General features: G+C 36.4%; 7 protein-coding genes and 1 long non-coding RNA gene across 10 annotated transcripts; 3 read left to right on the top strand and 5 right to left on the bottom strand.

Moving 5' to 3' along the window:
* Positions 1–15,955: 15,955 nt before the first annotated feature.
* On the top strand, positions 15,956–26,824 carry LOC125776584 (uncharacterized). Its single transcript, XM_049449616.1, has 3 exons — positions 15,956–17,105; positions 20,761–20,907; positions 26,798–26,824. Exons 1-3 carry the CDS (start codon positions 16,689–16,691, stop codon positions 26,822–26,824), a joined length of 591 nt encoding a protein of 196 aa, XP_049305573.1. The 5' UTR covers positions 15,956–16,688.
* Positions 26,825–60,630: 33,806 nt separating this feature from the next.
* LOC125776583 (piggyBac transposable element-derived protein 3-like) lies at positions 60,631–61,935 on the bottom strand. The gene is made up of 2 exons (XM_049449615.1): positions 61,095–61,935; positions 60,631–61,031 (listed from the first exon to the last, which is right to left on the bottom strand). The coding sequence occupies exons 1-2, from the start codon at positions 61,735–61,737 to the stop codon at positions 60,631–60,633; spliced, it is 1,044 nt and encodes a 347-aa protein (XP_049305572.1). The 5' UTR covers positions 61,738–61,935.
* Positions 61,936–147,664: 85,729 nt separating this feature from the next.
* LOC105233937 (tubulin beta chain) lies at positions 147,665–261,855 on the top strand. 2 transcript variants are annotated; one of them, XM_049450498.1, is made up of 7 exons: positions 147,665–148,140; positions 219,231–219,465; positions 219,579–219,808; positions 248,380–248,547; positions 251,036–251,300; positions 260,835–261,157; positions 261,551–261,855. In XM_049450498.1, the coding sequence occupies exons 1-7, from the start codon at positions 148,084–148,086 to the stop codon at positions 261,641–261,643; spliced, it is 1,371 nt and encodes a 456-aa protein (XP_049306455.1). In that variant the 5' UTR covers positions 147,665–148,083; the 3' UTR covers positions 261,644–261,855. The 2 variants fall into 2 exon arrangements, with proteins under 2 accessions (XP_049306455.1, XP_049306454.1); XM_049450497.1 differs by lacking the exon at positions 248,380–248,547 and adding an exon at positions 247,765–247,932 and having other exon boundaries at positions 147,667–148,140.
* On the top strand, positions 148,248–185,761 carry LOC125776857 (uncharacterized). The gene is made up of 2 exons (XR_007422030.1): positions 148,248–148,538; positions 185,673–185,761. It is a non-coding gene; the product is annotated as an uncharacterized LOC125776857 (long non-coding RNA).
* Positions 261,683–266,758, bottom strand: LOC105233935 (116 kDa U5 small nuclear ribonucleoprotein component). 2 transcript variants are annotated; one of them, XM_011216112.4, is made up of 7 exons: positions 266,618–266,758; positions 266,326–266,481; positions 265,603–266,271; positions 265,451–265,542; positions 265,203–265,394; positions 263,632–265,134; positions 261,683–263,570 (listed from the first exon to the last, which is right to left on the bottom strand). In XM_011216112.4, the coding sequence occupies exons 2-7, from the start codon at positions 266,437–266,439 to the stop codon at positions 263,213–263,215; spliced, it is 2,928 nt and encodes a 975-aa protein (XP_011214414.1). In that variant the 5' UTR covers positions 266,440–266,481; positions 266,618–266,758; the 3' UTR covers positions 261,683–263,212. The 2 variants fall into 2 exon arrangements, with proteins under 2 accessions (XP_011214414.1, XP_011214413.1); XM_011216111.4 differs by having other exon boundaries at positions 266,326–266,712.
* An 848-nt stretch (positions 266,759–267,606) lies between these two features.
* On the bottom strand, positions 267,607–268,415 carry LOC105233934 (mitochondrial transcription rescue factor 1). Its single transcript, XM_011216110.4, has 3 exons — positions 268,064–268,415; positions 267,935–268,007; positions 267,607–267,873 (listed from the first exon to the last, which is right to left on the bottom strand). Exons 1-3 carry the CDS (start codon positions 268,396–268,398, stop codon positions 267,670–267,672), a joined length of 612 nt encoding a protein of 203 aa, XP_011214412.2. The 5' UTR covers positions 268,399–268,415; the 3' UTR covers positions 267,607–267,669.
* Positions 268,416–268,459: 44 nt separating this feature from the next.
* LOC105233933 (uncharacterized) lies at positions 268,460–269,663 on the bottom strand. Its single transcript, XM_011216109.4, has 2 exons — positions 269,457–269,663; positions 268,460–269,395 (listed from the first exon to the last, which is right to left on the bottom strand). Exons 1-2 carry the CDS (start codon positions 269,543–269,545, stop codon positions 268,549–268,551), a joined length of 936 nt encoding a protein of 311 aa, XP_011214411.2. The 5' UTR covers positions 269,546–269,663; the 3' UTR covers positions 268,460–268,548.
* An 8,158-nt stretch (positions 269,664–277,821) lies between these two features.
* LOC125776855 (membrane metallo-endopeptidase-like 1) lies at positions 277,822–282,059 on the bottom strand. The gene is made up of 3 exons (XM_049450482.1): positions 280,629–282,059; positions 278,328–278,945; positions 277,822–278,240 (listed from the first exon to the last, which is right to left on the bottom strand). Exons 1-3 carry the CDS (start codon positions 281,865–281,867, stop codon positions 277,872–277,874), a joined length of 2,226 nt encoding a protein of 741 aa, XP_049306439.1. The 5' UTR covers positions 281,868–282,059; the 3' UTR covers positions 277,822–277,871.
* Positions 282,060–288,358: the final 6,299 nt, after the last annotated feature.

Here is a 288,358-nt window from a genome sequence, read left to right as displayed (position 1 = left end):
AACAGCGGCTACGCTGGCTAGGTCATGTCGTCCGAATGGACGAAAACACTCCAGCTCTGAAAGTATTCGACGCAATACCCGTCGGGGGAAGCAGAAGAAGACTTCCACTCCGTTGGAAAGACCAGGTGGAGAAAAATCCAATTGGCGCCAAAGTGCGAAAAAAAAATTGCGATGTTGTTAACTCGGCTGTAATCGCGTTAGCGGTGTCGGCCAGTCCAGTAAAAAAGAAGAAGTTCATACGATTAATAAGTAATCTGTAATCTAGTTGTTACCAGAACTAATTTTAATTTAGCTTTGAAAGAGAATTTTGCATTATGTGTCTTTCATCATCTGAAAAATTACTTTGGACCTTGTAAACTCTCATTTCCACTCAACCAAGCAATAAATGACTCAAAATCTATGATGAAAAACACCACAAACTACATCAACACCACACAGCTAATAAATTAACTGCAGCTTTTCGGGAATACCTGAAAAAATGCGCAATAATTGAGTTCCTTTATTTTCGACTACGACCGCGTTGACCCAAAAAGCCACAGGATGCATGATGTTGCATGCCGCAAATTGAATAGAAAGCAACAGAGACACACAGAAAACAAAAACAACATAAAAACGGCAATACCGCAATGTCAATTTTTGCTGATGCCACATAAACTGCAGTAACAATAAAAACACTAATAACAAAAGAAAAAAAATAGCAACAACAAATGACGCTTTTATTACAACAAACGAAGTAGCAATAATTCACTGCAGTTGCTGTAAATTTACAAGTTAGTTGTTTGTCGGTCGGTCGGTCGGTTGTGAGCTCACTAGTTGCCACCAATAATTTTTTCAGGTTGTATAATTTTTACAACAACCACAACATGGAGTGTTGATGGCTTCACTGCGGTATTTAACAGAAATTAATTGCTCAAGCAAGCCGAGCTGCCGAACAAAAACAACAACAAAGCGGTAACTAATAATTGTGTCAAAAAAAGTGAAGGCGCGCTTATGGTCTGCTGTGGTAGTGGGGGGAGGGTGGACACGCCAGAACGCTGCAACAAGGACGCGGCAACAAAAAATTAAATTACGTTCTACAACAACAATTAAAAATAGCATTACGAGTTTTTCGCACGCTGGCGAGTTTTTATGAAGATGTGTGTGTGTGAGAGTGAGAGAGTGTGCGTTTGCGGCTTGTACGTGTATGTTCCGTAGAATGCAGTTTGTTGTTTTGTTGAACGCAATTAATTAACTTTAAGGTTGCACCAATTGCAATTAAAACAACAACAACAAAATTTTACTAATAAACTACAAAACAAGGGCACTGCAAGTAAAGTAAAAAGTTCAACAAATGCGATAAAAGCATAAAAATAACATTGAACTCAGAGTTTGCTGGAAAAAGTTGTTTGCACAGCAACAACAAACCATTAATAAAACCAAAACAAGATAATATCGCTTTACGCACGGCAAATCGCTGAAAAATTAGTAGCAAAACAAACTGACACCACGGGAAATCAACGTTGCCACAAACGCACAAACAACGGATGCAGCAGCAGCCCACACTCTTCACACACCCTTACCATGGTCCCACATGCGGCATTGTTGCCACTTCTGTTGTCGCTGCGGTTATTGCTGTCATTGCATTTTTGGTTTCGTTGACGCAGGCGCCCGAACCACGAGGCGTTCGAGCCAACTGCAAGAGAATCGGACAAAAATATAAAAAGGAAAAACAAAAACGAAAATACAAAAAAATGTAAATCGTATGAAAAAGCGATCATTGAAATGGAGCTAGAAACCAAAATGTCATTTGCTGCTGTACGATGCGCAGATAAAGCGAATTGTGGTGGTCAGCGTGACCGAGGCAGCAACGAACGGCGGCAATAGAAAAATGGTTACTGCCATAAAACGTATTGCTGCTTGTTATGGTGCTATGTGTTGCGGCCCGAAGTGTTGGTCAAGTTAAAAATTATTGCTTACACGTCCTAATTGCTCTATTTGTTGTGGGGATTTTCACGCTGGTCCCCTTTCTACCGCTCTTTTGTAGCTTCCACCGCTGGCAAGTACTGCTATGATTTGTCGTTTTTGCTGAAGGGGTCAATCCCTTGGCTAACTGCAGCTTTGCTCGCATGCTCTTCCTCTATATTTCATATATTCATGTGTATGTGTATGTATATGTATATGTGTCTATATATTTTAATTGCGAAAAAATACAGTTCTGCTGCAATCGTGTTTCGGTGTTTGAAATTAAAAGTTTTGATTGGATTTGGGGTGTGCTCTTGCACATGTCTCTAAGCACTGTTATATGAATTACTATGCATTTACATACATAAATTATTTACTTTGTGATATAAAGTTAAAAGTTGAATTGGCAATCGCTTGTTGGTACTTGCGGTCTGGCGTTACCTAATTAACTTAAATTAAATAAATTAAAATTATTTAGATAATGTTTGTATTAAATAAGGATCTACTCCAAAATTGATTTTAATTCCCATGAAATCACAACCACGTACTCTTTGAAAATATTACAGAATTATTTTTGAGAGTCTACTCTTTAACAAACAGAGGGATTTCAGTAGTACCAAGCATTCAGTGAAGATCGTAAAGTGACCGCATACTTGTTTTACGCGAGTCATCCATCCACCTCTACTAACGACGATAAAATAGAAAATGTATTAGAAACTGTGCTTAAAAATCGCAGAGTTGGCAGCGTTGTGATATCAAAACATCTCAGCATCTGTTATGGATGGACTCAATACATTTTAGTTAACGCTAAAGCCTCACAATGTAGCTGAGAATCTTTCATTCCGCAAACTTATAATTAATGTTGGCGAGACGTGGGTTTATGGATGTGATTTTGAAACTATCGAACAATCAAAGAACCAGTGAAATTAAATACACAAATTTGTTAAGAACTACTCTTCCTCAAGAAACATGGAGAATTTTGCAATTAAATTCGCACCAGTATGTGTGAGACCCAGGAACTCATATCGGTAAACGCCCAAACATGTTTAGATTCATCATACGGATTTCTAGATGTTTTTGAAATTAATCTCTGCCTTGCTTCTCTGATGCAACTGAAAATTTTTGATGTCATACGTACATAGGTTATGAAACTTTCTTTCAGAAAGCGTCCAGTAATGGATCTATCGTCCTCTCTGCTAAGGTAAGGTTCGCAGTTTTTTGAAAAAAAAAGAAGTCTAAGCACTATGCTGCTGGTCTTCGCTAGTTGATATCGAAATGCTGATTTAGTTTTTCGTTTTCAAGCTGAGAGCATCATCTGTTCCTTAAGGGTCTTGGCAGTAAAAAATTAAATACAGGGTTTGCCTGAAAGGTAATAGGACTGATTTTCTTCCGCCGCGTCTGTACTTTGGAGCGTGCGCGCACCGATTGGATTCGGTAGAGGGCGTTCCTAGCTAACGAACATCGGCTGGTCAGTTGTCCCGAGCACCTGGAGAGTCAGGACAAACATTTTCACGCGACGTGCTTCTGTGAGTGGTGCAAGCTGAAAATGCTGCTTTCGTTATCGCAGAGGTACGCGATATTAAATTCTGTGTGAAACTCCGTAAATCTACTACAGAGACTTTTGATATGATCATTGTTGCTTTAAGCTCTGTCGAATAAAAAATTATTTTTTGACATCAAAGGCATCGTTTCCATGAATTTGTTCCTCCACGGCAAACTGCCAACGCCAAGTTTTACGTGGAAATCCTCAATAGACTCAAACAAAGGGTCAATCTTGTCGAACAAGGCATCGTAGCCGATTGGCCACGACAACATCCCGGCTCACACCGCCTTTCTTGTGAACAGCGGCCTACATCTTCTCCAGACTTTTTTGTTTCCTTGTCTGAAAAGACAAGGCAAGCATTTTGAGACGACATACGGAATTCAAGCAGCATGCACTTTGGCTCTCAAGACTATTCCGGAGAATGCCTTCCGTGACCCCTTCAATGAAGAATATTTTGAAAGTTTTTAAAGAATTATAACGATTGGTTCATCATTTCGTCATTCGGTACTCGAAAGTTTCTATTGTTGTAATATTGTTGAATGATTCATAAAGTCGCTGAAATTCATGGTTTCTGACGGGTCAAGCTTCCATGTTATTTTTGTTCAGTATTGTTTGGCATTTTATTATGGGAAAGACTTACACCTGCACACCATTTACAAATCGTTCAACTTTATTACGAAAATTCACGTTCCCTAAAGAATGTGTTTCGCGCTCTGCTCTAATCGACTTACTGAACATACTACCACTACCTACGACCAAATAGACCACGTTCAGCAAGCAGTGAAGAAAATATAACAGCCATAGCTGAGAGTGTACACGAAGACTGTGGGGAATCAATTCGACGCCGTTCGCAGCAACTCGGACTGACGTATGGAACGACTTTGAGCATTTTATGTCGAGATCTTAAATTGAAAGCATACAAAATAGAGCTTGTGTAAAAACCGAATCGACATCACTCTATGGGTTGCAAATTCCAAAGAACATCTCTGGCTCAATGGGTATGTAAACAAGCAAAATTGGCACATTTGAGACGAAAAGCAACCTGAGAGATTCAAGAGCTGCCATTTCATCCAGAAAAAAACAGCACTTCGGTGTGGTTTGTGAGCCGTTAGAATCTTAGGTCCAAATTTGTTCAAAAATGATGCGGGTGAATATGTCGTCCTCAATCGCGTCATGATACCTGAAAATTAAGGACATGATCTATGCGACACGGCGCCTCTTCCTACACATTATTGAGAGAACACTTCAGTGAACAGATAATTTCACGTTTTTGGTCGGTCGACCTAGATCGTATAATAGGCCTTTTTATGTGGGGATATGTAAAGTCTAAAGTCTATGCGACAATCCCGCTTCGGTTCAATCCTTGGTGCAAAACATGACGCATTCATTCATTCGCCAGTTACCAGTCGAAATGCTCGAACGAAAATATAAATGTCAAAGAATTTTCTTTTGAATGATACTAAATACTCTCCATTAAATTTGATGTTTCTGTGTGTTTTCTTTAAAGAAGAAGGGAGCCTGGAAACTGATCACCCTTAATATCTTACAAACTTCCAAAATTTAATCAACTGAAGCTGCTCTAAACAATTCCTTTTAACTCTTCTTCGTACAGTGCGAAACCGCATGATAACCATGTCCATCTCCATATAACGGCTATATTGAAAGCTTTCTGACATAAATAGGTCAGAAATATTTCACTGCCAAAATGATTCGGAAGAGCTTTATGGTAATCGTTGTCAAAATTATATTGTACCGCCCACTTTTAGGTAAAATTAGAAAATTAAAACTATTCGAAGAATTTCAACTAAATTTAATGTAGTTATAAGTATATATTTGTATTATTCACAGTGCGAAATTGGAAGAATTCTAAAATTTCGGAAATATTTTTAAGCACCCAGAAACCAGCCCTCAGTGTGTCCACTGACTTTTTACGGAAAATATCGTTCAATCTGTGAGATACGGGTATATTATTGAAGTTTTTAGTTAAGATTTTCCATATGTCAATCTGACCTTGTGTCGAAAATGCTTCAACACAGGCCAATACTTCCCTTAACCCTAATCTACCCGATAAAAAGCTGGAAGTTGATAGTTTCAAATAACGAGAGTAAAAAATGTTCGGCAACTCAGCGCCAGCTGTTGCCATTCGCTAAGATAGTTGGGAGAGAATAGAAGTATAGAACAAATAAGACATTAGCACCTCACTTACATTATTTAATTTTCCGTCCTTGAATACATAAGCCCTCTTCATGGGAACGCTAAAAGTATAAAAATTATATATTTACCCCGAAACTAACTTCCATTACGATTTTTAACAAAATTTTCAAATTAACCAAGCATATATGCGCAGTTTGATTAGAAAGCAGCGCCTGCAGTGACCATAACTCAACACTTGCCCACACACACACATGAGTATGGACCGCAAATTCGGTTGCCCCAGTGCCGGGGCCAGCAAGTGGCGACCAACTAGCCGACCGCTAACCACCCATTGGCATTCAACAGAACAAATTTAATTTTTTCAAACTTGTCATATTTACCGCAGCAACAACCAATAAAAAGCAGCAAACAAGTTCACAACAGCAATAACATCCACAATAACAGCTACAGCGAAATCAACAACAGCAACAAGAACATAATAACAAACACATTTATACTGTTGACCGGGCAGCAGCAGAAAAATGAAAGAAAAACGCAAAAAAACGAAGCAATTTATCGTTTGTTTTCATAATTTCACACAAAATGACCAAAAGATGATGTTGGCAGAGGCGAGCAGCGAGCAGCGCAGCGCCGACTCCAGAAGGGCAGCGCAGTGTGGCGCTTAGTACGTAGTTGATGGCGGCGACAGCAGTTGTGGCGTTGGCGGTTGCCCTGCGGCTGCCGGCCACTGCATATTGCACTCAGCATGCAACACAGATATGTGCACGCCCACACACACACACATGCATAGTGCGTATGTGTGTGTTTGGTAATTGTGTTTGTGTTTTGTGGCGTTAATTTTCGCAAAATATGCTTTAACCTGCAGCCAAAAGTTAATTAAAAACCAACAAAACTGCCGCACACCCACTCAATAACTCACACAAACACCAACACACACACATGCGCACGCATAACTGCAAACGAACGTGTGCTTTCCATGACGCATGGTTGCGTGTGTGTGTGTTTGTGTGCCAGCGCACTTGTACTTGTACGCATGCGTGCACACATTGCACGCTCGTTTGCAGTCAGTCAGTCGAAATTTTTGGACAACTCAAACATTGTATGCACTGCCGTAGATGTGTGTGTGTATGTATATAGTATGTGGGGCACTTGCATGTGCTTTTATATGTAACTGCGTGCCGCTGCGTGTGGGTGTGTTTGTTGACATTGCCGTTAGTGGTTATCAGCAGTAGTAGCAATGTCGTTTGTTGTTGTTGTTCTTGTTGGCATTGCTGCTATTGTTGGCGACGTCATCACCAATTGACCGCTGGCCATTGGTCAATGTTATTTCTTCCATGTTAGTGACACACACACACACGCACACAAATGCAGGTGTAACCATTTCATTTACACGCAGTCACACATACACATGCGTATTACATACATGATTGCATGCCTATTATACAGTGAGTGCGCTTTTTGTTTATATTGCTTCTAAAACAACAATAACAATTACCACTCGAATTTCAATTCTATGTTACTGCACTTTTTTAATTGCTCTGCTCACTTTTCTTCCGTTTTTTTTTATTTTTCTTCCTTTTCTGCTACCTCCTTAACTACATAGCTCAAAAATTGTTGGTTTACTTGGTGCTCTCGTTTGCTTTTCTCACAAAATTCTCATTTCTCTTATGTGGCACAAAATAAGTTGTTTTCGTCTTACTTATACAGAGATATTTCAGAATGCTAATAGTCCTAGTCATCATAGTCATCTATACTTTTAAGTTATAGCATTACTTTGGTAGGAAGAGTTTAGAGGTCCAAAAAAGCTTGTTGCCGACGAACACATCATTGAAGTCCACAAAATAATTTTAGATAATCGTAAGATAAATTTTTTCGAGATTGCAGATGTTTTAAAGATATCAACTGAACGTATGTATCGTATCATTCACAAGAATTTGGGTATGAAAAAGCTCTGTACAAAGTTGTTACGGCGCGAGCTCACTTTTAACGAAAAACAACGACGAGTTGATGATTCGGAACAGTGTTTGGAGATGTACAATTGTAATAAGCCCGAGTTTTTGCGACAATATGTGACAACGAATGAAAGAGCATTTCACTCCAAAGTCCAATCGACAGACATCCAAGTGGACTGAACTCGATAAATCCGCTCCAAAGCGTAGACCAACGCAACAATCAGCTGGCAAGGTCATGGTGTAAGTATTTTCTGGTACGCATAGAATAATTTTTTGAAACTTCTTTGAAAAGGGAAGTGTCTTACAGAACGATTATTACAATCGTATATGACTGTTTGAAGGACGAAATTGCTAAAACGGCCGCATTTGAAGTAAAAGAAGGAAGCTGTTTACCAAAACAATGTACCGTGCTACAAGTCACTGAAAACGATGACAAGAACCAAAGAATTGGGCTTTGAATTACTGCCACATTCACTGTATTCTCTAGATCTTGTTCTCAAGTCTCAAAAGAATGCTCGCTAGGAAGAAATGTTTAACGAGTGAAAAGGCGATCAGAGAAACTGAGGCTTATCTTGAAGTAATGGACAAATCGTGCTACAACGAGCGAAGAAGAGGTGAGTTCGGGTATAACCGAACATTTCACACTCTTGCAATTTGCAAGAATTATAGCCGGGGTAATACTTTAACGTACATAAGTCCTTTTAGTTATAGGGGCTCTAAGATGAGTTTTCATCCGATTTCATTCATTTTAATCACAAATCTGCATCGTTTTAAGAATTCTATTAAGATAACTCATATATTGGCCGATTTATATGGTATTAAGGAACCTGTAAGTTCAAAAATCTTTATATTACGTATAATGGAGCTCAGGGAAGTATAATTATAGTATATTGAATTTAAATAGTTCTCGCAGATAAGTCAACTAGAAACAGCCTGGCGTTCACTTTACTAAAAATATTGCCGTTCTACTCTACTATCCTCTGGGCAAGAGAGTTTCAGCTATTTTGCATTCATGCTGGTCACAGAAAGAGATTTCAATAACGTGGACATACTGTCATTGGACTCATCTGGCTCCTTTGTGGGCTGAAAACAGAATTATTATTATTAAAAAGTAATCGAATGTTTTCGTCAATCACAGTTACAAATGATAAGTAATCTTTTCACCAGAAATTCCTCAGAAAAAGACGTATTGCCTAATAAACAAGCAAGAAATCAATCCAAGTTTTTATGTGCGGATGAATAATTTGTGGCTAAATGAGCAACTGACCCCCCTCCTAATATAATACATCTACACGACACACATCATACACACCACCTCTTCATCCCACACTACATACATCATACTCAACACATTGGCATCATGCACATCGCATCAGCATATACACCATACTTTCCACACCACAAATGAGGACACCAAACACAACTAACAAAAGAGACTGACGGACGGCGCCCGTCCTCCTTTCTTCGCGATTCGTGCGCATACACGTTTAAACATCGCGATCGCCGATCAAACTTATATTTTTTCCAAACCCGTGCCGGTAGTTTTATAGATTTTATATAATTTCAAAATAATCTAGCATTATCCGCCACATATTCACGATATTCTTAGTTTAAGTGCAATGAATCTGTAGTGCTGTGGCAACGAAAGGTGCGCAATGGTAAATTATATTGTATTGTTGTGTATTTAAAGAGAAATCATTTTTTCAACGAAAAATATATAGATTCCGGAAGTATTTTTCTAGAAGTTGAAGTTAGCAGCTATTTTATCTATAACCTATTTTTATGATTGATAAATCTCTCGGCATAAGGAGAGCGAAGATTTTTTGAAATACAAATCCTTCGAGTTCTGTGCTGTGAATTGCTAAAGACTTGCGTAGAAATCTTCTTTTCAGCTTAAATGAAAGCTTTGAATAATATCCGTACTTTGGACATAGTAGGGATTCTGACACATAGTAATATTGACTTACGTTACAGACCATGAGACTGCAAGACATGAACCAACTGGTCCTAGTTGATCGTGATATTCCTTATTTTATCCTAAAATCGCAAACGACTTACAACTGTCAAACAGCTTCTGTAATTCATTAAAGTAACGACTTCAGACCCAGTTGCGACTAACCGAGTTCATAATTTTCGTATTCAATTACGTGGATACTTAATTTTCACTGTTGATTTTTTAGCTCATTAAGCTAACATTTAAAACTTTCTTCCACATACAAACATACGGCCAACACAAGTGCATAAACTTCGACGTTTCGAACGTGTTAACTAGTGAAAATCGGAAGGACACACGCCACGGCGTCTTTGTTTTGGTGCAAAGTATGTGGCGGGCACAAATTATTTACGTAGTCCATTGTGCGCATCCTGACGGACGGACGGACGTGTAGCGGAGCTGAGCTGGCGATGAGCGCCCGCAGCAGCCATTAACACGAAGTCATAAACTATAAATTTTTCTTTAATTTAGATCACGCAACATTCGAGTCATAAAAAACTCAACGTACGTGCAGTTGCATAAATAAGCCGAACCAATGACACAAGCAACACAAAGCCAAGGACTTGCCAACCACGCACACACACACACATATATACAGCCATAGTACAATGGTGCGTGGCGTGTGCGTGTAAGACGCGGCGCATGGATTGTGGCATTGTCAAGAATTGGTGGCAAGGCAGTCGAGCGTTCCGCTAGCTTCTTTAGAAGTTCGCGCTGCTTGTCTATGTGGAATTGCTTTTCACTGCTAACGGTTTCTGCGTCGTACGTCTTTCAACATTTAGTATGCTTGTTTGCATGTGTGCGTGTGTGAGTCTTTGGGATTCGTCGTCGTTTTGCCAAATGCTCGTTGCCCATAAAATAAAATAATGTCTGAAATGAATTTAAGCTTCAAAGTAAATCACGCGCTGCAAAGCGCGCCAAAGCTACTAGAAATGTAAATAAGTTGTGGAGTGCCAAGTTGCAGAGCGCAGCACGAGAGATGGACGGTGCTGGTCTGCGTCTAGGTTAGGGCAGGTGTCTCTGGCGGCGTTGCAAGTGTGTGGCATCAAAAGGACGAGCATAAAGTTTGGCTTTATTCCTGGGTTGTTTGCAAATAGTTGCACTTATACACTAATACATGCATATTATATGTTTATGAACTTTCTAAGTACATCAAATTGTGCTAATAATTCAAGTTTAATGTTGCAAGTGTCCTAATGAGTTAAACATACACTACTTGTCGGAAAGATTTGATATAATTATGCAAGTGCCCTTAGGGCGGACGAAATATAAAGACATCGTCATAAATGCATGTTTATGGTAGGTTGTTTCCACCTCATCTTCTTCTATACAGCAGGCTGCGTTCGGTAGGATTCCAAGCCTTACTGCCAATAGTGCACTAGCCCGTTAAAAGTCCCACTATTGAAGGCAACGAGATCACCTAATCTTTTGCCATCGATTTTGGGCCAAAAGGCTTTTGCGACAGCGCATATACCGATTGTGTCTCAGCGCTGACCAAACATCCGCGAGTAATCTACAAAAGGATAAGGAAGCACCGATTCTACCGATAACGGCTCTAGAGTGCCTTTCCTTGCTAGATTGCGAAATCCAACTCATCAATGAATTGAAGTCGAACGACCAACAAGCGCGTCACACATTCAGAGAAGATACCCAAACATGATGATGATTAAATAACAAAATGCTCGCATTTAGAGTGATGATAATCCACAAGCCATTGTTGAGGCGTCGTTACATGCTGAAAAGGTTTCTGCTTGGTGTGCTCTATTTCCAGAAGAAATCACTGGTCCATATTTCTTCAGAAATAAAAACGAACATAACGTTACATTCAATGAGAAATGCTTCGAAGCCATAATAAATTTTGATGAATTTTTTTATCTGAATCAGAGGATGAACCATGGGTACGAAAAGGCAGCGCTACATGTCATATAGTTTATCAAGCACTCAATTTTTAAAGAAAAATTTTAGTGTGGGTATTTTCTCACATCATGGTTTTGTGTGGTGGTCTCTAAGATCGTGCAATTTAACGCAGCTGAATTTTTTTTTCTGAATTTATACGAAGACGCATTGGAAGAGAATACTCGGCACGTTATTAGTGCCATACCATCCCAATTGCTGCAAAGGTGGATTATTAGATAATTCAAAGCAACTGCAGCCATCACTTAAATGAAGTTATGTTTACAATATAATAGCGAACCCTTGTCTTTATAATAAGGCAAATTTTTTGGTAAGTTCTGATTTACGTATCTGTATAGTAACTGTATCTTATTTGGAGATGGTATGATGGGGATATGGTTCGAGATGTGCAGCAACGTCGCATAATAATCTATGTCAGTGTTAGAGAACATGCCTTGTGAAACAAAGAAATTTTACATACAAGGACCTGATTATGATCATGTCAGTTTGTATGGCATTTATTTATTGGGGAGAAAATTGCGTGTACAAAGCTTTCGCAATTTTGTCTTTTGGCTACGCTACAGAGCTCGTATCTGGCCATACTATTTATCTTTGAAAGGTCTTGACATAACCTACAAAACGACGCTATGCATGATTAGTTTGGATATTGCGTTCAACAGTTATAGACGTGTAAACATGGAGTTCACTAACGCCGAAATTCGAGCTATTTTAAAGTTTTTCTTCGTTAAAGGCAAATCCGCTAGAGAAACGTTCCGTGAGATTAATGTTGTTTTGGGGGGGGGTGGTACTCTATCACATCGAACTGCCAACGAATGGTTTCGACGATTCAGAGCGGATGAAACCGACACCATGGATAAGCCATCCGGCGGAAGACCTGTGACGACGAATACCTATTACACTTCTATTAATTTCAGTTAAACAGCCTAATTTTTACAAACTCAATTCCATTTTCAACCGATGAAGTAGTCAGGATCGCTACCTGCCTTCCTAGGCTACTTTGCTTAATGTTTCTTATTGACAATTTTTGTTTTTAGTTTCAAAAGTACCCAAAGACCTTGCCCATCATCTATACATAACTCTTTCGATCTTGTATAAATACACCGCTGAAACGGAGGTACAGAATTATAAAAGAAATCGAGCTCCTTACGTCATACCGTTTACATAACAAGTAAACCTCAAGGTGCCCCACACAACACGTAACTCGACTACTCACGACTCAATATGCAACACGCTGCACGGAGCAGCGCAACCCCACAACAATTCTGTGCGCAACAAAAGAAGATTTCTGTTTGTTGTTATTGTTATTGCTGCTGCTTTATGCCTAGCGAAATTTTGGCCCAACAACAGCAAAACTTTAGTGATTATTACTGACGGAATTACGTGACTGTTTTAGAAACTGCCGAAAATGTGGCACGCACGCGAATTCCGCTAGATGCACATACACTGCAGACGGACGGAAGGACGGACGGACGGACGGAAAAGCACACAATAAGGAGGACAGCAGCAGTGAAGTGGAAAAAATCTTGTAAATCTGGAATGAGCGAGTATTGAATAATGTAAGAGCGTTTTGCGAGTTTGTGATTTTGTGGTTACTTCGTAAATAACTCGACTGTCATTATATTCTGGTTATTGTTGCGGTTTTTTTTTTTTGCTTGCTCCAGTACTTTATTTTTTTACACGTATTTCTTGTGAATCTCGGTGATTTCGCTGTTGACTATGTGTTGATTGCGTACTTGCCGTGGTTGAATGTGTGCAACTTGTGATTTTTGTTGTTTTGTATGTGTGTGTGTTTGGCTGTGAGCGTGCAAGATGCTATAAAGCTAATCCAGTGGTGTGCAATAATGTTATTAACTATTTATGTACTGCTGATTGGCTATGGCATGCAACAATAGATGAAATTAGCATAGTGAGTGATTGAGTGATGACTAGCGTTGCAATGAATTACGACACAGCCGATATCAAAAAAAACAACAACAAAAATTTTTTAGTTCGAGTTTAAGTCTTAGTTGGTCTTAGAGCAAAATTTGTTATTCGAAACCCTCAAAGCCTCATTCTCATTTGCCCCTCACTCTCTCTTTTTAACGCACAAAAACAAACATTTAAGCACACTTTTATCCTTTGATGATACTAAATCAACACACACCATCAGCATATCAGCCACTTTGCCTGCCATTGTCTGTTTATTCAACTTCGGTCTGTTTCGGATTAACCATATTTTTGGTTACGCGCTCCACATAAATGCACGCCAGGCACAAAGAGCTATAAAATAGATTTTTTCTACATTTTAATATTTTCCTTTTTATTTTTTTATTCATGTTCGTTTTGGATTCGCACATATTGGGCGGAAAGCTGTCATAAGCAGATAAGCGCAGACCGCAATAAGCCACAGACATAACGCCATCTAGAGACCAGGATCAAGTCGACGCTGATTTACGGGTTGCGGCCGATGAGTAAAAAACGCACAAATAGACTAGAAAGCAAAACTTGCATATGCAAAGCATGTAACTTTAATTCGCCCACATGGCTTTCGAATTTTAATAAGAAAAATAAATTTTAAAATAATTTTCGAATTCAAAATTTAAATAAGAAAAATAAATTTTAAAATAATTTTCGAATTCAACTTTGGAGCGGTCTTGGTGTATTTGCACCTATTTGAAATATTTAAGAGCATTTCGAAGAGCTCGAGAACTACATTACTAAGTGTATTTAAAAACAATAAAACCCTAATAGATAAAGAAAAAATCAAAAGTTATCAATCCTGGAATGAAAACGCGAATTATTGCAATACAAAAAAATATAACTTCAACCATTAGTCTGTGTCAGACATACCCGCAAATAAAAAAAAATTGTAAATGCAAATTTAGATTAAAACGAATAATAATTTAATAAAAAATGTTTTTTTATTCATATATTTATATTTGCAGATATTTGGCGCATACACAGTTCAGCAGGTAAAACTGCATTACTCATACGCACTGGTAGCCAGCTTAAAGTAATAACTAAGCGAAAACAAAATAGTAAACCCAAGTGCACTTACAACTAAAAAATGTCCTATTACTGCAACCCTAACTTTAGAAATGTTTATAATTTTTAAATTAATCACTAAATAATCCTTGCTATAATCACTACACAAAATACGAGGGCTGCTATATATATTTCTGGCCTAATAATGAAAATAGACATATTTATCAAAGAAAATGGTTTTTTTTCGTTGGCTTGTCTTGGAAGACCCACACGGTCGATTGCTGTTTTGTTTCGGGCTCATACGCATAGATCCATGATTCGTCACCTGTGACTATCTTACGTATATAAACGTCTGTTGAAGCACCGCGATCGTATTTTTTCAGCATTTCTTTACACCAATCTAGACAAGCCTTTTTTTGAGCGATTGTCAAATTGTGCGGGATCCAACGAGAACAAACCTATTTTACGGCCAGGTGTTCATGCAATATCGAATGTATGCTGGTGGGAGAAAATGCATAGGCATGCCTCCATCTGAAGATATGTTACATGACGGTCTTGCATTATCAGTTCACGTAGGGCATCGATGTTTTCTGGCACAACGGCTGTTTTTGGACAACCTTCACGGAATTCGTCTTTGAGCAAGCGTCGGCCACGATTGAATTCGTTGTACCAGTTTTTCACAGTGCTATCGGATGGTGCTTTATAGCCATACAAAAATTTTAGTTCATCGATGCACTCTTGTCGTGATAATCCACGTCGAAAGTTGTAAAAAATGAGCGCACGAAATTGTTCACGAGTGAATTCCATTTTTTGGCCGAGATGAATTTTTTATTTCCCTGTAAATAAAACAATTCACGATTAAATGACAAAACGTTCTGAGTGATGTTATGCTAAAAAATGTCAAACTTTCCAATGGAAATGTCAGATTGCACCTGGCAACACTTGATGTTGTCTAGTCCAGAAATATATATAGCAGCCTATGTACAAACTTTGGTAATGCGAACAACCTTTATTATGATATATAGAAAATAAAAAATGCGTAAACTGACGTTGGCCAATACCAAAAGCTCCTTCAGGATTTGGAAGGATATTTCCGAGCAGTTTGATACCAAATGAGATTTCAGACAAGGCGACTCCCTATCGTGCGACTTCTTCAGTAAACTGCTGGAGAACATTATGCGAGCTGCAGAACTAACTCTAGCAGTTACAATTTTCTATAAGAATATATGGCTGCTGGCGTACGCTGATGATAATCATATCTTTGCAGACTGGATATATAAGCGATGCAAATGAGTTTGGTAATGAATGAGGGCAAGACGAAGTATCTCCTGTCATCAATCAAACAGTCGTCGCACTCGCTACTGGCCTCCCACGGCACTGTTTACAATCATAACTTCGAAGACATAGATAATTTCGACAACAACGTCAGCCTCGAACCTGGCTGCATTTGGTATCTCGAATTAGCGCCGAATTGCCAAAAGGAGAAACGACTCGCGCGAGTTATGTGTACACTATCATCCCAACCAGACACCACACAACAAAATATTATAAATTGGACAAAATAAAAGATTAAAGAAAAACAAGTAAACATTACAAAAAATATAAGATAACAAGTAGAGATAAAGAACATAATGCAAATGTATACAAACATGTTTTGGTCCTTATGTTTGACTATAATGATAACCCAAACATTATCGGGTAAACCCCACAGTCATGTTTGTTTGCATTCAATAGAAAATAAGATTACATTTTACAAATATTGTATTTCATAAGAAAATAAACAAAACAAAGAAATAGATTAAGAAAATTGTAATCACTTTAGTAGTTATATAAGCAGAACATAACTTGAAACATCAGAGAATAAAATATAATGTCATAGAAATAACATCATTGGCATTTTTATTCCTCCGCTCGAACAAACCTAAAACTGGCGCAGTCGGTAAAAACAAACTGCAAAGTTGAGCGATACTAAAAACTGAAGTTTTTAAGTTTCGTAAGCTTTAGCAACGGGAAACAAATCTTAAGATTAGCTCCCATTTTAAAAAGATCTCTTATATATACAAATATATAAGTCGGTCGGCACAGATAGCCAAGTTTAAGAAATTTAAGTTTCTACACAAGTTATCTGGAACGTCGGAGAGCGACTCCGAGGACTACAATTTGTGAAGGCGAAGAATAGCTTCATTCCGCCCATCAACATTACCAGGAAGAGTGGGATTAAAGATTAATGCCCCACACACAGAAGACGCAGAAAGAGCGAAGTGCAACAACAACAAGTTCAGTTGTAATAAAAGAGGATACATCAGCAATGAATCCAGGCGAGCAGCAACCACTTCAGATGACAGGATCGCAAATTTTGAAGGAAGCTTCAAGAATCATGGACTTTGACGGCAGAGATTTATCATCATTCATCAGGGAAGTTGACATGATCCTTCCTTTATTCAACCCCAACCCATCAATGTTGGAATTTGTAACGCAGCGACACGTCAAAACAAAAATTAAAGGAGAAGCAGCAAGTGTCATCCGGCCTTTGGGACCTACACCAACATGGCAGCAAATGAGAGAAGAACTCATAAAGAATTTTGGAGTAAAGGAGTCGTACCACACCCTTTACAATCAGGCGATTGTACTACGAAACTATAACGTAAGTCAATATTTCCAAAATTTAAAAGATATTTTAGATAAACTAAATTTAAAACATGAATTCGATAGGATAAAGCCTATAGAATTTTCCCCAATTAACAACGAAAGTTTAATTCTAAAAACATTTTTAAATGGGATACACCCCAACTTAAGCAGTGTAGTGATTAGTAGAAATATAAGCACCATTAGAGAGGCTTTTAGCGTTCTTCAAGAGACAGGTTTGCTAATACAATTTGATAAAAGACAAAACAATTATAAAAGAAATAATTATAGAAATTTTTCAAATAGAAATTCTTTGTCTCACAATTTTGGCAATTTCAATAATAACCAGTATATGCAAAATTCCAATAATATTCAATTTGGACAAATCAGCCGAGAGAATTTCGTAACAATTCTAACCAAAATGACAATTATCAACAATTTAGCTTTGGACAAAGTAGGCAAAATAATTCACAACAATCTAGAAGATATAATTCATTCAAAAGGAGACAAAACCACCCAGATCCGTTTTAAATATATCACGTTCAAGAACAAGCAAATTTTCGGTTGCCAGCCCAAAACAATCGTTACCGATAATAGAAGTGACCATAAAAAATTCCAAAATTAAATGTCTTATTGACACAGGGTCTACAACATCATTATTGAAATATAATGTGTTAAAAGATTATGAATGCATTGAGCTTGATAAACCAATACACTTTAGCACCATTAAGGAAAATTTTTCCCTAAATAAAGAGTTAGTCACCCCAACCCCAAACGAATTCAATGAAAAAGTTATATACATTGGAAACTAACCAACATAAAAAATAAAAACTTTGATGCAATAATAGGACAAAATATTTTAAAACCTATTAAAGCAATAATTTACTTAGAAAAGGAGTATGTAGAAATAAACGGCAATAAAATTAAATTTATAAACTCATGCCCTTACAATTACGAAGATCTTAATATACTTACAGAATGTAAAGAGAATTTGCTAGATATTTTATCAAATAGTGACATGAATGAAGAAGAAAAGCAAAAATTAGAATACATTCTAAAAGCAAATAGCGATTTATTTTTCCAAGAAGGTAAAAACCTTTCTCATACTCATGAAATTCAGCATGAAATAGTTACAAAAACAAGTAGACCAACTTATAATAAAATTTATAGATATCCCCAAATTCATGAAGAAGAAATTATTAGACAGATGAACGAGATGTTGCGCCAAGGTATAATTAAAGAAAGTAATTCCCCGTACAACTCGCCTCTTTGGATTGTACCGAAAAAGCAAGACAATTCAATGAAGAAAAAATGGAGAATAGTTATTGACTACAGGAAGCTAAACGAAGTCACTATAGATGACAAATTTCCAATACCCCATATAGAAACAATACTCAGCAAACTTGGAAGAGCTCAGTATTTTACAACATTAGATCTTGCAAAAGGCTTTCATCAAGTATTAATAAAAGAAGAAGATAGACCAAAAACAGCTTTCTCTACACCCCAAGGACACTTTGAATTTATAAGAATGCCTTTCGGACTAAAGAATGCACCAGCAACTTTCCAACGTTTAATGAATTCAGTTCTTAGGGAATATATCAACAAGATATGTGTAGTTTATTTAGACGGCATCTTAATTTTTAGTTCAAGTATTGAAGAACATACCCAAAATATCACCAAAATATTTTCAGCATTAAGAAAACATAATTTAAAGATTCAGGTAGATAAATGCAAATTTTTCGCGAAAACAACTGAATTTCTAGGTCACACTTTAACAACAGAAGGGATACAACCAAATTTAAGCAAAATCGAAAACATACAAAAACTAAAGTTGCCTACTACATCAAAGCAAATTAAATCATTCCTAGGTATAACAGGTTATTATAGAAAATTTGTAAGAGATTACGCTAAAGTAGCACATGGTTTAACAAAATATTTAAAAAAGGATATTAAAATAAACACTCGCGATCCTCAGTACATATCATCCTTTGAAAAACTTAAAAATCTATTAGTAAGCCCACCAATATTGAAATATCCAGACTTTAACAAAAAATTTGGCATTTCAACTGATGCAAGTGACTTTGCAATTGGCGCAGTATTAACCCAGGACAGTCATCCTATAAGCTATGCTAGTCGAACACGTAACAAACACGAAAGAAGTTATTCCACTACAGAAAAAGAACTACTAGCTATTGTCTGGGCAGTGACATATTATAGACCATACATTTATGGCAGAGCATTCGATCTCTTAACCGATCACCAACCACTTAAGTGGCTCCAAATAAAAAACAAGGGAAAAGACATTAACCCAAGATTGCAAAGATGGTTAATTAAACTAGGTGAATACAATATTAATATAAATTACGTGAAAGGAAAGGAAAATAACGTAGCCGATTTTCTAAGTAGAATAGATAGTAACACAGGCGAGATTCATTCATTGGAAGAAGACAACATAAGCACAAATGCTACAATCCACTCTCAAGAGGAGGAACTAAATGATCATTTTCCAATTTTACACACTATTGTAAATCGCTTCAATACACAAATCATTTTAACAAACAAGAAAATTATGGAATCTGAAGAACTAGGCAACACGAAGAAAATTTTTATTAGCGCAGAAGATATAAAAAATAATAATTTCATAGATCTTTGTCGTAAGCACATAAATAGTGGAAAAGTAGGTATTTTTTCTTATTTAACCGATAATCAGTACAATATAGTTCAGCAAAAGCTTATTCAAATATTTAATAGACATGTAAAGTTTTTTAGATGTGAATTCCATGCTAAAGATATGAAAAATGAAGAACAAGTTTATAAACAAATTGCTCAATATCATAAAAATGAAACAGGCCATGCAGGTATTAACGAAAATTATGAAAAATTTAAAAAACTAATATACTGGAAAAATTTGAAAGTTTTGATTCAAAAATATATAAATAATTGCGACGTTTGCAATAGAGCAAAATATGATAGAAAACCTTTAAAACCAAAATTTCAATTAACGAAAACACCATCAGATATAAATGAAATAGTTCACGCGGATATATACATAAATAAAAAATGTTACTTCCTTACTTTTATAGACAAATTTGCGAAATTTGCTATGGCATTTCAGCTAGAAGATAGAAGCAGTACAACTATTATAGAAAAGCTTAGATTATTCTTTTCTATCAAAGGTAGACCCAGAATGTTAATATTAGATAATGAATTCAACTCAATTAACATAAAAGATTTTTTTAGGAAAGAAGAAATAGAAGTTCATTTTACAAAACCAAACAGTCATACTGGGAATTCAGATATCGAAAGATTTCATAATACTCTATCCGAAAGAATTAGAGTCCTAGAAATTGAAAAACCAAGCCTTTCGACAGCGGAAAAAGTATTTCAAAGCATAGAATGGTATAACAAATCTTATCATTCTACAATTAAAGCCACACCTCTTGAGGTTATAAATGGAAAAACTGATAAGAATTTGATTAAAGACACTATTCAGAAGACTAAAGAAAAATGCATAGGAAAACTAAATAGAAATAGAGAAGAGTCTAATAACACTCAAAAAGAAGGTTACGTAAAAAATTATAAAGCAGTTCGGCACAAATACGAACCAAGGTATAGAAAATTACCATTAGATAATATTCACCCGACAAATATTAAACGTCCAAACAAATTTTTAGGTCAAATACATCTTCAAAATAACATTGATGATAGCAATTGTAATAATTAGCAATGCAGCCAAACTGGAAGTACATGAAATACATACCGACAATGGATACGCAGAAATCATCACCAACACTAAACAGATTGTTACATCATCTGACCTCGTAATTCACATAATTGACCCTCGCGAAATTCTTTACATACTAAATAATATAACAAAAATCTCGCAAACATATTCACATTTACATTACTACACCCTATCTAATGAAATTGAAATCTTGAGAGGTAAAATCAAAACATTAATCCCAAGAAAAGAAGTTAGTAGAAAAAAGAGAGGGTTAATTAACGGTATAGGTTCTGTACATAAATTTCTATTTGGAACGATGGATGATGGAGATAGAATAGATATTGAAAATCACCTTAAGAAAGTAGATGAAAATTTACATAATTCAATTACAGCTCTCGACCACCAAATAAAAATTAATAATTTCTTTTCGAACACGTTTACAAAATTAAAACAAATTATTGAAGACGAAAGAAATAATTCTTTAGTGTATCAAGAGAGAACAGACAAAATATTGATTCTTCATGAACAAACAATAAAGATAAACATTCTCAAAGACGCAGTAAACCAGATTCAGGAAAACATTATTTCAGCAAAAAATGGTATTTTTCACCCAAGCATTTTAACAAATGAAGAAATTTATAATTACAACATAGACCTCAACAAACTTCAATATATAAAATTATGCGCCTTGGAATATAAAGAAAATTTGTTAATGTTCGTAGTCAAAATCCCAAAAGAATTTCAATCGGTACAATTAAAAACTATTATTCCTATACCAAACACAGCAGGTAAAGAAATAACAGCAGAAATCGAAAATGTTTTTGAATACAAAAATGTCACTTATAAATTCGAAGAAGCTAAAACACTCAATGAACTACAAATTTCTAAACATTGCATCTACTTATTAAATTGTGAACTTATCAAAAATAGCATTACAGAAATTTTACAAATTGATGAAGAAACTATTTAAAAAAAAAATGCAAATGGCATAGAACTAAACCAGAACTGCGACAACAGAAAAATTAAGTTGAAAAATACTACATTGATTCATTATAATAACTGCACTATTAAGACCCTATACCAAACATTCTCAAATACTAAAATTTCATACAATCAGAGATTCTATTATCCAAACTATGATACTCACAATTTCACTAACAAAATTAAAATTAAAGACCATGTATTTAAAAACGAAGAAAATTTAAAAGAAATTAATGAATTAAAATATCACAAAAATATCTCTCATATTGGAATATCAATTTTAAGTATTATTGTGATTATAATAATAATTTTAATATCTTGTAAAATTAAAAAAATGAAAAACAATACTATTCAAACTCAGGAGAGTTTTCCATTAAGGGAGGGAGGAGTTATGTGTACACTATCATCCCAACCAGACACCACACAACAAAATATTATAAATTGGACAAAATAAAAGATTAAAGAAAAACAAGTAAACATTACAAAAAATATAAGATAACAAGTAGAGATAAAGAACATAATGCAAATGTATACAAACATGTTTTGGTCCTTATGTTTGACTATAATGATAACCCAAACATTATCGGGTAAACCCCACAGTCATGTTTGTTTGCATTCAATAGAAAATAAGATTACATTTTACAAATATTGTATTTCATAAGAAAATAAACAAAACAAAGAAATAGATTAAGAAAATTGTAATCACTTTAGTAGTTATATAAGCAGAACATAACTTGAAACATCAGAGAATAAAATATAATGTCATAGAAATAACATCATTGGCATTTTTATTCCTCCGCTCGAACAAACCTAAAACTCGCGCTATTGTTAACTCGGCTATAACCGCATAAGCGGCGTCTACGCCCATAAAGAAGAATAATATGTAAGAAATTTAAACAGGTGGCAGCTCTTCTCACGTAAGTTTATTGACAATCTCAATTTCTCAATAAAACTGTAAGCTTTAAGTGGTCTCAAAGGAAAAGTGAACCGTCTTTAATATAACCCACAAATAGCACATATTGAGAGCGAAGAGTTTAAGCATTGCATACTAAATTTAGATTTTTTCTATTTCGATTTTTTAACATTTAAACTTTCTATAATATTGGTTTTCCATGTTGTCCAGCACCATTCTACAATTTTAAGGAAATTTTCGACTTGATTCCTTTTTTCCTTGGCAATCACATCGCCGCACTGTGCCGCAGCAATCCCAATAGATTTAATTTAATTTCGCCACATTTCGACTCATCAATTTGTGATACACTTGTTTTCATAATTATGCCTTATTATAATATTTTTTTAAGGAGCAAAAACACAGCGACCAAAAAATATATCTCACTGCGAGACAATGAATAATAAAGAGTCAGCAAGGCAGACAATGCCCGATAATGGTTGACCGAGCGAAATTATCATTTGCATTTACAAATCGAATTAATTGATTGCTGATTTCCGCTTTGACAATTTCCAACGACTGACTGGTTTGCAATAAAAAGCGCAAAAAATACCATAAAATAAAGTAATGAAATGAGTGCACAAAAAACTTGCAGTAGACTTGCCATGCCGACTTTTTTCTGCATTAGGGTGGTGCTTAAATAGTGAAAATTTTTTAATGACAGGTTTAATAACCCAAGCCGCTGGGCGATACAGTAGAGCGGAAAATGTCTTACACTAATTTAATGCCGATTTGTGATAATTTAGGCCTTGAACCAGTCTTACTTTATATTTAAAATTTGTACCTAAATACAATAGTACTTCTATCGGATTTCCTATTTTTCAGTCCGATATATCTATAATTTTCTTTTGTTAGAAGTTGAAAAAAAAAACATATAGTTTAGGGTAAGAATTCAGTTTAGTCAAAATTTTTTTAACAGCATCGAATTTTAAGCTCAAAATGTCTTTCTATATTAGTACCGATTTTAGGTATAATTTAAAGCCGTTATTGATTCTTGTTTTTGTTGTTTGAATTTTACATTAAGCTCTGAAAGTAGAAAAATTTATATTTTTACATGAAGTCGATATACATATATAGTTGTACCGGTTTTCGGTACAGCGTATAAAAAGTATATTTTTTCTTTGAATTAATTTACCTTCCATATAAAATTTCAACACTGTGCAACTGGAAAAAAATCTATATTTTATGCAACTATACCGTGTTTAGGTATTATTTAGGTACAATTTGAACAAAAAATTTTATATTTTATATGTTTTGAGTTTTAATATTATTTCTAGGCTTTCAACACTTTTACGGTAATAGTATCGTATTTAGATACAAACTGAAAAAATTGTATTTATTTATTAATTTAAAAATAATAGTACCGTATTTAGGTACAAATTGGAAAAGTAAATTATTTATTAGAACTCTTGATCTGATATAAATGTAAATTTCGAACACTTTGGAACATGCTATAAAAATCAAGCTTTATGTGCGATATCGTTTACTATTACTGTATTGGTTCTGTATGAAATGTGAAGAAATTTATTATTTATTTATTACTTTTTGCAAATCTTCAACAATATATGAAAAATGAAAATATCAGTATCTATTTGTGAAACATGCCACTAAAATAATACCGTTTTTCGGTAAAATGTGAATTATTTGTTTATTTTTTAGGGGATATTATCTCACTCATAGATTTTAACCCCTGAGCAACACGGTACATTAAAATATATATGTAAAATGCACAAAAAATTATAATATATGGGGTATATCGTTGACTGTACCGGTTTTAGGTACAAATTAAAATATTTTGTTCTGATTTTTCATTTTTAAATAATATTTCTCATATTTAAATATTCGTCAAAAATTGTATTGTTCACATATATGGAATCTGCGATTACAATAATATCGTTTTTAGGTATATTGTAGAATTTTTTTTAAGATTTTATTTCATTAAACAATATAATAATAAAATAATATTCACTGTGAAATATGCCATGGAAACTAATGTCTAAATTCTTTGACTGCGATAGTGACCGTTGGAACCGAGCGGCCGGTAGAAGACTCGCATCATATCTCTTAAGAACCACCCTAATATGCACCCATATATATTTTTTATGTCTTTTGTGCGCACGACAAACATTTATTTGGTCCAACAAAATGAGCAGACGCGAGTGAATGCATTCAAACAATTCAATCTTTGTTGAAGTAGTTGCGGTGGCAGTGGGTGCAGCAGGCTACAGCGGCGTGGAAGCGCTTTTTTCGAGTGCATAAATTTGCATTTTTATGCGTACCGAAAAAAGAAAAAAACGAAGAAAAAAGTGAAATTTAAAAAACAAGCGCCGGGTAGCGGCTACAGAAGGTAGGAAAAACAAGGCAAGCAGAGCGAGTGGCTGCATGAAAAGGCACGCGACTGTAGCGGACTGCTGTCTTTAGCCTTTTTATCCTTTATGGCATAGCGAGCAATCGGGCATTTCTGCGTTTATTTATATTCATTGGTAGCAGTTTTTTGGCCGGCCAACTTTTTTCGCTTATAATTTGTTTAATGTTTTCGGCATTTTTCCCCCTTTTTATTTTGACTCGCTTTTGGCCGAAAAAGCAAACGAAAAAAGCGTAAACGTATTGTCTTACTTGATGCTGTTTGCAATAAAGTTGATTATATGCGGCAAAGTACTTTTTCAATGCATAAATTTTTAGCAACTTAATGCAGAGCGGAGCGCCGTAATTTCGCCGGGTGAATACGTAAGCGCCACATGTGCGGCAAGATTCTTTATTTTTGGTTTTTTTATACCATATACTATATTAACACAGAGGGAAATGTTATATTGTATTTAAATAATCAGCATGACGAACTTGATCGATTGCCCATGTGTCTGTATATATGCCAACTAGTCCTTAAGTTTTTGAGATATCGAACTGAAACTTCTGAAATATCGTTTTCTTTCCAAGAAGCTACACATTTGTCAGTGCACTGATATTGGCTGACTATAGCATATAGCTGCCATACAAACTGATGGCTCAATATGAAGTTCTTGTATGGAAAACTTTTTTATCTGACGAAATATCTTCACCAAATTTGGTTCTAATTTTTTTTTAAGCACCAGTATGATTTCTGAAGAAATTGTGCGGATCACATTACTATAGCATATAGCTGCCATACAAACTGACCACTAAAAATCCAAATAAAGCGATTTTTATACTCCTTTATTTATAATAAATGCACCCATGAAGGGTATTATAGCGTTGGTGCCGCCGAAGTTCACGTTTTCTCTTTTTTTAATTTTTTTCTTCTTCGCACACTTGCCTTTCAATGGCGTGCAATCCAAAAATTTGCTACGCATTTCTATGCATTGAATTTTTTATGCGCTACCGCTGGGCTGCTTAGATTGCGCATTTTTGTTGCTGCTGCCGTTTCTTGCACAGCCAATACTTGCGTACTTCGTTGGCACGCTTTTCTTTCAATTTCGAGTTTTACGCAATTTAAATTATTTAGCATCTAATTAAAGTGGCAAGCAGACAATTTCATATCGGTTTTAATTTTTTCTGATTTAAAATTGTTTTTCTTTGTTGTTGCTGTTGTTTTGCCGCACATAATTCGAAAATGCACTTTTCTGCATTGCTGCCGGCAAATGTTAATTTGAAGCACAAGTGCATACTTTCGGGCGCCACAGACGGCATACAGCAGTGCGTTATATAATCATATGTGTGTGGGTTTATACTCGTGCATGTGTTTTTGTGTGTGTGCGTGCATTAGACATGCATACAAATTTAATTGAATTATTCGGTTTTATTATCATTTTGCGCCGGCATAGTGCTACATACGCATTATCTCACTACAACTACACACATACACTCACACAGCTATGCAGCTGTTGTTGTAGTGCATTCAAGCGCACACACTCCACGCGCTATTAAACTGCATTTGCAGTGGCAATGCATGTCAGCTGCGCCTTCTACTCCGGCACTTTGCAGCTTCTTAACCACTGCACCCCCTTGCGCAGCGCTGGCAAATATTTAGTGTGCATTTAGGCGCATTTGTAATTAATTTAAATTATTGGTTATGTTTTTGCAGCTGCATAAGAATGTGCAAAAGGCTTAAATTGCATTTTAATTACAAAACTAATTTCGGCATTTATAACGATTATATGTAAGTTTATTTATACTAGCGCACACACACCCACATTCACACAAACACGCAAATGAATACGCAGTAAGTACATGAAAAGTGCTTTAAATTAACTCAGTGGCATTTTCGTTGTATTTGCTTTAGTTATTACTTATTTAGCAAGTTAATTTCATTGTCTATATACATTTTGCTTATGTATAGGCTATAGCATATAATTGTTGTTGTGCGAATGGCAGTAATAAATTGCAATAAGTTTCATGCCTGATTTATTTTACTCACTTAAGTATAAATCAAAGAAGTGTACTTTAGTGCTTACTTAATGCATGCCATGCATTTTGGCATGCATCAATGCAGCAGACAGATTATTAACTAGCTTAAGTAGAACAAATATGCGCATGCAGGCAGAAATTTATATAAATAGGCATATAAAATAGCATTAATGCGGATATACAGGGTACGGACACTTTTGTGGCAGCAACTGAATAAGGCATACATTTTCGGAGTTAACTAGACAAATTTATAAAATATATTTTAGATGGATGGCGATGCTTACTTTAATGTTCTTAATAAAAATATAAATAAATATAAAAATATAAGCAGTATCTTGTTCCCAAATAAATTTGCAATAATAACAAGAAATACTTGAGAATTCAAAACAATCCAGAGAACATGTTTCCTAAAGTCAAGATGCCGCCTCCATCCAAAGAGCGAGCTACTCATAAATAAGAGAGTACTCAGACCGATCTGGTAGCATGGAGTTCTAAGGGAACTCAACTGACTTATTCAAGCTTTTTTGGAATAGAGTTCTTCGAATTCTTCTATAGTGGGTGCATTTTTTATAGCATTGCTATAAAGTAGAATAGTTTTATTCACGTAACTCACTGATCAGAATGACGAGACGAGTTGAAATCTGGGTGACTGTCTGTCTGCCTGTCTAAGCACTTTTAGGTGAAATCACATATCTCGAGACGAGCCCTATCGAATTCAACCAAATTTGATAGTAACAGTCCCAAAATCGGACTAGAAGTTTGGAAGCGTACAAAAATTCTAAAAAAAAAAACAATTTAATAATTCTCTTAAGAGAATATAACGAGTATTTTAGCTGTGTTTGTCTTCTGTCGCACATTTTATTTTTCTGGAAGAGAAATCGGGATAGACATCGCCGACACGTGTTCGAAATGTTTATAGTTGTGGTAGTATTGAAGAATCGGCTTATTTCAGTGAATTCGGAGTACATAGTGACGTAGCTTGGCAACTGTGAATCAGTGAGAAGTGAACAGTTGATGCGGAATGTCGTGTAAAGCAAGGAAAGTCGACTGCGTCGATGAGCATAGAGCGGTTTTGCGTTAGAATCGACCCTATTAGCTATTAATCGAACAATTTCGAACACTTTGTGGACTCAATCGAGCATTTATGAGAGATAATAATCGACAGTTCATAATGGAAGATCATCTATTATGTTATTAATTCAGAAGGTGAACATAATTTTGTCCAATAATATTTCAACTGTGACCGTACTTTTACTATCTTTCTTTGAGATCGTATTTATTAATTGCTAATTGAGACTGACTCGTTCTAAAAGGAAGGAATATCTGGATAATTTACTCGGAAAAGAAGATAAGAGCTCAGAATATGAAGATGATAGCGAAAATGAGGATTAGCTTCCACGCTCTGCCACAACGAACATTCCAGCAACATATGATGCAACTACAAGCGAGGACGTCCGAAAGAGGAATACGTTGCGAAAGGCAAAACTGTCTGGTGTAAGAAACCGCCTGAAATTCGATAAACTGCTTCTCATAATATTTTGCGACAGAAAAGTGGCCCTGCTATATCTATAGAAACATTGTACATAGGAGATACATTTAAGACTATAATCTCAGTTGAAATGGTTGATTTTATTGTTGCGAGTTACCTAATTTCAAACATATTTTTCAACTTCATAAACTTTTCATACTAGAAAGACACAGTCTCATTGCTAACCGGGAGTGTTTCGACACTATAGCCTGCTGAACTTAGAAAGCATTTTTATTCATTATACTACCACGTCGGTATTATTTTAAGAACAATTATGTAATGCATATAAAAACAAAAACTATAATTTTTTATTAAACACAGTTTGGTCTAACTCCTTAAAAAGCATAATTTCCACGCCTGGTGAACAAAAGGTAAGCCCACAAACAAAAACCACTACATGACCAAATGGAGAATACTTGAACCACCGTTTACGTCAAAACCTTAGTTCAGCGATAGTTTTCTTAACGAAATAGTCGATGGTTATCGATACCGATAGCGATACCGATACTTGTTTATTTTCGTCTTCTGCAAAAAAAAGTCTTTTTACTGCTTGGCAACTGCTTGAAATGTTAAAAGATCTGGATGGACTAAATTAAATTAGGTGTGTTTCATCATTAAAAATTCTAAATTGTGATATTCAGTTTCGGTAACAATAAATTTATCGATATTTTAACGCGTATTTGACGATCCTAAAATTGAATTTGTGGAGATATTTGAAAACCAAAATTTGGGTCATTATCGTGCAAAGAAGAAAGCAAATATTCGTTAAGAAATCAGGGCTATATCGTCAGAGGTAATATGACCACACGAAAGTTTTCACTTGAAAATTTTTATAAAAAAAAATCGAATAAAATTAGAAAGGGTTAAATTAAACTTCCCTAAGGTTAAAGTTCACTTCTTATCAATCAAAGAAATATCATAAGGGATAATCCACCCATTATATTTTACTATATATATGAACTAACTACATCACCACGCCACACACTCGCGCTTATTAAACTTCTTGAAATAAATCTCAGTTAATTTCCCATAACCTAATTTTACTTAACAAAGTTTAATTGTGTTTGCTTTTTAAGCAATAACTTGCTTACCCAACTGCATATTTATTATTTAAATTATAACAATTAAAATTATGCTCATTAAAATTGTTGTTTTATGTTAAAAATCCTTTTATTGCTGCATATCTTCCTGCTGCAAGCAGCTAACATACTACATATGCATACATACTGTATATACATGAAATAAATAACGGCTATCTTAACACATACACATACATATGCATAAAATATTGTGCTAAAAGCTTCACATAAAACTTAATGACCCATTTATTTTTTGTCTCAATTACTATTTTATTACCACACAAGTACCGTATTCACTCACACACACACACCCTCAAACATAATTATAAACATGCTTGTAGTAGTTCTTCTACGCGCTGGTGTGCTGTCGGTCATTAAGTGGACAATCTTAATTATTTTACAGCCACGCACTTAAAACTTTTTCTTCTGCAGACCCGAGCTCTCCACTTTTTAATGCGATTTTTTTTATTTGTGTGTGTGTGTGTGTGCAAATTTTCGTGCTTTATTCTATTTATTTATTTTTAACTACAGTGTTTACGCCTTTATCATATAGCTGTAAATTATTATGCGCACATTATGACTTCATTAATTTGCTCCGCTATCTAACAATAAAGCATAAGCGGAGGATGTGGTTTGTTGTTAGTGCATGACTATATAAACTAACTACTTTCTGAGAACGGTATGATAGGTGCCAAGTAAAAACATTTATAGTCTGATTATTATTTAATTCTTGCTCATCCGATTCTTACATTTTTGATGCTTAGTTGAAGTAACACTCCTTTTTCTAGTTCTTGATGTTAAGCCCTTTTCTACGTGATTCTTCCAAGAAACTGCAATCTGCTAACAAGCTGAATACTTCACAACTGGGATGTTACTATCTTCTAAGCTGAAGCCAGGATCTGCTTGTTAATTCTACAAATAATGAGCAGATTTCTCTCTTCAACTGCTTCTCCCAGTGGACAACGTGCTGCATAGTTTTAAAGCCAAAGATTCTGTCTGAAGACACAGCTCAGCTATAGTAGCCTTTTTTATCACCGAACAATCGTCGAAACGGTACATTTCACATGGTGAACATGCTGTACACAAGGTGAAGACTGTTCTTGTCCATAAACAACAAAATAAAGAATTACAAAAAACAATCTAAATATGAAAATGAATCCACTCACGGAATATCAGTCACTCAGTTCACATGTAATTTAAAAGTTCTTCGAGCAGACGATCTGCTGTACAAAAAAAATCATATAAATCTTACAATAAAGTTTCCGCACGAACACTCTTAATAAATATCTCTTTCAACTCAGCAACGTCTCTTTTAAAATAACCGTTCAGTAGCAGTACAATGGACTCCGAAAATTTTCAAAATAAAACAGAGCACTCCGCTTTTCAACTTTTGCCATTATTTATTGGCAGCAATTTTATGCTGAAATCAATTTACAACAGACAATAACTAAAGGCAACAATTACCAAGGAATACCAAAAGCAACCAAATTGCAGCAGTCAACTGGCAACAATCAAATTAACGCAAATTACGCGCTATGGTCCATACATATTCTGGTGTAGATAAAAGGTCTGGGAGGGACTGAGCGTCGAACGAGGAGACGGCAGGATGCGCATTGGCCCAAAGGTCATTCTGGATGGGCACTCAATTCAGTAAATGACCGCAAATCAACTTATCAACAATGCAAAAACAGTTTTCAATGAGCATAAAATTACAACAACAACAATAACAATAACAGTGGCTAACACGAAAATAAAGTACAATGAAATAAGGGTAAAAAATAAATGGCATGTAACGAATTGGCAAACAAATCGAATCGCATAATGATGAAGTTGAGTAAAAGGAAAATAAAATAAAATAAAATGATAAAAAAGATAAAGAGAAAATTGAGGAACAGTAAGAGAAATGACAATAAAAAGAAGAGCTCGAAGTGGGCCGATGAATGCAAAAATCTTACCAAACGGGCAGCAAGGTATAAAATTAAAAGGTTGTCCAATTTGGAGGAATAACATAAGAAATAATGGGAAAAGTAGGCAAAAGGCATTGCAATTTTAACTTACAACCTTCATTGTTTGCTCATTACACGACGGTATTCAGAGAGTATTAACTAGCCGACATAGACTTTGAAATCAAATGAAGGCAAGCTGCGCAGAAAGTAGACAAAGAGTAAACAGTACTATTTTATTGACTGCGCGTCACGAAGTAGGCTGGAGTTAAATAAACCGACCACTAGCTAGACAAACTGTAATGTTAAATTTGTTGGTAATATATGGCAAATAGATAAAGCAATCGTGATTTATACAATTAACTGTTTTCAAACCACTTTCTTCGTTTGCATAATCCACGCGAGTCAACTTCTGTGCTATATTCTGACCAAACTTCACTTACTTAGACCGCGATCCTTTTAGCACAATTTTGCGTATACAGTACAAAATTATGTTGATTCTTTGTGTCGAGTTCTCTATTAGGACGCTTAGACTTCTCTCTCTTCTAGTAAGTTGGCATCAATTCCAAGGCTCGAGTCAAAAAGAATCCTTAATCATTGACATTACGAATGAAATAAAGAGGGAGAAAACTACTATCATGAAACGCAGACAGCATTGTAGCTTCCGGGTCTTCAAAAGATCCCTCGACCAACCTGATTTCGTTGTTTTATGTTGGTCAAGGTAAGCCTCAAACAGCTGTTCATTTAGTGATTCGCAATAGTCACCGCCGTTTTCAGGATTAGATACATAGCTCTGCCCTCAAAAACTTTAGAAGACTAGGAACATCAACATAATCAGCCTTCTGAGAGTACTATTCGCAATACCCATCCTGAGACCTAGCATTAATTATTGAATAATATTCGACCGAAAAGACCACGTCCACCACGCGGTGCAGAAAATATAGCAGCCGTAGCTGAGAATGTACACGAAGATGGTAGATAGTCAGTTCGGCGCGGTTCGCAGCAACTCGGACTGACATACGGAAAAAGTACGAAATACAGCTTGTGTACAAACCGAAACCGTTGAACCTTCCCAAGTGACATCACTTCGCTCTATGGGCTCTTGAAAAGTTCAAAAAAGATCCGACGTTTTCCAGTCAAATTTTATTTAGCGATAAGGCCCATTTCTGGCTCAATGGGTATGTAAACAAATAAAAATACCACGTTTGGGACAAAGAGAGACAACCTCAAGTGATTCAAGAACTGCCATTTCATCCAAAAACAAAACTCCATTTCGGTGTGGTTCGTGACCCGATGGAACTATCGGTCCATATTTCGTCCAAAATTATGCGGGTGAGAATGTCATATGTTATCTTCAATGGCGCCATGATAGCTGAAATGAAGCTCGTTATCTCTGCGACACAGCTCCACTTTCTACACATCACATCAATCAATGGATTTATCGAGAGAACACTTCAGTGAGCAGATAATTTCACGTTTTCGGTCGGTCGGCTGTCCACAAGGATCATGTAATATCACATCCTTGTGCTTTTTTATGTGGAGATGTGTAAACTCTAAAGTCTTTGTCAACGATTCCGCTTCAATTCAGGGATTGGTGCAAAACATCACACATATCATTCGACAGTTACCAGTCGAAATGCTCCAACGAGTCATCGAAAATTGAAGTCAAGGGATGGACCATCTGAGACCTAGCCGCGGCCAACATTTGCAAGAGATAATCCTCAAAAAATAAATGATAAACAATGATCTTTCCAATTATAATAAACTTTCCCCAGTTTCTGTGCTATTTCTGTAAAAAAAAGTAGGGAACCTCGAAATTAATAATTTGTTAAGAGATGATCTGACCATTATGGGGAAACTATGAACATAGATGTTAAGCCAAGAGTGGAAGGAATCACGTGATGTGGAGACAGCTATTATTCAGCTTTTGAGAAGATAACACTTCTCAGCCTAAAGGAAGCTAACAAAAATTTGTTTAAAGAGAGATTAGATACATCACTAAATGCAATACGGGCCAGTTTTGAGAGATCTATCATTACTGAAAAACGGTTGCATTGGGTGCAAGAAAATATCAGTCGTTGGATTGGATTATTCAACCACTTGGAAGTAAAAAAGCTCTACTTTTTAAACTATGACTCGAGATTATAGAGGAGTTTGTTACTACATCAAATTCTGGTAGCCAAATGAACCACGCATGAACTATTTTTGGTCCTTTGCGATACTAGACTGAGTGCGGTTACTAGGTTCAAGAGGAGTAGTCATCCTTCAGGATGCCTGAATTAAGGACTTCCTCAGTCATATTCAGAATTAAAGCGTTTTCAAAAGAAATGACGACTTAAGGTGAATTTCCACTCAGCAAATGATATGCAAATCGCATACCATCTCACAAAATCTTAGAGTATGGAAAGACTTTCGCCAAAAAAAAATTTCAAGCTTTTAATTCGCATCTGATAGCTTAGATGTGTAGCATAAACGGGTACACATTTCCATAAACACAAATGTGACAATATTTGCCTGCAACCAAACGATTAAGGAGGCAATTAATTCCAGCTATTAATAGCGAACAATCTATTGGCGATTAAGGTAACAAAGAGCCGATATCACTATACAGCAATTCAAACACAAATATATTTAGGAACATTCTGGAACTGCGCTGAAAGGCGACCAAAAGCAATTCAATGGCAGAGACGGTGAAAAAGGTGCTGCAGCTAACGTCCTTGCGTAGCAACGCTGACCATAAGTGTTTGTCTCGCTGTATATGTATGTGTTTGCACTTTAATTTAGCCGAGGTGTAGAGCAATTTAGAGTGCCATATAGTGTCCAGCATTGCCAAAAGCGAAATAAGATTTTCCACTCTGCCGCTTAGCCCGCGCGTTGGTCCGCCTCCCCACATCAGCTACACAGTGCCGCCGCTGGCCAAACGAGCTTGACATGCACGAGTGCATCCGTTCGCGTTGCTTGTACACGAATTTGTTTTCCAGCATTTGTACGAACGCACACATGCACACATATGTGTTAGTGTAGCTTTAGTAGTAGTAGTGTTGCGCTTAACCTCTTTCTTTTGTGCGATGACTCGAGCCAAACTGGAACTTTTGGTGCCACTTCTCTGCCTATCAAAGACACCATCTCCAGACCGTGGCGTCCGTTGTTAGTCCGTCCGAAATTTCATAAACACAAAGGCTGTCTCTCTGTCGGCAAGCCATAACACAACAATAGCAACAAAAATGGCCGACAATTTCTTTTCACACACACGCACAAAAATGCGCGCATGTATGAGCATGTGTACACAAAAGGAACGAGTCTTCGCATTGAAAACAACTGTTTGCTCTGCCGTTGAATTAGTGCATGTGTGTGTGTGTGTGTGCGCACTTTTGTCGCTTGTGTCGGCCGCGCCGTGTACGGGCATGTCCTGCAGTCACAATTAAGCGCATTCACACACTAAAATACACACAATCGCACTGCCGAACAACTGCCTTCGTCACATGCACGTTCAATCAAACACTCACACACATACTCGCATGCATGCTTGCACTCACACTTCATCGCTCGGGCATATGTTCGGCGCTGTGCATTAGAATGATAGCCTCAGTTGCCTAGTTGATCGGTGGGGGGGTCACTTTGGCCGCTGCATTGCCGCACTGCAGCGTCACAAATGCGCTCGCAAGGACACCGGTGTTTTTAGGGGGGTAAAGGCGCTCACTCACTGCTCGCGTACAGTGCATGTGAAAAATAAAACGCTTGCAGCGCATCCAACTTTGTAGTCAAAGTGACACAAACTCTTTCATTTTCAAATTTTGCGTTTGTCCTTCGGTTATCATTGCTGTTGTTGGTCAGTTTTATTGTTTCTTCTTCTTTTTTTGTTATAATTTTCGTTTGTGTTGTGTGCTTGTTGAACCTCTCCATTGTTGCAGCATATGATAGCGACCAAATTCGGCTATATTCCGGTACAAACATTTTCAGGTTTCTCTTTTTTTTGAAATTTTATTCTTTTTTTTTTTGTTGAGAAAAATATTTTTTCCATTATATGTGTGTTGTTTTTTGCTGTCATCATTGCATTTCGCTTTGTTTTGCGCATATTTTGCAGGCCTGTCAGCGTGTCATTTCTAAGCAAATTCAACTGGCACAGCGACAAAGTCGTGCATGGCAATGGAAACGTTTTCTCTCTTTGATCGTTCTGTTTGTCAAAATATGCTTGCTACGCACAAACAAATAAAAAATTTAACGTTTCTGGCTTGCGGCGAAATTTAAGAAGATTTTTAGCAAATTATATAACCTTTTGGTTTCTTACAAATTAGCCATTTTATGCACACTTTATTTCAAAATTAATTGGGTTTCTTTTAGAACTGGTTTCTGTGTTAGAGAATATGTTGTAATTCTTAATTTATAATTTTTCTTTAAATTTTTTCAGAGCTATAGAAATTAGTGTGGAGAAAAATAAAATTATGTTATTAAAAACATTTAATAATTTGATGGACAACGTTCTAGGGCTCATATACTGACGGTTATGACGATATCGGCTAACCTAGTAATACGATACGACGCATTTGATACTTTTAACAAGGATATATTTACAAAATCTAGTCTTGATAACCTCCGAAGTTCAATGGCGTTAAGTTTAGAATTAAATGACATTTCAAATATCTGGAAGTAAATTTGGATATCAAACTGATGATGAAACTCAATGTGGAAAAGAGACTGCAAAAGATCACCTCCATGCATGTAAGAAGATGTTAGGGTCTACATCGGACCTATCACGTGGTCGCATGCATGCATGCCAGTCTCAAAATTTACGATGATTTGGTATGGTATGGTTAGCATAATCACTTAGAGAAAACCATTGAAGCAAATACAGCGGTTCGATATTCTCCACATAACGGAAGCGCTAAGAAGCACTCCAATGGTTGCACCAGGAAAAAATTAGTCAAACCTAAAGAAAATAAAGATAGTTAGGCGGCAATTAAGACAATGCTCTCTTATCGCATTACGCGAATATCAACAGAAGCAATGAGACATTCAATATAGTGACCGCTGGAAAACGGCTGCATATATAATGGGCTCCAATCTACAAAGAAATCCTAAAAACGAAATAGCTGAAGAGATTGATAAAAGCTCCATAGTTTAGCTACCAAATCAGTACTTGAAAAACTGGTCTAAATCACATCAACTGGTTGCATAAATCCCATAAACTTGTATAAATCGCATAAACTGGTATAAATAGTATAAACTGGCATTAGTAATGTCAACGGATATAAATCGAATAAACTGGTATGCATCGTAAAAACTGGTATAAATTGTATAAACTGGATTAAATCAACAACAACTGGTATAAATCTTACAAAAAAATCTAAATCCACTAGATACAGCATAAACTGTTATAAATAGTTGAACTGTTATGAATCGTATAAAGTGGTATAAATGGCATAAACTGGATTAAATCATGCCAACTGGTATAAATATTACAAAAAATCTAAATCAACTAGATACAGCATAAACTGGTATAAATAAACTGGTATAAATCGCATAAACTGGTATAAAGCATGACAACTGGTATAAATCTTACAAAAAAATTTGAAACCCCTAGATACAGTATAGGAAGCTATTATAAAATTTTGACGAATCGTCCACATTATCACTATTAAAATAATAAAGTGAGTAGAGCGAACAGGCGATATTTTTAAAAGCACAAAAAATCATAATTTTAAAAAATGTTTTTTTATGTACCATTCGTTCAGATGTATTCTAATAAATGATTATATTTTAAGACGATATCAAACTGACTCAAATTACGAAAAAATGGATCCAAAGGTTGGCCATTGCCTGGTGAGATAAAATGGCTATAAAATAAAGCAAAACACTGTTTCTACGACGATTACTTTTGAATTTTGACTGATCTGTTTATTAACCATTGACAAAGCAAGCTTTATTTATACTGTCTAACCCAATTGGCTACATTTTATAAATAAATCGGTGTTCAGTATTACTCTAAAGCCTAGTTTCCGCCTTGATTGTGTATAAAAATGATAAGTAACGAAAAGCTGATCAGACTGTCTAGAACAGAGAGGTACTCATATTAAAATATGTATTATTCATCGAGGTTTTTGGATCGATTTTTAAAAAAACAATTGACGCGTGGAAATAACACAGCCGTCTGAAGATAACTTTATTTGGTAAGAATGGCAAATTGGGTCCGGAACGTCTACTAAATACGGCTCAATATAAACTAAAACTTATAATCGCCATGCGTCAGATCTAATAAAATTTCTTCTTTAATTTTCCCTGTTTGCAGAGGACGTTTTTTTTTTTTATTTCCACGGAAAGACCTTCAAGAATTTCTAGGCTAGGCTGAACACATAGTGGAACAAAGCGAAGATCAACGATTTTCAAAAAAAGGATTATTAGAATGCAGCTGAGCCGACTGTATGCAATGTTTGCTTAGCTTTCATACCCACCACTACCACCTCATTGAGAATATGTTTTTTTATTCTCAATGAACAGTGAAAACTTGTTGCAAATTTAATAACGCCACATGTTTTCAACAATTCATTTCCAATCAACATTTTATGTGAAACTTTCAGTTTCTCACACACATACACACACGCACACATGCGCCAACTCGTGTATGCACTCAAAACAACTCAATCAAGTTAAGTCATTCAAGGTAACAAGTTCCGTATGCTCTTTTTGATAAATAATTCCTTAGGCCGGCCGCCAGTGGAGATGCAATATTTCGATATGCTCGCACTGTATAGTACGTGCCACATCAACAACAAAGAATGAGCAAATAGAGAAAACTAACAAATTGCTGGGACAACACAATCTAAGAGGACGCCTTAACTGCCAGAAAACAACGAGCGTTTCAAAGTTCCGACCAGTTGAAAGTGTTGTTAACTGAAATTGAAGCGTTGAGATGACCAAGTGACAGCCACAAAAGGACAACGGTAACGAGTAGCATGGAATAATATAATATAAGTGGACAGTTGTTGACAGCACAAGAAATTCGCTTTTTTATTGTTGTTGGTTGCAGCACCATTTTTCTCAAATTCTTATTTCATTTGCAATATCGTTGTTTTCTGCACGCTGCTGTGCTTTTTTCATTTATTTATTTTTTTGGTTTTCCAAGTGCATGTTGCAAGTGTGTTCTGTCGCTGCACTCCCTACTTTTTGTAGAGCACTTTCCAAGTTTTCCTCTGAATTGTTAGATTGTGGACAGGCGATGGCCACAACTTCATAGAAAATTCTATGATGAAAGTGTATTTCAAGTGTACGGCAACAGCTCTTAGCGGTTGTTATTTTAGCGAGTGAACAGCGAGCACCCAGCAGAAAAATTTTAGGTCCTGTTAGATTCGAACAATTTAGATTTCAAAGCACTGCAGTTTCGAACTTGGTCTAAAATTTGTATTAAATACATTTGGTTTGGCTGAAGCTAGTCCTGAAGAACGTATCTATAGTCAATACAAATATTTGCAACTGTATCATTTCTCATAGTTGAGCTGTCGTATCTAAGGATAAGGATAGCATACTTACTACAATATAAGATCGCTAACAGCTGTTCGGAGCTTGTTGTCGACTTCATGTACATAGTCTGAGCCGCCTTTTAAAGCATACTGATCATTTCTGTTTTGCGGTAAGGGCTATAGAGGTCCTGTCGTTGTTGTTGGGACGGCTATCCAGTTTACATTATGGTGGTAAGGTTCAGATAAGTTGTCATCGAGGTCATCCAACTTTAGGCCCAGGAAAGATACTGCTTCGACGGGGTCGCACCAAAGGGAGTAGGGTGTCAGAAGTGTGGGGTTTGCTGGGCATGAAAGAGGTGGTTAGAATCATGCGAGGACTCGTTGCAGGCTAAACATATCTCTATGAAAACACACCTTAGCAGAATCTGCGTGGAAGAGGAGTTCTCCTTAACTGGGAGAATACGGGCCTCACTGTGTAGTTGTTCGATCGGAGACATCAAAAGGCACCCCCTTATGGTCCGTTGTGCAGTATTCTGGCATTTATGATGCATCCAGCCGACCATATTGGTGCGGCGTAGTTAAGGACCGGCCGACCTTGTCTGTTGCAAAACAAAGTTTCTTTGTACTTTCCCCATGTGTTGTCGGCTAACGACTTGAGGATTTTGTTGTGGCTCTGTAGGTATAGAGGTCCTCATAGATTTTGGCCAAGAAGCTTGAAACTTTAAAAGATCTGAACATTAGTTCTAAAAAAGCTGATGACCTTGTAATAAAGGTTCTAATTTTATAGCAACAGACTCCGTTGGAATGAATCAGTTATATCCTTGGAGTTTAATTCGTGGGAGCGAATTCAAGCTTCTTCCGACTTAGAGTTGATCTCATTTATGTCTCAGCAACAATCGTCTTTCTATTAATCATTCATGAAGTGATGCCTAAAATCACACCGAATGTCAGTTTTAGTAGTTCTCTGAGAGATTACTAGGTAGAATTATTATGGCACGTCCAGAACGATCTAAGATCTTTAGTAAAATAGCAAACAGGTTTTAAATATTATATAAGCATTTTTTCCAAACAGGAGCCGTTATGGTATTTGTTTCAAACGCTGTTTTAAATGCCAGTGGTCCCGTGTGAAACACTATAGACTATTTTATTGTCACGTAATCATGGGTTAAAAAATTCTTGTTGGGTCCATTAGTGAATTAGTGTGCAATTGTGTGTTTTCATACGTTCTGGTGGCACTTAGTGTCCTGTAAACTTTTACAAAAGTGTCCTTCGGCACAGGTGCAAATAAATAGGTGACGTGTACTTAGAATTTCCTCGCCAAGATGAACTGCAGGGAGAGAAACTTGTTAATTTCTTGATGGCACGAATGCGCTTCATTGGAGTTTCCACAAACAAAAAATATCATATGCCACAGAAAACAAGTACCGTTACATAAAAATGAATTCTGTGATAATCTCTATGGAAAGTATGAGCTTTACTTTATCCGTTAATGTATTTCCTAGAATCGTCTGAGATCAAGTCAAGGTTGTCGTGCTTTTAATATCTCGAAATAATAGTTTGCTAATTATCACCCACTTATATACATACATGGCATGCATATGAACATAATTTGACTAATTAATTAAGAGAAAATAAAAATAAATTGCTAGCATTTCTGTCAATTACCGCATATGCCATTTATATACAGATGTGTGTATGCCTCGACATATTTGAGAAATTTCCCATTAAGTCAACGCTTGTCATAATTACGTGCACAAAACAACCGTTAATGGAAATTATAAAATTTCATTTTCGCGCACAAAATCTATGTGACATTTAATTAAAATAAACAGTCAATTAAAAGTCAATTAATTAGTGCCGAAATGACGGCTATTTCATCGGAATGCAAGAAATGCCATGAATTTAAATGCATGGACTGGGATCCATCAAAGTTAAGCTCTGTGGTCGCTGTCTAAATGTGATTTGAGCAAATTGTCTTAATTTTTTTTAAAGCATTTATCACGAAAATAGTAATTGATAACTTTTAAAACGGCACTTCAGGAAGCTTGAGCTTGGATTCTAGTGTAGTATACTCTATACCTCAAAGTGTAACATTTACTATTAAAGCATAGTGCTTGACGAAGAAGCCAAGAAAATAAGTACCAGAGAAGTTAGAACAAATTCCATTTAACCATTGTGGACTTTATGTAACATCTAAGCCTCGTTCACACATGAACTCTTCTATCACTCATTATCGGCAAATTCTTTTTTGGTGTCGATCATTGCGGAAAGATGTAAACCGAGGTTTTGACAAAACGTCGCGAAAACTCAATGCAATATGACGTGGTACACTAGCGCGATGAAAAAATAACGAGTTGCTCACCCATAATTCCGGTCATTTCAAATGAATAGCTTGACACAAATAAAGCATAATAATAGTTAACGTCTTAATAATATTATACTATAGTATATAGATTCATGTAGTATGCTGACAGTTAGGCCCGACGGAAGAAATTAATTGTGCACCACACGACACACATCACCACATCTAACTTTTTGGTGCTGTTGTTGTCCCTTAGTGAACTGTGAACTTATAAAATAAAGGCGGAATGTGGATACCTCTTTTTTTGATAATATATTTTCAGCCTGTGAAAGAAAAAGTAAACAACCACCACGGATCTGGCTGTCTCCGGATCGAAAAACCACCCATCAGATTGATAATGTTGTGATAGACGGAAGACACGTCTTCAGTGTTTTAGACGTGCGTACGCTGCGAAGTCCTAACATAGACTTGGACCATTATCTTGTTGCGACACGCACCCGCCACTGGGCAGAAAAAAATATTTTGAAGCACTCATACTTTAAACAACATCGCATCTACATATACATATATATACTATATATAGCTCCTTTTGCGTACAGAAATAATCCTGGATTATACAATAAACACATAAATAAATACATAAATACATAAATATTTACTTACATATGTATGTACATGTATAAGTCAGCAAGATGGAATAAGCAACCCAGTTCAACATAATTATTATTTAAATATTTACACTTATATGGTATGCCACAAAAGTTCTCAAAAATGTACAATTCCAACACTTGTAATCCCCAGTTCCTTTGTATAGTTCAGAAGGGCACTGACATCAGTTCATGCTAAAAATATTGAAAACGGGATTTAAATACATATTTATTTCGAACCAAGTAAAGGAAAAATTTTATTACATTTCGGATATGGCGACACTTCTATGCAAAGTTCATAATTTATTCATTATGTTCCTTTAATTAACATAAAGGGTGCATACATTAATTGGAACTAAACACCGAAGGTACGTTGTGAAGCATTTTTTTTTATCTAAAGAGATTATGAACAGAAAAGTTTTGAATTAGTTTCCATTGTACCTGAAACAAATAGGAATGGGTGAGGGCAGGGCCAATATTTTTTTTACTAATATTTGCATATTTGCTTACCATATCGAACTACAGCTAATGGTGAAAGTAAATACGTTTTTAACAGTAAATTTTAAATCAAATAACGTAATATGTTTTCTAACAGCCAAGTCACAGCGAAAACTGTCAACAGTGAAACATGAAAACTTTGCCCGCGCCTCTAAAGGAATCACTCATCACAATCACCAAAAAAACTAAGTGCTGTGAAGTCCTTTTCGACTTAAAAGTTAGTATAAAAAACTCAAAGATTGCTATTACCATATAGAACCCTGAATTATTAACAAGAACCTATCTATTTTAGATATTAACATAAGTACTCGTACGTATATATGCTAACAGGAAGTAATCTCAATCTGAAACATTATTTCCAAATTATGTCAGAAATGAAAGTACACTATCCACTGTACGAAAGTATAGCTTGAGTATACGATAGTGTAAAGTAACATAAATTCTCTTAGTTGGGAGGATCCCAGATTGTACTAGAACGCCGATTATGTGTTTTACCAAGTTTTAGAACAAATAAATAATGTGTACTTATAGGAATGATGAGATGAACATATAGTTTATAAATTATTAGAATCTGATCGAGTAAGACGCATTCTTTTCATAACATCATAACTAAATGAGCTTGATTTCATGACCACCCCTATCAACCCAGTCTACTTATCAATCGGTGCACAGCCGAGGATTATAAGAAAATCCTCTTTCATTCCTAATTTTCCGTATATTTACTACTCGTCCCTTCGGTTTGAATAGGTAGGTATTACAGCAAATTATTATTTATCCTGTATTTGAAGGATGTCTTCAACTCACCAAAGTGGAATAACAGCTTTGTTCACATATGCGATTCTAGATTTCTATCTATCTGAAGATTAGTGTGAGATATTTTGACACCAAAGTGGAGTACCGCAAGGAGACACTAACCAAAAGCAGTTAAATTAATTGAATATGCTGACGACTTTATTCTGGTAGAAGTGCCTAAACCCCTTGATGACATCCGGAGCAAATATAATGAGTACATAAACAGTCTGAGTCAATAGTTCTCCTCAATGTGTTTAGAACTGGCTGAGCAAAAGACAAAAGTTTTGCTCATAAGTACTAGAAAAGTGGAGGAGAGTAGCAGGGAATTTTTACACAGAAAGGTAATTATATTGGTTGTGTTGTATGTGACTCTAATATGGATCCAAGCGAAATACATTAAATCCTATGTCAAACAAATAAGCATAGAGCACGGGCTGCCGGCACTAAGATTTATCAGAGCTTTCCGAACAATATCATGGTTGAACACAAGCGGATATACAACTTATCAGAGCCGTCTATATTGGAGAAGAGAAAGTCAAAAGTTTAACAATATGGCAGCAGCGGTGGCCCTTTGAGTGCAGGACGTTGGACCCACAGACTGATACCGGGCATCCATCCGTAGATCGACAGATGACAAGGGGACCTGGATTTCCACCTAATCCAAATACTAAAAGGAAATGAGTGCTGTAGAAGCTACCTGTACAGATTTCAGCATGACATTAATCTGAATTGTCCGACAAAGGAAAAGCTTAAAACTACACTCGGTGGTAATTTTATGGTGGAAAATTTGACATGAGTACAGTGTTAGTTCACTGAAATTTGGAGAGCTATCAGCGAAACGAAAGCCTCAATCATGAAAAAACTGAGACAAAGCGTAGTTTAAGCGTGCGTCAGTCCATGCCATAGAGGAGACTTAAATGTCTTATCACTCCAACGATGTAATAGTTAATCAGGTGGTTTCGTGGGAGAGTCTGAAGTTGGGAGCAGGTTAGGTTTAACGGATTGAAGATTCGCACTCTGGCTTTAATGCTTCCCCGTACTTAGGAAAAAAATATTATTATTATTATTATTATTACTTTTTATTTGCCTCAGCAATATTTCATATCAAAGAAGCGGACTCTGGCAATGCGACTCTGTACTGACCGTTCGTCAGCACTTCTAAGTGTTGCAATTTGACAGAAGAAGTAATTTCTTCCATTAATTACTATTACTTTTCATTTGAAGTTGTCAATATTTGCAAGCCTTAGTTTATCAATTTTCTTTCTTCAACTCGAAAAAGCCGATTGCGAAATTTAGACTCACTCAGTATCTACCTAGTTTACCTAACCTAAACCTAAAACTATATCAAGAGAAAAATTATATGATATAAAACTTAGATTATCACGTAAAAAGTAAGATAATTTTAAACTGATGTAATATGTGTAGATGGACGAAACATAACCTTGGGGCGAATGCTTTCAGAATATCTCTTGACAACGAACTCAGTTAACCTCGAACAGGTTGTGAAGGAACATTTATATCGGATCACTAACCGCCTTTGGACAAGGGGGGTAAAAAATTCAATAAATAAAAATATATACAAATTTATTTCTTATACAAGGTCTGTCGCAAAAGAAACAGAACTGTTAAAAAAAAAACAACAAAAAATTAATATTTTCCAAAAGTTATCTATTTTTTATTCAAAATAGTTTCCTTGTGCTTCCATACAGCGTTTAGCCCGGTCAATTAGCATTTCAAATGAGTGTTTAAGGTCATCGAATGCTCTTGAGAATATCGGTCGTCGCCTTTTGGATAGCTGAAATGTCCTCAAACCAGCGTCCTTTCATGGGAAATGAAGTTTTCCAAATAGGTAAAAATCACAGGGTGCTAGATCAGGTGAGTAGGGTGAGTGGTTAATATGGAGTTTTGTGTCAAAAAATCAGTGACAAGCGTCGACCGATGACAGGGCGCATTATCGTGCACTAGGCGCCAGGACCCTGCCTCACGATATTGTGGTCGAGCACGACGAATGCGTGACAAAAGACGCTTCATAACACCAAGGTAAAAGACAGCATTAATCGTTTGGCCAGGTGGGACAAACTCTCGGTGTACAATACCCTCGGAATCGGAAAAAAACAAATCAGCATTGTCTTTATTTTTGATTTCTGAAGACAACTTTTTTTCGGTGACTTTTGATCGTCACAGAGGTCTTCATTCTTGGAATCGCTTAAACCGCTCATGCACATTACTACGGGATAGGCACTGATCACCATAAACTTTGTCATCATTTGAAATGTTTCAGTAAACGTTTTTCGAAGTTTAAAACAATTTACGACAGATTACCAAAATCTGCTGTCACTTTTGAATAGATAACATCGATTGTAGTTATCCAATTGTCTTAAAATTTTTAAGATATGTCAACAAGAGATCAAACTTTTTATTTTATACTCGTATACACACCAATAGGTGACGCCACCAGAAAACAGTTATATTTAAAAAGTTCTGTTTCTTTTGCGACAGACCTTGTATCTTTATAAATACAAAATATATCCAACAAAATCAAAAAATAATTCAATTGGGACTCCCTTACGAATGCCTGAGGCGGCAAAAACCATCAGCAATTGATAAATAGTATTGTGAAATATAAACAGCATAACGGCTGTCATTTTCATGCTTCAGCGTAAGCCCTGTGGCAGCCACATCGACATAATCCTAATGATGCCATTACAAAAAGTACAACAGATACAAAAATTAGCATCTAACACAATAATAAACAAAATATATGTATTCAATATAGGAAATCTTGCAGCTGGAACAATGGCAACAAACAATGCCTGCAACAAGCATAGCCAAAAGGATGTTCCAGAAAAATTGTTTACTATTGAACAATCGAACAATCGAACAATCGACAAATACACAGAATAAATTGTAACTACAGGCAATTAGAGTAGTGCACACTAAAAACACGAGCGCACCGATGCCGAGCAGGACTCACCCTCGTGCAAATGCTCACATACACAAACAGACTACAATTACACGAGCGAAATAAATTTTCAACATTTACCGTTATTCTATATTCATGTTTCATTTATATGTTCGTAGATATATACACATATATACACATGTATAATGGTAAAGCTTTGCCCAGCTGCCGTTGGTCAGAGATTTTCAATTTGTGCTAATCTCACATGGATGCGCGTGGCATAAACAAAGCCACAGGCCATGCAACGTGTAGCACCAAATGACATGGCACGAAACATGTGGCTGCAAATCGAACGAATATCTCGAATTGTTTCGTGATAAAGTTAACAATCACCAGCACAGGAGATAAAGGTGAGCGAAGAGGAAAGAGTGTGGTTCCGTGAAGAAAATGAGTGGTAAGTTTTAGAGAAATGAAAATATATTTATTACTTATCATGAGTCGCAACAATTTTGCAATGTTGCATGGAATTTTTTCTTGTTCTTGTTAAAATCAATATGGTATTTAATTAAAAGTTGAGCTTGTGAAAATATACGAACACTCACATGTCCTGAACTTTGATGTCGTGAACCATGTATACTATATGTAGATGTCTACCAGCTCAGATGTGAGGAAGGCAACCATTTCATTTTATTAGCGAATAATAACTTTTACAACTATTGAGAAACTATTTTCATGCCACGTTTTTCGCTGAAAAGTTGTGACATTCTTGTACTGAAGGCCAGCACATCAACGAGGTCAAACAAGCAATGCAATAATCTGTAATAAATTAAAAATTTATCATAACTTATTTATTTCTGTAAAGTTGATTCTGACAGCGTAATAATTCATACTATAACTGCTTAAAAGAATAAGTTAAGGAGTTATGTCTCTTTTCAGAGTAATTAGTTGCAAAATACAAGTAGAATTCATCGTAGTGTTGGTTGTTTGTGAAGAGGAGAGGAGAGCACAATAGACCTTAGGTCGCAATGCAAAGCCTCAATACATTTCAATTTATATTTCTACTCTCATCCAATTTACTGACCAATTTTATTAACATGTTGAATAGGTGTTTCTGTATATCAAAGTTTGATCAAATATCTCTAAAACTAAGGAATTAGATTGGGTTAAAAAAAGCTCATAAACAGAAAACCTGGTTGAGTTCAAATTAACTGACGTTCTCGCTTCTTTTGGTTAAACATTTGACGTAGTTACTCCCTCAATAGAACGCAGCTTCCGGTACCATTTTGTGAGATTAATGTGAGACAGTTGACTAAGTTTTCATATATGTGGTAATTACAAGTAGTACTAAAAAATTTAGCAATCGAAAGCAGTACAGATAGACTTGTTTTTTGATCAAAAAGAAATTTCATCCAGACCGTAACCTGCGACACTCCATCTAACTATCGAATAATTCACCACAGAAGAAGAGGGATGTTTACTAAAATCCCCAAAATAAACTCTTCATGAAAAAATCCTGAAATTTAACTTGTAATCAGGACGAGTAGCTTTGAGGGTCCATTTGTAAATAAGTTTTAACAAAGATATTAAGTTGGAAGCATGTAAAGGGATTAAGTTCTCAGAGCAAAAAGTTGTACGAAACGAAATTCACAGGAGGAGATTAAACTTGTGAACTGTGAACTGGATAAACCCATAAAAGGCTGTAATAGTAATTTAAAAAGCAAGACTGCAAGAATTCAGTTCTATACTACTCTTTATGGGGTACGACTTTCAGTTATTTATTTACCTGTTCATTTCTTAAGGGGGGAGCCTACTTTAGAAGCTTCAAAAATCTATATTTTCAAGGATTTTTTTGGAAATGAAAGAAATATCTGATTGAAATGAAACTTTTATGATTTATTTTTATATTTTTGAAGAGTCTTCTCAATTTGTTTTATTATTATACATTAGATACGTAGATTCTTCATCTTTGAGGAAATTTACGGAGGCGCCTGGAGTGTGCAATTTCTGTGTGGCGGGTCGCAATTTTTCATTTGAAACAAAAAAACAAAAGAAATTTTTAATTTTCAATAGCGTAATTCCTAGGTAACCTAGAAAATTCAACAATTTTTCGCAGATTAAAAAAAAAAATGCATTTAAAAAAATTTGCTCATATATCTGCTAGACGCCTTTGGTCACTATTCCCTTCTAGCTTCGAAAATATTTCGAATTTCCATCTAAAACTTTGGGGACATATTCTTTGATTATTTTTAAAGAGATTTAAAATAAAAAAAAATAATTGATTTTTTAAGATTCTAATAGGAAGAAAAGAAGAAACCTCGTACTAAATTTAGTGAAAATCGGCGGTCGGGTCCTGATATATTCATATGAAAAAGAGTGCCACGCCTATCATCTGATTATCACAGCGATTCCCATAACGCTCTCTTATACCATCTAGGGCATAAACTTGAATGTCTCTGGAGTATTTTAGTTATTGTTTATCGAGCTTTTAGTAGTTTTTAACAGTACCGCTATTTTTGAAGTGGACAGGGTTATCATTCGATTTCATCCATTAGCACAATGTCGGTAATAGTTATTATAAGAATTGTCCCAAGCGAATTTTGCCTTTTTAGCTTTTGGATCATCATCAAGAATTGGATTCATGGAAAGACCATCTGTGACGTAGTCGCGGTAATATTTGAAAGAAATCATGAAATTAATGACAAAGAATGTTCTTTTGAATAATAATAAACTTTCCGCATTAAATTTTAAGATACTGAGTTTTCTAAAAAAAAGTGAAATGGATCACCCTTTATAACCTTATATCTACAAGTATATCTCAATTTTAGGTGAAACACACAACCGTTAATTGAACAAAACTATTGTGAACCGAGCAGATACTCGTATAGTCAAAAACCAGCGTTTTACTGAATGACTTGATAACTCAAGATAATTGTGCTGTCAGCTATTTAGTTCTTGATTAGTTATGAAAAGTAGACGAAAGTTTGCTAGGCGATTAAAATATAAGCTAAGTAGATATAGACAATAATTACCAAATTAATTTGATTTTTCAAGATCTTAATTTCAGTGAGCATTGTTAGTTAAAATACAAAAGACTTTTATTAATTTTCTGGACAGAGCTACTAGTACACCAACAACAACAGGTAACTAATCACTGCAACCAAAAAGTCACAAAATAACACCGAAAAGCGAGTGAAAAACGATTTCTAGAAAAAACGGAAATTATTTCAATTCTAATAAACTCAGGTACTGGCAGAGGTCAGCACGCAGCGTAGCTGTACAAGCAGTTGGAAAAAGCAAAAACAAAACAGGAGCTAAGCTGTTGCTGAATTGCCAAAACAATGATTGCGATCGGAAAACAGCGGTCGTACGCTGTCGTGAAGCGCGGTTTATGTGTGCGTGCGTGTGTGTGTGTGTTGCTAGTAACGGAAACACACAATAAATTGCTTATTTATGGGCCAGCTATCCGCAATAAGCGTATTTTATTGTTTTTAATCAACTCGCTTGCAATCAATTTGCTAGATTTGCTACTTCTTCAGGGAATTCGAAGGTGGGGAATGACAAAAGCTAAATAATGACTATTTATAGCTGCGCATTCTTAGATCAACACATGTAAGTACAAAATATGTACGTATGTGTGTGTACATAAGAATAATCGTTTGATTGTTTTCGTGTGCGAGTTAATACCAGTATCAACGACATTTATACACAAGTATATGAGAAAACGCTGATAAAGCCAGCTCTGCCTAAACAAATAAACAAGAGTATCAAAACAAGACTTTGAACTCATATCTGAATACAAGACATGCATAGGCCACAAGATAAGCCGCATGATAAGCACTTGTTTATAATAAATAATAAGATTAGACTTTAGACCTAAGCCACAAAACATGGATATGTTATCAACTTAACGAATAGTATATAAGACATAGGATAATACAAAAACATGTTCACTTTAACTATGTAATTCAAAAGAATAAAGTTCATATTCAGCAAAAGAATATATAGTTTTTGAAACCATTCATAAGTATATGAATTAACTGGGGGCTCAACCGCTCTTTACTGGGAAGGAGGAGATCGCACAACAGGACATCGGCATCCTTAAGAATCTTCGAAGCGCATAAAGAAGGACATCTAAATCCTCAAGCTGAAATCTTTAGTAAAGAAAGCCAAAATCTTTAAATCTTCCTTAACGAAGACAGACACTCAAAAAATGAGTCAAGGAGCAAAACGGACAATGCCTAACGAGGACATAAATCCTTCAGCTACAGTCCCTACCACTCCTGAAAACTACATAATGTCCTACATTCAGAATCAGTTCTCGAAATTGGACGAAGAAAGGAGAAAGGACAAGGAGTTAATATTACGGATGTTCCAAACTACAAATCCTAATACTAGCGAAACTTCTACTCCAACAATATACCAAGAAGCCACGATGCAATACCAGAATGTAACAGATGTACAAATCGAAGTCATAAAGGAATTACCTATTTTCCAAGGAAACAAAGAAGAGTATACGATATGGAAGTCACATGTAATGAAAGTCATGGAACCACTCCAAGTATTCCAGAATACACCTCAATTCTACAATATCATTACAACCTTCAGAAGAAGAATCACGGGGCATGCAGATATGTTACTTGAATGCAACAACACACCTCTCAACTTCTACAGTATCATGGAAGCTTTGGACGCACTATATCACGACCCAAACGCACTGTATGAAATACAAGAACACATGAAGAACTTGGCACAACAACCAACAGAAGACTTGGACACTTATTTCCAATACACATTGACATTGCACAGGAAGCTGATTAAAAATACAGTGGACCTTCTAAAAACAGAAATAAATAACAAATATATTGAACAAGAATCTATAACACAATTTATTAAAGGATTAAAAAATAAAAATTTGGCAACAGCCTTAGCATCAAATCAATATCAAAGTTTAATGCAAACCTATACAAGTGCTAAACAAATCGAAATACGATTACAACAAACTAGTGAAAATAAAAATCTAAGACGACCTATCGAAATCCAAAAACAAAATTTAAATAACTTTTGGCAAAGACCAACTAATCAACATAGAATAATACCGGAAAAGACAAACCTTTTTAATTTTAATCCACCACAATGGCAAAATAATAATTTAAATCAATGGTCAAGAAACCAATATAATCAACCTAATCATAATAATCATAATAATAACAACTTCAGGCAAAATCAATTCCAACCAAGGCAACAAATGAGGAACAATTACAATTATACACAACCTCAAAGAGGATTTAATACATATCAACCACCACAAGAACGCATGGATGTTGACGAACCTCAAAGAAACAGTGGGTGCAAACGAAATCACTCTAACAGAAACATCATTCCGCAAAAGATACAAAGGATCAACACACAGCAACAACCTGAACCTCAGCCAGAACAAACCTTCAGACACATGGAAGAAGCTGACGATACATCGAGTACTTTTTTAGGCTAAAGAATGGACTGCCTTGCCTTACACTCAAGGATGGTCCGACACAACAAGAAGTGAATATCATGATCGACTCAGGCGCTACAAACAACTACATATCAAAAAAATGCAGAATAGGTAAGAGTATATCAATAGATCCTGTATGGACAAAATCAATGCATGGATATTCCATCATGACTAGTAAAAAAATAATACATCTGTTAAACCATGATTTACCATTTTTTGAACTAGAAGATATCAAAGATTTTGATATGATAATAGGATTTTGTGGATTAAAAAAATTAAACGCAGAAATAGATTTCACGTCACTACAATTAAAATATAAAAATAAAAACAAAAATCAAAAAATAAATTACACAAATGATAATAAAGATTATGAAGAGGAGATTAGAGAAATAATTAGGAGAAATAATAAAACAGAAAAGTTACCATTTACCACAGCGATAGAAGCAACCATTAGGACAGAAAATAATGAACCTGTTTGGACGAAACAATACCAATATCCGTACGCAGATAACGATTTTGTCAATTCAGAAATAAAAAAATTATTAAAGAATAATATAATACAACCTAGTAGAAGTCCTTATAACTCACCAGTTTGGACAGTACCAAAAAAGGGTATAGATGAAAATGGAAAACCCAAGAAAAGATTAGTGATAGATTTTCAAAAATTAAATTCAAAAACTATAACAGATAGATATCCTATTCCGGACATAAACATGACAATACAAGCGTTAGGTAAAGCCAAATATTTTTCTACGATAGATTTAGAAGCAGGATTTCACCAAATTATGATAAAAAAAGAAGATAGGGAAAAAACAGCATTTTCCATAAATGGAGCTAAATATGAATTCATACGAATGCCCTTCGGATTAAGAAATGCACCCTCAATATTTCAAAGATGTGTTGATGATATTCTACGAGAATATATAAATAAATTTGCGTTTGTATATATCGACGACGTGTTAATATATTCCTCGACACCTGAAGAACATATTAAACACATCCAAATAATAGTAAGCGCATTACATAAAGCAAATATGAAAATCTCCGATGAAAAATCACACTTCTTTAAAAATCAAGTCGAATATTTAGGACATATAATAACACAAAATAGGATAACGGTAGATCCTAAGAAAGTAGAAACATTAGACAAGTATCCGATACCTCAAACCCTGAAAGAATTAAGGTCATTTTTAGGTATGGCGGGATATTATAGGAAATTTATACAAGGATATAGCAAAATAACAAAACCACTAACCATACATCTACAAGGAGAAAATGGTATAACAAGTAAAAAAATGTCAGCTAAGAAAGAAATTAAATTAGATAAAGAAGCCATAAAAGCTATACAAATAATTAAAACAAAATTAAAAGAACAAGTTGAACTATTTCAACCAGATTTCTCAAAACCTTTTGATTTAACTACAGATGCGAGTAATTTTGCCATAGGAGGAGTCTTATCACAAGAAAAGAAACCTATATTTTTTATATCAAGAACATTAACAAAAACAGAAGAAAATTATTGTACAACGGAAAAAGAATTATTAGCAATAGTATGGGCTATTGGAAAACTTAGGAATTATATTTACGGTATAGCAGATTTAACTATACACACTGATCACCAGGCTTTGATATTTTCTATTTCGGACAAAAATCCAAATATAAAACTAAAAAGATGGAAACATTTTATACAAGAATCTGGAGCAAAAATAGTATACAAACCAGGAAATCAAAACGTAGTAGCAGATGCATTATCAAGACAAAAAATTAACACTTCAACAATAGAATCGATGCACTCGACACGTAGTTCACCAAACGAAAACTATACATACGCAAAACAAACGATAAATTCATTTAAGAACCAAATCATATTAAAGAAAACTGAACGAAATAAAAAAGAAACACAAACGACCTTTCCAAAGTATCACAGACACATTATTGAATACCAAAACACTGAATATCTAACAAAAACCTTAAAAGAAATTTTTACACCTAATTTCAATAACGCGATTAAAATCGATGAACAAGAACTATTCTCAATAAAATCACTACTAAGTAAACATTTTCTAAACTACAAGCTCTTTATAGCACAAAATCTAGTCGAAGACATAACAGACAAAAACAGGCAATTGGAAATTATAACAAATACACATAACCGAGCGCATAGAAATGAGAAAAATAACGCGATGGAAATTAGACAACAATATTTTTGGCCCGATATGGCGAAACAAATCAAAAACTTTGCACGAAACTGTTCAAATTGTTATGAACAAAAATACGAGCGTAGACCAACAAAACAACTGATAGGGAGAACACCAGCAACAAATCTACCAGGAGAATCTATAAGTATGGATATATTCCACATAGGAAATAGAACATATATAACTAGTATGTGTAGGTACTCAAAATATTTATTAATGAGAGAAATAGCAGATAAAGTCAACACCGTAGACAAACTAGAAGAAATTCTCACACTTACATACCCATATTGTAGAAACCTACAAACCGACAATGAGAGTATATTCACATCGATATCTTGTTTGTCACTATACCGACGACTTCATATAACACATAATCGTACGCCAACAGCTCATTCGACATCAAACGGTTCAGTTGAACGCTTGCATAGCACACTGATAGAAATCGCAGCAACATTAGCTAAACAAAATAACACCGATCCAGTTACGGAAATATTTAACGCAGCATACGAGTATAATAGGACAATACACTCGGTGACCAAACAAAAACCGGTAGAAGTATTTTTTAATAGGAAGAATTATCCAGAAATAAAACAATTGATTGAAAAAAACAAAGACAAAGTTTTAGAATATCATAATAAGAAAAGAACACAAAAAGTTTATGAACCAAAACAAATAATTTACGCACTATCAAAACGACGTACAAAAACTGAACAAAAATATCTAAAATACATAGTTATAGAAAACCGTGAGGACACAGTTTTAGTAGAGAGAGGAGGAAGACAACATGTCTTACATAAAGATAACATTCGTAATACTCCTATTGAATTTAATAATAAACATAAAAGCATACACAGTGAGCAATCTAAAAAATAAAAAATTTATATTCACCGAAACTGACGACGCATACCTATATGAAGATACCGAATTTTTATATCATTTATTTAATTTAACGACAATAATGGAAAGATACAAACAGATAGAATATAGATCAATTGGCAGGACACAACAGGATATTATAAACGAAAATAGAATCTCAAATTTAATTGAACAAACTATTTCACACTCAATACAAAAAAGATCAATAAACATTTTAGGGACTATAATAAAATTTATAACTGGGATTCCAGATCATGACGATCTTATTGAAATAAAAACACATTTAAATGAAATAATAGAAAATAATAATCAACAGAGAGTCATTAACTCACACTTTGAACGGTCAATCTCAAAGGTTGATCCTCAATCAATCTCAACAAGCCTGGTCATATCAGAAACTTTGAAGGAATTAGAAACCCTATTCGAAACTATAAATTCTGTAAAGACAGGAAATTACTTGTCTAAGTCTTTAAATTTAAATGATATAAAACAAATAATAAAAAACGAAAAGTTAGATATTCCAGTTTTAAATGTAATGGAATACTCTACAATAAATGTAATTAGAATTAAGGATACATATGTAATCATTTATAAATATCCTTTAATAACGCAAAAATGTAAATTATTTAAAATAACATCATTAAGCTATCTGCATGGCAAATATATATTAGACAAATATATAGCTCAATGTAATATAAATAATTATTCAAGAGTAAAAGAATGTAAACAATCACTAAATACTTTTATATGTAAAACCAACAAGGATAATGAATGTATTTCGAAATTAGTGCTAAAAGAAAAAGCAAATTGTAAAACTATTGAAGAAACAAATGCAAATATCACAATATTAGATTATGGTAATATAATATTAGATGGAAAATATGAAATTAATAACGAAACTATCTCAGGAGTAAACTTGATCCAGTTCAATGACACCATTAAAATAAATGGACGAAAGTACATAAACATACAGGATACAATAAAACAGATAATCCAACATGAAGGCACCATAACAATTGATGAAGTAATCAACTCCAATGAAGAAACTAAATTTACGAATATCCGGAAGTTACATAAACTACTCATTCCAATCGAAGATCACCCGATCCAAACTTTTTGCTACACAATTACAACATTTGGAATTATAATCCTGATAATTTGGACACTACTCAAATTAATCAAACTACGACAAGTTACTCAAGAAAGAAAGAAACTACACGAACTCCAAAAACTCACAGCCAACTTTACATTATAAAAATGAGGACATTTTGTTTTTTTTAAGAGGGAGGAGAGTTAATACCAGTATCAACGACATTTATACACAAGTATATGAGAAACGCTGATAAAGCCAGCTCTGCCTAAACAAATAAACAAGAGTATCAAAACAAGACTTTGAACTCATATCTGAATACAAGACATGCATAGGCCACAAGATAAGCCGCATGATAAGCACTTGTTTATAATAAATAATAAGATTAGACTTTAGACCTAAGCCACAAAACATGGATATGTTATCAACTTAACGAATAGTATATAAGACATAGGATAATACAAAAACATGTTCACTTTAACTATGTAATTCAAAAGAATAAAGTTCATATTCAGCAAAAGAATATATAGTTTTTGAAACCATTCATAAGTATATGAATTAACTCGCGCGTGTAAGTTACAAGTTTCCGGTTGCAGCGGAAATGAACAACTCTACGGATTTTGATTTATACAAAGGGATAGTGGAATTTATATAGCAGTTGCGGTAAGTTGGCATGCACTTATGTAGTTTTTGTGTGGTTGAGATGAGTGCTTGGTTTTGAGATTATAAGGAACTAAGTATTAACTCAGTATTTCTCGCGTTATAAAGTGAGGCAAAGACCAAGAGTTATGTTACAAAAAATTTTGACAAAATAAACTGCAGACCACGTCATTTTCACACACCTTGGAAAATCTTTCGTAAATTCAAAACTTTCTTCCATACCAAAGTCCTTGGCCCGGGAAAAGGGTTGATGAGATTTACTGAGGAAATAAAAACACTTGCGAAGTGGGTTGTTGAACTATTATCTTAAACTTATTTTAAACATTTTCATATTTAAGGCATATCTAGTTTGGAATCAGACATATAACCTAACATAATCAACTCTTGCGTGGATGCCCGGCCAAGTGGAATCGGTAGGAACTAAAAAGCCAATAAGCTGGCAACGGTAGGCTCTCTTTTCTCAATTTCATCCGATTAGAGTCGAGTCGGTTCATCAATGGCTGCTTACGTTCTGGCGTTAGACTATTGAACTTTCAGTGACCTCAGCAAGCGCTGGTCAACAACCAGAACTTGTGTGACTGCAAGATTCATTTGACCCGGAGTAAACTGTAAGAGACCATCCGAACTACTGGCTCTTAGCAAAGTCAACCTCGCATTGTTCGATTGGTTGCACGCTCTTTTGATTGGACGCTCTTTGCCAAAACTATATGACGGAAGATGAGGTGGAATCATCTCGTCACTTCCTCTCTCTACTAAACAACCTTTGCTAGATTGAGATTGAAATATCTTGATGGATACACCTTTGATAAACCCAAAAAATTTGCTGGAATTGATAATATATAAACACAAAACGATGCAACGATCGATGATCCATCTTTTAGGAGTTTTGGCAACACAAACAACGGAACATTAATCGACTCTGGATCAACCCCTTGGCCTAACCTAGGGTAATAAATGTTCTTATAAGCGAAATAGGTCAGAGGTGAAGTGAAGTGTTGTCTCAACGAACCAAAATAACTCTCAGGGTATTCAAGAGAACATTCCTCCTAAGATTTATTTCCCCATACTACTCCACAGTTTTAAAAAAATTCAACGCAAACATTGCTGAAAATGGTACTGGAGAATTTTTACTACAATTGTCGAAAATAAAAGTTCTTGCCATCTATTGTTATTTCGAATTCCGACGAGATAGAAAAAATGGCACGCCGCTATAAAACCGGTCCCTTTCTCATTTTATTAATTATATTATTTTTATTTATTTATATGCCTTAAAAACTTGGGAAAAATATAGACGACTTCAAACAAATTAATACAAAAATCCGAACTGTTTCAAATTAAATTCTTCAATTTCTCTCCAATTGAAACCCAGGGGGTGATAACATGTGACTACTGCAATAAATGCCACCATTTAATATATCACGTCACAGATACTTCCACCAAGTTGCACGTCTTACATGGCAGAAAACGAGTCACAAGTGCTTTTACATGTTAACGGAAAGACACGTTTTACGCATACAAACAAACATACATATTAGAGAATATGCTACGAATGTCTTCTGGACTGCAATTCTAATGACCAAAAATTCACGCATAAAACGAGTGAATGTGTGTATGTATGTTTCCATGTAAGATACTCCATTTGCTCGCTCACTGCCTTTAAGACGGTGTCTTTGACACTTTCCATTTCACCGCTGCCAATGCATAGATTTCAAATTCAATTTTCTTAAAAGTATTCCAATACCCCCATTGCGCTTGCCAGCTGGGTTGCTTGAGTGGCAGGCAACAGAGAACTTGCACCACTTGTTGTACCTGATACAGGCGAAATCCCTAGACTGCAATGTCGCAATCGTTCGCTAGAGCAATTGGGTTCAAACACACGCAGACACAAATATATGTAAATGCCTCTCCTTCTTTATATATTTTTTTTTTGGCTTTTTAGAGTCACCTTCTGCAATATTTCATGTGTTTTCCACTGAAAAGCGAAGCTTACATACACGCCTGCCTTTTTGTTTTCATTTTACCGTTGCCTTTTTTGTAATATTCTCCAGTGCGTTTCTTTTTTAAACACTGGTCTCCTGTTGCATATGTTGCAACAACACCTGATTTATTGTTACAGACACAAAATGTAATCGATGCTATTACACAAACACATACTTAGACACTTATGCATTTCAAAGGACTTAAGAAACTATATATTGTATATGTATTATACCCATATATAGAGTTAGGTAAGCAGGCCGACATTTACAGAAGCCAAGTGTCGTTGGCATATATCGCAGGTAATTGTAATTGACACCGGTTTCAGTTGCATCACCATCATACAGACATTTACTTAGAGGTCTCAATTGCCCCTTAATTCAGATGTCTTCCGAAATGACAAGAAAAAATGCTAGGTTAGTGACTTTGTTTTGTTTTTTTCTGCCAAAATGTAAAAACTTCATCGTTTCAGTTCAGTTGTTTATAAATACATTTATATTGATATACATTAAAAATTATTCAAATTTGATTCTCTGATTCTTTCTACCTACTATTTGTCAATAATACAAGTAATGTAAACCGGAAAAGAATTTTTATATCGAAATCTTTATATATAATTTTGCTTCATTGCGTTTCTAACTGTCTAAGCTACCACATGCTGGCATCGGGCAATTGCTTCTCAAAGGCAGAATATCAAATATTTCGTATCCAAAAATTTTTTGAATGATGTCTAGGTATCTAGCTATAAACCCTAAAAATTTCGCTTTAATCAATTATTTCTTTCTTTCCCAAAAAGATCCTCAAAAAAATCGATTATTTGAAGCCTCCAAAGCAGGCTCCCCTTAACCCGAATCACCCTACGTAAATTTTTTGTGGAATTTTGAAAAGATTTTTTTTTTGCGGTATCCTTTTGGGTAAACTAAGAAAACTGTAGCATTAGATTTTATGTCCTGGACCCAGGGTCCTTGAAATGTCCTGTTGCCATATGGCAACTCTAGGTAAGCTAGGCCACTGGTTTACATATATGTAGAAAATCATTCCGCAACCCCCAAAAATCAAACTTCAAAACAAAAATTTTCAATTCACTTTATTATATATCATTAAAAAATCAAAAATAATGAATTCATTTTATTAAATATCATTGAGATGATACAAAATTTTATTGAAAAATCCTGGTTTTTCACATTTTTGTATGATATGCTTCGAAGCAAGGCAAACAAAGTCCAACATCGCATTTTTTTGCAGGCTGTTCGCACGATGGACTTGCATACATCACCTGCACATCGCCTCTTATTTCCAATTGGAACCACAAGGTGATCAGTCCTGTCATAGCGCAGGACATTCGTTACGGATTCAATTCGTTTATTTGAGGTTTTTTGGAACTTTTTCAGTTCGACGCCGTAGTGCTTGCAATAGTAAATTGCTACTTCTCTCTTAAAATCTTTAAATGACTTATTTCATTAGCGGATTTATAAAGAAGCCAGCTGTTTTGCAAGCTTGCATCAATAAGCCAAGTAAAAATGGAATGCCACCATTTTTTTCCTCTAAAGGTTATTCGGTGGCCTGCAACATTTTGGTCAAATCGATCCACACCCGACATAAATTTGTTGTATTGAGTTACAACGCACGGACGTGGAACTGGTATTTTCCTACGCAATTCTCTACTGTAGCGAGATGCTGTGGATTTTGGTTCGCCACTAAAACATGTTGATGCAAGGCAGACTACCGAGTTATCTACCCATTTAGTCAGATAAATTGACTCTTCTTTGATTTCCACGCTTTCGTAATATCCTCTTTGCTGTTTACGCAAATCCTTCTTATGTGGAATAGGACAACTTTTTGGAATTCGGTTTTCTCGAATTGTACCGGTAGCCTGGAAACCTCTTTTTTTCAAATAAATCATCAATGGTATTCCAGTGAAAAGATTGTCAAAGTAAAAGGATAACGGAAGTCCTTGCACCTCTTCCGAAAATTCGTCAATCATACACAAGAGTGGAGCTGCGCAAGTGCCAAAGCGTTCTTCATATTTAGGATTCACCCTCGGATTCTTACCTTGGTATATTTCAAAATTGATCATATATCCTCTAGGAGTGCAAAGAGACCAAGCTTTGTATCCGAACGAATTGGCTTTCCTTTTATGAACTGTTTACATCCATGGCGACCGAAATATGCAATCATACTTTCGTCATATGAGAGATTTTGTTCTGGGTGAAAGTTTTCAGTCATTTTGGCCTTTATATGGTCAGTCAGTGGGCGTAGTTTCCAAAGAGTGTCAAACCTGTCAGAACTAGCAGACGGTTCGTGCAATGCGGACTCGAAGTGCAGCATATAGTTGATTTCCTCAAAGCGGTTCCTTCGCATAGCATTGAAGACCATAACGTTTTGAACGTCATCATCGCAGCTCCACATGTCTCGAAAGGCTCCTGTAGAAGTGTAGCCAGTTACTATCAAAATTGCGATGAACACACGTAACTCTGAAAAATTTAGTGTTAAATATGAATATCATAAAATCAAAATAGAGATTACATCGTCATTACCATCTATAGTAAGTTCTTCGTATCGTTTCTGATGATGCGTAGCGTACAAATTCGAACATTTGCATATATGTTCAAGCAAGTCATCGCTGAAAAATTTCTCAAAAAGTTGATGAGGTCTAAGATCCCGACAATCTTCGAAATTTGTTTCAGGGAATATGGGAAGGACTGGTAATGAATTAGCGGTTTGCCAAGTATATTTGCTGTCTTTGTTAGCTGGTGGAAGTGGTACTCCAGTATTTGATTGAATTGGGCGACAAATTTTCTTGGACGAGCTCGGCAAACAATCGTCTAAAGTATCGTCATAAGGTTCCTCGTCATCAACATCCTCTAGTCTACAATCGTTAGTTTTCATTCGCGTACTATTTTCAAATACAATTTCACATCCGGCTTTAAGTTGTGCTGGGCATACATTGTCCGGAACTCCACCTTCATCCTCGCCATCATCTTCCCCACTTACATCCCTATCCTGATAAGGTGGCTCGATGTAGAGTGCCTGGATATTAGTAGGAACATCGTTTTCATCATCAGAACACAATTCCTCTGAAAATTCCAAGGCTTCTTGCAACGTTAGATATTCCAGTGGCCTAACCTGCCTGGCGTTGCCATATGGACACATGCACAGAAAAATGCAAAAAAAACGCATTCAAATATATTTTTTTTAGAAAAAAATCATTGAGAGTTATTTTATATTCCAATCACTACACAAAAACACAACTATCATAGCTCGACCGCGCGAATCTTCGATATCTTAGATATACTTACTTTTTAATTTCACGTTTTTCCCCACTCCACATTTTGTATACACTTTGCAATGCACTCACGACCACGAACCAAATATAACTGACGAGCAAATGAGTGCTGCCGAAAGCGCGATCAATTACGCAACAGCCACGTGCTAACAGATAACGGTATCTGCATTCTTTGGAATTTTGTGGACATATTAAGCAAGGCTATTGCGCGTTGCCATATGGCAACCACAGGGTGATTTGGGTTAATCAGTAATTATTCAATCGAGACATCAAAATTATTCGTCGCAGTTCTAGCGAAACCCTTTGTACAAATATTTAATTGTTATAGGTGATCTACATTAATTATTACTTATAGACTAAGTCGGAATATCAGGGAAAATGGTATGTCTGTGCGTTGAAAGTAGGTTGAATCGAGTCAATACTTTCCTTACTCTGTGAGGTACCTTAATGAATTTTAGGGAGCGTTTTGATAGTATATACATAGCATGTTAATAGTAAGTAGTATTGGCAAATATAAAATAAAATCCCTATTTCCATATACTACGTTTTTTACATTTTTACATACTCGTAGTAGTTTTCGTTTTTCTTACAAACCTAATGTCGAATTTGACAGTCAGTCAGTCAGCGTATGAGTTAAAATTATTGATCCGTCGACGTTTCGCTCATTAAGGTATTTCTCTGGTTTTGATTATTGCAATTTACAAGAGTAAAAAATGTTCGTTCGCGACCAGCCCTTCCTTGCTTGTTTCTAAATCGTGCCTTTCAATCAGTCAAAGTTTTCGGATACGGATGGATCTAAATACCCTTTCCCTTTGGTGCAAGGTTAATCTACAAGCCAAAGTTGATTGTCCAAAGTTTCTTTCTTTTCAAAATAGCAGTAAAAAATTACTTATACGTCGACTCTGGACTAAAATTCAATTTCAATAGGGCTAATATGATTTCTAAGTGCCAAATCGTTCATTCATAACACACCGTGATCTGTAATTTTTCTACATTGTATTCAGTAATGTTTACAATATTATTTTATCGAAAAAAGATATACGCAAAAACAATGTTTACAAATTGCTAAATATTATTATCAAAATAATCGTTTTCCAATTGCAACTTCTAGTGCGCTTTCGCCATTTTGTGGTCGTAATACTAGTAATCGTCCACCTGTACTTGCTAATCGTCGAATTGTGAAAATTTCATGTGCCAATAAAACAAAGACCGCCCGAAGTAATATAAATATCGCTGCCGTTCAGGTGAATGTTGTCGTAATTTGTCGATTCTAAAAAATTCTCAAGAACTGGGATTGTCTCAAACCACAACATGGCGAATTTTGAGAAAATATTGGGGCTTCCATGCGTATAAAATTGTTCTCGCTCAAAAACTGAAGCCTTTGGACCAAAGTAAAGGTCGTGAATTTGCTGATTTTGACTTGGAACAACTGGAAAACGGTTTTTGTAAAAAAATTATCTTTTCCGCTGAGGCTATTTTTTATCGGCTTGGTGCGTGAAATAAACAAAGCGAAGAGAAATTATTCATGAACAACCACTACATTCACCAAAATTGACAGTTTGGTATGGTTTTTTGTTTGGTGGAAGGATCGGTCCGTACTTCTTTCGGAATGAAGCTGGGGAAACCGTTACTGTCAATGAAGAGCGGTATAGCTGATAACCAACTTTTTTGGACGCAATTGAAAGAAGTTGATCTTGACAACATCTGGTTCCAACAAAACGGGGCTATATGCCATACTGCACGTGAAACAACGAATTATTGCGAGAAAAGTTTGAAAGTTCGATTATTTCAAAAAATTGTCACATCGAATGGCCTCCAAGAAGTTTTGATTTAACACCATTCGACTACTTATTGTGGAGTTATTTGAAGTCATTTATCTTTGGCAATAAACCAGACTGTCGTCAAGTTTAAGAAGTCAATATTGAACGTGCTATTGGATATACGACGTCATTTAGTGGAAAATGTATCCGAAAATTGGGTTCATAGAATTCGTTCCTGCAAAAGAAGTCGTGGAGGCTATTTGAATAATGTTATATTTAAAATTTAATTGTATTGATTGTACATCACTATACATAGAAAAAATTTGAATTTCCTTAACAATTTGTGTGTCGTTTTTTGTTGTTGTTTTTTTTTTATTTTTTTTTTTGTTTAAGAAATCATATCACTTTTATTGGAAACCCTAGTAGTAACTTTGCGCAGAGCATTCAGCCACTCAAATATTAGAGTATGACATATAAAACATATTCTTTGATATCTGCCCCCAATATTTTAATCGACTTAAATTTTACGGTTACTCCAAATTATATTTTCGATTTTTTTATACTTCCCTCCGTTAGACCTATTGCAGATGTCCACTGCTTTAATCGTCTTCGGTGGCTGTATCACTCAAAATTATATACGAAATGGGTTCAAAAAATAACAGAAATTTTCATTAACAACAATATATAGTCATTTAAGATTCTCTTTATTTTTGGAAAAACGAAAAAGTCTCACGGAGCGGTGTTTGCCAAATATGGAGGCTAGACTATTGTTACAGAATTATATTTGGCCGATAATTCACGAATATATGCTCGACAATTGTCCGACAGTAGTGAAAAATGTACACGTTTTTTTTGAAGGTTGGAATTCAAACTTCTGATTTCAATTCTAGTGGCAATGACACAAACTTTTCAGAGATAATGCCACGAAGTCTTACACAAATGTGAGGTAGAAGAAGGGAAGTGGCCTACAAAAAAGATTTTTTGGTTTGGTGCAGCTCTGGCGGTATAGTAGTCGCTATAGTAGGTAGGATGAACCACATTCCCGCTACTAGATGTCAGCTGACAGCTCTAGTTTACCTACAATTTTTCGTATACTATGTTTGCAAGCACTTGCCAGCCACCGCATCGCGCATCACTCATACGCCCTGGCATACACTAAGTAATGGAAGCTTGTATGGTATTGTCCTGCATGAGGTCAGCCGTTTCAAATATTGGCTTCTGGCTATTTATGTGAATAAACCAATTACACTGGCCTACAAAAAAAATTTTTTGGTTTGGTGCAGCTCTGTGCGCTTCAGTAGTCGGTATAGTAGGTAGGATGAACCACATTCCCGCTACTAGAAGTTTTTTTCTTCTTTCTTATGGACAAGAGCTGATGTGGAAAATGTGACTTGTTATCTCGTATCAACTCACAAAATACATCCAAAATCAGGTATAAAATCTCACCAAAATGAATGTAGCCAGTGTTATGTTCTGTGTGAGCTAGTTTTTAGATATGAAATCTCTACAGATCTTTTCCTGGTTTTGACAACTGCCGGTCAAGTACGAGTAATTGTTTCTAACTTGTGTGAAAGATGAATTATATAACTTTTAATGTACAAAGACTACTAGCCAGTGGATTTAAAAGCCAGAGGCAAGCCATATAACGTATGTTAACTTCATTAATATTTCATGTAATTTATTTTCCACAAAAAAAAAATAACAATAAGTATATTTCGTTCACTTTATAAATCACTTTGCTGCCATAAATAAAACCTCAAAGGTCAATTAAGCTGATGTTTATGCAACTAAAATTCATTTTAAATCAAAATCTCCAGATCAGCCTGAGGCTATTACATGTTTTGCTACTGAAAACTGTTAAGAAACAAAGATAACAAACTCGGCCACACACACAAACACATTAAACCATATATGTATGTGTGTGGTAGATTGTTACATTTTGCTTTACACAATTATTAATTACAATGTTTTTATTACATTTTCAAACACACACACACATATGTACATAAATCTCAATGCAAATTGTGAATGTTGTCTTTACAAAAAAAGAGAATTATTAATATGATTTTCTGGCATTTCTGCAACAGACATTTTTCACAATTTGATTGCCATTTTGCGTATAACCTGCGGCCGAAATATTAAAATATACACACACACATACATACTAGTATAGAAATTTTCAACCACACCTAAGCCTCAGGTGTTTGGCTATTTAACTTGTTTACCAAAAAATTGAAATTTATGAAATAACAAGAGAATTGCAGCGCACGAGAGTCGAAACTGTGCTCAAAGTGCATTTCATTTAACGCTCGCATAAGCACGAAACAGCTGAAATAACAAGCACAAAAGCGCCAACAAAGAGATGAAAAAACCACAACAGCAATAAAAACAGCCAAAGCGGCAAGTGCAATTTAAAAGATTCTATACATTTATACAAAAGCTGGAAACTTCAAAAAAACCACAACAACAACAACAACAATAAGAGAAAAGTTCAGAAAGCGCCTAAAGCCAAGCAGAGCTAGAGCAGAGTACCAAGCTAATGCCGGACCAGCGCTCAGAAACAAAACAGCATACGGACGTAAAGGCAGCTCGCAATGTCAGTTCTTACGAATTAAAATCCATTCTAAATGCCACTTTATTAGCTCATCCGCATGCCAACTCAACTCGAGCGTTAACTCATGCACAATAAGCCGAAGTATATGAAGAACACGAAGAGCGCAATAAAAATATACACAAATACACTAATATTAGTGGAATTGCTTTGCTTATGCATTTAAAGTTTCATAATAAATACAAATAGCATTTGCTAATGTTCTATGCATTCACGGCGCGCTGGGCATGGCCGCGGGCACAGAGCCAAACGGGTAGGTGGTCAGGTGGCCTGGCGCTCCAGCAAGTTCGGTAATAAAGTATTTAAGAGTAAGAAGCTGCACGCGTAAGGTGCAGCAGCTGCTCGGTTGCACAATGTGTCCTTTGCATAATGTAGAAATATAATAAAGGATATGGGAGCAGAAGCATTTAAGGCCGCATGCAAGTGGAAGGGAAAAAACTTTCGCAATGAGCGCGTAACGAGACAACACACGAAGAGCGCACACATTCACGCTCGTATGTTGCGAAACGAATATATTTTCGGTAGCACAGATTTCTTGCGAGCAATGAGAGTGAGTCACTTCGCGCACAGTGTTTCGTAATTGAAGAGTGTGAGCACAAAACTAAAATCTAAGTAAGAAAAATAGTATTCAAATTTAAAAAGTTTCAATTTAAGAGATAGTAAAAGTTTTCTTGCAATAATTATATAATATATTACTAGAACTTTTTTAGACTAATGTAAGAAATATTCGGGTTTCCTCATGTATGTTTCATATTTATTGCAAATTTAATGAAAAATGCTCTAACTGGGAGATTATACAACATTTTGTTACCTTTGGATGAAACAAAATTTCTCTCTTTGACCAAAGCTCTGAGCGGTGATTTCTTCCAGACGATTCAAAACTAAACCAACTCCAATTGTTTTCCATTTCGCAATGTGGGATTCGAGAGACTGGTAAGTATTTGACTAGCACTTTAACTATTGTGAGTTCAAAAACTCTAGCGATTCAAAGACTAAAAATGTAAAATACCAAAGTAGTGTTAAGCTTAACTTCTGCTCACAATAACATATACAGTAATTATAATGGTTTTAGAAGAGTGGACCAACCAAAACGGCTTTTCTTTGCCAAATGTAAAATACTCTAATTGTAGGCAATATTTATATTTAAAGTAGACAAACTATCGCCAGTATAATTTTGAACACATATTAGAAGATATATATTATATGTACAATGAGTTCCATATACGAGTATATCCAATTCTAGGAATCATTGAAATCGTATGCAAAATACAGTCATGGCTTACAGTAAAATGAAGAGAATGTTATAGGTTTTGAGAATAAATATGTCAATAAAAATATAAAAAATATAAATCACTACTAAATTTGTAAATCTAACTATGTATCTTTTGTATTTGGATTCATAATTGTAAATGAAAATATTAAGTACCCTTAGAAAAAAACTTTAAATTATTGATAAAAAAAGTGTAGGTTTTAAATTCAGGAAGTCAGTAACTTCTCCTAGCAGATTAATATATGGCAGTGGACTATTTTAAAAAGGAATACAAAAAAAATATTTAATAAAAGGAGATCACATAAAACTAGGTTTATTCTACGTAAGTTTTACTTACAGTCATTATAAGCCACACATGCTGATGAAAATAACATTTTGAATTATTAATTTATCGAAAAATATAGATTATTTCATAAGTCTCTTAGCAAGATTATCTAGAAGGGTTTAGAAATAATTTCAGGGAAAAGTGTGTAGATTTCTCAGAAAACCTTATGAAAATAATTGAAATTGCTAACTTTTCGGTTTGAACAGAACTCTTATTATTAAGATCAAGTATTACGATACACATAACTGTCTTAGTTCTTTATGGTCTTTCAACAATTAATATCTACAATCGATAGGAAAGGTTAGATATTCTACAAGCGTTGTTTAAAAGGTAACTAACAGAGGGTAATTCTGGCGCTAAAACCACAACAAAAGGTAACTTCTAGACTCTGAAGTGTATTCTGACTAAAGAAATACGTCAAAATATCCGATAAATAATCCCTCCAAGGAAGCAGAAAATCTACCAAAAACTTCGTCCACATAATAATGATAATTTTGTAAATTCTAGACCGCCTTCATAGACAAGACAACACGTGTGAATGCGGTTTAAGGAGGTGAAACTTCTAGTATCTTGGTGATGAAGAAATTAAAAAAATGTTTAATAGGAAGTGCCTGTAACTTCTCTTCCACCCTTAAAGAGACGAGTCAATATTAATCGCAAAATATGTGCTGAGGAATAGAAATGTTACAAAAATGTAGGTCAAAGTAGTTTACACCTCAGTCCCTACCAACAATTTAAACTTAAATTCTTGAGGCGTGAAAGTGTTATTGATCTATTCCATTGGTTCTTCGAAAATACAATCTCTCGGTCTACAAACGAGGTTTCTCCTGCCTAGCAAAAAGCAATCTTCAGCATGGTTTTGTTCATTAAACTCGTTGCCATTCAAGTTTGAAGGCGATATCAGTGAAACTCTCGTAGCAGTTGGCAAAATCTGGGGCAATCCAGATTCAGTCAAGAAACCGAACTATAAGGTGGATTCATAGTAATCTCAAATCAAGCGCATTGAACTTTAAGCAATGACACATAATTTCTACCCTATTGGCCAAAAGCTCTGAGCAGTTGATTGCTTTTTACGATCTAATCGTTGACCGTACAGATTATAGATTGGCTGAAGGTGAGCAGTTCAAGAAAGGTATATTTCGCGCTGGCTCATAGTGACTCATCACGACCGTTGTCGCTTAAAGTTGTCATAAGGGCACACTTTTCATCACAAGTAACCATGGATAGAAATGGATCGATTTCACTGCCTTCAGCAGCGATTCGCATATGGATTCGTATGGCATCTACGTGTGTATACCGAATTTTTTTTGTATCTAGTGGGTTCCATAGAGTTTTTGTACAAACGAAAGAGTTCTTACATGACGATCAAACGGTATTAAGGGAACACCAATCAAATGGCATACAAGGTAAAACAAATGGAAAACACTGATTATTTTACCTTGACACAGCAACAACTTCCCACTGTTTTGCTCCATACTAAACGAAATCAAACAAAAACAAAACGAAAAAACAACAATGTCAGTTCATTTGTTTGACATTGCACTTCTTGTAGCAACATAAGCCAGTGCGCATTATGAGCTTTTGAGCCTTATGATTTCATACATTTGCAGTAAAACGCGAAGAACAAAATTAAAAAAAAACGAGAAAAATTGTAAAACAAAGGTAAGGCGAAAACAAAAATAACAACAGGCTTAAAAACTGTTTGACAATTTTCGTTCACTGGAGCAACTGAAACAGCTGCAAGATGCCATTAAAATCCAGCGCCATGGCGAAAGGACAAGGCAGCAACAAAAGAGGAAAAACTAAAAAGAAAAAAAAACTAAAAAAAGAAAAAAAAACAGAAACAACAAAAAAAGGCAACAAAACCGACAGCAACTAAGTGTGCCGCAGCATGTGGTAAGTTTACAATGCCATATGCATACACTTGTATGGGCGAGCAAGTATTTGTGTGTGTGTTTATGTGGTGCGCATTATGCGCGCTGACCGCTATGGGGAGCAGACTGTCCACTGCTTGGCTACTTTTTGCAGCAGCGCGCATCCGCAACGGTAAGCGGAAATGCCGCAGAACACTTCGAGCCCACATCCCGTGGCGCAAGTAATGAGTGTGCGCGTGTGTGCGTTGAGGGTTATTTTATAATATTGCGCTTGCTACTTTTTTATTTTATACATACACAGTAGATATATATTTGTGTGTGTTTCTATGTGTATGTTGGTGTGCGACCATGCGCGACTGTGACAACGGCGACACAGCAGGTAACCGCAGCAGCTGCGCGCGGCAGCATAATCATCATAACGGAAGTGCAACATTAAGGCAAAACAGATTTGCCAACAGCAACAACAACAACAAATGCGACAACAAGCAAAGTGCTATTTTAGCATGCAGAAAAAATGGCGTAATATAAAAAGTTGCGCCACTCATCCAACTTTGCACCAAGCAAAGCAATTTTAGCCGCGCGCTTGACAACACCAACAAACACACACCAGCGCGCTTACCTTTGAGCGCGCCGCATTCGGAATGTGTGAAAATGAAACGTATAAATATGCATTATTTCTAAATTAACAGCGGAAACGAAAACCCAAAACGAAAATGCGCAAAAGGATGAGTTTGAAAATTGCGAATGAGAATGCGCCAGCGTCTGCAATGAGAATGAAAATGAAAATTAAGAATTGTTTAACTGCAGCAACAGCAGCAGCAGCAGCAATGTTGTCTCACTATTTTCTCATTTCAGCGCAGCTCATCTCATCTCACACGCCAACAATTCGCTTTGTGTAATTTCAGTTAGATGGCAACAACAACAACAAAACGCACATTAACAACAAAGCACGGTGCAGAAGTAAAAAAATGTGCCACCTACAGCTGTCCATTGCTCGGCGTTGTTCATTTCGAGCGAAATTGTAATTTATTGTTAAAGATTCTCCAGTTCTGTCGCCGCGATGCCAAGCAATGATTGCGCCATGCAACAAAAGAAATTCCACTTTTTCTTGCTGGTTTTAATGAAATATAAATATGCAAAGATGAAATTCTTACTTTTCATTAAATGCATCACTCGACGTTGACAGTCAAGACGCTGGCGGTGCGCGGTAAGTTGTCTTCTGGCGGAGTGGCGCGGCAGTGCGCGCTTACAAGCGTCGTAACCAGCACAGCGCCTCCGCCCCCCGTGGCGACAACCGAGTTGCATATGAAAACAACGGCGCTTTGTAATTCTTGTGAAACATAATATTACATAAATAAATAAAATATGTACATGGCTTTAAGTAACAGTAAAAAATGAGTCAGTTAAATTTCGCTGCAAAATGATGGAAACTGATAGGGGGCAAATGAAATGGGAAATGGGAATTGAATTCATGGCTTTAAGCTTAAGCAGAATATATTCTAAATTGAGTTTAGCTTCCTCGTTTTCATTGCGATTTTCTGCTTTAGCTTGGATTTCATTGTCTGACCATCGATACTTATATGCTTTGACAGCTGTGTGATTGCTAAAATATCTACGAAATTCTTTCTATCTAAAATAGTTATGCGCCTATGGCGGTCTTAAAAGGAATATCCAGCGACTACCTAATGATGTAACTAATCCTTTCTTTTTCATATTATTCCCGCTTTCATAGAGACAACTCACCTATTGGCCAATATATACGGCACAAATTCACCCGGAAGTTCGATTATCTTTATATTAGATATATGGGGACTAAGTAACATATTGACCCGACTCAACCGATTTTTAATACACCAAGTTACATTTTACATTGACCGAACTCAAAAGTCAACTATAGACACTGCGGCGTGCACTTCCGGTACTTGAGAGCTTGAAAAGCTTCGGTTATAAGGTGGCATACTTGAAAGGAATTATTAGTCCAAAGTTTTATTTGGTTTATTTATATCTCGAATACCATCCCTATTGATTTATCGCACTTTTTGTAGTTTTAACTGTACCGTTATATGGGGGTGGATGGGGTTATTATCATTACCATTACAACTTTATTCTCGATAGAGGTGCTTGAGGGACTTATTCTGAGTGAGTCGCTTTTTCAGAATTCCCCACTACGACTCCTGTGCCTATTTAGAGTTATTTTTCTTAATTGTAAGAGTGTATGGTGATAGTGTAAGAGCGCCATCTAGTACTGTCGTGCCCAAGTGTTTCGATGGCACAAAGAGTTTAAGGAGGGGCGTGAAAGCGTGGAAGACGAGGCGCGGAGTGAGAGACCGGTCGAGGTGCGGACTGACGCGAATGCGCAGCGTGTTAGCGCATTAATCCGTGAATCAGTCTACAGTATTTGGCCTCTAAAGGGATCGCCGTGTTGCAACAGCCGCCTTATTCGCCCGACATGTCACCCTGTGACTTTTTTTGTTTCCTAAAACCAAGGAATCCATTTTGAGTCGATTAAGGACATTCAGGCGGCCGTGACAAGGGTACTCGCGGACATCCCAGTCGAAGCGTTCCAGAAATGTTAGGAAGCATGGAAAACGCACGGAAACTCGCTGTATAGCTGCCCAAGGGGACTACTTTGAATGGCAGAGTTGTAGAATAATTTTCAAGTAAACGGTTTTTATGGAATCAGTCTCATTACTTAATTGTCATACCTCGTATATTGCATATAACAAACATGTTGCAAAAGTATAAAAAGAGATTTTTTTCTTGGTACTAGCCTCCAAAATCGAACTGTCTTCGAAGTTCAACCGCCGAGGTCGAAGTCGCTACAGAAAACTCTCAGTGACCTTTTTCACGAATAGGTCAAAACTAGGCGAAAGATTGGAGTGGGAGTCTATCTCAATTTGACAAAGTTCTATGAAAGCAGTTGAGTTAGAAACATCCAGGCACTTTCTTATGTTGTCCAGCTCTTGAAGAACTGTCATTAGCCGCCACATAAAATTTGTCATCGACTCAAAGCGCTTCGTCGATTTGTGATGCTCTTTATGACAAATTTTGCCACAGCGGAAAGGCTATAAGGTGTGAAAGTATGCTCTTAGAAATCTCCTTTTTGTGGCCACTACTTGATGTTGCAGTATCCGCGGTAGTTTTTCCCCACAGAGTAAATTCTAGATTTTGAAAGAATACCACATTTTCCAATAGTTCTACACTGAATACCTAATACATCTGCTTGAAAAGTTGTGTCGAAGTTTTTAAATAGACTACTACTTGCTCAAAAGCCACATTTACACTATAAATTATTTTGAAACAAAAAACCTAAACAGAAGATAAAACATCTCTTCTTCTTCCTAATATAGAAGTATATGTATATGTATATATATTATTCAAGGTATGTATATCATTCAAGGATCATATGAGTACTAATTTGGTTAAGTATTTTTAGGAGCTCTCAGTGAAAGAAGGAAAGTTGACTTAACTTTTGTGATACTGATGATTAGGATCGTTTCAAATTGGTATTCAAATTAGTTGGCATCCAGTTTCCTTCATCTTCTGTTAAGTATAGACTTTATTTTTATACACACTTTATTCGAAGTTAAAATCTTGAAAATACTTTATTAAATATTTTAGTGAGAGATTTCTATTATTTGAACCGTTGACGTCTCCATTCTTACGGACTCCTTTTGAGTTATGCAAAATTGTCATTTGTCTCCGAGTAATCCCTCATATAAGTTGAAAATGGTAGTTTTAAGAAAAATTCTTTTAAAGAACACTAATTATAATGTTGATTTCTGAAAAGTGAATCACAAAAAGTGTTAAGTAAATTTTGCACTTCAACCGTTTTACTCACTCTGATTTAAGCTGCTTTTTATCTCAATGGTGAACCTCATTTAATATGCTGCAACCTCACACAAAGTTGCTATGTGAAAATTATAACAACAACATACAAAATTTTTGTTGTAAAAATAACAAAGATTGTTAAAAAGCAGTTCGCAGGCAACAAATGGAGTGTGTCGATGTCAACAAGACGCATTACAAGTAACCCCATTAAGGGCAACAAGGTAATATGCATGCAACATAACTGACATAAATGTACACACACACACATGTACGCCACTCATTTACCAAGTAACTGCACCGAGAAGGCAGAGGGAAATGAAAAAGGAAACAACAACAAATGTAATAGTGGCAGTAACAACATAAAACTTCATTAAAACCACATTGTCACATGTTTATTAGCAAAACAACGACAACAAGCGGCAGCCAGAAGCAGGTATGTTGGATGTTGCAAACGAAAGAAAAAAGCCGGAAAGCAAAAGGAGCGGAGAAAAAACAGTTGCGCTTAAGCTTCAACCAACAGCAGCAAAGGTCAGCTGAACACTCGGCCAGAGTTCCCCCACCAACAACAATGTGCAATATATTTGTCACACAACCGTTAGAGGGCAGAGAGTAGTAACTGCTTGCGTTGTGTTCCTGCTGGAAGTAGATGCTTAGCAGTAATAACAACAACAAGCCATTACACGTACTTATGTTAGCGACGCGCAAATGCCGAACGCAAGGAGCAATGGCTTTATTAAGTTCTTTGTGCGGGAGAAAAATCACAAAAATAGAAATAAATAGCAGATCAACAACAACAATGTCAACGAAATGTGCGATGTGGCAAAAAATGTGCCGAGCAAAAGAAATTGTCATCAATAAAATACACATGTTACCTTTGACAACGGCCAAGCAGAAGACTGCCGTAGACTAGACAACCTTTAGCTACAGCTAACGGCACTAAGCAGACGCAGCGACAAAAAGCACAGGCGGAGAAAAAGCGATAGGAATTTATTAAAACCGTTTTAGTGTCAAACCGCTGATTGTGCGAGGTCGCCACAACAATCGACACCAAAACGTTAGTGGTTGAATGGGATTTCCTATAAAGACATTGCCGTGACTACGCCTGGCCGTGTGTCGACGACGTTATGGTGGGCGACACAATGTGACGGCCGTGCAAAAACATGGCAGAAGTGAAATAAAAAGCGCTGGAGCTGTGGCAAAATACTTAGCCTTAAAACAAATGTCACTAATAGAGCGACAAATGTATTTTCTTTTGTGCTGTGCACGTTCTATTCTTGCACTTTACCATTCCCCTTAACTATGCTTTCTACGTACAGCTGCAGATTAAGTATTTTTCGGTGTCTTAATGGGCATGAAACAGCTGTGTGCAGTCATTTATAGTGGAACTCACTTGTGCGGCTGTTAGTGTGGGTCATAGTAGTCATTAAGCTCTTTATGCTGCACGCGTGGTTGTTGTTGTATGTGTCCATTAATGACTTACAAATTGAATCTTTAAGTTGTGTTTGGTCCATAACGCAGGCCGCTTGACTTTGATTACACTTGGCACATGCTTTAGTTTTCAATCAAGCGTAGGCGCAGTAGTCAAAACTTGGAGAAGACTCTTTCATATGCACTTAAAGGCGTGAAAACTTTGTTTGAAATGCTTTTAGATTATGGTTATAGTAATTACTCATAACTCTAATGGAGATTTGTAAACAAATATACGTTAATGTTTTCGAAGATTGTCACAAGAACTTGGTTGATTTACTTAATGACACGATAATGCTAATATTCGTTTAAGGAAAAGAGACAGGACCACAAAAGTGAGATATCGGAAAATTGCTAATAACTCGCAAAACTTTTACAAAAATTAGCAAAGTAAGACATCAGGTCACTTATGATAATTCGCAGAAATTATCTTATCCCACTGTTACAAACCATTCTAAGTACTAAGAATTTAGTAGGTGAATCAGCTTACCTCTACCTCAGAAAACAGTAATATCCTCGTTGTGAAGAAAGTCAAGACCATATGATCGATTTTAGATATTTTGCTATCACAATTCATGAAACTATCAATGATTTTGTAAACTTTTCTTTCATATATTTTAAAATTTTTTTCATTTTATATTACAAAAATCAGAAAATATGAAGAAAATAGCAGATGTATTGGTAATGTCAGTCTTGTTCTGATAATTAAGGATACATCAAACTAAGCAGAAAGAAAATGATCGAAATTATCGAATATTATACTTCAATAAAATTTCTTTTTTGAGCATTTATTTTACAATTTTCCAGTTAACAACGATGACATCAACTATGATACCTTTCTCCTACCACTTTTAGCTCCTGGTGGAACCATTTTTGCTTAGCTACAGAGTCAGAAAACAATTTAGAGTCAATTAATTTAGGAGATAGCAATAAAAGCCTGCAAATTTCATATTAGGTATGCGACCTCTATATATTATTATAGACTAAGCAGTGAATCAACCAATATTTTTGAGCTTCAACAAAAATTATTTGATATCTCACAAAGGCATGATGATATATACATACATATAAGGCATGTAATTTGAAAAAACTTTTGAAAAACGCCCAAAATCAAGACTATAATATGCTCTAGTATATAAAATCCTCGTATAAATAGTTGGCTGATATTAGAAGTCAACACATTTCTATTACAAAACGCGTATCCAATATGGTAAGCCATATACTGTGATCAAATTGAAAGGTGAATTTTGTTATATTTTTAAAATCTTTAAAATCCATTTCATCTTCTTCAAAGTAATCCCCTCCCGCTGCGATACACTTATGCCAACGAATTTTCCAGTCATCATAGCACTTGGAAAAATCCCCCTTTGTGATGGCCATTAGAGCCTTCTTCGATTCAGCTTTTATATCCTCAATTGAGTCAAGACAGTGTCCTCGGAGTGGTCATGTCAATTTGCTGAATAGTCGGAAGTTACACGAAGGTAAATCAGGCGAATGCGGTGTTTGTGGAGCGATATTTGTTGAAAATGTGGCGACATGATTACGAATAACCAATGCATTATAAGATAGTGAATTATCGTAGTGCAAAAACCAAGAGTTTTTGGCCCACAATTCTGGCCTCTTGAGGCGAATAGCTTCACTTAAACGGCGCATAACGCTCAAATAATATTCCTTGCTGACAGTTTGGCCCGGCGGAAGGAATTCATAATGCACCACACTACGTTAATCGAAGAAAACTGTCAACATGACCATGATTTTTGAGCACCTTTGGCGTAATTTTTTTGGTTTCGGTACGCCTTTTGCACGATATTCGCTCGATTGATCGGTTGTTTCGGGATCGTAAGCGTAGATCCAAGTTTCATCTCTAGTTATGATGCTTTTTATTACATTTTGATGGTCAGAAAGCATTATTTCACAGATGTTTAGACGACGGTCTTTTTTGAAAAAATTTACTGTTTTTGGAAGCAAGAAATTTAACTATTATCAAGCCCAATTCGTCTTCCAAAAAAATGATATGCCCAAACTATCAGCAATGACTCTAATAGTTGATAGACGATTTTCAAGCACCTTTGCACTGACTTGTTTGACGTGATCATCACTCCATGTTTTTGGCCGATTTACACAATATTTTTCTCAACACTTTTAGAAGACAGAGTTTGGTCCACAAAGGCTTTTTGCAACATCTTCAACATTTCTGCAGGCGAAATTTCATTCCACAAACAAAATTTAATTGCTCTTCTTTGTTCAATAAATTCAGTCATAGTAAAAATCGAAGAATTCACTCAGGGATGCGGTATACTTGGGGTTGAAAATGTATGGTCCGATTTTGAAATTTGTGGACATAAAATTAAGATAAAAACCTTAAGAACACTATTTGTGCAAGGCTTTCTCCAGATACATTATTCGGCTCTCGGTTTGTTACTGGCAAGTAAAAGAATTACGAGTAGATGGAATTTAAAAGTTTTATACGGGAAGTAGGCGTGTTTTATGTCTGATTTCACCCACTGTGGCACTGTAATATAGAAATGGCAGTATAATATTACTTATCGAATTTAGATAAAAGATAGAAGAATTAGATTAGGTTGAGTGAATCCGGAAATAGGTGACTTTACCTAAATGTGGACGTTCCAAACCGAATGTAACGGGTGATTTTTTTGAGGTTAGTTTTCATGCATTAGTTTGACAGATACGTGGATTTCAGACATGGTTTCAAAGAGAAAGATGCTCAGTATGCTTGACATTTCATCATGAATAGACTTACTAACGAGCAACGCTTGCAAATCATTGAATTTTATTACCAAAATCAGTGTTCGGTTCGAAATGTGTTTCGCGCTTTAATTTTGTTCAGCGATGAGGCTCATTTCTGGTTGAATGGCTACGTAAATAAGCAAAATTGCCGCATTTGGGGTGAAGAGCAACCAGAAGCCGTTCAAGAACTGCCCATGCATCCCGAAAAATGCACTGTTTGGTGTGGTTTGTACGCTGGTGGAATCATTGGACCGTATTTTTTCAAAGATGCTGTTGGACGCAACGTTACGGTGAATGGCGATCGCTATCGTTCGATGCTAGCAAACTTTTTGTTGCCAAAAATGGAAGAACTGAACTTGGTTGACATGTGGTTTCAACAAGATGGCGCTACATGCCACACAGCTCGCGATTCTATGGCCATTTTGAGGGAAAACTTCGGACAACAATTCATCTCAAGAAATGGACCCGTAAGTTGGCCACCAAGATCATGCGATTTAACGCCTTTAGACTATTTTTTGTGGGGCTACGTCAAGTCTAAAGTCTACAGAAATAAGCCAGCAACTATTCCAGCTTTGGAAGACAACATTTCCGAAGAAATTCGGGCTATTCCGGCCGAAATGCTCGAAAAAGTTGCCCAAAATTGGACTTTCCGAATGGACCACCTAAGACGCAGCCGCGGTCAACATTTAAATGAAATTATCTTCAAAAAGTAAATGTCATGAACCAATCTAACGTTTCAAATAAAGAACCGATGAGATTTTTCCAAATTTTATGCGTTTTTTTTTTAAAAAAAGTTATCAAGCTCTTAAAAAATCACCCTAGTTTATTGTAGTTTTAATGGTTTCGAACCACTTAAAGCTATGTCCTTCTTTTTATTACTGACAACATTTCAATAGACACAAAATAACATCCGAAATTATTTACCACCGGAAAAATTAAATAAATAATTCAGAAAAAGTTATCTCAACATCCCTCTACATAGTTTTGAAACCTTTTTGTAAGTATTATCAACAATCGACTGGATATTTCCGAACTCACAGATAATTCCTGCAACATGTCTATTAACCCTCATCAAAACACTGACAGACATTTCTCAAAATATTTATATGCAACATGACTTTAGCAACAACAGAAAGTTTTTACAGTTAAATGTTCATATCATTCACGGTCCCAAAGCACCTTGTACGGATGTCTATATTACATAAGTAAGTGAGAGTGTAATTTGCTATGCGGTCAAAGTGACAAACAACAGTTTACCTGTTGCGGTGAGAGAATAACACGAAAAAGTGAAAATAAAAAAATTACACAAAAATATTTATGTTCAATAGCATTTACTATGTAAGCATTAGTGTATATTAAATTGTAATGAAGAGGAAGGTTGTAATACATTTGGCAGTGACAGATTAATTTGAGGGGCAGCAGTTACTGTGTTTTGGAAGGTAGGTGTATGTGTGTCTGTTGTAATAATATTATGGAATTTTTCAATTAATTTTAAATTAATAAATTGAAATGGAAATCCTAGATGGGAGTATTGAGTAAGAGCTAATCTGTAGTGTTGAGAATACATGAAATGTGAAAGGCACAAAGTTTATTAAATGTCCTCAATTTAATCAGTCTCCAAAGTATTTGTACACTCAACGGACTATTAGGGATTGATTTATTTTTATAAAAATTAAAATGAATAATTGTTTTTAAAGTAGTTATCATGTCACTGCGTCAGAGGCTGCTTGCTTGGGAGCATAAATGTGGCAAAACCTTTAATGAAAATTGCTATATACTACTGTGCCAAAAAATAAGATGACATTTGCATTTAAACTGTGCGCGTCGAAGGATTTGGAGAATTATTTCTTTTTTAGGTTGGTAGTACTCTCAGTCACATTTATGTCAAATTTCATGTCAAATTAGTGTTTGAGATACGTGTCATTTTGTGAGCTGCTAAAAGTGAGTTTTTCGATTTTTACGATGTCGAAATTTGTTGAGCAAAGATTTGCATTCAATTTTGTTTACGGAATCAATTTTCTGCTGCGGATACATTGAGGGTGGTGCAGAAAGCCTTAGGTTATGAGTTTATGTCTAAAAAAAATGTAAGTGGTATAGTGAGTTCCAAGCCGGCCGTGAACGTGTCGAAGACGAAGAGCGTCCAGGGCAACCATCAACCTCAACCGACGAAGCTCACGTTCAAAAAATCAAAGATTTGGTGTTGAAACCCCGTTGATTAACAATTACAGACCTTGCTGATGAAGATGGCATATCGAAAGGCTCAGTCAATACCATTTTGAAGGATGTTTTGGGCCTCAAGCGCGTCAAATCTCGACTGATACCGAAAACATTGAATGTTTTGGAAAAAAGGCGTCGAGTTGAAGTGTGTGAAACGATGCTTTCCGGGGTGTCATGAAATGCATTATACTCGTAACTGGCGATGAGACTTGGATCTATGCTTACAACCTCAAAACAACCGATCAAACAGTCAACAAGGAATATTATTTGAACGTTGTGCGTCGTTTGCGTAACGCTATCCGCCTAAAAAGGCCGGAATTGTAAAAAGACAATTCTTGGTTTCTACACCACGGTAATGCACCATCCCATACTGCCCTCGTAATTCGTGATCATTTCGCCAAAAACTCAACCCATATCGTTCCGCAACCACCGTATTCACCTGATCTGGGGCTGTGTGACTTCTGGCTGTTCACCAAGCTCAAAAGACCGCTCCGGGGACACCGGTTTTATACGATAGAGGAGATTCAAGGCGCGGCGAAGACGGAACTGAAGGCCATCCCGGAAAGTGACTACAACCAGTGTTTTGAAGATTGGAAAATTGCATAAGTGCATTGCATCGGGAGAGGATTACTTTGAGGGGGATGAAATTGATTTGGAAGAATAAGTAAAGTTTTCAAAATAAATACAACCTTATTTTTTTGGGCACAGTAGTACATTAACAACGTCCAGAACTACATTGCCTCGATACACAATGCATGGGTTTTTAGTTAATTTTGTCAGCCGTTCCTGAAAAACCAATTACACTTAATTCCTTAAAAATAACACTGCGCGCGAAAATCGAATCGATATAAATTTTTTCCGCTACAGATTTTATTCCTATATTTGCATAACCTCTTCTTGTTTTCATGTGAATTTTGATATCAATTAGTTTGTGTCTGGCACATATGTGTAAGTTTACGCGGCTAGAAGTTTGTCTGGCGATTTTTACCATCGAAAAAAGAGCAATGACTTTGCTTGAAATTTTGTATTTCCAATGGAATGAAATGTTTTAATAATTCTTTGGAGAGTCTACTGTGTCACTAATACAAGAATTTTAGTGGCTCGAAGTATTCAGTGAAGGTCGTGAAATCATCGAAAACTTTCCTCATAAGAATCATTAAAACTCCTCTATTAATGATATCGAAAGAAATAAAGCAACAGTTCCTTAAATCAGAGACAAACAAAAAATACATGATACATAATACAAATTCTTAAATGCATCAATACTTGTGGCAAGAAATTGGGTTTGAAATATATCGCCAAGACTGTCGAACAATCTAAAATGCAGCCCAAAAACGCCGAAACCGGAGAAAAACTTGTTAAAGTAAGTGAAAATTAAAAGTGATGCTCTTAGTTTTGATTTTGATTATCGTGAACGGCCAATAAGGAATACTACTTGGCCATTTTGTGGCAGAGGTTTTTTGGTAGAGATTCATAGATTTTTCACCATGGTAATGCTATAAACGCGAGTCATCACTAAACCACTGAATTTGTCATATTTGGTTCACTGTGATTGTTTCTGCTTTCGAAACTGAAAAATTCAATCACAGACCCTATCTTTTATGACCGAAAAGCTCCAGCCTTAGAAATTTGGCCATTGTCAAATATGTTCGAAGATATAGATATAATATTGGTCTGGATTAAACACTATGCTATGGGGTCAAAATTTTATTCGAATCTAAATATCAGTACATACATATGTATCTAAACTGATGTTAATGAAAATCGTTTTTAAGGAATATTTTCTTGAAAATTAAACCAGCATCTCACTAAAACCATTATCAACAGGAGCTCGATCAAGCATAAATTTCAACAGTCAGTTCAAAGAATCTTTCAGTAAAGCGACATTTTTCTTCTTTGCTCTTATAGCATTCGTTATTTCTAACTGAGAGAATTTATTTGCCCAATAGCGTTATCTCTTTGAAATTTCATAACTGTTGATTTCCTTTACATAAACATTATCAATTCCAGAAGCTTTCCCTTCATCTGCTTATTCCAATACACCTGTGGCGGTAAATTTTTCACCACAACAAATATGTTGTCTTCGGGATTTTAACATGCTTATTGAATCCATCAAAACAGACTGCGACAAATGCCATTCTAGTCAAACACATACATATATATACCGGTATGTTATCAACCACAAATTCCGCCGTAGGCAAGACAAGTACAACACGTCAGAAATAAGCACGAATACATTGCAGATTATGAGTACAAGCACAAAAGCTAAGCACGACAACGTAGAAGCCTGTAAAAATGCAATGGCCCTGAGGTGAAATGCTTACACAATACCCATCGTATACGAATATATACTTATATAGGAATTAATAAATACATACATCTCAGTTGGCGAAAAAACAAAAGGCTATTTAACATACTTATACTCTCGCAACTTGCAGAAATAGGGTAATACCTTAAGCTGCAAAATGACAACCGGAGAATCGGAATCCAAGCAATTATATGCATACATATACTACAGGATTTCTCAGGAAAGTAATAGGACTGAGTTTATTTAAAAAAATTTATTGAACCAATCGTTACAATTCTTTAAAAGCTTTCAAAATATTCTCCTTCTGCGTCGATGCAGCGTTGCCCACGCGATTTCTAAGCATTAAAGGCGTCACGGAAGGCATTCTGCGGAATAGCATAACGTTGTTTTGGACAATAATAATTCATGCCGAATTGGATCCCTCTGTTAGCTCAAAATTTTGCCTTTTTAATCGATCTCTTTTTCCGATGTCCGGGGCCACATACCCTATGTAGGGTGGCTTCGGAAGCATTGGGATAAGCCGGCCTTGGTCGCTTATATTAGAAAAATAAAAATAAAACTTAGAGAAGTTTTCACAACAAAAAAAAAAATAAAATATTTTATTAATGTTTCTAATTTTTAATTATTGTATAACTATTATCTATAATTTATTTGAATAATTTCCAATTCTGGCACAGTTTCTCGAACTTTAAAGATACTTCTTCCACACCAATGAACTTTGTGTATTCAAATATTTTGCTATCAGCGCTTTTAAGCAACACAAGAAAATAACTTAAATATTTATTTACCTTCCTTCGTGTCTGCTGCAGGCATCATAAGCACGTTAAGAGTCACAGAGGCAACCACCCTGCATTATTAACTCACACACAATGAACAACAAGACGCCAGAACAGCACAAGAACAGCACAGCAACCAACAAGTCACAACAACACATACTGGCTGACAGCCCCAATGTCGACCACATTTGATGTATTTATTCACGAATTTTCGAGTAATGAAAGAAACGAAGTCGGGCGGACAACAAGTTCCTCAACACTTAAGACAACCACATTGTGAGTATTTATAGGTGATTGTTTTTTAGAAAACAGCCGAGCGCACAGGTGCTTGTCTATCGGCATGCCAGCCTTTTCAATTTCCCCTGGGGGCATTCCGATCAAACAGGAAGTTCTTAAGCGACCGAAAAGTATGCTACAAATTCCATCAATCGCTTGCAACTGACAGCGGCAGCAAAAATACTACAACAGTTGCAGACGGCTTTTCTGCTATGTGTGGTGTCGATGATAATACCACCAAAATACAACAGCAATAAAGTTTATATACATATAAAGAAACATATTTTATAAAATTGAGATTTCCCGAACGAAAAGTAGTGAGTTCATCTTGTTGTGAACTCATCATTGCCCTCGTCAGGAGTTCTGCCTGCGGGTGGCTGTAATTTGCCAATTCCCCCACACATTCTTGCTTCTTCAGTCGTTTTTGTTATTTTGTTGGCTTACGGTGAGTCAGTGGGGCATATAAAATAATATTTCATTTGCCTAATACCGGAGCCGGTTACATAAATTTATTAATGAGCGGAAAATGAAGTTTTCGCTTCGGCTTTGTTGTGAGCTTCAAACTTTGACAACAAGTTCACACTGTCGATGTAGTCGATGTAAACATATTAGGGTGGCTCATGGAAGTTAAATATACTATATTTCTAACTTTGCGTTTTCGTATTGAGGTTAAAATTAACTATATTTTGACAAAAATATAACTTAATTTAACTACATATTAACCGCCCTAATTTTTTATGTGTATGTGAATAAAGCCGTTTGTTAGCAAGCTCAGGCACGGAGCGTAATACTACCAAAAAGCAAGGCAAGTTAAAAAAAATAAAAAACTTTCGATTTTTGTTTCCAATGCCACTGAAATAAATTTTCGAAAGCTGTAAAGGTGAATTTAAATAAAACTTAATTTATAAACCTGCTATTATATCGCCGAATAAAACATAATTATGCGACCAATAAAAATTTTATCATTAAACAATTAAATATTAAAAAAATTAAAACATTTCTACACCCAAATTAGCAAAGGCCTCCTCTAGACTACACTTGGGTCTACCAAAAATCATTAACTGTTTTACCGCAAACTAACGCTCTACAAAATATATATTAATAATTAGAAGGTTCGCACTTTTTTTACGAGTGGGTCCGACTTGAATTGAATCCACTTGTTTTGTAGGTAGGCTTATCCTAAACACTCACACTTTCCTAATACTTCAATGTCGCAAAATATTTAACTGATTCTGGCAACGTAACCGGCCACCAGTCGGCCAGTTTGTATGGCGACTACATGCTATAGTAAGCCGATCTGTACAATTTATTCGTAGATTATACCGTTGCCTCGGACATTTCGTGGTGATATATTATATCAAAGAAAATATTTGTTCAAGAACTTGATTTTGGCATATTTTTATAAATATCTCTTTGCAATAAGGCACCGCCTTATGTATAGATTGAAACCTCCAAAGCAAATATTGCAACGAACATATACGAGTATATAACTATATAATAATATATCCATACTTAGCGACAGTCAAGCGACACCTAAAGCAATATCTACCTACGAGATCAAATCGCTACTAATGCAGGAGTGCAGAGAACGGCTGAACAGTCTACCGGAACTCAATCAAGTGCCCCTTATCTGGGGGCCTGGTCACAAATTATAGCCGCGAATGAACTGGCTAATGAGTTTTCCCGCTCCGCAGCATCCACTGACATGGTAAGACCTGAACACTTCATCGCGGTGGGTCCTCATACCATGAAGGAGCTGCTCCGCAAGGAAGAAAGAGTAAACAGAGAGAGATATTGACAACAACTCCAAGGCATGCGCTATGACAAGTTGCTAATGGAGAGTTAAATTTAGAATTAATCTCCCTAGGGATAAACTCAGGATACTTGCCGTATTCTATGCTGGCCACTGTAAACACAAGAAGCACTTATATAACATGGGCTTAGCTTCTTGTGCAAATTTCCGCTTCCGTGACAGGATTATAATTAAAGATCCATGTTCCCAAATAGGTATCAGATCGCCTCACTAGCAAATAGCTGTATATTGGAACTTATTAATAAAAGTATTGGGTGCCTAGGGGCTTGAACATTTTTAGTTGTATTTGGACAATTTTTGGTCATAAGCTGACATACTTTTAAAGAACTATTAGTGCAAAATTTGATCACGTTCTATTAACTACTTGATTTGTGTAACGGAAAGTGAAAGAATCAAGAGGAATTTGGCTTATCACACTGTGACAAAGGATTATTAGAAGAGTGCTACGTACCAAATCGAAATTAGTCGGTAAGGTCCTGAGATATGGGATTTCACCAAAAAGTGGGCAGTGCCCCGGCCGTCGTCCAATTTTCACATAGAATCCAATAAAGCCCTCTTATACCATTTCGGATATGTAATTTAAAGTCTTTGACGTTTTTAACCGTCCCGTTATATGAAGAGTGAGTCGGGTTATCTTTCGATTTGACTCATTTTCACACTGTCGGTAGGAGTTCTTATAGTATTTGTGTTGAGTGAAATTCGTCGTTATAGTTTAATTAGTTCAGGAGATATGTACAATAAATTTATTAAAGGGGGGCCACTCCCTCTTTTTAAAAATTTTTTGGCTACCAAAGCCTTTTGCTACTACGATCCCGTACAACATTTTTCCGGTTTTTGAGAGTGTTCCAATTACACCCATCTACGAACTCGAAATGTTTTTTGTACTTATTAACCCACATACCAAGTTTCATCAAGATATCTCAATCTTTGCTCAAGTTACAGCATGCACAAACGGACGGACGGACAGGCAGGCAGTCACTCGGATTTCAACATTTCTCGACATCCTGATCAAAACCAAACTATAATACTCTGTAGCAACTGGTTACAAAAGTATAAAATGCATCCTAATCTTTAAGTAATCGTCAGGAAATTTTACAAATCTTTTATATTAAATTTTTTTAATTTAACATAAGAACCTAAAATTTCATAATTATCTTGTGACTACTTTATATGAAAAAAGGTTCAATATTTTTCCAAAACCCTAGTTCGGAAGATAATATTTGATGAATATACCCTTAAAATTTTCAAGCAGTCGGTTTTTCAGAAATAGTAGACACTGGTTAAAAAATAAATTTTAATTATTTAAATTAAAAAATCTACTTTCGAGGAAAACACGTTTGAAATTTCAGATACGTAGGCAACGCGTTCTAAAAACCTTACTTTCTTACTCCTTTATCTTTACAACTACATCCAATTTCGGAAAATTGCTTTATCATCATACTATTCTTTCAATGCTCTAGATTGTATTTATGCAAAAGAATTGAATTTTTGAAGCCGTTACACGGGTTGATCCCTTAACGAGCTAAACTGATTGTTATGAAAATCCCAAACTCGTTCAAACAGGTATTTGGACCCCAGTATCTATAGTAGACTTCTGACCGCTAGTATCGGTCCAGGATTTTCGAACATCCACTTGACTTTGTTCTTTATGATTGGTGATTATACATATATGAGGTACCTTAATGAAACCCAGGGAACATTTTTTGAGTACATGGCATATTAGTAGTGTGTGGGATGATCAAAAATAAATAAAATCGGGTCGATACTATCCCAACTCTCACATACTAGATGTAATGATTTTCGTTTTTCTAAAAAATCGTATGCCGAAAATGTCGGCCAGTGTATACGTTTTACATAGCATATGTACTATATATAAAATTTATCAGATTCCGATCCTGTGGTTGACATTTTACAATTTAAAGTATTTCCCTCACATTGATTCCTCCAAGTTGCAATGTTCCGTTGCACTTGAAATTAGCCCTTCCTTACTTGTGTTTATTTTTTTTATTTCAGATTATCGAATCTGCTGGAATCATGGACGTCGTTGGTCTATTTCATAAATGTCTTACAAGCGGTTAATCTCGCAATTACAAAATTCTTCTACTTAAAAAATGTCAAAATTACAGATCAAGGCTGAATAAATAAACGTAGCAGAAATTTGGAAGCTCTGTGTTTTTCCATTTCACTATCAAAAATTCCGATAAAATTAAAAAAAAAAAACTTTATTTCCTCTTAATTTATAGTTTCAGTAAGCTCCAAAAGAATATTTTTAGGTTGGAACTCACTAAAAAGTAAATGGCAGTAATAGTTCTTCTCCTTTTTTTTCGTAACAAATACAAGTGTCATGATGTTGTTTCTCAAATGCTTTGAAGATTTATAACTAATCTTGTGATTAGTGTAATATTTAGTAAAGCTTACAGTTCTAACAACTTATATGAATATAGTTAATATCAATATCAACAACAGCTTATCATCTAAAAGAATTCGGAAATACTAACCAAGACAGTTACCATCTGCACACATCTTCCTCCCGAAATTAATTAGTGATCACAGCCATACATTGAGTACAATCCACCAAGATTGCGAGCTTTTAGTAAACACTTTGAGAATCGAGGACAATATTATCACCGCAATTATGTTAGTATAGCATTAAGTCGTTGTACTTGTCAGCGGCACCAATTAATTTTGAGAACCTGAAACCAACAACATACAGAATTTGCTAAACTAACGCGAATATTAAAAGTGCTTAGATTTATTAGTTGGTTTATATTATAAGACAGCTTAGAAAAAATTAACTCCGAAAACAGAAAAAGCACACAAGCATAGTAAAATACATAACAAACAAGACCATCCAAAAAACCTCTAAACAATGCAGATACTACGTGCTTGCCCCAGCGCACCGAATCAACAGTTATCAAAGTTTCACGCTAAAGGTACAACATGAACGCTCGCAAAGGTGTGTGGATGTAGGTGCGTCAGCAATTACACACAAGCTTATAAGATGCGGGATTTGATGGTGGATTACCGAGTGGAACGTTGATTGTTGGCACACCGGTTGGCATGGAGCTGTGCAACGCGCGCGCTTGACATGAGATTACAAAAGTTAACAAACTCTTGTGATTGATAAATATTTAAGGCGCTACCAACAAAGCGAAATAATTGAAATAAGTGAAGCGTTGCTAGCAACAGCAGTCGTCGCGTTCATCGTGGGGGGAAAGTGTGTGCGGCGGTAGTTTGTGGCACACGGCAAAACTCCCTCGGCAATGTGCCATCTGCTGCGCCAGTGGCTGTTATAACAAGTGTGTGGGTTGAGCGCTTTCAAGCAGACGCAGTTTGATCTCCACCTCTTCCTCTCAACGCGGCGCGTCTGCCGCCAGCGATGCGTAACGCAACTTGAACTTGCCCAACTTCTACTGATACCAATGAAATTTCACTCACACTCACTACTTTCGCGCATACCAACAACACCAACACACCTCAGCGCTGTTACCTCCATGCTTCGGCCGTCAGCTCGGTTCGGTACGTCACGGTACCATGGCGAGTGCGGCGCGTCTCTCAAACTAATTTTGCAGCTCATCGTAGGTTAGCTGATTTAAAATTCCGTATGAACATGCCAAATATGCGAGCGCTTGCGTTAAGATGCCGTGGCATTTGTTAATTTTTCGCACAGCCACTAGATCTCCCCGGTTCTGGGTTTGCAAATTCTAACCCTCGCCGCCTTCATTCATGTGGCCTGTTAGTCGCCCTTGCCTAGTTGCCCTGATGTCATTCCACGTGCAATGGCAACAACAACAAGGCTATTACGGTCGTTGACAATATCATTTGCCATTGTAGCTACTTAACTGTCGACTCCTCTCTCTCTCTCTCTCGCCCTATTTATTTTCAGTTACTTTTGCAGTTATTGTCATTGTGAAGACGCGATATTTAAAATTATGCTGGTTGTTTTCTACGCTCCCGTCCACACCGTCGCCAGCGCCATAGCCATTCTGCGTTCCTTCCTTCTAAATACTTTTTGTTTCCTATCTTCATCGTTTTGTCTACTGATTTTCCGTCAATGTAAGCACCGTGCTGAGACGCAGTCAACCGCAGTGAGTTGCCATAACCAATGCGCGATTTTATTTATCCCCTTCAACCGGCGGTGACACCGTTCTCGCTAGAAAAAAAATAAAAAATGAAAAAAAAAATAAGTTTCTCCGTTGCTAGTTAAATGTCTTTCGTTCTTCAAATTTTTGTGCGTCCTCATTCTCGTTCGGCTATCACTTTTGTTTTCAATCTTATCGAGGGCAGGAAATTCGTGTCTGTCATATTGTAGAAATCAATTACTTTGGCATTGCTCCTTGCTCTGTAACCTTCGGTGTTTTTTCCAATTGTTTACACGCCCTTTCCAGATCAATTTGCTTACACTTGTCGCTATTATTTTACATGACTTTACAAATTATTGCTGTTGTTGTACTGCCAGCTAATTTTTAGGTAGGTCGAAAACATTAAATATTGATGTCTAGTTGTAATATTTAAGAGGGTCCTCAGGTATTCTCAACGTGGGAGACAATACATTGCTTCCGCAGCCGCGCTACAGCTCAGATGTGTCCGCCCCGAACTTTTTTGTTTCCTTGCCTGAAAAGGCCAATGAAAGGCAAGTATTTTTGACGACAAAGGGGATCCAAGTAGCATGAACCTCGGCTATCAAGGCTATTCCGCAGAATGTCTGCCGTGACGCCTTTAATGCTTGGAAATCGAGCGGACAGCGCTGCATCGACGCAGAAAGTATATTTTGAAAGTTTTTAAAGAATTGTTACGATTGGTTGAATACATACATTTTCTTATTACTTTCCAGAAAAACCCTGAAACGGCATTATCTGCCTCATTTCGAAAGCAATAAGACAAGAGTATGCCGTTTTACCACAATTTGCAATAATAAATTTTATGGGGATGCAATTTCGTTTCCTGAACAACACTAGGATTTGGCTCAACCCAATAGAGATGAAACCATTAAGCCAGAAATAATACTCATCTAAGATGATTTTCCATTTCTCGCTCAATGGGTATGTAAACTAATAACATTACCGCATTTAGGACGAACAGCAACCTTAAGAGATTCAAGAGCTGCCATTTCGTCCAGAAAAACAACAGCTTGGTGTAGAGTGTGGGACCGGAGAATCATTGGTCCATATTTCTTCAAAAGTGGTGCCAGTGAGAACGTAGCCGTTATGATAGCCGACTACTTGATGCCTGAAATTGATACTCGTGATCTTTACATATGGGGATGTGTAAATTCAAAACTCTATATGTACAATCCCACTTCGATACAAGCCTTGGGGCAAAACTTCATGCGTGTCCGACGCCAGTTACCAGTGGAAATGCTCGAACAAGTCAACGAAAATTGAACTCAATGAAAAAATCTTTAAAAAAGAAATGCTAAAAGAAAATTTTTTGAATGATTATAAACAACCCGTATTAAATTTGAGATTTCTTTGGTTTTGCTTTAAAAAGTAGAGAATCTCGAAATCGATCACACTTTATTATTTCGTCTTATCTATACTTTTAGTGGAACTCTAGATATGGTGTTTCAAAGGACTCTACAATTTGGAGAACCTTTGTTATACTTTCATATGGTTACTAATTTTTAAGAAAGTTAAACTTACTGTTAACTTTGGAAAAGTTTCTTTTAAAACTGCATCTCAACTAAGATTACATCTTCTTGTTGCTTCGATATAAATTTTGTGCTGATTTTCGAAAGAGAGATTGTATGTGGAGTTCGGACTATAAGATACGTGGTTGAAGATATAATTAGATTGACTGTATTGAAGTGGTTAGGTCAATCTTATCTTGAACCTCCAACATATAGTTTTTAAAAGAAATCAGTAACTCGTAAGCATTATAAGAAGTAATACATTTATATTTCTATTCAACTGGAATAAATGCATAAAAGTTGTATTATTTAAATTCACCGCCATTAGCGAAAATGCATTTGCATAAATGAAGTGAAAAGTTTCGTGCATTAAAAACACACCCGATATTAACAGCAATACATATGTACATTTGTACATATATATTACAAACATAACACATCTGTACATGTATATGGTGAATGTGTGCTTGTGGCCCGTGGCACAAATGAATTTTTCATGAAATGCCTGCAGTTATCAAAGCATCGCTGTAATTATACCGTAATTAAAATTTGAAATTTACAAGCTTACTTAAGCCAAAAGAAATGCAGCTACATGAGAGCGAATATGCAAAACTAATGAAATAGGGAAAGCAGAAATTCGAAGCAAATAAAAAAGTGAAATTACATAAAAAATTCGAAAAGCGAGAAAAAATAACAAAATCGAAAGTCAAAAAAAGTGGAACTGCATAAATAAGTATATACACAAACGTCTACCTTCATGTAAGCCATTCGCTAGGAATATGTAATGCATATGAACTATAAACACGTAAATGTTCCCTTACGTGGATGCATCAAAAAGTTAACAGATTTCGAACTGTGCTAATTTTTACTACTTTAGCTGAGCTAAACAGCTTTTGACCGAAAAAATTAAGAATATTTGATTTTTTTAATGAAAATATGGCTTTAACCCGCGACATAATCTCTATTTATGGCAATGCATTTATTGCAACGGTCCTCAAAACATTTCCTTACCTGTTCGATAGCGTGAAACTACAAGGCCTTCAAATAGGCAATTGTTTCGATTTCGTCCTACTCCTACTCTCCAGCGAGCTACTTTTTGATCCAGGAAACAAAAAAACATTTTCTGGAAGCAAATTATAACAATGCTGCATGAACTGTAACGGTATTCTTTTTAAGACCAATTCTCACTCATCCCAGAGAAAATTCTGCTGCCGTTCAGGCAAGGTTTGCTGAAGACCGCAATTTGACGATTCCAAGACATTTTCAAGAATTGAGACTGTCTTAAACCACAACCTGGTGGATTTTGAGAAAGTATTTGGGCTTGCATCCATATAGGAATGTTCTCACTCGGGAACTGAAGCTATTACACCACTATAAGCATCGTGAATTTGCTGATTTTGATTTGCATCAACTTGAAAATGACAACGATTTTTCTAAGAAAATCCTGTTCTCCGATGAGTTTTTTCATCTGAGTGGTGCGGTAATTAAACAAAACTGTCGATTCTGATTCAAAGAAAATCCCCAAGTTATTCATGAACAACCATTACATTTGTCTAAATTTTTGGTATGGTGGAATCATCGGTCTGTACTTCTTTTGAAAAAAAAGCTCGTGACATTATTATTGCCAATACTGAGCGGTATAGATCAATGTTAACCAGCTTTTTATGACCACAATTAGAAGAAGTTGATCTCGTCAAGATCTGGTTCCAACAAGTGCCACACAGCACGTGCAACAATCGAGTTGTTGTGAGAAAAGTTTTGTGATTCGATTTTTACAAGAAATTGTGACATTGAATGACCTTCAAGAAGTTGTAATTTAACATCATTATTCTAGTTTTTATGGGATTATTTGAATTCATTGGTCTTAAGCCATAGACCAGACTCGATTCAAGCTTTTAAAGTTATATTCAGAACTAAATTGTATTGTTCGTACTTCACACTAAATAAAAACGCACGTAAATTTCCTTAACAATTAATTTTTTTTTTTAAGAGAAATTATATCTCTCTTATTTTATATCCTTGTATTTTAAACCGGAACAACTCAAAGCCTAAATATTCTCATCAAATATTTGAGTATAAAGTTTCATTTAGATAACGTCTAATGATAATTATAATTCTGCAAGCAATATAAAAATCTCATTAACACATTTTGGAAGCTTTAAAAAACCGTTCCAAAATTCACTTTTATTTTAAAGACAGCGGCTGAGGGTGCAAAAAACATTCCACAGCTATAATGTAAAACGATGTCGATTACTTCGAGATAAGCTTACATATACGTAAAAAATGTAAAAAGAGTTGTCAACACTTCGAATGATGATTCTTTGACAAGTAAGAATAAACTTCATTTTTGTGTATACGTCATAAATATGTTCCGAAGACTCGTCTTACTTTTTGCAGTACCCTCGCAAATTTCGAAATACATTCGTTGCATTTGTTGACTTGCCACTGCTGGACACGAAAGTGCTGCGGCGTCGGTGGGCGCCGCTTAGCATGTAGCACTTTTATCGGATTTGCAACGATTTTGTGTTGCCATCGAAGCAAATATTGCACGCTTTTTTCGCTTTTGACTTCCCGGCAGTTGCTGTTGTTGCCTTCTAATGCTACAATTTACATTGCATGCTAGAAATGTAGGCGATTCTTTTTCCTATTGCCTTAAAGGCTCCGCGGCAATACATCTAATGCAAAGGACATGTGCAATTACATATGTATTAATATATATATATGGATATATGTATGAATATATACGAGTATGTGTAGTTTTGCTCTTCGTGCAAATGAACGTGATTAAAATACGTTTAAAATACAGAAAATGCGGTCATTGCAGTGACCCATGCACGAGGAGCGTTGCGTTGAACTCGTGCAAAATAAAATATTAAATTTTTTAACTGTAAACTAAATACATTTTATATGCAACATGACAAAAAACTATATACATGGAAATGTATGTGTATGTCCATGTATGTAAATACACCTCAATATCGCCTCGAAGCAGCCGTGCGGCAGTGTTTGTGTTTGTTGCCACAACTGCGGCTGCTAGGGCGCTTAACGAACGTTGCCACAAGTGGTGGCCGCGCTGCTGCCGCCTCTGCTTTTGATTTTTATATGGCCGCCATTACTGCTGCTGGCATTTGGCGACTTGTGGCATGTTGAAAAGTGAAAGGTTTTGCATGATTTATGCCGGCCACGTTGAATTAACTCGTGCTGCAGTGTAATTAATCTCAAGCAAATACGCGGCACAGCATTTAAGTGTGTACATATGTTTGAATGTATGTGTGTGTATATGTGTATATGTCAGTGTACCTACGGGGCGTGGTGCATCAATCACTAGAGTGTAAGGGTATACCCACTTGTGATAGCGAATGGGGTCACGTGTTTGCTTTTTTGTGACCACATTCCGTGTACCTTAACGCAATGGTAAAAAGCCTCCAGTTAGGTCCAAAGACAAAGGGGGAGTACCAAGTCAAACACGAAAGATAAAGTGTGCATTAAATAGGACATGTGTATCTATTATTTGTATATATATACACATAACAAGGAAGATATCCATTAAGTCGTCTTAGAACAACTTGTGAACTTAGTGAGAATCTTTCCCATGATATAAAATGCTCAATGCATTGTAAGTCATTGGATCGACACTAATCCTGATATCTGGATCTACTCACTTCTTACAAATCAGAATTATAAACAATATTTGGTGTTATTTTTGTGCTCAAAACTCATTAGGTCATAGGGAAATTCTATGTCCTTTTGTATTCGAGCGCTGGACATGTTGACCTTTAGTGAGCTTGGCAAGCGCAGGTCAAAAATCGGATAAAAAAACTGCGACTTTGCGACTGCGTAATCCTTTTGGCCCAAAATAAGTCGTAAGAAGTCCTCCAAACTACTTCCTCTAAGCAAAGTCAATCTTGCCGAGAAAGAGGAGGTGGAATCATGTTGTCGTCTTGACCACAATTTTTTAGACGAACCTATAGAATATTTGGAAACGCTTTGTCGATCAATGAGGATCTCGTGCTCCCCCTTTGTAAAATAATGGGTAACAGAAATACCAATATCTGTCCAAGTGAGATTCGTCGATTAAGACCAAATCTACAAATCTGACCAAGCCTTAAGTCTAGTAAAACGAAAGCCATATCATCCTACCAAAAAATATCTTAAACAATTTTATGAATGTTCGTCTCAGTAAAATTTGGCCCCAACAAAGAAGAAATACTCTATCTTTTTCAGTTTTTTCTTCCTTAAACGCGAAACATAGGCCATCTGAAATTTTAATACAGTCTGATACAACCAATCACGCGCAAATTTGGTGTCATCGATTCTGTTTCGGTAATTTTGGATTCAAAGATATATTATCGATAAAAAAAATGGAGATCTTCGAGTCCGACCATTATGTGTTCCGATTGCGAATGATCTATACGAAAAACCGTTTTGAACCATTTAAATAAAATAAATTACTATATAGCTGTACATAAAATGTCTCGATATGTTGATTCCAAACGAATTAATGAAAAAACCAAACCTCATGGACAGAATTTGTACCTGGGAATCGCTACTGAATCACAACAAAATCAATACATTTCTAAAGACGATGGTTAGTGTTGATGAAGAGTAGGTTGGTTATGATCTTATGGTATCTGCATTGTCAACTACATATTCAACCGTTGAAGGCGGCAAAAGCCTAAAAAAGGCCAACAACAACATCAGGTCGTTTACATAATTAGTGGCTCATCAGAAGATGCGAGAGCTTGGTTGGGATGGTCTTAAGCATAATTCTTATAGTTTAGATCTGGCATCATGTGATTTCTAACTGCTCCATCTACAAAAGTCATAATATGTGTTTCTAGTCACTGGCATGTCTTAGACGCCTACTAGAGTTTTTTTCATTCGTTATAAATTTTAATATTCGGTATACTAATATATTCGCTCTCTTTGTCTAATTGTAAAGTGCTGCCTGCTTTGGCTTACTCATCTGCTTCACAGTTATGAAGAATATCACTATGCCCTGGAACCCATGTAGACTTATTATGGAATGAGATTTTAGGACTACGAAGAGATCGAGGAATTATTTTACCATCTTTAAACCTTAGTGTTTTCAAAGGCGCTTCTAACGGGTGATTTTTTGAGGTTAGGATTTTCATGCATTAGTATTTGACAGATCACGTGGGATTTCAGACATGGTGTCAAAGAGAAAGATGCTCAGTATGCTTTGACATTTCATCATGAATAGACTTACTAACGAGCAACGCTTGCAAATCATTGAATTTTATTACCAAAATCAGTGTTCGGTTCGAAATGTGAAAATCCGCTTTTTTATCGACAAATTTTGTTCAGCGATGAGGCTCATTTCTGGTTGAATGGCTACGTAAATAAGCAAAATTGCCGCATTTGGGGTGAAGAGCAACCAGAAGCCGTTCAAGAACTGCCCATGCATCCCGAAAAATGCACTGTTTTGGTGTGGTTTGTACGCTGGTGGAATCATTGGACCGTATTTTTTCAAAGATGCTGTTGGACGCAACGTTACGGTGAATGGCGATCGCTATCGTTCGATGCTAACAAACTTTTTGTTGCCAAAAATGGAAGAACTGAACTTGGTTGACATGTGGTTTCAACAAGATGGCGCTACATGCCACACAGCTCGCGATTCTATGGCCATTTTGAGGGAAAACTTCGGACAACAATTCATCTCAAGAAATGGACCCGTAAGTTGGCCACCAAGATCATGCGATTTAACGCCTTTAGACTATTTTTTGTGGGGCTACGTCAAGTCTAAAGTCTACAGAAATAAGCCAGCAACTATTCCAGCTTTGGAAGACAACATTTCCGAAGAAATTCGGGCTATTCCGGCCGAAATGCTCGAAAAAGTTGCCCAAAATTGGACTTTCCGAATGGACCACCTAAAACGCAGCCGCGGTCAACATTTAAATGAAATTATCTTCAAAAAGTAAATGTCATGAACCAATCTAACGTTTCAAATAAAGAACCGATGAGATTTTGCAAATTTTATGCGTTTTTTTTAAAAAAAAGTTATCAAGCTCTTAAAAAATCACCCTATATATACATATTTAAATACATTCCTTGTTGACAGAATTGGAAACATTTCTTTAATTAAATCGCATGTCAAAGACTCGTGCTAGTTTTTAAAGCAGACAAAGAAGTACTGCAGAAACAAGATCAAGTGCAAGTAACAAGCGGAGAGCTATTTCACTAGTTAACAGTCGTTTTACACTGTCATCTTTAGAGTTGTTTCTTGCTATTTCGTAATCAGGACATCTTAAATACCACAGATCTCTTTGCAAATCAGCCGCAGATTTTTCTTTTAAATTTATTAACTAATGTTATTAACAATTTGATGAATATTTATCTTTATGATCCATCGAAGGTAAGGAACAGTAAATAGGCAAAAAGATCATCAACTCATTAAAATATTTATAACGATATAAGATCTTACGCTCGCTGATAACTCCTTGCGTTTAAGGATTAAATGACTACTAGCTTAATAACTAAATTTCTGAGCTTTGTTTATAGACTAAGCCAACAAAGATAATAATGATAAATATTTCAGTTTTGAAATTAATATAATCTGTGCTATTTATGCTATGAGGAAGAGTTTGTGTACTTTGTATTTATTCCCATCAATGCTTATAACTCTGATAAAGATTCATAAAAGCTGCACTAACACTGGAGAGTACCGACTTCTAAGTGAATCATACACAGTAAAATTTTAAAGATGGAGGAGTTTTTTGTTTAGTCAGAAAACAAATAATTCTCTATATCGCTCTTTATTATCACGCTTTGTGATGCAAGGACATCTTATGAGAACTGCAATAGCCATGTCATGAACTTCCAGGCGTGTCACTGGCTAATTAAGTGTATATATTTTTCCATCACAAACACACACATGCATGAAACCATGTACACATAAATTTGTGTTCGCAAAAGTACTGCTTAGCTGCTCATCTCCAAATATTTCGCCTGACTAGTTTTAGCGAGTGTTAATAACAGATGTGCGCTGTAGCGACTTTTGGTTTTTAATTGTAACAAAGTGAGCACACAAACACTAATACGGCAGTCACAAAGGCACAACGAACGAGGTGAGAGAATATGTGGAAGGATTTTGCCAACGCACTGACGCTGACACAAGGGGATTAAGGGACTTATTATATAACTGTCAGTGTCAGCTGTAGGACGCCAAAGTTATGCTCAACAAATGGAATTTATCTATGTATACATATATATATATATATATATATGTTTGTGTGTGTGCGTGTGTGTATGTAGGAAGTTAATGCAAACAAATGTGCATGTGCTTGCACACCTGCGGCATACAACTTTGAACTAGTTGCAGGTTAACTTTATAATAAACACAAACATCAACTTGCGTCTACATATTGCGAATAATCCGAAGCCAGCTGCATTTAACTGGGCACAAAAGCAAAAAAAAAATAGTTTTAATTAGTTTTTGTTTTAGCAATATTTTAGAATATGTTTGTCTTGTAGCCTTGACTCCTTTGAGTTTTTACTCCGTTATTTTCAATAAACTTTACGTAATGTATTGGAAAATGAAAAATATTCTAGAAGAAACAATTTCGAAATAAATAAGGAGGAGGTACTGGAGGAGGAGATTTGGCTATCGAGAAACATTCTTACATCAAGTGCTTAAGAAAAGCATAAGTTTAGAACTATAACAGTTGATATCCAAGATATCCAATGTAGGGTTGATCAGATGCATGTAATGCAGGTCGATGTATATCGTAAATTATTTATTCATCCTAAGGGTTAGCTATGTTATAATACTTTCACTCACATGAAGTCATTTTATTCGATCCTATTTAAGTTTAATAAACATAAGCACCGCTTTCTTCGACAGCTTGTTGCCATTTTAAATTCAATTTCAAAATACCACTCTCATAGAAAAGCTTCTCCCTAATGGTAAAAAAAACTGGGACAGACAAGCTTCTCTTGAGGCGACTTATTCACTAGGCAAACCATTCACTTTAGAGAGTAACAGGTAACACTATCTATGTATCTGTATGGCCCAGCGTTGTCCTGATTGAACACGATTCCACTCGTATTGGACAAATCTGACCGCTTTTCGGCAATTGCTTTCTTCAGATGCTTCACTTGTTGGTAATACAGATCCAAATTAAGAATTTGACCAAAGAATGATTGCTCATAGCAGATGATTTCCTGGCAATCTCACTAAAAACGTTGGAACATCGCACGTAGGTTGTCACCGACTCACGGCAATTTGATCACGACAGTTGCCGTTCCGGACCCACCTTTCATCAGCAGTAACTAACCGCTTCAGAAAAGGATAAATTTTGATTTAACAAAGGAAAAATTTGTCTATGAGGTTTTTTTGCATTAAGCTTCTTTTTGTATCCAGCACATTGAACTGGTTTCAAGAGGTTGTATATGTAATGTTTATCTTTAGGTCAGGCGGAAATATGCTTATTTAACATTTAAACTCGACGAATTCCAACCGATATTTCCAATATTTGGCTTTTATGTGATATAAAAATTACCGGAGAGGAATCGACGAAATCAAAATTTCCCGTGAATTTCTTCTACATTATCAGAATCATAAACCTGTTACCTTCTATTCGGAAAAACAATGGACTTATTTTCACTATACCATCCAGTAATACACTATCTATCATATACAATATCATATCATATACGATATGATAACCAACTTATCTACAAAATACGTCATATTTTCTTTCAGGACTGAATGAGCGTGCTAATCGCAACACCAGTACCCATCCTGAGGCCCAGCATTCATTGTTAGATAACATCGAACAGACCACGCCGTAGCTGAGTATATGCGAAGACCTTGGAAAGTCGATTCGACATCGCTTCGCTTCAAGAGTTCTTGAAAAGTTCCAAGAAGATCCGACATTTTCGAGTCAAATTTTGTACAGCGATGAGGCCCATTTCTGGCTCATTGGGTATGTAAACAAGCAAATTTCCCTCATTTGGAACGAAGAGCAACCTGTTAATTTCACATTTGGGGTGGGTCGATTGGCCACCAAGATCGAGTGATATCACACCATTCGACTTTATTCTATACGGAAAATCCTGCTTCGATTCAAGCCTTAGAGAAAAACATCACGCGTGTCATTCGCCAGTTGCCAGTCAAAATACTCAAACAAGTAATCGAAAATTGTGCTAAACGGATGGACCATCAAAAACATAGCCGCGGTCAACATTTAGGCCAATCAAAATCCCTGATCAGCAAATTCATGGAAATGGAGTTGAACATCTCAAAACTTTGATTTATAGCCTTTTAACCGAACATTTAGGTTTACGAAAGATGTGTGCACGGTTTGTTCCGCACAAATTGACTGACGACCAAAAATTGCTCAGAGTCCAACATTCAAAGGACATCATTAAAAAGGTCAAAAAGGACAAAAACTTCCACTACAATATTGTAACTGGTGACGAAACATGATGTTTCTAATATGATCCTGAAACGAAACGCCAGAGTGCTGGACGGATAAGCCGAAACCCAAAAAATCGCGCATGGAAAAGTCAAAGGTGAAGACAATGCTGATTAGTTTTTATGATTCCAAGGGTACTGTCCACAAAAATTTGTTCCACCTGGCCAAAAACGTTAATGCTGTATTCTATCTTGGAGTTTTGACGTGTTCGGCCCGAATATGGCGAATATGAAAGTTGGCGTTTGTTGCACGATAATGTCTCATCGATCGACGCTTGTGACCGATTATTTCACCAACAAAAAAATGCATTTGCCCATGAAAGGAAAGCGTTATACAGACGTAGAGGCCATTCAAACGACTTGCATCTGCATACTGGCGGCCATACCGGCCAACGAGCTAAAGCACTCGTTCGCCAAGCTTTTGGACCGTGCAAAAAGCTGTATTGAAGCAGAAGGAGACTATTTTGAATAAAATAAATTGATTTTGCCGAAAATAACATTTGTCCTTTTTTTTAAGTCCTGTTTACTTTACGCACCTTGTATATCCGTTAAGTATTAATATTTATTCTCCTATAAGATTACAAAAAGAGATTGTTGTTTGAATAAAACATAAATCACCTTTTACATTAAAACTTAGTACTCTCGCTCGAAGTCTTCGATATTGATTTCCACGAAAAAATGCATACCTGCAAAAACTAAAATCAAAAGTAGAGAGTAAACCCCAAAGGGTAAACTCGCTCTGTTTCACATTTTTTCGCTTCATTATCCGCCACGCCGGCGGCTGGTCGCAACAATTGCATGCGATGCGCTAATGTTTGTAATTAATTTAATTCCATTATATTTTCATCTAAGTATAACTGTGTGTCAAATGTAACTGTACCGTGACGCTAACAGCGCCCTCGAAGGGTCTGCAGCAATCTGGCAACACCTGTCGGTGCACGCCGGTGCCAGCTGCGTGTGCTGCAATGCGCAGTTGTAGAAAAAGCAAAGAAAAATCAACTAAAATTAAATTCAATATATGTATATGTATCCTTGGCTTCAAGCATTATTGCCGCACATTCCCAAGAGCAGTTGTTTTTATTTTTATTTTTATTTTCATTTTAATTCATGTCAGAACTGCCACACGCTGTGCAGTTCTTATGCAACTCCTTTTGAATTTTGTTGCACGTTGTTGCCGAGAGAAGAGCCTGCAAGCCGCTACTATCTTCAGCTGTGTAAGCCTCGTCTAAGCTGTTTCGTGTGCATTGCTGTGCGTACATAGTACGTGTGGGTGATGTTTATCGCAAGCTGCAAGTTTGATTGCGCTTTATTAGCTTCCTGTTGCCGTTTGAAAGACCGGCACACCGTCCCCCCGCAACCATTTCCACCAAAAAATGTGCAACAAAAACAAAAAATCACCACTGACACGCCGCCAATTTACTTTCGGTCGTAACCGAGCACACACATGTGAGTGTGTGTGTGTGTGTATGTAGCTGGTATTACCTTTACGCTATCTTTAATCGCCAACGCGTTACTGCTGACATTTACTGCTGCCACAGTCACCACCCGCGGCAAATCCTTTCGCACAGTTCATGCACACGGCATGTCCGCGCGCTGCCAAGTCCTGTACCTTCTATACCCTTTAATTTACCGTTGCTACACATCGTTGCAACACGCTGCCGCATCAGGTACATCATCAACAATAACAACAAAATATCTGTTAACTCGTCGCTAATTACTAAAGTTTGCTCTGCATTTTTCACCTTAGCCGCCGCGGCCGCCTGCCCCGCTCGCCTCCATTTCGTATAGCGCGTGGTTACTAATTTCCCGTTTTATTTTATTTTTGCGCAGTTATTTTCAGTTTCACTATGTTATCTTGATTTTTGTTGTCTACCACAGTTATTTAGCGGAATTCGTTAATTCTTGCTCTTGCTGCACACATGCAATACTCATTTGCCGCGCGCCGTGCAGTAAATTAATTCCGTTTAATTCGCTACTTATGAGTTTCGCTCGGTTTCGTTGGCGGTTTTGTTGGCTTTTTGATGTTGTTGCTTGACGATTTCGCCGCACAGATGTTCGCTAAAAGTCGTAAAACATGAAATTGAAATGCGATAGTCGGTTGTTGATAATTTCGGTGTAAATTTTGTGGCAAATAGTAAAAGTTTTGCGGTTTTAAGACTTTAATCCCAACGAAGCAACAAAGGAAGGTTTCGTTTTTCACGCAAGCTATTCCAAAACGAATCACACAAAGTTCTTAATTTTTCAAAGGAATGTGTTGCCATATAATAACTACGTTCCAAGTCCTGAAAATATATTCTCGACTCTATGGTGACTGCGATATTCGTTTATTATTTTCTTTCTTCGGGTCAGTTTGTTTACTTGAATATTCTTATTACTGGTCTAAATAGAAAAGGTATGCAGCTTCTAGAACTGACGAGTAGGTCTTTGTCTTTCTTCCTACTTTTTCAAAAAATTTCAGCTTCTGGGCTATGGGTACAGACTGAAGACCGAATTTTATCCGTATTAGTCCCGAAGAGTTTCGAAAACAAAAAAATCACAGGGTGGGAAATCAGTCTAATTCTGCGACTCGCCACGTGGCACGCTATGATTGTCATTCGTCTTTTACAATATAACTAAAACATGGCGGCGCATTCACTTCCTTTGCTGCGCGTCTAGTAGTGACACGATTCCTATTCAAAACATTAAGAGGGTATATACAGTTAGAAGGCCGAAAGTAGCGAAATTTCCAAAGTTTTTTCTAAAAGAACTTTTAAATTTATTCAATCAAAAATTTGTGCACATACTCGTATATGATATCTTTTAACTGTATGTTAAGACTTAGTATTAGTAATACGTTTTATTTGGGTAGAAATTAGAGCTGATCTCCGGAATATCCTCCCAAAAAAGATGTTTTGCGGTGAGCACTATATCTCTGAACTGACTTCAACAATTTGGCTTATTGATTTTAAGATCTAAGGGTATGAATTTTTGGTTAGGCTCACGTACTCCATGAGTCACCATTGCACTCCGAAAAAAATTGCGGTTTGTTGCGGTTTATGGGCCGGCGGCGTCATTGAATCGTACTTCTTCCGAATATTTTTGACCCAAATTGAAAGATATGGTCTTAGATAATATGTGGTTCCAACAGTACGGCGCCACAAGCTACATACCACCTCGGACAACTACAACTGGAAGTTCATATACAACAAAAATAAGGTGATATTTGAATTTAAACTGCGCGCGTCGAAGGATTTGGAGAGTTATTTTTGTTTTTTAGGTTGGTAGTACTGTCAGTCACATTTATGTCAAATTTCTTGTCAAAATATTCATTAGTGTTTGAGATACGTGACCTTTTGTGAGCTGCTAAAAGTGAGTTTTTCGTTTTTTGCGATGTCGAAATTTGTTGAGCAAAGAATTTGCATTAAATTTTGTTTACGGAATCAATTTTCTGCTGCGGATACGTTGAGGATGGTGCAGAAAGCCTTTGGTGATGAGGCTATGTCTAAAAAATGTTTACAAGTGGTATAGTGAGTTCCAAGCCGGCCGTGAACGTGTCGAAGACGAAGAGCGTCCAGGGCGACCATCAACCTCAACCGACGAAGCTCACGTTCAACAAATCAAAGATTTGGTGTTGAAAAACCGTCAATTAACAATTAGAGACCTTGCTGATGAAGTTGGCATATCGGAAGGCTCAGCCAATACCATTTTGAAGGATGTTTTGGGCCTCAAGCGCATAAAATCTCGACTGGCGTCGCGTTGAAGTGTGTGAAACGATGCTTTCCGACCACCAGGGTGTCATGAAATGCATTATAACTGGCGATGAGACTTGGATCTATGCTAACGACCCTGAAACAACCGATCAATCGAGCGAATATCGTGCCAAAGTCGCTCAAAAATCAAGGTCATGTTGACTGTTTTCTTCAATTATCGCGGTGTTGTGCATTATGAATTCCTTCCAACCGGTCAAACAGTCAACAAGGAATATTATTTGAACGTTATGCGTCGTTTGCGTAACGCTATCCGCCTAAAAAGGCCGGAATTGTGGAAAGACAATTCTTGTTTTTTACACCACGATAATGCACCATCCCATATTGCCCTCGTAATTCGTGATCATTTCGCCAAAAACTCAACCCATATCGTTCCGCAACCACCGTATTCACCTGATCTGGCGCCGTGCGACTTCTGGCTATTCACCAAGCTCAAAAGACCGCTCCAGGGACACCGTTTTTATACGATAGAGGAGATTCAAGCCGCAGCGTAGACGGAACTGAAGGTCATCCCGGAAAGTGAGTACAACCAGTGTTTCGCAGATTGAAAAATCCGTTGGCATAAGTGCATTGCATCGGGAGGGGACTACTTTGAAGGGGATGAAATTGATTTGGAAGAATAAATAAAGAATTTTCAAAATAAATACAATGTCACCTTTTATTTTTGTCACAGATTGACCGGTATTTTCCATAAGAAGGTCCCTTCGAACCTTGATCCACATACTCGGAATCTGAGAGCTTTAATACCTTTAGTCCGATTTGCACAATTTTTGTTCAACTTACTTTTAATTTGATAGCCATGATTCAAATCACCTCAATTATCTTTGAATTTCAATATCAAGAATAAAGTTGAAGTCTCTACAGATATCCAATAAAGGCCTTTTAACTGAAACAACAATTGCAATTAGAGCAGAAGCAGAGATAGACAATGCGAATACTCTCAATAAATGCTGGAAATTTTAATGAAATGCAACGGTCTAACTGTATAACAAAAGCTTCTTAACCTTAAGCAAAATGCGAGAACTTGTGGGAAAAGCTATGAATAACTAGAAGTAAGTAATAATCAGCAGGCGAAGATGCATTAAGCCGAAGATATATAACTGTAACAATAGCTACAAACAGGAATTTTTGAACTAAAGAAAACAACAACAAGATGGAACTATATGCAACAATACACGGAGGCAAGAGGTGGCTGTAGAGAAACTCAATCAACAAGTGCAAGTCGAAAGGAGGCGAGTGTTTAGAAAATTCAGGCTTCAATTAGCATTAAGCACTATCAGGCGAACAATAAACACACCAATGCATATGTGAGTGCATATACGTATACGCTTGTGTGTGTGTGTGTGGTGAATTTTACTAGGACGCAGCAGATTACAAGCGCATAAGGGAGAACGATTGTGTAATTGTAGCATGTTGCAACTTGCAACTAACTAGGCACACCAAGCATGCAACATTATTAACTCGGACACGAGCCATGCACGAGTATTTAAGTAACTACTTTATATGTATGAAGAAATTTGTATGTAAATGTAAATCGATGCAGCAAGTACGTGCAAATATTTTTCGAAATAAATGAACACCAGCTTGCAGAGTGATTAGTGTAGAATTAGAGAGGTTGGCAAATGAGTGGCAGCACACTAACGGTATAATGATTGTTGTGGCTGTGAGGCATGCAACAGGATATGAAGTGGTATTGTTGTGAGAAATGAGAAAACAATAAATGGTGCTTGATGAGAAGCAGCAAACCCTGGAGTGGCTTTGATAGCTCAAAGCATAGACACCAGCCGACGCATTTGCATATATGAAGGCACACTTAGGTATGCACATATGTACATGTGTATGTGTATGTGCCTGAGCAAACTCTTCTGTGAATAAATTGTGAAGTGGCCAGCCAAGTGCGTTGCTTCGGTGTTCAAACGTCAAGTGATTTTGTACACCAAAAATATTTACTTACATTACAGACACTTCAACTGACGAGCAACGAGTTTCGAGTCTCGAACAACTTTGCGGTTGCTAGCAGGCAACGAGCGTTCTGCACTGGATTCCTGTGTTAGTAACTAGCTCTAGTATATTACATTCTTGCTAAGCAATGAAAGTGCAATGCAGAAAGCTCTTTTATGGCAGTACAAAGCTGAAGTGACAGCGAACTTTTTAATATGAAATGTCACTTTATTGCGAAGTAAGGCCTTTCGAAGACTTTTGAGTTGGTTGGTGCACAATAAAATACCTTATAGTCTTAGGAAGGTTAAATTAATTTGACGCTGAAATTATTTTCAAGTTTGAAGCGGGATGAAATTAACCACAGATCATGGAGCAAGCGGTGGAAATGTATCCAGTTGTTATAAATAGCCAGTTGACTTGTGCTGGCGACGTCTGACGCGCCGTAGCTTGCTCGAAACTTCTGATTTGTTGTTAGTCATCGAGGTCATCTAAGATCAGATCCAGGAAATGTATTGTTTCGACAGGGACGGGCCATAGAGAGTATCAGATGAGTGGTGTTCATAGGGAATGCCAAGAGTTTGAGAGTTAAGGAAATAGAGAGAGTTAGAGACATGTGTAGCATATATATGTATTTGTGAAATCGGGGTCAATTCTGAATTATTGAAGGGAACTTTCGCTGAGCGCATTATCTCGCGTTGTCTATGAAGCCTCACTCTGGGCAGCTAGATAGGCGGTTGTGATAACAGTCACACCGATTTTTGGTGATTACTACACCTAGTGCACTCGACGTTCCTGCATTTAGCGCTTTTGTTAAGCGAGTTGTGTAAATATGTGAACCATTGTGTTTTAATCACTTTAGTTAACCAGAAGCCACTCTTCACGCTTAACGAGCCATGTCATTGAAGTATTGAGTTGCTGACATTCTGTCGAATTTCAAGCGCAAAAAGTGTTCGTGCAGCGTGCCATGTTTGCACAACATTGTTGCCTAAGGTAATTCGAGAGCCAGCAATGCAATACACACCCACAAATTTGGTTTTGTTTGTGTGAAATTAAGATGAAATTCTGTTTGCTTTCGCCGAAAAAAGGAAATGAAGCGTAAAGCGAGATGTGGAAAGTTCATTTTCAAATTATATTTAATTGCATGCAATAGTATTTGTTGGAATAACAACATTTTTATCTCGCAAATTCATTTTCAATTCACTTTATATTTACCAGTGAATCTTTAAATAACGGAACGCTTTGTTGTCATGAAAAAAATTAATTGAATTTAATTCAACTGTGTAAATTATGTTAAGTGCAATTAAGTATGCAGCATAAAATAACAAAACAAATGTGACGGTATTTGTGTATGTGTGTGTGTGTATATAAACATATGAAAAACAACCCCCACACGCATACATTGGTAATGCGCCTAAATGCGCGCTTGCATTCTTTTCGCTATTCGCACCAACACACGCATACACGCACACACTTGTATGCTGGCGCAAATGAATTTTAGCATATTTATTTACTTTCAATTGCATTCGCTCACAGCAACCGCAAGCGTAATCTGAGCGCCGCGTTCATGGTCATTTCGCCTGATGAGCTTATGTAATACCTGTTTAATAAATATTCAAGTGTGTGTGTGTGTGCAAACAAATAAATAAATAAATGAAATATTTTTTAATGAATGCAAACAATGATTGAATAACAACAATCAGACACAAAGGCACTTCAACAACAACACAAGTATGTTGCATGCAACCCTCACAAAGGCAGCACGCTGCGCATAATATTTGCGCTCTCCCAAGGCCCACTCGGCAAGCACACGTTTTGAATTGCACAACAATTTCCGGCTTTGAGTTAGCAGAGGCTTTTGTTTTTATGCCTGCCAAGCTTTTAGGTGGGCACAAAGTATGGCGCAAATATATGTATATGGAAATTAGTAAATATCCACTTTATACGGTAATTTGAAGTTCTTAATTTTGGGTTTGCTTCGTTTATAAATGTGAACCTGGTCAAAGGTCCACTAAGTTACCATATATTTCGTTAAGTTTTAAGGCAGATCCCCGAGTTGGAGAGTTTCAATGGTTAAATAGAAGTCCTTATGATCCCAAAAAAAGTGTTCAAGGTTGACAATGTCTCATTTACCAACAAAGCGCTTAGATCCCATCACAAATCTTGATATTTGTCTTCCATTTCAGCTTTTTCAACTTATTTTTTGAAAATAAGATATTCAAGGAATAATTCAAATTCGTTCATACAGCGACGAAAGTTAATAGCCCCGGCATTTTTAGACGTCAAATATAGTGAAAGAATTCCATGATATCGTGGAGGATCCAACATCCTATTTTACTATAAATTTGCAATGGGTTCCAGGACATCATGCTATCGCTGGTAACTGCGAAGCGAATAGCAAAGTCAGTGCAGACACCACCCTACTATAAGGTGGGCCATATAAAATTTTAAATTTCGAAGATAGGGCGTAAAAGATTGAGTGTAGCGTTTGCTGTGTGGCACGTAGCGCCGTCCTGCTGGAACCAAATGTTGTCCAAGTCTTCCTCTTCAATTTGCTTGAAGAAAAATTCGGTTAACATTGCGCGATATCGCTCACCATTGATGGTTACGGTTCCTTCTTCATTTTCGAAGAAAAATGGGCCGATGATTCCACCAGACCAAAATCCGCACCATACAGTGATTCGTGCTGGGTGCATTGGCTTCTCGACGATTACGTGCGGGTTTTCTGTGCTCCAAATGCGACAATTCTCCTTGTAAAAGTAGCCATCGAGGTGGAAATGAGCCTCGTCCGAAGAGCTGATTTTTCGGTAAAATTGACTATCCTCGGTTAAACGATCTTCTGCCCAATCTCCGAACTGTAGAATAGTGAATAGCGACGCATTTCGTAAATTTTAGACTTTTTACTGAATATCTGTCACTTTCCGAATGGTATTTGACGTTTCCAATGTCGAAATATAGATAATTCAAATTTAAAACGTTAGATGACCCACCCGTTATTAACTAGAATCCGAAGAAGAGGGAACCTATATGGTTCCGGCTATTTGTAGATGTTTTATAGACAAAGAAGTTATAAAGTAAATACAGCTGAGCCTCGGTGGAATAAATCCCATATTAATGAATGAAATATGGGCCGCACATGCCGGTTATTAACACTCAAACGAAATGACGTAAGAACTGTAGCAGGACTGCTCACAGATCACTGTGTAATTGACACACGTGCCAGCGAATGGAACACCAAATAATGACTACTGCAAAAGCTGACAAGACGTAGACGAAGTCGAGATTATAAAACATCTTCTACGAGATATGACAATTAAGTAATGAGACTGATTCCATAAAAAGCGTTTTTTTTTTAATTATTCTATAACTCTGCCATCCCCTTCAAAGTAGTCCCCTTGGGCAGCTATACAGCGATTCCAGCACGTTTTCCATGCTTCGTAACATTTCTGAAACGCTTCGACTGGGAAGTCCGTGAGTACCCTCGACACGGCCGCCGGGATGTCCATAATCGACTCAAAAAGGGGTCCTTTGACCACCGATTTTGTTTTAGGAAACAAAGAAAAGTCGCAGGGTGACATGTCGTTCGAATAAGGCGGCTGTTGCAACACGGCGATCCGTTTAGAGGCCAAATACTGGGACACGCTGAGGGCGATGTGGCACGGCGCGTTGTCGTAATGAAGGATCCAGTTACGAGCGATGCCTGGGCGCATCCTGTTGACTCTTTTCGCAATCTTTCGACAATCGTACTTGGCAATAGTAGACTTGACTCACAGTTTTCTCCGGTGGAACGGCTATCAAAAAAGTCAATAATCATCGTTTTCACCTTCGACTTGCCCATGCGAGCTTTTTTCGGGCGGGGGGCGCGCGGGACAACCATTGTGAGCTTTGGCGTTTGGTTTCCGGGTCTAAGAGCACTATCACCATACACTCTTACAATTTTAGCGTACGTTTCCGAAGCTGTTTCGCCCAATCTGGCGCAAAATTGTATCGCGACGCGTTGCTCTTGATTTCGTTTTTCCATTTTCGTGACGAGCACTACAAACACACGTCTACTCAACTTGACGCAGCAGGCGAACTAAACAAGCTAGAGCGATGGTACATATATCAATGGAGAGGGGAGGGATGCCGAAAAAAGAGAAAGGGAATTTCAAGGTCACAGGTTTACCACAAGCGCGGCAATAAAATCAGTCTCATTACTTAATTGTCAAACCTCGTAGATCTTCTGATAAAATAAGTATCCGCTGCCCTATAACGACTAATTTCTCCAGCTTGCCATATGATCATAAAAAAGAGACTACCGGAATTTGACGTATCGTCTGTTACCAGCAATTTAGATTAAAAAGTTAAAACTGAACTTTGCATTAAAATAATTCTAGAAGAACCGGCTTCAATAAACAAGGCTCTGGCTAACTATTAGAGAAGGGAGAAGGTTTTTTTACTTTGAATCCAAACTCCATCCAGCATTCTATTTAACGTCGTTAGTCTAATCTCTGGAGAGTATGTCAAATGTTTACTCTTAAGTACTTTTATAATATTAACATTTTGTTTTGGCCAGGATCGTGAGAGAGCATTTAATCTTATAAAAGATCTTTGACAAAGCATTTCATATCATTTGTTATCGATTCGATTATGTTTGGATCAAATTTTCCAGTTTATCAGGTTTATCAAATATAAATTGTAAAATCGTGTAATATAATAACCTTATTGGTGTTATTGGGCATGGTTTTAGTCCAATATAGATTATTTTTAAGCTCGATCATGCATACATTCTAGATTCCAGGCCGCAAAACCTTCCGGGAGAGAAAATAGCTGATGAGATTGCTGAAAGCGCCATTCGCTTGGCTACCAAACAAGCTCAGGAAATACGCCAGTAATGAAAAAGAATTCGCAACGAAATTTTGGAATGGCATGACAAGCGGATAAGGTTGAGATAGAATTCGGACATGCAAGATCGTCAAGATCATGTTCAAGGTAGCCGAAGGAAAAAACGCAAGCTATATAGTCACATAGTCTCAAGAAGAATGAAGAACTGTTGTTGTTCTAGTTAAAGGTCAAAGGTGACCTGTAAGTCAATGTATGACATTACACCCAGGCAATAAATTTCACATCACCCAGCACTTTTTAAGTAATTGAGTGAAATTGAAAAAAAAATTTTTCAAGCTTTCCAGCTTTACTCAAACTATGGCTGGAGGTTACATAGAGATGGACTGACGGCCGACTAATTTTCGAAAATCAATTCATATCTACATGCACTGATCTTTTGATTTATTTAAACCCTGTATACCACAGTTTTCTATTGTGATGTGGAAAAGGATGAAATGTGACGATGATCATGCCCACTCCCATGGCACATCGAGCGTATTCAAAAACCCACACTCAAGTCATAGAAATGTAACAATTCCTTAGTTAACTAAAAAAGATAATTTGTGGCCCCTAAAGCTCAACCGAGGCTGAAAAGGAAATCTACTATGACTTCATGCCACTCAGTTGAATTGCAAGTGCGTCTTAAGTGGATTGAGGTTTCAACCGCAAATTGATGGAGGCATAATGTGCAACATTTTGGGTTCGCAATAGCCTGAAATTTTTGCTACCATCATATACTTATATGTGTGTATGCCTGTGCTGCTGTTTATGTGTGTGTATATGTGTATGTGGTAGCACTCTAAAAACAAATAACAATAATTATCTTGACAACAATTTCCGGTATTTGTTACAAGTCAAGCGAACTGGAAGTCGACTTCAAAAGTACGAAATACGTACGATATCAAATAGCAGAACTCCATTGGCTCGCCAACTTAACACTTAGCCACTTGCCGGTGGATGCCACATTTTATGATGGCGAACATTTGCGGTCGTGTGGATTTGTATGTTTACGTGTGTGTATGTGTGCGAAATAAGGTGAATTTCTTACTTGACTCGACTTATGCTTTGAAGACGCCTACCTCACCCCGCTGCTGGTGGTTGAATTTCGCCTCGAGCTCTGCATATTGCCGATTAGCAACAGACATTTGCGGTTGGCAGGAGGTGATGGGATGGCGAAGCGCTTTTGACTGCCAGTTGATGGATCTGTTGGCGCACCGGACGAACGTCGTTGTTGATTTGCGAGCGTTTACGCAGTGTGCAGCGACAGCGGCAGCGTATCATGTCAAAAAGTTGAAAAGTTTTGTTTTATGATTTTGAAAATTTGATAGGGATAACATTTTAGCAAGGATATTACGTGTGGCAACATCCTTCGGCTCAGCTCAATGGGCGTATTTTATTGGTGCCAATGTGAGGCAAAGTGAGGCAAAGCAAATATCTTGCTTATTTGTTGGTGGTAATTTCCAAGATATTAAATGCTAGTTTGAGCGTGAAATTAAAACATTACCGAATTAAATATCTCTCTTCTTCTGCTTGCGTGGTTACGATTGCGTTTTTGCTTTGTTGCGCTGCATGGTTGGGCATGGTGGGGGTGATGCTATTCATTTCTTGAGTTATGTTTGGCTTGTACAATGTTGAGTTGTGGCATTGTTCTTAGGTTTCATACAGCATTCTTTTATTAGTGGATTTTCGTCGAGAAGTGATGGTATTTTGACCATTTTCGGAGATAAATCTCTGATTTGCGTTGGCATTTAATCAAGCAAACTTCTAAATTTAATTCATTTTCATTTCATTATTGGGTGAGAGACAGTGAAGACGGTCGACATTTTGTAATTCAGCAATGAGCACTTCATTATACCAGAATTTAACAAACGATATGATTCTTTGGCCAAAAGGAAGAGAGTAAACTTCCAGCCTCAATTATATACATTTTGTTCCGAGTTTCCTAAATTCAATTGAATCATACTAAATTCAAGAACTTCTCCCCAACATTTTAAGCTTAGGTGTGGAAAGTACTTTCTCAAGATTTGAAGCAATAAATCCAAAATATTCGAAAAGTTTTAGAGAAAACAAGAGAATACGTTAACTTTGGTTTCACCGAAGCTATAATACCTATCACAGCTTAATTTTTCATAGCAATAGTGCAGAAACATGGACAATGACAACACCTGTTAAGTCGACGTTACGAGTTTTCTAGAGAAAGGTTCTGCGGAAGATTTATGATCCTTTGTACGTTGGCGACGGCGAAGTTCGCATTCAATGGAACAATGAGCTGTACGACATATAGACTACATAGGCATAGTTCAGCAAATTAAGCGACAGCGGCAAAGCTTGGTAGATCATGTCGCCCGAATGGATGAAAATACTACTGGATTCGGTAGAGGGTGTTCCTAGCTAACGAAGGAGCGGTTGGTCAGTTGTCTTCGAGCACCTGGAGATTCAGAATAAAACATTTTCGCGCGACGTGTTTCTGTGAGTGGCGCAACCCGAAAATGAAGCGTTCGTTAGAGCAGAGGTACGCGATTAAATTTTATGTGAAACTCGGTAAATCTGCTACACAGACCTTTGATATGATCAAGCAGGCTTACCCAGATGTTCCTTTAGCAAGAAGTGGTGTGCTGCGGTAGCACCAGGCCTTTTTGGAGGACTGGGAAGAGGTCGCTGATGAAGACCATGAGGGAGAGCTCAGACTAAGTATTTGTTTAATTGCTCAGTTGTTAAATTTATCAAAATTTGTGGTTCATGACGTTGTGCGGAGCACTTGACATACGCAAGGTATGCACGAAGGTGGTAAAGTGCTCACTGACGGTCAGAAATTGCGGCGAGTGGAAGTGTGCCAACAAAATTTGAAGACGGCTCTCACTACTCCGGATAATGCTTTCCTTGCCTTCAATGCTTGAAAATCGCGCTGGCAGCGCTGTATCGACGCAGAAGGAGTCTATTTTGAAAGTTTTAAAGAATTGTAACGATTAGCTCAATAAATTATTTTAAATCGACTCAGTCGTATTTCTTTCTGGACAAACCCTGTATATACTTAAAGAACATGGTATCTCCTCTATTTAATTCTGCAGCTCGAATTGTTTTCTCCAAGGGGAGATTGATGAAGTCACCCGAAAGGAAGTTGCCTTGTCTGAAACCTTTTTTGGTATGAGGAATATCTGATCACTTGTTGATTTTCCAGGCCTAAAGCCAAGCTAATAAAGTACAATCAGTTTGTAAACGGTGGGCTTTAGTCTTTCACACATTACGCCGACAGAACCTTATATGCGATGTTGAGCAGGCTTCTCCCACGGTAGTTTGCGCAGGTGGTGGGATCTCTCTTTTGTGGATTTGGTAGAGGAAACTTAAATTCCAATCGTCGCGCATACTTTCTTCCGAACATATTCTACAAAGAAGGTTATGCATTCTCCCCATTAGTTCTTCGCCGCCGTATTTGAATAGCTCGGTCGGCCCCCGCAGCTTTGTTTTTCTTCAAACGGGTAATTGCTATTCGAACTTCTTAATGGTCGGGCAATGGAACGTCTGCTCCATAGTCATCGAATGGGAAGTCGGGGTCGACATATTCTGGAGTTATGCTTTTGCTGCCATTCAGCAGGTTGGAAAAGTGTTCCCTTCCTAATTTTAGTATGCTCTGAACATATAATTCATGCGCTTTTCTGCTATTAATTTTTCCGGCTATCGCCAATACTTCATCTTCACTAACTAGTGGTTTCTCTATGACCTCGGTTCGCGGGTTAGAATAAGAAATAATGTGGTGTTTCGGAAACAAAGTTTTGCCTACAGATCTAGTGAGCTCTTCCTCAAGGATCTTCGTTTGCTTCCGCATAGAGTTTTTCAAAATTATTCTTTTCACTACGCTCAATGGCTGACTTGAGAAGCTGCTTCTGACTTATAAATATTTTTCTCAAACTGTTTGTATTTTCTTCACATTGAATACGCTATAGACAGCAAGTATCTGAATTGCAGAGCTTTCTGAGCCCAGCTGTTTCTTCATTCCACCAATACGCTGGTTCTATATTTGACCAAATCCAGCCTACCTACCTAAGGTTGTCAGCAAAATATATTTGCTCCGCTATTATACGTATAAGATTCGTTTGACCAAGGAGTTCGAGTATCACACACCCACGATGATTTGACCGTCTACTACACCAAGAGGTCGACCAAGCGTTAAAGTCACCTATGATTATAATTGCTGGTTTGCCTCTAGTTTCTAGAGCAAGTTCCAGGAGAAAGTCTTAGAGATCTTTAAAAGAGGCGTTGGGAGGATCATAGTAGCTAACAAAGTTATGCCACATATATTTGCCCATATAAAACAATTATGATTATACCAAGCCTTTTAAAAGAATGCTTTCTCAAGTACACTTCTTATCCCAGTTGCAAAAAAGCTGAAGAAATTCAAAGATGCTTCTTTTAATATAACACTTTTCTTATTTATCTACAAGAATTTGCAAGCATAAACTTCCAAATCCATATAGGTATTCAATTAATGCTTAATTAAACACACATTTTTCAGCAATCGAAATCAATTTAGCTGTAAAGAGAATTTCTCGCCTACTTTGGACTAATGAAATGCATTTTGAAGGCCAAAAATTTTACAACACTATTTCACTGGAATGCAAAATATGCGAAAAACAATTACAGTTATTTACCATAACATCAATTTGATAATACCAATAGCAAAAAATATTTCGAGACAACAACAAAACCTACACATATTAAGCCTAAAGTAATTGTAAGAAACTGAAAACTAACTGAATTAACAAACCGAAGGCGAAAAGTATTTGGACACAATGAATGTAGACGCTTCTAAGTAAGTTTTTTACACTTCATTCACGGTCCACCGCAGCCAAAGTGTGTCAGACACAAGAACAATGGAAATAGCAATAACATTAAATAAAATCGACTCGGCGAATGTTAGTTTGTATAAACACCTACGACTACATATGTAAATATTATATAAATATACGCATGCATGTGTGTGTTTATGTGCCTATATGTGTGCGTTTGAGCTGGCTTGCAACCACATATGCAAAAACTCACCGGCGAGAGCCTTCGAACCGCAGGCTGTGTGCAATTTTATACCCCACACCGCCACTGGCCGTCGCTTGTTTAGCAATTTGTTGTTCGTTCGTTATTTGTTGTTACGTTGATTAGTGAATGCGTGTTGGTGTGTGCATGCGGCGGCCGAAGTTAACTTGCCGCACGTAATAAACTTTTATGGGCGTGTTCATAATAATAAAATTTCATTAAATAACATATGCCGCAGCAGCAAGGCAAGAAGCCAAAGTAAAGGAATTTTTGAAATTCTCGGCATTTTGCAGAAGAAACACACACAGCCACATATACTAATACAAGAAAGGGATAACTGCACAAGTGAAAGCGGTAGGAACTTCGCCGAACTGAGGAATGTGAGGTGTATATTTTTATATCTATGTGTGTATGTGTGTGCTTTTGTGTGAGAATACTGATATTTGTGCGCTTGTGTACGTTTGTGTATTGATATGTGTCTGTGCATTTGTATGTGGCTGCAACTGCGGCTCTGGCGCAACTAACACAATTCAATTAGGCAGTACATATGTATGAGTATGCGGTTTTAATTGTGTGTATGTATATGTTTGTTAATAAAAATAACTTTTCCTGCAAATTCCACAATAAAAAATATATACATACTTAGAAACAAATGGAAAATATTTATTTATTAGGGTGGTCCTTAATATCAAATTAACATTAATTTTGCATCAATTCTTTCTAAATATCCACTGGAAGTTAAAAACTACTTCGGAAATCTTAAGTTTAGTTTTTTTCGATTTAGTTAGGTTGTGAGGCTGAACCACGCGAGTCAAAAAAATTACTTTATGGACAACTGAAAACGTCGATCCTTCGTGATGACATAAACTCTTAAATATGGCAAACCATATCCTCATATATGAAGCGCTTTGACTATATATTATAGTACATACCTCCCAATTGAATGTTTGTTGGAATGTCTCCCAATCAACTCAATTTAGTGACCGCTACACAGTGGTCTATATGTTTCCAACCGCGTCTTTGCTAATTTGCGTGAAAAAGTTTTGGACTTACGGCATGTAAGAATCTTGATCAGAACTTAGAACTCCTAACAGAAAGATAAGCCTTCTTAAGGGAAAGCAGTTCATTAGAGCTCCTGGATTCTACTTCAGGCCGAAAAGATCTTGCAGTTTGTTGTGGATGAATCCTTATAGACCTCACGATAGGTCTATCCAGCGCTAGAACACCGAGTCGTTCCTAGTGTAATGGAAATTGGGGTAAGAATGCTATTTCTTGTAAGATCATAGAATTTGCAGTTTACCTAACTGGATTTGGCATTACGCAAGCAGAAAAGGAGTAGCTGATTTTAAAAGTAGTAAAAACAATATTCTACAAACTGTGAATTAATTGAAATCATTTAGAGAACATCAGATATCATTACTATTAATTAAACTAAAAATCTACAAGATTCATAAAAAAAAATGTATATATTTATTAAAATATTAGGAAGACTATTGAATGGATTATTTGTTCATCCAAAATAAGTATCGTCATTATCAAATCAAATGTAAACTTTTTTCCGTACATTAAAGTGCCACCCTAACAAACTATGTAGTACTTGTGTAAAAACAACTTAATGAAGTTCCAAAAATAACATATTTTCTCTAACGTGTTGACCATTAAAAATATTTTTGGCTTGCAGGCTTTGGAAAAGAATACTAAATTCAATTAAAGTAAAAAAAAAATATATATATTTACATCTTTACTCATATAACCAACTACAAATGTATATATTTTTTGGCACAAGCAAAGCCGAACATATTTCACTACTATCGAAACAATTTCAGTCGTTTTTCTTTTCTTGCTTCAACGAAAAAACTTCCTTTCGACCAGTCAAACCACTTTCGACACAATTTTTAAGTTTTTCATACGGTTCTATGACTTGTCGTCCTGACATGTCCACTGTCCACAATTTGTCTCTCTATGTATGTACGTATGTATATGTATATCCTGTAGTACATTCGCATTGATTACATACACACATATATGTACTTGTAAGAGTGTGCGTCACAAAAGGAGATTTATTGTGCAGTCAACGAGTGTCGAGATTGCATATAAATCAAAAAATCTGCCAAGTGGAAAATTTCATTGGAAACTTATGGATACGCACAAATTAGTGACATAGAACAAGGGCAGCTAACAAAAAAATCTTACAGAATTTTTATTTAAGTGAAAAATTGGGTATACGCTTTGTATTAAAAATTTCTTAAAATTTTTAAATATAATCGTTACACTAATCCTTTATGATCGAAGTAGGTAAAAAATAATTATTACTGGTATAGTATTGATATGCTCCGTCGTTTATGAGAATCGCCAACAGTGAACAAGCCAAATAATATGTTCCTCACCAAGTGTGATAGTATTGTGGATCTCAGTTCTATGAACTGATCAAATTATTCTAGAAAGTATGGTCAGCTGAGAGTTTAGTCAGACAACTAAGATTAGTTTTAGATCATTGAAGAGCACTTTCAGCAGATGCCAAAAATTATTATTACTATACTCCAAGAAACTGGGCACATTAAGAGTTCCAGAGAAAGATATTCCAATATACTATCTCACTTCGACTGCATCCTTGACAATATGGACCACTGCACCGCAGAGCCACATTCCTCCGGTGGGTGAGATGGAGTCGCTAAAACCGGCGCAGCGAGCATTTTCACGGATGATTTGAAGCTCAAAGGGAAAGTTCGAGGTAATGCCTTCTGTCGGCAGCTCATAATTAACTCTTATTTCAGACTGTCATATCACTGTAGTATCTTTCAAGCAGAAGTGGCAGTTATCAAGGTAGCAGCAGATGTACTTCTCCGAAATGCAGCATATTTTAAGGAAATGTGCATCCACTACGCTATCAGAGCTGCTATACTCGTATAGGCTTATAGCTGGCTGATAATTGAGACTGACAGGTTAAAGTTAAACATCGCATTGATATTAGCCGCCTTAATAAATTACTCGTAGGTTCTAGGCATTTTGTCGATATGTGACAATATTTTCAAGTTTCGGTCTCGATAAATTCAATATGTTACCGGAGTACACAAATATACCCTTAAGGGATCTCAGGTGATGAAGAAATATTTACAAAATAATGGAGAAAAATTAGTGGCAACTCTAAAACTCCCGAGTTTTTAAGCAGAAACAATAAAGAAAAGACGACTAATGCAAAGACTTTTACTCCAGATGTAGGATGTTTAATTATTTTAATGATTATGTAGGTATGGCGCGATTGAATTTCAGAATAAAATATATTAATTATTGAAAGTATTTAGTTAAAGGTTAAAAGGCTACATTTTTCACTAGTTTTAGGGAAGCAAACATCTACTGAATACTGAGAAATTATATATAAAAAGTTTAGCAACTAAATGATTCGCGTTGTACCAAAAAGCAGCCCAATTTTTCCATATAATCAATTTGTCGGAAAATGTTCGTATCATTTCAAACAAGTCTACCTAAGAACCTATTGACGTAACCCCGATTTCAAGTCAACGATTTTTAGGCATTAGGATAACCATATATGATCGATTCGACAAACGATCAGTAGAATATCTATCAAAAAAAATTTAAAATGCACCTACGTACTAATTTTCATTTCGATATCTTAAAATCTGACCGAAACTTTTTTATGATCCCTAAAAACCTTAAAAATTGGGTTTAGACCTATCGTCTCTTAACAAAGTGGTTCATAATGATCCGTAGAACGTTCCCCGCATACGCGATTTTCCATGTTTTTCGCTCCCTCTAAATCAACCTGCTCACAAGCATATCTATTCATGTAATGTTATTTACTTAGGCACTTACACCGCATTCGCTTCTTGAACAATCCACCACTCTTTTGGCGTATTTCTAATCAAACTTCAACTTATCTTTTTTATATTTATAAGGAACTTTAATGAATATGTACCATTTTGGTCAACCAGTTTTTTCCATTTTTCAGCTAGAGATTATTACATCAGTGTAAAACTTTTCTGGTTTCTCGGCGAAAATCTGCGTCAAGTAATTTTCACAGGCTTCCCTCGAAGTCAACTTTACTCCATTAAGAAAGTTCTGCAATGACCGAAACAAATGGCAGTCCAATGAAGCAATGTCAGGGCTATATGGTGGATGTATAAAAACTTGCCAGCCAAGCTCTCGAAGTTTTTGCCGAGTTATCAAAGATGTGTGTGGTCTAGCGTTGTCGTGATGGAAGACGAAGTCCTTTCTGTTGATCAGTTCTGGACTTTTTTTTTTTTTGATTGCTTGCGTCAATCTCATCAGTTGTTGACAGTAAAGTGTATAATCAATTGCTCGATCAGACTGGAGCAGATCATAGTGGATGATTCCTTTCCAATCGAACAAAACACTCGGCATAACCTTTCGAGGCGCCCATTTGTTGAGCTTCACCACCTTTAAACCATTATCTTTTTCGCACATTATTGTGGGATCTGATCCATTTTTAGTCTCCTGTTACCATTCGCATCAGAAATTATTCGATTTCATTTCGTTTCAGCAGATGTTAACTCGGTCCATTAAATTTTTCATTGACTATACATGTGGTACCCAAACATCGAGCTTCTTTTTGCAGCCAGCCTTTTTAAATGGTTCAAAACTATTTGATGATGAATGTTAATTTCCTTAGCATTGTCCTAGCTACTTATGTGATGGTCGTGGTCAATCTTTTCCATAAATAAGCGTTTGGAAACATTTAAATAACGCTAGATATAAAAAGAAGCTTGATGTATGGACTTCGAATGAGTTAACGCCAAAAAAAAACATGGATCGGATTTCCACCTAAAAATAGCTGTATTGGTAATGAAAAATGGGTCACAAGCCACAACGTCAAGCGAAAACTGTTATAATAAGTAGCCAAACCAGGATTGATAGTCCGGAGGATTTTCCTATGAGTATGTGAGATTGGCAGAAAGTCATCCATCTCTTCATGCTCCATCTCTTCTGATTCTATCACAGAATCAAGCCATTTTCGAAGTCATCTTATGAATGGAACTGCTTCTGATCCAAACCATGTGCCATCGAATGGAACAAATAATATTCGGACAGTGCAATAGCTGGGGAATATAGCGGGTGATGTGGGACTTCCATTAAAGTATTTTCAGGTATGTTTTAAAGGGTTTAGCAATGTTTACAATGTCATGCAGTAGGATATTTCACTTTGGACAGCACCTCCAATAATTTTTTGGACTTCCCGATATGCTTCAACCGCTGACTTCCTTGATTGAAAGAATGAAATTAACACTTCCTGCAAATGATTATTCGGCAAATTGTTGGACATGTTCGCTCAACCAAAACTTTCTTGACGATAATAAGCATTTTTGGAGTCAACTATTGGGCCAATATTTTCATCACTTTTGTGTCTTCCTACCACCCAGCAGGTTGGAGAAAAGTTCCTTCTTACAAAATGACCGAAACTTCTGTGTTGGCAACACTGCTCATTAGACTATGACAACTGTACTGTGCATTCCGACTCCTATGCATAGATATCATTTGCAGACTGGCACAACAAACTTCAAACGCACCCGTACTTTAGCCACATAACTTGGCACATGAAGTGTACCTCGGCAAAAAATATTAAAAATAGCTGAATAAGAAGCAAAGTAGCAGCGGTAGAACTAACGGAAAATACGGAAATGCTACGATTACACCATTTCTTTGTGCGATTGCCCAATGGAGTACAGTGCCCTGCATATATTCACTTTGAAACTGTCACTGTCCCAGAAATTAACGGCATGAGAAAAAACACAACAACAACAACAACAACATGTATAAAGTGACCAACTAGAGTGGCTGTCAGAATATGCAAAATAGCAGAAGCCCCTTTCAACTTGTGCCCTGCAATTCTGACTAGCTGCCGCCACCTCCCTTGTCGCACGCTTGCTACAGTGCTCACGACCAGCTGCAGTCAAGTGAGCGTGCAACTCGTTTGCGGTGTGAAATGGCTGCTAAATGAAATCTTCTCCACCTGTCCGGCACAGACAAAAGGCGTGCGAGGCGAGCAACCTGGCAGCCAAGCACTAATTATATGAAGGTCTATATGTTTAGATGAAAGTGCAGAGCTCTATATACATGTGTATGTGCAAGTGTATGCTAGTGACTTGTATAGCTCGAGTGCATATGTGTTTGTGACTTATGGCAGCAGCAGCAGCTTTTTTCACACTCGTCTCTCACTCTCCTTTCCCTCCGGCCCAACTCTTCGTCACACTCTACTTTTCACTGCTAATGTATGTTAATTACAGGGGATTTCATGCGAAGGATTTGCATTTTTATTTATGCTACTTCACTAAAAGCAAAAAAGTGCAAAAAGTGAGAAAGTAAAATTCGTTTCTTTTTTCTCGTTTTGCCCTGAAAAATGTTCCGAAAAATTGTGTAGTCGCTGCTAAAAGCTCTATGCGCCGTAAGGCATGGTGCCTGTCCATTTACGTTGATGTACCAAAGCTGCAACGACGGCGGGGCGCTCAGGGTGTGTGTAATGGGTAGACAATACTGCTTTGGTGCTTCGTTTTATGGCCACATCGGTGCTGCACATACATTCGTAAACGCGGTAAAGACCAATGAGGTCAACAAGATGGCGCAACCCAAACTCTCACATCCATTACGCTATTTGCTGCGACGCGAGAATTGTGTTTGTGGAAATTTGTATGAAAATTCTTGTGATATAATTAAAAATTTAAGCCAAATATTCAAAGCAGTGGAAGCTTTTGCATTTTTATCTTTAAGATGTATGCTTGGAGTTCTGAAAAATGAGTTTCACTATAAATGCAAGAAATTAAGGTATCTTTAAGCTGGAACTACATATCGGACTTTTCCGACCTTTTAGCTTTCATCACTTATTTGGCCAAAGAAATTAATAGTTGAATAAATTGCTTAATATCAAATAGCCAAAAAAAGGTAGTATTGAGTTCAAACTATAATTTAAAGTTTTACTCAAAACTCATTCGGACATATTACATATCACATTGCAGCAACATGCATAAAATAAGAATAAGAGGTCATGTATACATATAAAAAAACTCTTTGTTGCAGCGTTAGTTGTCGAAAAACAAAGAACTATGGCATATAATCAGAAACACAAAGATTTTGCTACATTTAGTTTGCTCAGAAAGGAGGCGAAAATAAAAACGCCCAGAAAGAACTGAAAACAATAAAGATAGTCACCGGCCACTAAAGTTTTCAAATGATAAAATATACACAACTTTTCAAATAATTGTAGATTGTGCTTCCCCATGTTTTGATCATAAAGCTGAAAAATTCACATGCTAGACCATCTCGAATATTTACTATTATTATTGCTTTACTCGCTAGGTGGGAGCCATACTCTTCTATTGAATCGTCTTACCACTTCATCGATTTTATTATGTTATTTCGTTGAATTTTTGTATGCCTGTAAGTGTGCCTTACGTCTGGCAAATAGAGAGAAAAGCTGAGTCAAAATCCGAGTTGAATATTACTAACTTCAAGGTTTGCAGCATCAGTAGAAGCAGATGAAATATTATTTTAATAAAAAAAGCAAAAAGGAAAAAATTGAATTAGCTTAGTATTTTAAACTGAAGCAAAATTCGGCTACGACGTTTAACACGATGTTAGATGCTTGTTTTCTGGAAGGATATGAGCAGAATAGAACGACGCGAAGCTCCTCCACTTCTATGGACATTAGTTTTGAATAAACTGCTAAGGAGCTTGGGAGACAAAGCCCCTAAGATAGGGTATTCGAACGACATCGCCATCTTAATAACGGGTAGGTGTCTACAGATCATTAGTAGTATTTTGACCACCACTCTCAATACAGTCCCGAATTGGCCATCGGAAGCGAATTTAGGATTGAACCTGAAAAAATGTGTTCACAAGAAAGCGCAAAATTCCTCTATGGTGATTGCCTTCGATAAATGGGACGCAACTCTCTCTCTCAAGGTCTGCACCAAGTACCTTTGGATAGTTTTGGACAGCAAACTACTGTGGAAGCACAGAGTGGAAGAAAGAATGAGGAAAGCTAGCAATGCTTTATGCTCATGCTTATGCTTTAGATGCTCAGCACAACCCGAGCGCCGTCTCTCTCCCTCATGCACTGGTGCTACACAGCTATTGTGAGCATAATTCTGCTCTACGGTGCAAAAGTATGGTAGACAGGCGTACGGAAATCTAACTACAATAAGCAGATGGAAAGGGTTCAGAGTATTGCTGCACTGTGCATAACTAATTAAGAACAAACGCTTATAGACCTCTTCGCTGAAAACTGTGCAGCAAAATCGGCGGGACGACTACTGGCTTTTTAGCAGCCCTTAGACTAAGTCAACTAAAGTGGACGTATAACTACCACAATTACGTAGGGATAGTTTATATGTAATGATTATACCAAAGTGCTGAGAATCCCTCCTCGTTTTAATGAGATGACAGTTTTATAATAAGCTATAGGGTATTTTTTGCAGTAGCTAAAATTTGGTCTAAGTCTATCCACTTTGTGTATAATTTGCGAAAGGATCTTGGTTTGCAGATTTACAAAATCCAACAAATGAAGTCGAACGACCATCAAGCGCGTTGCACTTCGGTGAATGGGCACAAAACTAGATGATCACTGATCACTTTTATTTGATTGGGTATGTCAATAAACAATATTGGCACATTTGGAGTGACCATAATCCGCCAGCTACTATTTATATTCTCAAAAAGTCACTGTTTGACTCATAAAGAGCCATGATTAATGACTTTTCATGCCTTAAGTGGAGAATGTTGATGTAGATGCCTTTTATTCCTATAAGTTGACGCTACATGTCGTATAGCCAACGAAACGAAATGAGACTTTTGGTAAGCACATTATCTTGCATCGTGGGCCTGTGATGCGTCCTCCAAGATTGTGCCATTTAACACTGCTGGCCTAGTTCTTGTGTGGTTATGTACTCGTATGTGATGGTATGTGAAGTGGCCTGTCTGCGCAGATAAAACAGAGACGATCGACGCTTTGGAAAAGAATATTCGGCACATCATTGCAGACATAGGTCGCAAAAAGTTGTCCAAAATTGGGCCTCTCGTCTGAAATTTATTCAAGTCAGTGGCAGCTACTTGACAGAAATCATTCTTAAAACAAAATGGCAACCCATTATCCTTACAATAAAGCCATAACATTATATGATATGCCTGTTATTTACTCTTAAAAATCACGTATGGTAAAAATTTCGTTATTAGGCTTTATCTAGACATTTCGTTGCTTGCAGAGTTAACCGGTTGAAAGAGAAGTAACTATGTCTAGGTTAAAATCTAAAATGAATTCAAGAACAACTGCATTTTGCTGTAAAAATTTTCAAAACTTTTGCTACACAGAAACAATACATCTGTGTATAAAGTAATATGAGTAAGTAAGTATAGTTTTGCGAAATAATGTAATTTATTTGCTTTGATCTCTGGTAAATTTGATATGCTCTCTTTGTTGTTTGACACACAGGAATGTTTTGGATATTCTTTTATTCAAGTAATATTCAATGAAAACTGCAATTACTAAACAGCTTTGATTTCCATTTTTTCTTAACGATGAAAGACTTACGCAAATTATGCAGCATATTAATCGTAAATGAAATAAGAGAAAACCGATCAGAAATAATAATTGAATATTAGAATTTAAAAAATATTGCGTGAGCATTTATTCCGATTTCAAACTAATTTATTGCATATGATTAGAACAAGCTGTTGCACGTTTATCAAGAAGTATATTTGTATAATACAAATATGTATGTTCATTAAATTATATGCTGGCATCATCTCTATATTTACCCTACTCATATCTTCCATCATCTCTCCTCCACTGCTAAGCTTACAATATCAATTTTGCGTGCAATTGACTTTTGATATGCATTGAATTTCTTGCTTAAAGGAAAAATACTTTTAGAAAAAAATGTGTATATGTGCATTAGGGATGTTTATAAGTTACCAAATCGATAATTTTCTGTGACAAATTGTTATTGAAAGTGCTGTAATTAAAAATACTATACGAGGTTTAACAATTAAGTAATGAGACTGATTTTATTGCCGCGCTTGTGGTAAACCCGTGATCTTAAAATTCCCTTTCCCTTCTTTCGGCATCCCCCCCTCTCCATTGATATATGTACCATCGCTCTAGCTTGTTTAGTTCGCCTGCTACGTCAAGTTGAGTAGACGTGTGTTTGTAGTGCTCGTCACGAAAATGGAAAAACGAAATCAAGAGCAACGCGTCGCGATAAAATTTTGCGCCAGATTGGGCGAAACAGCTTCGGAAACGTACGCTAAAATTGTAAGAGTGTATGTTGACAGTGCTCTTAGTCGTGCCCAGGCTCACAATGGTTGTCTCCGCGCCCCCCGCCCGAAAAAAACTCGCATGAGCAAGTCGAAGGTAAAAACGATGATTATTGCCGTTTCTGATAGCCGTGGAATCGTCCACAAAGAATTCGTTCCACCGGGGAAAACTGTGAATCAAGTCTACTATTGCCAAGTACTCGAAAGATTGCGAAAACGAGTCAACAGGGTGCGCCCAGACATCGCTCGTAACTGGATCCTTCATCACGACAACGTGCCGTGCCACACCGCCCTCAGCGTGTCCCAGTATTTGGCCTCTAAAGGGATCGCCGTGTTGCAACAGCCGCCTTATTCGCCCGACATGTCACCCTGTGACTTTTTTTTGTTTCTTAAAACAAAATCGATGGTCAAAGGAACCCATTTTGAGTCGATTACGGACATCCAGGCGGCCGTGACGAGGGTACTCGCGGACATCCCAGTCGAAGCGTTCCAGAAATGTTACGAAGCATGGAAAACGCGCTGAAATCGCTGTATAGCTACCCAAGGGGACTACTTTGAAGGGGATGGCAGAGTTGTAGAATAATTTTCAAATATACGGTTTTTATGGAATCAGTCTCATTACTTAATTGTCATACCCTGTATATACGTATCATCCTGATTGAAAAAGAGTGAGATAAGTCACAAAGAAAAAGGCTTAAGATAACCTAGAATTAGTCTAAACAAAAAGTGAGATGTGGCACCTCTGACTATAGTACAACTATATATGTAAAATATTTCTTACAATATTTAAGAGCCACCCTAATATGCATACTGCCATGAATGTAAATATGCCTACTACATGAGAAACACAAGAAAAATCGCAAAAAATACAAAAGTAAATGTCGACCAAGTTACACAAAACCCACAAAAAAGCCGAACAACCACAACCACACAAACTTACGCATACAAGGAGGCATAACTGCCACTGCCTACAGACATAACCGCAAATGGGCTGGCATATGCACATATGCATTTATGTATTTGTAATGTCTCTCCGAATGAAATTATCTGTCTCTTTTCATGTCTTTGTCGTTTAATTAACTAAAAATTGCTTTCTTAAATAGTTTATTTCAGTTTGTTACGCTCGAATGAATTCTCATTCCAGCAAATTGCCATAGGCCAACAGGAAGCCATTTATGAGGGGTAATTCATATAAAAGAAACACAGAATGACAACAGATATGCATGGATAAAGAGCGAACGCCGCAAGTATGAGTCAGTTGACGTACCTTCTCCAAGGGTTCTTCGTTTTGCGTTTTTGTGTATGCTTGTTAATGGCTTTTGCTTTGCGGAGGCTGTAGGCAATTTTTGCAAAAAATCATTACTGTTTTGCATGAAATATGCAGCTATTTGTTTTTGCTTGCAAGGATGCGTCCATACATATATGTATATGCATGCATGTATTCTGATGGATATATTCTCTTATAAGCAATGTAATCCTTTTGGTCACAGACTTAATTGATGCAATGATGAAACGTAGTGCACATATTCGTGCACAATACAATTAAATATCACACAATTGGACTCCTTCGCTTTAAAGAGAATTATGCTCGTTTAGCATCAGATTATTTTGGAGACATTATAAAGCTTAGGGTCTTTTTTAATAAATTATAGACTATAGGTTAAATTAAATCGGGTTGAGGGCCTTCACAACTCAGATTAACTTCAGCTGCACAGGGGCTGTAATACCCTTCACAAATAAAAAGAATTTGATTTGGATCAGTCAGTTTCTAAGCTATTTGCTATAGTGGAACGAACTGAACATTTGTCGTTGCCAAATGCTGAGAAGATATTTTATCAAATAGTCTGATTTTGGCGTTTCCGAAGTTGGAAATACAGAAATCATTATATAGGGTATTTTGTGGGCAGAGAAAAGTACTCATGAAAACGTCTTATCAAGGAATTTTTTAAATATACAAGGTGCGTTCTATAGTAAACAGGACTCATTGAATCTAGTGCCCCTGGTGGCGCCATCTATATGTCGACTGGTGCGTCAGAATCTGCTATCTTTATCGATTGTCCAATGAGAATTTCATTACATTTCGTAGATTAGAAGTGAAGTTATTGCGTTTTAAGTCTTCGTATGTTTGTGTTATCGGTGCGAAAATGTGCTTCGAACAAAGAGCCAAGAGTAAATTTTGTTTTAAAATTGGTAAAACGAAACGTTCCAATTAATAAAACAAATTTCTGGCGATGATTGCCGGTTCCGTAGCAGGGAGCACGAGTGATTTCAACGTTTTCAAAGTGGTCGTGAGGACATAAATGAAGATCAACATGTGGACCAATCATAATCCCTGATCACCGGAAATTCCATCGAAACTGTGAGTGAGTTCTTCAAAAATCAGCCGAAATCTTCAAGGAAATGGAATTGAACATCTCCAAAACATCGAGTTATTGCATTGGGCTTACGAAAGGTGTGCGCACGGTTTTGTTCCTCACAAATTGACTGACGACCAAAAATTGCTCAGAATCCAACATTCGAAGGACGATTTTTACCGATTATTTCACCAAAAGTCACATTTTAACCATTAACTGCTTCTCGTATTCACCTAATATGGCACCGTGCGACTTTTTCCTTTTTGGAAAAATGCATTTTCCCCATGAAAGGAAAGCGTTATGCAGACGTAGAGGCCTTTCAAACGGCTTGCACCGGCGGCCATACCGGCCAACGAGCTAAAACTCTCGTTCGACAAGCTTTTGGACCGTGCAAAATGCTGTATTGAAGCAAAAGGAGACTGTTTTGAATAAAATAAATTGATTTGCCAAAAAAACCATTTGTTCTTTTTTTGAAATCCCGTTTAATTTGGACCTCACCTTGTACAACTCATGCACTGACCAACTTATTCATCTTAAGGTTTCTTAGAAAAATGAAAATCATTATAAATATATAGTATTTGGGAGTTAGGGTAAAATCGACCCGAATTTATATATTTTTTCCAACAGCACATACTTTTAACATGTTATATACTATATATGGAGCTAGGCTATCTTATTTTCATTGAGCTAACTCACATACTTGTATATATAGGATAAATGTGTATATGAGCTAAGGAGGTATTGACATACAGGCAAACCGTTGAGATATCCCTGAATTTCAATGAGATATATCACACACATTGACCTATGTATATTTGTGGTAAAAAGTCAACTATGGGTACTAGGGTACCCAATGATCGAACTCCTTTTTGTAGCTAGCCTTTTTTAAATGGTTCAAAACTGCTTGTTGATGAATTTTAATTTTCTTTGCAATATCATGGCTACTTATGTGATAGTCCTGAACAATCCTTTCCATAATTTCATCGACTTTTTGAACGATAGGTCGAGCAGAGCAAGGTTCACCTTTCACATCGAAATTTACAGAACGAAAGTGAGCTAACCATTCTTGTGCTACACGAACTGCTACAGCATCGTCTCCGTAAACTTCGCAAATTTTATTGGCGGCTTGCGATGAATTCTTCTCTTCGTTAAACGAATATTTTAAATTGTAGCGATTTTTTTCATTATTTTCACTCATTTTTCAACAGCTGTTTTTCGACTTTAATTATTTTTTTGCTGAAAAAGCTTAAAATCTCACCTTTCCAACTCTATATGGTATGACACAAAGTGATTGGTAGCTCTTGAGATATACGACTGCAGCGACATCTATTGAAAAAGTTTCCTCATGTAGTTTTAGAATTTTTTATGAGCAGAACCTATTTCTTTTTTTTCTATTTCTTATACCAACCTAAAAATATGTTTCGCAATTAAGAATTGATTTTATATTTAATATTTAAAATATAAAAAATATTTTCTCACACACTGTGCTATTTTTCGCTACCAACATACTACAAGCTTTTTTATTATTGATAAAATTTTCCTAGTGAACGAACATGTTACTCATACGCCGTGAAGCACTCGAGCTGACATATTTTTGAAAATTTTTACCAAAGTAATATTGTTGTTGTTGTAGGCATTTATAACTTATGAATCTCAAATATTGTGTGCATTTATTATATGCATTTACATGGCCTTACAGGATCATAATCCGACCAGAATTGGCGCGAAACTCCTACCTACCAGTTGTAATCTACTATGTAGTAGCCTTTGATTGAAGCAAAGACTTGCATATTTAATCGAAGGCGAGTTATACACTGTACACTCAAATGCACAGATTCCTAGCTATTACTTTAACTACTGAAAGGCAATAATTGCCGAGATATCTACAAGTGAAAGCTGCTAAAACAGTGTTATTGATTTCTATTAGCAATATGCTTGATTAACTAAGTATTTTTCATGCTAAATTTTATAGATATATAAATTTAATTATATTTATGAATTTATGGATTCTAAGAAGATTTTATTTCACAGAACTGCAGCAGAGAGTATGCTGCAACATGTTGTGAGAGTATAAAAATTCGTATGAAATTTGTGACTTTGTAGTCAAGGCAATAAACATATTGAGCGAAATTTTGCAATTCGATAAGCTCTTAACGAAATGTAAAAGACAGATTAAAGCTAAAACTAGTTTCAATGTACAATGTTCTCAGATTTAATAAAAATGAAATCACATATTACAAAAACAGTTATCATTTTGCTGACTTTGATATATTTTATTTAATTCCTCGGAAATGTATTAAGCTTGTTTGAGGCTAAGAAACACATTAAGATTAATTTCATTTATTTGCGTATATTAACTATTTCGTGTTTTAAGTATTTTCAAAATCTTGGTTTCAAGCCATTTTTGTCACATTTACACAATATCTAAAGTATTTGGATTAAAATATTAGGAATTTTGAAACAAATATTTTTCTAAACAAATTTAATCAAATAACAAATTATATAATCACATGGCTGGTTAAATAATGGCTTTTCCAGTTTTCTCAATTTTTGGAATCTTTCGCGAATAGGTTAAAAAACAAGAAATAAATTTTTTTGACAAGATTTCAATTTACTGTTCAATATAGCTATCCTCGAAGGCAATGTAACGATTATAGCTAAATTTCTGAGCAGGAAATAGTCACCGATGGGTACATCTGGAACATAAAGTGGATGCAGCAGCAATTCGAAACCCAGCACAACGGCATTTTTTTTCTTCATATGGGTTCGTCGTCATTGATGATTCTCATCTGCATCATTTTTGTAGAAATATGGACCGATGATTCCACTGGCCCACAAACCACACCAAACCGTTGGTTTCTCTAGATAAGTTAGAGCTTTTGAAACTCTTTCGGTTGCTATTCGTCCCAAATGAGGCAATTTTGCTTGTTTACATACCCATTGAGCCAAAAATAGGCCTCGTTGCTGAACAGAATTTGGTTCGAAAACGTCGGATTTTCTTGGAACTTTCCATAGCGAAGTCGCTTCGAAAGGTCGTTCGCCTTCAGTTCTTGCACAAGCTGCATTTTGTATGCTTTCAATTTAGGGTCTCGACGTAAAATGCGGCAAGTCGCTCTATACGTCAGTCCGAGTTGCCCATACGTCTGTCAGAGTTACTGCATACGACGCCGAATCGACGACTCTCCAGAGTCTTTGCGTACACTCTCAGCTGTGGCTGCTATATTTTCTCCACTTTATGGTGAACGTGGTCTCTTCGGTCGAATATTATTCAATCTTGAATGTTGAGCCTCCACAATACTGAACAAAAATAACTTAAGAGCTTGACTCAACTCATAGATCACGCATGAGTTTTGAAAAAAGTACCTCTACTTGGATCACCAGTTATTAAATATTATACAATTCCTTTCAGTGGATACCAATTTAGTTCAGTACCAACGAAGGAATGGATAGCTGTTGGACAGATCAAGAAAACAAGCGGTCCAGTTTTTGCGATTGATCAAGGTAACGAATCTCTACTGTAATTGCAGGGAAACAGAATTTGAAATTTGAAGCTTTAACGTCTGCCTTCACTAGCCTCAACTTTACTACATTATCTATTTCCCGCTTTTCTCCCCATCTCTAATGCCACTAGTATACCCTTTAGCAATTCGTCGTATTATATATCCGTTAAATCCACAAAATCAAAGGAAATTTATGGTCAATTGCTGGTTTGCCCACACACGGACACACATACACACGACTACTCCCATATAAAGTAAATAGTGTGTGTTTCTATTTACGGAAACCGCATGGCTTTACAGCCATTTTGTATTACTTTGCGCACATCGCCCAACCGCTGCTGTTACCATTTGATTACACCGACGTGGCGCATTTTAGTGCAATTTAAATTGCCGCGTTCAAATAAAATAAATGCAGAAAATGTGATTTCCGCTGTGCTTTTGAATATGTAAAGTATCGCATATTGCCAATACTATGGTAGTTTCGCACACACACACTCAAAAATTTCACACGTTCTACAACAACTCGCTTAATAAACCACAGAGCAACCACATGACATAGACTGACACACACTTACATACACATATACGCTCACAAGTACTCACACACATACTATTTTACGCACTTATACACATACAATTTTTTACACTCACACAAACACATCCACATTTCCCATTAGAATCTTAGTTATTTGGTTTGTAGTTGTTGTTTGTTCAAATGTATATACTATACATATATATATACATATATATGTATATTGACTGACATCAGCCAACATTTTATTGTTGTAGCAATTTCGTATTGTAATTGATGCAATTGTTGTAGTTCTTGTTGTTTGTACTGCTGCCATTATTGCATTCATTGTTGTAAGTCCACACACACACACATATGCGCACATTGTTAACACTGCTGTTAGTACAGCAGTTAGCGTATTTCGTTGTTTTTGCTGTTGTTGTTGTGGTTGTGCTGTCATATCGTTAGTTTCTATTATATTTGTGCATTTCGCTTTCGATTGCATTGCTAAATCAAGTAAACTTGCGCTGGTTGATTGGTTCAAAAATTGCCGCCAATAGCAATTTTCGCTGTGCAATTTTGTTTTCAATATAAATGCAAAAAAAAATATTTTTTGTTCAACGATATTAACCGAAATATTTGCACGGAATATTTTTGACTCGCAGAAGCTTTCACAAATACCCAGCAGGTCTTTGGTGGGCCTGAAACGCTAACGGATTTAATTTAAATGGTTTTTAGGTTAGAAATTGGAGAAATATTCTAGAAGTTTCGATTCCAATAGATCTAGACACCTTTCACTGTCAGAGCATTTGTCGCCTTAAAAATCCTATAAATAAATAATAATCCTTTATCCTTAAATCCAATAAATAAAGTTAAAAAATGTTCGATAAATTAGTTCATCAGATCTTCGTATAAAACAGCAGAAGGCTCTCCTGTTTAATAACGTTTTCTGAGAATACATAAATCCATAGCTTTAAGCATTCGTTTTTAAATTTGTGGGTTGATGAATAGTAAATAGTATTTAGTTATAAGTTTTCGGAGAAAGAGGTTCATTTCCATATCTTCATCTACTTAGTAATAGGGTCTATAGGCATATCTTGTTAATTTAATGATAAAAACGTACACGATATGGTTTGACTAAAAGATGGAAGACCTATTTTTGACTTTAAAAAGTTCTCGTGCATCCGGATGAAATTAGATGTCGACTGGACAATAGGTGTCGCTGCTTACAATGTCATGATTTTAAAGTGGCTCTGATCTAGCTCAGACATGATTTGCAGGCTGACGTCTTGTTTATATGCTCGGGTATAACGATCCCCAGCGACCAAGGGATAGAATTTTCCTGTCGCAAGAGGCGACTAAAATAGAATATGCACTCTTTTTTGGCTGGCCTCTAAATTTCAGCATAGTCTTGTCGAAAGTAATGGTATACTAATCAGCTTGAACTGATATCTTAGACTTTAAATGAGATTCCTTCTAATGAAATGACATTTGAGTTTGATAGGTGCTCAACTGGAAGGAGCAAAAGCTACAAGGTCTGATCGGAGACTAAAATATGGTACCACGGGAAGCAGTTAGCCCTTAGAGTTCACTCCAATCAGCTCGTTGGTTCTGATTTGGGGAGATTCGTGGTGGCTGTGGTTTAAACCTAAAGGCAGGTAGAATTGAAAATTCAGAAGGCCATCGCCAGCAGGTGCTCACATAAAAACGCAACGACTGCTGTTTAATACAAACGACGATGGAGGACGACAATTGGGAACAGGTTGCCACAGTACATAAAGATTCGGCAAGAAAGCGCTATGAGCATTAACATAGAAAAGAAAAATAACTTTCAGGTTACCGAGGGCTCCAACTCTGACAACCAGAGAGGTCCGTGAAATAAGCCCAACAAGGAGAGGTTGAAAGCAACCGGTATAAGGCAATGGTCGAATTATACTGTAAAGGAACAAGATCCAACATGAAAAAAGTAAAATGATTGACTGGAGCCAGAGAGAAGCTGAAAACTATCGGACACACTTCGTTGTTTGCAACTTATAAAATGTATCGGAGCCAACATTTTCGAATCGCATTGAGGAGTATATCGCTGAAAAGAGGCAGCGTTTGAAAAATAGAAAGTGCAGTGATGTAACCGATAAGCTAGATGTCAAGCAGGCGTACGACAAACCAACAATGTTCAAGGCAGTGCCGGCTACCAATGAGATTGCGAAACGACATTTGATTGTGGCGCTCATAGACTGAAGTAACCCGTTAAGGCAAATGTTCCAGGTGCTATGGGAAGCCCTCTTCTCGATAATAAACGCCAAACCAAGATGGTGATCTGATGGAGCAAGATGGCTTAGCGAACTCAAAATTTTGTGTTTTATTTCTTCTTAGAAACCACATCAACGTTTCTTTCTGGGGAGTACAAACTCAGATCAAACTAGATATATCCTCTGCAGGGTCTACAAATATTTTAAGGAGTAGCCTAGTTAAAATCCTCCAGATATCGAAAATTTGCCTGCGTTGTATAACTGTAATCGTAAACAGTTATGTGACATACTTCGTAGAATATTACACAAAATATCCCCTTTGCTCATCTGTTCTTGTCAGATCGTTAATGGAAACTGTTTTCAGGCTGATAACTGTTACAAATTTCACTATCTTCGTCGAACTCGTCGGCTTTATTTACTTTCCATTTTACGTAAATAAGAACAAATCACAGCTTCCACCGATTCGGCAGCCACTTGAACTAAAATATTTACATTGACGCAAAAACAAATTAAAATATACGACCGTTATATTGAATGAGTGTGTGTGCGCGTGTGTGAATTTCGATATTTTGTATATTTTCATTCTTTGTCGCCGAGTCCACCGAAGCATTTTGCGGGTGTCACAATGTGGTCAGTCAAATGTGCCATTTGTGCAAAACAATTTTATTACGAGTACATTTTCAGGCGGCAGTTTTCCGTTAGCCAAACCAGATAGCTGAGCGTTAAGCTAAAACAACAACAACACAGAATAATAAGTGTGAAAACAAAGAACCACAAATACAGTGACACAAAGCAACGGTTGTTAGCAGCTGGCGGCACTGGATACTAGGACACCAGCAACATGTGAGGAAATGTGTATGTGTGCGTGTGCGACAGCACTGAGGATGCAACAGCGGTAACAACAACATGACTTGATGATATTTCGTTGTTCATAGGTGCGGATGTGCAACTGTTGTGCCATTTACAATATTTTATTTTATACACTTTACAACAATACACAACAACAGCAATAGCAATAGCACAGCGGATGAAGTGCAACCAACAGCGTTGACACCAGTGACACTGGTCACCCATTCGTTGGTGTATTTATTTTACAAATGCATGCGAAAAATAACAATAGCCCGAGCAATAACAATAGCAATTGTTATAACAATAGGCATTACCACCACATCGGTAAATAACAAACGCACATACACTTACATGTGAGTATGTGTTCGAGTTGAAAGCAAAATATTGTAAAAAGTTCACACTTGGAAGTTGACTATTTTCGAGCATTTACTGAGTGCATTCGGTCACTAGGCAGCTGAGCAACCGAAATATTTATTCGGCATTTACATTACCCTGGGGGTGGTATTGACTTTCTGGTCACATGTGCATATACAACCGAACATACATATGTGCATTGAAAATGTGAAAAGTGTGTACACTCAGTTCTAGCAATTCTAATGTGAGTGGATAATTTTGTTGTGCAGCTGACAAAATATCACTTTAAATGGCTTACATATTCTATACTAGCAACTAAAAGTAACGAAAAAATATGAATTCCGCATTTTATCATTGGAAAATTATAACAAAGTGAAAATATCCATAATTTCTATTTTAAGAACGGCTAGAGCTTGAAATAATTCTGATGACCACAACACGTCAAGATTAACCCTGATAGTGGAGTTTGAACATTACCCTTAAACCTTCAGTCTCCTCTTTTTAAGAGAACAACATTTTAGAATTGTGGGTACTTACATTTCCCACAATTTGAATTTGAAATGTGCCACTAGGCGCTTGGTTAATACGAGGTTTGACAATTAAGTAATGAGACTGATTTTATTGCCGAGCTTTTGGTAAACCTGTGACCTTGAAATTCCCTTTCTCTTTTTTCGGCCTCCCTCCCCTCTCCATTGATATAGGAGTATGTACCATCGCTCTAGCTTGTTTAGTTCGCCTGCCGCATCAAGTTGAGTAAACGTGTACGAGTATTTGTAGTGCTCACAATGGTTGTCTCCGCGCGCCCCTCGCCCGAAAAAAGCTCGCATGAGCAAGTCGAAGGTGAAAACGATGATTATTGCCTTTTTTGATAGCCGTGGAATCGTCCACAAAGAATTCGTTCTACCGGGGAAAACTGTGAATGAAATCTACTATTGCCAAGTACTCGAAAGATTGCGAAAACAGTCAACAGAGTGCGCCCAGACATCGCTCGTCACTGGATCCTTCATCACAACAACGCGCCGTGCCACACCACCCTCAGCGTGTCACAGTATTTTTCCTCTAAAGAGATCGCCGTGTTGCAACAGCCACCTTATTCGCCCGACATGTCACCCTGTGACTTTTCTTTGTTTCCTAAAACAAAATCGGTGGTCAAAGGAACCCATTTTGAGTCGATTACGTACATCCAGGTGGCCGTGACGGAGGTACTCGCGGACATCCCAGTCGAAGCGTTCCAGAAATGTTACGAAGCATAGAAAACGCACTGGAATCGCTGTTTAGCTGTCCAAGGGGACTACTTTGAAAGGGATGGCAGAGTTGCAGAATAATTTTCAAATATACGGTTTTAATGGAATCAATCTCATTACATAACTGTCATACCTCGTATCATGGAAAACCCAAGATTGACTCAAGAGATCCAATGGAAAGAAGAATTCGGCTTTGCATTTGCTATCTCAGTTTCGAGCATTATGATTTAAGATGGTACCTCTTCAAACATCCAAATACTCTAGGAAGGTGTCTTAACATTGTCGTTGATGCCTTCGGGAAGGCAAGAACTGTCATCACTACAAAAACTCAAAACAATTATATAGCAATTAAGAATGGGCTAGGACAACCGAACATTTTATACTCTTGCGATTTGCAAGAGGCAAAACCAGGGAAATACATTAATATGTAAAATGTCCATCAGAGGATTGGAATCTAAGCAATTTTTTCAACCCAGCTGCCAAATGTTTATTTAGATGGAATATTGAGCGCCGAGTAAAATGGTCAAATATAATGTAAGACCATGCTCACATAGACCTGCACCTGGCCCAATGCACCTGTTCTAGGGGTTTATGCCACACTTCTTCGTTAGTGCCATTCACCACAGCAATATGTTATTATGGGGCGGAATAAACTATGTACGACGCCACATCCCTAGGACATTCCGAGATATTTGACAAATTCCGATTGAATAAGTCTACATCTTAACTGAGAATGAATCGCGCAATTTTTGTATATCTTGACTCTTCGCTCAGTTGTCAAGTTCCTTCTCTAGGAATAGATGATTAACAAAGAACAGCTAGTAAGAGTACTAATTCATTGATCAAGGTGATCCAAAACCAGGGGAAGAACATGCCTGCTCGAAACCTTGCGGCGCCACCAGTGATCTGATAGGCGATTTTTTGCCTTCTCCATGGTGTATGGCTTGTCTATTGCTTAACGTATGGCTTAATCAGTACGTGAACTGCCTGAAGAACAAGCGGATGGAGGTATTTTGTCGATTACTAAGATCTTCGCAGAACCTTTCCATACTATTTAAGTAGTAGAAAGGAAAACTGATCAGTCTAAAAATTACTCACACATATTTAAATTTATCTCTTCTCTCTAATGAATACTGCATTCTCGGCTTGCACCACTCACAGAAAACCGTCATGCGAAAATGTTTGTTCTGACTCTTCAGGTGGTCAGAGACAACTGGCCAGCCGCTTTTTCGTTAGCTAGAAACACTCTTTACCGAATCCAGTCGGTGCGTGAGCGCTCAGATCCGAATTAGATTGAAGAAGGCGTACGATAGGGAGTCACCTTGTCTGAAACCTCGTTTGGTATCGAACGCCCCGTGATCACTGAGCACGATCCCACCGCGAAATGCAGTGACAACACCATATTTCTGCAACAAACAAGTTTCCCGTAAATTCATTAGCCCGTCGAAGGCGGTTTAAAGCTTCTAGGTTATTCTATTTCTAGAATAACATTGACTTGCAAAACACAAATGGTAGCAAAATATATATGTATATTTGCATACAAAAATTATGAGATTCTTTAGACAGCTGTGCACCAATTTACCACTTTCTTTTTGCAGAGAAGACGTGACAAATCAATTGCACATCGTAAAATTCACTGAAACTTCTGCAACATTTTTAACAGCGCAATAAACTGAAATGCAACTGATTTTATTAAGTTTTCAGATATAAAGAATATATGGCGTATGAATAAAAGAAATCAAAAGCAACAGAAGATATGTGGCAAGTAATTTACACGATACGCAAAATAAGCTAAGCGCTGGCCAAGGAAACCAGAAGTGGGGGAAATAACAGCGAGCAACTACGCCCATTTCAACTCCCGGCCCCCTGAACAGTTGTCATGAAGTGCGCGAAAATGAAAGACAGAGCTCCAAATGGCAAGCGTGAACTGGCTACAAATGCAACGTGCCACACAAACAGCGGCGTATGGCCAGATGGCGAGGGTTAAAAGGTGAAGTTTGAAAGAAATGAACACATAACAAAATGATTGGCCACAAAAGAAGAAAATTTCAACTGTCGACGTACTTGAAAATGCAGAACAGCTGCAAAATCGAATAAACACAAATAAAAGAGGCATTTGCGGCTGGCAGACGTGGCGGCATTAAAATCGCTAAAATATTGGTAACGACTGAGCGGACCTACAAATACAAATGTGCTTGAGTGTATGTATGAACATATAAGCACGCTCGTTGCCACAAAGGTTTGGTGGAGCGTGTTGTGGCGAGTGCGCGTTTTGGGACGTGAGTTGAGGGCCCGCGTACGGCATACGAAATGAGGCTGTATTGCATGTGGCAACAATAGCAAATGTTAATTTTTGCTTAGCAGCATACAAGATATGCCACAAAATTGCTTAAAAAGCAGCTGTATGACCTTAGACATATTGGCGCCACACATGCCACAAATGGCGCGCGGCACGCGCAGCAACATGGCTCATCAACACAAGCAGCAGCTGCATGGAGCATTTCAGAAATACTAACTGTTATAAGTAAGTACATATGTACATATATTAATGTATATATGTATGTGCTTGTGCAACACTCACTTTGTAATATAATTTTAGAAAATTTTCAAGCTAACTCGCTATAAAATTGCATAATTTTGCTGCATTACCACGAGTGCTTATGTGTGAAAACAGTAGAGCAGTATCTGCAACAAACTTACAGCATCAATGATGCAACATGGCAAATGCATACATTTTTGTGGCATGCCACCAAAACGCACAAATATATTACATCAATTTGATTGACCGCCGCTACAAACTTGCATACCGAGTTTTTGTTATTGTAATATGTGTTGTTGTTGTAAACAAATTGCTGTTGTTTTTGTAAAAAAAAAAATATTGTTGTTTTTGTACAAAAAATATGTTTTTGGTGTTATGCTGCTCTAACTTGAACACCAGTGAATATTACAACAACAAAAACAACACCAAAATCACATAACCAATGCAGCAGGTGCTCCACTTTGCCCAGTTGCCAGCAGCCTGACACAAACACTCAATTTCTGTTGTCTGTCAATTCCATTGTGGCATGTTGCGGTAAGCTAGCACATGTGGCGGCAAGCACATAACTAATAATATATCATCCGAAAATATTTGCTTTTACTTTTTCCATCAACAACAGCAATAAAATAGCATATAATAACAACAACAACAGCGACAACATGCAATGTGTGGGCATCTAATGTCAACAGCAGGCATCAACGCGAAAATAAATATTTAGCCGCCATGGCAATTGTGTTTAGCCACAAATATACCGTACACCGTAAGCAAACAACAATGCAGCAGCCAATTGCACTACACATACACGCGTATGTGGTTGTGTGTGTGTTTGCACCTGAAAGCGGTTTTTTTTTTTGCTCGCTCATAAAATATTAGTTCATTTTTTCGGCTTTATAAATTATTTAAGTGTCAACGATTTGAAAACCTCAACACCTGTCAATGTGGTAAGCGAATGCAAACAAATGCACGCACACATGCGTCAACATGCATAAATATTGTGCGCAAACATATTTGTGGGAAGCGCAGTGAAGTTAAATGGGCAGTTGGCGCCTTAAATCGCTCAATTTTTGAAGTTTAGTTTATTGGAGTTAGAAATATAAACTTTGTTGCTGTAAGTTCGATGTTGGCAACGAAAATTGAATAAAATAAAGAATATAATTTTTATTTTTGGTTTTATTTCAAACCCGTTTAGCCACTCCATTCCCACTTCTACTTTTTCTGAGAAGAGGAATAAGCCACACAATACTTATATGAGTTCACCTCACTATTATGAGGGAAAACAAAAATTGGTGATGTAATACCATGAGCAAAAAAGAGTAAGGCTTTGTTTATAATTTTAAAATTCTTGAATTATTGTTTTAAAACTCTTAGTTTATCCTTCAAAATCTATGTCGCAATCCTCAATGGCCCCAATACACTTATTCCGACGTTTTTTCCAATCATTGAAACAATTTTTAAAGTCTAGGCAAATAATGTCTAAAATTGACTCGAAACGGTATCCCCGGAGCGGTCGTTCGAGTTTGCTGAAAGGCTAGAAGTCACACAGAGCTAAAACAGGCGAATACAGTGGTAGCGACACAATATGAATTGAAAAATTAGCAAAAAACTCACGGAAAATCAATACAGAATGCGACGATGCATTATAGTAGTGCAACAACCAAGAGTTTTCAGCCCATAATTCCAGCCTCTTTTTACGAATAGCCGCGCACAAACGAGTCAAAACACTCAAATACTATTCCTTGTTCGGAGTTCACCACAACTCGATAATCGAATAATACTGCCAACATAACCTTAATTTTTGACCTGGGTTAACTTGTTTTTTTGGCTTTGGCTCACCTTTACCACGATATTCGGCAGATTGATGGTATGTTTCCGGATCGTAAGCATAGATCCAATAATATTCATTCCCAGTAATAACGCGTTTCATGTCATCCTGGTAGTCGGAAAGCATTGTTTCACAGACGTTAACGCAACGCTGTTTTTCGAAAAAAAGTTAGTGATTTTGGAACCAATCGTGCTTTCACTTTTCTTAGACCCAAATTATCTTTTTAGATGGTTTTCACTCATCCTTCCGATATTCCAACGATGACAATAAGATCTCTGACTTTTAATCATTGATTCTCAAGCATCAATTCCTTTATGTTATTGACATGTTGATCATTAGTTGATGCTGATGGCCGTTCTAGACGTGGTTCGTTGTCAACGCGTTCTCGACCGTCTTTGAATAATTTGTATCCATCAGATACACTTGCTCGCGACAAACAATTATCACCGAAAGTCTTTTCTAACATTCTGAAGGAAATTACGGATAAAAATCCAGGTCTTCCCTTGATGGTAGAAAGTCTTAAAATGGCGTTAAAACTTCCAGCAATCCTTAGATTCTCATTATATATATGTATATATGTACTTTTAAAGTTCCCTTAAAAACCCAAGAAAGAAATAGATATTTAACTTAGCGGTCGATGTTTTCAATACTTTAGCTTGTCAAAGTTAAGTGGTTTCAAAAGCGTGAACAAAAAACCGTTTGGACCACTTGAACTTCTTATATTGGAAAGGTAAAGAGTGAACAGTTGTGAGTACCTAGTTGTGTCTGGTGTCTTAATTTGAAAGAGACCACCGATATACCAATAATTAGAAAAGTCATAGTGATGAAAGTTAGGATCAAGTCGTAGAAAGGCATTTTAGTTGAATTTTAGAGTAATGTTAATTTATTTCTTGATTGTAATTACATATTTATCTCTTTAATTTATGAAAAGGTGGAAAACATTCGAAATACAATTGTCTAATGCGGTCGTCGCTGGTTTGCGATTTCCTCTTTGATCTCAAAAATTATGTCTTGCTTTAAAGACATAAAAACTCGTTCAGGCACAGCTTATTATTTTCATTTAAATTATAAATGGTCCATGAATTGATTAGCGAAATCGTTTGTAATAGTTTACATTGGCGATCACTTTAAAAATAATAAAACTAAGGAAGTATGAAAGTTGTTGGATCATGTATTCCCAGTAGTACCGAAAGGGTTAAATTTATTTGATACCTATATAAATATTATATATATTTTTTCTAAATATATGTCTTTGGTATTGTTTATTTGTGATCTTTCGGGCCCTAATGTCGTATCCCACTCAAGAAAAACATTGGATAAGATTGGTGTTATTCGATCGCAATTATGGTATTTCAAACAGCCATCATGTCATAACTAAAATTCCATCAATGCAGACATACATAACTTACTAAACACTGCATACTTTTAGGCAAGTGAGCAAACTAACTGCAAAGCACACACACACACACTTGAATGTACACAGCAACGAAATAAATGAAGAGAACAAAAAGTGGCTAAAGAGAGCAAACTACCGCTTTGTAAGAGCGATTGAGCACGTAAGCGCAGAGATAATTGTGATAATATTGATAATAATAACAGTAAATATTGAAACTGTATGTCACACGCCAAGCGCCAAGCAAATAGTCAAATGTCTAAATGATTTTCGAAGCAAAACAGAGACGCGCCTTTGCCGAACACAAGCACTTAATTATGCAAATAGACTATTATGGAAATTCGAAACATAATTTAGTACTCAAAAAAAAAGGTAAAGCAAATTCATGCTTTTAATGAACTTTTTCTACGACGCTAAGTTCACTATGTTAACGTACATTAACTTTTTTAACTTAACTGTCAAAAATATTACTAAAAGTAGTTCTGTGTGAAAAAGTCTGGCGTAATTATATTTACTTGTGTCTCTTGTGTGTGCGTATATTCGTTGTAAGCGGCTTATCACTTTTTATGCAACTCTGCATCCATCTAGCTAAAGTGTGCGTCAATTGCTAAGCTTTAACAGGATTTAATATTCCTTATGTAGCAAACAGTAATCACACTATTAGTGCATAATTATAAGCATATATTTATGTATGCGCGCTTATATGTACACATGGAAATATGTATGTATTATAACTTCTTATGAACACCTTCAACAATCGGACCCCTCTCTTAAACGGACAAAAATTTAGGGTAAGTTAACCGAGCAACCAAAATCCATATGCTGAGTATGAGAATATACACCATCATACTTACATATGTAAAAATATGAACAACGAACGTAAGGATGTTAAGATGTAACGAGATTTATTTGTAACAATTTTCAGCTTTTATTTCATTATTTATTTGTTATTTTAGCACGAAAAGATTAAAAATTATAAGCCGCTTTGCATATTTGCATTCGAACGACTTTTTGTTAATCGTCAAAATTTTTATGTAGAAGACGATAATATTAACATTGACATAATCACTGATGAAAATGTTACTGAGGAATTATCTGACTGCGAAACTGTAGACCTAAATGAAGTTCAGTCAGTGTCCGGTTGTTGCAGGTTACACTGTATGAGTACTACAAAGAGAGTTCCAGAGTAAACAGGACTTAAAAAAAACTGAACAAATGCTTTTTTTGGCAAAATCAATTTATTTTACTCGAAATAGTCTCCTTTTGCTTCAATACAGCATTTTGCATGGTCCAAAGGCATGTCGAAGAAGTGTTTTAGCTCGTTAATCGGTATGGTAAACCGGTGCAAGCCTTTTGAATGGGCTCTACGTCTGCATAAAGCTTTCCTTTCATGGGAAAATGCATTTTTTCGAAAAGGAAGAAATCGCACAGTGTCATATCAGGTGAATACGGGGAGTGGTTAGTGGTTAAAATATGATTTTTGGTCAAATAATCGGTCAAAAGAGTCGATTCGAATGTTGGATTCTCAGCAATTTTAGGTCGTCAGCCAATTTGTGCCGTGCAGACACCTCTCGTAAGCCCAAATGTTCGGTCAAAATGCGATAAATCGATGTTTTGGAGATGTTCAATTCCATTTCCATGAATTTCAATGATGATTTTGGCTGATTTTTGATAAATTCACGCACAGTTTCGATGGAATTTCCGGTGATCACGGATTTTGATTGGCCCACATGTTGATCGTCATTTATGTCCTCACGACCACTTTGAAAATGTTGAAACATCGCCATAAACTTGTTTCATCAATTGAAACGTTTCGGTAAAAGTTTTACCAATTTTAAAACAAAATTTAATGTTGGCTCTTTGTTCGAAGCTCATTTTCGCACCGATAACACAAACATACTGACACTTAAAATGCAATAACTTCACTTCCAACAGATGAAATGTCAGGAAATCTCACTGGACAATCGATAAAGATAGCAGATTCTAACGCATCAGTTGACATATACATAGATGGCGCCACCAGGAGGCGCTAGATTCAAAAAGTCCTGTTTACTTTGGAAAAGACATTGTATATGTATTATCGAACTGACAACAATAAATAGTTAAAAATTAAATGAAATTTGTATAACATAGTGTTAGTCTATTCCTTTCTTATTCAGTTATATAACTTTGTTTCTATATGTTTTTTAACTACTCAAAAGTATATGGTATATCTTCATCAGCTTATGGAACCCTAAAGCCGTACCACCACCTAATGCTTGGTTCAAATTAATGTTTCTACGTAATAGCATCACATTCAATAAACAGTTAAATTGTGATTGTGTAATATTACATACAAATTCTTCAAACTTGCTTCTTCTGACTTGCGCTACCAAAACACATTACTGAGATTCTGCAGCAATTGACGCTCTGCTTCCACAATTACTCATCAAAACAAATCAGGCGGGCTGCGGTGCAGCGGTTTGCCAAGAGCTTAAGCGTTGAGTGATCGTGCCGCATGAACGCCAACCAAGAAACCGGCATTTAGCAATAACAAAAACATGCCTACATACATATATGTATGTATATGTATACGAGTATATGTATCTAAGCGCGCGCATAATAAATGTACATACATATAAAGAAATGTTTTTCCGTCGCTATGTATGTCAGCTTGTCTATGTGCCAGTGGTTGCTGGCATCGACAATATATCACACGCTGATCGTGTTCGCTTTGTTCGCTTTTACTATAAATGCTCGCGCTCTTATCACACCGATAGCACACTGCTGGGTGAGTGTGTGTGTGTGTGGCGAAACAGGGCCAAATAAAGCAGATACACAAAAACAAGAAATAACCAAAAACTGAGCGCATTGAAGCACAGCATAGCAATATAGTAATGGGCAGGAGCGGATCTCACGGAGTAGTGGTGGCCCTGTTAAAGAGATTCTGTTACAGAAGTAAGGGGCAGTTAAATATTGTGTAGATGGCATTCCATAAGAACTTTAGTGAACTTATTAAAATTGTTATTATACTGCCTTAAATAAATATTAATATCTTGATAGTAGGACATTTAATACAAAAATAGGTTGCAAGATTGCCTACTATTTGGAAATTATAAGTCAAAATAATGTGAATAGAAAATAAGGTAAAGGTATCAATCTAAAGGGGTTTAGAACGCTTATGTACACGTTCGATCATTTATTGCCTAGAGTTGCAAGCTATTTTAAAGTTTACAAAATTCGGAAATTATCAAAATATGGTTGAAAAATTAGAAAGATATCTGAAAACAAGTTATCAACATTAATTTTAGCTGCACTGAAGCTGTAATACCCTTCGCAGCTTTGTAAAAGATTTGTATGTTGATTTTGAATGGTCTGCTCGACTGCAGCCGATCTGAATAATGTATTCGTGGATTTCGTGAAGATTATTCGTGAAGATATTTTGCCAAATATAAAAGTTTTCCATATACGATTTTGATTTGGATCGATCAGTTTATAAAGAAGCTATATTCTATAGTAATAGTATATTCATATTGGCGAGTTCGACAAATGGGCAGCTTCTTGGGTAGAAAAGAGAGTGAGCAATATTTCCTAACGATATGTCAAATATCTTTGAGTATCTAGACAGACTTGCCTAAACTTATTCAGCTCATAACGCGGATCTTTTATACATATATACACTCTATAGGGTCACCACCGTTTCCTATGGGATTTTACAAGCTTCGTGGTAAACGTCAGGGTCTAATTTTGGGTAAAACCTCAGAGAAGTCAAATAAAATAAATAAAATTTATATCATAAAAAAATTATAGAAATAGGTGGCACAATCTAAAGAAAAAATTGCATATAAGAGTTGCCAACTGAATGAAAATTTAATGCAAAATAAGTACAAAATATTTTTTTGTTTAATACGGATTTTAAACCAAGAAAATTTAAGAAAGCTTGAGTTAAAATAGAAATCGATGAGATGAAGAGTTATTAGAATATGGTTGAAGAACTAGTGTAACTGAATTAAATTTGAAAAGTAGTATACATATGTACTTACATATTTTCAGTAAAGTCACCAGCTCGAGTTTTAAAGGAATAAAATGTATGAGATAACTTATGAGATTTGACTTTGGAAAAATTTTTTTGACAAGGAGTGCCAACTTCCCCAGAGTTTCCTTAAATTTATAAGACAAGAAAGAGTTTTATGAAAGCTACTATATAAATATATTTTTTGAGAATGGATTTTAAAAGCCTAAAATTCATGATATTAACAAAGGTTGACAAACAAATTATTTAATAAATTCCATATTAAGATTATAAGCAGCAGTTTATTGGTAACCTAACAATTGTTATTATGAACAAATCCAATACATCCTAGAATATTTCATCGGAATGATTAAAATTCCTCAAGAAGAGCGCTAATATTCGAAAAAACAAAAATGTCATTTCCGGATTTAATTTACTTCTCTTCATTTTTCTATATCAAATCTTGCATTTCATCTAAATTCCAGCACCATCTTCGAAGCGAACGCATAGGCTGCTGCAACACTCAGACCCAACACTGTCGTTGCAACAAATCACTAGCCACAGACATACGTGCAAACACACATGCTAAATGTAGCACACTAACCCGATCACCAGACCGCTCGCAGAAGCTACAATTCTCCTCTTGCCTTCACCTTGTCAACTTATCCGCAGTGCCGGTATGCACAACCTAACATACACACACGCAAGCACATACAATTCAACACTATTCACATAGTCAACGCTCTCCGCTCTGCGGCGACACTAGCCACGGTTGCCCGTCGAAAGCAAGCCAGCCGCCCCGTGCAGTGCCTGTTCATTGAGAATTTCGTTTCAGTAGTTGGTCGCATCTTCGAGATACTCGTTCGTACGGTTCTACGCTTCACACAGTGATATTCGCACGCGGTCACATACATACATACATACCAGCATATAAGCAATATAAGGCAAATAATTGTTTTCGCTTATACTTTTTTGCGCTATCAATTTGTTTGTGCGTTTGTACGTGTGTTTTGCGACGACAAGTGGACGCGTGACACGCGAGTGCCCCCACATACTAGACATACATACAAGCATATCTACAAACAATTGTTAATAGGCTGTTAAAAAGGCGTTGTAGTGCAGCAGCAACAACAACAACAGCAAAAGCCACTAGGAAAAATCAATTGCATTCAATTTGCCAGTGTTTTTTGTTTTTGTTTTGTGGTGAAAAGTGTGTCTTTAGCACAACCAATTCAAAATGAGGGAAATCGTTCACTTGCAAGCTGGTCAATGCGGCAATCAAATTGGCTCAAAGGTGCGTGGCGCGCATTTTTTTATTTTTTGATATTTTGAAAGTTGTTTAAACATATATTTTTATAATATATAACAGTGTCTACAGTGAAAAAAAATATAAGAAAACATATTTACTTTATTTTATATGCCTAAAAGCTGTTGTGAATGCAGAAAAATTTATATTTTTAAATTTTTTCTAGCTTTGTGTTGGATTTATTAAAAAAAAAAATATTTGTACGCTAATTTCAAATTTAATAAAGTTAATAATTTTATTTAAATATTTTTATATATTTCTTAATATATTGAAACATTGTTCGATGATAGAAGAATATATAATACGGCATACTATAATGGATTAAAATTAAAATAAAACTTATAAAAATATTCGCTCATGCTGGAAGAGAATATAAATAAATATTAGTAAATATAAAAAAAATATTTTTCTAATTATTTTGAAACATTTAATGAATTTGCATACACAGTATACATGTATTAAAAAAATTAATAAAATTTTTTTCCAAAGCGAGCAGAGCATTGTGACTACAAAAAATTAATTATTTATTTTTTATAAAAAAAAAAATATTTTTATAATATTTATAATACTATGCAAATTGTATAAATATTTTCCATATGCCCAAATCACATTCTGAATAAGAAAATAAATACTTCAGGAAATATTTTATATAAAACATCAAATTATTTGTCATATGCCAGAAGACCATTTATTTATTTATTTTTTTTTTTTATAATTCTTAAAAAAATTCTAAATTATCTAAAATTACTTTATTAACTTTTTAAAACTTTTTAATCTTCCTTCAAAATCTCCATCGAATCCCCAAGAATTTCAAACATTTCTATTTCGTAATTTTTTTGTTTAATATTTTTTTTTTTTTGCGTTCGTGGCTTTGCAAATACTTGGCAAGTCATTTCACCACAATAAGTGACGTCTGTCTCCTATTTTACACTTCCCTTCATTGTTGTATTATTTTTTGTTCGAGCAGTTTTACTCTCTAATGCCTTATAATTAGCTCAGCTGTAGTGTTCCGGTGCTATTTATAAACAATAACAAAAACAAAAGCAAACAAAAAATGAGAAATTCTTTTTCGAATTGCTTTCGCTCATATTTCATTGTTGTTCGCTTTATCACTTTTCTCTGTTTTTGTGCTGTTTTTGTGTGCACACGAGGTCGACCACCCGTTTGCCGCACACATGCAAAGCGCCTTTTCTAACCTCAAAAATTATTTTTTATAAAATTACGAGCAGCAGCTGCCGTCGAAGCAAGTATAAAAGAAAATATTTGTTGCGAAAAATAATAAGCGATAAAAAGAGGAATTGGAAGCCACCAAAGCCGGCAACGCTGTTGCTCTCCTCACCTGCACCACAATTTGGCGCTCTTATTTTATATTATTATTACCCATCCACCTTGTTTGTCATGTGAAAATCATGAGGTGAAAAAAATTGTACGTGTAAAGAATGGTGTAAAAATGAGAAAAATCGTGCATTTGTATGTTATCGCTAAGCGCATAATTTTGCTTTGCACTATCTTCCGTTTGGTCGCGTCAAATGACTAACAACAAATGCCGAGATACCGATTTTTAGTGGAAAACAGCTGCATGAGCACACAGATACTGTATACATAGTACGTATGTATGTACATTTGCGTGTGCATGTCGCTGTGTATGCACTTCGCTGGCTTTCTAATGGCACGTAAGTGATTCTCGCTGGTCATGCGGTCGTCGCTCGTCATCAACTCGCCGCTTTTCCTCATTACATTTTACACCGGCAAGTGTTTTTCTTCAACTGTGTGTTTGGAAAGTTCCATTTTTTTCATTTCCCTCTCTCATTGCTTTCTAGTATATTAAGATTTCCACAGATTTATTTTTCAACCACAGCTCACAATTAATATGATTGCTGCCTTAATCGCCTTACTCGTAATTTTTTTTTTATTGTTTAGGCAATTAATTGCAATTAGAAGCCGTTCTTATTCAGTTGGAAAGCCGGTAGTGCAATGACCCAGACTTTTGTTGAAATATTACACATCTGCGTGGCATAGATTCATTCAAATTGTTTAAAAAGTCTTGAGAAATGTTTTTCCATGCGCCGTCGACTTGGACAAAGAGAGAGTCCTTGTTTTTGCCATTATTCCGCTGAAATTTTCGATCTACAATTTCCCATAGATTTTCTATGGGTTTGAGATCTGATGATTGCGCGGCCCACTTCAAAGCTTCTATTTTATTGGAGTTAAACCGATCCTTAACACATTTATCCGCGTGTTTCAGGTCGTTATCGTGTTGGTAGATCAATTTTAACGGCAATTCCTCTTCATCCTGAGGAAGCATAATGTTTTGAAGAATGTTTTTGCACATAAAACAATCCATTATGCCATTAATTTGATGGACCGGACTTGAGAAATATCCCCAGAAAATTACGTTACCTCCTCCAAGTTTTATTTTAGAAACATTTAGAAAAAATTATTTGAAAGCTGATATTTTTTTTCGTAAAAATCAAAATGTCTATGTCTAGAGTCTACTTAAGTTAATTTAACAAACTTCAAAGTACATACTAAGATCCAAAATTCTCAAATTCCAAAGTAGGTTATCTCCGGTTACGCCGAAACTATAAACCGTTCACAAATGTAAAAAATTTCTTACAATAAGTTGATTCCGATCGCAGCTGTGTGATATATTGGTTCGATCTGGATAGTTTCTTCATATGTTTTAGAGTTGTCTTAATAACTAATTTATGGCAAATTTCATGATGTTATTTCTCCAAAAGACCTTTATCGTGCGATAAAGATTGTACCTACAAACAAGAAGCTTCTTGGCGAAAAAACGTGTGCGAAATTTCAGATCGATATCTCAAAATCTGATGTACTAGTTCGTTTATATACAGACAGATGAACGGACAGACAGCTGATCACGTTTCCGAAATTTACTTTTGGATATTGCAAATGTGGTGGCAAACTTAAAATACCCTGTTCAGTCTATAAAAAGGAACCGTACTTAAATTCAACCAATGCATTGTGGCACCAACTGAAAAAAATGATATGAAGTATAATCCATTTCGAGGTTTCCCACTTTATTCAAGAAAAAACTCAAAAACTTAAAATTTAATGAAGAATTTTTATTATTCTTCGAAAGAACATTTTTTGATATTTATCTTTTGAAGATTATCACTTTTACGTTCACGTTGGCCACGGCTACGTCTCAAAGTCAAATTTTTAATGACATGACGAATGACATGTGTGATGTTTTGCTCCAAGGTCTAAATCGAAGCGAGATTGTGCGCATATACTTTAGGCTTTACATATCGTCACAGAAAAAAGTGTAACGATCTTGTGGACAATCGACTGGCCCAAAATGTGAAGTTCTCTGCTCATCGAAGTATTCTCTCAATAAATCCATTGATTGATGCGATGTGCAGGGGTGCCGTCTTGTTGAAACCAAATGTCACCGAGATCACGAGCTTCAATTACAGGCATGAAACACCAGGTTATCATGGCGCTATAACGTTCGCCATTGACGGTTGCGTTCTTACCAGCATCATACTTGAAAAATTATGAACCGATGATTCTACTGGCCTATAAACCACACCGTTGTTTTTCTAGATGATATTTAAGCTCCTGAATCTCTTGAGGTTGCCATCCTTCTTTATTGCGACAATTTTGCTTGTTTACATACCCACTGATCCAAAAGTGGGTTTCTTTACTAAACAAAATTTTGCTTGAAAAACGTCGAATCTTCTTAGAACTTTTCAAGAGCCCGTAGAGCGAAACGATGTGACTTGGGAAGGTCGGGTGGCTACAATGATACCCTCAGTTGTATATTCAAAATGATGTATTTTCGAACAAAAAACATAAGCAATTGGACCGGTTTGTTTATTGTCATTTTGAAATCAAAGCATAAGAAATAAAAGTTGTTTAAAATCAAATAGTTTTTTTTTTGAGATAATAACCATTGAACTAGAGTATCTTTGTCTTTTGTTTTTATGTTGAGCATCTTTTGAGCTCTCTGGGGAACCACAAGAGCACAATTCAAAGAAATTTGAGGAACTCGAGAGTTCAGTAACATAAGCTACAATAATGTTCTACGTATAACGGTTTCAATCCTTTGCTTCTAAATTGAGCAGTCGATTAAATCTTGTCATAATATATTTATTATAAAATATTTCACAAAGTCTTCTCTTTTTATAAATTTTCAAAAGAAGATCACTTTAACTTAAACCAAATACTTATAAGTTATTTTTTCAGATACTGTGGTTATGCTCTTTTAGTGGTTTTTGGATTTTCGTTCACAGCTAAAAGAAGATGCATGCTTCTAAGCTTTTCTCATTCAGTGATTTTGGATATTTTTCAATTGGACTGACTTTTGAAGTCACATAAATATTTTTCTTTTAGTTTCGGCTCTAGCATGATCGTATTTGTAAATTTTACTTTCCCCACATATTATGGACTAATTAATGAGGGTAATTATATTTATAAAATTTTGTTTTCAAAGCGACAAGTAGTAAAATTTTTAATGCAAATATGAAATAACTCTCAGTCACGAATTGAATCAGAATAAACTCGAAAATACTTTGTTAAAATCGCCTTGAAACAGAAACTCTTTTACCTTCAAAGCAACATATTCAATTCAAGTAAAGCACGCTATTAAGTGTGGAATTTAATAGGGAATGGCGCATAGTATGAAAATATTTATAGCACTTTAAATATTTATTGGGATTTTTTCGATAAAACTGTGGAAAAAATGTACACGAACCACCACGGCTGACGCATGAAATTGCGGTCACCTTTTGTTGACACGACTTACATACATATGTATATGAAGTAAATGTGTGCGATACGCCCTGCAATTTGTATATTTGTAATAGTTTGAAGTAGTTTGTACTTATGTATGAGTGTGATAACATAAATTGTACGTTTGTAAGCTGAAATTCTATAATCAATTAAATTATTTACTTGCGCTGACATCATTTGGCGCTAACACGCATACTTAAAAACTATATTATATACACAGATTTCCTTATATAATACATATTTAAATATTTATTTAATATTTTGAACGCATAAACATATAGATATTTACACGAACTTGTTGCTGTAGTCACGGTGCGATGTGTCAGCAGCAGTTTTAACCTTGCCAATGGAACAATTGTCGCACGCAGCCAAGCGTTAGATCGTGATATGTATGAAAATGTGTGTATGTGTGTGTGTAAAACTACACATAGTAGGTAAAAAATTACTATTTTTTTTATGACTAAAAAAATGCTCCAATTATTTTCATGATAATTATGGCATTTTTATAAAAACTACCAGACTACTATCAAGCTATTAAAAGTCGTTTACCCTATATTTATACCCCTTTGTGTGTGTCTGTGCGTATAATGAATTCTAATATTCTACACCACTAGTCAGAGAATGAATTATAATCATATTTCATTTGTATCATAAACTTAATATAAATTTATATTTATATTTTTTTTACCGGTGATAAGCTATCGCACTGTGTGTTGCATAGAGCCCCTTCGGTGATAACAATAATTGATATGATTAGGAGGTCTACACCTGTAGGTATACGATGTACTTACTATACGAACACTGCAGTTAAAGTACAGTAATATCTTCAAATGCCATTTTTATGATATTGCCTGAAATACTCACACTGTTTATGGCAAAGCATTTAAAACCGGCAACCACCGTATTCGCCTGACATTAACTTCGTATAACTTCTAGCTATTCAGCAAATTTACTCCGAGGTCACCGTTTTGACTCAACTGAAGATATGAAAGCTGAATCGAAGAAGGCTCTGTTGGCCTTCACGACGTAGGATTTCTCCAAGTGCTTTGATGACTGGAAAATTCGTTGGTATAAGTGCTTTGAAGGAGATGAAATGTACAAAATTCACCTTTCAGTTTGATCACAGTAGTATATATTCACAGAAGTCTGTTTATCATACAATTAGGTGGCCGAGCGCAGCAGAATGTGTACCCATACTTATGCATAAATTGACAACTGCAAATCGCCATCGTTATCAAAGCAAACAAAAAATTATTCAATCAAGCATAGAATTTCGCAAAGACTTTGTTTTCTTGATGCCCGCAAGCTTGATTAAAAGCTTTACATTTCTTAATGAAACTTAATTAATGCTAGAAGCGGAAGCGGAGAGTTATGCTTAAGTATATAAAAATATTAGTGTTATGCAACTAAGTACCTGACATGCTATTTTTTAAAGTTAATTGTAAAAACTATATGAAAAAACAAAGCAAAACCTTGTACGTACACTCAAAAATTGTTCAATAGGCGCTTCTGCGGCAGTTTCTGTTGAATTTGGCAGTGTTACATAAAACTTCTCTTCGCTTTGCTTGAAGGTTCATACTCAAACAACGAAGCGAAGAAAGCAAAGTTTATGTCAAAATGAACGCGTACCTTTCGTGCTTCTGTGATATAAAAATGGCGACTGATACTTGTCAAAGCGTAACAAGATGAGATTTGCCCAACTTTTTGCTTTTCTTTGCTTTGCTTCACCTGGTTTACCACCAGACTCGTACAGAAAACATCGAGCTTTTCTGTCAAAGGAAAGCAAAGGTTGTATGTGAAACTCACAACTTTACATTTAATTTTACATCAATTCATTGTCAATTATATACTAAGCTTGTTGTTAATTGCTCTATAGCAAGTCAGTTTCGCTTTTATTGGGCTATAAATTGCTCATTTTCTCTTGATTGCTTAAGTAGATGTTTTTGGGTTATTAGAAATCGATACAATATATATTTGGCGCAATGAATCAGTCTAAAATTATTCCACTTGGAAATCGTAACTTTGAGGTTTTAAGGATATAAACGATAGCAAATTCAAACTTTCATCGCTTGGAATCATTAAGAGAAATTTCCTTACGCAATGAAGGCTTACCACTGCTTGCTGGGCATTAATAAGGCTGTGTCCATTTCAGATTCAATCTTGACCGGCATTTTTAATTCACATACAACCGTTAAGTGAACAAAACTGCTATACTCTGTAGCAACATGTTGCAAGTGTATAAACATAAAACGACTGACCTTTAACCTTTATATTTCCGGTTGTCAACTATAATGTACCCTTTATTGGGTGATCTCATACTCTACTACAAGTATAAGTAAGAAGATCGTTGTAATTTGTGACCTTACAACGTTGCTTATTTGTTTATAAACACCAATTATGCTTTTATTTGTGCATTTATTGTTATTGTTGTATGTGGTTTCACACGACTAATTTTACACATTTTCGCCGTCGTCATCATTTGCGCAAGCAAACCTGTTTCTAACGCTACAAGGCAGAAATATCAAGAGTATACTCAAAGAGATATGGCGCGTTGAGAGATAAAGAATGCGAAACACAATTCTAGAACAAGTGAAAATTGTACAGTCGATTGCCATATTAATGGGACATTTCAAGTTCAAATTCTTAAATAATGCTCGGTGCGAATAAGTTAGTATAAAACGTTGACACATTTTTAGTAAAATAAAATAAATTTATGCCAAATTCTTTTTTGTTTTAAATTAATATAAATTTATACCAATTCTTTATTATAAAAGTTATTTAAATAAAATAAATTTATATCAATATTTCTATTCAATATTTATAACAATTTATGTGTCAACGTTTTATACCAACTTATTCGCACCGAGCATTATTTAAGAATTTGAACTTGAAATGTTTTATTTATTTTTATTTTTACTAAAATAAATTTTCGGTATGAATGAGATGACATAAAATATTGGTGTAAAAATTTGGTATAATTTTTTCTTGCATAATTTTTATTTAGTGAATTTCGTTACTAAACTGGTATAAAAATTGATAGAAAATTTGGTATAAATTTATTATTTTAAATAAATATTAAATAGAGTTTCTAATAACGAATATGGTATAAATTTATTTTGTTTAAAAAATTTGATTTTAAAGTATTTGGTATAAACATATTTTATATAAAAAAAAATCTAATAAAGAAATGTGATATAAATTTATTTTATTTAAAAACTTTTTTGATATAAATAAATTGGTATAAAATATTGAAGCATGAATTGGTATAAAAATTTTTCGGCTTACTCGTTTCGTGTAAAGTTATTTTTTCCAATATTAGATATATTTGGTATGAATATACATATATTACTTAAAAGGACCATAAAGAATTAGACATAAATTTATTTTATTTAAATAAAGTTTTTAATAACGAATTTTGTATAAATTTATTTTATTCCAAAAATGTTTTCTTGAAGTATTTGATATAAATATATTTTATATAAAAAAAATTTTCTAATAAAAATGTGATATAAATTTATTTTATTCAAAAACTTTTTTGGTATAAATTGGTATAAAAATGAATAAATATATTTTATATAAAAAAATTTCGGTATGAAGTAGATGGTATAAAAGTTTGGTATAATTATTTCTTACATAATTTTTATTATAGAGAATTTCGGTTCTAAATTGTTATAAAAATTGATAGAAAATTTGATATCAATTTATTTTTTATATAAATAACTTTTAGAATAAAAAATTTAGTATAAATTTATTTTACTTAAAAGAATTTGTTATAAAAAACAGTCTCAAAATTGGTTTACAAATTTTCGGCTTACTAATTTCGTGTAAAGTTATTTTTGCCTAATACTATATTTGGCATGAAATTTGGCGTAAGTCTCTTAAATAAATGTAGTTTGCATTTTTATATAAACTTAGTAAATCTTTCCAATATGTGGATCAACTACTGTACATACTTACATAATTACAGTATACTAAATAAGTACTCTATTAAGATTCTAAGTAATGATAAGTAATTTAACGGTCATTCAGTGTGCCTAATCGGCTTATGCTTTTATAATTTAACACATTAACTACATTTATGAAGAAATATGTAACACTACTTTATTCGACACAGATCCGTAAGTAGTGTTATCTTACGTAATCACAAATAATGCTCGCTTTTATACAGCATAAAGATGCATTCTAGGTGCTTACTGTCGAAGCGTATTTAATGCGGCTTATTATGACTTTTCTGTGCATTTCAAAGTAAAATAAAAGAAATACGCTTACTTTATGTATACATAAATAACAACTACAAACGTTTTAATATACTTAGTACATACATATGCATTTGCTTTATTGTAGCAAAAACTAGGTACAAAAGTAACAACTCAGCTGTCTTTTTTCACAACACCTCGTCATTGCCCTTTGTATGCATATTATTTCTATATTTTCTCACTTAACGCTATTTACACATTAATACCCTGAAAGAAATTGCAATCATCAATTTAAATCGTTTTGTCTCACATAGGAAATTACCTTAATTGCTGTGTTTCATGAGAGAACTAGAAAGAATTTTAGATACTTGACTTTTATTCAAAAATACATTTCATATAATCGAATAACTTATTAAGGTAGTTAAAGGTTTTTAATTATGCCAGTAAGGCTGACCAGTTGATATTCTATTTGCCACTCAAGAAAATTTGACAAATCGAAGACGCCTACTAAACAATAAACATTTTTGGAATCGTTCAACATACATTAATAATATGCACACAGTTTGACATTGCGTCTTTTTTGCATAGCGTATCAAGTTTAGAACAGTTATGATTTTCACCAGTTTCAAGATGGTGATTAACTTCTGGAAAGCTACGTGTAAATCCCCAAATTAGCAAAGAGGTCATAAAATGTTATGAAAATTTTGCTGCAGGGGTCATACGCAAATATAGTATAAGCATTTTACATGAGCTCGTGCATTCACTGCACGAGTATGCATAAGTATGTTAAGTTATATTATAAGCAATGAGAGCGCTGTCACTATCACGTCATTACAACAGTTTTGTGCTAATAAAAAATTGACTTAACTCGTAGCTGTTGTTCTTTGTTGTTGTCATATATTGTTACGATGACCGAATTTAGTTCAAATATGCGCCGTTTATTTCGATAACCTTTTTCCATCTAGACGGCAACTTCACAATACGCCCCTCGTAGAAGCCCCCCTCCTTATTTGCGAAAAACTCAGACAGCCACTTTTCACAAGCCGCTTTCGAGTTCAACTTTACACCAACAAGGGCGTTCGCCAAGGTGGTAATCACTTGGCGCTATGTCCGGGCTATATAGTGGATGCGTTAAAACCGGGTGTATGAATTAGCCCCCACTGAATTAACCCCCACCGGGCAAAATGACTTAAGCCCCACCAATTTCTCAGTGAATCTTTCCCCACCAAAAATGACGGAATCCCCACAAAAAAAAATGCATTAAACCCCACGAAAATGATTTTATCCCCACCAATCGAAATGAATTAAGCCCCACCAAACGTGGGGGTTCTTACATGACAGAATCCCCACTAAAAAAAAAGAATTAATCCCCACGAAAATGACTTTAGCCCCACTTTCCGCCATTTTTAATTTTGTTGTAAAATTGGTGGGGCTTATGTTATTTTGCCCGGTGGGGGTTAATTCAGTGGGGGCTAATTCATACACCCGTTAAAACCTCCCATCCGAGCTTCCGTAGCTTCTGAGGAGTCATCAACGAAGTGTGTGGTCTGGCCTTGTTCTGGTGGAACACTACACCTCTCCTGTTAGCCAATTCTAGACGCTTCTGGTCGGCTGCCTGCTTCCAGCGGCCCAATTGTTCGCAGTAGATGGGAGAATTAAGCGTCTGGCCATATGGGAGCAGCTCATAGTGGATGATTCCCTTCCAATCCCACCAAAGAAACAGCAAAACCTTCCTGGCTATCAATCTCGGCTTGGCCACTGTTTGGGGCGATTCACCGGCCTTCGATGACGACCGTTTTCACTTAATATTATCATATGTGATCCACTTTTTGTCCCCATTCATGCGTCATATCATGCTACATCCAAACATCAAACTTTTTTGTGTATCCAGCCTTCCGCAGATGGCTTAAAATGGTTAGGTAACTAACTCCCATCTTCTGAGCGATATCACGATGTTTTACATGATTTGATCAGTATTCATCGTCACTTCGTATAGTATTGCCAGATATGAGCTCTATAGCGCTTTATACATAGCCGCGAAATACAAAAGACAAAAAGGCTGAAAGGAGAGATTTGACAACCTACGAGTATGTGGTTCCAATAGGACGGTTCCACAAGCCACACAGCGAATGTCTCAATCGATTTAGTGGATACTAAGTTTGGTGAGGGGCTACGTCAAGTCTATGATCTATGTCTATAAGCCAGCGATGATTGATGAACTTCGTACGAATATCGAACGTGAAATTGCAGCAGCTGATGTATGCTCCAAACCATAGCGCTCTTATTGAAAACCACGTCACCTCTAAATTTGAAATTATTGAAGAGTAAATTGCAGCAAAATAGAAACATTTGAAATTAAAATTTAAACTTGAAAAAATATTTTATTTTTTTCTTAATTATTGCATTTTTTTTGCGACGCTTCGTATTTCGTCATTAATATTAAATAATGCAAGTCAACAACATTATTCATCAAGTGTCTAGTTTTTCGTCCGCAACTTGCACATCAACAACTATATTCCCATCGAGAGCTACATTTTAATAGCCGCACATGTGTGCTCATTTTAAAATATTTATAATACGATTTTCATAAATAATACGTATATAATTTTATATGTGTGTGGAAGCTTATTTTTTCACTATTCTATGCATTTTAACACACACAAAACCTACTACCAGATCCCATCGCTGTCGTTGGCTGATGTGTTGGATATGGTAGGTGAAGCGGAAAAATGTGTTCAAAATTGTCTGCATGCATTTTATTTTTATTTTTTAAATTATTGTGATTATCATTATATTGTAATTAATGTGTATTTTTTTCAGTACTTCAAAGTCAGAAACAATCAAAAAAAGTGAAGAGTTTATATTTGTATACTTCAGTGCGAGTTTAATTTGCAGAATATTTTGAATATTGTCGGTGTCTCAGTAAACCAAAAGTGACGATATTAAAAACAGTTCAATAAAATATAATTTGAATTGGGATAAACCTTAAAAGTAGTGTTTCACAACACTATATACAAGTATTTATCTAATTTCGAGATGGTTTGTAATTAATACAGTGGTCAGGAGAATATTTCTACATATATTTTGAGAAGTCCAGAATTAAGTTTTGCTGCTGTATCACTATATATTTCAAAATAAATTTCTGGTTTTGTATTTAACTAAACTTTTGTTTAACTTTCCGAATGCCTATCCAAGAGAGAGGAACTTAAAATTCTAGAAAAAAGATTTGCTTATTCTAATTCTGATTGAATTGTTCCAAAACTCTGCTAAAAATGAACAATTTTGTGACAAGTTTCTGAATTTTCAAAACTACTCAGTTATTTTGCTCCTATTAATTTTCATTCTAAACACCATAAACTGAAGATATGCTGTATTTATGACTTCAAAACTCTCGATTCCTAATATTTACACCAAAACCTCTAGTTATTGCTAACTGGGTTCTTAAAATAGTTAAATAACAAATAGCGGTAATTTATTTGACCTCTCTTGTGCAAACAATAATTATATATGTAGATAAATAATTTCCTGCTTCAACTTAAATAGATATTGTTTTAATAATTTTTAATGAGGTTATTCTTTAAGCATTTAAATTTTATGTTTCTCTGTTGAAAGCAATGCTAATGGTAGGCTTTTATATATATACATATATATTTAGATATATATTTACTGTATACAACACAAATTAAGCGATGAAATTTAGTAGGTACCAGTAAACGTTTCTTAGTATGTGGCATGTGGCAGTTAATAAATAAAATCTGGCCGATACTATCCTAACTCCCACATACTAAAGGGTGATTTTTTAAGAGCTTGATAACTTTTTTTAAAAAAAAAAACGCATAAAATTTGCAAAATCTCATCGGTTCTTTATTTGAAACGTTAGATTGGTTCATGACATTTACTTTTTGAAGATAATTTCATTTAAATGTTGACCGCGGCTGCGTCTTAGGTGGTCCATTCGGAAAGTCCAATTTTGGGCAACTTTTTCGAGCATTTCGGCCGGAATAGCCCGAATTTCTTCGGAAATGTTGTCTTCCAAAGCTGGAATAGTTGCTGGCTTATTTCTGTAGACTTTAGACTTGACGTAGCCCCACAAAAAATAGTCTAAAGGCGTTAAATCGCATGATCTTGGTGGCCAACTTACGGGTCCATTTCTTGAGATGAATTGTTGTCCGAAGTTTTCCCTCAAAATGGCCATAGAATCGCGAGCTGTGTGGCATGTAGCGCCATCTTGTTGAAACCACATGTCAACCAAGTTCAGTTCTTCCATTTTTGGCAACAAAAAGTTTGTTAGCATCGAACGATAGCGATCGCCATTCACCGTAACGTTGCGTCCAACAGCATCTTTGAAAAAATACGGTCCAATGATTCCACCAGCGTACAAACCACACCAAACAGTGCATTTTTCGGGATGCATGGGCAGTTCTTGAACGGCTTCTGGTTGCTCTTCACCCCAAATGCGGCAATTTTGCTTATTTACGTAGCCATTCAACCAGAAATGAGCCTCATCGCTGAACAAAATTTGTCGATAAAAACGAAACGAAACACATTTCGAACCGAACACTGATTTTGGTAATAAAATTCAATGATTTGCAAGCGTTGCTCGTTAGTAAGTCTATTCATGATGAAATGTCAAAGCATACTGAGCATCTTTCTCTTTGACACCATGTCTGAAATCCCGCGTGATCTGTCAAATACTAATGCATGAAAATCCTAACCTCAAAAAAATCACCCTTTACATACACTGATTTTCATTTTTCTAACAAACCTTATTGTGAATATGTCGGTCAGTGTATGATTTATATAGAGTATGTATATATATATATAAAATTGCTTAGCTTCCGATCCTCCAGTTGACGTTTTACATCTTAAGTTATATTCCTGACGTTGATTCTGGCAAGTTGCAAGAGTGTAAAATGTTCGGTTACATGCGAACTTAGCACTTTCTTACTTGTTGTTCGCTAGTTTTCTAGATTTTACTTGCAAATGTCAACTATAAAAGCAGAATAATGGTGAATCGAACACGACCATCATATCATAAAAATATAATAAGTGTGTTAATATTTAGTTCCCTACTTCGAAAGTTCCTGCTTCGAAATACGGTTTGGCTATACCACACATATTATTTGTATTCTAATGAAAGTATTCTTAACTTTTAGATTATGTGGAGTACTTATCTTACATCTCCCTCTAATACATTTACTTTTTTCACTCGGATTAACAAATAGTACGTTTCCAAGTATACAAATTTCCATATCTATAATAAAGGGTGATTTTTTAAGAGCTTGATAACTTTTTTTAAAAAAAAACGCATAAAATTTGCAAAATCTCATCGGTTCTTTATTTGAAACGTTAGATTGGTTCATGACATTTACTTTTTGAAGATAATTTCATTTAAATGTTGACCGCGGCTGCGTCTTAGGTGGTCCATTCGGAAAGTCCAATTTTGGGCAACTTTTTCGAGCATTTCGGCCGGAATAGCCCGAATTTCTTCGGAAATGTTGTCTTCCAAAGCTGGAATAGTTGCTGGCTTATTTCTGTAGACTTTAGACTTGACGTAGCCCCACAAAAAATAGTCTAAAGGCGTTAAATCGCATGATCTTGGTGGCCAACTTACGGGTCCATTTCTTGAGATGAATTGTTGTCCGAAGTTTTCCATCAAAATGGCCATAGAATCGCGAGCTGTGTGGCATGTAGCGCCATCTTGTTGAAACCACATGTCAACCAAGTTCAGTTCTTCCATTTTTGGCAACAAAAAGTTTGTTAGCATCGAACGATAGCGATCGCCATTCACCGTAACGTTGCGTCCAACAGCATCTTTGAAAAAATACGGTCCAATGATTCCACCAGCGTACAAACCACACCAAACAGTGCATTTTTCGGGATGCATGGGCAGTTCTTGAACGGCTTCTGGTTGCTCTTCACCCCAAATGCGGCAATTTTGCTTATTTACGTAGCCATTCAACCAGAAATGAGCCTCATCGCTGAACAAAACACGCGCGCGAAACACATTTCGAACCGAACACTGATTTTGGTAATAAAATTCAATGATTTGCAAGCGTTGCTCGTTAGTAAGTCTATTCATGATGAAATGTCAAAGCATACTGAGCATCTTTCTCTTTGACACCATGTCTGAAATCCCACGTGATCTGTCAAATACTAATGCATGAAAATCCTAACCTCAAAAAAATCACCCGTTATAACCTTCAAATTAGGTTTCTGATACAATATGCCATTTTTATACTCTCGCAACAAAGTTGCTAAAGAGAGTATTATAGTTTTGTTCACATAACGGTTGTTTGTAAGTCCTAAAACTAAAAGAGTCAGATATAGGGTTATATATACCAAAGTGATCAGGGTGACGAGTAGAGTTGAAATCCGGATGTCTGTCTGTCCGTCCGTCCGTCTGTCCGTCCGTCCGTCCGTCCGTCTGTCCGTCCGTCCGTCCGTCCGTGCAAGCTGTAACTTGAGTAAAAATTGAGATATCATGATGAAACTTGGTACACGTATTTCTTGGCTCCATAAGAAGGTTAAGTTCGAAGATGGGCAAAATCGGCCCACTACCACGCCCACAAAATGGCGGAAACCGAAAACCTATAAAGTGTCATAACTAAGCCATAAATAAAGATATTAAAGTGAAATTTGGCACAAAGGATCACATTAGGGAGGAGCATATTTGGAAGTATTTTTTTTGGAAAAGTGGGCGTGGCCCCGCCCCCTATTAAGTTTTTTGTACATATCTCGGAAACTACTATAGCTATGTCAACCAAACTCTATAGAGTCGTTTCCTTCCGGCATTTCCATATAGAGTTCAAAAATGGAAGAAATCGGATAATAACCACGCCCATCTCCCATACAAAGGTTATGTTGAAAAACACTAAAAGTGCGTTAACCGACTAACAAAAAACGTCAGAAACACTAAATTTTACAGAAGGAATAGCAGAAGGAAGCTGTACCCCAAAAACCATATCTCAGGAACTACTCGACAGATTTCAATGAAACTCGGTATATAATACTCTCTTAACATATATATGACATATACGAAATATGGGGGAAATCGGTTCACAACCACGCTTTTTTCCAATATAACGCTATTTTGAATTCCATCTGATGCCTTCTCTGTATAATACAATATATGTATACAATAGGAACCAAAAAAAAAATATGTAAATGACGGATAATGAAATCTCAATTATCACTTTATCATGCGAGAGTATAAATGTTCGGTGACACGAACTTAGCCCTTCCTTACTTGTTTAATCTAATTTTGCATGAAACTATTACAAGTCTCGACTGGGATAACCTTCGTTGTCTTCAGTGAATTTTGGATTCTTCAGTTACAGCTCATTTTTGTTACGCTATCTCTCGATTATTGGCAGGTTTCGACATCATAATCTTAAACTCAAGTTTGAGCTTATTTTTTGGTACTTTTTTCAACGTTGGTTTTTGCAGAAGATTCCGATTTTCCAATACAAATCTAGCATTGAAATGCTTTGTACCCAAAAATTAACCAAAACGTGTTGAGTCGATCCATAGAAGATATTGAGATCCTTTGCTGTCCTTCAACACAGTTTATTTAACCATGTTGAGACTTATCATAGAAATAAAGACGGGACTTCGAGCAGCGGTGAATCGTTAAACTACCTAGATGCTCACTTTCCAATGAATCAATGTACACCTTCTCAGCAGTTCTTTTTGAGCGCCATCTCTCACGATCATTAAATTCGTTTAACCCGGGACAGACGGTAAAGATGTCATACAGATTACGCAATCTCTGCTAACCTAGGTCATATTGCCAGTGCTTGGAGGCAGGTAAGAGTGACATTGATGCCGAAGGCCAGTAGGAGATCTCATGTGAATGCCAAGGATTTCAGGCCTATTAGTCTCTCTTCGTTTCTGCACATCAGAGCAGCACACTGAGATAAATGCCACTGGAGGCTCAGCATGACTATAGCAAAGGCAGGTGGGACACATTGCTGTGCACACCATTGTATTGTGGCTAGTAAGATATGTATATATATGCGGTGGACATTTATCGATATTGAGGAATCATTCAATAATGTGCCACCGGGAGCGTTCATCAGTGCTCTGCATAGGTTTTAGCAACTCATACATTGTTTTCTCTGAGGAACTGTTGACAGGCACTACGAAAGGTCAATAGAGGCAAGCCGCAGAGTGGGATTTTGTTTCCTTTACTCCAGATCTTAGTAGTAAATGAAATTATTGGGGGCTTTTGAGTTCAGCCGGTCAAAAAGGTGCAGTACTTGAACCTCATTCTTGGGTAGAAAGCTATCGTGAGGGGCAATGTTGAGGATAGGGTAAGAAAGGCATTGATAGCCTTATATTGTTGCAAAGGGATCAATGGGAAGCGCTGTGACCTCGCACCAAAAGTTGTGCTTTAGCTTTATGAAACCGTAGTTAAGCCAGAAATGTCCTATGATGTATTTGTCTAGTGGAGGGAGCTCGATGAGGCCACGCATTAGGTTATTATAATTTATATTTATTTAAATATTAGGATAAACCGTCTAAGCCCTCTAAAAGATCCATTTTCATTATTAAATAAACTTAATGTTTCTAGCAAACAACCTGGCTCGAAAGAACTAGTATAATGTTTTCCTTTGAACGAAAACCACTGGCCCATTACGTGTTTAGATTTACTTGAACACATAGTTACTCAAATAAATGCACTTGTGAAGGGTATATTAGCTTCAGTGCAGCCGAAGTTAACATTTTTTCTTGTTTGAATTTGGAATTAATCTCAGAAATGACTCTTCCACTATTTCCATATCCACGAATAGATCACGTCATGTGAAAGTCTATTTTATTTCACAAGCAAAAGCTTATCAATAACCATTTTGTGTGTGTGAAAATGATCCAAGTGCAAATTCAAATATTCAAAATATTCCCAACAAGATGATGGGAACATTATTTCAGCGAAAATCATTCACGCGATGTCGCATATTTTAATTGCCTGAGACCAATGAAAAATCGAAAAAGCACTGATGTGCTCCCACACCATTTTAAGCTGACCGCGGAATATGAAAACAGCCGAGCAAACGAATAAATTCGGCATTCACTAAAAATGCTCACCAAACGAGTCAATCTATAACACCATTCTCGCCCTCCCATCATATTGGAATTGGCTAAAAATTTCTGAAAAACGCCATACAGAAATATGGTAAATTGTCCAAACCAACATGGACCCGGCACATAACAAAATCCAATTAAAGAGGGAATAAACCCTTCGCCATTTTATCAATGCAAAATAGAAGTAGAAAAATTAAAACTTAATACGAGCAAGAGAAAAATGCCATTGAGTGCAAAAAATGAGCGCAACAACAACAACAACAAGACATTGGTATGTGGTGACAAAAGCTGTGACGCGCCGCCGCAGCACTGAAAGCGTAGAAGGCGAAAGCAATTTCCATATTTATGACATGCAATCGTTTGTTGTTGCTTTTTCTAGCCTAATACATGTATGTACTTGTAGTTGTAGCGTAGGAATATACATATATTTTTAAGTTTTATATCACAGCCCACAAACGCCGCCTTTCTATCGTTCATATCGAACATATTTCTCCTGCAAAAACAATTGCAATATTGGCGGACTGAAAGTGGAGGCATAGAGGAAGCGGAGGAAGAGCAAGAGCGCGGCAGTGAGGACGAGGCAACAAGCGCACGCTCAATTTGCATATTTGTGTGGAATTTCGTTATCGTTTTGCATGCATACATATACAAGGCAGACTTTAAGCCGGCACACAAAGCCACATACATATGTAAGTATCCCCTAAACATTTCCTGCATTTAAAAATCTAACTAGTCAGGCAAAGTACAGTTAGTTATTACATGCTCATGACTAAACTCGGACTAGTCGGAAAAACCGAAGACTTTTACTAATTTGGTTAAGAAAGACAGTTTGAAATATCTGTATATTAGACACTGATTGATCGATTTGTTCGGTAAAAGATGAGACACACATATTTTTGCGTGGGTGTCTGAAAAGACATAGTCCTTCTACGACAATTTTTAGGCGTAAGCTGAAATACCTTGAGGACATTATTTGTGCCAAATTTTATTTCTATAAATTCACTGATACTTGCTTTAGGTACATTAAAGTGAAAGGATCAGATGAAATTTAGAAGTTTCTTATATGAGAAATAACCGATTTCGCTACTCTCCACAGTATACGATAGTAATGTTTGGATAACCTCACAATGCAAATTTTGTTGAAATAAGTTAAGTAGTTGCTGGGATATAGGATTTCACTTCATGGGCGGTGCCAAATGCTTACCAATGCCATCGACGATTTCCAAGAATTGAAAAAGTCCGGGCGCCACATCTGAGCAGTAGGGTGGCTGCGGAAACGTTGGGATGCCTTGGTTAGGTAGCTGTTCACAAGAAAGGCAGTGTGAGCCGGGACGTTGTCGTGGTGGAACTTCTAATCGGCTGCGATTTCTTGTCGGACCCGATTGACTTTTCGTTTGAGTCTCTTGAGTACTGAACCACACGTTTTGATAAATTTAACATCTGGGCAATTAATGAAATACTTAGTCGACGTTTTAAGTTCAAGACTTTGCGCAAACGAGTCCCATTGTCGGTGTTTGTCGAAGTCGCAGGTCTCCCAGCACGGTCTTCATCAGCGACCTGTTCCCAGCTCTCCAAGAAGGCCTGGTGCTACCAAAACGCACCACTTCTTGCTAAAGAAACATGTGGGTAAGCCTGGTTGATCATATCAGACGTCTCTGACGCAGATTTACCGAGTTCCACACAGAATTTGCTCGCGTACCTCTGCTCTAACGAACGCTTCTTTTTCGGCTTGCACCACTCACAGAATCAGGTTGCGCGAAAATGCTTGTCCTGACTCTCCAGCTGCTCGGAAACACAGTCGTTTGTTAGCTAGGAACGCCCTCTACCGAATCCAGTCGGTGCGCACACGCTTCGAAGTACGGTCGGGGCGCAAAAAAATCAGTCTTATTATTTTCCGGACAAACCCTGTATATCTGTTTTGAGCTACTACAAAAGTAATTCACTTCACACCAACAATAATTTTTTCGGACATCAACAAATAAAAAAATCTCTGTTGATTATATGAAAAAGGCGACAATCGACTGACTAGTTGGAATTGAGTTTTAAGTATACTAGTTTCGAAGTAATTAGTTCACTACGAGATAATTTCATTGTTGGATGTGGGTGGCGTATGTTGCAGCGATAAAAATCTAAATCCAAATTCGAATTCAAATCTAAACCACACACTAATACCACTGCAGCTAAATGAAAGAACAACTGAGCAGGACATGCAACGCTTCACCATTCCACAATGCATCAGCACCCTCCGGCGTCGCGGTAAAGCGCATTTGATATGAAATTTTAACTACAAGCAACAAAAATAATTGAGAGGCGGCAATTTTAAAGTAGAAGGATATTTTGTGATGCTAAGGAAACATATGAATATGGATTGTGGACTTTGTGGGCCTCATTTGTGTTATACGACTCGCCACAGTACTCGCCAATGTTAATGGCGTGCACTCAAGTGGAAAGTAAATTTCTCAAATGCAAATTTGTATTTGATATTTCTTTTGTTTATTTCTCACTTTTCCACACCACTCACCCTTCCGAGGAGCAAATCAATTGTAGCGAATGCAAATGGAAAACAACTTCGAATAAAACATATTTTACCATACATGGAATTTTCGAATGGTACTCGGTGCTCTTGCACGAAATATACATTTATTGTTGTACACATGCATTCATACAATATTGGAGCGCATAATCTGTGTGCGGCTAGAACAACAACTAGAAAGAGAACCGCCTGGCTTAGCCGAAAATCAATAAGGTTTTCAAAGCCATAAGTCAACAATACACGCTGTCAAAAAGCTAACGGAGGACGCAAACAAGGCAATTGAAGGCAGATGGTTGTATGGTTCGAAAGAATATTGCGTAATAGTAATGTTCGATGTTAATCAACTCGGCCGCATGTCATAGATTCCCTGGAACGAAAGAAAACACCACTCTACCTGCTGAAGATCATATCCAGCTACCTCTCGGATAGGTTACTTATTGTTATATGACATATACAAAGGACCCAAAAAACTATATTGTGACAGGCGGTGTACCACAAGGCTCAGAACTAGGGCCGCTACTGTGGAATGTTTCATATGACGTTGTGTTACGTCTCCCAAAGAAATACTGTGAACCGGGTAAGGAGAGGAAGCCTTAATGAGTGGCAAAACGGTGGGACGAAACAGCAAAAGGTAGACGAAAACACACGCTAATCAAGAGCTAGAGTGAAACAGTCGCGGTGAAACTGACTATTACTTGACGCAGTTCCTAACTGGGCACGCTTGATTCAGAGAGTATTAAGACAAATATGGATATGACGGTTGGATTGACCGCTCTTTATGTTGTGGAACGGAAGGCAAAACGCAGCAAATTTTAGTCTATACCTACGTTATAAAAGAGAAAGAAGGGAACTAGAGAAACTTTTTGGAGATCATTGAAAATACACATTTTACCTCACATGAAACGCTCCCAACAGGTGTGGAACTCAGTTAGAAAATAGAGCAGGACAGACCTAATAGAGTTAAGTAGAAAATAATGGTAGAGAACAGAAAAAAAGTGAGAAACGAATGATTAATGTCGAGTGGGAACATTTTTGGATCAAGAGCTAACCGGCTAAGTTCTCCTTGTGAAGAAATGTCATTCTTCGGTTCCGCATTTTTCCCGCCATTATTTACTCTCATAGGAAAATTAGACACAATTGTGACCTTGTTTGGTACCATCCTTTTAGGCTTTTATATTAAAAGGGTGTTCTACAAGTTATAAGTCCTCAAAACTTCACTGCCAAAATCATATTCGAAGGCCAGAAATACTCCTCAGGGATTAAAAAAAAATATCAACAAAGTTTGGTCACACATTTTCATTGGTTTTGAACCCCCATGTACCGCATAACAACCAGGGCCTAAAAACACTTGGCTACGGCAACTGTAAACACTACACTCACAGTCACAAAAATTGCCTCAGCGCAGCTTTTTAACCAAAAAACAGTATATGAAATGTGAGCGCTAGATTCAACTGGTCCGTCACTCGAGCCGCTCGCCACTCGAATGGAATTTCAACAATTTATGCACAAATACGCTATATTTACAGGAATATGCATTTTTCACTCGCTTTCTCGCTGCTCTTTTTACCATAACCTAACTTGAAAAAAGAGTTGAACAAGAAAGAAATGTATTTGCATATTGAAATACGCGTAGGTCAGATGTAGTGTACTCATACGTATATCTACACACACACACACACTAACACAAGTTTGAAAAAAGCTACATCGTCACCGGCAAATTCAATCAACTTGTTATAATGTAACAACGAGAAAAATTGCCAACACTACACTTTGTAATCATAAACGAATTATACGCTAGCTGGCTAGTGTTCACCCACCCACACACACATGCACATGCATTACAAATTTGTGCGGTTTTTTTGCGATTCTCTCAAAGGATTACTTTATCCTTTGGCGTTTTTGTGACGATTTTGCGATAATCCAATATTCTGCTGTTATTTCAATGCCTATTATACATGCATACTATATACATATATGTATGTGTATTACATACATATAATGTGTATATACAAATATGCCTGTGAATATACAAACGCTTTAAAAAATCAAATGCTGAGGTAAAAGTCAACGGTAAAGTGAACAAAAATAATGAAATGGGAACGATTTTAAATGTATGAAAACTGATATACAAATTATTATTTATTTTTTGCTAAAAAAAAATATTGAAATCGCGTGAAATGGCAGAAAAGAAGAGCTGATGACATATCAATGCAACATAAGAGGACTATCTTTTCTTAGTAATTAGGTAGACGTACCTAGCTAACTAACGAGTGGTCAGTTGTCTCCGAGCACCTGGAGAAACAGGACAAACATTTTCGCGCGACGTGTTTCTGTGAGTGGTGCAAGCCGAAAATAAAGCGTTCGTTAGAGCAAAGGTACCCGATTAAATTCTGTGTCAAACTCAGTAAGTCTGCGACGAAGACGTTTGATATAATCAAGCAGGCTTATCCAGATGTTGCTTTAGCAAGAAGTGGTGTGTTTCGGTGGCACCAGGTCTTTTTGGAGGGCCGGGAACAGGTCGCTGATGAAGACCGTGCTGGGAGACCTGCGACTTCGACAAACATCGACAATGTGACTCGTTTGCGCAAAGTTTTGAACTCAGACCATCGACTAAGTATTCGTTTAATTACTCAGTTATTAAATTTATCAAAATCTGTGGTTCATGACATTGCGACGGAGCACTTGAACATGTGCAACGTGTGGCCGAAGATGAAGAGATCCCAAAAGAGCTCACTGACGACCAGAAATTGCGGCGGTGGAAGTATGCCAAGAACATTTCAACATGTGTGAAAGTGACCACCTTACACCTCAGAAGTGGCCCCACCGGACTTTTTTGTTTCCTTGCCTGAAAATACTGATGAAAGGCAAGCATTTTCGAGATGATAGAGGGAATCCAAGCAGCATGCACCTCGGCTCTCAAGGCTATTCCGGACGTTCAATGCTTGGAACCGACGCAAAAGAAGCGTAAAAGGGTTTTTGGAGAATTGTAACGATTGGTTAAATAGATTTTTTTTTAAATCGACTCAGTCTTATTACTCAACCAAAATCCGCACCATACAGTGATTCGTGCTGGGTGCATTGGCTTCTCGACGATTACGTGCGGGTTTTCTGTGCCCAAATGCGACAATTCTGCTTGTTAACGTAACCTTCGAGGTGGAAATGAGCCTCGTCGAAATATAGATAATTCAAATTTAAAACGTTAGATGACACACCCTATATTAAATTCAATATGCCCCTATAATTTTACCATCTACCTATTATATATTGTTCTAAAAGCAGGAGAAAGGAAAACAAACATTATTGTATTCAAAACAAAATCTACCAAATTGGTAGTATATTCACCACTTATACGAGGTATGACAATTAAGTAATGAGACTGATTCCAAAAAAACCGTATATTTGAAAATTATTCTACAACTCTGCCTTCCCCTTCAAAGTAGTCCCCTTGGGCAGCTATACAGCGTTTCCATCGCGTTTTGCATGCTTCGTAACATTTTTGGAACGCTTTGACTGGGATGTCCGCGAGTACCCTCATCACGGCCGCTTGGATGTCCGTAATCGACTCAAAATGAGATCCTTTGACCACCGATTTTGTTTTAGGAAACAAAAAAAGTCACAGGGCTTACCACAAGCGCAGCAATTAAATCAGTCTCATAACTTAAATGTCAAACCTCGTAGGTCACCGACCTGTTAGGTGTAAATAATTCACATTCCATAAGAAAAAGCCCTTGAGAATTTGCCTTCATTTAAAAATACCTATAAGTATTAAGCCTTTATGAAACACCCTAGCATTATTGTAAAGTACAATATAACTGTATATATGCATATATGCTTATCCTTTTAATGCAACACATCGCATATTAATGCACGTAAGTGCAGCGCATACCATAACACACAACCGATAATCTCCTGTGCACTTTACTGCGCATCATTAACGTTTCGTTTTTTGTTTTTTTTTTGGCTTACAAGCCACATCGCCAGTGAATATGTGTGTTGTTTTTCCTCACCAAAGCTGCTGCAGTGGAAATTCCATTGTATCGCCTGTAAGACCACATTGGCGGCACGTTAAGTGTTTCCTTGCTGCGCAACTTTGTTTATTTGCATTATTTTAAAAAGCATTTCGTTTGCTCATTAATTTCTCATAACGCTTTTTAAATGCCGCCGACCAGCAGCAATCAAGACTTTTGCCAACTTAAGCCGCATGGGAAATGGCCACACTCATACTCAGCGAAAGCAGCGAAGCAGGCGCATTACTTGGCAAACACACACACACACACATACTATGAGCAGCGGTAATTATGTGCTACTATGCATTGCTGTTGTTATTGCATTTTGTTAATTTTATATTGGCGTAATTTTATTACAGCGATTGTAATTGAATATTTTTTGGTGCTCATTGGTGGTTTGTGATTTTTAATGCAAATTATATTGGTGGCGAACGTATGCATATGCTGCGCTATGCCTGAATGTGCTTGCGTATGTTTATATATGCTTATGTAGCCTTATTCGTTTGTGCGTTTTTGTTTTCAATTTTCAATTTCGCCAATATGTCGGCTATCTGCAAAGCGGTAAGCTGTTGCTGCAACAAATGTTGCCGAGCGGTCAATGAGCGTCTGCTCGCTGTTTGTACATATGTATACCACATGTATGTATGTGTGTGTGTGCCACGCATATTCAATGAAAGTATTACGTACTTTGCGGTTAAGCCGGCATGTAATGCGCTTGCCGGTAAAACGTTGCGAAAAAAGCCGTTATATTTTTTTATGACAGTGCGATTTATTTTAGCCATTTAAAATATTCATTAGCGGAAAATGCATTTAAGTGGCTGCATACTCACAGAGCATACACACATACTCATATACAAACATATATGTATGTACGTATGTAAGTATATTAAATGCATTAAAGGTGGCATACATACATACATATATTGATATGCACTTGTATGTATGTGTGCCATACTTATTTGTATGTGTTTTTAAGTATTTTTATATTGTGTGTGCGTGTGCATGCCATTGTAAGCGATATATTTTTGCTTTCATCCATAATGAATTCAAATGAACTATCGACATTCAATCGGATACGCCACATTAATGAGTCGAACCAATGTAAGTGTGTATGTGTGTGTAAAATTAATACTTTGAGTATAATTAAATAATTTAAAGTAAGTCGATTTGCAAATTTTAATTTCATTACAAGCGACCGATATGATTTAAAGAATTGAAAGTGTATTTAATAATATACCTAAATATACTATATAAATGAATGACAATGAAACGCACTAGTTACGAACTGGTTCATTACTAGACTAACAATAATAGTTATGAATATGACATAACGGCACATATAACATAACGGTTATAGTTCTGTACTTAGAATTAGGTTAACTTTTACAACCACTGCATAAAAGAATATTGGCAAAAAGCTTGGCAATCGATTTTTACGATGAACAAAACAAACACCAAAATCATTCGCCATAGACAGAAACCGAAAGTTAACATTTGGTCTATAAGGTAGATGAATAAGAAGCTCCCAACCAAGCACACGTATGTAGATTCTGGCAAATCACTACACATACGAGTATACTCGTATTTTCTTACACTCAAACAATACTGCGTCAAGCAATTACAAAATTACCTAAAAAGTTTTTTTGTACGAAACCTTAGCTTTCTAAGGCACGATTGGATTAATCTCCAATATAAACGCAAAATAAAGATTATTAAAGTTTTCTGTTTCAAAAATAAGCAATTAGCTTATACTAGACCTATTCGTATGCAATAAACTTGCGGAGGTTACCTATCGAGCGCGTCTCCGTACCCTACATAACTTCCTGCAGATATTCCTTAGCTCTCTGGGGAATTGGATATTGGATATAGCCACGCCAACCAACAGGCATTGTTCGAAAGGTGCTTCGTAAGGAGGTAAAAATTCCCGAAATCTAGTAAACAAAAACGCGTCTACTTCCCATGAAGCCCTATTTAAACCTTAGCTCCACTTTCGCTTCAAACAACTTTTAGTTCACTCATTGTGACGACTTTGATTAAAAAAAAAAATTGTCCCTTGACCTCAATACACTTATGCCAACGTTCTTTCCTGTCGTCGTAACAGTTATTAAAGTAATTTCCTTCAATGCGCCTAGTTGTTCACGTTGAATGTCTGCAATTGACTCAAAACGCTTTCCCCGGAGCTTTCGCTTGAGTTTGCTAAATAGCCCGAAGTCACAGAGAACTAAATCAGCTGCGCCCAAACGACGCATAACACTTAGATAGTATTCCTTGTTGACAGTTTCGCCGGTCGGAAGGAATTCGGAGTGCACCACACCTTCATAATTGAAGAAGACTCCCAGCATAACCTTGATTTTTGACCAGCTTTAACTTATTTTTTTTCGGTTTCGGCTCACCTTTATTGCCATATTCGGCCGATTGATCATCTGTTCCTGGTCGTAAGCAAGACTCATCGCCATTAATAATACATTTGGTCAGAAAGCATTAACGCGACGCTACTTTTGGAAAAAATTATGGATTTTGGTACTAATCGTGCTTTCACTTTTCTTAGGTCCAAATGAGCTTTCAAAATGGTTTTCGGTGATCTCTCCGATATTCCAACGGTGCCAGTAAGATCTCTGACTGTTAGTCGTCGATTCTCAAGCACCAATTTCTTTATTTTATTGACGTCTGATGACATCAGTAAATTTTTTTGGCCGTCGTGGTCCTGTACGTGGTTCGTCGTCAACAAGCTCTCGAGCCTCTTTGAATAATTTGTACCAATCAAAAACACTTACTCGCGGCAAGCAATTATAACCGAAAGCCTCCTCCAACATGCTGAACTTTTGGGCACCAGAACACAAAATTTAATGCAGCTTCTTTATTAAATAATCTCACTTATCGTAAAGATCGCCGAATGCATCATATGTACTTCAGAAAGACAAACGTATACTAAACACTAATGATTATTTTCATGTGACATTTGACACAAATTTTACCTAGAGTATTATTATTCTAAAAAAAATATAATTTGACGAATAGTTTTCGCGCGAAAACTTACAGTAGTAAAATAGGTCGATGGATACTATTTAAGGCCAAGTGAATATTTAAGAAAGACAAAACCACATCTCTTATGTAGAGGGCATATCTCTAGACATATTCTCAAGAGCATATAATTGAACTTCATTATAAATTTAAGAATTTTCCATTATGTTTTAATCATTAATGTTTCACTTGGGCCAGCAAAGAGACCCCATTTCAACTAGTTTTTGCAGCCAATAGACCGTACGTCAATATTATCTTCCAAGAGCGTAAATCATCCGATTTTGGAATTGATATTTTTTATTTGTTCAAGCAACCACAGTAAAAAATAAAATCGAGTTCTTTATTAGTTTCCTCGTACCGTATGAAGCACAATATACTTCGATAATATCGTAAAGATATCTCGTCACATAAAGAATTTTCCATGCATGGATTGGATTCTGATCGATATGTCCTATAGTGAGCCAATATCGGCAATCGTTTCGATAAACAAGCAGCTTCTGGTTGAAGAACAGACATCTGAAAAATTTCGATATCGATATCTCAAAAATTCTAGGTTTCTTAGTTTACCCATATACATACAGTCAGACAGACATATGAGCAAGCTTAAATCGGCTAAGCTCGTCACGCTGTTCACGCTGACGTGACGAACTCTGTTCTGTGTATAAAAAAAACCATTAACTTTGTATTTAACAAAAATCTCATTATGGACATCGCTACTAGAGTCAAGTCTTGTTCAGTATTTAAAGTAATTAAAAATGTTTTATTCAACTACAAACTCTTTTCATATTTATACATATAATTGCAAACTAATTAATTAGATTTTGTTAAAATAACACTCAATAAATTAAATGAGTCCAATCATAATGAAGCTCACCAGTAGCATTAATTGGATTATTTTCGCCGCGGGATGAATTTAGCAAAACAAATTTGAATTGTGAAGAGGATATATTGTACTATCTAAATACACGTATGTAAGAGTATGCATTAGGATGGTGTTTGCTTCAAAATTAAAACATTAGACGGTCCGTACCAGACTTATTATCCCTGAAATCCTTGCGCACCATAAACATTTTTGATAATATCTTAATTTTATATTGTAACTAAATATATGTAGAAGTGTACATTTAATGGAACCACTTATTAAAACCATATATTCTCTTTAAAAATCCACTATTGTGTCCACACCTTAATGTTTCAAGGTAACAGTTTAACTGTGAATCAATTTTAATTACAAACCAGCAACATCATTTATATTTACTTTCGGCTGGCTTTTGAGCTTTACTGGTTGGAATGTTTTGTTAAGCTAGAATAACTTCAACAAATCTAAAATAAATAAATAGTATTCACAAAGCGAATGAATTAAAAATCAAAATTTGACCAAAATCAAATGCAAATATTGACCCATCGCACGAAAATAACTAAGCAATGATTATAAATTCGCAATTTCAATGCTCAGGTGTATTTTTAAGTATACTCGCAAATGTAAAGATACATAGTATATGTAAGTATAGTAACAAATATGTGGAGTGAGTATGACACACATGCCAATCATCGTTTAGTGACAACACATATAACGGGTGATTTTTTTGAGGTTAGGATTTTCATGCATTAGTATTTGACAGATCACGTGGGATTTCAGACATGGTGTCAAAGAGAAAGATGCTCAGTATGCTTTGACATTTCATCATGAATAGACTTACTAACGAGCAACGCTTGCAAATCATTGAATTTTATTACCAAAATCAGTGTTCGGTTCGAAATGTGTTTTATCGACAAATTTTGTTCAGCGATGAGGCTCATTTCTGGTTGAATGGCTACGTAAATAAGCAAAATTGCCGCATTTGGGGTGAAGAGCAACCAGAAGCCGTTCAAGAACTGCCCATGCATCCCGAAAAATGCACTGTTTGGTGTGGTTTGTACGCTGGTGGAATCATTGGACCGTATTTTTTCAAAGATGCTGTTGGACGCAACGTTACGGTGAATGGCGATCGCTATCGTTCGATGCTAACAAACTTTTTGTTGCCAAAAATGGAAGAACTGAACTTGGTTGACATGTGGTTTCAACAAGATGGCGCTACATGCCACACAGCTCGCGATTCTATGGCCATTTTGAGGGAAAACTTCGGACAACAATTCATCTCAAAAAATGGACCCGTAAGTTGGCCACCAAGATCATGCGATTTAACGCCTTTAGACTATTTTTTGTGGGGCTACGTCAAGTCTAAAGTCTACAGAAATAAGCCAGCAACTATTCCAGCTTTGGAAGACAACATTTCCGAAGAAATTCGGGCTATTCCGGCCGAAATGCTCGAAAAAGTTGCCCAAAATTGGACTTTCCGAATGGACCACCTAAGACGCAGCCGCGGTCAACATTTAAATGAAATTATCTTCAAAAAGTAAATGTCAATGAACCAATCTAACGTTTCAAAAAAGAACCGATGAGATTTTGCAAATTTTATGGTTTTTTTTTTTAAAAAAAAGTTACCAAGCTCTTAAAAAATCACCCTTTATAATACAAAATATATGCTTGGTTTCCAATGTGAACAATATCTATGTTACGAGTATAACAAGCTTTTACTTCACAGTGACTCTATAGGTACCTTGTAACTACTTAATTCATTCCTGAAAAGTTCACGTCAAGGAAAGGCTTTTACTTAGCGTAAAGATATCCTTGCTTAGGTATATTTAAATGCCGTATCTCAGCCCTTTTTGAAGTTTGCTAATGATGTTAACCGGCAAAGAAAAGCACACTAAAAAAAAAACTCAAAATCTATGGAGATTTAAAAGATATTTCTAAAAACTAACTACGAGGTATGACAATTAAGTAATGAGACTGAGTCCATAAAAACCGTATATTTGAAAATTATTCTATAACTCTGCCATCCCCTTCAAAGTAGTCCCCTTGGGCAGCTATACAGCGATTCCAGCGCGTTTTCCATTCTTCGTAACATTTCTGGAACGCTTCGACTGGGATATCCGCTAGTACCCTCGTCACGGCCGCCTGGATGTCCGTAATCAACTCAAAATGGTTCCCTTGACCACCGAGTTTGTTTTAGGAAACAAAAAAAGTCACAGGGTGACATGTCGGGCGAATAAGGCAACACGGCGATCCCTTTAGAGGCCAAATACTGGGACACGCTGAGGGCGGTGTAGCATGGCGCGTTGTCGTGATGAAGGATCCAGTTACGCACCCTTTTGACTCGTTTTCGCAATCTTTTGAGTACTTGGCAATAGTAGACTTGATTCACAGTTTTCTCTGTGGAACGGATTCTTTGTGAACGATTCCATGGCTATCAAAAAAGGCAATAATCATTATTTCCACCTTCGACTTGCTCATGCGAGCTTTTTTCGGGCGGGGGGCGCGCAGAGACAACCATTGTGAGCCTGGGCACGACTAAGAGCACTAACACCATACACTCTTACAATTTTAGCGTACGTTTCCGAAGCTGATTCGCCCAATCTGGCGCAAAATTCTATCGCGACGCGTTGCTTTTGATTTCGTTTTCCATTTTCGTGACGAGCACTACAAACACAAGTCTACTCAACTTAACGCAGCAGGCGAACTAAACAAGCTAGAGCGATGGTACATACATATATCATTGCAGAGGGGAGGGATGCCGGAAAAAGAGAAAGGGGATTCACGATCACAGGTTTACCACAAGCGCGGCAATAAAATCAGTCTCATTACTTAATTGTAAAACCTCGTATCATGAACTGTTTTTATGGTTTTCGTCTAGAAACTACCAATTAAATAGAGGCTTTTATCAAGACAGTCCGTCAGCAGCATTTTTTCCACAAGTATTTATTCAGACGATCTTTGCTGAGCTTTATTATTTCTTCTTCTTTACTGGCGTAGACAGCGTTTACGCGGTTATCGCTGAGTTTTCAACAGCGCGCCAGTCGGTCTTCTAAAAATGAGGATGGTTAAGATCAGTATGAAGAAGCACTTATATAGGGTGATTTTTTAAGAGCTTGATAACTTTTTAAAAAAAAAAACGCATAAAATTTGCAAAATCTCATCGGTTCTTTATTTGAAACGTTAGATTGGTTCATGACATTTACTTTTTGAAGATAATTTCATTTAAATGTTGACCGCGGCTGCGTCTTAGGTGGTCCATTCGGAAAGTCCAATTTTGGGCAACTTTTTCGAGAATTTCGGCCGGAATAGCCCGAATTTCTTCGGAAATGTTGTCTTCCAAAGCTGGAATAGTTGCTGGCTTATTTCTGTAGACTTTAGACTTGACGTAGCCCCACAAAAAATAGTCTAAAGGCGTTAAATCGCATGATCTTGGTGGCCAACTTACGGGTCCATTTCTTGAGATGAATTGTTGTCCGAAGTTTTCCCTCAAAATGGCCATAGAATCGCGAGCTGTGTGGCATGTAGCGCCATCTTGTTGAAACCACATGTCAACCAAGTTCAGTTCTTCCATTTTTGGCAACAAAAAGTTTGTTAGCATCGAACGATAGCGATCGCCATTCACCGTAACGTTGCGTCCAACAGCATCTTTGAAAAAATACGGTCCAATGATTCCACCAGCGTACAAACCACACCAAACAGTGCATTTTTCGGGATGCATGGGCAGTTCTTGAACGGCTTCTGGTTGCTCTTCACCCCAAATGCGGCAATTTTGCTTATTTACGTAGCCATTCAACCAGAAATGAGCCTCATCGCTGAACAAAATTTGTCGATAAAACACATTTCGAACCGAACACTGATTTTGGTAATAAAATTCAATGATTTGCAAGCGTTGCTCGTTAGTAAGTCTATTCATGATGAAATGTCAAAGCATACTGAGCATCTTTCTCTTTGACACCATGTCTGAAATCCCACGTGATCTGTCAAATACTAATGCATGAAAATCCTAACCTCAAAAAAATCACCCGTTATATACAACATGGACCTCGCTTCTTGAGCAAATTGACGATTCTGCAAAAGGGAGTCTGAAACTCCAGAACACCTGCTAAATGACTACATAGCAGTCTGCAGACGAATGTAAAAAGCCCTTGGATACATATTTCCAAAAAAGGATCCCACGCTTCACTAGCACTAATCAGTATATTGGACTTTATCAATATGCTGGGGCTAGGTGAGTCTTTGTGATTTAGAAGATAGCACAATATTCCTAAGGTCGCAGTGCTATCCTCGTCTACCGATCTAATCTAAAATCGGTCAACTCGTAGCATATGGTTTTGCCATAGACTGCCATAATGAATAGAAATAACGATCAAACTGTGCACATAAAGCAGAAATCGAAAGAGTTATAGATAACAATCACTAAGTTTTGTGCTTTTCAAAGAAAACTAAACTACCAGTTGAGAAAATCAAATCAACGATCATGGCATTGCTGAAACATCATTTCGATTCGGCAGTTTAGCATCAAAAGTCTTTAGAAGATGAATTTAATATCAGATTCTTAGATTGATAGACAAAGCTACTACATTCAGCAACCTCCTCAGCCGTCCAAAGACATTTGAAAGATATTTAGGGTGTCTTACCGATCACAGAAATATTAATAATTTTTCAACTGAGTTTTTTTAGTGAGGAATTAGCCACAAAACCGAACCAAACGACAGTTTTCATCACTAAAAGCTTGGACAGGCAGAATGGGCTGAAAGTAAGGCTTATACTGATCAAGCAGTCCATCTAAGCATACAAAATGTGGATCTCGAAGCTCAAAGCTTTCTAAAAGCTCTTCCTCCGCCAGAAGCTTAAATCTTTACAATTATTTGTTTATAAATCTTCAAAGAATCGGATGTTGTTGCGATTAGCACAGTGGTCAGCTTAAGCACAGCTTATGCATCGCCATGTTAGTCACAAATGCCCACACATTTTTATTTTGTTACATGTATGTGTGTGATTAAGGGAACACTAGCAATCAGTTGCAGTTACCAATTAATATTGAATCCATTGTCATTGGTCTTGCTTAAGGGAATGCACAGATAATATGCCACACATACATACATATGTATGCGTACAAAAAGTTCCGAAAGGTACATGCAACAAATTATTATTCTGCGGTTTTCGCCATATAATTTGCATACTGTTTTCAACTCTTTTTTAATTGTTTATATTTTTCCAGCGCACACATCGTGCTATTATTGTTGTTGTTATTGATATATTTTCATACGTGTGCTTGCAAAGTCCCGCAGGGCGAACAGCTGCTCGCTGTTTTGCATTGCAATGGGGGCAACAACTGTGATTATGAATAAACAATAATTTTTTTATGATGAAAAGCAAATTATTGTTTCACCGTGTTGCGAAAGTTTTTCAACAATTTTCAACCTCACTATCAAACAAAAAAATACATTTTTTCTTCTTCTTGCTGTTGTTAACAATCCCACCTGTGTGTACATGCGCAATTACACGAGCGCTCGTATGAATGTATTGTATGTGTGGTTGTGTGAGAGCGTGAGGCCCGCTATGCATCAGTGTAAGGTAACAGTCAGCAGGACTTAGTGGTGGGTAAATTTAGTGTAACGGTATACCACAAGCGGCGCCACCATCCCATAAATGCTCATATGTAAATCAGGAGAGTATGGTTTCGTATGCATACATGGCATGAGGGTGTATCTGTGCGTGCGTGGCTGTTGGCATGAGAAGAAAAATATCCGCTGGTCGAATGAATATTAAAAGGCAACAACAAATTGTATACTTTGGTGCACACATCGCTCACAATTCACCTTGCTCATGCCACATAATTACACTTACATATGTACATATGTCATGTATGTATATGTGTAGGGGGATCGGTTACAAAAGCCCCATGTTGGCTATGTGAGCGCTGGTAACCAAGTATTCCCGAGTCTTCTGCGGTCTCGTTGATGATGTTGATGCTGTGGCTGCTTTTATAGTTGTTTCTTTTGTTATTGTTGTATTTGGTTATGTGGCATATGCCACGCTGATGGATATGCTGCTTAATACCTGCACGGTTGGTTCATTGGTGGGTTGGTTAAATGTTACTTAATATATACATTAGGGTGGGGCAAAAAAATTAATATTTTTTTTCACTTGGTGCACTGAAAAATAGGTACTTATTCACCTCGACGAAAATCTGTCCAGATATGTGGTCTTAATGAACAAACATTTTTTCAAAAATAATCAAACTTCAAACGTTAATATTAATTAAACGACTGTGTTTACGAAAAAAATCGTAAGCGACCACTTTGCAGAACATTCAATTTCCTTCAAAATTTATTTAACGAGATATCTTGTCAAGTAGCTGGAAGCGAGATTGGAATTCTTCCATCTTATATTAAGAAAAATGTAGAAAATTGTAAGTCGTAAAACCGTCCTGTCACAATAGAGAGTCCATACTTGGAGAGAGTACCAAGTAAAAAAAATAATATTTGGTATACAAACCCACCCTAATGTATACACATATATTTATATCCAAAGTAGGTGTTAATCCTATAAAATAGTTGATTTTTCCTTGGTATATTTCTAACTGTTCGATCTTGGGAGCTGTGCTAGCTTTCCTAAGTAAATATCTTGTATTAGAACTTATCAATTTCAGCAGATTAGATCCACAGTAAAAATATGCTTCGCCGGTCAGATGAAAAAGAGATGCATTTATGGAAGTTTATGGAGTTTTGCGAAAATAAACTACTTGACTATAGCTCCATTATTCTTACTCTCTAAGCCATACAACAGAACGATCAAGCATCGAAATCAACTTTCTGACATTCCTGATTATCCTGGATTTGAACTAACAACCCAAGGAATGCTATCAAGGCACTCAACACATTGATGTCCGTCATACACTGGCTACTTCATTAATATACCCAATAGCTTTTGGCTAAATTAATATGCAAAAGTTAATTGAAACCAAATAAGCCATCGCACACGTGTATTCCCAAAGTGAATTTGCAAAAAGCATAAAGAAAAACTCGAATTATGCAAACTCTGAATGCCATGGAAAAAGCTTACGGTCAAATCTCAGTGCGCATTCTACCTTGAGACATTACCATTGAAAAATTATTCATGTTATTATGAAGCAGATAGAGCGCAGATAGACGAGTTACATTATGACTTGTATGGGTTGTATTTCTAAGACCAAAAGATCCTTCAATCAGAAGGCCAGAGTTGCCTTTTGCTTTTTTATTGATGATTTCCCTTGATAGATGATTTCCACGTGACAAGAAATTTAGCGGGCCCAAGGTGATGGAATCGAAGTTACTATACATACATAAAATAGAAGCATTAAAATAAAAAATTTTTGGTAAATAGACCAAATTTCAGTCCAACTATATGCAGCTATTTAGGAGCTTATACAGCATTCCACAGTTGTTCATCGTGAACCCTATTAAAAAATTCAAAACAAGTTATTTGGTATTTGGCATCCCATAAATTATTACTTTAAGAACTTTCTATAGTAATATAAATATATACTTATACATACGCGAACTAGTCTCTCTGTTTATCAATCTGAAATTTTTCTACCAAACAAGCTGAACATTTGACAAAACCTCCAATATCGAGCCAATATAGCACATACGAGGTTTGACAATTAAGTAATGAGACTGATTTTATTGCCGCGCTTTTGGTAAACCTGTGTCCTTGAAATTCCCTTTTTCTTTTTCCGGCATCCCTCCAGCTCGAAACTACTCGGAAACGTACGTTAAAATTGTAAGAGTGTATGGTGATAGTGCTCGTAGATCCGCAAACCAAACGCCAAAGCTCACAATTGTTGTCTCCGCGCGCAAAAAACCGATGATTATTGCCTTTTTTGATAGCCGAGGAATCGTCCACAAAGAATTCGTTCCACAGGGAAAACTGTGAATCAAGGTGTACTATTGCCAAGTACTCGAAAGATTGCGAAAACGAGTCAACAGGGTGGGCCCAAACACCGCTCGTAACTGGATCTTTCATCACGACATGCCGTGCCACACCGCCCTCAGCGTGTCCCAGTATTTGGGCTCTAAAGGTATCACCGTGTTGCAACAACCGCCTTATTCGCCCGACATGTCACCCTGTGACTTTTTTTTGTTTCCTAAAACAAAATCGGTGATCAAAGGAACCCATTTTGAGTCGATTACGGACATCCAGGCGGCGGACATCCCAGTCGAAGCGTTCCAGAAATGGTTGCCCAAGGGACTACTTTGAAGGGGATGGCAGAGTTGTATTTGATAATTATAAATATACGGTCTTTATGGAATCAGTCTCATTACTTATTTGTCATACCTCGTAGGTCTACAGCAGCTGGACATATATTTCTCTACTTGATAACATAACCATATTCCAGTAGGTGATTAACCGCATTTAGGTACATGAAGCTGATCGGAGCAAGCGCTGAGGCGGTCTAGTAATAATAGGAATTAGCATGACGTTCTAGTTGGTACTAAAAGGTGGTCAAAGTAATCGCTCTTAATACTTGAAAGCTGTGTCGTTAACAATTTGAGAATCTACTGGTAACTGATAAGTTGGATAACTTTAAAAAATACATCTTTTTGAATCAAATTTCTTCCATTTTTGCTATACTAAAAAATACAAAATACGAAAGAAAGGAATTTGGCTTTCAAATTAGGGCACATTAAGCACACTGTAATCTATCTAACATAATTCCCAGCAATACACGCTAAGTTCCTACTAGCACACCAGCTGACACACAATTTTTTAACCACTTTTTATACCAAATTATATATTCATATACTATTTGAAATTATTTTTTCCAACTTATCACGGTAGCCAATTAAATATTCATTAGGCAGGCTTTAAATGTTTCACTGAATAATGTATTATGTTAATTATTTTAAAATTAGCTAAATAACCCGAAAAACTGTATGCTTTTAATTATTTACACATTCTTTTGCCAGAATAAATTATTTTAATGTAATCTAAGTGATTTGAATATTTGATTGTAAAAATTATACATTTCTCAACTTAGAATTTGTTCTGTTTTTTCCTTCTTTTTTTTGCAGGTAACCACAAATGCATTAAAATATTTTCCACACAACATATTTCCCCAGAAGCAGAAAAATAGCAAATATTTGGCCAACAGCACGCACACTTGCACATATTGGATACTGGAAAAAAGAAAAAAATTAATTAAAAGGACAATAATTAAAAAATACTGAAAAATATTTGCGGAGAAATATGTAATGAATGTGTATTTGTAATTAAAAACCATTGCGGTGAGTTAATTACATGAAAAAAGAGAAGAATTAATGACAAAAACTGCAAATATACCGTTATTTTGGTGAAGGTAAATGAAAAATAGTTACTGCATAATTCATTTTGCTGTGCGTGGTATTTCATTTGCCATCTGTGGCTATGTGTTTACACATACGAATATGTAAATATGAGCTAACATAATTTTTTGATTTAAAGAACCCGATAATATAGTCACTTAAATGCATATACATATGTACATTGCTATCCCTTAGAAAAAAAAATTACATGCAAAGCATAACTGATGCACTAAGATTTTTCCCTTAGATATAACAGTATATCTTACAAAAAAATATTTGAAGAAAAAATTCAAAAATATTTTTAAAAATGTAAAATTTTTATTTAATTTAATAAAATTAATATATAGTTATAGTTAATGCATACAAATTGATATTTCTGAGAAAAAATTTGCATACAAAAAATTTGAAAAAATAATTGCAACAGTCATCATTGATTATTCCTTTAAATTTGTTTAAAGTTTTCTCATTTTGATAAAAATTCAAGCATTGCTGATAAAATGTTAATTTTCGAATTAAAGTTTATAACAAAAAACATTGCAAAAAATACTGTTATCAGCAAGCTATGTTTGCATCTAAAATAGCTGTTGGAATGAAAGAAAAAATTTAAGTACAAAAAGACGCCAGTAGGGTATGGATGGTATCAGGCGCGGCAGGAAATTTTGAATGGTTATTAAGGATTTCACTTCGGATAGCAAGTATTCAGATGACATACTCTTACATAAAATCATAGTATTCAAATATCCTTGATTCTGTTCAAAATAATTTGTTGTAAATAAGTCCACTATGTTTTCGAGCGTGCCTCCTTTGTCATACATGCTAAATAGTTAACTTGTTTAGTGTAAAATCGCACGTTAGATAGCTATTTTCCAACGATAGTTTTAGAAAAATGTGGAGGAAATTCAAAGTCGTAAACAGCACCGTTCGTGGGTTAGAGAAGGTAAAGAAAAACTTCGTTGGCAACTAAAGTGTGGCATGCGCTATAATATCCTCCATTCTAGTAGGTCAGCCGAAGCGACTAAATTACCTAGTGGACCCGCCATGTTAAAAATTAACGTAACGAAAAATTCAAGTCCTTCTTCCAGATGCTGAAACAAAATAAACTAATTCGAAATTAATTTTCAAAAACTTTCAATAACCTTTCAGTAAGTTTCTTAAACAAAATTTCAAACATTATTATTACAATTAGTCATTAATCCCTTAAATGCATCATGTGCCTGGCATACTTCGAACGCTACCTAAAATACATAAAAAATTTGCTACCATATCTATGGTAATTGAAAAAAAAAACGCTTTCTGCAAAACAAAAAACTCTTTTTACCCATTATTCCCTTTTCGCATACAAACACTTGTTTAATAATTATTTTCCTTTTTTGCATTATTGGTTAACCGTAAACTACAAATTGCATTTTTGCTTTGACACATTAAGCGTCGCACACGCTCACGCTTAATTCCCACGCAAGCAACGACCACTAAAAAATGAACTTCCGAGTGCACACTTACAGATATATAAATGTTTGTTTGTTGGTATATAATTTGCATTTTGTGCAACAATCGATTGCCACACTTTGACAACGTGCACGTCTAAAATTAATTTAAATGTCCAAATATAAAAATTTTAAATGAAAATTTAAATGAATCGAAATCGCTCGTGCGATAAAGTAAATAGATTTTTTTTTAATATTTGTTTGGAACATTAGTAAAATAGATATAATTAAATTTTGTATTGCTATTCAAAACTCATGGTTTTTTTGGCTTCAGCAATGGTTCGTTTGACAAAAATAATGCTAGAATATAGGACATCCCTTATTTATTTGTTTGATAAGTAGTTCAATGGTATATTTTATTTCTAATTGCACTACGATAGTTTGTAGCAGCGGAAAGTAAGTAATGTGGGCATATACATAACTAAATAACTGAGTACGAAGAGCTTAGCAAGCTGGAGGGCAAGAGTAATGCTTGAAAATTCTAAGAAAAGGTGCGGCGACAAAGAGAATGTTTCAAGATTTGAGCATGCTATTGTAGAACCCCTTGAGGTGTTCTAGTGGCTGATATTACTGGCTAAATACACTGAAATTATACACCCTAGGAAACACTTCTCTAGCCTGGTGAAAGACAGTGAAAGCATAACACCAGGATATGTTGAACACGATATGCCAATCTATGACGATGGATGTTTCATAGCCCGTCCATGAAGAAGTTCGAATAGCAACATTAATAAGGAGCATACATCAGCTCCTTCGTAGAATATGGTCGAAGGAAAGCATGATCGACGATTGGAATTTAAGTGTGCTCTTCTCAATTCACAAAAAGGGAGACCCCACAATTTGAACCAACTACTTTGGAATAAACCTATTCAACAGTGCATTTTTGGTTCTATCTACCATCATCAACAATCTGATATCAGTATGGCTTTAGACCTGGAAAATCAACAAATGATCAGATATTCAATCGTGAGACATGGACAATGGCAAGGTTCTGCGGAAGATTTATGGTCCTTGCTGTATGAGCAACGGCAGTCATGTCGTCCTAATGGATGAAAACACTCCAGCGCTGAGAGTATTCAAGAGAATAACTTTGCAAAACTTGAAATCTCTGCCAGATAGAGATTTCACATGACAGCAAACAGAAAGAACAACTCGCATAAATAATTGTATATCGAAATAGTATTCTTGTAGGCGTATTATGAATCCCAAATTTACGAGTATATAGCACAAATATGTTGTATTGGACCAACTAACCACTACTGAATTTTATCGCCGTCATGGCGTATGAATATTTTATTTTTTACCAAGTCTAATATAAATTCGTTCAGCAATTGAAATACTATAAGTAATTTAAAATAAAAAATAAATTTTACTATACAAGATTGATCTGAATTCCATACGAAATCGTTCATAAAAGTTCGCGGCTTAAAGTCTTGAACAAAAATATACATATGTATATCTAGCGAGGTCAGAGTCAAATACTTATATTAAAGCACAGAGTGGGAAGAATACATATGTGACCAGTCAAGGGGCTATAGATTTTCATAATGTTTCTACTCGTCCTCTAAAATTAACTTAAAGAAGAGTTCAGTCAACATCTTTAGCTTATTTCGATCATAATTATATCTGTAGTTTCGATTTTTACATTTGGGAAGATAACACAATCATGTAAATCAAACCATTAGTAACTCATACGTCATGTTGGCCGCCTTTTTAAAACTGAAGTATTTTGTATCATTTTCCACCAAACATTTAAAGCCGCATAAAGTTGTAACGTGGCTAATATATACACATAAGTATAAAGATACATATGTATGCACATGTATGCATGTATTAGTAAGTCTAGCCAATTTAGCGAGTTTCTGTTTTAAACCCGGCCCTAAAATTGAATTTTCGTAGCCCTTATTGGCAAAGTTATTCATTCACTCATCAACTCGCATGCCTCTACTGGCGCTTTTAAAACATGTAATATAACATAGCTAATATGATAACAGCTATAACATCTCTTTAACAGACAGACATTTCTTTTAAGAAGACATTGAAAGCAAAACCATCATTGAAAGTTTTAATGGCCATCAAATAATTTAACCTGCTTCAAGCATTGCTGTGCATTTCCTGCAGGGTATTCGAAAGTATGTGGATTTTCCTACTTTTTGGTTAAAATAACGCTTCTATCACCGCTTGTCATTACAGCTGTTAAACTGACCATTTGTGGTTGGCGGCACATCTCTGCTTTTCTCTTCCCGTTGCACACACACACACGGTTGCATTTATTTATTGCTTCATTTTGTTGCATGGATCACATTTAAATAATATGCGCTTGTTGTTAGTGTTGTGTTGTCAGTAAACTTACACAGCGTGTTTTATTATTTTAATTTCATTGCAATTAGGTGTGAATTCGGTTTACCAAAGTAATGTAATATATTCCTCTGTTGCAATGTTAATAGCACCGGTGCAGACATTGATGAGATTTAATGTGACGTATCTTACTAATTTTACATCATAATGTATTTGGTTACTGCTAATGAATTGTTTGTCTATAACTTTTTTGTTGAGTCTAACTTAATGAGCCGAGAGTTTGGTCGGAGGTTCTATGCATCGATTTCTTAGTCCGGATATGGCACCAAGTGCTTACAACCTTTTGCCAAGAGATGATGTAAATTTATTTGCATGCCATTGTTTCCTTATTCCGAGTAAGCGTTGGAAAACTACTCTGTTTTTATATAATTTTTCCCTCAACTATATTGAACTTTGTGCAAGACAAAATGATTTTTGTAGGTATTTTCTCTTCATTGTTTTAATATAAAAAAACCTCAACCGAAAGTTATAGTATTTTGATGGAAATTTATGATAAATATGATTTAACCGATTAAATATGCCGAAAGTGGTTTGCACGACTTAAAAGTGATGATTTTTACTTCCAAGACGAAGAAGATATTTGTTTGAGTTAAGTACAAGAAGAGCTTGCAGCATCGTTGAGAGTCAACAGCAAGATGTTAGGCAACATCTGTAATCAAGCCAAGAGACGTTAAAGAACAAAATGAAATGCTGCTTGTACATTATAGGCGTTTTCGTAACGAATTATGGCTGGTGATGAAAAATAGACAAAAACCCGTGACGCCAAGAAAATGTTTATATTTGGCGCGATCAGGAAGGGGTGCTATAATATCAGCTTCCAAAATCGGGTAAAACCATTCATGGGGAACACTATCGACAACAACTCATCAAATTGAAGCAAGCGACTGTCGGAAAATGCCCAGAATTTGCGGTTAGAGGTAAAGCAATAATTTTCCATTAATACGGACTACATATATAAAATTTTAAATTTAAAAAGTCAATAAAAAAAGCGGTTTGATATTTTTCAAAGGTCTAACATTTATTTAAAAGGTTGTTTTATGAAATTTATTTGTGGATAACAATTTCGGACAAATGATCACCACGGCTCAGTTTACAGTAGTTTATCCGATCCACCCAATTTTGGAGTATTTTCTCAATGGTTTCAGGCCTTATGGCAGCTACAGCAGCTTGAATCTTGTACTTTAGATCTTGAATTGTTTCTGGATGGTTGGCGTAACATTTATCTTTAACAGCTCCGCACAGAAAATAGTCCAACGGAGTTAAATCGCAGCTTCTGGGAGGCCAATTCTCAATGGTTTCAGGCCTTATGGCAGCTACAGCAGCTTGAATCTTGTACTTTAGATCTTGAATTGTTTCTGGATGGTTGGCGTAACATTTATCTTTAACAGCTCCGCACAGAAAATAGTCCAACGGAGTTAAATCGCAGCTTCTGGGAGGCCAATTCACATCACCTCTTTTGCTGATTAAGCGATTTTCGAACATAGGGCGTAAAAGATTGAATGTAGCGTTTGCTGTATGGCACGTAGCGCCATCCTGTTGGAACCAAATATTGTCCAAGTCTTCCTTTTCAATTTGCTTGAAGAAAAATTCGGTTAACATTGCGCGATATCGCTCACCATTGATGGTTACGGCGGTTCCTTCTTAATTTTCGAAGAAAAATGGGCCGATGGTTCCACCAGACCACAATCCGCACCATATTCGGTTGAACGCGGGGGAAAAGAACGTTGACGTTTTGGTTTAACCACCAACGAGCCAGTTTCATGCACACACTTGACAAATTGTTGCACAAATTGAACTGATGGCACTTTTTGTCTGTCAATTTTTTTTGCCAAATTTCTCACAGTTTGGGTTGAAGACACAGCACTTTGGAAAAAATGTTCAATATTTTCCAGTTTTCTTCCTGTAAATAGCGACCCATTTCGTAACTTTAGACTTTTTACTGAATATCTATCACTTTTCGAATGGTATTTGACGTTTCCAATGCCGAAATATAGATAATTCAAATTTAAAACGTTAGATGGCCCACCCGTTACAACGCCCAGCATCATGTGGTAGGTTAGGTTAGGATGGCTGATCGAAGATCGCATCTGCTTTTGTGAAGCTATAGAAAAAAATAACTCCTGTATTCGAGCTCTAGATTAGCAAAATGCTTAGTAGTCAATGCAAATTTGCACAGATGTTTAATTTCCGCTCCCACCAGTTCGGTGTGATGTCTGAAGGTATGCGCTCTTAATGGTTTAACTTTTGATCTCCCAAATGCGGGACGGTTAAAAAGGAAGTGTTACGAAACCTGTTGAAATTATATGGATAACCGCGACTATAAGTTTTTCTTCACCCAACTTATAGCCCAGACCCTGCCGCTTCTAACTACCATTTGTTCCCGTCGATGCAGAACGCCTTCACTAAAACTCGATTTTCTTTAGAACATCATGTCAAAGATTTTCCTGATTCATTCTTGGCCACAAAGCTGACGCAGTTTTTTTGGAATGGAATCCTCAAATTGCCAATAGGATGAGATAGTGTTATTGTATTAGTTGAGCAATACTTTGAATAAAATTACTCGTATGTTTTTTAATAAACTTTCAAATTATGCAAAAAACGTTCAAATAGAATTAAAGACACAATAATACTACACTTTTTTCTAATTTCGTTCAAAGTTTCAGAAAAATTCATTGGGATAATATTATTTACACAAAAATCTCATCAGTAAAAGCACCATCACTAAAAAAAGCTTTCATTAAATTTCTTGGAAACAAATATTACATATTTGAATTGAAACATACCATACACATAATCTCCTTTAAACTGACTACTTTTTTAAGCGCTTTTCATTGAATTAAGATCTAATTTCTAACCAAATAAAAGCAAGAGTATTTTGCAGCGTATTTTTATCCGAACAATTTTTTAAAATAATATTGTATTTCAAAAATTCAATCTAAATTATACGAGTATTAAAAATCTAATTGCGTGTATGTTAGGCATTGCAAAAAAATTATTTTGCTGAACTATTAATGCTCTAATAACCTTTTCCATAAATTTTCAGTTTATTTTACAGCTTACTTTGCTTGTTTTTCAAAAATATTTTTCCATACAATATTTTTCCATTTAACGCACGAAATGGAATAAAATAAACCGTTAACACTTCAAATACTATAAAATCGCACATAAAATAGTATTATTATTAATTTTGCTCAACGTTTGCTATTGTGCAGTAAATTAAATTCGACAAAACAATAACGCGCACCAATAACAACACAAGCCGAGTGAATTTTATCACAATTAGCGCACAATAATATTTTGATTAGAACAGATGATGTAGTAGAATAGATCGCGGCTTTGTTGATTTACGCTCGAGAGCATCGAGCATTTTCAAAACACGAGATAAGCAATAATTTTTGGCAAAATATTTCACCACGAATTTTCACAAACAATATATTTTATTAAGTGTTTGAATAATTCTTTTCATACTCCAACCTACACACGCAGTGCGCTGCAATTGCCGAGAGAATTGCGTTTTATATGCATGTGTGTGTACTTTTAGCGGTGAGTGTGCTACCACAAATTAGTATAGCGCCACCACTCAACAATATTAATGGCGAAAAATTTAATGGATGGAAAAAAATAAATGTAAAAGATTTATTTCAATTGCTGCACAATTTAATGCTAGTGCTGGAAATAAATTCAATACTCATACGCCGTGGTGGCCAATAAAATTGTGTAGTGACCAACATGCGCGCATACACACGCACACACAAATTCAAAGCATTATTTGCACGCTATGCACACTAATTTAGAATTTCAATGCTGCTTTGTTGTTGTTTTGCTGTTTCTGTTGGTTTGCATATGTGCTAGTTAATCAGCATTTAATACCTGCTTTGTGGCGGTGTTAAACAATTTTTCGCTGATAGATTATTGCAATAAAAATAAATTTCCGTTGCCTGCAATTCTAATTTATTATCAATAGATTGTTGGCGCTGTCGTTGTTGTCCAGCAGGCACTTGTATGTGTGCGTCCAAGCGCCGAATTGTGTTGATTTTCGCTAATATATTTTCATTAGAAATTGTGATTTGCTTTATTTATTTATTTTTGTTGTCGGTGTTGTTGTTGGTTTTGGCGATTTTGATTACATATTTTATTGCGCACAATTGCAAATGAGCGAATCATTTGTTTTGGGTTTTCTGGTTTGGTTTAGAGCCTGGTTTTTGTATCGCGGCCATGGATTTGCCATCAAACCAACATAAAACGTAAAATTGCCGAATTCCCAAACAAATTTTAATCGCAAATCTCAAAATAATACTACTAACTATTAATTGTGAAAATATTTATTTGCATGCAAACACATTGCCATGAGTGAATACAGCCACGCAAATTATCCATGATTTAATGTGCACCTGCAATTAGTGCGCATCAATCAATGGCGCACCACTGTCGGATATGTGGGAGAGGGGTATTATAAGCATAGAAAACTAGACTTAAATGCTGAGCATTAAAAGTTAAAGCAAAATATGTGAAGGTTTTAATGAGTATCTTTAATCTAAATTATCGAAGCAAAGAATCATTGAGTTTTATAGAAATAATTCTCTATCTCAACGGGTTATATCCACTTAAATACTTAGATCGTCACGTTCTTTAAAACCTTTTCTGTTTTCTTTTTTTAAAAAGGTAATTTATTCTCTTTGAAACCTTATGGATTTCTTTGATCTCATAATCGATCTTCAGGAGAACCATCGAAGAACGATGTCTGGCAGTATTCCAATCGAAAATTTTAATGGCAGTTTTCCAAAATTAGTCGTTTGTTGTAAACAAATGTACACTTCAGAGGGACTTAAAAATCGTAGGTGTTACGAAAACCCTTAATCTTTCTTAATATAAAGATAAAGATAAAGATAAAGATAAAGATAAAGATAAAGATAAAGATAAAGATAAAGATAAAGATAGAGATAAAGTATTTCTAATACGAGCTTAAAAATATACCCTTCACAGGTGCATTTCTTTTAGTAACTATGTGTTCAGTTTGTATGGAATCTATATGCTATAGTAATCCAATCTGAACAATTTTTTCTGAGATTATGTTATTACTTTAAGCAGTAATCTATGTCAAATTTCGTGCAGATACCTTGTCATATGAGGAAGTTTCCCATGCAAGCATTTGATTCCGATGATTCAGTTTGTATGGCAGCTATATGCTATAGTTAACCGATCTGAACAATTTCTTCGGAGATTACATTGTTACCCTAGAAAAAATTCTGTGCTAAATTTTGTGAAGATAAATTGTCAAATGTGAAAGCTTTCCGTACGAGAACTTAATTTCGATCGTTCAGTTTGTATGGCAGCTATAAGTTATAACGGTCCTTTATCGGCAGTCCCGACAAATGAGCAGCTTCTTGAAGAAAAAATTACGTCTGCAAAATTTATCGTCAAAAACTGAGAGACTAGTTCGTGTACATACAGACGGACGTGGCTAAAACGACTCAGCACAACATACTGATCACTTATATACATACTTTATAGGGTCTCCGACACTTCCTTCAGGGTGTTAAAAACTTCGTGACAAACTTAATATACTCTGTTCAGGGTGTAAAAACTTAATATTAATACTATGAAAGTAGATGTTATATTCGAGAATACCAACTCAAACCACACCTTCTCTAACCACACTTTTCTTAAAAATTCCGATGGTTCCAGAACATTTTTTTTCATGAGAAAAAATTATTCTTAACGCTTCGGACATTATATTGCTTGTTTAACAGTTATCAATAGTGAAAATTTCTGGCTAAAGTAGCGAAAATAAGAACAAAAAAGACGTGGAATCCACATTTAACCCGTTTTTATTAAAAAATATAATAAGAGCATATATTTTAACATCTAGTGTTTTAAATAGCAACCGGGCAAGAGTTAAAAAGTATATAACTCCGATAAATTTGTAGTAATTTAAAAACATATGCAGTAGTTTTCGCTATAAAAAAGGCTTTAGTATGCGTAAATCGTTCATTTCCCAATCTCAGCAAATTCCACTGAACCAGCGTTTAATCATGTCAACCACTTCGCATATAATTATAAAGAATACATGAAGGCCACATAAGGACCCGCGTAAATTAGTATTTACATTTATTTATTTACCGTTATTTGTCACATAAAATATTGTAATTAAACTTAAATCACAGCTATCAGTCACTTCCAGCGCCACAGCATTGGAAACATGTTTACGCACACACGACAAGCATATCAGTAGCATAAAGCGCTGCGCTTTCAAGAGCTTACAAACACACAGCGCTTGTGTTGCATATCAATATTGCATCAAAAGGCATTGTATCAACAAACAAAAGCCAACGTTGCATTTACACAAAACCTGGACAAATAGGACGCTGAGTATCCCATTTGCAAGTTAGCCGATGCCGACAGACAGCGATCGCCTTTGAAAGGCTATACTTTACTGTTAACGCAACGATGCTATGAAAATATTTGCTGAACACTTGCCACAACGGCCTACATATAATAATACGCGGAGGAGAGGAAAGCTGGGCGGTTCAGTTAAAAACTCCGACTTCATAGAGGAGTCCCTATAGTGATTTCAGTCGGAGACTTATTTTGGGTTTGATTTTCGTGATAGAGGCCTGACAACAATATGTTCGGAGATTGTAGCGAATATAGTTTGATCGATCAATTATATGGCAGATATATGCTAAAGTAGTTCGCTCTGAGCAAGATTATAGGGAGTATCCTTCATAATCATAGATTTAATGAAGATGCTTACATAAATAAAAAAGACTTTCGATACAAAGATTTGAGATTGCACTCCAATATTTTATGACAGTTATATGTTATAGTTGTCCGATATAAGCGATTCCTACAACTTAGCAGTGAGAAGAGAACGTGTGCAAAATTTCAGATTGACATCTACTAACAGACTAGTTTGCGTATATACAGACGGATAGAGAGACTTTACGCTGATCTTTTATACATGTACATATGTATATACATTATAGGATTTCCGACGTTTCCTTTTGGGTGTTACAAACATAGTGACAAACTTTATATATATAAAAAGGTCCACTCCACTGAGAATAATATGACGTACACGCTTGTCAAAATACATTCTCTGCTTTCATATTTATTTAATGGCTCGTAACAGTGTTTCTTGTGCTTCTTGTGCATGTTGCAATATCGTTGTGTTGTTGCACTGACTACTGTGCATTTATTGTGTCGGACTTTGTGCATTTTATTTCAACAAAAACAATCGCTGCAACAATTCAGCATTGAAAGGTGTTCAATTGCACAATTCGTAAGGACACTTGCCCTTTGTCAGCGCGAAATATATGCTTTACAAATGACACAGAGGTGCTATATCAAATAACCATTGAAAACAAATTCAAGCCACGCTTTTAAGAAAGGTCTATAGCTGAGTGTGTGCGCGTTGAAAGAAGTATAAAAATCTGGCGATCGGTTGTCAGTGGAAAAACACTTGCTTTTAACTGAACAAAAAGTGGGGGAGAATAAAAGGGAAAAGAATAAACGTTAAGAATTTCCTTTGACAAGCGAGCAAAGCACGAATAATATTTAAATTTTTTTAAGGAACCTATACACTGGTGTATCGCGCTTTTGTCGCATTTTAATTTTTTGCCATGAACAAAGAAATTTTTGCTGTAACTCATAAAATTTGGTATTGTAAAATATAAAGGCTTGGGCAAATATGCGCTCTTTGTCTCCCGATAAATTCCCTTATAGCCTAAAAAATACCGTTTTAGTTTGCCCCCAAAGAATTTCTTTAATATTTGACATTTCTGATTGTTTTAGTTTTAAATTAAATTTTAGTTCTTTTTTTAATTCAAAGTACGCTCAAAGAGCCCTCATAAACCTTGAGGCTTACATACAAAGCTATATATATATAATAAATATGTTAATTTAAATAGCTAAAGTCTTCTTCAAGAATTATAAAAGTAAATAAAAAAATAAAATCAAAAATAAATAAATAAATAACTGTAATAGAGGCATTACTAACCCTTTGCCAAACTCTCTAAAAAATCAATTTATTTTAAGGGAACATGGTAGGAACATATTCAGATAAAACCATATTAAAACGTGGTAGCTTAGGAAATATTCTTACTCTGAAAGTGGAAAGAAATGGCAAACATATCTGAACATATTGGCAACACCAGAAGCAATAAACAATAAACCAGTTGGTTTTAGAAAGATCACTATTAATGAAATAGGAAACCTTGTAAATGAGAAAAGCTCCCCTTTAACTCTGCTTCAACTGAAATCTACTATAAGTTGAAAAAAAAGCGCTTAAACGCGAGGAAGAACACAACACTGAAAATTTTATAAAGAAACTGTGTCCAAATTCTAGCAAGCAAAAGTGCCTTTGGAAATCCCAAAAGTCTTTTAAGCCACCAGTAGATTCCAACATACCTCAAGGACAGTTGGATGGCACATAGTGATGAGGAAAGGACAAATTGCTTGGAAAATCACCTAGACAAGGTATTTCAACCTAATTCTCCAAAGAACAACTTTAAGCTGCCAACTTTGCCCAATACTGCTAACGAGTCGCTTGTGTCTTTGTGTGTACTTCTGAAGTTACTAGAATCATAAAAGAGCTAAAATATTGCTATAACGGTGCTCTCCTTGCAATTCTTGGTTTCTATCCAATTTCGTGGAAAAAGTTGCAGATCATCATGATAGATAAAGAATGATTTAACGCAGCCGTCTTCCTATAGACTAGTTACCAACCATCAAAAACGTTTTACCTTACGAATTGCATAAAACTTTGAAGTGATATTTAAGAAACAGGAAATTTACAGTTAAATTGCCAGACTTCATATCAGAAGAACGAGCCATAAGGGCTGGTGTTCCTCAGGGTACCGTGCTAGGTCCAACTCTATACATAATATATACAGCAGACATTCCAACAGCTCTAGTAAGCCACTTTCGCGGATGACACAGCTTTAGTAAGCCGTAGTAAATGCCCCATCATAGTATCAGAAGTATTAGAGCAGCACTTAACTTTTGTTGAAGAATAGCTAGCCAATTGGCATATAAATATTAATGAGCAGAAAAGCAAGCGTGTTACATTCTCGGTAAGACCAGAAACGTGTCGGACAGTTAAAATAAACAATGTAACTTATCTTGGGATTCTCCTGGATCAAAGGCTTACGTGGCGAAAACATACAGCGAGTAAAATAACTTGCATGCTGTTAAGAGCATCAAATTTAAATTGGCTTTTAAACAAAAATTCTAAAATTAGCCTAGACAACAAAGTCCTGTTATACAATGCAATCATAAAACCGATTTAGATGTATGGCATTCAACTGTGGGCTACGACCTGTGTAACCAACATTGATATAATACAAAGGTTCCAATCCAAAATGCTTAGAACAATCAAGGGTTCACCATCGTACATGCGTAATGAAAACATTCATGAAGATCTTGATATTCCTATGGTAAAGACTGAGATCTTGATATTCCTATGGTAAAGTGGGAGATAGAGGACAGCACAATGAGATATATTTCTAAATTTCGCGAACATCCAAACCCATTGGCTAATGCCTTTGTAAATTCCTCTAATCAAACAAGTTTAAAACAGAAGTGATCTACCAGCCTACTAGAAAGCAACGTTCTACCAAAAAAGCTCAACCAAATTCTGGACCTTCTTTAGATTTAAATAGATTTAAGATTTGAATACTTATTGTTAGGCTTCAACGAGCAATTCTAATAAATAAAGATATATTGAAAAAAAATATTTGAACGATCAATTATAGCTTTTATTTTTGACTAAATAAACATATTCTCAAGAAAGTCGCACTCTAGAAATCATTTTAAAGGTATCGACGATGAATGGAATCATTTAAAATTCATAATAAATTAAAATTGCTTGTCAATAAGAAAAAAAAAACAATAAAAATAACTACACTAAAGAAAAGAAATAAATGTAAACTAATGGTGCCACTTGTAAGTTTACTGCCAAAAGAGCCATCAAAGGATAGTAGTTATAAATCAGCATCCTTGCATGCACACACATACCTACGCACTTTTAGTAAATAAAATATAAAAACCAAGAGAAGGAAAAACTTTGCAACTACGCCAATTTTACAAACCCCAAAACGCAGTAACTTTACTAGCCGCGGACGCATCAGGCGAAATATGGCAATCCATAAAGTGTCAACAAACCACATACACCACGCCACGCACACAGACACACACTCACATAGACTGTAAAATATAAGCATATACATGCTTGTGTGTATAAATTCATGATGCAGTGTAGTATTTGAGAGCACTTTTCTTAAAAGCATACACACACAAACACAAAGACTTAACCACACGATAGCCACTCTGTAGGTGTTTATATTGAAGCGTCAGTGTGTTGGTGTGTTTTAAAAGTCCCATAAAGCTCGCCACTCACCAGCGGTGTAACCAAAAATCTGTTTGTTTTCCTATTTTGTTTTTATACCCCTGTGCAATGTGCAAATAAGATATTTTATATTTTGTCCGGGACAGGAGGTGAACTCAGATTTATTTGAAGTGAAGCTGGTTGGTTATTTCGAAAGGGAGGCGCAGCAGCGCCCAGAAGACGCCCGCACTTAGGTCATCGTTGGGGCTATTGTGCTCTAGAGTAGTAAACAATTAAGTCTTATCCAGCAACTCGGTGGATTTTATAAAGGAAAAACGAATATTTTTCCAACACAGCTTCCCAATGGCTCTTAAGTTTTTTTAATATTCTTGGTATAACACTCATAGCACTTAGAAAAAAAACAATTAGGTTAGGTTGCCACCTGTTTAAAATACTGTTGTAATAGTTCAAATTAAAACACTTTATTATGGGAATCAAAGATGGTCAAAAGATTATAGAAGCTAAATAGTAAACACTATGTTAAGGAGGGTTGCCACCTGTTTACGGTTTTGAGTTGTGGAAGTTAAATAAATAAATCACTCAATATGGGAATCAACAGAAGGATGGCTAAGGAGACTTGTAGTTTAAAAATGTTTTTGGAAGGTTGCCACCTATTTAAAATTTGTAAGCAATTTTTTACATTTTTTACATACAAAACACTAAAGTACGGGTATCAAGTGAAAGAAATTTGACGAAGTTGAAAATATGTTTGTGGAGAGTTGCCTTATATTAAAAAAAAATACTTAAAAATTATAAAATGAAGTACGGTACAATATGGGTGTCCAATTAAAGAGGCTAAATATGGTTAAAATTGCAAATATATTTTGAAGAGAGTTGCCACTTGCTTTAGATGCTGATAAAAATTATATTTTGAGGTAGCTTAAGTCTTGAACAAGACTGTCACTTGTTTAATACTCAAAGGACAATTGTATACAATGGGTCATGACACTCACGAAACGTTCCTCGAAAACGATTTTTCAGTTTCAAAAACAAAAAAAGTCACAAGAAGCGAAATTTATTGAATACGATCACTGACTGATGTCAATCACAATCATGCTAAAAGTTCCAGAATTCCCATCATTGATCCTCTCTTCCCAAAAGTCAAGACCTCTTGAATTTCCACGAGTCTTGTAAAATACAAGTCATCCGAACTCAATCTTACCGTTCGAGCTCAACACTCCCTTACTCATTGTTGTTCGTTTTTCTTGATATAAACCCTTATTGTTGTTGTATTTATGTTTTACGCAGCTTTTCGGCACTTCAATGTAGCGGAAAAGCCACACTCACACACATACACGAAGACCAGCATATATGCCTGCGTCTGTATTTGTTTATCCTAATGCCATATGCCTTTGGCGCGACACTGACACTCTAGCCATTCACCGATATGTGGTGCATTAAAAATGGCTGTTGTTGGTACTTGAACGCCGGCAGTGTTGGTTGGCATATTACTTTTTGCGGTGCTGCCATGACACTCTTCTAAATTACAGCATCAACTTGAATGCCGCCAATGAAACGAATTGGCACCGTAGATGCCACGCGTTGGAGGTAGAGTACAAAGCCGCCCGACGCCATGCAACTGATGGCCCTTAAGCGCCCACCACCAACACCCCCTTCAAGTACAAAGCAGTGTAGTTTTTTATATGTGTGTGCATGCGTTTATGTGGCACGGCCGCATGTGCCGCACGTACCAAATTGGCGGGTGGAGTTGTGTGGCGTTGATTGCTGGCATATGTGGCTTTGGCGCGTCCTGCGCTGCTCAGCCATGAATAAGCCTTTGCGACTGTGCGTCCACCGAAAAGGTGTGCAATTTTCATTTATTTGTTTATTTTTATTTTTGTTGTTCGCACAAAGCGTGGTGCGCTTGTGTGAGCTAGCGCAACGCGCTTCGTCGATAAAATAAACATTTTTCGCAAAGTCACATGAATATTTTACGCGCACAAATGCACTCGACTTTTGGTTTAGGTGTTAATAAAAAATCGCATTTTATTTATGTTCGTTTGGCCGCTACAGACACATTCTGAATATGTATGTGTATGTATATGTATGTGTGTGGGTTTTTATTTACGAGAATGCTGCTAGCATTCCGCTTGATGAATTGCCAAAGGGAAACCAGTGAGGCTCTTAGGCAATATTTTAGCGGAAAACTCGTTATGTTTATTTGAAAAGGATATGAGCTGTCATAAACGTGGTGTCAAATTTGGCTTTTTCAAAATATCGGACTGAATAAAAATTGGCATCGCTTATATTGCGCTAAGAAATTAGTATCGTAAGCGATTGCATATTTTTCAGTATTAAAAATTAGTTCAATCTATTGAATTGACCATTTCCTGCCCCGCCCTGCAAACAAATTTGCAATAAAACCTGGAAACCAAAACACTAATGAGAATGAGACCTTTTGTTAGCAAATTCTAAAAAATCCCCCGTATATCATTTCATGTAAAAGACAAATGAATATGCGAAAAAAGTGCTCCAGCAGACAAACGCACCGAAGCCAACTCTTACACGCTTTGCAGTTTCACATGCAGCTCAGAACAAAGCATCTCTGTAGACAAAGGATGCAGGATAACACCAAAGAACGCTTAATCTTCTCACTCGGCATATTCCATACACTCGTAAATGCGTGCAATTACACTTTTTTTGTATTGCCCTGAGCACTGAAAAGACAGCCACTTTGAGCACAAAAGCTGGACACGATTAAATTATTAGATTTTCTTGTTAGAACAAAACTTTGTCGGGATATCCTTTCTAGCGCTTTTCTTCAGCTATTACTTGAGCTTTTTCGTTGCATATCATAATTGCATTATCTAATAATAAAATATGAATGGATCTTATAAAAATGCTGTAGACAAGGAACAATGACAGCCTTCTTTTTTTTTTGGTTTTTTTGTGCTTAGTCAAAGGGGAATCTTAAATAAATCAGTGAATAAAGGAGTGGTTTGGCAAATACTAGAGTAAAGGTCTGTAAGACTGAGTGATGGTTCCTGGTTGTTTAAGCAATTTAAATTTAGTGAGGATTTCCTTTACTCGTATAATTTTTAGTTGCAACATTCCTAAATTATATAATAGTTTAATACACTGAAGAAAATATGGGACAATTGGGACAGATATGTGCATAAATATATAAACAGATAAAATTCTGTTAGAGCAATCAATTTGACATTTTATGACTAAAATTTTGTTTGTATAATCGAAGCTTTTAAGATAAAAAAAAGTCGGAAACACTAACAATTTACAATAATTTTTCATTTTTATATACTTTAATTTGACCGATTTATTAAGAACTTTCCTTCATTAGACATTAATTTTTATTTTAATTTTTTTTTTTAATTTTCTTCCTTCCCTTAAAATTAAATATGGATGCTCATCACTCTATACTGTTCCGCCTATTCAACAGTCTTCGTCTCAATTTCATTAAGAAATATTTTAGTATTGGACAACTCCGTAAGCTTGATAAGGAACATAGAACATAGAGATGTCGATTTGTCCCGTCAGATAACTTAACATCATCTTGCAGTTGTTTATGACATTGGACCTTATGATTATCGATGACAAGGTCGTTAGCACTGTCTAACAGCTGAGTAAATGTTTCATCTATGTTAAGAGTCTAAAAAGGTTTTCTAGTACGTCTACTTACGATATGAATACATGCATAGGTAGAAGAAAAAGCAGAGAGATATTAACCGCAATGGATAAAAATAGATTGGTATAGTGTCATTCTCCCCTAATTATCCTCTCCTCTCCCTTCTAAAGATAGTTTTTTCTATACATGTGGTTTGAAGCGGTGTTTTATCGCATCAGTTTCCTTGCATAAATTGATTGTTTTTTGGCTGTATGGCATGTACCGCAGTCTGGTTGGATCCAAAGGTCATCCACATCATAATTCTTCAATTTAGACACGAAAAAGTTGTTAATCATCGATCTATGGCAGTGGTCATCTCGTTTTGTAATCATTCATCGAACATTGAACGCGTTTGATGGTCTTTCGGCTTAACTATGAAATGGCAAAGCAAACTGTGTAACTATTAATCACGTAAAACCTACCAAAAAGCCAAATTCTAAAAAAAAATAGTATCGCCTTGACGTTAGTAGCACTTGTTACTAGACATTAAGTCTAAAAAAACACCTGTTACAAAAAACATGTTTGGAAGCATTTATCATTTGCTTTATAATATAAACGGGATTTCTGAGCGGGGGCTATCTTATTTGACTCCTTATGTAAGTTGTTCCTTTGTGATCACTGATCTTAGTCGATAATAAGAAATTCATATGAGACTCTTATACTTACTCAACATAAACTGTACTTATTGATTATCCTCATTAAGAGCGCTACGTCCAATTTATGATCGTTGTAATTGTTAGATCAACAATCATTGTGGCAAATTTTGCGAAAAGATCTTGGCCTGCATCTTTACAAAATTAAATTGACGCAAGAAGCGAAGCCGCTTGACCGCCAGAATCGTGGTATGTTCGTGAATTGGGCTGAGCAACAACTTAAAAATTATCCCGATTTTCATCGAAAAATCATCATCAGCGCTGAGGCTAATTTCTGGCTAAACGGCTTCATCAATAAGCAAGATATAAGTTATGGGCCAGGCAGCAGTCACGTCCCAAGGAGTACGTCTTAAGTCACTATTGCATTGGTGAACGTATTATCTCACAAAATGTCCCAGTCAATTGGCCGCCTCGGTGGTGCGATTTGACGTCGTTAGACTATTTCTTGTGGGGCTACGTCAAGTCTATGGTCTATGCCAACAAGCCAGCAACGATCGATGAACTTCGTACGAATACGTATATCGAACGTGAAATTGCAGCAGTGTCGGCCGATTAATGCCTGAAAACCGTCGAGAATTGGGTTCAGCTTCTGGACTTCTGCGAGCGTGCCTGTGGTGGCCTTGGGAAAGAAGTGGAGTTCCGTACATAATGGCATCGAATGTGCTTTTACAGACATAAAGAGTTTTCTTGATTTTTCTTTTATTTAAAACAACTTTTGTAGCGCTCTTATTGAAAAACCCATTTGATAAGAACCAAAATGTGAACTTGTAGGGTTGTTGCTAAAGAACTAACTCCTCTTTTGAAGCTTATGTTTTAATAGAAACAAATCATCATTATTACACACAAATATTTTTCAGTGCTTTTTATAGTTCCGTGTTTCTTCCATAACCCCCTTTTATAAACTTCTGTAAAAAACGCAATTTAACTATGATTTGCCTTTGAAACCACAAGCTTGGAGCGATGCGAGTTTCACCGCCAACAGCGCTGTAATTACTTCCTTTTCGCCACTATTTTGGGCACGAAATAAAACGAAAAAGATTTTTCGCCACTTTCATTACGGAGTTTTTGTACTTTTAGCTTTGCAAAAGCACTAAATGAGCAAAAAATTGCAAAACTTTATTGTCAACGCATTAAATGCACTTCGTAGCTCCAACGAGCGATTTCGCAAACTAAATTAAGTACGGTATTGTAATGCACATTACGCATTGTCTCTGCGTGTATAAAAGAAAGCGTGTGTGTGTGTGAATGGATTTTTCTCTTTAACCGCAATTAATTTATGCGAACTCTCACCACATCGCCGCTGGCCTAAGAAAGCAATCGAAAAAATTACTAAAGTCACGGCTTGCGAAGACGAGCGAAAAAAAACAACAATAACAAATGCATAATGACAAACAATGAGAAAAGATCGGAAAGTTTAACTTTTGGTCACTGCATGCTTGAAAAAGTTTAATTTCGAAATTTCATACTAAATTACAAACCAAAAAATAACAATAACAAACAGTGTGGAGAGCGCAAAATTGGTTGAAGCCGGTTAAGCCAAGGCTGGCAATTTGCTGATGGCAATCAGCAAAGGACTTAGTGGACCGCTGCAAATGAGTGGTTTTTGCCTCAAGTTCGGTTCGGTTTGGTTTGCATGGCAGAGCGATTTTTGTTTACTTTTAATTTTCCAGCAAAGGTTTTCGGGCAATTTCAATTTTTTCCAACACCACACGGAAAGAAACTGGGATTAATGTTGTTGCGGATGGATTTGTGGACTTTTTTTGTTTGATGGGAATACTACACCATGCATTCAAAGGGGTAAATTAATTTCAGTTAGTTGGGTTTCAAACCAACAATACGACCAATGTTAGCGAAGCTTTCTACCCGCTTAAAGCCGCAAATGAGATGAGTTGAGATAAAAATGAAAAGTGAATTCGAAATTGTAGATTGCTGTATTTAAGTTTTATATATTATACGCAAATTATATAAAAAATTCCATAATTTTTCAAATATTATAATGCTCAATGACAAGCAATATTCCTTATTCTTTAGAGTAATCTTGTCGCATAGATAAGTTTTATTATTTTAGAAGCTTTCCCCATTTAGATACTATTAATTACCGTTTCTTACTGGTGTAACATAAAGTTCTTTCTGGATAAATTGAGCTTTGACTTTGATACATGACTGTTTTAGTTTCGTCATTGTCTTCATTGTGCTCCAGCTTCTGATTTTAAGACTCACCCCGACTTTAGCCGTTTACGTTTTCAAACAATTTTTCCAATTAGAATAAAATAGAATATAGAAACATTTGTATCTAAGAAAGTATGCGCCACCATAAATTTAATTGATTACTTACAAAGATTCTTGGGCTAGCGTTACGAAACAAATATTTGTACACTCAACCTAATATATTCAGGAAGTTCGCACTTTGAAAGAAACGTCGGAGACTCTAAAATGTACTTTTTCTTTACTGGCGTGGGAACCGCTTACCAGTCATTGTCAATTGGATATTCCAAACGAAGCCGGGTCTTTCTCCACCTGGACTTCTCAACGGAGTGGAGGTCTTCCTCTGCTTCCACCGGCGGGTACTGCGTCGAATACTTTCAGAGCTGGAGTGTTTCGTCCATTCGGACAATATGACCTAGCCAGCGTAGCCGCTGCCTTGTAATTCGCTGAACTATGTGAATGTCGTCATATATCTCATACAGCGTTCCATCGAATGCGATATTCGCCGTGGCCAATGCGCAAAGGACCATAAATCTTTCGCAGTTGTTGTCATCGTACAACCCTCTGCACCAAATAGCAGGACGGGAATTGTGAGTGACTAATAGAGTTCAGTTTTTGTTCGTCGAGAGAGGACTTTACTTCTCAATTGCCTACTCAGTCCGAAGGAGCACCTTCTGAAAAAGTGATTCTGCGTTGGACTCCGAAGCTAAAGTTGTTGGTGATGTTAATCCTGGTTCCAAGATAGACTATGTATATTAAATACGACTTCAAAGTTAGGACTGTCAACAGTGACGTGGGAGCCAAGTCGCGAGTGCGACGACTGTTTGTTTGATGACAGGAGATATTTCGTCTTGCCCTCGTTCACTGCCAGACGCACTTGCTTTGCTTCCTTGTCCAGTCTGGAGAAAGCAGAACTAACCGCGCCGGTGTTGAGGCCAGCAGCTGTACATTCTTATAAACGATTGTACCTGCTCGATTAAGTTCTGCAGCTCGAAATATTTTCTCCGGTAACAGATTGAAGAAGTCGCACGATAGGTAGTCGCCTTGTCTGAAACCTCGTTTGGTATCGAAAGGCTCGGAGAGCTCCTTCCAGATCCTGACGAAGCTTTTGGTGTTGCTTTGGTGTCAGTTTGCACAGCCGTATTAGTTTTGCGGGGATTCTTTATTTGCCATGGTCGTCATTAAGAGCGCACAACCCTGTGTTTCGTCTTCTCACTTTAGCTTGGCTTCAAACGGATGTTTGACCAGAGGATCCTTGGTCAAAGACCGGAAGTCGTGAGCTGGTTAAGCCATATGTAAAAGAATCGTTTAGTAAAAGGGAATACGGAAGCTGTTTACTACTTTCTCTGCGATTTTCCAGCTCTATCACAAGCCCAACACAAATCACTTAGAACTGATGAAAAAGCAAATCTTGAATGACTGTCACACAAAAATCATAGCAGAGACAAGTAGTTTCAATAAGAGCACCTAATAGTATGAGCGCAATAATGAAATGGCACAGCATCTAGCGCTAACTCAGGTCATGCTGGTAGTGCTCCAAGGCCAAGGCTCAAACCCCCACTAAAGTACCTAATTTGTCAAAAAGTGAAGAAATTCATTGTTAAATTATGAACCCCTTATCCTTCTTGCCATGTTAAGTGTATTTATGCGCGCATTGTAAACAGCTTACTTAATACAATACAACAAAACAATATGCAAATATATTTAGTCAAATTAGCCACATACTTTGTATATTTGTTCAGCTCATTTATCTTGTTCAACATAAGTCGCGCCTGCATCCCAAAACGGGATAGAGTATTGACGAAGCAAACAAACTTTTATCAGTTAGGCAAACACACACATATACACACATGTGTGTGTACACACACATGTATGTGCTCGCATTCCAACAAGTGTGAATACAAATTTATACAGTATTCGATATTTATTTGCTTAACAAACGCACGCCTATAAATACACACACACACATTCACAAATAGGCATTGCCAATTGATGTGCTTTGATTTTTGACGCCTGCATTGAAATCACGTATAGAAATGCCTATTTATTACAGTCGAGCGGAAGCGATTTCAACAAAATCATTTTGCGGCCCAACACGAGAGTTGTGAATAGATATGCGGTTACCGCAGCGATACTGCTCTGCGGTATGCCATAAGCGCCGTTATACTCATATGTATGAGCGATGAAGGTTGAGGGTAGTAAGCTTGTGTGAAGTTTTTTGCGGCCAAGTTGACTAGGAGTGGTGTGGCTGCTGGCATGAAAGGATAAATATATTGGTGCATACATATTTACATACAACCAAACATATATAACTATAATGGCATATATTGTATGTTAGGCAGAAATCATGATTGGCAGCATTCAAAGCGATGAGTTTCGATTTAATGATAGAGGGTGTGAATTTGGTGTGAATTCAGTGTCGGAAAAAATGTGCAAATATGTAATGACGTAAGCAATTTACTTTGTACAAATACTTTTCTGGCTGTTTATCATACTGTGGTTTATTTTGATTTAAATGTGGCTATTGGTTTACTTTCTGAGTTCTTTTCATATGTATATATGTATGTATGTCAAGGGCTTTAAGGTGAAGGAGATTTGCGTAATATTTTCGTATGTAATGTTAGTTGAAGCTGTCATACGTTAAGTTGGAAGTTACAGAAAACATCTAATGTCAGGTGAAGAAATACTTTTCTAGCTTTTTATCATACTGTGGTTTATTTTGATTTAAATGTGGCTATTACTTTCTGAGTTCTTTGTGTATATCATATGTATATAAGTATGTCAAGGGCTTTAAGGCCAATGAGTTTTCCGTATTGACAAAGTGTTCAATTTTTTTTCGCCGAGATGAATATTTTAAGTTACTGTAAACAATCAAATAGCTCTCGGATATCAAAACGTAATTAACATCAAAACTATCAACAACTTTTCAATATAGGTGTGAGTTTCAAGATTGCAACACTGGGGTTGCCAAATCCCGCCAAATAAAAAGCAATCTACATATTGATATCCAAAATAGTAAAATAAATTATTAGCCGATTTGGCCTATTACTTTTCCGTTCGTGTCATAGAGGTAAAATATTTGGTATCCGTAAACTCCTGACAATACCGCAAATTGACTCAAAACTGTTTCCCGGAGCAGTCGTTTGAGTTTAAGGAATAGTCAAAACTCAGATGAGACTCAGATATTGGTTCAAAATTGAGCGAAAAACATAAAAAGAATCAATCCGGCCTCTTAACACTCAAATAGTAGAACAAATCGAAGAACACTGTCAACATAACCTTGATTTTGACCTGCTTTGGCGAGGTTTTTTTCGGCTCACCTTTGCCAAGATATTCGGCCAATTAACCGTCTGCTTCCGGGTCGTAAGCATAGATCCAAGACTCCTCGCCAGTAGTAATACGATTTATGATCCTGATAGTCACAAAGCATTGTTTCACAGTCGTTAACGCGACGCTGATTTTCGAAAAAATTAGTGATTTTGAAACCAATCGCACTTTTCCTTTTCTAATGTCCAAATGTTCTTTCAAAATGGTTATCACTGATCCTTCCGACAATCCAAAGGTGCCAGTAAGATCTCTTACTGTCGGTTCTCATGCACCTTTCTTTCATTTTATTGACGTGATGATGGCTGCTGATTGTTTTGATGTGGAATTTGCTGTATATGTCATTGGCAGTCATATTAACCTAAAATCACAGCGAGTATTCAGACTCTTATCTGTACTGCGTTCGCCCAGAAAGTGTCAAAAGATACTCGTTTACCTTTTTGAATTGTTCTAAATTGGTACGAACTAGTGAAACGGGCACCAGTTAACGAATGGAACCGGAAATGTTCGAATTTCACTCGATTCGCTGTTACCAAAGAAGTTGCTAATACTTTGAAAAACTTCTGTCATACTACCAATCGACCAAAGGACAAATTATGTAGTTTTTGATAAACTATGTAATTTCTATTTTTATTAATTACTATTTCACATTACTTTAATTTATTCCATTTTCAATACTTCTTCTTCACTTTTTCAAGCTAAAAACTATCTAGCATTTGAGCAAATGTAAAAAAGGTGTTCTCCATAGATAAGATAGACATTTGAAGCATAAATCAGACTGGATGCTGGGATGAATTTTCAGAAAGTTTATAGCATTTTCAGTACAGTAATACGACCAAATAAGGCAATTTTAAATATTTTATAACACTCATAGGTTTCTCATCCAAGAAATAAAACTGTTTTTACCTTCAACGTGTCAAATAAAGTTGGAACCTAGTGCTATAGTTTTCAGGGCTCTTGGCTTGAGACAATACTCAACATGAACATGAACATGAATCGTGGTTTAGAGTTGAAGCCTAAAAATGTTTTATACGTAAGACTTTACAGTTTTACAGATTATAATAGTCAAACCTGGTATATAGCTTAACCCCTTCCCGCATGTCTGCCCAATTTAACGCATTTTTTGCCTTTTAGCATATTATGCTTTCATGATTTCATGTTTTGTTAAAAATTTTACTTTGCAACTTCTCAATAATTCACAAATATGATAAAAGCGAAAACTCTGCATATTTTTAAACAAGAGCACTCTTTTAAGTATGCAACATTGATAAGAAGACTAGCAAAAAACTTTGCAGAAAGCACAAACAACAGCAACAATACACGCTGCCACTACACACTTTTCTTGAACGCAGCTTGAGCAACTGTCAGCTAAAGCGTCTTCTGCTTTACTCAGACGCGTTGAATTATGAATGAGCAAACATTAGCCACTACACGCACGTACGCGTGCATACACACACACATAGATAACACACACACATGTACACATGCGTGACGACAAACAAACTCACTGTCATGCTTCGAAGTAAAAGCATGGCGACAAAGTGGCAGTCAATTGGTCACTTGTGCACTTAACTGACAATAAAGCAAATTTGCATATGCACAACTACAACTATGTGAATATCATATCTCTGTGTGTATTTGTGTGTACGCGTGTATGTGCTCGTAAAGGATGTTAGCCGCTTGCTGTTGGCCTTAAAACTCACGCGCTGTGCCCGAGATAAGAAGCAAAGTTGAAAGTTTGCCGCTCAACTAACCGTACAGCAACTACAACAACAACTAATGCGCATAGCATTTTTAAACCCACATTCCTATTTTTTGTTTGTTATACCCTGAACAGAGTCAAATCTTGAGATATCGCTCTGAAATTTTTTTAACGTCTTTTTCTCGTCAAAAAGCTGCTCATTTGTAGAAACCATCTTTATCGTGCCACTATAGCATATAGCTGCCATACAAACTGAACGATCAAAGTCAAGTACTGCTATGAAACTTCTATGTTTGTGCAGGGTATTCTAGCTTCGGTGCAATTGAAGTTAACGTTATTTTTTGTTCTTTTTATTGTTGTTATTGTTTCTATATTTTATGTTATTGCTACTCAAAAGTTACTAGTTGAAAATGTTTAGAATTTCATGATTGTCATAGTGACAATGAAAAAGTTTTATGAAATTTTTAGTGCACACACGTACACACACTGACATTACCTCCATCAACGCACACACACTCACTCACCGTCCCACATGTGCATAGCAAAGTTTGTTTTTCGGTAAATTTCACATCCTTCACATATTTTGCCTTTTGCTCATAGTTCGACAAGAGTTTATGATTCACTCTACTATTTGGGAGGTTTGGGGAGGCTTCTTCATTTCGGCTGACAACAATAAAGTGGCACAAACAAAATGTGCGCTTGAATTATTTGTGAATACCTAATCATATTTTAAACGCTTTTATCAGCACTCAACATAAACTCTTTTCGTACTTTGACAGTTATAAAGTGACGTTAAATGTGCTGGAAGCGCAATTAAGTATTAAAATAAACAAAAACATTTTATAATCTTGCTATATGTTGCTACAGAGTATAATAGTTTTGTTCGCCTAACAGTTATTTCTATTAACTAAAACTAATCGTGATATATATAAAGTTATATATATAAAGGGTGAAACTTCAAATTTAATTGAGAATGTTTATTATCATTCGAAAGCGAAAACGTTCTTTGGCATTAATTTTTTGAGGACTATCTCTCTCAAATGTTGGTCGTTTAGATGGTCCATCCGTTGAGCCCTTTTTTTGGTGATTCGTTCCAGGATTGGTAACTGGCGAATGACACGCGATGTTCTGCTCCAAGGCCTGAATTGAAACGGGATTGTCCGCATAGTATTTAGGTCTTACATATCCTCACAGGAAAAAGTCTAACAGGCTGGAGGAGTTTGGATTTACGGAAATTACACTATGACGGAACTACTTTTAGGACATAAAAGCCTAACTAATCGGCATGAACGGGAGTGTGGAGATCGATGTGGTTCGTGGCTACCGGCAGAGTTCCATCTGTGGTCCATATATCTGGAATCTCAATTTGGACTCTCTGCTTGAAATGCTAGAGTGTTGTGCGAATGCGAATGACCTTCTTCTTCTGGTCGAAGGTCGTTCGAGAGCTGAGTTAGAGCGGGCGGGAGGAAAATTTTTAGAATTTGTAAATATTTGAGGCTTAGGTATGGGGCTACTAAGCGTTTTGCCGATCTTTAAGTCTGAACACGGAAGTTTTATTTTCAATGGTTTCACAAAGGACTACATCTAGTCCGCGTGCGATCTCTGGTCAGCCATCTAACCTAACCTAACCTAACCTAACCTAGGTGTGGGGAAGGACACAGCAATGAAAAACACAGTGACGATGCTGCGTAAGGACAGATTACCGCCGGTTCATCCACCTATTTTCCGGGTGAACGAGGTCAGCGTCAGGTATGTGTCCCAAGTTTAGGGTAACCCTAACTTCAGATACTTTCTGAGTGTAGTTTTTTTGCTTTGCTTACAGAGCTCCGATGTATTCGGACATTATGGATCTAGGTGGTATGGAGATTATCTAAACTGCGATGTGATCTCCACTAGTCGGAATGTCGAACAGTGTGAACAGAATGAAGTCCAACCACTGGTCACCAGCGGAGAGCAGTATAAAAGCTCAACTGGTAGTAGTTTCGGCTACGAGGTCTGACGGGAGACTTAGTTCTGGTACGACATGGAGCAGGAGCTCTTAGAGTTCACTCCAAACTTCTCTTACGGACTGGCCTCTCAGGGAGTATCGTGGTGGTTGTTATTAAAACCCGAATGCGGCAAGGACTTACACTTTGTCAGTTGGATGTTGAGTTGCATTGTAACCAGGTGCCGGACCCAAAGTAAGAGGGAGGTTTTTGATGGGTCTCGAACTCTACCAAGGTGGTTAGTGTGTTCAATCCACACTGCCAATTAATACCGAAAGTGCCTGACATTGCGCTGATCAACGCATTTATTTCATCCTCTGTGTTTTGAGCGCTGGAGTAAGGCTGTCGTCAGCAGGTTCCCACGTTAAACACAGCGGACGTTAACCGTCTGTCCGTGCAAGCTTTAGAATAAATGGGGTGAGCACTCGCCCTAGACTCCATATAACAAACAATCCTTATTTACCTGAAGGCACTTCCCTGACTTTAATTCTTGCAAGTTGCAAAAGTATGAAATGTTCGGCTATACCCTAACTTAGCGCTTTCTTACGAGACTTGTTTAAGAATATTTTTTGGAATATTCTGCGAGCTCTAAAGTGGATTGACGCTAAATATTTATGAACTACTTACATTTTTGTATGGGCCATTTAACTTTCACAGGCATAGAGCCATAAAATTTGTCATTCTAGTACTACAGCTTTTTATTGCTATACCATTACATTACTATACCCTTACATTACTATACCCTTACATTACTACACCGTTACATTATTGATAACAACTGATTGATGGACTTCAATTTCGGCGCACCTTTCAGCAATTCTCAATTTAAAAGCAAATTAGCAAAAGGATAGGCGCATCCTTTCAACCATAACATTCCACTTCGCTGCAGGGGTAGCGGTAATCTAAAAACAACAACAAAAAGTATACCGTTTAAAATGCATTGAATCAAGCGTGTCACGGCAGCTTGCGATTTTCTCACAATTAACATTTTTTCTTTTGGCAATGAAACCCAAAAAACCAATGTAGGAGCCAGCAAGGTTATATTGCAAATCATAACAACACAACCTAACAATCAACAACAATAACATTGCAACGAAGACAAACAACGCAAAAATTGTGGTTAAAAACATAAGCACGTATAAATTGTGGCGCACTGGTTGTACTTGTTGCTGCTTCACAAAATATTTACGTATTTATGTATGCGCGGCAAATCTGAAATTCATATTCATGCGCAAGAAAAGCATACTTCGCCGGAATAAAAGCAAAACAGTGGAATTTCTGATAAAATAATAACAAATGTATGTGGAATGGAATGAACGAGTTTACGATTTTTGTAGTGGCATGTCTGACGCAGTTGTCTAAAGCATAATGTTTTTTTTTTATTTAATTGATACACAATTTATGTAGGAGATTATTCGTGAAGCGATTATTTTTTTAACGGAAATCCAATTATTTTCGAATTTTCCAAGCCTTTCGTGCTTAAAAGCTACCTGAAATACTTGATTCTGCCAAATGTTGAGTAAAATAGGAATCTTCTGGCGCTCCATTTCCAAACACTTACCAAAATAATCAAGCGTAGTTCAGGGTTGAACTCTGCAGTTTCTAGTGAACGCATAAAAACTGCACATTCAAACTCTCCCAGTTTTTGCCGAATCATCAAAGATGTGTGTGGTCTTACGTTAGCCTAATGGAAGACAAAGCCCTTTCTGTTGATCAGTTCTGGCCGTTTTTTCGATTGCTTGCTTCAATCTCATCAGTTGTTGATGGTAAAATATACTTAGAACCAATCGTTCGACCAGGCTAGAGCAGCTCATAGTGGATAATTCCTTTCCAATCTCACCAAACACTCAGCATGACCTCTCGAGGCGTCAATCCTAGCTTTGCGACCATTTGTTGAGCTTTACCACGCTGTAACCATAATCTTTTCGTGCGCATCATCAAATTTTTGGTGTTGAAAGGTTCAAAATTTTGTAAAAGACCTTCGATGATCATTTTTGTCGTGTTTTTGATTGGTACAATTTATTCAAAAAGGGTCGAGAGCACGTTCAACATCAGTCCATCAACATCAACTGATTATCAATACGTCGATTAACAATAAGAGATCTTACCGTCATCGTTGAAATATAAGAACGATCAGTGAAAACCATTTTGAAAGATCTTTTCCGCCTAAGTGATTCCAAATTCACTAAATTTTTTTGTGAAAAACAGCGTCCCGTTAACGTCTGTGAAACAATGCCTTCCGACTACCAGAATGGTATGAATTGTATTATTACCAAAGAGGAGTCTTAGATCTATGCATTTAACTTGAAAACAGACGATCAATCGGTCAAATATTGTGACAAGGTGAGTCGAAGCCGAAAAATCCACGTCAAAGCAGGTCAAAAATTAAGGTTATATTGACAATTTTCCTTGATTATTGAAATATGGTGCACTCCGAATTCCTTTCGACCGGCCAAACTATCAACAACGAGTACTATTTGAACGTCATGTGTCGCTTGCGCGAAGCTATTCGTATAAAGTGGTCTTAATTATGGGCGGACAACTCTTGGTTTTTGCACAGTCGCATATTGCATAAATTCTTCGTGAGTTTTTCGTCAAATTTTCAACCAATATCGTGCGTGCCGCAACTACAGTATTCTCCTGATTTAGTTTCATGTGACTTCTGGCTATTCAGCAAACTCAAACGGCCGTTCCGGAGAAATCGTTTGAGTCAGCTACATTCATTAAAGGTTATTCCGGAAATTGACTTTTACAACTGTTTCTAGAATTGAAAACATTGGCCAAGGGTGTTTACTTTGAAGGGGACGACTTTTTAAGAATTTAAAACTTATGAACAAAGAGTTATTATTTTTTGTTCATATTCGTATAATCCATGGTAACACATACATGTAAAAGAATACAAAAGTAGAAAATAAAGAAAACTTTAAGTAATATTTGACTCTTCTCTCTAAATAAGAGCTTCGCTACATTAACTGAGAATAACAGTAGTCCATACTTACTTGAGGGAAATCAAATGCTCGTTACGTTACGCTATATTTAAGCTGGGTAAGGGCATGAACTTTTTAAAAAATACCTCTTATTTATTTTTTAGCTATTAAAGAAGCAATAGATCCACTGCTCAGTACTTCAGGTGAAAATTGTATTAGAAGGACATTAGAGTATAGCCTGGGCTTAATATCAAATTTAATTGGGATATAACTATACACAGCTTTCAAGATCCTCTGCTTTTGAGCATTTTATTCAGCTGTCATTTCCTCAAACTAAATAACAGCTTCAAGCTATAAAGTCTTAAAAATATGGTATATAGATGTAGCATACGGCATCTGTATCAAGCAAAGGGCTTATCGAACGATAACTTGAATTAAGTTCAAGTACTTAAGATTTCTTTTTTTTTTTGAAAATTAAAACTTTTACGGATTGCATTTTCATTCACTTTAAAATTTATGAAAAATAATATTCCGTTATAATATTCCGAACCAAGTTTTGTTTTCACTTAATGCCAGGACAAGCAATATGCTGATAAAAGAGTATCGATTTTAAGGAGTTCTGCAATTCGAAAACAAACAAAATATTTTTAAAACGACAAATATTTTTTTCATATTTTTAAAAACACACTTGCAGCTCAGAGTCCATGCACTCAGACTCATTCCCACAAAGGTGGACACTTTTGTAAGGTGCAACAATATCCTCGGACAAATAGCAGCAAAATAGAAATTTGTATTTTCATAAACACGTGAAATTGCTTTCAATCGCAACGCGGGTAAAAAAACGAAGAGAATGCGAAAGAATTGCAAAGAATAGAATAACAAAATGAATATCAATTTCCAATAACGAAGCTGCATAAATTGCTTGCACCCATACGAAACACCGCGTGGAAATGGTGGAAAAATAGTTGTGGGCGCGAATTCTAGCGATTTCAACTGGCGACAAAGCATCAACTAAGGGCATGTCAGGTATAAACGTATATATGTGTATCTGTCTGTGCTGCAAGCAGATAAACATATGTGCTGGTATTTGCAAGCACCGTTTGAACTATAAATGCCGGCGGCGAAATTGCTTGAGAACCCGCACAGCAGATCTATTCACATCTAACGCGCCCCACACAACCCACTGGCACACACACACAGCCACTGTCAGTCGTCGTCCGCGTTTTTAGCGCAGCAAAATGGAAATTTTTGTTAAAATTCATTGATCTATGCACTATATTTCTTTGCTCTATGTGTGTGTGTGTGTGTAATTTTTTTGCGATGATATTTTTTCCACGACCACTTTCATTGTGCTACGAGTACAACGTTTGTTACTTGGATATTGTAATGAATGCCCGCGGTGGCGAATTTTTCCAAGCTTTTTTTTCAGTTTACAAGGATATGAATTTCAGCAGCGTAAAATGATTATTCCACTCGTTTTGTGTTTCTTTATTTTTGCGCTGAAAAACTATTTTGCTACCGATCGAATTATGCGCTTATGCAGTTATATGAGCACGTATGCTTGTATTTTATGTGCATATAAATGTGTGTAATGCATTATGTACACTCGTGGCGCTGATTATAAAGACAGAGATTGACAAATATTGCATTGTTCGTTTATCAAAAGGTAGAAAAATAGCTTTCGATTAGAAAAAGAGTTAACTTCAGTCGCTCAGTTTGTATGTAACGGTTCGATCTGAATAATTTTCTCGGAGATTGCACCGTTGCCAATTTTCGTTGAGTATGAAAGTTTTCCACACAACAGCTGTATACTATAGAGGTCGGATCAGAACAATTTCAGAGATTACACCCTTGTCTTAGACAAAAGTTCATGACAAATTTCATGATGACATCTCGAGAAATTAAAAAAAAAATGTTGATACAAGCACTTAATAGAAGTAGAAAGTACAATTTTTATCAGAAAAAGCGCTAACTTAGTTTCATTAATTTGCCTCAAAAATGCACCGATTAGTAGTATATACAAGATATATATGAGGAGTATATATAAATTAAACCTTTTAGAAAACGGAGCCACACCCGATTTTGAAAATCATAAGCCCCACAGAAGCCCTATCCGACTAAAGCCTCCGCTTGCTAATTTACTGGCCGTGACTGTATTTTTATATTGTTTTCTTGCAAGCATTATTTCATTGATTTTCACGCGCCATCAAAAATATTTGCATTTTCATGTATTGAATATTCAGTAGTGTGAGTTTTTTTCTTCATTTCTAGAGAATTTTATATAATTTGCAATGTATGTGCATTTGTCGCTAGCAGATTTTTATTTATTTGTTAAAGCATGAAAGGATAATTTTGCGCCATGAAGTATGCAACAATGTCGTGAAACGTAATTTTGTAATAAATCTTGAAATTTTTTTAGAAAATATGAAGCTACATAAAGCAAAAAAAAATTAAATTAAATATAATATAATAACTGGTATTTTTTATGATGAATATCATGGATATTTTTCAGTATTTTTATATTTGTAAAAAATATTTTAAATACTACGTATTGTGTATTTTATTTTACCATTACTTTTACAAAATTGTATTTATTTTCTTAAATTAATTTTTTATTTTAATTTTTGTTTTTTTATTTTAGTTCTGGGAAATCATCTCCGATGAGCATGGCATCGACCCGAATGGCATGTACGTTGGTGAGAACGATTTGCAATTGGAACGCATCGATGTGTACTACAATGAGGCCAGCAGTGGTAAATACGTACCACGCGCTGTACTCATCGATTTGGAGCCAGGCACAATGGATGCTGTTCGCCAATCGCCAATGGGTATGCTATTCAGGCCAGATAACTTCGTGTTCGGCCAGTCCGGAGCGGGTGAGTAAAAACTAAACCAATTGAAATTATAAAATATCGTTGAACTGCAGATTGCAGGATAGATTTGATGCAAATGAACACTTTTGGATTTTAATAAAACTTTGAAATTCCAGGCAATAACTGGGCCAAAGGTCATTACACAGAGGGCGCCGAGCTAATTGACTCTGTATTGGATGTGCTGCGCAAAGAGTCTGAGGGTTGCGATTGCCTGCAAGGCTTCCAATTGGCACATTCTCTAGGTGGCGGTACCGGCTCCGGTCTGGGTACACTGCTTATTTCCAAAATACGCGAAGAGTACCCCGACAGGATAATGAACACATTTTCAGTGGTGCCATCGCCAAAGGTGAGTGAAATGCTAAATTTGCATGGTTAAAATAGAAGAATATGGTCATATGTAAGTAGAGAGCGAAATGGAGTTTCACGAAGTGTGTGGAAGTAGTGTTTAATTAGTATACATATATTTAAATACGAAAATAATTTTTTAATCAAAAAAATTTATGTTTTTAATTTCTCTATTTAAAATTTAAATTTTTTTTAGTTACACTAATTTTTGTTAGAATTATTTTATTTAATTAATTATTTTTCAAATTTGGTCCCAAGCAAATTAACTATTTTCCCTTATTTACTTTAATTACTTAAGAATGATACATTCTTATATTTATTTAAATTAAGAAATATTTTTTTTTTATTTAATTAATATTAATAGTAATCGATTGATCCAAAAAAAGTATTATAAATTAATTAATTTTATTAAAAAATAATAATTAATAAAAAATTTATTTAATTAAGTACTGAGTAATAATAGTTATTAATTAATTTTTTATTAATTATTCCATAGAATTAATTAATTTATAATAATTTTTTTGGATTACTCGATTACTATTTATTGATAAATTATTTTTCAAATTTTTGCTTATGTTAATTAATTATTTTCCCTTATTTATTTTAATTTAGTTAGTTTAATAATTGGGTAAATTTATAATTATTTATTAAATATCGATTTAAATCATTTCTGTTTCTACTAATTGCGTTAAATTAATTACATTATAGAAACTCTGGAAATCATTAATTATTATTACTAATTAATACTTAATTAATTTTTTTTTTAATTATTAAATTAAAATTATTATTTTTAACAAAAAATAAATTATTTTTAATATATTATCAATCAAGTTTCCTTTATGTTTAAATTTATTACATTTTTTAATTAATTATACAATTTATTTAATTATTTGTTTTAATTAAATACTTAATAATATTTTTTTGGATTAATTGATTACTTATTTACTCGTAGTAACTTTTTAACTTTGTACTTAAAGATACTTGTTAAGAAGTTCCCTAATGTATTTTAATTAAATTAGTTTAATTAATTAATTAATAGATAAGTTATTTCTTTGTTACTAATTGAATTAAATTTATTACCTAAAACCAACTCTTTAAATTATTAATTAATTAGTTAATTACATTTCAAAAATGAATTAATTAATTAATTTAATTTATAATTTAAAAAATTAATTTAATTTAATTAGATTTTTATTAATTATTAAATTAAAATTTTTATGTTTATTTAATAAAAAATCAATTATTTTTAATAAATTATAATTAGAAGTTTCCAATATTTTTAACTTTATTCGATTTTTTAATTAATTATTTAATTAATTTTATTATTTGATTAATTTAATTAATTTATAATTTTTTTTTTAATTTATTGTTTTTTATTTATCGATGACTTATTTAACTATTTTTAGTTTTTTTAATTAAGAATATTGATTAATTTCCCTTATTTATTTTAATTAAGTAGTTTTTTCAATTATTTATTAATTCAATTATGTATCCAATTAAATTATATTTTTTTACTAATTATACTAATACTTCCTATTTATTTTAGTTAAATAAATTATGTTTTATTTACTACTCAATTAAATCAGGTAAATTTTATTAATTTTCTAATTAATTAATTATTTTTTATAAATTATTTATATTAGAAATAGTTATTTATTCATTATTCAATTAACTTATTATTTTTCATTAATTATTTAATTTAATTAATTTTATTTTAAGTAGAAATTTGATCAATTATTCATTATTGATGAATTAATTGACACTTACAATTAATTACGGGTAATTATTTGACTTTTTTCATTATCGCCCCGTATTGCGTAATACTGCCAGCTTAAATCGACTTTCCACATCCAAACAGCTTTTATTAAAAACGAATTTTGCAATTATTTTTACCGCTTTGCATTTGCTCATAATTAGTCGTGTCAAATGTTAGCTTAGCAATAAATTCGTATGAAAACGACAATAAATATGTCTAATATTTAATGCGAAAAATTAATCGCGCTGCAATTGCGAGCGAAATGTGCAAAAAAGATGACAACAAAAAGCAACAACATATTGCATAATAGAATGTAATAAAATATATATTTTAGCAGCTAATTAGTACAAAGCGCCTAATTTCTGATGATTATTAATTTTTGCAAATTCTTTGACAAATTTGCTTAATTTATTGACATTTATATTGTTCGGCCGCAATGAACCCGCTGGCGGCTTTACCAATTCAGGCGGCAGCAATCAGCAATGCTAATATTTGTAAATCGCTTAACCGTTAGTGTGTAAACAAAGGGCGCAAATGTGTATATATAGTGGTGTGTGGGCGTGCATAGGTGTTTGTGCGTGTGGATGTGTGTGTGTGAAAGGCCAGCTGGTCACGCAGCGGCTAATTGTCAAATGCACCACAAATGTCAACGCGCCTGAATTAGTTTCGCGAAAATTTTAAGCGCGCAAAATTACATCAAAAGCACCCACACACGCACACACACACAAACACACATTACTATAGAGCCTAGCAATGCAACTAAATTATGCACCCAGAAATATGTGTTAATTATTGTGTGACGCAATTGACTGGCAAAACAAAAATAAATTGAATTAAATGCAAAACCACAATTTGTCAGCGCACACGTAAACACTTTATGTGCGCCCACGTGTATGTATGTGTGGGGCATAAAAATTTATGCACAATACCAATAACTGTTATAAGCTGCGTAATTGAAATTAATTACATACGCACACACGCACCGCGGCTCGCGCTCGCCAATTGATTTCTTGCTGCTTTGTATGCACAGATTCGTAATTGCTATTTTTATTATATTTAAATTTTTGTTGTTGTTGTTGTTATACTTTAAGCATAATTTAATTAAGGCATGCACATTAGCTTTGGCCTTAATTTGGCTGTTGATTGATTGAAGTGCGTATGCGCATAAAAATGAGAAATGCTTAAATGCTTCGCCAACACCTACACACACACATAAACACAAACACACGCCCACAGCGGCGCGTATACAACCATAACACAATTTATACTCCGTTGTTTGTGTTAGTGCGTTAGCAGCACACCTGCTTTGCATATTAATTATGTTTAATACGCTATGCCACGCTCCGCTACGCTCCGGCACTTGCAAATGAGCGTCGAGTGTGTTTTGCAAAAATTAAAATTGAAATTAATTAGCTGCGAGATGTGTAAAGGAATAGCATTGCAGTAATTAAATGGAGGTTACTCATACGACATGACGACCCCTGGCTGGCAAGCGCTTAGCTGCATGAGTTGGGATTAAACTTGAGTTTATTATTGGCGTAAAGAATTTTGCAAATATGCAAATTAGTTTTAATATCAAAATAGCAAATTATAAGCATAATTTATTTGAAAACTAAAAAATAAACAACACCTCTGTTGGTCCCTAAAGTGCAGAGCTACTTTCTTTAGCATATCGTAACGCGCAAATTGGCATTTGCAAAGCTATTTCTAGAACTTTACGATAGCAATGACTTTTTGGAAGTTCGAAAACGCACATTTTATAGGTATAGCGTAAGCTTGCGACTATCTTACGGGGATGAGTATGTTCTTATCGCTGCTGTGATTAAAATTAAAAAAGTTTAAACAACAACGAAGTGCGTTTTTTATAAGAACTACATGAATAACAAAAAGAAAACGTAATCAGCCACGGTTTAGTAGTTCTTTCTAGCTAAAATATTAAATATAAACAACCTTTTGCTATAGCACATGACTCGATGGTGGCCCACTGGCCAAGTTTCCGCGAAGCCCGGCTATCTATAATAGTAATAGAACACAAGAGGATACGTCACCACTGACTCGCTTCTCATGTTACCGACAGCGGTTTTAGGGTGCCTTTTTTTGCTAGCTTAGCAACCTTACAATTTCCTACGATTCCGCTGTAGCCTGGCACCCATACCACTCTTATAACAAAGACACTCGATGCTATTGATAGCGAGGTTAGGCACTCTTTGATCAGCTCTAAACGCACTGTTAATGACTTCAAGGCTAGTGGATGGTCACTTCTCTGAAGGCGGCTGCACTTCGGAGTAGTAAATCTACTGCAACTCTCATAGCTGCAAACTCGGCTTAAAAAACACTGCAATAGTCAGGTAGTCGCCGGCACATGGGCAGAGAAGGAGCCGCCAGAGTTCCGTTTGGCGACTCCATGATCCAAATGATAAGCTAGGAAGTCAAAGTGACTGTGAATTTATGAGTGTTGACACACATGTTCTTTTAAGAACCCCGACTCTCTGAATCTGATAGCAGTTTCGCAGCAATACACCTTCCGACGATGTTTACGGGCAATATGTTCAAGATGGCGTTAAGTGCCATGGTTCGAGTGGACCTTAGTGCACCACACATGCTGATGAGAACCACTCATTGAACGCTCTCGCGTTTCTTTGCAAGTGTGGGCTTTTCTATAGCCCTCCACCACATAAAGACGATAGAACATAATATTCTTGACTATGATGTCGTAGAGCCAGAAGGCAACTTTCTGTGAGAGAGCCTACCTATTGCCAATGACTTCTTTACAGCACTACAAGACAATTGTGACCTTTTTCGTTTTCTACAATTTCGCTACTCCAAATGAGGTCACCTTCAAATAAGTGGTATTTTTTCGACCTGTGATTGGTTTTCAAGAAGAAATGAAATGCATATAATTCAATATTAACGCCTAGAATTTAGATTTATTATAAGAACAAGGATTTGTCATTATGTTTTGAAAATAATTTTGAGCAAATAACACCACAAAGAAAAATTAATCCTGTAATGTTGAATCAGATGATCATGGAAGCCACGCTAGACCCAATACGCAGTCACCAAAAATTTCCTTCAATACATGAATGACATGCAGCGCTGTGTCAGTGGAAACTAAGGTCTTCCACATGATGACTCTATCCGTTATTTTAGTAATAAATTTTCAGGACTTGCGAACGTTGGTCCGCAATAAGCCTTTTCATTACGAAATGGCAAACCAAACTGAATGTAAGTCAAGGAAAAGCCATCAAAATCCGCACAAAGAGTATTGCCTCATTGAAAGTCACACGACTTGAAAAAAACACTTTTTGTATTTAAATCAATTTATTTTCAATGAAAGCACAGATAAATAAATCTGTCCTTGAAAACTGTCCATTCTAGTATGAAGAAAATCCACAAATATATTGCTGAACAACCATTACATGCACTTCAATTGACAGTATGGTGTGGTTTTTGGTCTGGTGGAATCATCGTTCCGTACGTCTTTCAAAATGTCAATGGAGAGCGGTGTAGATCGATGATAACCAACGTTTTATGTCCGTAATTGGAAGAAGCTGATCTTGACAATATCTGGTTCCAACAAGACTGGGCCACATGCCACACAGCACGTGTAACAACCGAAGTATTTGTAAGAAAAGTTTGGAAATTCGATTATTTCAAGAAAATGTGCTATTGAATGGCCTTCAAAACGTTGTGATTTAACACCATTATACTACATCTTGTAGGACTATTTAAAGTCATTGGTCTTTAGTAATACACCGAACTCCCTTCAAGCTTTAGAAGTCAATATTGAACGTGCTATTCATGGCATATGACTTGATTTAGTGGAAAAGTACTCGAAAATAGTGGGTCCATCGAATTGTATCGATTGTACTTCGCATTTAAATAAAATACATTTGAATTTCCTTAAGGATTATAGTGTTTTTTTTTTTAAATAAAATTATATAACTCTTATTGGAGAACCCTGTATCATTAAATGTGTTCCTTAATTAATAGCTTATTTCAATCGTTTGCTTGCCGCCTCAAAAATTTAATTTACCTTCTGCCATTTTAATATACTTTCTGCAACTGCTTTCCACTCATATGTATTTACATTTATTTCATACATATGTGTGTGTATCGTAGGTTTATAACTCATTTGCACTTATTATGTTTGCTTTCGTTTGCAAATAATTGGAACACATTATCTCAAATTATATTTTTTTACTATAAATAACAAATTAAAATATTTTCACCCACACTTTAGTGAAGTGAATATCTTGTTTGTAATGGTGTATGTATGTATATATAACATATGTATATACATGTGTATATTAAATGGCATGGATATGTGAGTAAGCATAGCTGACGACGCACATCATTTCAATTTTAATTACGATTTGACATTTTATTAAACATAACATGAATACCGTTATTGACATGTGGAAAAATATGCACATTAATTTGTTTGATATGTGTCAAGGTGTGTGGATGTTGTGTGGTAGTATTTGTGAACATGTGTGCTTATAAAAGTCGGTTTTTATTTAATTTTTTAGTAATAATTTTTTATATTAATATTTTTTAAGCCTGATCGGGTTATACAAGTTTTAAACGAAAATTCAGTCCACAGATCTACTTGCAATGCCAACTTTAGTGCCTTGAAGGGGAATTTTCATATTCACTGCTAAGCGAATTATTGGTTAGATCGAGACTTACAGCAAATTTATGTTTGAAAGTAGTTTATCACCGATTCTCTGATACCCCTAACACATTGAACTCTTCGCCAAACTAAGCCTCTCAAATTAGCTCATTTCAATTAACGTAAACTTTGAAAACATGCGAAAGCCTTTCGATATTTTGTTGACAAATATACTTTATTCATTACATTTGATATGTATAACAGAGAAACATTTATATATTCTACACTAGTAAATATCGTTATACTAAATATGAGTAACAGAGACACCTTTTCTTATCCCTCACTGTCAAAAGTATAATAGAAACAGTGAGAGTATCAAACCGATTTTTAATCAAGAAGTTCTAGCGTGTACCTCTTAATGTATGCCTTACGAGGGTGTCTAAGTAAGTAAGTAAGAGACAATTGTAAATTTATTATCAGAAACTCTATATCTCCTTCAGTTTCATACTTCCTGACTACAGATTTGCAAAACGTGGTTGTTACAGCTAATGTAACGATAGAGTTATTGCTTCGCAGAGCAGCGGCCTTCAGAGATGCACTCTTCTTATATGACGGCGATACTAGCCAACTGCGCTCCAGGCTGGTTAAGGAATACTTAACTTCGTTATCAATGGCATCGAGTCACTTTGTGATAGGACCAGCCAGACAACAGCGGAATCACAGGTATCATTGTAAGCTGATGAGCTGGCAAGAAAAGGCACTCTAGTCCGGTTATCAGTAGAATGGCAAGGGGTCCATTCAACGTTCCCTTTATGCGTTCTACTACTGAATAGCTGAGCGCAAGAGATTTAGTGAGCTTTTTGTCTCAATAAGGCTACATTCTCTCACACTTTCAGTATCATTTTTATACCCATAACAGGGTATATTAAGTTCCGTTTGTCACGAAGTTTGAAACACCCAGAAAGAAGTGTCAGAGACCCTATAAAGTATATATAAATTTGATCAGTATGTTGAGCTGAGTCGATTTAGCTATGTCCGTCTGTCCGTCCGTCCGTCTGTCTATGTATACATGAACTAGTCCTTCAGTTTTTAAGATATCGTTTTGAAATTTTGCAAACGTCATTTTCTCTACAAGAAGCTGCTCATTTGTCGGAACTGTTCATATTGGACCACTATAGCACGATCGGCATCAACTTATTGTATGGAAAACTTTTGCATTTGAGAAGATATATTCACGAAATTTGGTATAGATTATTTTCTAATCCAACAATGTAATGTTCGAAGAAATTGTTCAGATCGGTTAACTATTGCATATAGCTGCCATATAAACCGAACGATCAGAATCAAGGGCTTGTATGGAAAACTTTCGCATTTGACGTGGCATCTTCACGAAATTTAACCTGGGTTACTGTTTAAGGAATTAACATAATCTCCGAAGAAATTGTTCAGATCGGTTAACTATAGCATATAGCTTTCATACAAACCGGACACATAGTTACTAAAAGAAATGCTCCTGTGAAGGGTATATTTCCTTCGGTGCAGCCCTTAAATGAGAGAACCAAATCTTACAACTCAATCCATATTCATATATATCCATATTCTACTCAAACAACTCTTGAAAAAAAACGTTTCGCAATTTTTTCAAATGATCGAAAACAGACTTCGAAAATATGTTCCTCGTATAATTTGGAATAAGTCCTTAGTACTTTATATACTCTAACTACCAAAGTCACCCTCGTAAGTACCACATGCCTTTTGTAATATTACAAGCACAAATCAGTATGCAGGGTTGCATTTATAGCACAGCAAGGCAAATCATTACAATTCACTTGGTAATATTGGAGAATTTCTCATATTTACCAGCTGCATTTATTATCCAATTTATGACGCCACAAATCAGTGGTTGCAAGTCAAAAATTTTTACATTCGTTGCGCCTCAATTGGCGCATAATAAATGCAATCACATGGAGCCGAGCCAAAGGACTAGAGTTCACTCGCAATTTCACATACTCAAACCAATATTTGCATTTAATTTACTGTTAACACAAAAACACACACATACACACACACGAAATAATAACTGTAATTTTCTTTTTATGATAAAATCATGCAATTCGCCTATTTTACGTAACTGCAACACACACACACAGTCACAGTCACACGCGTTTGGCATATGCAAATACAACGGAAGATACCGTAGAACGCTGAAATAAGCAGGCATTGAAAGGCATACAAATTGACTCTTATTTACCAGCATGCATTTGCATTGAGCAGCAGTTCAATTGGAAATCATATCGAATATTGTTAATATGCGCACAATGGCAATTTGTAAATTATTGCTTTAAGATATTAATAAAATGAATGGACGCAAACAAATAAGCGGCGAGTTGCAGTGACAGCGGTAAAAAATTACAAAAAAAAAAACAAAAAACACACAACACAACAACAGCAAAAACTGCCTGAAAGCCCACAAGCATGACAGCAGCCTGCAGCGGTATGCGCGCAAGTGTGTGTGTGTGTGTGTGTGCGGTAATTGATGTGTGAATGGGCGCACACATACAAGCACGCGCTGTTAGTTAGCCTGCAATATATAGACAAAAAGAAAAATCGTATATGGATGTGTGCGTGTGTGTGTTTGTAACACAAAAACACGGTTAACCACATTTGGACACCCATTGCAACCGCTGATGCGATTAAAAACTGTCCTTCAATGTAATTTGTTGAGCTCTCGCGCTTATCGCAAATGATTTACGTGTCATATGCAACATGTGCGCAATCGCCCGGCTGAATGTGTGTGTGCGTGTGTGAGTGTGTGGTTGTGCCTCGGACATGCATCACATTAGCCATGCATGCAGTTACGCATCACTGCGTTTGCGTGGCATTTTATGCGGTGCAAATGTGTCATTGCGTAAGCATGTAAATGAGTGTGTAATTGTAATTACGTGGATTAAGTGGGATTTCACGTGCGCATTAAAAAAAATTACCCACTTATTGTTGTTGTTGTTTGTTAATCTCCTTTTTTGTTTTTGGTTAACTGTTTAAGGCTCACATTTAATGTTATTAGTCTTATTTACGGTAACTGAGCGCAAAATATTAATTTAATAATATAATACATATATATATATTATTTAAATTTGCAGCATCCCCTTTAATTCCACAGTATTAAATATTTTAGAATTATAAGCAGTAATGTAAGCGCATTATTTTTAATGCAAAGGCAAGGGAAATAAGCATCCGATTCATTATTCTTTAACAAGCATTATTCACAGTTTGCTGGTAGTTAGACTTACTCCGGTCTGCAGATTTTTCAATAACCCACTCTCTCCCTTCCTAATGGTATTTAATTATTTTAAAAGGTTCAGAGGGTTCCTATTTTTTTAAAGAAAAAGCACAGAAATTTCAAATTTACTTGCGAGTGTTTATTATCATTCGAAGAAGCATTCTTTGGGATTTGCTTTTTGAAGATTCAAATGTGTGCTGCATCTACGTCTCAGATGATTCACTCGTTGAGTCTAATTTTCGATGACTCGTGCCAGCATTTCGACTGGTAACTGGAGGATGACACGTTTTGCACGAATGCCTGAATCAAAGCGGGATTGCTCACATAGACTTTACACTTTACATATTCCCACAAGGAAAACTCTAACGATCGGTTACGTTCTCACCGGCATTATTTTTGAAGAAATATTGAGCAATGATTCCACCGTCCCACAAACCACATAAACCTCTTGTTTTTTCTGGATAAAGTAGCAGATCTTGAATTTTTTTAAGTTGTTCTTCGCCCCATATGCTGAAACTTTGCTTGTTTAGAAGTGAGTCTCTGCGCTGAACAAAATTTGGCACGAGAACATTGGATCTCCTTGGAACTTTTCGAGATTCCATAGACTGAAACGATATCGGTGTGGAAGGTCGAGCAGCTTCAGTTCTTGCACAAGCTGTATTTGGTATGCTTCCAATTTAAGATCTCGATGTGAAATGCCGAAGTCGGTACACACGTTCGAGTTGGTACGAACGACGAATCGATTCTCCACGGTCTTCGTGTACATTCTCAGCTTCGGCTACTATATTTTCGTTACTACGTCCTAGACGTGGTCTATTCGGACAAGCATTACCCAATAATAAATTTAATTTATAATTTGGGTCTCAAGATGGGTGATAGTGTTACGAATAATATGACAGCTTGACACGATCTACTTGGATCACTCGTTTTATATGATCAGTATGACGACCTGAGTTGATTAAGTCATTTCCAACTGTCTGCCTTTTCTCCTTAAAAGCTGTTCATCTCTCGTAACTGCCAATATATAGCATATACATAGCTGCCATACAAACTAAACGATCGAAACAAATTTCTTCTATGAAAACTTCTTTATTTGTAAAATTTATTCTAGTTTCGGTCATTACTAAAAATAAAATGAATTATCAATCGCTGTCTTTTTTCACTAATTCTCTGCTAAAAAATAAATCAAATCTATTAAATTTTGCAATCAAATCCAAATCTTTTGTAATGAGATAGCTGACGGGCGCTAATAATTAAATAATTAATAATAATAATTAATATATTAGAATTATTATTAAGGCTAAGAACAGTCCTTGAAAAGCGACTTATAATTATCTGTGGATCTGTAATTTTTCGTTTTTTTCCTACTAATTTTTATCGATTTATTATCGGTTGTATATCGGAATTCATTCGGTAAACAAATTTATACATATCTGCACTCTTAGTTCAATTAGGAGTTGATAATAACAAATTTTTGGCCTATCAAGCTATGGAATGCGAACCACAATATAAGCGGACGTCAGAGCGTATGAGTAATATGAAATATTGTATGTTGCTGCATGTAAGCGTAATTCGAAATTCTAAGATTTTGAAAAGCATTGACAAATGCTTTTAACCAGCAAGGTCGAGTGATAGGTGAATAGTAGAAATAAATTGGTAAAATGTTTAATGCTGTCCAATATTTCTTTCTGAAACCCAACCCATACGTCCATAAAATCGTTCTAATAGAGAACTCAAAGTAATGCGATATCACAAGGTAATGAAAGTTGTTTAAAAAAGATGTAGGAAGAGGTTCTTCCATCGGACTTAGGTCAGATATGAAACCGAACACATCACCTGTAGAACTTATGGAATATTCTATATATACAATTTTTGTAAAAGGTCAAATTTTTTTTAAGAAGGTCGAACTATTCGTAAATGGTCTAGTCACTGTGGTCACATGTAGTATCTACTCGCAATGTACCGCCTATATTTTTTCAAATGTAGAATAGTGATCATTTATACTTTAAGTATGATCATGACCAAATTTCTTTAGTCAATTTTTTACTGCAGTAGTTTTTATATTAACAAGAGCTATAATGCAGAAGTAAGAAACCGGTAAATAATATTTGGTAATAATCTTTCATGTCGCTACGTGATGTTTATCAACCCCTATTTCTGTAAAAATAGTCATTCACTTTTATAATGTAAACATTGTCCACACATTTCACATTGTCTGACGATTATGTTATGTTTGATGATTGGTCGGTTTGCGACTGTGCAGTTGCTAGTAGCTAAGCAACGTTCGCTGAGCTCGCATGAGGACCAAACATTCAATTGTAGACCTCAAGCAGCCATCGGAGCTCCTACTCGTTTCCATTCTAATTCTGGAGAAACTGAAGTACCGACCTAGCAAGTTCATAAAACTTGCAGTTTTCTGCGTTACCACTTTAGCCAAGCACCCAAAATGTATAATCATGAAGTAACTCGAACCAGAGATAAATATTCCAGACATCTCTTCATTAGACTTTAGTGAAAGGGCCAGCGAGCTCAAGGCTAATATCGCTGCACTACTATCAATCGATAGGTACTGTTTGCACCAACGTGTGCATCAAATGTCATATTTTTTCAAACAATATAAAGAGTTTCAGTTTCATGGCAGACGTTCGTAATCGCCAGTTTAAACATTTATTCTTGGTGTGAAGAAAACCCAAACCTGTATTCAAACTACACGTTTAATAACACGATAACTTTTTGATTGAACAAAAATTGTTCTCGAGATGATACCAATGGCTAAATTTGATCCGGACTGACAAGGTAACTACGAATTTTGAAACCGATTGACCAGGTTTCGAGCTATGTTATTTTTCCTAAAAGGGCGCGAGGTTATCATCCGATCTTATTCATTTTCACATTATCGAAAAGAAGGTTTAAAAATTTGCTAAAAGCAAATTTCGGTGATATAGCTTTATTAGTTTGGAAAATATATACATTAAACTTATTAGGTCAACTCTTAGGAGTCAGGTCTACTTTTTAATGGTTTTCAAACCAAGAGCGCTTTTTTTAATGTGATTTGTTACTCCACGTTGTATCTACAAGGTGTGTTCCAAAGTAAACAGGACTTAAAAAAGAAAAAAAAAACATAATAAATGGTTTTTTCGCCAAAATTAATTTATTTTATTCAAAGTAGTCTCCTGCTTCATTACAGCTTTTTTCTCGGTTCAAAAGCATGCCGAAAGAATGTTTTAGTTCGTTGGCCGGTATGGCCGCCAGTATACCGGTGCAAGCCTTTTGAATGGCCTCTACGTCTGCATAACGCTGTCCTTTCATGAGCAAATGCACTTTTCTGAAAAGAAAGAAGTCGCGGTACCATATCAGGTGAATACAGGAGCGGTTAATGGTTAAGATGTAATTTTTGGTAAAATAATCGGTCACAAGCGTCGATTCGAATGTTGGATTCTAAGTAATTTTTGGTCGTCAGTCAATTGTAAACCGTGCACACACCTTTCGTAAGCCCAAATGTTGGGTCAAAATGCGATAAATCGATGTTTTGGAGATGTTCAATTCCATTTCCATGAATTTCAATGATGATTTCTGCTGATTTTTGATGTTTCGATGGAATTTCGAGTGATCACGGATTTTGATTGGTCCACATGTTGATCATCATTTATGTCCTCACGACCACTTTTAAAACGTTGAAACCACTCGTACACTCTGCTGGGGATAGGCAATCATCGCCATAAACTTGTTTCATCAATTGAAACGTTTCAGTAAAAGCTTTACAAATTTTAAAGCCAAATTTAATGTTGGCTCTTTGTTCGAAACTCATTTTCGCATCGATGATTGTTTCGTTTTTTGTTTTGTTTTTCGAGACTTTAGAGTGATTTTGTAGCTAATCGTGCTTTTACATTTATTATACCCCTATGATCTTTCAAAATGGTTTTTACTGATCCTTCTGATATTCCAATGATGCCAGTACGATTTCTGACTACTCTTGAGATATCTGTCTTCCATTGGAGATTCTAAAAGCCATATCAAAACATGAGAACCCAACAACGGATCCGGTTATTCATAGGTTTTCCACAGATTAAAGTAACACATTTGTAGTTGTAATTCCACCAATAATACGACAAATATAACAATAACCGTCACAACCAATGGCGCTACACAACAACAAAATCGTAATACCGCAAGTCAATTTATGCGGCCTATTAATGCAGGCGACTCATAAATTACACACACACAAATAAAACTATTAGCATATGAATATACAAACAGCAATTTAGGTATGCACAAATACATACTCATATATGTATATGCACACACTCGTATAAGCACACATACATAAATATATAAATAGACGCATTTAGCATTTTTGAGAGTGTTGGGGTGCGAGAAGACTCGTGTTATGGCATAAGTTAGCGGTAAATACGACCGCATGCAATAACGCCTTCGGCGGCCACCACTGCTGTGACTTAACGGGAGTTGTAGTGAGATGAGTTAACGAAATTTTAAAGCCACCACTAAGCGGGCATAGTGAAAGGGCGAAGAGCGCTAGTTGATGTGCTTGAAAAGCAAAATGCCAATTGAAGCATGCAAACGACTTAACCAATCAAGCGAAACAGCAATAAATTTTCAATGATTTTAAGCAAAAAAAAACTTTCCGCTAAACGGAAATTTATGTGGCATATGCAAATACGAGCGCGACGGCACATACGTATGTATGTATGAGTATGTGTGGCGGGAGTGTAGGACAGGCATATAACCACAAGCGTTAAACCAAGCATGTTTTCAAGTATGTGCTTGCACATGTGTGCGTGTGTGTGGATATGTGTGACGCGCTGTCAGGTTCAATTGGCAATCGTGTCGCTGCTAATTTCACGGCTCGTCGCGCGCACAAAGAAAATGTTAAGTGGTATAGAAATCGAATCTTTGCGCTTTGAAAAAAAAGTGCAGTACAATTTGGTGAACTGCAGAAGACGTAGGGCGCATGCGCACACTGCTTGGCCAACTAACGGCAAGTTGGCAGCACAGCTGTTGTCTTACAAGCGTTTGGTGGCGTTTAGTGGAGAAGAGTTAATTATATTTACATGTGTTGTCGCGCGCACGCGTTGCTGATTATGTAAGGGCAGTGCCGCGTTGTCGCTGCGGCTCACCACTAAATGACGAAATGTATCTTATTTATGTTTGTACAGCGCTGCCATGGTCAACATTAGCGCGCAAATACATATTTACTACACTCCCACTGGCGCGCATTAAATTCAAAGAGGCTGGCGTGCATGCATGTGTGTGCGTGTCTGTTTTAGTAAGCCTGCGGTTGCGTTTGCATAATGCTAATAGCTTGCGCTCACACAGATCTGATCCACATTCGCATATCTTCAGCCGAATCCGCGGCGGCCCTCACCACAAGCCGCCATCGCTCTGCCAATATATTTTCTGCAACAACCGTTAGGCTCACACTGACGCAGTTCGGCCTTGTGCACTTGCTGGTGCACTCTACACACATACTTGAGCAAATGTACATACATACATACATGCGCATATTGTACCGTTTATTGTTGAAGGTGTTAGCCAGCGCTGTTTTCCCATTTGGTGTTGTTGTTGAGTTTACTCTCTAGCGGCGATAAGTTTACCCTATATATGTAGGTTGCTATTGTTGTTGTTGTTATTTAAGTTGCTTTGGTCGCGACGCATTTGCTTGTAGTGAAACATGCTCTCGGTCGCATTGCTGTTGCTTTTGTTGTTGTTGTTATTGTACTGATTATGCGCTTCTGCTGTGCTGCGGTCGTTCGTGGCTGCGGTTTATCGCACATGTTCAAATCAATCGGTTTGGTTTGTTGGTCAATTGCTTAAGCTGCAACTGATGTATTTGCACTGGCCAGCGATAGTTCCAAAGCAAATTGAGGGGTTGGAGGACAGGGAGGCTTATATGCAGATACACTATGACTGGTAAAGTATAAATAATAGACCTCTTCTTAGTAAAATATCCTGGAAGAAGTTGTGAATTTTTAGAATAGCGTTACGTAATGGCTTATTTAAATTTCTCAGCATTTCTGATTCTTCTTCTTCCCTACTGCCATAGACACCGCTTACGTGCTTATAGCCAAGTTTACAACAGCGCGCCAGTCGTTTCTTCTCTTCGCTACGTGGCGCCAATTGGATATTCCAAGCGAAGCCAGTTTCTTCTCCACTTGGTCCTTCCAACGGAGTGGAGGTCTTCCACTTCCTCTGCTTCCCGCGGGTACTGCGTCTAATGCTTTCAGAGCTGGAGTGTTTTCATCCATCCGGACAACATGACCTAGCCACGCGCTAGTTGTTCTTCCTTTTCACCGTTTGGCGCCAGTTGGAGATTTCAAGTGTAGCTAGGTCCTTCTCCACCTGATCTTTCCACGGGTACTGCGTTGAACAGTTTCAGAGCTAGAGTGTCTTCGTCTATTTGGGTGACATGTCCTGGCCATCGTTGCCGCTATCTCTTAATTCGTTGCACTATGTCAATGTCGGGGTATAACTCGTACAGCTCATCGTTGTATCGAATGCGATATTCGCCGTTGCTAAAGCACAAAGGACCATAAAACTTCCGCAGAACCTTTCTCTCGAATACTCGTAGCGTCGAGGTTTCTCATCTTCCATGCCTTTGCACCACATAGCAGGACAGGCTTGTTGTCAAGAGTTATTCTGCGTTGGAATTTGAACAGCTCCACCGGCAATCCTTTGACCCCCGCCTCTTTGTTGTTCTTCAGACGGGTAATTGCGATTCGAACTTCATCATGGTCGGGAAATGGAACGTCTACTCCATCGTCATCGACTGGGGAATCGGGTTCGACATCTGCTGGTGTAGAAGTGTTCCCCCCATAATTTTACTATGCTCTGGGCGTCAGTCACTAGATCACCTCTGGGGTTCTACAAGAGTATGTTCCGGTCTTGAAGCCTTGTGTTAGTTGCCGCATTTTTACGTAAAATTTTAGAGCATTATATCTGTCGGCCAACTTGTCAAACTCTTTATACTCACGTATTTTGGCTTCTCTGTTTTTCTTTCTGCAAATGCGTCCCGCTTTCCTCTTCAACTCTCTGTATCTATCTCGCCCCGCACGAAGCAAATGGGTCACACTGGGCTCCCACGTAACTATTGAGAGTCATTACTTTCAAGTCGTAGATATTTTCGTCTATCTTGGAGTCAGCATTAACACCAACAACAACGTCAGCCTCGAAATCCAACGCAGAACAGATCTTACCAACAGGTGCTGCTTCGGACTGAGTAAACCATTGAGAACTGAAATCCTCTCTCGATGAACAAAGATCAAACTCTATAAGTCACTCATCATATCCGTCCTGCTATATGGTGCACGATGGTAACATCTTATGATTCCGACGAGTTTTCGAAACAAAGGTTCCGCGAAAGATTTATGATTCTTTGGTCATTGGCAACGGCGTATACCCCAGTCGATGGAACAATGAGTTGTACAAGATATACGAAAGACCTGGCTACACCTGACTAACCTTTTAATTAAATTCTTCAGCAATTTGAATTATATCCTTGACCCATATTCCTCTCCTCTCAATGGGTTCAAAATTGTGAAATTTCAGCTTCGCTAGGAGAGAGCATGCTAAATCGGACTTTCGTTCTTAATATTGAAGCCTTCAAATTACGTATTCAAAACTCGTGTAGATAAAGATAATATTATACTTCTAAGCGCACGAAGTGCATATAATTCACATAAACTCACTTAATTTATTCTCTTTGACTGTGCAACGTATCGCAAAGAAGCAATAATGTGTGTGTTGCATTACAAAAATCTTTGCTTATTCGTGAAAGCATATATCAAGGATAGTTCCCATATTGCTAATTTATGCGACACACAACTGAGATGCCTTTTATACCAAAACTCTGAACATAACAGTACATAAATGCGCATTCTTGCTGTAAGCTGTGAATAAATATTTCATTAGCACAGGTGATGCTAAAAAAATATTTCATTTAACATACACACACACCACGAAGATAATACATTTGGACTTCTGAGGCGATTAACAGCATATTTGCAACGAAAAGTACATACTAATGATCATTGAGTGAGTTGCTTTGATGCTTTAATGGAGCTCATAAAGTGACCATTGCTTTGAGCTAATTGTAAATAAATGCAAATATCAGCAGTTAGTTTATGTAAGCGCCTGAGCGTTTATAACCAAATTTGCCATTAAGAGGCAACTTCCAGCATCTTGCCCGTTAATTGCATTTGCTAATGTTGCAGCGAAATTAAAAACAAAGCACCCAAGCAAATATATTTGTATAATAAAGCAGTTATTTGCATGTTATTTTATTCAGTGTATAAGAAGTCGGCACATAATTAGATTTCCTAGAATGGTTTTAGCATGTCGTCTCTCTAATTTTCAATGAACTAACGAAATTATTGGAAGTAGTTGTTGTTTGTTTCAATTTGCAAGGCAAAGTTTAGTATTTAACACCATCGCCACACTTTAGCAATTTTTAATTAAAAGAAAACAAAGTTACTTCAAGCTTAGTCTGCTTGGATGAGAAGCAGAGAATAAAAGCCGTTCTGAAGCATACTTTACGAATCTCATCTAGCCATTCTTAACACTTCACACTCAATATCAAAAAAATCTACTATACATATAGTCTGTCAGGTAAGAGCATGGTCGTGTTAGTTTATAAAATAAAATTGTTTTATGAAACTTTCATATTTATATATACATTATACACATTACAAACAATGATGCAATTTGGTCAATACGAGTAATGTGTCCAGTCACCACCGGCGTCGATAATTGCCTGACATCTCCGAGGCATGCTTTCTACTAATTTGACGGCGTATTCTATTGGCAAGGATCTCCAGATCCGACGAATTTCGTAAAACAAATGCTACAAAGTGTATGTGCGTCTTCCACGAAGCTTCTGTTTAATATATGCCCACACATTTTCAATAGACTTTGCACCCGGCGACTGCGACGGCCAATCCAATGTAACGATGCCAGATTGAGTTTTTCACTAAGTACAGAGCTTGTTGCGGTGTTTAGGATCGTTGTCCTCCTGCAGAATCCAATCTTCATTTTTTCTGATGAACCATCGTTTGGTAGATAGCAGTAAAGCCTTTTTGTAGATTTTTATCATTTTCACTACATTTATGTTGTCAGTAAAGAGGTACAAAGTGCCGAATCCCTGCTTTGAGAAGCAGCCCCAAAGATGCGCCTTTATTCCATGTTTTACGATCAACTGAACAAGCCTATTGGTGGAAGTTGACCAGGATCGCGTAAGGACAGAACGTGCCCATGTAGAACATTCATCAGTAAAACTGATATTTTCAAAATTTCTATCAATATTCTCATGCGCCCAAGCGAGTCGCTTTGTCACAAGTTTTTCAGTCAACAGAGGCTCCTTCATTGTGTTGCGCCATTTCTAATCATGAGTAAAAAGAAGGGTTCGGATAGTTTCGTAGAATATATCTAGACCTTTTGCCATTAATTTTGCTTGTCCTTGCCGCAGTATTAAAGCAGGATTCCGCGAAAACAAATTAACTATTATTTTTTCATCTTTTTTGTTCACTTTTTCTATCGAACCATGTTCTGGTAAATCATTGACATTTTTAGCCACTATATATCGCTGTATCCACTTCTGTACAAATCCATTCGACTTTCTCATATATTTAGCAGCCCCTGATTGCGACATTTTGGGATGTGGGTGGATGCAAAGGAACACAGCCTCGTAGCGCGACACATACTTAGCACTCATAGCGTTTAACGTGATTATCTTTCAAAAGATCAACTGAACCTTTGTTGGCAATGCATCAAGGACAAAGCTTCCCTCTATCGGCTCGCGAATGAATTAGAGCGAAATCGTTCATTAACTGTCGGTAAAGTCGACCACGCTCCTACTTGACAGACTGTATATCTTAAAGACTAGGACAGTACAGGAAGGAGTGTGGAAAGTATCTGGCAGTTTTCTCCAGGTAGTTCCTTGTGGTAGTTCCTTTTAACTCCAGGTAGTTCGTTACGAATTGGTGCCAGTCACTTTTCCGACCATAAAGAGTAGTAGGCAACTGCGTGTTCATCAAGTGAAGCCCACATTTTCGCCTGTTCCTTGGACTCTAAGAAATGGAAGATTTAGCCATGTCCATCTGGGTACTCTCTCGGTACTTGGTTTGAAATTTTACGGAAGTCCTTTCCTCACCAAGGAGCTACTTATTTATGGGAACTGGCAATATCGAACAATTATAACATTTAGCTGTTATACAAACTGAATGATCAAACTCAAATCATTGTATGGAGAATTGTTTTATTTGGCAAGGTATCGTCACAAAATTTGAAAAACGGTAGTTATCTAATAAGCTGTCAATTAAACTGATCCTGAAGAGGGTATATAAAGTTTGTCACGATGTTTGTAACACCCAAAGGAAACGTCAAAGACCATATGAGGTAGGTAGGTAGGAAGGAATGCAGCCCTATCGGGCTCAATTAGCACTGATGTGCCATTTTGATACACTATTCGTAGAACCTCCTGTATCTGCTATTACGTTTCACCTTCTCTCTCAAACCATTTTGAGGTTTCGATGAAACTACTTATGTCCGATATGCTTTTGTTGGAAATCCATTCAAGGTTTGGTGCTTGGTGGATTCCGAGTGCTTTGTGTCAGATTTGTGCTAGAGCTGGGTATTCGCAGAGAAAGTGGAAGATTGTTTCCTTGTTCCCTGCTACTCCGCAGCCACGGCAGATGTCGTTGTAGGGCATACCCATTTTGGACGCATGTTCCCCAAATGGCCAGTGCCCTGTTGTGGTAGCTGTTAACTTGTAAATACTTTTTCTTGACCTATTTAATAATTCGATGGTTCTTTTCCTGTCATATGTTGGCCATAATTGTTTAGTTATGAGGCAATTTCCACCTTTTGTTTGCAGTTTTTTGAAATTGTCTATTGATCCTAGCGGACCATATGAAGTAAATATATAAAAGATCAGCATGACGAACTGAGTTTATTTAGCCATATCCGTCTGTCTGTCCGTCTTTGTATAGTTTTTAAGATTCTGAAATTTTACAAATGTCCTTTCCTCACCAAGAAGCTGCTTATTTGTAAAAAACGATATCGGACAACAATAGCAACATAGCTGTCATACCAACTAAACGATCGGAATCAAATGCTTGTATAGAAAACTTTTTTTATTTGACAAAATATTTTCAAGAAATTTGGCAGAGATTACAATCCAAAGCATCGCCTATACTCTAGAAAATGTACCTATGAAGTGTATTATAGCTTCGCTGCAGATAAAGTTATAGTTTTTCTTAATATTTTGCCATTTCTACTGAGAAAATAAATAAAAATTAAATAATACTTACCTAAATCGTAATATTTTGGAAATAATGATAACTGAGCCCATCAACGCGCTGTCTATTTCAAAACAGAGTTGCACTTAGGTAGCAACATAATTATTATAATAAATTATAATATAGTTGATAATTGAAAACAATAAGACCGTTGTCTTCATTCTGGCGGTCAAAAGGAATAGACACAAGCATTAGCACAATTAGTTATGCACAAATATAATAATTAAATTTATAGAGACCATTTGGGCACGGACGCGCTGTAAATACAATTTGCACTGCCGCTAGCCTAATAAGTCCACAATAATGCCAGCAAAAGCTTAATAAATGCCTGTTTGTGTGTGCATAAGTGTTTGCAGCTTTGAGTGCTTACCAAAGATATTTTCCAAAGTTTGAGTTCGAAAGCTAAATGGAGAGGTGGCAGTTTTGTGTGCAAACCAAGCAAAGTGCAAGCCCAAATTTATATTTAATGGTAAGCAGACAAACAACAAATGTAGTTATGTATGCGAAAACTCACACACACACACAGCTGTGTATATATATTTGTTTATTTGCTTATGCAGCGAGTATCGCCGGAGGCCAAATTGTGTACCGAGTATTATTGTATATGAAATTCATTTCTAATTACGTGCGTGTCGTAGCGTTTACAAATTATGATAGATTTGTGTATGCCCGAACCGTTGTGTGTACGCTGGCTAGTGCACAACATTTAACAGATAACGGTGTAAGTGAAAATGGAATTGGAAATGGAAATGGACACCAAACAAGAGCCATAACAAGGCGAGTCCAGGTACGGAAAGTATTAGCAATAAATCAAAGAGCATATGCATACACGAGGTTGTTGCAAACACACACACGCACACACACATACAGAAATAAACGCGCATACATGTGTACACTAACTAGCACTTATATAAATATTAATATAGCATATGCAAGCGTTTGCGCTCATATTCGGTAGCCTTTAGGTCATTTGCATACGAGTGCAATAAATGTTGCTCATACGTCCTGGTGGACGTGTGCTGCTAATTTGTACTTTCCACTAAGCCAAGGCAAGCGGTGCGAGACGTGCAATTGAATATATTTGCAGCTGCTAGCAAATAGTACACTTATTGCTGCCGCTGAGCTAACCAATCACGCCATCAGCCTGCAACTGCTGTGCGTTTTGCAGCAAACCCAAATATAAACTCGCCGGTTGTGCACTATCCGGAGTTTTGTGGTGTAGCTGCAGAGCTGCATGTACTTTTGTCATATTTAGTTGTAATTTCAGGCGTTAATGAATCGTGCTATGTACCCTTTTGGAAATGAACAAGCTGATAACAAAATGAAGTTAGATTTAAATTAGAATCCTACTTATAAACCTACTTTTACTACTTTTTACCTCAACAAAATAAAATAAGCTCATTTTGAGGCCTGTATGGACAATCAATGATGAAAATATTGATTTCAATAATTTTCTAGACTACCTGTGAGACTTAACAAAGTTGCTACAGCGAATTTCTAATTACCTCCTCAATCACCTCATCATACCTCAGAGTTTTAGGAACTGTAACACAACTTGTACAAAAACTAAGATAGCAAGCATCAGTCGATACATAAAAAGATCTTTATGGATATTGTTTTGGGCAATAATCTCTGTTCAATTTCGTGAGGATATCGTAGAAAATAGAAAAGTTTGCTTCCGCCATTTTCCAATAGATGTCTCTAGGGTCAAGCGCTGGTCGATTAAATCGTTATATATATATCGATCTTGAACATTTGTGTCAACATTCTTCTTCTTCTTAATTGGCGTAGACACCGCTTACGCGATTATAGCCGAGTTAACAACCGCGCGCCAGTCGTTTCTTCTTTTCGCTACGTGTCAACATTAACCCAACAAAATATTTGTGGAGATTTCTTTGCATCCCAAACTTATTCTCAACTGAAAATGTCACTTTTTGAGCCGAATTCTCGACATTTGCGGGAAATTTTGCTTTTCTTTTTTAATTCCAAGAAAAGTGCGGCTGAGGCTCATCGAATGCTTTCGGATACCTACGGTGAGGCTGTCCTAAGTGAGAGAACATGTCGCGAATGGTTTCAACGTTTTAAGAATGGTGATTATCAAGTCGAAGACCGGCATGGTGGTGGAAGGAAGAAGATTTTCGAAGATGCTGAATTGGAAGCATTACTCGACCAAGATGCGTTTCAAACCCAAGAGGAATTGGCCGAATCGTTGCAAGTGACACAGCAAGCCGTATCAAAACGCCTCAAAGCCATGGGGATGATTCAGAAACAAGAAAACTGGGTTCCTTACGACTTGAAACCAAGAGATGTCGAACAGCGCTTCTTTGCATGGGAACAGCTACTTCAAAGGCACAACAGAAAGGGATTTTTACATCGCATTCTAACTGGCGACGATACGATAACGCTAAGCGAAGAAAGTCATGGGGAAAGCCTCCACGTCGACGGCAAAACTGAACATTCACGGCGCCAAGGTCATGCTCTGCATTTGGTGGGACCAGCTGGGGGTGATATATTATGAGCTGCTAAAGCCAAGTGAAACCATCACAGGAGATCGATACCGAACGCAATTGATGCGTTTCAGCCGAGCACTAAAAGAAAAACAGTACGAGGAAAGACACGATAAAGTCATTCTCCAGCATGACAATGCTCGGCCTCACGTCGCAAAGGTGGTCAAAAAATATTTGGAGACGCTGAAATGGGAGATCTTACCCCACCCGCCGTATTCTCCAGACGTTGCTCCATCTGACTACCACTTGTTCCGATCGATGGCACACGGTCTAGCTAACGATCACTTCAGTTCTTATGAAGAGGATTGATACTTGGATCAAGATGAGGGGTTCTTTCGTCACGGAATACGCATTCTGCCAGAAAGATGGTCAAAAGTAGTAGCTAGTGACGGACAATATTTTGAATAACATTTTTGTAACCGTTTTTATACAATAAAGCCTTAAATTTACAAAAAAAAAAAACGGTGGAAGCAAAGTTGTAGAATTTGTATAATATTGTTGTCTTAAGCGAGTCTAGTTCTGACGTACGGTATGAACCTTAAAAATTTCAAGCAACTTTTGGCCGTTCCGAAAGAAATATTGAGGTTCTCCGATATCTCTCGAAAATGACTAACACCATTAACAGAGTTGTATGTCTCGAATTAACAAAGCTTTTTACGATCTTATACTTTTCCCTTAGTATAGTTTTCACTAAGGAGGGCTACGTTATGAATAATTCCCAGAACGAATTTAAATTTCGACAAAAGCGTAACTAGTTGAACATTGCTTGGTTCTATTTCTTTTGGGACCACTGGTAAATTAAAATCGAAAAAAATTTTTCAATCGGCATAAAATTTCCTAAGTACTGCAGTACGGTACTATACTGTCAGATTTTATATCACATTTTAAAAAGCGGTAAGCGCAGTGGTAAGCTGGTTAAAGTATTGACACCATATCAATACAGTACTGGTCTCTATTAACAAAAACCTAAACGGTAGATTTTCACAAGCTCCTTTGACGTAAATTTTCCAGCAGCAAAATCATTGGCTATAAGCAGGAACAGGTGCTTAGCGCTAAGTCCACGCAATTCAATAAATGTTTAGCTCTTCGGAAATCGAGACTGTGTTTATGTCATGGCTTGACTTGTGATTTCGCCATTAATTTAGTATTTTCTTTTCTCTACATCGTGCTTACAAACGAAGTTTACGTACTGGCGCACTTATGCAACGCGAGTTGTAGATTACTAATTCTCTATATTTAAATATCAAATATTTCAATTTATTTTTACTATGCCTCATGCAATATGTATACTACATAGACACAATCTATGCTTTCTACACCCAATTTCCTACAGGGCTTTGCCTTGCTCTACCTACATAAATATGAATAGGTATACTGTATGTGTAATAATATTCATGCGAAATTTAGTTAGATCTATAACAAACAAATTACTGATGTTTTCCCATTACTAACCAAATATCCATTGGCCAATTTGATGAAAGGCATTCATTAGCAGAAACTAAATGCTTGGAAATTTATTGTTTGTTCTCGTTTTTGTGTGCTACCAAATGGATATGCGTGTGTCTGTGTATGAACAATGGTGTACTTGCTTTGTTTCTGTCATTGTAGTCATTGTATTAGTTGTTAAAAGACACAACAACAATGTTGTAGTCATTGTTCTGCCTCAATGAAATCAAATACTTGTCATGTCAGTTGTCTGCTGCGCTCAAGTATTTGAAGTTCAACATATTATGAACAACACAAATTTGTACTTGTACTTGAAAGCTAAATTTTTTTGTTTTTGAGTGTGTAAATTGTGGCAAATACATATCCCGATAATAGAACATAATTAATAATTATTGATTTAATAAATGGGTGCTTGAGTAAGGGCTTTTTTACAGAGTTCTAATAGCAATTCATAAGATGAAGACATGTCAACACTTCAGTTAGTTATTATTTTTAATTTAAAAAGTCGGAAGAGTATATTATTATTTATGCATATATTTACGAGGTATGACAATTAAGTAATGAGACTGATTCCATAAAAACCGTATATTTGAAAATTATTCTACAACTCTGCCATCCTCTTCAAAGTAGTCCCCTTGGGCAGCTATACAGCGATTTCAGCGCGTTTTCGTGACATTTCTGGAACGCCTCGACTGGGATGTCCGCGAGTACCCTCGTTATGGCCGCCTGGATGTCCGTAATCGACTCAAAATGGGTTCCTTTGACCACCGATTTTGTTTTAGGAAACAAAAAAAGTCACAGGGTGACATGTCGGGCGAATAAGGCGGCTGTTGCAACACGACGATCCCTTTAGAGGCCAAATACTGGGACACGCTGAGGGCGGTGTGGCACGGCGCGTTGTCGTGATGAAGGATCCAGTTACGAACGATGTCTGGGTGCACCCCGTTGACTCATTTTCGCAATCTTTCGAGTACTTGGCAATAGCAGACTTGATTCACAGTTTTCCCCGGTGGAACCAATTCTTTGTGGACGATTCCACGGCTATCAAAAAAGGCAATAATCATCGTATTCACCTTCGACTTGCTCATGCGAGCTTTTTTCAGGCGGGAGCGCGCGGAGACAACCATTGTGAGCTTTGGCATGTGGTTTTCGGGTCGTATTGGAAAAACCAGCTCTCATCGCCTGTAATAACTCGATCAAGCAGCGTGGGATCGTTTTCTACTTGTTCCAAACAGTTTTCTGCAACGGTCATTCGATCGCGACACGTTGCTCTTGATTTCGTTTTTCCATTTTCGCGGCAATAAAATCAGTCTCAATACTTAATTGTCAAGCCTCGTATAGCCACTTTCGCATGTCTGTGCGTCCATCTGTTATCGATGCCAGAAGCACCAGATGCTTACAGCGTAGTCTTGCCAATGCGGGACAAATACACAAGAAATGCTTCATTTTTTCACTGGTGGCATGCTCTAGACATTTCCTGTAATCTTCTCGATCTGTCTCAATGGGGATTCTGCGGGGGTGTGCTGCCACCAGACACTGACCAGCTAGTATTCCTATCATATTCCTACAGGCTCATCTACCAAGCACAAATTGGGATTTTGTGTACTTCCTATCTACCGTTTTGCACATGACTTTTGCAGTCTTGTACCCTGATATCACATTCCATTGTGTTTTCATTTTCTTTACCATGCTTCTGTCGAGATCGTCGTATAGACAATGCATGAATTTTCCAATGTTCATCACGTTTACGGATACACAATTCTTAGCAATCGTAGATGTAGATGTTGACTCTGAAATTGCCTGCCGGTGCATTAGAGGCCAGCTCCGTGGCTTTCGCAATGCCAAAGACCTCAGCTTGTGATATACTGCACTGGTTCGGCAACTAAATAGGCTGTCTTATGTCTAACTCTGAACAGTATATCTCCGCAGCAACTCCATCGTGCATTTTTAAGAAATCCGTGTAAATGATTAGAGTGTTGCGCGTAAATAACATACCTTTACGTCAACCATTTTTTTCTATGTTTACTTTGAATCTTCTTTCCTACCAGAAAACTGGAGTCATCATTACCCACCGAGCTTTGAACAAAGGTTCTATATATAAATTCTCCTGCCGCCAGTAGTCGTCCCGCCGATTTTGCCGCACAGTTTTCAGCGAAGAGGTCAATATATGGCAGGTTTATTATCAATTCAAGAGCCGCCGTTGTAATTTTTCTCAAAGCTCCCGTTATACACAGCGCAGCAAGCCTTTGAGCCCTTTCTTTTGGCTTCCAGGAGGTGAACTTTCAAACGCTTGTCCACTATACTACTGCACCGTAGTTTTAGTTAAGCATACTCAAACCTTTTTATTGCTATAAGAAAGGTACCTGTGAAGGATATTATAGCTCCGGTGTAACCGAAATGAAAGTTCTTTCCAGTTAATATGAACTTTGATAAGCTTTCGTGAAACTTCAAAAAATATATCATTATTAAAGTATACTTAAAATAGTTATTATTAGTTATATTTAAACTAAGGCATTTAAAAATATTGAGTATGACTATTTATATTATATTCTTCGTATTTATATCTAACTAAATATCGCTTTTTTCGCATTTATTTTTCATTTTCTTCTATGCCACAATGCTGCGCCACAACGGCACTGTATGCTGACGCACGCTTAATTTCAACGCTCGTTTACGCCTGTGGCCTGCTGCACCACATAATGCTTCAACGCCTGCTGACTGAACGACTGTGCAACATACTACACAACTGCTGCTGCCACATTTGTGCCTCTGTTGCTAACACCGCTAACCGCACATAACAACAACAAAAAAATATTGCGCAAAATATATGTATGTACGACAACAAATCAACAAACTCCAACAATGCGTCACCATTCATTGCCCGACCATCTGTGGCACTTCCAACCAAATCGGGAATACTACTCGCTAATCTGACCGACTGACTGCCAACGTATATTCGCTTGCTTGCCTACTACTTGTATGCCTCACTGGCCGTTCGTTTTTGTGTGTTTGCAATATTGCGCTGATTCATTGGCGCTTTTCAGGTTTCCGATACCGTCGTGGAGCCGTACAATGCCACATTGTCCATACATCAACTTGTCGAGAATACCGATGAGACATTCTGCATCGACAACGAGGCTTTATACGACATCTGCTTCCGCACACTGAAGCTGACATCGCCCACCTATGGCGATTTGAATCATCTTGTATCCGTAAGTTGACCAATATACCAAGCAATACTAATGGGTTTTCTCTTCTTTCCTTTCGCCATTTCTCGCTCTCTCTCTCTCTCTCTATCTATCTCGCCTTAACACTGCTCCCCGTGTCCCGCCACGTCACATATACATTTCCTGTGCACACGTCGAAACCAACCAACCAACCAACCAACGCACCAACAACCATCAACAACAATAACAACGTTCACAATTGATGACCCGGTTGCATGGCTGAACGGTAATGCCGATTGCGTGGCATTTACCAATGCACACCGCAATACGTTTGCGTTTGCCGTCCATTACACCTACACATTTACATATTTATATACATATGTATGTGTGTATATATTTGCTTTTATTTGTATATACATGTGTTGTGTATTTTCGCCTGCGTTTGCTTGTGGCCACACCCCTTCCCCTCGGCCCCGCTATGGTGTGGCACAGGTATCCGAGGTAATTGTTGAGCCCTACAATGCCACACTGTCGGCACATCAGCTGTGCGAGAACACCGATGAAACATTTTGCATCGATAATGAGGCATTGTATGACATTTGTTATCACAAGTTGCGTATGCTGTGCCCCACCTATGAGGACTTGAATCATCTGGTGTCCGTAAGTAGAATTGAGAATTGTTTGTGGTCGTGTAAATGCCTGGCAAAGCAAAGCGAAGCAAGAAAACGCTTGTAAAGCGCAAAATTAATTGCAACAACTGCTGCCGCAAGGAACATGCTCTATTTGCATAGATGCTATGGATAAACAGCGATGGCTAAACGCTTGTGCATTTTAAGTGACGTATGGCTTTATTTCAATTTCAAATCTTTTTCAAAATTATTTTTGAAAATATTTATTAAAGTTTTTTTTTCAAGATATTTCCCTTCTAATAATTATTTTTCATCAAAAAAATTATTTTTTAATATTTTACAAATTTTTTTCATTTTTTTTCAAAATATTTATTGAATATTCGTTTTCAAAATATTTCCCGTGTAATAATTATTTTTTCGGAAAATAGTTTTTTATTCTTTATTTTGCAAATTATTTTCGAAAATATTTTCAAACCTTTTTTTCCCAAAAAAATTTTTTTAAATATTTTTAAAATTATTTTTCAAGTTTTTTTTTCAATTATTTTCTTAATTTTCTTTTCAAATTTTTTTTTAACATTTTTCAAATTACTTTTCAAGTTTTTTCTTTTCAAAACTTTTTTCAAATATTTCAGTTTTAATATTTTTTTATTTTCAAAATACTGTTTTTTTTTAATTTTTTTAAATATTTTTAGATATTGTTTTTCAAAATAGTTCCTTTCTAATAATTATTTTTTCTGAAAAAAATGTTTTTATATTTTTCAAATTATTTTCGAAAATTTTTTCAAATTTTTTTCTAAAAAAAATGTTTTTTTTTTTAATATTTTTCAAAACTATTTCAAGATTTTTTTTCAATTTTTTCTAAAATTTTTCCAAATATTTTAATTTTAATATTTTTTTCTCAAAATACTGTTTTTTTTTATCTTTGATATTTTTCACTTTACTTTGAGTATTTTTTTATGAAAATACTATTTTTTTCAAAATCGTTGCTTTTTTAATATATGCATATACATATGTATGTACATATGTTTGTGTATATGAATATAATCTTTTTTTCTAAAATTTTATTTTTCTGGAAATCAATTTTTGTTTTAATTTTTTTACAATGCACATATTAAATTTCAGTGTTGCACAAAATTTTCAAAAGTAACCGTTAATTTCCTCAAGAGCCTTGTGTCACTATAATTCACTTTTTTTTCGTATGCCCCTAAGTGGCAACACTAAAATTGTAGCAATTAAAATTTGCGAGCCACGTTCTGCATTTTAATAATGCATGCAAAAAGCATTTTTTCCGAAAATTTATTCAAATTTTGAGTGCCCTTTAGTCAATACTTCATGCACACATACGTACACGCATGCATGTAAATATGTGTGTACAATTAATTTATTTGCATTCGCGCACGTTTTTATGTCAACCTTTATTTTTTGCACGAATTTCTAATTGGCTTTTTGTGCAAAAGGCTGTCATTTTTTGACATTTGTTGACAGTTTTTTGGAAATTGCAAAATATTACATTTGTGCTTTGTGCACTGCCGTGGCGTATACGTAACATAAGTACTTTTCAATTTGCTTATATTGCAAGGGGTTTGAAAAGCGCGTGCTTGCGATATCCCAATGGCATTAATTTTTATTAACTCTTGCTTAGCATGCTTTTGAAGCATATTTAAAGCACTCAGACATATGAATTTCGTAGCTTATTGGCCAAATAAAGACATTTATGAATGATTTATTATGAAGCTAAACTTTTTTTTTTGAATAGTCTCTACGGTTTTATATATACTACTCATAAAATGCAGAAGTCGACAATAAATATACCCACTCTTCTTACAGCTTCATGAATAAACATTGCACACCTTAAGAAGTAGGCCATTCTTAAGACTTCAAACATCCCTACATGGAAAATTTGTTCCGGAATTTGTTCCCAAAATTCAAAAATCGATATTTTGAAAATCACAGATTGGTCTAACCTCTTTAACCCCAAAAAATAATCAAATCATTGTTTCACCACATACATGATTTCAAAAGTGAAGTACGAAGTATATACCTCTTAGAATATACCTAATAAGATATTTATGTGAAACTCGGCGACTTGCCTACTCGTTCGTGAGCACTCCATATTTCCTTGAAGTTCTTTAACCAATAAAATAAAAAATGTTTGAACCTTCCGAATACTAATGCCTCAAAAATGTTAACCTCAAAAAAGTATCAAAATCCATTTGCTTTAGTGTTCTCGCTCAGAAAATTTTCCCAAAAATTATAAAGATATCAAAGAAGCTGAAAATTCCCTTTGAAAGCTTCTATATTATGCTTTAACTATATACTCAGTTCCTTCAAAATAACAATCACTAAAATATCTCCGCTTTATTCACCTAACAAAACCTTTGTCCGCCGCCTTGTCGTATACTTAATACCTGCCTGATGATGCCTGCAAATCACCATCTAACATAACACGACTATTTCATTAATTAAAATCACCGTTATTTCTTTTCTCCTTCCTCGTAAAAACTACATCGTAAAAATAGGTCACAATGTCTGGCGTGACAACCTGCCTGCGTTTCCCCGGCCAACTGAATGCTGATCTGCGCAAATTGGCCGTGAATATGGTGCCGTTCCCGCGTTTGCATTTCTTCATGCCGGGCTTCGCGCCACTCACCGCCAAGGGTTCGCAACAGTATCGCGCTTTGACCGTCTCCGAACTGACTCAGCAAATGTTCGACGCCAGGAATATGATGACAGCGTGCGATCCCCGTCACGGACGCTATCTAACAGTGGCGTGCATCTTCAGAGGTAAGTGATGTGGAAAAGAGATATTTCTTTGTTTACTTTTTAATTATTTATGTAAATGATAAAGCTTTTTTAGCCAAGCTCTATGTTTGGCAAAGATAACACAGTTGGTCAAATGGAAAACTTCAGTATATACATATATATACACATATGTATATATCTTCGTTAAAATTTAGTATATGTACATACAGCTGGTCCTTTAGGATTTCCAATACTACTAAACATTAATGGTCATACTCATATAGGTCGACGAAGCGCTTTGGGCATACCATAAATCAGTTATGGCGGCTAATATCAAACCTAAAAACTTCGGCAGTATCGCCGAAAGTATGTCTACCGAGATGTTTCAACCTCACTCTACCAAAAATTGGATAGTTAAAAAGGAAGTGTCTAAATAATTCCACCTCCGTTTGTACCCTGAACAGAGCATCTTAAGTTCACCACAATGTTTGTAACATTTAGAAAGGAACGTCTGAGGCACTATAAAATATATTATATACTTAAATGGTCAGCGTGAAGACTTGAACCGATTTAGCCATTCCGGCTATCTTTCGGTTTGTACATATGTGAACTAGTCCTTCAGTATTTGAGGGATCGATTTAAAGGTTTTCAATCGTTATTTTCTCCCCAAGAAGCAGCTTATATGTAGGAACCGCCTATGCGATATATATTATCGAATCTAACCGATCGGAATCCAGTTCTGGAAAAGCCTCTTGTATATTTATGAAGGGTGTTATAGCTTCGGTGCAACCTTTTAACTTTGGCAATATGTGTCTTACGAGACATGCAACCTCACCGCATGCGAGCATATTGGACTTTGTTCAGTCAAATTCCTAAAAGAGCGGCGAGATGAGCCTTGCCAAGAGCAAGTAGTTCACAGGACCTCTTTATCGTTTTGTTTTTGGGCAGAATACAGACTCATTGCCAATTTGATGAAATTGCGACATAAGTGCTCTTTCCAGTAAGCTCATCAGCTTTGCAGTTCCAGAAAAATTCGCATTTCCTGGCAGCTAAATAAGTCGGATGGATAACAAATTAGCTTGATACTATTAATAAAGAAGTCAGGCACTCCTTGACAAATCTTGAGCGAGCTCTGCTATCAGAGTGAATAGACAGCGCTTTAAAAAAATCTGCATTTCGGGACAGCCAATTCTTCTTTAAGGACACTTCAGTGGTCTGATAGTCTGAAGCTGGAGTTGATGGAGAGATAACAGAAGACCAGAACCCGATAGAAGAATCCTCATTCCACCTTTTCACTTTCAATTTCAATTTTTCATTTAGTAAAATAACCAGAGAGATATTGTCTGAGTCAACGTGATCTATCCCTTAGTTAGCTCGAAAATGATTTAATTCGAACCTTGAGATTTAATTGCTTATACACAGGTTACACCATGATTCATTTATTTAGAAGGCAAAGAAACTCGTAATTCATTGTGACAAAAAAGGGCCCAGAAACTGGAATTAAATTCACCGGATAAATGATAACTCAAAAAATTGTATAAGTAGGTAGGAATGTCCTTACTTACTATACCAAATACGACCGCGATCTGTTAACCAGTTTGCTTACGGCAGCTGCTTGAGTCGATACATCTCAATAGTGCTTTGCGATTTTTAAAACGCGTAAAAATATCAAACAAAAAATTTGTCTCAAATTTTGAATTTCTAACCAAATGTTGTACGTGGAATCGTGGTAAATGTCGAAAAAGGCTCACGGTGATTCGGTTTTATCAAAATCACGAGTCAACGAGTGGTACAAAGCTTTCAAAGACGCCCGAGAGATCGTTGAAGATATGTCTCGTTCTGGACGACCTTCGGCCATTTCAGCAGATGAAAATATTAAAAAAAAGAAAAATATGGTGCTTGAAAATCGTCAGACTGGTGTTAGAGGGATGGCAAAAGAACTCGACATCTCCCGCGAGTCCGGGCAAACAAATTTGTTGGATATTTTTCTTATGAAACCCGTTCATACTCGACTCGTACCGATAAAGCTGAAATTTTCGCGCATCGGCTCACGATTGTGACCGAATTTAAAGCCAAGAACGCAATGATTACCATCGATCAACCATAGTATCCACCAAGTTTGGCTCTGTCTGTGTTCTTCTTGTTCCCTAAACTGAAATTACCGCTCCGAGGAACTCGTTTTCAGTCGATCGAAGAGATAAGACAAAATTTGCTGACGGAACTGAAGACCAACCCAAAAAGTTCTTATGAAAATCAGGACTGAAAAAATCGTTGGCATAGGTTTTTACATCTGGTGTGGATTACTTTGAAGACGACAAAATTATTATTGATGAATAATTAAATATTTAAAGTTTTATTTTCAATTTCCGGTTACTTTTTCATCACAATCTAAAGGTAAATATATGTATGTATGCATTTCCTTCAACATTTATTTAATACCTTCGCTTTCCATTGCTTGATGAGTCGAGCAAATCCTTTACACTGACATTGGCTTATCCTCGTGTCAGTCGCCTTAATGCCACGCGTATTTATGCAATTCATTGCGAATGATTAATTAACGGTATGCGTCTGGCAAATGCGCGCGCCATGACACCGAATATTTGTATAATACTCCTTTGACGCGTAGATAGCTTAGCACTCAGCTTACGTTTACTAGCTGCGGGTCGCTGCGCGCTTTTGCTGATTAAAATCTGCTGCTAGTATTCCTACCAAGTCGTAAGTACACTTTCTTAGAGCATATTGCCCTCGTATTGGATGAAAAATGCCTTCCACTATCTGCCAAACGCCTGTTGCGCCAAACTTGTTGTTCATGCCTGCACCACCAGCAGCTGATTAGCGTGTTTAGCTGGCGATTTGTCAAAGGTCCGTAAGCCATTTTCGTTTTATTTCAACTTTCGCTCTTTTTACATGGCTGATTTGTGGCGTGTGTTTGTTGCCTAACCCCAACATGCTCTTCGCCATTCAATTGACCATTGGTTAGTGCAAAAAACTGGCGTCTGTAGCGCGGTTAGACTTGGTTGTCCCTTCCAACACTCAAGTAAACAGAAGATAAGTAAAAACAAAACACTCGTCCATTCATTTTATTTTTTGTCTCTCGATTACTTACCCTTTTTCGCTCTCGGGCCTATGACTTTTCAACTCGACACCACACCAACTCGACAGGTTGTTGTGGTTGTCAACATGTGCCACTCCAATGCGCAACAGAATGCGGTTTGCCACAATAGATAATACAAACTTGAAAACAATAAAGGCATTTCGAATACAAAAACCCGTCGTTGACGAAAAAAAAGAGAAAAATAGTTTTTTAACAACAACACATAAACACCTCGTTTATTTATTTGGTGTTTTTTGCTATTTTTTGTTGTTATTTTTTCTATTTTTTCAAAGCCACCTCGTCTGGCATCCGAAAAATAGGCAATGTAATAATAATAAGGCAAACGGAAACTTCGCCACTTTGTCATTCCATTTAGCACTTAGTCGTCTTTGAGTGTACAACAACACACATACCCCATACTGTGGCATATATATTTAAGGAAAGTATAAATAATAGTCGCTTTCTGCGTTGGCTCCCACAGTCACGTTTCGCCGTTGACAGCCCAACAAAGCAGCCAAAAAGGCAAAGCCTACTTTTGGGCCCCACTAAAAATGATTAATGAATTTGAAAATTTTTAGCAAACTTACGGCTCCCCGGCCACCCACCACGCCACGCCACGCACGTTGATTGTGCTTTATTTTTACATTTTTTTCAATGACATTTCGGTGTTAAAGAGTGCGACTTGCGCCGAACTACCGTGCTAACAAGCATATGCCTCTCATGCCAACGGGTCGAAAGACTAATTCCGAAAATAAAAAATTAAGTAAAAGTGGAAATGAAATAATTAATAATGTGCCGTTAAAAAGGTGTCGCACGTGCGTGTACTGGCGTTTTGTAATCCTCCTTTGTTGTTGTTGTTGTCCTCCAAATTAAGCGCAGCGGCGGATTAATGTGGCAAAATTGTGTATTTTAGGGGAAAACAAGTAAACGAATTGACGAAATTAATTAACAAGCAACCGCTTGGGATTTTGGCGAGAAGTTAATGTTGCGGATCAAGGTGCATATTTTGCGTTGATCATCAGCTGAGCAATTTCCTAAGCAAACGAGCCTGTAAAGAGTTAGGGTTTTGTTCAAAATTTTCGAGCGGAAGGTCCGGGAATGAGCCTGTTTTGACAGGAACCGAACTTAGGGTGAGAAGGGTTAAATGAGTAGTGAAAGGAGAGGCGCGTCGATTATGTGGCAATTAATCAGTGATATAAAATAGAATAAGTAAGAAGCCACAATTTCCAAACCTGCGATAGATAGTGTTTTCTGCTCGTCCTTCCAATGTTCCGTTTCAATTGATTTCGGGCAAGTGGCCGCAGCAGCTTATTCGAATAAATTCGACCTCTTTTTGTTGTAACTGGGACCATATATCAGCAATAACGGCTGTTGCGCCGTCTTCTTCTAACCAAAGTTCGTCTACATCCAAATCCTCCAACCCAGGCTCGAAAAAGTCATTAATCATGGTTCTATGGCAATCCACATTGACTGTAGGTCATATGCCGTAAGTTATGGCCGTTTTTATTTTTGAGAAATATCGACCAATGATTGCCTCTACACATATATCACACCAAAAAGTGACTTTTTAAGGATGTAACGACGACTCAATAGTCGCTTGTGGACACCATCACTTCTCAATCAACAGTAAGTTTAATCACTGAACAAAATTTTTGATTGCTCGAACTACCGCCTCTGTTGGGCGATTAAGCTGACCAAAAACTTGACGCAGCGGGGGATGAAACCCAACTCTTTACCATCTGCTATGCCATGCTTTTGACTTCAGCACTTCGATGAGCAAGCAGAGTAAAGTGCTTGGTAACTACACGACTCAGTTGATTTCGAAACTTGCAATTGTAGTCGATATTCGGACATATATATAACACATAAGCCGCGCGGATCTTTAGATATTTAATACTTTTGAAACAATAATATCCATGGTCCAAACCCACCTATAAATTAATTTTTAGAGAAGGCTCCGGTGTTAACAATCGCTGACTGGATTTAAATGTGGACCGAAGTAGTGCGTATGGCAGAGAAACGTGTTGTCATTAGTCATATACAAAACAGTCACCGGCAGAAAGCTGATATGACAATTCTCAGTCGATTTTGCTTTACAGTTATGTTGGCAGTGATATAAATAGAAAATACTGTAAAAAATACAAAGTATTGTCCGCTGAAAAGAAACTGAAATGACAGCTACAATAACATTTAAATGTCACCGAGATCGTTGAAACTTAAAATTTTTGTAAAAAGGTAACCAAAACCCCGATTTCTCTCGCAGAGGCAACTTTTACACCTAATAGACCGGTGCTACTTTGGACTGAATAAACCATTGAAGAGCAAAGTCCTCTCTCAACGAACAAAGACCAAACTCCACAAGTCCCTCAACATTCCTGTTCTTCTTTATGGTGCAGAGGCATAGACAATGACAACATCTCATGACTCGGCCTTAGGAGTGTTCCAGTGAAAGGTTTTTCGGAAAATTTATGGTGATTTGCGTAATCGGCAACGTCGAGAACCGCAGTCGTAGGAACGATGAGCTGTAGGAGATATACGGCGGCACTGACATAGTTCAGCGAATCAAGAGACAGCGACTGCGCTGGCTAGGTCATGTTGTCCGAATTGAAGAGAACACTCCAGCTTTAAACGTTTTCGATTCAGTATCCGCCAGTGGAAACAGAAGAAGAGGAAGATCTCCACTCCGTTGAAGAGATCAGGTGGAAAAGGACTTGGCTGCACTTGGTATCTCGGATTGAGGCCAAATAGGGAAAAAAAGAAATGACTGACGACTGTTAACTCGGCCATAACCAACGATCTTTACGCCAATTAAGAAGAAGAGGATGCCTCCACTGTTGTATTATTTTGAATAATAGTACCTTACTAAAGATTTTGTTTACCTACATAAAACTCGAGTAAACAAATGTACAAAGATTGGACACTTTTATCATAAAAAAACATATAGCTCCCAAGAATTTTCTTCGAAAGAAGTTTAGCACTGCATTTGAGCCCATGAAAAATCACTCAAATTTGCGACTTGTATAAAAAAGTATTTAACTGTTTACGAAACGTCGTGAAATATTCAAAAAGTCAACCATTAAAAAAACAAACCTGCATCGAGCTAATCCGCTGAGAGTAACTAAAGCAAACTTCGCCGAAGTAAATTATTGTCAAAACACACAGCAAAGAGAATAATCAAAGGAGAAGTATGCAAACAGACTATAAATGGAATTTGTATTATTCAAAAACTCATGGGGAATTCATTTGCTACGATTCGTAAGCTACAGCACCTGTATTTAATATGTATGTGACCATAAACACAACACGACTGTAAAGTTGCAGCAGATCTGGTTAAGACGCAGCAAAATAATTAATCAAAATATGTGTGGAAAATAAAATGGAAATAGCAACAAACAAGCTGTTTCAGTTGGCTTCGGAGATTTGCGCCACGCAAAGCGACAGTTTCTTTTTCCACGCGCTAGGAAAATTTTACAAACGTTAAGACCAACTGACTAGAGCTTAGCCTAGATGAGCCCAGCTAAGGATGTTGGCAGCCAAACTCTCAAAAAGAGAGGGGAGCGAAGAGTTGGCATTAGGTTTCCAAAGGTGAGCAAGTTGCCGAGTCAGTGAGGCTAAGCGTAGACAAATCGCACGCTGTGCAAGCCATTAAACGCGATCCCGCAGGAATTACGCAGAAGCCGGCGTAGAAGGTACACAAATAAAATGCAATGAAGCGGCAGGTTGTTGGTTGTGAGTTTGCTTATTTCTTTTTTATTTTGCTTTTGCGAAGTAGCGCTACGGAAATGGCAGCGTAAAAGCTGACATTAGCAACAGTTTAACATTTCATATTTGGGGATTTAGGGATACCGTTGTATTATATAATATTGTATATTACTTTTTATTATTTGTAGATTTTCTCCGCTGCCTTTGCTTTGACATTTGCCTGGTTTTTATGCCACAAGTTTTAGTCTTAATCATTTCCGTCATATGTACATACTTATATTAGAATCTTTCATTAGGAACAACGTACCTAAAGCTGGTTCGGAAAGTATGTAAGCAGTTTCTAAAAAAGAACAAAATAGAGGAAACTTTTCACAGCCCTTTAATTCTGTTTCAACAAGGACAGTTTAGGTCTAAACACTTATAGGTACTTGCTAAAGCCTTTAACATAGGTATAGAAAGTGATTCTTACACTGCCACCCGTGGTCCATTGTTCCCTCTACTCACCTCACCAATAAATTCTAAAACTATATTTCTTATAAACCCAGATAACAGTTGTTGTGATTTAAATGATTACCTGCCGACGACGGCCTTACCTCACGGTGCTTTCTAGAAGCACATACTAGATCAATACAATGCGTTGATCAACGCCCCAAATCATAAATGCATTTTGCACGTATGTATATTTTGGTTCCAGTTCAGGTTTGGTCGGGCACGAGGCTGATCTAAAACCTCTGCCGTACTTTGGGTCCGTCACCTGGCCGCAATCCGACTCCATATTGGATTGAATTTTTCAACCGTGTCTACCTTTAGGTTTCAACCAGAGACACCAAGAATCTCCACAAAAGGCCAAACCCAATGAGCAGATTGGAGTAAACTCCGTGGGCTAACTGCTCCCCGTGGTACCAGGTTAAAGTCTCTAGTGAGACCTTGTAGCTTTTGCTGATATCAGTGACATTTGTCTCTTGAAACAAATGTCTTCATACCAGGAATAAATATAAAGCCTATAATAATCATTTCAAGATGAGTATTATAGGACTATTTGTGACATAGACTATGCTGACATTACAAGGCATGCCCAGAAAGAAATACACTAGGCAATGAATGAGGATATCCCGGTAGTTTCGAGAGACCCATCACGAGCCAGACGGCGCCAGCAAAAGTCAACTTGTTTGATGAGACCATTTTGCGTATTGTCTACAGAAAATGTTGAGTGTGGTGAAAAGGATGTTGTCAGGAGTCAAATGGAGCTAACTGAACTACAGTCTGAACATCTATATATACACAATATAGATTGATAAAGTTCTAAATGAAGTAGGTTAGCGGAAAAGAAAAACAAAATGATTACCGGACTCCCCTTTTCTAGCTTTGTAGCAAGCTATTCTATACATATACACTCCCTGTGACTATTGTCTGGAGAACATATAAGTAAATATATGGTAAACATGTATTCGTACCGAGTTTCAACTCTCTTCTAAGTCGCATAAGCAAATACTTTGCCAAACTCCTTCTGGATCGAGTCCTATGGCTGTAGACCAGCAGCAAAACTTTATTAAGGGCTTTTCCCCATCATTTATGTATTTTTGCAATTTACACAGCCTTCATTTTAACTATAGTTCATTTAAATTCTTAAGACATATAACATGCATAAGATACAGACATGTAGAGGCTAAATATCCTCTATTTTCAATACATGAAGTTGTTCAGCAATTTTTATATCAGAGAACCAAGAAAATTGTCTCATAGGTTCATAATATGACTTACAACTGTAGTGTTGATTTATCTCAACAGATGTTTGAACAAACACATTGAATTAGCAATATCCTCCATCAAAAATGCCTCCCACTATTCCAAGGAATGCAAAGTTGTTGCTATGATCTCATAGAGTACTTTCCAAATAGTTTTTAGAAGTTTTTGAATTAAAAATCTGTGTTTGAAAATAAATCTGGGACTACTCCGCTTATGAAGTAATTTGAGCGGCATGTCATTGCGTAATCGCAGGAAACAGCAAGACGGATGAGCTTGCAGGAAAGGGATCCTTAGCTCAATCTCATCAGACTGGGAACTGTGGACCTCGTACGAGTTCAATAAGTGTTGATTAGCAACGAGCATTTTCGCCATAGCGAGATCATACCTTCCACGGAGCAGGCGTATCGGCAGGAATTGAATTTAGTTCCCTCAACAAGGGGCATTTCCGATATGTAACAGCCGTTTTGATCTACATATACTTAGTACTGGGCACACAACGAACCGGCCCTTCTAGCTGTCCAAGGGCGATCATTCCTTAGTTCACTAATATCAGTCTAATTACCTAACGTAGCTGACTTCACTGGTTATCATGACATGACTGTCATGAAAATGTTATTAGATGGGTTTCAAATTCGTCTACCTTCCATCGTTGAGAAAAATACAAACAACAACAACAACAAATAGGGTGCCATTCCTAAGGCAAACGTGCACACGCTCATTAGATTCACTAAATAGTACCACATTATTTTTTTTAGGACTCGACCTAATTAAACACGAAATATTATTCTGCAAACCTGATGGCTTATGCATTTTACAGACCTTCTTCAATGAAATCCCGAATCCTAGAAGATATATATCTTTCATTTAAACTCCACTATGAAGTTTAATCAACGGTTTCTATACTCGGTTTTCAATTTTCCGAGCAATTATAAGTACCCCTAAAGCATTTCTGTTTGAATAGATAATTTACGAAATTCTTAGTCACTTACCGCTACTAACTCTTCGAATTGCGTTCATTTCATTTCATTTCGCAGGCCCAATGTCGATGAAGGAGGTCGACATGCAAATGTACAATATACAAAGCAAGAACAGCAGCTACTTCGTCGAATGGATACCAAATAATGTTAAGGTAGCTGTTTGCGATATACCACCGCGTGGCCTCAAAATGTCCGCCACATTCATTGGCAACACCACAGCCATACAGGAGATCTTCAAGCGTATATCCGAGCAATTTACGGCCATGTTCCGGCGTAAGGCGTTCCTGCATTGGTACACCGGCGAGGGCATGGACGAAATGGAATTCACCGAAGCCGAATCGAATATGAACGATTTGATTTCCGAATATCAACAGTATCAGGTAAGAAATTTGTGCATTTACCAGCGACCGAACGACAGACCGTTTGAGTATTCGTTGTTGATTATGTGTGTTGCTGAATGCATGATGTTGATTGTGGTTGGTGGCAATGGAAATGGATAGGCATGTTGGCTACTCCTGCATGTTGTTTATGTTTGTAAAAGCGCACATTTGTTTGTATGTATGTGTTGTATGAACAACGTGGCATAAGCGGCAACGGGAATCGATTGCTTTTAATTAAAAACCGTTGCTGATTCCTGCTACCAATGCTTGCTTGAGTTGTTGTTAGTGATGCTTTGATAGTTATAGCAGTTTGAGGTAGATTGGATCATTTTGGAATGTTGTCGAATCGTTATTCATTTTTTGTTTTTCTTTCCATTTCATTTCACTCCACAGGAGGCTAGCGTCGAGGATGATGTTGAATTCGACGACGAACAGGCCGAGCACGAGGCGTACGAAGATAATGCCATACAAAATGGTGGCCTCTAATGACCAGCTACGTGGAAAATGTTGAAATCAAACGATGTGTGGAGTTGATCGACGTTTCGCCCTACTGTAATGTTTTCAGAACAATAATTAATTTTGCTGTTGTTCACTTTACAATGTAATTTGCATGTAATGTTTTGTTAAGCATAAAACATTTAGTATAAAAAAAAACAAATAAACTAAAGTTGCAAATATTTTGTACAAACCAAAAATAATATTGTTTTTTACTTGCTGCAATTTGGAGATTTTTCTTAACCCTCAAAGAGCTAGTTGGAGATATAGTAAAAGCTGATGGTTTCGAATAGTAAACTTATTACTTATCTTTATGAGGTCAAGCCGTAAAGTATTTCACAAAAAAAATACTGAAAGTAGTTAAATATTATTTAAAAAAATACATTTCAAAGAACAATAAATTTGGAGATCAATTATATTGTACTGCACACGGCTGGGTATTGGACCGAATCAAGTTTTGACAGAAAAACGTTACATATCATTGTTGTAAAATGAAAAAAGTAAGTAAGTAAAAGTCCATAATTTTTTTAATTTTTTTGAACTTACATAATAACGGGTGGTCGTGGTACTTTTTTCAACACCATTACCCATTTTAAGACCCAGCATTCATTATTGGATAATATTTTACCGAATAGACCATGCCCAGCAGGCAGTGAAGAAAATATAGCAGCCGCAGCTGAGAGTGTATATATACGAAGATCGTAGATAGTCGGTTCGACACCGTTCGCAGGAACTCGGACTGACGTATGAAACGACTTGGCGCATATTACGTCGAGATCATTGATTGAAAACGTACAAAATACAGTTTGTGCAAGAACTAAATCGCCGATGAAAATCGCTGTTCCCATGACGGTAGGATCTAAGTAACCGGAACGGACCCGGTTTTTAATCTCACCAAGGGCTGTCAACTCGGCATCAATCCTCGTATTTTTTTAAGAGAAATGTTTTTTGCCGCTACAACAACAACAGCCGACAACAATTACCGTAATAAGCCGACGACAGTCGGTTTTACGTTACCGGAATTGCTCCAGATTTCACCCGTCAAGGGCCGGCGTAATAATAACTGATTGCTATGACAATGTGATGGTTATCGAAATTGAAATACAATCACTGTACAACTACAATGCTCGGTTTCAAATGTGATTTAGTAACTATTTTATGGCCTCAAGTAAACAGCTAACCTTAAATTATATTAATAGGGTGCATATGTGGATACATTTCGGTTTCTCCAATTATAGTGTGTAACTTGAGCTTGTCTGATAATGATCTATGATTTTACAAAACAATTTTGGACGTCCATTCGTAAATATTAGTTAGATTTATAAAACCCCTTAAAAAGTTCTTTCCTCACCATGCAATGGTTGACCAGCGCACCCTACCGTTGGAAAATCCAATTAGTTAAGCTTTATAAAATTAAAGTGGTTTTACAAAGCTTTAAGCTACAGAAAGATGTTAATAGCTTTTTAAAGCTTTTAAACGCCCTTAACCAATTACAAAGTTTATTTTTATAGCACGAATCGCTATTTAGTTTATTGAAATGTCTTATCAAAATTTTATATTTTATAGCGGATAATTGAGGAGCACATCTTGTCGCGCCAATTCCAACAACATAGGATCATCGAAGAATTTGTTGATAGAAACATCCTCTGACAAGCCCTTGCGACGTCTCGTCTTTATCATAAATTCACGCGCCAGGTGCGAAGCTTGTTGCGGCTCTAATGGTCTTATCACTATAGACTTATCCAACGGATCACCTGGTACAATCTGCCAATGATGAAATACGGACAAGCAGAAGGCCTGTCCCTGTGTATGTGTACGTAAATCGGTCTCGAAACCGAACGAGTCAATGGCTGGTATAAATGCTTTAATGGTGTAGAGAGGTGAACCAGAAACTGGAGCGTCTTGTGTTACATGACCTCTGAAAGATAAAATATAATAATATTTTTTACCAAACAACCACTTTTAACTCAATAACTAACCTCCTTCTGGCTAAAACTGTGTATACAGCCGACACGCAATCGGCTGGCGCTTGTACTTCTACGAACAAATACGGTTCCATTAAACGCGGCGTAGCCATGAGGAAAGCTGAGTATGCAACACGACGTGCTGTGGGTATGACTTGGCCACCACCACGATGCAACGCTTCGCCAGCTATTACAGCGTCCAATATTTTGAATTTCACATTACGTATGGGCTCCTCGCAAAGCGGTCCCTCACGCGTACCCCATTGGAAACCTTGTACTATAGAGTCCTTAACCGAGGTAAGTAAATTTTTATCTACTTCGGATGGCAGTGTATCATCAACCAGAATGTTTGGTCCAGTTGCATCTGGTCCGAATGCCCATATTGAACGTGCTGCCAGCAAATCCCAATCATAGTTTACTTGGAAAAACTCGCCAATTCGTTTTTTATTCCAATTAATTGACACCACTTCATTTTCGATATCCTCCGCGAGTCCTTTTTCCAGCGGCTCGGAAATCATGGTGATCTTGTTCTTCTTATTTGGTGTCTCAGCGAAACATTTCAGCGAACTTGTTTCCACCACAGTCTCGCAGAATGCTACCACAGGATCGGCAACTTTGATGTCAATTTCCGAATACATTTTACGCAAATCGTGCATCACACAATCCAAATAAAGCTCGCCAGTGCCCAGGATGACATGCTCTCCGGATTCCTCCACACGTGTCGATAACAACGGATAAGATTTATTAGCTTTACGTAAGCCATCCAACATTTTCGGTAACTCCGAAGGATTCACCGGTTCCACGGCGATTTTTATAATACTCTGTGTATTGAATTTCAACGGTCGGAAAATGTACAAGTCTTCAGGCGCATTTATGTCCACAATAGTGGATGTCTTAACAATACACTGATCAATGCCCTCAATTAGTACCCAATTTCCAGCCGGTACACGATTTAACTCCACTTTGTAGCGTGCTTCGTATACCCACAACCGACCCACTTGCAAAACACGGGAGTCCTCTTCATCTTGCAGGGTGTAATTTTCACCCAGCACACGCACTTCGTGACCGGCGTGCAACGTGCCGGAAATTACACGCGCCATAACTTGGAAAAATGTGCAGTCGTCTGTGGGATACATTTTAGCACTGTGCACCATTAATGTGCCATTTTGATTGCATTCCATCATATCTTTATAAATTTCGCCTTCTTTCGGTCCAGTATATATGTGATCCACCTTACGTTTAGCGTTATCCAGTGGCGAACTAATGTGCTCCACACACATATCAACAAAGCCATTGAAATCACCCATAAAGCGATTGCACACTAGACGTAAAAGTGGGCGTATATTCGATTTCATTTCCTCCTTAGTGATACGAATATTCAGCTCAGCCAATGTATCGGAGAGTGTAGTGTCAACATCGCCAACGACTTGGGCAATAACCTTATACATGGGTTCCAAAATAAACTCGACAAAACTACGTTGTGCTGAGTTATGCGGAGGCTTCTTAGTAAACTTACGACTGTGAGAGAGAATGTAATTGTAGTAATGTTAGCTTGGACTAATTGGAAAATTATATTTTAAACTTACGATTTACTGTGGAAGTACATATCACCCCACAAACGCTTGGCGAATTCTACGTAATTAACACCATCATAAGTGTCCGCATAAAGTTTTGCGAAGGATTTCAAAGTAAAACAAAAACCATACAGCGAACTAGCGAAGCACACATTGCCCAAAGCCGGTGAAACTAGCAAGTTGTCATTGCCATTGCCATAAGTGCTGGAATCAATCGAAATTAGCTTCGTATGTGCGAAAATTTCTAACTACTGACATACCTCAACAACGCATTTATTTCTTCCACAATATGTTTGAGTTTGAAATATGCATCCTGTGGTGGTAATTTCAACTCCAAAACCAAACGATCAATCTAAAGCATATAGAGTATTTAACAATAGCAACAAAATCGAATAAGATAAGCAAAACTAACCTTATTGATGCAAACAGTTATTGCCATTTTCTCCTGTACTGCATGCTTCAGCAAGCGTTCAGTATTCAGCATTACACCTTCGGCAGCATCTACAAATAACACAATACCATCGCACATACGCATGGCAGCCGTCACTTCATCCGAAAAATTCACATGACCGGGCGTATCAAAAACATTCATCAGAAAGCTTTTTTGCTTTACATCCTGCAAAACTAAAGTCACAGGTGTGGCTTTGATACTACAACCGCGCTCCTGCTCGGTAAATAGTGTATCAGTGTAGCGAAGTGTGCGCTCTTCAGCTTGTTCGAATTGTGGATGGGTCTGACGTATTAAACAATCCACAAATGTAGTTTTTCCGTGATGTAGGTGCCCCACCAGTGCGACATTTCGTATTAATGGTGGTGTGTCCATCAAATCTGCCATGAATTCCATGTTATACGTGGTTTCAGGAAGTTCTTGTTCTTTAATTTGAAATTTAAGTTTTTTAATGGGTTCAATAAGTGGCTTATCGAGTGGTTGCGCATCTTCCTCTTGAACAATAGTTTCCACGTCAGGCCCATACACTTCGATTGCTGTGGGATAGTAACGTTTGTCTTCATGCAATACAACCGCCGTCACTTCTTTATCTTCGTCATCTTGGTGCTCCTCCTCTTCATCCATAGCATCCTCCTAATTTGTTTCATTGGATTAATACTTTGACACTAAAAACATTAATGCACTTACGTCTTGTTCGTCCTGCGGTTCTTGTTGCCCGTAAATGCTTTGGTCATCATCTTCATCACTGTCTAACTCAGGGCCAATGTAGTTGCCAAACTCATCATACAAATCCGCATCCATATTAACGTTTCAATAATTTGATATTTTACACTTCTGCAACAACTATTTTAGTGGAATTTATTCGTAATCGTTTACAGTCGTCAACACTTGTTCACATTAACTTTCACAATCAGGAAAGCATATATTAAAACTTAATGATCCAGTTTTTCTTTGGCATTCAAAATGAAATATTACTTACAATTCAAACCGGTGGTCGTTTTAAATATTGTTTAAAGTAAATATTTAGCTCACGATGTGTAAAATTTACTTTACTTTGCGCGTTTCCGAAACTTTAAGCAATAAATACCGGCTGTTTACAGCGTTGTATTTCTGTTTTTTAAAGCACATTTCAAATGTTAGTGGAACACAGCAACCCTAAATGTAAAGGTGTAAACACACGTACGAAAAAAGTCGAATAATCGTCAAAGACGTTTGTTCAAGTGCAGTATAATGGCATATGAAATTATGTACGGTACATTATAAATAATATTCTATAATATCCATAATGTCGACTTGGCTTCGCATTAGGTGCTAATAAAATTGCACTTTTCAGTTTTTTCAAACATTTATTTAATTAATTATATTAACATAAATAATTGCGCTAAGAACATTCGTTAAATAATGTCGATATGATGCCCAGTTAAGTATTGTTACGAATTTACTCTTGCTAGTTTACTTTGTTAGGTTCGTATCTCTGGATTGACAAATAAAATCAACACTGTTTAATTTAATTCAACAACTCTTTATTTCACAACTCGTCTACACTATAGCAGTTTACTCTTAGCACTGATTGATTACGTTGGCATTGCCACGGCTTATATAGCCACGCACTTCTCGCTGATGCCGACGTGTCCTTCTAGAATATCGCGTCTGGAAATTACCAGAACATACGGCTATACGGCGCCAGACGCAAGCAGACAGTCGCGGCGCCAGACTCAGCAATTGTTTAACTAGACAAGCAGACAGTGCGGCGCCAGACTCAGCAATTGTTTACCTAGACAAGCAGACAGCCGTGGCGCCAGATGTCTACAACAAGACAAATGCTATTCCATATACCTACAGCTATTGTTCATAATCAGGGATGCATATAGCAATACAAATAAAACTTAATACTAATTTTTGTAACAGTATAATCAAAAATATCAAGGAACTGAGAATTATTTTTGAACACAGTTAATTATGTATGTATATATTTTTGCTAACCTTTCATTTACTTAATGTAATGTTTCAACTTAATTTATAACATTATTATCAATGCTGCACACTCTCTGACGATTTGAAGGCATTGGGACCAGAATAATTTTCTATTAGCAAAGATTTGTAGCGTCTCAACTGTACACTGTATCCTTCATCACGTTCATTGACGTCGAGAACAACTACACGGGATATCACCAAATGTATTGGATTTGCCTGACTAAAACCGCGCACTACGTCGATCTCATCGCCTACATCGAGCTGGGTTCATGTGATAAATATTTTAAAACCTCAATAAGAAACATAATTAGTGATATTATACCTGAACGCTTTTCTTGTTAATTTTTTTCCCATTCACTCGTACTTTGCTCTCATAGAAAATAGTCTCTACTTTGCTGCAATGATAAAGGCAATAATAATCTAATGTTGGTTGTTTTGTGTAAACATTTACTTCCTAGCCATTCCCAAGCCCGCTTTTAGTAGCAAGTCCGCGCGTAAGGAGTTTACACTAGTCTTCAATACTTTAGAATCGCGTTCATCCTTAAACTCAGTAGTCCTCTCGTCGTCACTATCTTCATCGTCATCTTGTTGTTTGGAGTTTTTATTATACTTCTGGACGACCTCTCCTACATGAATTTGCCGACACAACTGTAGCTGATGACTGCTACATAATTTATTGGTAATATCGGTGATCTTTTGATAAATAGTGCAACTCCGCGTCACAAACGGAACCTGAAGCACGGTATTTATTCTATTGAAATTTTTTAGGTGTCGTAATTTGAACATTTTAATTCTAAAAGAACTAAACGTTGATAGACTCAATGTTATGAAAATAAACCGCAAAGAATAACCAAAAGCATGGTATAACCTCACAATAACAGCTGAGTGGGAAAGCTACCATACGAAATATTTAATTTAAAAATAGTTGCACAAAAATTAGATTTTATTTTGTTTATTCTTTTTTTGCTTTTTCTTTTTAGGTTTCCTATTTGGATTAGGTTGTATTTTATGTACAGTAAGTGGTTGATAAACATCTGGCAGGAAATCATCTGAATCGCTAAATGTATCAACACGTTTTTCCTCCATTTGTTGTGTAGTGTCAACAGGTTTCATTTCGACATCCTCTTCTATAGTTTCGTGCTTTCCAACACGTTCAGCTACTTTGTTTAAAACTGCAAACAACTGTTTTTCATCCTCTACTGAGTCAGCTTTAGCAACTCCCATTCCTTCAGTAAATGAAATAAAGCCGTCATTGCTTTTAGTGGTATTTTGAATTTCTAGTTTTTGTACTTCAACCACGGGCGGCTCCTTACAATCTTCAATTGCTGGAATATTCGTTTGTAATTTTCTTTTTGAAATTTTTGGTTTTATTTTCCCAATTTCTGGCTTTAGTTGCTTTGTGTGTGCTGTAATCCACTGTATAATTGAATCATCCATGTTAGTTTCCTTCATTTCATCAATTGTGGGAAATACCACACACAATGCTTTAATACCAAATATATCTTTAGTGACATTCTCCAATTGATTTTGCACAAAAACAGGAACTGTTGGATTTTTTGCTTCAACATTCCTAGCTATTAATCTGACCAAAATACGTGGTTGTATACTACGCGATATCAAAACGCAGGAGCATTTTAAATTATTTATCGCGCGCAGACTGCTTTCCAAACCCAAGTGAATATGCCTGGATGTAACAAATGGTTGAGGCTTTAGGCCACTTTTGCTCATAACCTCCTTTAGTAAATTGACTAATTCTTGTAATTCGTCATCTTCAAGTGAAGGACTAAAAAAGAAATTTAATTTAACATAGAGAACATAGTAAGTCATAAAAACTATTTACTTACCATTTCTCCTGGAATGGATTTGCCAGAAATGTTTTCAATTTTGGCAAACCCTTTCGCTTTCCTTTCTGTTTATTCGTGTTTGTACTCATTTTTCCACCTTTGTATTGAATAAAAACGTTATTACCTAAACGTTATGAGTTGAGAATTACATTCAGGAATTTATTAATGCGGGCAAAGCAAAACACAGCTGATTAATTGAGTATGCAGGGCTGCATGTTTTAGAGAATACAGTATTTGGTGTAATCGATAAATAAGTATATCGTTTTTAATCATAAACTAAACAACTCGTTTAAAATTTTGCAAGATATCGATATTACATTTATTAAAATTATTAAAGGATACGCATTAACTGCGTATACTATAATTTTTTTCATATTTATTTAAACTCATAAACTAAACTACTTATTGACAATAAAATTAATATTCATCTAATGTTGGCATCACGTCAGTATCGTAAGTATATCTCACAGGGATTTTTATTATCTCCTTAACTTCAATGGCTTTATTGTTATTATTATTAATATGATCTGTTTTTGTTGCATTTTCAGCTTGCATTGTTGGTGTTTCTGTTGTTTCAGGTGTTTCAGTTGGGCTCCAAGTACTATCGATATTTTTTTCTGTAGTGTCTGAAAGTCTTTCTGGTATAAACGATGATGTGCTTGTTTCAATCGTATTTTCTGTGGTCGAAATGGATACTTCTGTGTTCACTGTTGTTGTAGTTTCGGCACTTTCGTATATTTCTGTAGAAGTTCCATCGTTATTACAGCAAACTACAATGGTGCTGTCAAAATCAGAAGATATCCTTGTAATATCTTCCACATCCCAAGAATTTGTTGTCATTTCTGTTATAATACTGCTTGTTTCAGTATTAAAAATATTTTCAATGATTTCTGTTGATTTGTCTGAGTTGGTTGTTGCTTCTCCACTTTCAGTATTTGCCCAGTTGGAGGTTGTCGATTCCATGGCTGTCAATGATTCATTAGTGCTCTCTGTTGTAGTTTCTTCTGTGAAAATATCCTCCTCTGTTGGCGTTGATTCAGCTGCCGTTATCTCAAAAGTACTTGTTGTTTCCTCACTTGGATTTTGCGTGGATGTCACCAATAAATACAGAGTTATTGCATCAGCCACATCAGTTGAATAATCCTCCAAAGTTGGCGTTGACTCAGTTTCCTCACTTCCTTCACTTTCATTCTCCGTGAATGCGTCTTGTGTATTTACCGTAGTTGCATCAGTCGTCTCAGTTGTAGAATCCTCTATCGTTGTTGGTGTAGTCAATTCATTTTGTGTTGTTGCCCAACTAACAGTGGTCGTACCGTCTAATGTTGTTTCAGTTGTAAATGTTTCTGTTGTTGTTGGAAATGTGGAAACAGTTTCAGTACTAACAGAATCTTGTGTGGTCGACTCAGTCACATCAGTGTGCTGAGAGACAGCTTCCTCTGTGGTTTCGTAATTTTCCGTTACCGATGTTGTACCCGTAACTTCTGTAGTTTCTGAAGGTATCGTTGATACCTCTGTACTTTGCGTATCCTCGGTGGTTACAACAGTAATGTTGGGCGTGTTGGTGGTTACGCCAGTTGTAAATGTTACGTCAGGCTTTATTGTTGTAACATTCTTGTTTCTTAAAGGAGAATACGGTGCATATTTTTTTAGCACAGGTGTTTTGTAATTTCGCAATCTTCCTTTTACTAAAACTACGAATTCGGCACGTGTTATTGTGGGAGAGTTTTGTAAATTCCGTGAGTTATAAGGCGGATAGCTAATTATTTGATATGGTGATTCGCTGCAATTTGTTGGCTTATGTTTTTTCACATACTCTCCAATATTTATAGCACTATAAACAAATCTGAGAATTGTCGCACAAATCGCGAAAATCAAAACGAACCTCATTGTGATTTGAAGTATGAAATTGCACTGAGACGCAAAAGATTGTCATCCGAACGCAGAGTAGCTTACTAAAAAGATGGGAGTATATGTCTACCTGCGAGTACACGCAGTTTTCCATTATCGTGTTTGCCATAGTACTCTGAAAACTTACCTGGCATAGCTACACACATTTTTTACATACCTAAAATTGATTAGAGCAAAAGAGCTCTTCCTTAAATTATATGTATGTATACCTATGTGAGTTGTTGTAGCCTTCAGTTTAGCTGAAGCTCAAGAATTCGCCGTTGCAAATTTTCACTATTGTCTGAACGTCTGCCAAGTTAATGATCGTATCGAATGTTAAGTAGGGTCAATAGTGCGTTTTGTGAAAATTTAAAATGGTTCGATGAAAAAAATGTCAAAAAACAGGACAGAGTACCCTACTGACCCCTTAAAGGAAATGTACTATAGACAGTTACTATAATTAGTGTTACTATAAACGTCGGATGGCTATTTTCCATGTATATAACTCATAATACGTGAGCAGAAGCTTTTGTCAGCAACTTGTTACTATATGTACTTATATAATATGAACTTATGTATGTGAAATTCCTCATCCGGCTAAGAGAGCTGACCATATACATATGTAGGTAGTGGGAAAAACGAGTGTTTAAGAGAACTATATTTCTACTGCAAGCCATTGTCAGACAGGAGGATTGAATGACAATTAACCCATCAGTTTCCGTTGAGCCATCGCGATCCTGCTAGCACAAGGCAATTTATTGGCTGCGGTCGTTTTACGTATTGCTCCTAAAAAAACTGCAGACTTAACAAATTAATAGAAGGAATTAAAAAAGGGAACTACAAATTGTACACAATTTTCTTTAGACATTTTATGAAAACCCCGTCCGTTTATCAGAAACAATTTGAACGAAAAATTACTTACCCATTTAGTGTTTGCGTCTGGTTATTGAAACGTACTCATGTCCGGTTATAATAAATGATTTTGCATGAAAATAATAATGAAAACGATGTGTTCATGACATTTGTTCAGTTATGGGAGATATCCGGCTGCCCGTAATGTACATACATATATACTAGTGTTAAAAAAGGTGTACATTTATAATTTAAAATTAATTCAATATTTCTTAAACTTACTTTTCGAATATCTAACTTCAATTATCCAACATAAGTTTACGAACGCTTTCAGCTTTCAAGTAGCTCGAACTACTCATGCGAGTAGCTACTCTAGTTGAGCCACTTGTGCCTAATACATATACTATACGAGTAAATACAACTAATCGAATTAATATTATTTGCCGAAACCACTCAATGCAGAATTTATTTACTTTTAACACTATAATTTTTCTATTATCACATTTAAATTCACAATTTTTCACTTACGAATCGGAAACCAATGCGCGACGTTTGAAATGGCGGCGGAAACTGGGCAATACAGAAAGAAAAACAAAGTTGCCAGTATGTTAAAAACATAATTTTATTCGTTAAGGCACGCAGAGATGCAAGGATAGCGAAAATAAAATGCTGCAAACAAAAATCTTTCGTTAAAACAAATGTTTATAATTAAAATAAAAATGCATTGGAATGAGGAATAATATTGATAATAAATATACATATGTACTTATACATATGTGCAAGTAACAATGTAAATATATTTAGTTCGTAAAAAACTGTAAATGAAATTATTCAATCATATTATAAGAAATATAATAGCATTGATTTTGTATACATTGTGACAAAAAAACACCCAGAAATTGTAATAAACTCCTCGGGAAAATGATATTTCATTGGATAAATATATCGAAGAAAAAATTTGCTTCAAATTTTGTATTTCTAACCAGATTTCGTGCGCGGAATCGTTGCGAAGTTTGGAAAGGGCTTACAGTGATTCAGTTTTATCAAAAACATAAGTCTACAAATGGTACAAAGCCTTCAAATACGATACGTCGTTGAAGACATACATACCTCATTCTGGACGATTTTCGACCTCTTCAACTCATGGAAATATGAAAGGAGTGAAGAATATGGTGTTTGGAAATCATCAGTCAAATGTTAGAGAGAAGGCACGAGAGCTCGAAATCTCTCGCGAGTACATTCGAATGATTTTGGTGCATATTTTGGGTATGAAACCCTTTCTTGGTCAACTCGTCCAGATAAAGCTGAACTTTTCAAAATAAATACACTCTCTTTGGTCCAAAAATGCAATGAATGTCATCGATCACTGCATTCACCAGATTAGGCTCCGTGTGATTTTTTCTTGCTTCCCAATCTGAAATTGCCGTTCCGTGGAACTTGTTTTCAGTCGATCGAAGAGATAAAACAAAATTTGCTGAAGGAGCTGAAAGCCATTCCAAAAAGTGCTTATGGAAGTGTTTGGAGGACTAGAAAATATCATTGGCATAAATGAATTACATCTGGTAGTGTTTACCTTGAGCGCGACAAAATAAATATTAATTAACAATTAAATGTTTTGTATGTTTATTTACATTTTCCGGTTACTCTTTTGTAACAATATATGTAGACTTGTATTGTTAATAGTTTTATACTCAAATAAAAAGCGATCTGGCATCACTTATTTTCTGTGCACTTCATCTTCTTTGGTATATTGCGCCATCTATTGTAACGGGTTATTATGTTGCTGTTCTTAAAGAAAATTCTTTACCAAATATAAATTTATCAGTTTCTTCTAAATGGATATATTTTTGTATACTCATTTCATATACTTATTACTATCTTTTATGATTTTATATATACTCATATGACTAAAGTAAACTTTAAAATTCTTTGTGATATAAATGCAACTCTGTGTTTCTTTGTACTTATCTCCAGTTTCCGTCGCCATTTCAAATGTCGCGCATCAGCTTCCGATGAGCTCGTAAAAAATTAGTGAAAAGTGTTTTTTTTTTACATAAAATATCATTAGAAATAAAGTGTTAAGTATTAAATGTGGATGGTGTCCGAGTTTTGAGTTGTATGCATTGCTTGTTATTTATTAATTGCTCGGTCAATCTACATGCCCATGCATTTTGTTTTGTTTTTGCGCTCTGCGCAGAAGAAGTTGGTGTTAGTGCTTTTGTGTGTGTGAAGTTAAAAAAAAACCTATTTATTAATTTATGAATTCATGACTGCCTCTTAGGAAGGATTTGAACATAATCTGGAAAGAAGGTGAGTCTTTTCAATGAATTCTGTAATATTCACACCATAAAAAGTACTGAAATGTGCTGCACTTAACGTTGCTCCTCTTCCTGGTTGATTTCAAAACTGTTTCGTGGCCAGCAAGTGCATTGAAATATTTTGAAGCCAATGGAATACAGGTATCATCTTAGTATAAATACATTTTGAAATTTGTTGTATTTTAATTTTGTGAAATGAAATTTTGGAGGCATTAAATAAGCATACTAAATATAAATTTTTCATGACAACATTAATTTCCTTCAAACGTTCGGAATCGAAGGCTTTGCAGTCAAACGCAATTTTTGCTGTTCATAGCAAGGACATGCAATGTTTTGAAGCTCACAGAAAATTTATTTGATAGCACATGCATTTTAATTTGCAGGGTTAAATTAGAAGTAAGTAAAAATATGTATATCTTAAAATAAATACTTTCTGTTTCACAAATTGTCAGTAAAACTATTTAAAAATATTTTTTTTTTTAAACTTGCATTCACTTTTTGCACTATATTAACTTATTTTCATTTGAAATAATTTTTTTGCAATAAATATTGAGAAAAATCAATCGTGCTTTTTTTGTTTTTGAGCACCGAAAAATTAGTAAATTTATATTTTTTGAAACTACTCCGTACATCGAATACTGGCTACTAGACGAAATAAAAAAATCGTTTAGTGAACTTGGTTTCCTTTTTTTAGAGAAAAATTATAGTATCTACATATGTACATACGAGGTGTGTTCAAAAAGTATTGTGAATTTTGTGTTTTTTTCAAAAATTATTTATTTATTCATGAATATCTATTTTGTCCCCTTCAAAGTAATCCCCAAGAGATATTATACACATATGCCAACGGTTTTTTCAATCTTCGAAGCACTTCAGAAAATCATTTTTTTTATCTTCTTCAGCTCCTCCTTCGATGCCGTCTTTATCTCGTCAAGAGAAGCGTAACGTCGTCCTTTCATGGGCCTCTTCAGTTTAGGGAACAAGAAAAAGTCACAGGGGGCCAGATCTGGAAAATACGGTGGCTGCGGCATCATTAGTGTGTTGTTTTTGGCCAAAAAGTCGCACACAAGCAACGATGTGGGAGCAGGGGCGTTATCGTGGTGCCATTTTTTTGAATGGGTAAAAATCGAAGACGATCCAAAACACGTGCAAGTAAAGCAGCTGTCAATAATTGAATGAACATTCAAAATGGCCGAGCTTGTCGGCATAAGTAAGAGACATGAGTACCAACATAACGCCACAAAAAATTCGAAATTCGAATATACGTAACCAGCGAAAATTCAAAATTCGCGATACTTATTGAACACACCTCGTATACATATTTTTTATACCATCAGAAATGAGATATTTTTACTATTAATAAGCTAACCGACTTTTCTTAAAAAAACTGATGTTTTTAGGAGAAAGTTTTCCAATGAAAATTAGGGTCCTATTCATAAATCAAGTCAAATTAAATTAAAAAAATAAATATTTAAACTTAGAAAAAATACAGTGTATTTGGGACATAAAATGGTTAGTTTAAAACAAGTTTGTTAAAGAAAAAAAAATGTTGTAAAAATGGTTATTTGAAAAAAATGATAGATTTTTATTATATACAAGCTTACCATATAATTTTTCCCTCATAAGATTTGTAGTTTTTCCATAAATCAAGGTAAAACGGTCTTCTTCTAATATCTCCAAACATTTTATATGTAGTAGTCTACATATGAAAAAATATTCTAAACATTTCAAGAATACGTTCTGATCGTTCATGCGTTGAGTCCAACTTTGGTCTGGTATCGGCGGCATTATTTTGGAGGAAATATGGATCGATGATTCTACCGGCACACAAACCACACCAAACCTTTGTTTTTTCTAAATAAAATGGCAGCTCTTGAATTTTTTTAGGTTGCTCTTTGTCCATAAATCGGCAATTTTGCTTGTTTACATACTAAAAACGTTGTATCTTCTTGGAACTTTTAAAGAGCCAATAGAGCGAAGCGTTGTGATTAGAAAGGTCGATCGGGTTAGATTCTTGTACAAGCTGTATTTTGTATGCTTTCAATTTAAGATGTCGACGTAAAATGTGGCAAATCGTTCCATACCTTAGTCCGAGTTGCTGCGAATGGTGCCGAATAGATTATCCACGATCTTCGTATATGTACACTCTCAGCTACGGCTGCTATATTTTCTTCACTGGGTGCTAGACGTGGTCTATTCGGTCAAATATTATCGAACAATGAATGCTGGGTCTCAAGATGTGTGTTGGTGTTCGGAAGAGTACGCTCAGTATGCCGATTATGTTGACCATAAGTTGAGCGAAGCGAGGGAAACACATTCTTTACAGAACTGGAATTTTCGTAATAAAATTGAATGATTTGTAAACGTTGTTCAGGCGTAGATCTGAACAAAACTGACACGACTTACGCGCGATCTGTCAGAAAAGGCTATTGAAAAATGTATCACTCGTTATTTACTTCGAAGATATTATCAAAGAAGCAACTCCAATTTTAAGGCATAGTTTTTAGTTAAAAATTTGGGAAAATACACCAAATAGAGAATACAGCAGTTTCGTCCTTTTTCCAATTTGGTAGTGCGCCTTACTTGAAAAACGAAGAGAAAGATGTCTTTGTTCAAAACTGCTAAGAAAGTTTCGGAGTTCGATTCATTTATGGAGTAGCGAGTGAAAATTTTGCCTCTTATCTCTTCTTATTGGCTGGAGCTGCGATTTTTGCAAAAAAAAAGTTCTTACGCTTGAGCAACTTTAATTAATTTTTTCTCATCGTCTAAAAATACAACAGACCTTTTAATATGCTATGTATATATGTATAAATGTGCAAAATGCTATTAGCACATCTCCTCATAATGATAATGCATTATTCTACAAATATTTAATAACAAGAAGCATGTCTGTGAACGGAGGTTATGACCTAACGCAATTAAACTCGAATATGTATATAATAATTTTGTTATTTTGCAGTTAATATGCCAAGCTTGCTCACTTCATTACTTTCATAAACGTAGGAATAGAAATGTATATACACCATTCACATGTAGAGTTTTATATATTCTAAATAAATTCCAGTAGGTGACTTAACTTTAAGATTGACAGCTTAATTATTGAAACCCGATTGATGACACACTCGCGATAAGGCGAAAACGAGTTCGTTTGTTTGTTAGAGTTAACGGTCGTTCACATACAAATTTACTCATTTATCTGGTTTTAAAACAAATATATTTTTTTTATTTCCTTAAGTTTAGAAAGTTTTGGTTTATATACATATACTATACATAGTTTAAAATACATACATAAGTAGTTTTTTACGTCAATATCGAAAGTTTAAATTAATTCCATGCGCTCCAAGTATTATATCCAAAGTTACCACACGCGACATTTCTTCTTAGTTGGATTCATTTTGCTACCAACAGGACAGTTGTAAGCTTTGCTAAAATCTTCAATATTCGTTACGGCGCCTAAAACACGAAATTTGTCCACTGTATGCTCATTCTTAAGCTCCTCCCAATAGTGGCGCTCCTTGTAGGAGGCACACCAGAGTTGTGCGAAACCCATAAAGTACAGCTGCTCGGGCGTTAGATCCAGTCCGGGCATCTGTTCATCTTTTGGCGATAAATTCAATTCCTTCACATGCCTGTGATATGCAGATAATGCCTCTCGCAACCCACCACTATCGGCAATATTTTCGTCCTTGGTCTGATTACCATCCACAAAACGTTTGATTTCAGCTATCTGTAAAGGAATTACCGAAATGATTTAAACGTATACGTGTGATTTTTCAAAATTCAGGTGTTTATATATTTGTATGTATATAATTACCTCATAAGCATTGTATTGATTAACAAAGCACTCTTCGCGCTCATTGAACACCTTGCCAGCCTTCGCCGTCCACCAGTAGTTCTCTTCGCCAACACTATTGTAATGCGCCCCAACCGAGTCGAAGCCGTGTGTGAATTCGTGCCCCACCAAATAGCCAATGGTGCCGAATTTCAGTGCTGCTGGCCACGCTTTATGATAGGCGGGTGGATGTAAAATGCCAGCCATTACATAAATTGAATTATCGACATTGTAATAAAAGGAGTTCACTTGAATACCCTTCAATAGCTCTAACGGTTTCATTGTGTAGTTGTCATATTCTTTGTGGTGTAGTCCGTTGAAACGTCGCTGCATTGTTCTGAATTTAAATAAGTTGACCAAATTGAGTTCATAATTGCCTTCCACATAGTTGAACTCGTTGATTTGTCTTATCAAACGATTTGTTACATTCTTATTCTCAAAACTTCCAATATGTGGCTTGATAGCTGCCTCCTTAAGCAGCGCTTGTTCTCGCGTTTTCTCATCTAACCACTCGGCTTGCTCTAATATTTCACGCAAACTCTTGCGTACCTCTTTGACGATGTCGCTGATTTCGCCACGGATTTCATTGTCAAAATATTCCTAGAAAATTAATACACATGTACGTACATATACAATATAATAAATACATTAGATTTTCCATAAACATAGTATAAGAACGAAATGCTTAAATATAACAATTTTCCGATTATATCAATAACACAATAAGGAAAAGACGACCAACTTTTTCATGCTGTTGGAAAAATATTTCTTCAAGACATTAGTCGTAAAGTCGTAAGTAGAAAAATTATTATTCCCTTTTTCGAAACTAGCCTCCAACATCAAGTTATTCTTGTGATGGACTGACTATACTTCCGGTATCACGGCTTGCTATTCGGGCTAGCGGCCTAAATAATTAATCAATGATATAAAATAGGTATTTGGGTTTACCAAAATCAATACTCTACTCTTTTAGATGGGAGGGTTGATTTCTAAAACCAACGCGAAAATATCAATATGATGGGTTCACTCACGTTTCACGAAATGAACCGCCGTATCATCCACTCTTCAAAACTTTTTTTCCAATTTAATAATTCTTTGCAATATTTTATAATTTTTCATGACATAGTCATCACTACACTGTCTAATCGATATATCACAAATATTTTGTTTCCATTCCTATATCCTTCGGTTACATATGTCAGTTGAGTAGAATGGAGTTTGGGAGAGGAAATGTTCGATATTATAAATCATAAAATAGTATTATCCTCTAAAATTTTTAAAACCGCCTTTAATTGCTTGCCTTATATAAATATTATATACACATATTTTTAACCGAGAGAAGAAAGAAAGGATTCCCCTCTCTAAGTACATCAAATTTATTAAAAAACCTTCTTGTCTTCTTGCTAAGTTTTTTCATGAAACTTATATAAATATAATTGGTGTTAATAGTTGAGTTTGCATTACAAATATTCTTGGATATTATAATGGATTTCCTATGGATCTTTCATAGATATAAAAAAAATTACCAGAGCTTGCCTCGACAGGGATTAGATCACATAACCAAAAGTCGTAACTGATATCGGTAGTACGAGATGTGTTCAAAAAATTACGGAAATTTTCATATTTTGAAAAAATATTTATTCATTCGTCCTCATTAATGTAGTCCCCTTCAAAACAGTACGCACTTGGTATTCTGCACCTATGCCAGCGATCCTGCCAATCCTCAGAACACTTCTCAAAGTCGATTTTTGGGATAGCCTTTAGCTCTTTGAACGACTTCTTGTCAAACAAGGCTCGTTATTAAAGATCTTATAATTTTTGGAATTAAGAAAAAGTCGTACGACATTTATGTCAACAATTGGACTCTCCGAACCCCGAACCCGCGAAATTTTAAATTTAAGAATTCTCGTTTTCTGAACACATACTCGAATAATATAATGGCACTAAAGCTCAACGTTTTTGTTTTTTAAGTAACCCTAGTATATAAGACGGTTCAAAATTCAAAAAGTCATTCAATTAATGCTCATTTTAAATGGATGTAATCTTCATTAAAACATAATACAGCATTTAACTGTAATTTTGTTTTATCACAGATGCAAAAATGCATGATTTGATATGCATACCCATGTGGCAATTGAAAATTTGCACGCAGTCTTACATTCCTACCGCTTTCAGCCTTCCTTGACCTATTTCAATTTATTTTTATAAACTTTGGGTAACATCGTGTACTTCAAATTAATAAAAAAAAAATATTCTTTTAAATTTCACTCCTGTCTTTCTTACCTCCATATAGATTTCGTCCAGCAGATGCGGCAATACAAACTGAATCATCATGTTACAATGCTCCGTTTGAAATTTCTTATCTTGCAAACGTGCATCCATTCGGTAGATAAATTTCAAAGCAAAGTAATTAGCTATCGCCTCTTTATTTGCATTGCATACTTTATCCAACTGGTTGTAAAAGTAATTACATGGCCAAGTATCGTCATCCTCCAAGTCGAATTGCGTGCCATTCCAAGCTATTTCCAAATAACTGTCCCATAGCGGAAATGTGTCTTCGCCCATAACTACTGCTGAGAGCACTTCACATTTCGCTAGATCCTCATCAAACTTATTGGTAATATTGAGTATTGCCGACCAAACGTTCACGATATCGGCTATGATCTGATCGATTTTCTGCTCATCGTCAACACCATACAAGCGCAGATAATTACGCATACGCTTCTCATTTAACTCCTTTGAACTATTTGAGTGTATATTGTCGGAGTGGACGATATATTCAAAGCCCAAATCGGGTAGTTTGAAATACGGCGGGAATGGGTATTGTGGCAATACTTCCTCTTTAATCAAACCTATACCGCCATAATTGGTCAGGTGTGCGCTCATATTGAACCAGCTGAAGTTATCCGGTTTCCATGTCGGATCGACAGCGGGAAAACCACCAATCGACTTGATAACGTCCAAGTATACTTCAGACTTTTTCAACGGATATAGATCAGCCGCGAGGCAATCTTTATAAATACGCTTTGTCAAATTCAATTCCGATTTATATGGGAAATCGTCTCTTGGTTGTTTCTCATCTAAGAGTAATTGTTGTATGGCCTCGCCTAAACTATAGAAAATATCAATCAAATTGCTGCGTTTATGCTGCGACTGATGTTCGACCATCACATTCTTCCAATTGCCGCAAGCATACTCGTAAAAATCATCGCACGGTTCAACGCTTTGATTCATATACGTGAGCATTTTCTTCGCATATTCGACACGATATTCGCTTTCGATTTCGTTCAGTCCATTATCCGCTGCATTCACTGCAGACGCTTTTGTCGCCGCTGCTGTCTCATTATCTGCACTTAGAATGAGTTCTGCGTTTGGATGCTGTGAAATGTCGTGCGCTGCCGTGCTGTTGACGACTATGACTTCGCTGGCTGTGTTTGTGGGCTTTGCAGTGCTTGTTGCGAGCGTACCTAACAGCAGCAAATGGATGGGCAAAAATGAATGCCCGAATGTTTTCACTTTCATTGTGATCTTTTTACTTTCTTGCTTATGTATGGCTTAAGTACATATACCTACATTGATATTATTGCACAAATAAATAATCACTTTAGCACTGCATTAATTTATTTGACACCACAAACTTGCTAAACACTAACTTAAAATACTACGCTCCGTCTGTGCGCGGAGTCGCTTTCGTACTGAGCATACGTTTGTCGAAAAATTAAGGCTTCAGATCGATGGCAAAGCACTTGTGCTCGGTATTATTTGCAGTATGCGTCCCTAAGTCTCAAGCGCAGTAAATACTCGTACATAATCGTCAGACATTGTTCTCGTGTTATACACGCATACATATTTATATATATTGCACAGTGAAATCTCGTTTAATCAACCAATTGGTCTTTCTGATCATCCGTAGTCAGTCGGAACTGCGATTTGTTTAAATTTAATTATTTAATTAAATATTCCCATAAAAACTATATTCTTATATACATACTTTCCATTTTCCGAGTTTGGATTTGATTAGTGCTGTATTTTTGAAAGAATTCCAAGCATTAGAAGCAACCAACGAAAATCATGTCGATCTTATTGACCTAGAAGTTGTATGATCGCTGTTCACTCAATCGGGTTTACACTGTATATGTGTATGTATGTTTGACAAATTCCTATTTTTGATTGAACTTATCATCAACGCAAACGTTTGGCATATGAGAATGAACTTGACCTGCAAGCAAATGAAATTTGCTTTCAAAGTGATAACGGATCTCAATATCAATACGACGATTTTTTTGTGATCCAGTATTTGAGAATGCTCGTTTTCATTCACGTTTACGATTAAAGCTTTGAGGTAAATAATATTTCAGGCGTATTTAAAACAAAAGCGACAAAAGCCGCCTACCGGTGTAATCTTTGAGTTGAGGTATCAAATGTCCAATTTACTATAAATATTGTGATTTTAGGCCGCATTACTCGTTTAAAAATCTAGGTCCAGATTTTGGTTTGACTGATAATAGCGTAATTTTATTTTATTTATTTTTTGTAGTTTCAAAGATTGAAATGAATGTTCCAAGCGTTATTGGTAATATATAATAATATAATTGAATTGAAAGTGTACGAGTATACCAAGATAAATACCGAGATCACCAGAGGCGAGTGCATGAATATCATTCAGTAGATCACGAATTCAAATCCGATTTTTTGTTGCTGCTGCTCATATATATGAGTATGAGTAAAAAATAGTAAGACTTTGTTCATAATTTTAAATTTATTTATTTATTCTTTAAAATATATGTTGGCTCCCTCAACGCAATACTCCAATATACTTGTTTCAAAGTTTTTTCAAGCATCGAAACAATTGTTAAAGTCAATTTCCGGAATAGCCTTCAATGCCCGCATGTTTGGCATGTTTCGATGCCGTTAAGGGTAATTTCTTGCCGATTAACCAGTTTATTTTTTATTTTTTGATATAAAATGCATTGTTTAGTCTGAATTATTTTGTATATGCTCCCTTTTCTTCAATTATGTTCTGAAGTCTTCTTATGATTACAGTTTCAAGTAGTTTGGGCCACAGTGAGATTGGATGTTATGACGAGAACTCATGTGCGCTGTTGCCAGATTTTTGCTCAAATAATTTTTCAAAATTGTTTTAACTGATTCTTCCGATATTTCAACAATGCCAGTAAAACCTCTGACTGTTAATCCTCTATTCTAAAGCACCAATTTCTTTATTTACGATAGTAATGTATGTACATATATATTTTTTAAACCATCAGAAAGTAAATATTTCAGCTTATATGGAAAAGGTGAATATACAAAAGTTGTATATATTTTCATTACCTACAACATTTTCATAAACCTTTTCTTTATAGAAGTCATAGCTTTCCCGGCAATCGACATAAAGCGTTTTCAAACTATAAAAATTCATTTACGCCTCTGCCCTTTCTTTTTATCCGATTTCAGATGGCGCATTAATAATTTTTCCTTTAACATTTGCCATTTCACCTCTCTACTGCTAACATGGCTCATAAGTAAAAAATCTTCTATGTATTTTATGGTATCGTTCCGAACTTTTTCAAGATGTTTAATTATAGAGGATGGAGTTATGTGTAGAAGTTCACGCAAGTGAGAAATGTTCTCTGATCGCCATTCGCTTGGGGGTGACCAGGAATGATTCTTTTACATATGACTCAAGCAGCTCACGACTTCCGGTCCTTGACCAAGTATCCTCTGGTTAGCCGAAGAACATTCGTTTGAAGGCGAGCTGCCCAGCTGGTAGATGTCCTCGTAAAGATAAAGGCTGACATCACCGCCGTCCAAGAAATCCGATGGACGGGACAAGGATAGAAACGAGTAGGTCCCTGTGACATTTACTACAGTGGCCATATAAAGGAACGCAAGTTTGGTGTGGGATTCGTGGTGGGAGAGAGACTCCGTCGCCGAGTACTATCATTCACTGCGGTGAATGAACGTCTAGCAACAATCCGCATCAAAGCGAGGTTCTTCAACATATCGCTGATTTGCGCCCACGCCCCAACGGAACAGAAGGACGACGTGACCAAATATGCCTTCTATGAGAGCTGCCCACGATATCAAAATCGTGCTTGGTGGCTTTAATGCCAGGGTGGGCAAGGAAGGTATTTTTGGCAGTCGGTAAATTTAGCCTCCACGATGAAACATCCACAAAAGGGGTGGAGGCTGATCGACTTCTGTAGTACTAGATTCCAACATAAGAAAATTCATCAAGCTAACTTGCTGTCTCCGGATCAAAAAACTACCAACCAGATCGATCATATTGTGATAGACGGAAGACACGTCTCCAGTGTTTTAGATGTGCGTGCGCTCCGAGGTCCTAACATCGACTCGGACCACTATCTTGTTGCAGCCAAGATTCGCACCCGCCTCTGTGCAGCAAAAAACGCACGCCAACAAACACAAGGAAGGTTCGACGTCGAGAAGCTGCAATCACAACAGACAGCCGAAAGATTTTCCACTCGGCTTGCACTCCTGCTCTCTGAGAGCACTCGTCAACAACTCGGTATAAGGGAACTGTGGGACGGCATTTCAAACTCCTTACGTACAGCTGCAACCGAAACCATTGGTTTTCGGAAAGTGCAAAAGAACAGCTGGTACGACGAGGAGTGCCGTGTCGCAGCGGAGAGAAAACAGGCTGCCTACCTCGCAACGTTACGATCGACCACAACACGTGCGGGATGGGATAGATACCGAGAGTTGAAGAGAGAAGCGAGACGCATTTGCAGACAGAAGAAGAAAGATGCCGAAATGCGTGAGTACGAACAGCTTGGTAAATGCGTCGACTTACAGAAGGTTTCAAGACCGGAGCATACTCCTGTAGAACCCCCAAAGGTGATCTAGCCACCGATGCCCAGAGCATACTTAGATTATGGAGAGAACACTTCTCCAGCCTGCTGAATGGCAGTGAACACATAACACCAGGAGAAGGCGAACCCGATTCCCCAATCGATAACGATGGAGCAGACGTTCCATTACCCGGCCATGAGGAAGTTCGAATAGCAGTTGCCCGCCTGAAGAACAACAAAGCGGCAGGGGCCGACGGATTGCCGGCCGAGCTATTCAAACACGGCGGCGAAGAACTGATAAGGAGCAAAATATGGTCGGATGAGAGCATGCCCAACGATTGGAATTTAAGTGTGCTATGCCCAATCCATAAAAAAGGAGACCCCACAATCTGCGCCAACTACCGTGGGATAAGCCTCTTCAACATCGCGTACAAGGTTCTAACGAGCGTATTGTGTGAAAGATTGGACCTTATCAGTGTGTCTTCAGACCTGGAAAATCAACAACCGACCAGATATTAACCATGCGCCAAATCTTGGAAAAGACCCGTGAAATGAGAATCTACACTCACCACCTATTCGTCGATTTCAAAGCTGCTTCCGACAGTACGAAAAGGAGCTGCCTTTATGCCGCGATGTCTGAATTTGGTATCCCCGCAAAACTAATACTGCTGTGTAAGCTGACGTTGAGCAACACGAAAAGCTCCGTCAGAATCGGGAAGGACCTCTCGTCACTTGGCACTCACGTCACTGTTGACAGTCATAACTTTGAAGTTGTAGATAATTTCGTCTATCTTGGAACCAGCGTAAACACCACCAACAATGTCAGCCTGGAAATCCAACGCAAGATTACTCTTGCCAACAGGTGCTACTTCGGACTGAGTAGGCAATTGAAAAGTAAAGTCCTCTCTCGACGAACAAAAACCAAACTCTATAAGTCGCTCATAATTCCCGTCCTGCTATATGGTGCAGAGGCTTGGACGATGACAACAACCGATGAGTCGACGTTGCGAGTTTTCGAGAGAAAAGTTCTGCGAAAGATTTATGGTCCTTTGCGCGTTGGCCACGGCGAATACCGCATTCGATGGAACGATGAGCTGTACGAGATATACGACGACATCGACATAGTTCAGCGAATTAAAAGACAGCGGCTACGCTGGCTAGGTCATGTTGTCCGGATGGATGAAAACACTCCAGCTCTGAAAGTATTCGACGCAGTACCCGCCGCGGGAAGCAGAGGAAGAGGAAGACCTCCACTCCGTTGGAAGGACCAAGTGGAGAAGGACCTGGCCTCGCTTGGAATATCCAATTGGCGCCACGTAGCGAAGAGAAGAAACGATTGGCGCGCTGTTGTTGACTCGGATATAATCGCGGAAGCAGTGTCTACGCAAGTAAAGGAGAAGAAGAACATATATATATAATATATTTATTATTTAATCTAAATTAATTATAAATAAATATAAATAAATAAATTTTAAACTAATAGAAAAAGTTTCTTGTAAAAAGCGGATTTCGCTAGATTCCTTGGGAAAATTAACTCTGGCTCTCTCTGTCACACTATCTCCTGTGTAAATGAATAATCTGCTGCTTATGACTTATGAAAACATTACCATTACATTAAGTTGTCTTCGCGTGGCTATGAAAATATTTTTCGTAACAGAAACAAATTCATAGAATTGTGCTACAAAAACAAACCGTAATAACTTTTTTTCTGTATAATTAATCGACTTTCGTTTTTATGAAGTAATAAAATAACACAATCAAAGTTTGGTACCGAAAAGAGGGTTTGTACATTGTCACAAAAAAGTATCCGGAAATTTCATCAATGTTGATTTTGTCGCGTCTAATGTAATCCTCACTAGATTTAATATACCATACTTACACCAAAAACTTTCCCAGTTCTCGAAGCACTTTTCCTAAGCACTTTTTGGAATGGCGGTCAGCTCATTCAAGAAGTTTTGTTATATCTCTTCGATCTTCTGCAAACGAGTCCCATTTCGATGATTGTGCATGCATGTCAAACTCCTTGAATTTAGGATCAGAATTCACACGATCAAACATACCCAAAGAAACCTGTGTACGCTACTCTTTTGAAAAAATTCAGCTATGTCGGGACGAGTCGAGCAAGAATGCATTTTATACCCAAAATATGGTCCATAATTATTCGAACTAGCTCGCGATAGATGTCGAGCTCTCTTGCCATCTCTCTAACACTTGTCTGACTTATCCCGGGATCGCGTTACCATAAAAATATTTAATTTATTTTTCAAACTTATTTCTGTGCATTCCTAAAATACACCCCTAAAAGTTTTTAAGAATTGATAATGTAGCTGTTTGTTTTTAAATTTCCAAAAATCGTCTTTTTAGACCGTCAAACTAATTGTGCCGCTTAAATTAGTCAGGTTGAGAACATTTATAAAATAAAGTTTCTATTTATTCGCCGTCACTGTAAAAAATTTTAAATCGTGGTGCAACCCTGCTTAACGTGTGTGTGCACATAATATAGTTAGTATGTTATCAGCTGATTATGTTTACGTTCATATTTTTCTTTTCGCTTCACACCCAATGGTACCATTTCCAAGATTAAGTAAATTGGTTGCAAATTAATACGAAAACATTAAAAACCAAACTTTTTTATTACATAAGAAGATATTCCAATTGTTACAGAACTACATTAAAGGGGGAATGGGTTAATTCCTTCTTTATAGTCATTATATTTCAACATCATTACTTTTCTCACCAAATTCTTTTACTATTATTTAATTTTTAGTTGATAAGACAGATCCTAAATGAAATTTAATGCATAACAAAGAATAAAAAACTAAATGGCCGGAACAAAATACATATGTAAGTATGTTCAATCTAGAAACATTTCAATACACAAGGTTTGTTCCTTAAATGAATCTGAAAAAAGTATTTAAGCTTCTTTGTACAAACTTTGCAGAAATAATTTCGTATTGGAGAGTCAGGTTTATTTTTTATTTCTTAGTGGTAAGTTCAGGCATAACCGAACATTTCATGCTCTTGCAACTTGCAAGAATTAAGGGCTGGGAAGTAACTTCAGGTGCATAAGGGTTGTTAGTTGTATGCCGCCGGTTCTGCGACATGGAGCCTGAAACTCCAGCACCTGCTAATTGACTACACAGCAGACTGTAGATGCAGGATAAAGGCTCTTGGATCCATGTTTCTAAATAAGAACTACAA

The sequence above is a fragment of the Bactrocera dorsalis genome, chromosome 2, assembly GCF_023373825.1.
Source record: "Bactrocera dorsalis isolate Fly_Bdor chromosome 2, ASM2337382v1, whole genome shotgun sequence".
NCBI classification, from domain to species: domain Eukaryota; kingdom Metazoa; phylum Arthropoda; class Insecta; order Diptera; family Tephritidae; genus Bactrocera; species Bactrocera dorsalis.
The sequence above is the reverse complement of the archived record's forward strand: the minus strand, read 5'-3'. Positions and strand labels throughout refer to the sequence as shown.

Coding starts and splice junctions, on each gene's coding strand:
- LOC105233933 (XM_011216109.4), bottom strand. CDS start 269,545: ATGAGTACAAACACGAATAAACAGAAAGGAAAGCGAAAGGGTTTGCCA. Junction 269,396..269,456: donor AATCCATTCCAGGAGAAATG/GTAAGTAAATAG, acceptor TTTCTTTTTTAG/TCCTTCACTTGAAGATGACG.
- LOC105233934 (XM_011216110.4), bottom strand. CDS start 268,398: ATGTTCAAATTACGACACCTAAAAAATTTCAATAGAATAAATACCGTG. Junction 268,008..268,063: donor GGCTTGGGAATGGCTAGGAA/GTAAATGTTTAC, acceptor TTATCATTGCAG/CAAAGTAGAGACTATTTTCT. Junction 267,874..267,934: donor TTAACAAGAAAAGCGTTCAG/GTATAATATCAC, acceptor ACATGAACCCAG/CTCGATGTAGGCGATGAGAT.
- LOC125776855 (XM_049450482.1), bottom strand. CDS start 281,867: ATGAAAGTGAAAACATTCGGGCATTCATTTTTGCCCATCCATTTGCTG. Junction 278,946..280,628: donor TGGACGAAATCTATATGGAG/GTAAGAAAGACA, acceptor TTAATTTTCTAG/GAATATTTTGACAATGAAAT. Junction 278,241..278,327: donor ATCAATACAATGCTTATGAG/GTAATTATATAC, acceptor ATTCCTTTACAG/ATAGCTGAAATCAAACGTTT.
- LOC125776584 (XM_049449616.1), top strand. CDS start 16,689: ATGCCCCACACACAGAAGACGCAGAAAGAGCGAAGTGCAACAACAACA. Junction 17,106..20,760: donor TTGTACTACGAAACTATAAC/GTAAGTCAATAT, acceptor ACAAATTTTTAG/GTCAAATACATCTTCAAAAT. Junction 20,908..26,797: donor TTGTTACATCATCTGACCTC/GTAATTCACATA, acceptor ATGTTTTTGCAG/CTGCATAAGAATGTGCAAAA.
- LOC105233935 (XM_011216112.4), bottom strand. CDS start 266,439: ATGGATGCGGATTTGTATGATGAGTTTGGCAACTACATTGGCCCTGAG. Junction 265,543..265,602: donor TAACTGTTTGCATCAATAAG/GTTAGTTTTGCT, acceptor TATATGCTTTAG/ATTGATCGTTTGGTTTTGGA. Junction 265,135..265,202: donor ATGTACTTCCACAGTAAATC/GTAAGTTTAAAA, acceptor TCTCTCTCACAG/TCGTAAGTTTACTAAGAAGC.
- LOC105233937 (XM_049450498.1), top strand. CDS start 148,084: ATGAGGGAAATCGTTCACTTGCAAGCTGGTCAATGCGGCAATCAAATT. Junction 219,809..248,379: donor CAGTGGTGCCATCGCCAAAG/GTGAGTGAAATG, acceptor GGTGTGGCACAG/GTATCCGAGGTAATTGTTGA. Junction 261,158..261,550: donor CCGAATATCAACAGTATCAG/GTAAGAAATTTG, acceptor TTCACTCCACAG/GAGGCTAGCGTCGAGGATGA.
- LOC125776583 (XM_049449615.1), bottom strand. CDS start 61,737: ATGCGTTTTTTTTGCATTTTTCTGTGCATGTGTCCATATGGCAACGCC. Junction 61,032..61,094: donor CGAAGAACTTACTATAGATG/GTAATGACGATG, acceptor TAAATTTTTCAG/AGTTACGTGTGTTCATCGCA.